Source organism: Schistocerca americana, chromosome 1 (assembly GCF_021461395.2).
Source record: "Schistocerca americana isolate TAMUIC-IGC-003095 chromosome 1, iqSchAmer2.1, whole genome shotgun sequence".
In the NCBI taxonomy this organism is placed as follows: Eukaryota; Metazoa; Arthropoda; class Insecta; order Orthoptera; family Acrididae; genus Schistocerca; species Schistocerca americana.
In genome coordinates, this window is record NC_060119.1 from 119,726,868 (window position 1) to 120,015,225 (window position 288,358).

The following is a 288,358-nucleotide window of genomic DNA, read 5'->3' on the forward strand; positions in this document are numbered from 1 at the left end:
GAAAAACAAACATTCCTGTTACTTTTTCATCACACATTGTATAATGGTAAAACAGAGATTTTGGAACCAGGTTTTAAATTGTAAGACATTTCCAGCGGCAGATGTGGTCACTGACCACAATTTATTGGTTGAGAACTGTAGAGTAAGTCTCAAGAAATTGCAAAAAGTTAAGAACTTAAAGAGATGACACATGGATAGAATGAAGGAACCAGAGTTGTTGGGAGTTCCAGAGGAAGCACTAGAAAAGGGGAAAGGAATACAGTAGAACACAAACAGGTAGCTTTGAGTAATGAAATAGTGTAGGCAGCAGAGGATCAAAGGGTAAAAAGCCAATGCCTAGCAGAAATCTTTGAATAACACAGAAGATACTGAACTTGATTTATGAAAGGAGAAAATATAAAAATGCAGCAAGTCAAGAAGGTGAAAGGGAATACAAGCGTCTAAAAAATGAGATGACATGAAGTTTAAAATGGCAAAGCAGGACTGGCTAGAGGATTTAGAAGCATATTTGACTAGGGGCAAGCTAGATACCATCTACAGGAAAATTAAAGAGGCCTTTGGAGAAGAGAGAAGCAACTGTATGAATGTCAAGAACTCAGATGGAAAACCAATCCTCAGAAAAGAAGAATAAGCTAGTAAGTGGAAGCAGTATATAGAGGGTCTGTGCAAGGGAGATGTACTTGAAGCCAGAATTATAGAAATGGTAGAGGATGTAGGTGAAGATGAATTGGGAGATATTATACTGCAAGAAGAATTTGACAGAGCACTAAAAGACCAAACTTGAGGCAAGGTCCTGGGAGTAGACAACATTCCATCAGAACTACTGACAGTCTTGAGAGACCCAACCATGGCAAAACTCTTCCATCTGGTGTGCAAGATGTATGTGATGGGTAAAATACCCTCAGATGTCAAAGAGAATGTAATAGTTCCAGTTCCACAGAAAGAAGGTGCTGACAGGTGTAAACATTACTGAACTATCTAAATACTAACACAAATACTTTACAGCCCCCCCATGAACCATGGACCTTGCCATTGGTGGGGAGGCTTGCGTGCCTCAATGACACAGATAGCCGTACAATAGGTGTAACCACAACGGAAGGGTATCTGTTGAGAGGCCAGACAAATGTGTGGTTCCTGAAGAGGGGCAGCAGCCTTTTCAGTAGTTGCAGGGGCAACAGTCTGGATGATTGACTGATCTGGCCTTGTAAGGCTAACCAAAATGGCCTTGCTGTTCTGGTACTGCAAACGACTGAAAGCAAGGGGAATCTACAGCCATAATTTTTCCCAAGGGCATGCAGCTTTACTGTATGGTTAAATGATGATGGTGTCCTCTTGAGTAAAATATTCCGGAGGTAAAATAGTCCCCCATTCAGACCTCCGGGCAGGGACTACTCAGGAGGACGTCGTTATCAGGAGAAAGAAATCTGGCGTTCTATGGATCGGAGTGTGGAATGTCAGATCGCTTAATTGGGCAGGTAGGTTAGAAAATTTAAAAAGGGAAATGGATAGGTTAAAGTTAGATATAGTGGGAATTAGTGAAGTTCGATGGCAGGAGGAACAAGACTTTTGGTCAGGTGAATACAGGGTTATAAATACAAAATCAAATAGGGGTAATGCAGGAGTAGGTTTAATAATGAATAAAAAAATAGGAGTGCGGGTAAGCTACTACACACAGCATAGTGAATGCATTATTGTGGCCAAGATAGACACGAAGCCCACGCCTATTACAGTAGTACAAGTTTATATGCCAACTAGCTCTGCAGATGATGAAGAAATTGATGAAATGTATGATGAGATAAAATAAATTATTCAGGTAGTGAAGGGAGGTGAAATTTTAATAGTCATGGGTGACTGGAATTTGACAACAGGAAAAGGGAGAGAAGGAAATGTAGTAGGTGAATATGGATTGGGGCTAAGAAATGAAAGAGGAAGCTGCCTGGTAGAATTTTGCACAGAGCATAACTTAATCATAGCTAACACTTAGTTCAAGAATCTTGAAAGAAGGTTGTATACCTGGAAGAAGCCTGGAGATACTGACAGGTTTCAGATAGATTTTATAATGGTAAGACAGAGATTTAGGAACCAGATTTTAAATTGTAAGACATTTCCGGGGGCAGATGTGGGCTCTGACCGCAATCTATTGGTTATGAACTGTAGATTAAAATTGAAGAAACTGCAAAAAGGTGGGAATTTAAGAAGATGGGACCTGGATAAACTGAAAGAACCAGAGGTTGTACAGAGTTTCCGGGAGAGCATAAGGGAACAATTGACAGGAACGGGGGAAAGAAATACAGTAGAAGAAGAATGAGTAGCTTTGAGGGATGAAGTAGTGAAGGCAGCAGAGGATCAAGTAGTTAAAAAGAAGAGGGCTAGTAGAAATCCTTGGGCAACAGAAGAGATACTGAATTTAATCGACAAAAGGAGAAAATACAAAAATGCAGTAAGTGAAGCAGGCAAAAGGGAATACAAACGTCTCAAAAATGAGATCAACAGGAAGTGCAAAATGGCTATGCAGACATGGCTACAGGACAAATGTAAGGATGTAGAGGCCTATCTCACTAGGGGTAAGATAGATAACGCCTACAGGAAAATTAAAGAGGCCTTTGGAGAAAAGAGAACCACTTACATAAATATCAAGAGCTCAGATGGAAACCAAGTTCTAAGCAAAGAAGGGAAAGCAGAAAGGTGGAAGGAGTATGTAGAGGGTCTATACGGGGGTGATGTTCTTGAGGACAATATTATGGAAATGGAAGAAGATGTAGATGAAGATGAAGTGGGAGATATGATACTGTGTAAAGAGTTTGGCAGAGCACTGAAAGACCTAAGTCAAAACAAGGCCCCGAGAGTAGACAACATTTCCTTAGAACTACTGACAGCCTTAGGAGAGCCAGTCCTGACAAAACTCTACCATCTGGTGAGCAAGATGTATGAGACAGGCTAAATTCCTTCAGACTTCAAGAAGAATATAATAATTCCAGTCCCAAAGAAAGCAGGTGTTGACAGATGTGAAAATTACTGAACTATCAGTTTAATAAGTCACTGCTTCAAAATACTAACGCAAATTCTTTACAGACGAATGGAATAACTGGTAGAAGCCGACCTTGGGGAAGATCAATTTGGATTCCGTAGAAATGTTGGAACACGTGAGGCAATTCTGACCCTACAACTTATCTTAGAAGAAAGATTAAGGAAAGGCAAACCTATGTTTCTAGCATTTGTAGACTTGGAGAAAGCCTTTGACAATGTTGATTGGAATACTCTCTTTCAAATTCTGAAGGTGGCAGGGGCAAAATACAGGGTGGGAGAGGCTATTTACTAAGTTCAGATATAAATTAAGTCAGCATAGTTTTTTTCCAAGAGACTGTTCAGTACCTCTGTCACATTTTAAAGAGCTGCAGTCTTTCTTGAGCAAGAGAATTGCAATGGAAAATTTACGCTGAATGCTGTGCAGATATCATACTGTCTTAATCAACTTCAAAGAAAGGGAGTAAAATTTCAGAGTTCTCTGACGTGGCAGATGGCATTCATGAAGCTAAAGTAGTGTTTGAAGTCTGCTCCGCACCTAGCCACATCTATGCCAGAAAATGTTTAGTCCTGGCAACAGTTGCTTTCAAATGCAGGATTGGTTCTGCTCTGTCATGTAGGTCCCCTGTGGCATGGAATAATTAATTTATGCACATCTGAAATGATATTAATGGCACAGGTGAGTTATAGGTAAATAGAAAAGGAGGTACTGGCTTGTATTTATAACATTGAAAAATACCATAATAAGATCCATCAGTGGCTGCCTACTCAATATGCCAATGCCATTGCCCCATCACATCTATAGATCCATCCTGATCATGAGTTCAATAACCAAGAAGCACTTTGTTTCCAGCTTGATGAAAATATTAGGGACATACTGGACAAATTCAAGGTGATGACATGGGAGGTGGCTAGGGTCACTGAGCAAGACCTGAGACTCCACTCAGGCTTCCATCAATCAGGGATACTCCTGCTGGCCAGTGAAGAGGAGTGCCAGGTTGTGATCCCGGAAATGCTCTTACCTCACATCCTCAAGCTATTACATGAGGCACACAGATGAATATTGACAATGAAGGCAAGCCAATGTGTTTACTGACTACTAGTCATGCAGTTTGGTTGCTCCACATGCGTGGGTAAAATCAGTTGGATCCAGTGAGAGGTTTCTCTCCATGACCAACTTGGCTGTGGAACAAGATTTTATAGACCTGTGCAAGGAGGCTATGTAGCTAACAGTATGAATGCTCTGTGTCATCTCATATGTGGCTCAAATGTCATGAACAATACCAGCAGCTAAAATCCAAGCACTGGTAATAATTCTCACAATGAGGTACCCCCATGTAATTGCATAAGACAATGGTCCATATTTCACATCTGTTCTTGTTGACAAAGGAATGGCATAACACACTTTACTACATTTCCATTTGATCCTTCAACAAATTTGGAAACATAGAAGTCGTTCAGGCCCTAGTGGACAAGGTAAAGGTGGTGGTGGTGGTGGTGGTGGTGGTGATGTTCTCTGAGAAAATGTTTACACTCTTCTTCACTTTTTGTAAATCCACCTCCGTACACACACATAGTCCAGTCAAGATGTTGCATGTGCTAAGGTACTGTAACTGAACCATGTCATTGTAGCCACATCCATACTACTTTATGGACCCTTTATTCTGGGCTTGCACATATGTCCATACACTATGGTAGACTCAAGGAGTTGTCACTGATCATGATAACTAAATGATGTTATGTCCCTGTCATGACCTCATTGGTGTCAAAGGAGCCATATGAACCATCACAACCATGTCTCCAAGCCATTGCATGTCCATATGACCATCTCCCAAACATCCATACTTCTCCCCTCTGCCCCTTGTGAGATAAGCATACCACCTCTGCCCCCAACATAGTCTCACCATTCTGAGATCACCACAGGTGCTACTATGAGAAACCTATGGACATAAAACCACTACCCTCAGATATGGAAGTCCCATCCCTGCTTGAAGAGTAAGACCCTAAGGACTGCACCCACTACAAACTGTCACAGCCATTTGCATTGATGCCCACCTCTTTTTTCCCCCTCCTCCACTCTCCTCTTCTTTCCTGAACCCAGTTTCACCCCGTCACAAACATCCTGTGGGTCAGTTAAGGGGGGATGGGTATAATATCCTGCGACTCTCACTTTATAGACTGACTCACACAGTGACAAAAATATTATCTGTACAGCAGATAGTACAGTTTTTGTCAAACATGTCACTTACGAAATACATTATTTGCCTAACTGCTGGATGAGCAGTTTGTTTCTTGTTATTGAAGCACTAGTGCTCCAGTTCACAAGTAAACCTGCTATCATACTTCTAGAAATGGACTTTGATTTGGAACTGTGATTGTGTGTCACGTTGTTTAAGATGATTCTGGCTTCTTTCATTGGTGCTGATTTAAGCTCATGTTACTTGCAGTCATGACATTCACTCTCTTCTATATTTACTGTCAATATTGATTTCCTCAAGTTATGTGCTACTCAGCAGCATTTGGGATCCTTATGATCCCAGTGGTACTCAGTGAAACAAAAGATTGCTGGTAATAGGAAGTTAAAGATGCAAAGTGTTACAAATACAATGGAGACTCAAGGTAATGATACAGAAAGAGAGAGAAAGTGTAGGCTAAACAATATGAAACAGTTCAGAATAGTACATAGCGCTGTACTGTTTATTAGGGTTTTTCTAATTTATAATTTCTAATATCATAAATAGTGGACAGTTTGGGTTCCAGAAGGAAAAATCCACAGTGTCAGCTGCATTTGAACTTATTAATAGATCAAGGCCAAATCCCGGTGGGTGTTTTTTGTGACTTATCTAAAGCTTTTGATCTTGTCAATCACCACATATTAATAATGAAGCTACACCACTATAGAATTAGAGGAACTGCTCTTGATATCATAAAGTCATTTCTGCAGAACAGAAAACAAGTAGTGGAAGAGTCACACAATCAAGGGAAACAGCTATCAGAACAACAGGATATAAAACATGGGGTGCCACAGGGTAGTATTCTAGGACCCCTCCTTTTCCTTATATATGTAAATGATTTACCTTGTAACATAGACAGTGAATTGATACTCTTTGCAGATGACACAACAAGCATAACTGTGAGACCGAGCTTACAGGAGGCCATAAGTAAAAGTAATCAAACAGTTGAAATGATCACCTACTGGCTTGAAGTGAATAGGTTAATTTGCAATTATGAGAAAACTAATGCAATCCTTTTCAGGAACAACAAAATAAAAACAAATGAACTAACAAACTTACAAGAGTTAGATGTAAGAGTAGTTGAAAGTGCTAAATTTCTAGGGATCACTGTGGGCAGTTGTTTAGGATGGAAAGACCATATTTCCAATATAAGCAATAAACTTAGCTGTTTTTGCTCTGAGACAAATTAAGCCATTAATAACTGAAGATGATGTGCGCATGGTGTATTTTCATACTTCATTACTATAATGAGCTATGGTATAGAAATCTGGGGCCACTCATCTGAATTAAAATATTCAAGTTACAAAAGAGAGCAATTAGATTAATAGGAAACAAAAGATGAAGAGATAGTTGCAAGCTTCTTTTCAAAAAATATAAGATTCTAACCTTCTACAGCTTGTATATATATAAAATTCTGCTCCTTGCTTGGGATCATAAAGATAAATTCAACAAACATGAAGATGTACACCACGTACACCACCACCACACCAGAAACACAAAGAAATTACGAATTCTGCAGCATAACACAACTCAATATGAGAGAAGCAGTGGTTACATGGCAGTAAAGTTGTACAACTCTTTACCACCACACATCACTAATGCCAAGTCAAAGGATAAGTTTAAACAGTCAATCAAACAACTGCTATTAGAAACCCCTTTATATTCAGTCATAGAATTTCTTTCAAATGAAAATAACTGAAGCCAACAGACACAGTACACTAAAAGAAACATATACACAGGTATAGAGAAAAAGTAAAATGTGTTAACTTCCTATCAGCATTGTTTTATCTAAAGATTTTGTTTTATACAGTATTATTGATTTTAAATTTTTTTATGAATGTAAACAAAATGGGATCTAGAATATGTATGTGCTATTGACTGTCTTTAAATATGTCTGCTTGTGTCTGTATGTGTGGATGGATATGTGTGTGTGTGCGAGTGTATACCTGTCCTTTTTTCCCCCTAAGGTAAGTCTTTCCGCTCCCGGGATTGGAATGACTCCTTACCCTCTCCCTTAAAACCCACTTCCTTTCGTCTTCCCCTCTCCTTCCCTCTTTCCTGATGAGGCAACAGTTTGTTGCGAAAGCTTGAATTTTGTGTGTATGTTTGTGTTTGTTTGTGTGTCTATCGACCTGCCAGCGCTTTTGTTCGGTAAGTCACCTCATCTTTGTTTTTATATATAATTTTTCCCACGTGGAATGTTTCCTTCCATTATATTGACTGTATTATACCATATATATAAAATGATGGACCCATAGCATAGAATTATTGCAATTAAATGTTCTGTAATTTAGGTACATAGATTATGTATGCCTCATAAAAGCTGTTCAGTTTACAGTGTCTAAAATTTTTTAACTATGATTTTAATTTCCAGAAATGTTGTAGCTGAAATTTATTAGTTATCTTAGCAAAACTGTAGTTAGAATCAGTAAAAGTAATGTCTTTTATTGGAAAACTGACAAAGCAAATATGTACTTGGACTTACTTCATAGATGTACATCATAAGCTGCTAAATAAATAAATAAATTCATGTGTGGAGTTTCTAAAGAACAACTGTTTAAATGCCTCTGCACTTGTTGTAAGTTGTGTAATCTTGACCTTGTGGTCTATTCATCAGCAGTTTGTTGGAGGCTGAAGTATATGTACAAATTATTTACTTAATACTAAGTTCCTGAAACTATGTAAGTAGAATTTTGCAAGATAATTGGCACATGTCTGCCAGTGTGTGCTATTTCAAGTTTTTCATCATCCCTGTAATGTTCCCCAAAGAGTCAAAATAAACCTGTGATCATCTTTGCTGCCCTCCTTTGTATACATTCAGTATCCTCCATTAGTTGTATTTGGATCACGTACGACTGAGCAGTATTCTAAGATGGCACATGCAAGTGATTTTTAAGTATTTTCCCAGTATCCTCTCAATGAACTGAAGTTTGCCATCTGCTTTACTGTTGACTGCACTTATATGATCATTCCATTTCACATCTTCGCAAATAGTTCCACATAGCTGTTTGTATTAATTGGTTGAGTCCAATTGAGACTCATTGATATAAAAGCCATAGGTTAAAAATTTTCTGTATTTGTGAAGTGCACAATTTTATGTTTCTATGTATTTAAGTAATTTTCCAATATGTGCATTACTTTGAAATCTTACAAAGACCTGATTGAACATTTGTGCAGCTTTTTTCCAGATAAAATATTACAGATAACTGTATTGCTTACATGAAGTCTCATGTTGCTATTAATATTGTCTCCTAGGTCATTGAAATACAACACACACAGTAAGTGTGCTAAAGTTAATTCTACATCCGTCATTGACTCTCCATAGCAAAAACTCTTCGATACAGTGACAAATATTTGTTGGATACCCCACATGATCATAAATTTGATTTTGTGCTATGCCAAATGCTTTATGAAAGTCAAGAAATACAGAATCTATTTGATTGCCTGATCCATATCTTTCAGGACATCATCTGAGAAAAGCATAAGCTGAGTTTTGTATGATCAAAGTTTATAGAATCCATGATGGCTGGCATGGAGAAAGTCAACTTTTAGATACTTCATTACCTTTGTGTTAAAAAATGTTGCAGATTCCTGCAACATATGGATATCAATGAGATGGGATACCAGTCTTGGGTATCACTTCTGCTACCTTTCTTGTAGATGTGTGTGGTATATTATTTCTTCCAAGCACTGGGTGCAGGGGCACGGTGGCACATGGTTTGCATACTAGCCTCACATTTAGGAGGACGACAGTTCAAATACTCATCCAGTCATCCAAATTTAGGTTTAGGGGGATTTCCCTAAATCACTGTAGGAAAATGCTGGAATGGTTCCTTTGTAAGGAAATGGCCAATTTCCTTCCCCATCCTTGAAACATTCTGAGCTTGTGCTCCATTACTAATGATCTGGATGTCAAAAGGACATTAAACCCTAATCTTCCTTCCTTCTTGGGCACAGTTTTTGTTCGAGCGATCTACAGTATATTATAATCAAAATGGGAGCTAATGTGTTGACAAATTCTGTATATAATCTTACAGGTTCCATTGAGTACTGAAGCCTTGTTTAATTTTAGTGATTTTGGCTGTTTCTCAAAGCCACAGATGCTACTATCTGTATCTCTCATCTTAACAGTATGGTGTGAGGATTAAATTGGAGCAGTAGCCTACTTCCGCATCTTTCTTTGTAATTTTTATTTTTTTATTTTTTTTAAGAAATGAAATTTAAGATCTTTGCTTTTGCTTTTTTATCCTCAATTTCAGTTCTTCACTTTTCGTAACTTGCTGAGTCAGTCATGTGTATTGCATGTGTGTGGAGAGGGGGGTTTCAGGATGCTCATGACTTAAATAATTAATTAATACAAGTTATTTTATGGAAGAAGAGGTAAAATAACAATTTCACATACACATACTTACCTACCCACCATTGCATTACCTGTATGTTATTTGTTGTGTGAGTATTTTTTATACAATTATTTATTAAAACATTCACATCTTTTTAATTACAACGATAACTCTAATGACTGCAGCCGATAGCAAGAATAAAATATAGAAAGAAAAGAAGTGATGGTATTTATTAGGTCTCAACAGCAACAAGGCAGTGATATTTCTTTCACTACAATTTCAATTTTATGCAGTAATACATTTCACATATGAACAAATTTCAAAACATAAATTACAGTTAAAATCCTCAACAATAAATTGATAACAAAAGAGTGTTTTCAAAGTGGTTAGAACTGGTAGTGAAAGTAGCTGGTATTAAATGAAAAAATTCTGACCTTGCAAAATTTGCAGCTTTACAGTTCTTCTCCTTCTATCTTATATGGTTTCTGTAAATATGATAAAGAAGCAACTTCTTCAAGCTGATTCTTAAAAAGGAGTAATTCTACAAAATTGGTGCATGAGTCCTTAAATTTTTTCTGGCTCACAGTTTATGCAACTGTACAATTCTACAGTTGTAGAGTTCAGATTTCATTCTTGCTTATGGTTGTAATTGTGACTACTTAAATTTTATACCATTTTCTGTCACTTACTTTATTTACATTTCTACTATTACAAAAATAAACTTTAAGATCACAGTACTTGCTTTACAACATATGCAATCTCACAACAATATAATCATACAGTGCTTTTAGAATCTCTATAAATTGGAAAGATTATCTGAATCATACAGAGATTATTTTCAAGCAATCTATATACTGTCTTAAAAATATGGTTGGGAAAAATGTATAAATGGCAGGAGATGTTATTCACTTAAACTGCTGGAATCACTTGTGGTTCAGCAAACACAGTGATTAAAATCAACAATCTGCAATACTGATGGATCATAGATATATTTACCTCTGTTGTTATACTTCCAGTAGTTTAAATTAGTTTTAACAGATTAAGCTATTAAACATAGTGACTTAAAGTGTCAGCAATAAAGTGAATCTGTTAATCAGAAAGAGTCAAATTTTTTGAGTGCTGGATATTATCCATATATCCCGGTTTCTGTGTTACTGACAAATGTTTAGTGCAGTATAATTAGTAAATGTTTCTTTTTTATGATGTGATATTCTGAGAAGTGTTTTAATGAAATTCTTTAACTGAAACATCTAAAACTCATAGCCACAGTACCTAAGCAATGACACCTAAAATATCTATAATGATGAGAAGTTACTGGAAATAGTATTCCATTCATTCAAATTAGTTTACAAAACTTTTATTCACAGAAACAAAGAAAACCAATAATAGAAATAGAACAGTGGGAAAACTTTTATCTCTGAATTACTGGTATGTAACTGAAGAGACTTTATAGGACAATATAATACCTTCTGGGAGTCTTTCAGTTATTTCACACAGTTTTGGCAGAAGACAATTTTTAGTGAAGATTTCTTTTGCCTGTACTTCTTTTGTCAAGGCTTTGTGAAGGCAATATGCCAATTCCAGTCTGCCATTCAGTCAGTAAGACTGACAAGCTACTTTTCTTATGACATAATTTTTCTTAGCTTTCAATTGAACACTTGCTGAAATTTTACACAGCTGTTGTTCTTTCATAATCTTTTGATAAAATATTTATGCCTTTGTCATCAATTTGTAAGTTACTGTCAAAAAAAGACCTCTTCAGATACAAATAAGATAAGCTGAAGATTTTTCAAACTTATATTTTTGACTACACCAATCAAAATTTGACTATTTTCTTCCTTTTTCCATTATGTTTCTTTTTCTAGTTACTTATAATAGTAACATACTCACTATTTATTTTTGCACAAAGAGAGAAATGTATATGAAAAAATATTTTTTGCCTGTAGTAACTTAGGATATTTTGTTAAATAATAAATTAAGACTCATGGGCAATTTACAAGATTTCAGGCTTATAGTAAAGATTGTGGAAATGCATGCTTTTTTGAGGGAAAGCAGAGTCACTGTTGGCCACTGGCATGAGAATAACTTACAATCTCTTTGGAGAGCTATTTGTGTAATAAATTATGAAAATAGCGAAGAGTTCATATCTATAAGAGAAATAGCAGTGTGTTTACCAATGGATGTATAAAAGTGTGTGTTCACCAGCAAGTGAATTTTGGTATGTCACTTACAGAAGCTGTTTCTTGCATCTTGCTGCAAGTACTTGCTGAACTTTCCAGTTGCTGAAGTTTTTCTAAAACTTGCAGAAGTTTTAAGTGTTCAGTATTGGTACAGAAATGTCATTTTCTAAATGGACAATGACAGAGTGGCAAAAAAAAAAAAAAAAAGGTGGAACCCCTAATTGTAAACAATTAGCCACTCTCTCCCGAGGGGGTGTGAAATGTATTTGCTGATTACCTTGTCTCACCAGAATGGGAAGTAGAAAGTTAGTGAAGACATCATTGAATTTGAGCTGAAATTTTAATACTAGTGTAAACATAAATATGTTGCATTTCCAATAAAAGTAATAAATACTGTTTGCAAAAATCAAAGTATAATTAAAAGTGGATCTCTTGCTGATACAGCTTTGTATCACGTTTTCAAGCATTTGATTGTACAATAGGCAAGGGATATTCAATACTTGCAGATGACTGTCCCCAAAAATTTTGAATACATGTGAAGACCTTTGATTTTAGATCATTCAGTAGTGTTTAAATATGTATGCCTTTGTATCCATTTCTTCGCCCAAACATATCATTTTTATCAACTTTTTGTTTTATCATGATTTTTCTTCAATTACAATAATTTAACAATGGTGGAACCTGCTCTAGTTTTTAAGCATGACACTGTCACTTGCCTGTTTCATAACACAACTCTTATGGAAACAGTGCTGCAAGAACTTGTGGTAAGTTGTTGAAATTAATCTCTCAAAGTGACTTGCAGATGTAAACTCTCACTAGTTCTTGTTTTAATGTAAATATCTTAGCAAAAGTTATTTGTGGAAGTTATCTGCTAGTGGACAAACATATTAAGTATTCAGCTGGAAAAGAATATAATGGAACAGAAATTTTAGTGTATGTCTTTCCATTTCATTGAAAGATCTTAATGAAAAGCACATAATGTAGAGGCAGAACAGAAGGTTTGTTATTGCAACACTCTGAGGGAATTTTGGTTTTTATACAAGGCCAAATGCAAACACATGATGCTAATGTAACGACACTGACATGTAACATGGTATCAAAACAATGATGGTGCACAATAACAAAACAGAAATAAAGAAAATACACAGATATCACACTGTGTAATTACTTGTATAAACTAAATGAGCAGTTACTGTATGTGAATAAGTGTTGCTGAGTACAGAATAAGCTTCTGTACATTTATGTACTGTACATGTGCTGCTTTTCCAGAAGAAAATTTCTGTTGATAGAAAACAATGTATAATGTGTAAAACTCTCTCTAGGAAGCTATTAATACCTGTTTCACAAAACAAGTCCTCAATGGTTATCATGGAAGCTTAAAAGACAATTGTTTGGACTATCGTATCTTTTCATTGTAATAACCATAGTATTTTATTGATAACCTGATGTTAATATCTTTAAAATTTTATTTTTGTTTATTTTCTTACAGAACATCCATTGTCATTCTTTATGCAGATATCAAATAACATCTAACAAACAAAAAATATTAATAGTGTCCCTTCTTCTATCTCCTGCCAATTTCAGTCCTCTGTTGTTGTGTTAACTGCTTTTTGCTGAGAGTTTTTTCAACATAATTGCATTCTATTCTTTGGGTTTACTGTGATTATTATTAATTAAAGTGGTGAAGCTTGAAAACCCACATATTCCAAAAGAGGATAAGATACAAAAAATACCACATGTCAGCTGGTATAGCAGAAATGAATCTAACACCACGAAATAAAAGCTATTACATGTATAATATGTTCTATGGCTAGACTATGTTTTACAAGCCTCTTGTATATAAAAGTGACAGTGTCAGCCATTCTGTATGATAAATGTAAACATTCCGTCAGACCACTCTCTAATTTGTCCATAAGATGCTAGTTGTTAATTTTCTGGACAAATTCAGAAATAACAGTGACACTATCAAGTTGTTCTTAATGTTTCTGAACCCACAAGAGACAGAGGTTGCAAGGGCAATAGAAATGAAGTACTGCATTAACAAAATAAACCAATGAACTGATTAATGACTGCTGTTCAGCAAAAATTTGAAAACAATAGACATGAAAACTGTACAGCTACACCAGTTTAAGGTTTCAGTGTACTGCAGAGATTGAAACTGGCATTCTGTAAACACATAAATGTTAAATGAACTGTTTGTAATGATGGTACGAAATAGGTTGTATATTGTTTATTACAATATCAAGAATATTTATTTGTTAGCACAAATGTCAGTGCCATTCAGCATATGCTTTGGTGGGATTAGATCAGTTTATATTGTAAGTGGGAATAGCATACTGAAATGGGCAGATAGAGAAATCTTCACACTGTGGCAGGAGAGATGAAGAAAGTTCCAGAGTATCTTCACATTTAAAGATAAGGAAAGTGATTTTGCAGGGTTCTGCTTTTGTTAAAAGAGATGAAAGTTACAAGAAACTGTCATCAGCAGAATCTATGTAGAAAGCTCACACTAAGAATAACAAAATTGAAAGAATAATAAAAGAATCTGTAAAATTTTATTATGATTAGTATTCTCTATCCTAAGGAAACTTAAACAATAACTGAGTTAGAAAGCCAAAAGAAAAAGTGAGAGGGGGGATCAACACCCAGTCCGTAACTCCTTATTGAATATTGTACAATATGTGCAAATGGAGATAACCATACAGAAATAAAATCAATGAAGATACACACCAAAACAGGACCACTTGATTCTTCAAGAAGCAGTGGATGTCAGACCAAGAAGGAAGATTTAAAAACTAAAATATAGATAAAGAATATATGTTGATATTCCAACCTAGAATTTCCATTGTTAGATAAAGAATACATATTAACTATGGTACATGGAGGGGGAGAAAAAAGCTACTGCTCTTGCTGTCCAAGAACTTTCATAACAGATCCATACTTTTGATCTTTTCTCCAGGGAGACATCGTAGCCATACATTTAAAAGAGTTATAAAGCTGATTCATCAACAGAGAAAGAGATCATGAATTTAATATTAGCACAAGGTAATATGTGCTGCTAATTGGAATTATGCAGCATTGTTTGTGAGGAGTTGAGATGCTACATTGTTTTATATTATATTTGCATACTGATATTCATCTTACATGCTATCTGACATACATTAACACAAAAGTAAATTACTTTTATCCTGATCTGATTTCATTCTGGTGTAATCTGTGTAATGGCACTTATCAGTGACAAGTGAGAAGTTATGTAGGTGATATAAATGAATTTTGTAAGTGTGATATTCATACACTTAGCATTTGTATTAACATACAAAGAAAAATCAGGAACTGATGTGGTTTTTTTTTTAAAGTACTGCAAAGGGCAACACCAAAAGAAATAGACACTTAAAAATAGTTACCCAGCTACAATCACTTTCCTCTGAAAGAGCAGTAGTTTCTTTAAGTGTATTATAATCTAAATTGAGTAAGAAAATTTGACTGACTTTGGATAGAACAACTCTGCATTACTTTGAAGAAAATTAACTGTGCTTTCAGGTTCTCTTTCATACTGGTATTTCAAGAACACATTTTGTACAAAATTAATGTGAATGAAAGGCATAACATTGACTGATATGGAAATTGAAGAGATGAGATGACAGTCATTCTTAAGGATTATCAATTTTACTCGTTAATTGTAATTGGTGTAAACTGGTGTAACTTGCAAGAACAGTTTCTCCTATTGTTGTATGAATAGTTTTTTGTTGTATTGATATAGTGATACATAATATTGTCATCAAATTATTGTTGTTTGTTGGTGGTAAATGGCTATTTGGAATTGATGCAAAATATTCATAGTTAAATTGATAACATGCAAAGAAAACAGAATAAAAGGACCTTACAATTTGGAAAGTGGCCCATGGGCTCAGCCCAGAAGAAATACTTTGTTGAAAATACAAATTATACATAGACATATTGAAAAATGAGCTCCAAGGAAACTACTCAAAGCATAAGTAGAAGAGAACATTGAATACATTTTAAGTCGAACGCTTCACCACATCTCTAGAGTGATGTAAAAGACATATGACAACAATAGGTAAAACTTCTCATAAATCAGTGCACTGTGAGACCAAACTGACAGTTTATGACTGATTTGCTTGGCTTATGGTTATTTATTTGTGTTTCCCGTGTGTTACTATAAACGCATGACTAATGATGAATGTCACAAAATATACCTGATAAATCCTCAGTATAAGAGAATTATGACATCATGAAGGAAAATGAAAACTCCAGATCACCTTACATACCATCTTAGCATGTGATTAGAGTGCTAAAGGCTTTTGTTTTAGATTTTTTTTTTTTTTAATTTAAGTTGCTCGTAAGTAGAATTTCTTGCTACACATTGATATTCACTTTTGCATGAGAATACATTTGATAAGAAAAATTATGTGGAGTTTTCCTCAGATTAATCATGCATATGCAACAGAATCAGTTGCTTTTATAGTATCAGACAGATAGAAAACAAAAATAATAATAGTAGATTTCCTGGTTTGGAATTACTGATAATATTCATCATTTAGTTGTCCATAATCTTACACAGTAAAAATTATTGATAATATTTATTGTGTGATATGATGGAAAAGTAATTCTAAATAATTTAGGTCATTGTTAATATTTTTTCAAGTCAAGTTGTAAGTAAAGCTGTGTTCAACTGTCAAGAATATGACTGATGTCCAAGTTCTGTTAATATTAAAGTATAACAATGCCGGATGAAATTGTTGGGTGGATAGTTGGTAGTGTGATTTATTAACCACCAAGAAAGCACATTCATCAGTCCACATTACCAGAAGATTCATTACAGCAAACAGCAGTTTTCTTCTGTCCTAGTTCCAGACACAAAGTGATCTGTTCTTAACATGCTCCAAAGAGTGGTACCAGTTGTGAAGTCTGTTTTATGTCACATTTCATTATATTTGTAAATGCTTAGTCTGAAGATGAGATGATACAAGGACATCTTCAGTTTTATTTGTGTTCCAGCGTCCACTGCTGGGACATAAACTAAGAACTATATGTTACACTGTAACAAATAGTCACATGCTGTTTATTTTTCAATTTTGATGATGCATTTTGAACATTGTTTATCTTCTGGTTGAAACAACAACATACTCTAAACTGTTTATAAGAGTCATGTTAAAATTACAAGAATCAGGGACATTGACATGTGGCCCACCAGCAACTGTGGAAATCATTGTGCAGTTTTAAATAAATGAATCAGATGTACTTTTAACTGATTGTGATAATCCAGTAAGCAGCTTAGATACAGAGTATCACAGCTCATCACTGTCAAATAATAGTGGGACTTACCAATGCAGCAACACAGAATAGGGAGACGACGTTTCCAGTATTTTATTTGAATGGTGAAATTGAGGCTATCGAATATGAAAATTATCAGCAAATACTAATAGTGTCGCCAGAGCAAAAATGGCACAGAACACAGCTTTTATGTCAACTGTATGGCAGTCGGTGCAGAGAAATTTTTTAAATGTTCCTACTACTGGGAGATTTAAATGTTATACCAGCACAGAAGTACCACTCCTCCTACAGAACAAAACAGAGGACTGGTGCACTGTCATTTGCCAGTTGCTCAGCTGCTTCTCTCCAGTCAAAATGCAGGTTTGCTGCAGTATGTCTTGATGTAGCCAAACATCACAGAAGCAAAGTCAGGTACTACAGTGCAGCAAATGGCTCAGTGTTCTTTACAGGTAATATGCTAGGCGCTAAATCTGGCTGACTAGAGGTGTTGGGGCAGAAAGTCTTTATCTCTGGAAGTGCGAGGGCAGCTAAAGGCACGTCGGTGCTAGCCGTGCCCAGGGCATGGCAGGGCGAAGACGCAGGGTGAAGCAGGTGACGGAGAAGGGGGATGTGGCGTCGACGACTGCAGTGGCCTAGCTGTTGTCACGAGCCACTGCGTGCGGCCGGAAGATGACTCGCACTGTCGAGTAGCTCCTCCGGAAGCCCAGCTTGGCATACAATCCCAGCGAAGCATCATTCTCAGGTCGAATGACGACAAAGGGCTGGTAGCCACGATTGGCAACTGCTGCTGACAGCCGGCGAGCCAGTATCAGGCCGTAGCCTTTGCGTCGGAACTCTGGCCGTGTTTGCATGGAGAACATGGCACCATAGTAGGACTGCACCATCCAGGCAGCCAGCTCGCCCGTTGCCGAGAATACTCCATAGGCAGGTAGCGCAGACAGCAGCCGGCGGAACACCTCGATGCTCTCGAGGTCATTTGCGGGGTACAAGTCGTGGATGGCATCAGCATGTTCCGGGCTCAGCTGCCGCACCTCGGCCTCCTCTGCATTCAGCCTGTGGACAGATTACGAGTTCTAACACATCTTGCACTGCTTCTGTGCTCTCCCCCTGGCTATGCATTATTGGAAATTTGTTTAATATGCGCACCGATATGAACACATGACCACAGCCCAAGTGAGATTGAATGCCAGCTGATATCACTGTGGGCATGTGACCTGGTAAGAAAAGTATATAAGGAGAGCATAGAGGAATGAGGCACTATTCTAGTGGTGGCTGAAAAATGGTGAAATTATGAGTAGGCAACAAGGTTTTGGAAGTCCACGCCGCATCACAGAATGTGTAGGCCAGAGACTTGCCTGCTCTGCACGGTGATTTTATCCACTTTAGGGTTTGATTGAAGAGAGGGTACAGAACAAACAAGGTCTAATGAACTTATGCCCAAAAATGCACGGTTTCCAAGCTAGAGACAATTTATTCAATCATACTTTGTTACAGAGATGCAATCTAATACGCAATGCACCAAGCAGCCACAGTTAGAGCAAGCAAGGTTTCCTCCTAGAGGGTGGTACTGTTCCTGATACATCCCACACTAGCACCCTCTCCTGCCATAGTAATTCGTAATGTTGCATCTGATTCACTTCTCTTCAGACTCACCCTGTAGCATGTCTGATACAGTGCTGTACACAGTGGCTCTGTATTTGAACTGAGAGCTTGCCAACATGGTGTTCACTTACAGAAAGGCAAATGGCAATGGGCAGCAGGGAGCAAGGTTAAATCAGGAGACTTATCCCCACAGACAACAACCACAGCATTCAATGTTTGCAACAGTATTTCACAATTTGTCTGACGCAGGGTCATTTCAGGAAGCAGGAAATCACGAAGGACGTACCCAAAATATTCGGACACCAGACTTGGAGGAAAATGTGATTAACACTGTGGAAGGTCCTGACATGCCAGTATTAGGCAGTTGGCCCGCAAGTACAGTGTGGAACACACTCCATGACAACTGTTACTTTCCTTATCACTTACAGTGTGTGCAACAGACCTGCCATATTGGGAGCAGTTTTGTCACTGGTTTCTTCACCAGGCAACCATGAGTCTGGGATTCAAGTCATCCAGCCTACTCACAGATGAGGCCACATTTACACAGAGTGGTATCTCAAACTGTCATAATCATCTGTGGGATAGTGTGCAGAGCCCCCATGATATGGTGACTGCGAATCATCAGCATCGCTGCAGTGGGAATGTGTGGGCCAGGATAATTGTCGACTGTATTTTGGGACCAGTCTTCCTTCCACATCAAGTAACATGCTGGAACTATCAGTGTTTCTTACGAGTGACTTTGCTTCCCCTGCTGGAAGAAGTGCCTTTGATGATTCAAAGGGTTATGTGGCTCCTACATGATGGTGCTTCAGCCCACTTCTCCATTAATGTCCAGACACATCTCAATCATGTCTTCCCTGGTCGATGGATTGGTCAAGGGTGTCCAGTTGCATGGCCTGCTCACTAACTGGGCCTCAAAACGTATGATTTCTGGTTATGGGGCTATGCCAAAAGTATTGTGTATGCAGAGCCCACACTGGAGACACTAGAGCAGCATATTCATGCTATTTTTGACACTGTTCAGATGCAACATGGCCAATGTGAAGTGCGAGACAGAACATTCTGTGGCGCTTACACACATACATTAAGGCCCCTGGAAACCATTTTCAACACATACTGTAACTGTGGCGGCATGGTGCAGCATGTATTGGACCACAGTCTTTGTAACAATGTATGACTGAATAAATTGTCTCTAGCATGGAAACCGTGTACTTCTGGGAATAAGTTTATTAGACCTCTTTAGTCCTGTATCCTCTCTTTGATCAATCCCTAGAGTTTGTATACAAAGGAAAAAATCACCCTGTATGAGGCAAGATGAGAAGCAACCTCTGGCAGATATTATAACAGTACCATGCTGGTGCAGGCACCAAGGTTTTGGAGCACAGTGTTCATTGCACATTGTTGTACATGGGGATCTGCAGCAGGTGACCACTACATGTTCCAATGTTGACACAATGACACCATCGGTTATGTTTGCAATGAGCAGATGATCATAAAAATTGAACCATAGATCCATGAAAAAGTATCACGTGGACAGATAAATCATATTTCTTGTTACACCAGATTGACAGTCCTGTCCAGATCCAGGCAAATGGCTGCTTAAAACATGCAGCTTCCCAAGGATACAGACAGATGGGAGCAGTATTATGCTATGGGGGACAATCATCTGGGTTTCTATAGGACCTGTGGTAGTAATTGAAGGCACCATGACAGCTATGGATGACATGAACATTATTGCTGACTACACATATCGCCCCCCCCCCCCCCCCCCTTCCCTATTCTTCCATCCCCCCTTCCTCCAGTCCCATCATCTGAATGATGACGGCCCCTTCCAAGTGGACAACGCTGTCATAAGGCCATAATCATACTACAGTGGTTTAAGGACCATAATAGTGAACTCACTTGGTCTACGTCACAGAGGGAGACAACTTATGACAATTCCAGATGTCACTGATAACATCATAGAAGGAGGGGGAAGGAGAAGGAGAAGGGGAAGGGGGAGGGAACCAAATCCAGCAGCACTGCGGATTGTGCTTGAACACCCCTTCTTACGCTACTGGTAGTAGTTGTATCTTTATGAAATGACAGTGTAGAAATGGTGTGGTGACAACAGTGTGCATATACAGCCATGACAAGGAAAAATGAACTCTTTGCTGCCAACTTCACCAGTGTGAATCAGATGGAACACATCTGTGATGATATTGTGTACCAGCTCCACACCTGCAAACCAATGCCTTGTAATTTACAAGAAATGTGTGACTTGTGCATAGGCATCTGGTACCTAAGATCTCCAGAAACCTATCAAGGAGTTGTTGAACCCATTTCATGTATAGACACTGCTTAATTGCTTTCCAAAGGAGGACCAACACACTATTAAGCAAACTAAATGCTATTAAGCAAGCTAATATCTTGGCTCATCAGAGTACTTGTGTATATAGAGAAAGCTGCAGATGATACATACATAGTTCAGCAATGCTGGAAAAAAAGAAAAAAAGAAAGTGAAGCACTGAGTATTGCTGTTCAATTAGAATGAATGTTTTCATTTCAATTCCTGTTCTATCTCATCTGCACATGTTTTATTTCCAGAAATTATTCAGGCACCAGTCCCTTTGTCAGATATCCCTGAAATATTTTTCTGTTGTTTAGCTTTTCATCTTCACGAAATGTGTGATCTCAACCCTTGTAACATGCCTGCAGATAATTTTTTGTATGTGTTTGCACAGCACTTTGCCTAGGGACTATAGGTCAATGATTTCCAACATGTTGTTGTTAATGTAAATGTGGTAAATATCAGCTTCCCACAAAAAATGTGTATTTTGCATTATCAGTAACTTTCAGTTCTCTGTGAATCTGTGCAGTCTTGCATTTGCATTAATTCAGATAATGGAGAGCTTGCTGTTTAAAAATTCATAATAACCACCATGGTTAGTGTTGCCAAATATGAGCTGCTATTATCAGAGCAGTAAAGGTCACAAAACTGACATGAGAGCCAAACACTCTAGTAGCAAACTGTAGTGGAGCCATACTGAGGGCTTGATGAGACAGGGAGTCCCTATGGCAGCTGGAACAACACTGACTAGAAAAAAATTGCATAAAGAAAGACAGCATAATAATTAACTGGAAAATCTCTTTTTCCGATATATCTCTTTTCCCAATATATCTCTTTTCCCAATATATCTCTTTTTCCAACAAACAGCTCAGTTCATACATACAATACCAGGAACAAAAATGATCTGCACAAGGACTTAAAAGCACTTACTTTAGTTCAAAAAGGAGTCCACTACTCAGGAACACTCATCTTCAATAACTGGCTGCAAACACAAAAAATTTAGTTACAAATAAAGATCAGATTAAAAGGTGCCTGAAAGACTTACTAGTGGCCAACTCCTTCTACTCCATTGACAAATTTCTTAATAGAAACAAATGATGTATTGTATATACGCATACTATTGGTATTGTTATTTGTTATTTCAGCTTAAAAAAAATTATTGACATGGTCCACGTCCACGAGGATCTCCTCAGCACGGATCTATTGAACGAAAAACTAATCTAATCTAATCTAATCAAAGGTACATGAGTTCTCCTGCCCCTTTTGTTCTTATATTATGCCTATGTGAAGACTTCTTTGGGCTCTGACTGCGAACACGTGCTGTTGTCAAAATGTCATTATTATACCAACATTTAAAAAGAAATGAACATTACCTGAAAATTAGGAGGTGTTCAACCACAGTCTGCATTGTTGCCAAATTTGACCACTTCCTTCTTCCAGTCCTCTTAAGAAATCAGTGAGCATGTACCTCCCCCTTCCTTTGCACCTATGAAATCATCGAGGATGTCTTGAACTGTTACTGGATTTCTTCCCCTCTGACAAAGACTAATTGTGCAAATGTAAAATGGCAGAAAATTCAAAAAATGACGCTAAATTAAAAAACTGATGAGAAATTCAAAATAGCCCAGTTATGCTCCTGAGTATTCCGCCCACTCCTATGATGCCACTGTTGGAAGTAGATCTGTTGTTCTAGGTATAAAATGGCAGAACATTCAAAACAGCTAGATGCGGCACTGATCTGTTGATACGAAATTCAACAAATTCAAGTTTAGAAACATGAAAATATGAGCAGAAGCTCTATTATGTGACTATTCAAGATGGCAGAACTGAGAATGTGAGCACAGTGTCAATGATGTCATTATTCAAGATAGCTATGTGGGAATACAAGCACAGGCTCTATGGTGTCAGAATCCAAGATGGTGATCCAATATGACTGACCTGGAATATGAGCTCAACCTCTATGACATCACTATTCCCGATTGCTTACTCGGGAATATGAGCACAGGCTGTATGATGTCACAATCCAAGATAAATAATAAATAATAATAAATAAATCATTTATTTATCCATAATAACTTAACAGTCATGGGCACAGTCAGTTTACAAACACAAGAACATTAAAAAAAGTTTGGATGTAAACGTAAATTACACACAATAACATTAAAAATCCTTGGTGGAATACAACCATTTGTCAATTAACAGTTACTTTAATTTTGTCTTAAATATGTTTTCTTTTAACAATTTTATTTTATTTGGCAATCTGTTACTATAAAAATGTTTTCCAGCAGAAAATGAATTATGATCTGTTGTTCTTTTATTACTAAATTTTATGTGGCAATCCTCTCTTTTTCTTGTACTATAATTATGGATTTCACTATTGATTACACTATGCTCCATATTTTCCTTTAACAAATGGTATAGTTCTGAGAACATACAATGATGATACATAAACAAAGAGGGCTTCATCACAGATTCAAGAGAAGTCAAAACATAACTGATAAACCAAAGCTGAATGAACTGAAAATAAGCATTAAGAGAGCAATGAGAGAAGTGTTCAATGACTTTCAAGGTAAATTTTTCCAAAAAATCTGATTAAAAACCCTAAGAGGCTATGGCCTTATATAAAATCACAAAGTGGATCAAAATCAGAGAACTTACTGGCGATGAAAGGAAATTGACAGAGAGAAATGCCAAAATACTGAATTCAGTCTTCCAAAATTGTTTCACCATGGAGGAGCACAGTATAGTTCCTCCTTTCAGTCATTGTATGATTATCAACATATCAGATATTGAGGTAAGTCAAGAACAGAAAGGCAATTACGATCACTTAGTAGTGGAAAGGCATCAGGAACATATGAGATACTACAGAGAATATGCAAAAGAACTTGCTCCCCTACTAGCAACAGTTTGTCATAGATTGCTGTAAAAAGATGCACATAATTATAGGCCTCTATTGCTGATGTTAGTCTGCTGCAAATAATTACACATTTTATGTTCATGTACTATGACAATTTTGCAGAACATGAAACTCCTCCATAAAAATGAACATGAATTCTGCAGAGATCTCATGAAACTCAGCTTGCTGTGTTTTTCAAGAGATCCACAGCACTGTGGACATCTGCTATCACATTGAAGCCATGTTCCTAGACTTCAGGACGGCACCTGACAGCATCTCACACTGTCATATAATGAAAAAAAATTGAGCTTACCATGTATTGGACCAGATCTGACACTGGACTCAAGACTTCCTTGCAGAGAGAATTCAACATGCCACTCTTAATGGAACAAAATCTACAGATGTAAAGGTATTTTGAGGACCATTGGAAGATCCGCAAGACTGTTCACAGATGATGCAATTGTCTACAAGGAGGTAGCAATGCCTCAAGAGAGCAGCAATTTGCAGGACCAGCTGCAGAGGATTGTAAATGAGGGATGGATTGGCAGTTGACCCAGAATTTAAATAAATGTAACATACTGTGCACACATAGGAGATGAAATCCTCTATTGTACAACTACAAAATTGATAACAAGTTCCAGGAAACAGCATTTACTGTAAAATATCTAGGAGTAACCACCTGGTGTAACGTTAAGTGAAACGATCACAAAAAATGAATAGCAGAAAAAGTAGATGGTAAGCCGAGATTCATAGGAAGAATCTGAGGAAAATGTAATGCACCAATGAAAGAAGTGGGTTAGAAAACATGGAAAGTATAACTAGGTAGGGCTAATAGAAGAGATAGAGAAGGTCCAATCAAGAGCAGTGAGTTTCATTACAGGGTCATTAAGACAGTAGGAAAGCATTATAGAGATGCACGATAAACACCAGTGGAAGATACTACAAGAGAGGTGTTGCGCTTCATAGAGTGGATTGCTACTAAAATTCCTCCCACATATGGCTTGTTGAATGACCGCAATGAGAAATTAAAGCTAATACAGAGGTTTTCCTTGCACCATTCACAAATGGAACACGGAAGGGAAGATCACACAGTGGTACAACAAATACCCTCCACTACGCACCACCAGGTGGCTTGAGGAGTATTGGTGTAGATCTAGAAATGGCTCTCTCCTGTGTGGTATTTGTTTAAATAAACACAAATATCCCTACCCTATCCCAAAAGTGGTGACAGTTGCTTAAGAATAGCATAAGTGGATTTAAACTTAGGACAAGTCAGATCCAAATTTAGGGTGGCAATTGGTTAAACTGCAATGTCAGGGGGGTTGGGGGGGGGGGGGGGGCATTGTTTGAATTAAAGACAGCAGGACTATAACTTATGACAAGCAGTATGTGATGTTACGGGACAACACACTGGCTTTCTTTAATTTTATACACAGTACGAGTGAGCTGAAAACCAAGCAGGTTGTGCTGATGTCTCCAGGTCAGCCATCTTCGAGTGTGATTTCATAGGGCTGGGGAAAATACAGGAAATCTGACAACCATGCAGCCTATGCTCATATTCGCAGGTCTGTTGGACTGGGACATCATAGAGCCTGTGCTCATCTTCCTAGGTCAGCCGTCTTGAATAGTGATGCCACAGAGCCAGTGCTCACATTCCCAGGTCTGCCATCTGGAGTAGTCACATCATTGAGCCTGTGTCCATATTCCCAAGTTTGCCAGCTTGAATATCTTGAATTCGGCCAACAGATCAATGCCCCATCCAGCAATTTCTAATTTTCCCTCCATTTTTTTTACCTAGGACAATAGCTGTACTTTCAACAAAGACGTCACAGTAATGTAGCGTTATGCCTGTAGCATACGGGGTTATTTTATTGAATTTCCTGCCATTTTTTTGAATTTTGTGTCTTTTGTACATACTGCAATTGGCTTATGCCAGAGGGGGAGAACCTCGGCAACAACGCACGAGACCAGCAATGATGTCACAAGGGGAGGAAGAAGTGGCAAATCTAGCAACAATGCAGACTGTGCTTGAATGCCTCTTGCTATACTACTGCTAGTCTGCTACCAATCGGACATCTAATGCTACCATGGGTTATGTGACACTATATGCTTCATTTGCACAGCTCTCACCTACATTGTTTGTTCCGTTCAACAATGGCATTTTCCATTACTACACTGTGGTACTGTAGGATATGAAAGGTTGGTGAGTGGATGCTGAAGCAAATATTCTATTTGGTTGAAGGCTTCCAATTTTTGGCAATTTCTGCCAACTTAGAGCTTGAGTGAAATGTGTTGGTGGAGAAAGTGAGCAAGGAAGGTGGAAGGGTGTGTAATTTATTCGCCCCACCAGTCAGTACTTTTGCTGCTAATAAGTTTTGGTATATATAATCTGCTGCATAAATGAAAAGGTATTCATGAGTAAGCCCCTTATGGCTGAGTAATAATATTGCAGGAATTGCTGAATTCACACTGAACCATCATATAAACAGACATACACTCCGCCACTGGCCGTCAACTGCATTGTTCAAATATCTGGACGTTGGCCTTACATATTTACAAGATACTTTGTTGTTATTGTAGAGCAATTAAAGTTCTCACTCTTGCTCGAGTATCAAAGCTCTTAATGTTCTTTGCTAAATGTTTAATCCCTGTAATTATTGTATCAATCCTCACTGAACAATCTGTTTTGATTACTAACAAAATTGAAATTTGTTAAATACGCATTGAAAAAACTGCTGAAAGAAAGGTTTTTGGCGGGGAAGGGGGGGGGGGGGGGGGAGCGAGGATTTTAGCAGTTTTGCCAGGGGTGCAAGATCTTCTTGATATGGTTCCACATACTTACACATGCTAGTAGCAAAATTTTGTTACTTTGTGTTGCAGAATTTACGTAGATTGTCAGACTGAATACCTGATGAATGACGAATATTTTGACATCAAAAAATGTTACATCATTTCTGCATTTATACTGCACTTGGCAACAGTCATAAAATGCATATGTTTATTATGTGTAAAAACAGGATATGATGTATAAAAGCTTATGTCAGAAAGATAATTTCGGCACTTGTAAAAGGTATATATGGAAAGAGACAGAACAGAATGTTTCTAACTTTCTTTGTTACCCTTTAATCTGGCCAATTGTTAAAATGAATACCATCACTTTAATTTTGAGGAATTGGTGCAAACTGTGTACTATTTATTGACAAAATTGTGAACAAGGGCACAGAATTTAGTTTAGGATCAGCTGAATCTATAGTATCCAGTCAATTTCAGGGCACTAGAATTTGTGTCCACCTGCAGGCAACAATAGAGACCTAGCTATATAGTATATTTGTGTGCTGCAGCCATTATGAAGTGAATGTCATGCTGTGCCATGCCAAATACAGTAAGCACACATGTAAGACCACCACTGTCTGATGAGTGCATTGTTTGTACATTCCGCACTGCTTCCTCCCCCCCCCCCCCTCCCCCTCCCTACCCCCTCTCCAACACATATGTGCTGAGAGTCAGTGGGCAGTAATTGCTGCCTCTGCTCCCCACACCCATCTTAGAATTCATTCAATTTGTTAGGCACAAACTACAATTAGTGGTCAAGTACTATAGATAATGCTAACGTGGAAGGTTGCTGAGCTGTTAAAATTAGTGCTTGATTTCAGTAAAAAATGTGAAAACTGTGACTGGCAGTTCCACTTTGTGGAGAAAATTGTGACGGGGACTCACCTAATTCCATCCATCACATTACTTAACAAGGGCTGCACATACCCCACAGCTCATTAATTTTACTCAGCTTTTGTACAGTTGCAATGCACACTTAGACGTAAGAAATGCTGCCACAGCATGCTAGCAGTAGCGTTGCAGCGAAACAAAGACAGGTAACGATCTTGTCTCACCGTCACATCCACGTTTCTAGGAAAACCCCTCACCCCTCAATTTGCTCACTCCTGTCATGCAGTTGTGTGAGGTACCTTCAAGAACAGGATGTACCTGATACGTATCATGTGCCCTGTCCATACCTGTAGGGTGGTTGTGTGTGGTATATTCAAGGTCAGGATATAGCCTGATATCCCGCCCACATCTGTTGGACACTTGCTTGATATAAAAATGGCTGAGTTCTGGTGCAGATAATAGTCTAAGATGGGGTCACCCTGCTACCATTGATCTAGGCCAACAGGACGACTTAAGGAAGGCAGGAAATGCCTCCCCTCCCCTTTTTCCCTAGACTAATAGAAACACTTCAAAATGATGAGTACTATCCCACCTTCCCTTTTCTCACTAGAGAAACTGCATGAGCTTTATCTGTATGCTGCAGTGAAAGGATCATCAGCAGTGGAGTGATCCTATTTAAAAAAATCGTGGTAACTATTACCATAATTTATGAAGTAACACACTCTGATATTACAGTGTCCGGCTTGGGTGTGGATGAATTACTGTAACTGAATAACACCATGGTATATTCTGCAAAATGCGAGAAATATTAACCTAATTTAGAGCAGAAGACACTTTGACATTATAGAGTGCAGCTAAATCACTATAATTTAATGACGTTATAAAACTTCTGTAACCATTTCAAAATATAAGCATCTCCCACTATTTACAGTTTTTGAGCAATTTTATGCAAAGACACACATTCTAAAATAACATCTAAATACAAAATTAAGTTTAACAATTAGTGTAATGTGATATTTAAACAAATACACCAGTATCCTGTATTAGACAGCTAGCACAGAGTCATGTTTCAACAGATACTCCCATATCCCATGTTAAAACAAATGCCACACTCCAAAAAGTATATACCACCTCTAAATTATTCAACCATTATTAGTCTGTGAAGTTACTACAAGACTGCCCCTAGTATACTCATAAATAAAGAAAATGCATGTATGTGCACTCATTACACACACATATATAAATATACCCTGTAAGCAATTATCATACCAATATTAAAAAATGATGGTTTCTTGAGTGACCAGTCTTCTGACTGGTTTAATGTGGCTCGCCACAAACCCCTCTCCTGTGCCAACCTCTTCATCTCAGAGTAGCACTTGCAACCTACATTATTATTTGCTGGATGTATTCCAATCTCTGTCTTCTTATATGATCTTTACCCATTACAGCTCATTCTAGTGCCATGGAAGTTATTCCCTGATGTCTTAATAGATATACTATTATCCTATCCCTTCTTGTCAGTGTCTTCCATATATTCTTTTCCTCTCCAACCTCCTCATTTCTTACCTTATCAGTCTACCTAATTTTCAACAGTCGCCTGTGGCACCACATCTCAAATGCTCGACTACATTCACCATGGGGATGTGCATATGACCTTACAAAACATGTTGTATGACAATTTAGGGAAAAGCTGCCACATAACAATATCCTGTTGTCAGCAACAGAGGAGAATGCACGCAGTCTTAAAAACCAATCTAAAATATTTTTATTACATGAGAATATTTTGTTACATCACAAGTGGGTAATTGTCCATCAGTGTTCTGTTCCATCATTATTTCTCTACAACTCATTTAAAACTATGAAATTGGCAGGTTCTTATCATTCATATCTGAATAATCACTAACAACTCTGATGCCATCATTAAATATGCATTTGTTTATGTATACATTGGTAAACTATGATCAATGTATCTAATGAGCTTCCCACTGTCAGTGCCACTGATCATGTACCTCATGTTATTGTGCAAGGCAAGTTCACATTTTGGTTCCTGCAACGCATTCTCAAATCTTATTACTTACAATAGATCTCTAAGAAGAAAAACTAAAGTCAAAATAAATAAAAAGTTTTATTATCTTCATGAGCAAAATGACTTTAAAATGGAATTTTATGCAGTTAGTCAATACAGTAGCCCCAAATAAGTGTAGTTTGATATTTCACTTCATCAATATATATTAACAGGGAAACTAGGAAAACATTTTAACAACAGTCAGTACCTCTACATGACAAAATGCTAATCTATACATCTCCACTTAGCATTTCTTAGCATAGTACCTTACAACGCTCTCATCTTGGTATTGAGACACATACTAGTGGACATTAATATTGGATGTGTCTTCCAGCAGAAACACAGACCATATTTAAAAAACAGAGAAAATCACGACTGACAAGACTGGGCTGTGTGCAGGATTTGCAAGCATTTGTCTGTTTCACAGTTCAGTGTTGTAGTTGTTTGAACACATGCATAAACAATCCCTGACCAGTTTCTCATCTCTGAAGTAAACTAGGGTTCCATTCAAGAGCGACAATATAGCTCCTGTGAAACTCTACTGGACAATTTTAGGGGAAGTGCATTTGATGTAAGCTGCACGATAGTTCCAACCCAGCCATCATATATCTCTTACAGAAGCCATAGGAATAAGAGAGAGAGATGGAGAGAAAAGTAGATTTAATAATTTGAAGTCTGTATTGCTTAAAAAATTTCATGCAGAACAGCCAGAAGTAACTTCTTAATAGGATTCTGCCTAAGTCTATTCAATAAATCACCTCATTTTTTAAATACCTATGGAATAACAAGATCCACATTTCAATACTGTTTAACTATCCTCTTAAGTATATCCAGACAGATGTTTCTTCATATTATTGACAGAAAATATATGTAACGTGTAAATTATATATTGCAGTGATCAGTCATCCTTTTTAAATTTTATTGTGCAGATCTAGATTTCGGCTAGAAGCTAGCCATTCTCAATGCACTATTATTTCCACTCAATGCATGTAATTCCCTATTGGTTGGGCTTCATCCACAGTTCATTGAATACTATTATTCACTGAATGTCCGCCCCAGTAGCTGAGTGGTCAGCGTGACGGATTGCCGTCCTCTGGGCCCGGGTTCGATTCCCGGCTGGGTCGGAGATTTTCTCCGCTCAGGGACTGGGTGTCGTGTTGTGTTCATCATCATTTCATCCCCATCCGGCGTGCAGGTCGCCCAATGTGGCGCCGAATGTAATAAGACCTGCGATATGGCGGCCGGACCTGCCCCGCGAGGGGCCTCCCGGCCAATGACGCCAAACGCTCATTTCCATTTCCATTCACTGAATACTATTTTTCAATGACCTGTGTGTGCGTGTGGTATGGTGTGTGTGTGTGTGTGTGTGTGTGTGGTGTGGTGTGGTGTGGTGTGGTGTGGTGTGGTGTGTGTGTGTGTGTGTGGTGTGGTGTGTGTGTGTGTGTGTGTGGGGGGGTGTTTGTTTGTGTGTGGTGTGCGCGCGTGTGTGTGTGTGTGTGTGTGTGTGTGTGTGTGTTTGTGTTTGTGTGAGTGTGTGCGTATGTGTGGTGTGTTTGTGTGTGTGTGGGGGGGGGGCTGGTAGTGTGTGTGTGTGTGGGGGAGGGGAGGTGTTGCGGGTGGGGGAGGGGGGGAGGGAGGGTGTACATCCACCTAGTAAGCAGGAAACGTGGCTTCAATACTCAATCTGGCACAAATTTTCAATTTTCTCCTATGACTTAAACCAATGCCCATTCACAGCTAACGTCTGAAAATCTTTTGGGCCTAACTGTTAAACATTAAAGCCACAGACCACAAACAGGCACTTACTACCTGTTGGCCTACTTGGCAGATCTCACTGTGTCAGAGTGGCAACATTAACTGCTGTAGCTTGACCTACCACAAAGCAATGCAACATGGACGGTATTCTCCTGGATCACATCTTTGGCTGTTCCAACTGACAGCAAATGTGTATCTCTACACAGAATATCCAAAAAAACAACTCAGCTTTTACATCTCCCATTTATGAAGTATCATCCAAATTACTGTGCATACCATAAAATTGAGCAATAACTCTAAAATTATGACAAATTACTTAAAAATAGGCAAAAACTGAACAGTAGTATTAGTTGCTAATCTAAGCCAAGGAGACGATTGTAGACAAGATGTGTGCAGTCAAATAAACACAGCCGGTTAGGAGATAGTAACCTAAATGCAGTAACCTGAATGCATTACTGTCAATTTTGGTACTGTAATCGAGGTAACTTAAATTTTTGGTTTATAAACTAGCATCTTACCAGCAGAGTTATAACTTCTGCAAATTTTTATAGTTCTTATGGACATGTTTTATTCCTCAAGAGGTTGGTAGTAGCCTAACAAGAAACAACTACAATGTAAATCTTAGCATCAAGGTTTGTCACACTCAACGGACATGTCTTCCATATTTATTTTGTTTTCCATATCTTCATTATTTTTCATATTTTCCATATTTTTCAATGTTTTTCTTATTTTTACATATTTTTCTATATTTTTCAATGTGTTTTCACTATTCTATGTGCAAATGTACAGGAATATTTAGACTCTTACTGCTTGCCCTACTAGATTTCTTAAGCACATAACAGTGACTGGGACTGCCCTGTCATGCCGCTTAGAGTCCTCAAAGTGTCTGCAACATCACTTGTTCCTCTTCTTACAAAATGTTAACCCAGAAAAAGATCTTCCATCAACACACAATCTAATGCAAAAGCCAACCGCAATATACACTAAAACACATACAAGAACTGAGAATAATATTACCACTTCCCTGCCAGTCTTCCTCTTCCACAGATAAGCCACAGTTTGTTTTAGGTAGTCACACAGCTCCACTTTGTTAAAAATCCCAGCAAAGTCTTGCACCATATCCATGAAGCTGGAGTAATAGCCAGCCAGTTGATCCATTAGAACATGCATTTCAACATCGGCCAACTTCACTTTATCTGATGTAGGCGTAGGTTCTTTAGATTTGAATTTTTGGTTTCTAACAAATAAAAAATCTGAAAATACAATCGAGACTGTTATATTTTACTTTTTTCTTTATATTTCCTTGGAATGGCTGCCATTTATTTACTGCAAAATTTTTTCCCAATATGATTATTGATGACGCAGTATGACTACCGCATAGGGAAATGTGGCAGTTTCTCCTTGACACCATGTCTCTAGAATGCTCTATCATTCCAATATTAAAGCATATACATACCTTATCTAATGGTCTAGTCGTTTTATTAAAATCCTACAACCTCTCCGCAACATTTCTTATGTATATACATATGGCAGCATTGACTGCAACAGTTGATCCATCTGTTACATTCATTTTGTAACTTTAGAGTATAGACAAAGTTTTGACAGCTGTAGGTGGACTAAATTCTGTGTTATTAACATACGAGAAAGTAGGAATAGTTGTCTTCATTGTGAGATGTTTATGGAGTGATATTTTGTAAGAATCAGTACGCAGAAAGCTGCATTTAAGAGCTCTAAAGACACCACTCTACCTCCACAGAAAATCATAGGTGTTTTTGTGAATAAAAGGGTTGAGTTTGGCAGTTAGCATCGCAAGTTGACAGGAGGTTCTTTTCTGGGTTGAAATTTGGAAATAGAAGAGGAACAAGTGATCTTGCAGACACTTCTGTAAATTCCCTCTGGCTTGGTAGGGGTCATTGTTAGATGCTAAATAAACTTGGCAGGACAGGCAATAAGAGCACAAATAATCTTATGCATTTACAAAGAGAACATGGAAAAAACATAGGGAATGTGGAAAAAAGGGAAAAATATTGAAAAAAATGAAAAATCTGGATACAAAATTGTAATACAGGAGAGCCATATTTATATGAAGAATGTAATCAAAATTTGTTTCATAAATGTAAGCACTAGCTATATAGGAGAGGGATGGCAACATACACACACTTAGAAAAAAAGGAGCATTATACAAAGGGAGTAATCAGAATTTGTGGTACAGGCTGTAGGATTTTAATGTAACTGCTAGACTGCTAGATAAGGCAGATGTATGGCACCACACGTTTATGCTTTACTACTAGAATGATAGAGCATTCTAGAAACATGGTGCCAAAAATTTGCCATATACCCCTATATGGAAACTGCACTTCATCATCAATAATCATATTGGGAAAAATTTAACAGTGAAGCACTGGAAGCCATTTCAAGGAAATGCATGTTTAATGGATCAACTGGCTGGCTATTGCTCCAGCTTCATGAATATAATGTCAGACTTTGTGGGATTTTTAACAAAATGGAGCTATGTTACTACCTAAAACGAACCATGACTTAGCTGTGGAAGAGGAAGACTGCCAGGGAAGTTGTAACATTATTAACAATTCTTGAGTGTGTTTGAGTGTATATCATGGTTGGCTTTTGCATTTGTATTGTGTGTTGATGGAACATCTTTTCCTGGGTTGACATTTTGCAAGAAGAAGAAGAAGAAGAAGAAGAAGGAGAAGTGATATTATAGACACTTTGCAGACTCTCTCTGGCTTGACAGAGCAGTTCAAATCACTGTTGGGTGCTAAGGAAATCTGGTAGGCTAAGCAGTAAGAGCATAAATATTCTCATACATTTGTGCATTTGTTGTTGTTGTTGTGGTCTTCAGTCCTGAGACTGGTTTGATGCAGCTCTCCATGCTACTCTATCCTGTGCAACCTTTTTCATCTCCCAGTACCTACTGCAACCTACATCCTTCTGAATCTGCTTAGTGTATTCATCTCTTGGTCTCCCTCTACGATTTTTACCCTCCATGCTGCCCTCCAATACTAAATTGGTGATCCCTTGATGCCTCAGAACATGTCCTACCAACCGATCCCTTCTTCTGGTCAAGTTGTGCCACAAACTTCTCTTCGCCCCAATCCTATTCAATACTTCCGCATTAGTTATGTGATCTACCCATCTAATCTTCAGCATTCTTCTGTAGCACCACATTTCGAAAGCTTCTATTCTCTTCTTGTCCAAACTATTTATCGTCCATGTTTCACTTCCATACATGGCTACACTCCATACAAATACTTTCAGAAACGACTTCCTGACACTTAAATCTATACTCGATGTTAACAAATTTCTCTTCTTCAGAAACGCTTTCCTTGCCATTGCCAGTCTACAGTTTATATCCTCTCTACTTCGACCATCCCTTTCATGTCCCTTGACTCATAACTGCCATCTGGTTTCTGTACAAATTGTAAATAGCCTTTCGCTCCCTCTATTTTACCCCTGCCACCTTTAGAATTTGAAAGAGAGTATTCCAGTCAACATTGTCAAAAGCTTTCTCTAAGTCTACAAATGCTAGAAACGTAGGTTTGCCTTTCCTTAATCTTTCTTCTAAGATTAGTCGTAAGGTGAGTATTGCCTCACATGTTCCAGTGTTTCTACGGAATCCAAACTGATCTTCCCTGAGGTCAGCTTCTACTAGTTTTTCCATTTGTCTGTAAAGAATTCGTGTTAGTATTTTGCAGCTGTGACTTATTAAACTGATAGTTCGGTAATTTTCACATGTGTCAACACCTGCTTTCTTTGAGATTGGAATTATTATATTCTTGTTGAAGTCTGAGGGTATTTTGCCTGTTTCATACATCTTACTCACCAGATGGTAGAGTTTTGTCAGGACTGGCTCTCCCAAGACCGTCAGTAGTTCCAGTGGAATGTTGTCTACTCCGGTGGCCTTGTTTCGACTCAGGTCTTTCAGTGCTCTGTCAAACTCTTCACGCAGTATCATATCTCCCATTTCATCTTCATCTACATCCTCTTCCATTTCCACAATATTGTCCTCAAGTACATCGCCCTTGTATAGACCCTCTATATACTCCTTCCACCTTTCTGCTTTCCCTTCTTTGCTTAGAACTGGGTTTCCATCTGAGCTCTTGATATTCATACAAGTCGTTCTCTTATCTCCAAAGGTCTCTCTAATTTTCCTGTAGGCAGTATCTATCTTACCCCTAGTGAGATAGGCCTCTACATCCTTACATTTGTCCTCTAGCCATCCCTGCTTAGCCATTTTGCACTTCCTGTCGATCTCATTTTTAGACGTTTGTATTCCTTTTTGCCTGCTTCATTTACTGCATTTTTATATTTTCTCCTTTCATCAATTAAATTCAATATTTCTTCTGTTACCCAAGGATTTCTACTAGCCCTCGTCTTTTTACCTACTTGATCCTCTGCTGCCTTCACTACTTCATCCCTCAAAGCTACCCATTCTTCTTCTACTGTATTTCTTTCCCCCATTCCTGTCAGGTGTTCCCTTATGCTCTCCCTGAAACTCTGTACAACCTCTGGTTTAGTCAGTTTATCCAGGTCCCATCTCCTTAAATTCCCACCTTTTTGCAGTTTCTTCAGTTTTAATCTACAGGTCATAACCAATAGATTGTGGTCAGAGTCCACATCTGCCCCAGGAAATGTCTTACAATTTAAAACCTGGTTCCTAAATCTCTGTCTTACCATTATATAATCTATCTGATACCTTTTATTATCTCCAGGGTTCTTCCATGTATACAACCTTCTTTCATGATTCTTAAACCAAGTGTTAGCTATGATTATGTTGTGCTCTGTGCAAAATTCTACCAGGTGGCTTCCTCTTTCATTTCTTAGCCCCAATCCATATTCACCTACTATGTTTCCTTCTCTCCCTTTTCCTACACTCGAATTCCAGTCACCCATGACTATTAAATTTTCGTCTCCCTTCACAATCTGAATAATTTCTTTTATTTCATCATACATTTCTTCAATTTGTTGATCATCTGCAGAGCTAGTTGGCATATAAACTTGTACTACTGTAGTAGGTGTGGGCCTCGTATCTATCTTGGCCATAATAATGTGTTCACTATGTTGTTTGTAGTAGCTTACCCGCATTCCTATTTTCCTATTCATTATTAAACCTACTCCTGCATTACCCCTATTTGATTTTGCGTTTATAACCCTGTAGTCACCTGACCAGAAGTCTTGTTCCTCCTGCCACCGAACTTCACTAATTCCCACTATATCTAACTTCAACCTATCCATTTCCCTTTTTAAATTTTCTAACCTACCTGCCCGATTAAGGGATCTGACATTCCACGCTTCAATCCGTAGAACGCCAGTTTTCTTTCTCCTGCTAACAACATCCTCTTGAGTAGTCCCTGCCCGGAGATCCGAATGGGGGACTATTTTACCTCCGGAATATTTTACCCAAGAGGATGCCATCATCATTGAATCATACAGTAAAGCTGCATGCTCTCGGGAATATTGTGCATAGAATATTGAAATCATATTGAAAAATATAGAAAATACATAAAAATGTGGAAGGGATAAAAAAATAATGAAGATATGGAAAACATAAATCAGTGAACCTTGATGCTGGCATTCACATCATAGTCTCTTTCTTCTTAGGCTACTACCAACATGTGGAGGAATAAAACTCATCCACAAGAGCTATAAAGATTTTGCAGAAGTTACAATTCTGCTGGTAAGATGCTAGATTGTATAGCAAAAATATAGTTTATCTCCATTATAATACCACAGCTGACAGTTAAGCATTCAAATTAATTCACACAAGAAATAGATTATTATCCTCCTAATCATCTGTGTGGCAATGACTGCATACATTTTGTCTACAGATATCTCCATGGGTTAGGTTAGCAACTGATACTAATGTTGGCATTTGCATAATTTTAAGTCATTTATTATAATTTTAGACTTATTTATCAGTTTCACAGTATGCACATTAATTTGGATTATACGTCAGACATGCGGGATACAGAAGCTGAGTTTTTTTTTTTTTTTTTAAATATTCTGCCTACAGTTACAGATTTACAGTTAGTTGCACAGAGCATAATTTAATCATTGCTAACACTTGGTTCAAGAATCATGAAAGAAGGTTGTATACATGGAAGAAGCCTGGAGATATTGGAAGGTGTCAGATAGATTATATAATGGTAAGACAGAGATTTAGGAACCAGGTTTTAAATTGTAAGACATTTCCAGGGGCAGATGTGGACTCTGATCACAATCTATTGGTTATGAACTGTAGATTAAAACTGAAGAAACTGCAAAGAGGTGGGAATTTAAAGAGATGGGACCTGGATATATTGAAAGAACCAGTGGTTGTAGAGAGTTTCAGGGAGAGCATAAGGGAACGATTGACAAGAATGGGGGGAAGAAATACAGTAGAAGAAGAATGGGTAGCTTTGAGAGATGAAATAGTGAAAGCAGCAGAGGATCAAGTAGGTAAAAAGACGAGGGCTAATAGAAATCCTTGAGTAACAGAAGAGATATTTAATTGATGAAAGGAGAAAATACAAAAATGCAGTAAATGAAGCAGGCAAAAAGGAATACAAGCATCTCAAAAATGAGATCAACAGGAAGCACAAAATGGCTAAGCAGGGATGGCTAGTGGACAAATGTAAAGATGTAGAGGCTTATATCACTAGAGGTAAGATAGATACTGCCTACAGAAAATTAAAAACACCTACGGAGAAAAGAGAACCACTTGCATGAATATCAAGGGCTCAGATGGAAACCCAGTTCTTAGCAAAGAAGGGAAAGCAGAAAGGTGGCAGGAGTATATAGAGAGTCTATACAAGGGCGATGTTCTTGAGGACAATATTATGGAAATGGAAGAGGAGGTAGATGAAGATGAAATGGGAGATATGATACTGCGTGAAGAGTTTGACAGAGCAACTGAAAGACCTAAGTCGAAACAAGGCCCCGGGAGTAGACAACATTCCATTACAACTATTGACAGCCTTGGGAGAGCCAGTCCTGACAAAACTCTAGCATCTGGTGAGCAAGATGTATGAGACAGGCGAAATACACTAGACTTTAAGAAGAATATAATAATTCCAACCCAAAGAAAGCAGATGTTGACAGATGAGAACATTACCGAACTATTGGTTTAATAAGCAACGGCTGCAAAATACTAACACGAATTCTTTACAGATGAATGGAAAAACTGGTAGAAGCCGACCTTGGTGAAGATCAGTTTCGATTTCGTAAAAATGTTATAGAAAGCAACTGAAATAACTTCCTACTAGTCTCTGCCAGAGACTTCTCTGATATACCAAGCCTAATCCAGAGATCTGCGAGAAGATCCAAGCTAGGCTGCCGGGGCGGCAGCTATCCACGTCCGCTAGCGGTCGATGAACTGCCGAGCGCCGGCCTTTATAGCGCTTCAGCGGATGAGTACCTCGGAACTATTTTCCATCATGTGGTTTGACGTGTGAAAATAGTTCCGGGATTTGCAGCAACCTCTTCCTTACGTTTATGTGACCCGGTAGTGGCTCCTGGTGGCCGCTGGTGCCTTTGCTGTGTTGTTGTTGTTGTTGTTGTGGCCGTTGATCAATATTGCCTGTCTGTTGTGTAGTGCTTCGGTGTGCCTGCGAAGCAGGCAACCCGCGGCTGCAGGCTGTCAGTTTGGTTGCTGATACTCTAGGCGCCGTGATGTCTGGTGAAGAAGTCCACAGCACACAAAGCCCTGCATAAGCCTTTATATCTACACGATGCAGCTGCTTCAGCCACTAAAGCCGATGGATGAATCTCAGTGTGAACAGTTTGCAGTGGATCTATTTTCCAAAATTGAAGCAAAGAACGGCTTTTTGGAAAAGATTCGTTTCTCTGGTGGGTCAACTCTTCATGTATCACGTAAAGTGTTACAGTCCCCAAGGTCAGCGATTGAGGCAGAGGTACCTACAATTGCACGATTAACAACAAGCACCGTCAATCTGGCCAAAACCAGGCCAGTGGGGCCTGACTGACCACCCTGCCACCTATTAGCCAGTGGCGTCACGTGGGTGCGGTATGGTGGAGTGGGAGTTGACACACCACACTTCCAGCTGTTGATGGGTTAGCATATCCGTTGTTGTTCCTAGACTGTCAAGTAGCTCCTCCTCTGGTACCATGAGGCTGAGTGCACCCTTTTCCAGTCCTTCCACAAAGGAAAATTCACTGGCAGTATCAGGAATTGAGCTTGGACCCTATGTATGGCAGTCAGTGGCGAGGGAAGGGGGGGGGGGGGTTGAATTATGGTTGCATAAGATATTGATGCAAGTATAGCCTGAATTACTGAATTTACGAAACCGCCCACCCTAGCAAACAATTGCGCTCTAATTATGGCTGAAATATAAACTACTGGCCATTAAAATTGCTACACCAAGAAGAAATGCAGATGATAAATTGGTATTCATTGGACAAATGTATTATACTAGAACTGACATGTGATTACATTTTCACGCAATTTGTGTGCATAGATCCTGAGAAATCAGTACCCAGAACAACCACCTCTGGCCGCAATGATGGCCTTGATACGCCTGGGCAATGAGTCAAACAGAGCTTGGATGGCGTGTACAGGTGCAGCTACCCATGCAGCTTCAACACGATACCACAGTTCATCAAGAGTAGTGACTGGCGTATTGTGGCGAGCCAGTTGCTCGGCCACCATTGACCAGACGTTTTCAGTTGGTGAGAGATCTGGAGAATGTGTTGGCCAGGGCAGCAGTCGAACATTTTTTGTATCCAGAAAGGCCTGTACAGGACCTGCAACATGCGTTTAGTGCACGCCAGGTGATACGCCAGTGTGGCGATGCCGAATGCACGCTTCCAATGTGTGTTCACCGCGATGTCGCCAAACACGGATGCGACCATCATGATGCTGTAAACAGAACCTGGATTCATCCGAAAAAATGACGTTTCGACATTCATGCACCCAGGTTCGTCGTTGAGTACACCATCGCAGGCGCTCCTGTCTCTGATGCATCGTCAAGGGTACCCGCAGCCATGGTCTCCGAGCTGATAGTCTATGCTGCTGCAAACGTCGTCGAACTGTTCGTGCAGATGGTTGTTGTCTTGCAAACGTCCCCATCTGTTGACCCAGGGATCGAGACGTGGCTGCGCGATCCGTTACAGCTATGCGGATAAGATGCCTGTCATCTCGACTGCTAGTGATACGAGGCCGTTGGGATCCAGCACGGCGTTCCGTATTATCCTCCTGAACCCACCGATTCCATATTCTGCTAACAGTCATTAGATCTCGACCAACGCGAGCAGCTATGTCACGATACGATAAACCGCAATCGCGATAGGCTACAATCCGACCTTTATCAAAATCGGAAACGTGATGGTACGCATTTCTCCTCCTTACACGAGGCATCGCAACAACGTTTCAACAGGCAACGTCGCTCAACTGCTGTTTATGTATGAGGAATCGGTTGGAAACTTTCCTCATGTCACCACGTTGTAGGTGTAGCCACCGGTGCCAACCTTGTGTTAATGCTCTGAAAAGCTAATCATTTGTATATAAGAGCATCTTCTTCCTGTCGGTTAAATTTCGCGGCTGTAGCACGTCATCTTCGTGGTGTAGCAATTTTAATGGCCAATAGTGTTCGTATAGTCCACTTTGCTTTGCGATGTCCGTTACTCGTTTTCTTTTCTTGTATTGAAATGAGTGGAGAGACCAGCCTTGGCTCACAATGGGGTTTGAGTATGGCCCTCGACATCGGAATGGATCGGCCTTCTCTATGATTATGGCAGTTCTGCTTCCTCAGGAGCACAGAACATGGATGTAAGATGCCCGCTCTGCGAGAGGGGTGTGGGGCTTGTTCCCCCGCTCCCCTCCCCTGCACACAAAAAACATTTTTGGAACTGGGTGTCATATTTGTTGAATACATTAACCATTTTAAAAAAAGGAAAGAAAGATTGGAGTTTATCGACACACTGCTGATGAAATCATTAGAGATGCAGCGGAAGGTCAGGTTGAACAAAAGTGTGGGAGGTAACTGTTCACGTATTTTTAAAAGAAACCATCCAATCATTAGATTTTAGCGATTTTGGGGAAACTATGGAAAACCTTAATCTGAATGGCTGGATGGGATTTGAAGCACCCTTCTTCCAAAGCCCCACTGTCTCGTCCGGTATTAATATAGAACGTGGGATGGCTACAAAGGAGAGGAGCTTTACTATTCAGATGAGGCACAAGGTACGACGCCAGGTGGCATCCAGATGGGAGCCAGCACTCGAATGGAGTAAGGCTTGTTGACAAGACTGCTGCCGGGCTAGCAAGAGTAATACCTTTGGGCGCCAAGGTGAGTAGTGAATGTGGGCCTAAAGCCAGAATGTTCAAGAAATTTCTTGAAGGTTCTAAAAAGATTTTGGTCATTACGAAAACCTTTGGTAGCGTCAGGCAAAAGCAAAGCTGCTAGAGAAACTCATCCAAAAGTCCCTGAAAAATCACTATACAAGCGACTAGTGCACAGGACAACAGTAGTCATATGAGTTAGAAGCAGTCATTACTGGGAAGCACCTAGGAGCAGCACAACATCCAAGTCCCAAGTCGTCAGGAGCAGTCACCACAGTGGGACACTTTGATATCGATGCAGTAAAACTACGAGGAGTCTCTGCAAATTTGAGGGAGGACAACAAAATTTCTGATAAGTATCTAGAAGCAATTATTTTCTTTAGCTTTCTGTCTGTTAGGAAAGAACAAGTTGTGTAGAGTGTGTGTCTAGTGTAGTAGCAACGAGTTATAGTTGATATTTTTTGAGTGTCAGAATACAGGAAGGAACAAGTGCCGCCTCACACTTGTTTGTCACTGTAGTTAAAGTATTTAGTTATGTAATGTCGGAATGAGTCGCAAGCAGAGCATTTATCTCTGATATCGAAAATTAGAACTCAGGAAATGGGAATTGCTGTGAAGGGCTAAAATATAGAGTGGTAGGATGTACTCACTCATTTGCAGAGACCACTGTTCATTGAAGCGCCAAAGAAACTGGTATAGGCGTGCGTATGCAATCACAGAGATATGTAAACAGGCAGAATACGGCACTGCCGTCGACAACGCAGCGTCTGGCGCAGATGTTAAGTCAGTCACTGCTGCTACAATGGAAGGGTATCAAGATTTAAGTGAATTTGAACGTGGTGTTATAGTCGGCGCACGAGCGATGGGACACAGCAACTCCGAGGTAGCGATGAAGTGGGGATTTTCCAGTATGACCATTTCACGAGTGTTCCTTGAATATCTGGTAAAACATCAAATCCCAGACATTGGCGCAACCGAAGAAAGATCCTGCAAGAATGGGACGAACGACGACTGAAGAGAATCGTTCAATGTGACAGAAGTCCAACCCTTCCACAAATTGCTGCAAATTTTACTGCTGGGCCATCAACAAGTGTCAGCGTGTGAACCATTCAACGAAACACCATCAATATGGGCTTTCGGAGCTGGGGCCCACTCCTGTACCCATGATGACTGCACGACACAAAGCTTTACGTGTCGCCCAGGCCTGTCAACACCGACATTGGACTGTTGATAACTGGAAACATGTAACCTGGTCCGATGAGTCTCGTTTCAAGTTGTATCGAGCGGATGGACGTGTAGGGGTATGGAGACAACCTCATGAATCCATGGACCCTACATGTCAGGAGGGGGCTGTTCAAGCTGGTGGAGGCTCTGTAACGGTGTGGGGCGTGAACAGTTTGAGTGATATGGACCCCTGGTATGTCTAGATCAGACTTTGACAGCATCCTGCCTGATCACTTGTGTCTAGTCATGTCCTTCGTGCATTTCGACGGACTTGGGCAATTCCAGCGGGACAATGCAACACCCCACACGTCCAGAATTGCTACAGAGAGGCTCCAGGAACACTCTTCTGAGTTTAAACACTTTCGCTAGCCACCAAACCCCCCAGACATGAACATTATTGAGCGTATCTGGGATGCCTTGCAACATGCTGTTCAGAAGAGATTTCCAGCCCCTCGAACTGTTGCGGATTTATGGACAGCCCTGCAGGAGTCATGGTGTCAATTCCGTCCAGCACTGGTGCTGGCGACATTAGTCCAGTCCATGCTATATAGTGTTATGGCACTTCTGCGTGCTCGCGGGGGTCCTACACGATAGTAGGCAGGCGAACCAGTTTCTTTGGCTCTTCAGTGTAAGAAACATCTCTGAATAATGTTGACCTACTGGGAAATAAATTGTTCTTAAATATATTCTTAAGTGTTTGCATCCTTATTTACTTCCTATGGAGCCAACAACTTATCATCTCTGTTCCGGAATCACCTGTGCTAAGCATCTGAGAAGACATTCTCCCTCTCACTCCATTAAGGTATCTTTGCAGACCTCGTCCAACATTGTCGCCAACATCCTGATTGCGCCACAAAGGGCACACTTTCGCCCGAAACTGGTAACAGGACCAGTGTCGGGAGGCAACAGTCCTGTACACCACCTGTATTTTAAAAATATTCCCTCTTTCCTAGACTGTCGCCTATACACAAATGCACTTTCACAGTGGAAAAACTGAAACTCTATTCACTAGATTTAACAACAGTGCCCATTTCTGTAGACGTTTCTGTTTGGAAAACGCTTTCAGTCAAATGAAGTAGTTACTGCAAACACAGATGGATATCAGGGAGATATTCCATACTCTCTTTCTGGACAGAATCCATTCCTGGACACAATTTGCAGGAGCTGCGACTTAAAAAAGATTATGTCGAAAACCTTTTGCCTTAAAACACATTTTTCATTACCATGTTGTCAAAATTTACGGTGATATCCCATCTATGTTTTCAACTCTTTCAGTTGTTTCTCTACGACAGAGATGCCTATTAACTATGTCGTTCAGACGGTAGACTTTGCGATGGTCAAACGACGGTCTGTTTGTACGATTCTCCAGCGTGAACGATTTCTTAAAAGCGAAACTTAAAACTTCAGCTTTACTGGATTAGCTATTTTACGTAGGACAAGAATTTTCTCAGGTTTCCGGTCAGATCTTTTGCCAGATCAGTGGTTGAAGACTATTTTAGTAATAGAAACCAGTACGTTGTTCTCGACAGCGAATGTTCTTCACATATAAGGGTGTCGTCGGGAGTGCCCCAGGGAAATGGAATGGTCTGGCGGACAGAATGGGCAGCTATCAACCATGGTGTACGGGTAAGGGTCGTCATTGAGTGGCTTTAGAAGGATACAAGATGACGCAGACAAAATTTCTATTTGGCGTGATAAGTGGCAGCTAGCTCTATATGCAGAGTAATGTTAGTTGATGCAGATGAGTAGGAAAAAGAAATTCATAACGTTCGAATACGGCGTTAGTAGTTTGCTGCTTGTCCCAGTGAGGCTGATTAAATATTGAGGCGTAGCTTTGCAGAGCCATATGAAATGGAACGAACATGTGAGGACTGTGGTAGGGAAGGCGAATAGTCGTCTTCAGGTTACTGAGAGAATCTTGGGAGAAACTGGTTCATATGTAAAGGAACATAGGACATTGGGCGACCTGTTCTTGAGTACTGCTCGAGTGTTTGGGAACTGCATGAAGTCAGATTGAAGGAGGACATCAAAGGAATTCAGAGGCCAGCTACCATATTCGTTACCAGTAGGTTCAAACAACACACAAGTGTTACGGAGATGCTTTGGGAACTCAAATGAAAGTCCCTTTGACTTTCTTTTGGAGGATTGATATTGAGCAAATTTAGAGAACTGGCATCTGAAGCTGACTGCAGAACGATTTTCCCGCCACCAAAATACATTTCGCAAAAGGACCATGAAGATACGAGAAATAATCATTTCTCTCTCGTTCTGTTTCTGAATGGAACAGGAAGGGAAATGACTGGTGATGCTACAGGGTACCCTCCACCATGCATCGTTCAGTGGCTTGCAGAGTATGTATATAGATGTATCTATCTGGCACTCTTAAAATGTCCTGTGTACGTGTAAGGAGAATTTCAAAATCACATCAAGGCACAGGAGATGGGGAGGGAGTAGCCCAGGAAGGAGCGCAAGGACTGGGAAAGGAGAACTGAGAAGGACAAGGGGGTATGATGGAGAAAACAGTAGAGGGGGAGAGGAAGGAGAGGGAGCCACAGGGAGGTGGGGTGAGGAAGAGGAGGGTCAGAGTTAGAAGGAATGATAAATATCAGAGCAAAGCACATCATTTGGTATAGGGAGACGTTGGAAGTTTCTTTGGGAGAGGAGATTGAGTGTGTGGAGATTGAGAGAGGGTGGGACACATCGGTAGAGGTGCAGCAGCAGGTGGAGAGTAGAGAGGAAAGGAAACACCAGTGGGTGAGGGGGATCAAGGTGGCAGTTGCTGTAGAGGATACAGATGTGATGAAGAAAATGGAGGAATGTGGGAAAGGGATGAGATCATAGAGAATCCTAGTGGGGGACAGGAGACAGATATGGAAAGGGAGGCAAACTGCATGGCATTCAAGGATTTGGAGAGCTTTATAGAATTTAGAACGGGCAGAGATCCAGGTGACACTGGAATAACAGAGGATGGGACAGGTCATGAATTTGTAGGTATGAAGGATGGTGGAAGGATGCAATCCTCATGTCCAGCTGGACAGGAGTTTCAGGAGGCAGAGTCTATAGCGGGCTATGCATTGGATAGTAAGAGGATGGGGAGTCAGGGGAGGTGATGGTCAAGGGTGAGGCCAAGGTTCTTCAAGCTGGGAGTAAGTTGGATAGGACAGTAATAGATGGTGACATAAAAATCATGGAGCCAGAAGGAGGGGGTGGCACATCCTACAATTATTGCCTGGGTTTTGGAAGGATTGATCCAAAGAAGCCACTGGTTGCACGAATCAGTAAACTGGTTTTCTTAGGTTTGGAGGAAGCCTAAGCACTGTTGAAGGGCAGGGTAGGGGGAAAGGAAGGCAGTGTCATCAGCATACTGAAGGAGATGGATGGGTGGTGGTGGTTTGAGCGTATCAGCAGTGTACATGAGATATAGGAGAGGGGAAAGGGTGGAGCCTGGGGCACATGTGCAGTAGGGTAGAAGGTATGGGAATCGGTATTATGAATAGCGACATAGGAAGGATGGTGGGAGAGGATGGAGGCAATGAGATGGATGAAGCTGATAGGAAGGACATAGGTCTGGAGCTTGAGGAGAAGCCCAAAATCCATACAAAGGCAAAGGCGTTCAGGAGGTCAAGGGAAACAAAAATAGCACACCAACGAGATTTAAGATGGAGGGAGAGGGGATGGGTAAGGTTAAGGAGCAGGTTGTCAGTGGAGAAGGAGGGCTGCACCACACTGGGTAAGAGGGAGAAAGTAGTGTTGAGTTAGGTGGTGATAGCTTGAAGGAGACTTCCGTCCAAATAAATATTACGTGTTCCATGTGATGCCCAGTGCCAACCCAAAATGTCAGTTTGCTTCCCTTTACAAAGATATTTTTAAAACGAAGTTTTTTGTGTCTATTTGGTACTACGGTACGAAATTAGCCTAGAGCGATACTGGGCTTGATGATATGCAGTAACAATGACGGTGAGACTCGAGCAGTAACCATATCTGTGCTGCGGCGCCACATGAGTTGTTGGACGAGGCGCGGACGGAGGGCGTGCCCAGAGTGGTACCAGAGCTGGCAGCTTTAATCGGAACATATTATCGTATCCATGCTACTGTAGTTCTGTCCAAAGACTGGTTTGATGCATCTCTCCATGCTGTTCTACCCTTCGAAGTGCCTACATCTCAGCAAAACTACTGCAGCCTCCATCCACCTGCTTATTGCATTCAAGCCTTGCTCTCCCTTGACAGTAACCCCCTCCATACACACATACCCACAACCACCTCCTTTCAAATATCGACAAGTCCTTAACTGTTCTCTGTGCGTCCTATCAACCGATCCCTTCTTTTATTCAAGTTATGTCATGAATTTCTTTTGCCGCCAGTCATTTCAGTACCATCTCATTAATTATTCGATCTGCTCATCTAATCTGCAGTTTTATTCAACAGCGCTACATTTAAAAAGCTTCTATTCACTGTCTGAAATGTTTATCGTCCACATATTCGCTTTGAAAACAAAAACACGTCTTCTTATTTCTGCAATGCATTTCATTTATTCCAGACGACGTTCATCATTTACTTTAAGGCATCTTCAGTGGAACATAGAATGATATAGTTTCGTTTTGATATGCGAAATCTGTAGATCATAGAACAGTTCACGTCTAATTTTTTTACGTAAATAAGTGATAGATTACAGTTATTTGAGTCTTTGGTTGGCATCTGCGTTTCCTCTCATCTGGTCGCATGCAGGAGATCGCACTACAACTTTACTTACCAAACACAAGCACATTTTCACGTCTCTGCTCTAATTGTTGTGGAGCACTATTATCCTTCTGTCAGGAACTGTTGATATTTTACCAGAAACTGTGGGTTAAAGTCATAAGTACTGTCTTCACTTTGTGTCTCTTCCTCTTTGGTTTGTTTACGAATATGTTGCCAACATAACGAAATATATGCGGGAAACTAACGTCTGCTCATTTCTATTCTCTTTAGATATTGTGTGTGTGTGTGGGAGGGGGGGGGGGAGGCGAATTGTAAGAAATTGTATGTGAATGTTACAGTTGTCAGAGAGTGGCGAAAAGTTGTGTTGCTCAGCTGTGTTGAGTTTTCGTTTAGTTTTGTGAAGAAGTCTATCAAAGAGTGAGGGGAAGTGCATTGCGTGGCACTATTACGATAATAATCAGTTGTTGAAATGTTACTCTACTATTTTATCTATTAATGGAAAGACTGAGTTGTTGATTATATACACTTGATCATTCAACAATGTTTTCTTTTGTGCTTTGGTATCTTTGTATGTGGTAATTTTCTTGCAGGGTTAGAGCATGTTTCTTGATTGTTTAGTGTAATTATTTGCATGTCTTTTTCTCTAAACGCTGGCTTGTGATAGTGTTCTTTTTGGTGTTCTGCAAATGTCCCGGCAGAGGTTCGAGTCCTCCCTCAGGCATGGGTGTGTGTGTTTGTTCTTAGGATAATTTAGGTTAAGTTGTGTGTAAGCTTAGGGACTGATGACCTTAGCAGTTAAGTCCCATAAGATTTCACACACATTGGAACATATTTTGCAAATGTCGAGTGCTTTGTGCCATACTTTCAGGCTCTTTAGTGTTATTTGTAACTCTTAAAAGTTTCTATCTGTTTGCTCTATGGAACTGCCATCACAAAGTGTTGTACTGCAATTGATGTACATCTGCTTTTTAGTATAAGTCTATGTCTTTTGCCAGTTTCAAGGTGTGTTTCCAGACAGAATTGTTTGTGGTGCATGCTAAGTTTATGCCCCATTGTATGTTACCGAGTGTTTATGGCTGTGTTTGCTTCTGTTGTGTTGTTGTCTATGTTTATGTTTTCTGTTTTATTTTTATTTTCTTGTTTAGCTTTGTAACTATTATGTTTTTGTAATTAAATTTAAATTTATCTTTGGTGTTAACAAATTCATCTGTTTTAGCAAGACTTTCATTACTTTGACAGTCTGCATTTTATATCCTCTGTACTTCAGCAATCCACTACTTTTATTAATGTCTTATTTCCTAATCTAATTCCCTCGGCACCATCTGATTTAGTTCGACTACATTTCATTGCCTTTGTTTTCATTTTTTTAATGTTCATCTTTAACGATTTTCAAGGTATTATCCAGTCCATTGAAATGGTCTTCCGTGCTCTTTGTCGTCACTAGAAAATTACTATGTCATCTGCAGACCGAACAGTTTTTGTGCCTTCTCCCCGAACCTTAGTTCCTTTACCAAATTTCTCCTCGGGTTCATTTACTGCTTGCTAAATGCGTACATTGAATAAAATTGGGGATAGGTTACAACCCCGTCTCACTCCCTCCTCATCTGCTGCTTCCGTTTTACGTTCTTTAACTCTTTATAACAGCAGTCTATTTTCTGTGCAATTTGTAAATAACAATTTGTAAATAACCCTTCGCTCCCCGCATCTTATTCCTACTGCTTTCAGAATTTCAAACAGCGTAGTCCAGTTGCAATTTTCAAAAGCTTTCTCTGAATCTAATAATATTATAAACATAGGTTTACCTTTCTTAACCTATGTTCTAAGTTATAGGGTTGACATTGCTTGCGTCTTCCTACATTTCTCTAGAACCCAAACCAATCTTCTCCGAAGTCGGACTCTACCATTTTCTTCCATTCTTCTGTAAATAATTCGTATCAATATTTTGCAACTGTGACTTACAAAGCTGACGGTCCCATAACGTTCATATCTATTAGCACCTCACCTCTTCGCTATTAGGATTATTACAGTCTTCTTTGAATCTGAGGGTATTTCTCATGCATCATTTATCTTGCACCAGGTGAAGCAGTTTTGTTATGGCTGGCACTCCCAAGGTTGACAAACTGCCTATTGGCTTCTGTATCGAGTTATTCGGTCGACGTTCATCTAATGATTTTACTGACGTTTCGCCAGTACGAGCGGCTGGCATTGTCAAAGCTTCACCCTCCACCGGCAATGGAGGGTGAAGCTTTGACAATGCCAGCCACTCGTGCTGGCGAAACGTCAGTAAAATCATTAGATGAACGTCGGCCGAAGAGCCCGATACATAAGCCAATAGGCAGTTTGTCAACAAGTGACCACGAAAGCCTTAACAATTTTGTACTCCCAAGGTTCTCACAAAGGAAACTCCCCATTGCACTCTCCTCAGGTTTAGTGATAAGAGGGGCCACTGGACAGCCCATCAGAAACCGAACACTGACCAACCATGGGAACAGGAAGAAGGTATAGTCGACTAAGGGGAAAAAAGCAAAATATAAACAGTGAACGGTCCAAGAAAAAGAAGTGCAATATAGAGCAGCTAGAAAGGAAAATGGCTTTGTGGTTAAGTGGTTACGGTGTTGGAGTGCCCAGCGACTGGGCTATGTTCAAACCTGCTTTATACCAATATTGCACACCCCCCCTCCCCCCGCCACGCTGTTCGCTTTATTCAAATTTGTGTCTGTGTCGTGGTGTAACGTCCGTCTGCAATAGCGAGGTGTAAGGTAGGAATCTATAATGACAGTTGATTCTGCACAACTGCTCTATTAGCAGCCGAAAGAAATTGGCTTTCAAATGGGAATGGCAAGCGTTTGATGACAAGGCGACAAGTCAACCGAATCCTCTACCGGAAAACACGTCTGGTGTGTCATTAATGATAGCATGTGTGTCACATGATAGGAATCTCTTATCGAAGCACTTAGTTTGTACGACTGGTAAATGGGTGAGATATGCCTCTTTGCCCGATATATGTGTTCGTATGGATGTGAATGTGCCGGCTTCTGTGACCGAGCGGTTCTAGGCGCTTCAGTCCGGAACCGCGCTGCTGCTACGGTCGCATGTTCGAATCCTGCCTGGGGCATCGATGTGTGTGATGTCCTTAGGTTAGTTAGGTTTAAGTAGTTCTAAGTCTAGGAGACTGATGACCTCAGATGTTAAGTCCCACAGAGCTCAGAGCCATTTGAACCATTTGAAACACAACTAGCTCTTTATTCACATGAAGTGTTGAGTGCTATTGACAAGGGATTTCAGATCGATTCTGTATTTATGGATTTCCGGAAGGCTTTTGACACTGTACAACACAAGCGGCTCGTAGTGAAATTGCGTGCTTATGGTATATCGTCTCAGTTATGTGACTGGATTTGTGATCTCCTGTCAGAGAGGTCACAGCCCATAGTAATTGACGGAAAGTCATCGAGTGAAACAGAAGTGATTTCTGGCGTTCCCCAAGGTAGTGTTATAGGCCCATTGTTGTTCCTTATCTATAAAAACGATTTTGGAGACAATCTGAGCAGCCGTCTTCGGTTGTTTGCAGATGACTCAGTCGTTTATCGACTAATAAAGTCATCAGAAGTTCAAAACAAACTTGAAAACGATTTGGCAGCTGACCAAAAATAACGAAAACTGTGAGATCATCCACATGAGTGCTAAAAGGAACTCGTTAAACTTCGGTTACACGATAGACCAGTCTAATCTAAAAGCCGTAAATTCAATTAAATACCTAGGAATTACAATTACGAACAATTTAAATTGGAAGGAACACAGAAAATGTTGTGGGGAAGGCTAAACAAAGACTGCGTTTTATTGGCAGGACACTTAGAAAATATAACAGATGTACTAAGGAGACTGCCTACACTACACTTGTCCGTCCTCTTTTAGAATACTGCTGCGCGGTGTGGGATCCTTACCAGATAGGACTGACGGAGTGCATTGAAAAAGTTCAAAGAAGGGCAGCACGTTTTGTATTATCGCGAAATATGGGTGAAGGTGTCACAGAAATGATACAGGATTTGGGCTGGACACCATTAAAAGAAAGGCGTTTTTCATTGCGACGAGATCTTCTCACGAAATTCCAATCACCAACTTTCTCCTCCGAATGCGAAAATATTTTGTTGACAGCGACTTACATAGGGAGGAAAGATCACTAAGATAAAATAAGGGAAATCAGAGCTCGTACGGAAAGATTTAGGTGTTCATTATTTCCGCGCGCTACACGAGATTGGAATAAGAGTGAGTTGTGAAGATGGTGCGATGAACCCTCTGCCAGGCACTTAAATGTGATTTGCAGGTATCCATGTAGATGTAGATGTCACATAAGCTGCAACAAATGAACGCAAAAATTTCACAATCATACAGTTTTTCTATGCTCTGTCAAAACATATGGTTTTGAAGTTGTGTTCCGTTTTGGCAGTCTTGACTCTTTAAGTCATTTGTAGTTGCATAGTTCACACCCGTTTATTTGTTTCATTTCTGCTTTATGGAATCTACCCTGCTCTCAGTATTCGTCACATTTGCTTGCGACGGTAACGTATTCTTACCACATGACTCACATTCTATAACCGCTATGTAGTATGACAACTGTTTCCTCGACTAGGCGGAAGAGAACAAACATTTCCACGACCTGACGGGCTGTTCATAATGTTGTGGAAAAAAAGTAAATGATACGAGAGAGTTTTGAACACGGCTCGCCCGCTAGGCCGTCTAGTACCATAACAACTTACCCACGACGACACTGATTTTTCAGTCTTCTCTTTATTGCACTATTTCTTCTTGAACCGTTCACTGTGTCTGTTTTGATTTTTTTCACAGTACAGTACAGCTTCTTCCTGTGCTCAGTTTTTGACTGGCTAGCCACAGGGCCATCTTACCACTAAATTTGAGAAGGAAGCGATGAAGAGTTTCCCTTCTCAATACCCTGACGGAATGTCGTCTACTCCAGGGGCCTTCTTTACATATAAGTCTCTCAGTGCTCTGGAAAATTCGTCTCACAGTGGGCATATCTCTCACCTGATATTCATCTATTTTTTTTCTTGTTCTATAATATTCTGTGGAAGTTCACTACCCTTGTACAGCTGTTCTACACATTCCTTGCGTCTTCCAGTTTTCCCTTCTCTGCTTAGTACTGGCTTGCCGGCTGAGCTCTTGATATGCATACCGAAGCTTCTCATTTCCCCAAAGGTCATTTTATTTTTAATAGAGGCAGCCTCTCTCCCCTAGTCAGGCATTCTTTTACAGTCGTAAATTTGTCCTCTAGCCATTCCCGCTTAGCCATTTTGCACTTTATCTCAGTTTCGTTCTTTAGAAGTCTGTATTCCCTTTTACTTGGTTCAATTGATTGGCTTTTTACCTGTTTCATCCTTGTTACCTTCACAATTTCATCTTTCAAAGCTACCCTTTCGTCTTCTATTACATTTCTTTTCAATGTTTCACTCAGTCGCTGCCTAATGCTCCAGGTCCCATCTCCTTAATTCCGTACTTTCTGCAGTTTCTTCTATTTTAATTTACAGTTAGTAACAAATAAACTATGGTCAGAGACAACATCTGCCCGCGGAAATGTTTTGCAGTTAAATTTTTGGTTTCGAAGCCTTTGTCTTTCCGTTACATACTCAGCCTGAAAACTATACTCAGCCTGAAAACTTACGGTGTTTTCAGGTCCCTTCCTCGTAAGCAACTTCATTTCACGATTCTTAAAATGTTTTCAGTAATTAAACTATGCTCTGTGGAAAGTTCTACCAAGTGAATTCTCCTTTCATTACTTTCATCCAGCCCACATTCTCCTGACTTTTCCTTCCTTCCTTTTCCTTCCATCGAGTTCCAGTCCGCCATCCCAATTAAATTTTCGTCTTCCTGAACTATCTGGATAATTTCTTTTATCTCATCATATATTGTTTAAATCTCTTCATCCGTGACGCTAGTTGGATGTACTTTATGTCTATCTTGTCTATGATTTTGCGTTCACTATGCTGTTCGTAGTAGCTTACCTCCACTTCTATTTTCTTATTTGTTATCAGGCCAATTCCTGCATTCTCTCTGCCGGCCGATGGATGTGTGTGATGTCTTTAGGTTAGTTAGGTTTAAGTAGTTCTAAGTTCTAGGGGACTTATGACCTAATATGTTGAGTCCCATAGTGCTCAGAGCCATTTGAACCTGCATTCTCTCTACGTGATGCGCTTATAGCCTTGTAGTCACCTGATCAAAAGTAAAGCTCTATTCTTCCTGCTACCGCATTTCACTACATCTCACTATAACTAACTTCTTCTTCTTCTTCTTCTTGAGTTTCACTCAACTCTAGAGTACATTAGATCAATCGCTTTTTAATCTTCTATGCCTTTCTATTAGCCCAGTACTGTTTCGTCCTTTCTGATATTGCTTTCCTTTTCTCTTCTCAGATCTGGTCCGTTCGTTTAGTTTTCATTTTGACTTGGAATCTCTCTTTCTTGTCTTTGACTGTTTCTTTCTGCTAGCATATTTTTTGTGATCCTCCATTTCTCTAAAACAATTTGTTCGTTATTTTCTGCGGAAGTAGCTAAAACATTTTTTGGTTAGTCTGTTTGAATTCATTCTCAGCATGTACCCATAAAAAACAGTTCTTTTCCTTGTTGCATCTGAGAGTTTTTCAGTTCAGGGAGGTGTGTTCTGTCTAAGTGACTTAAGTGTTTCTTACCATACGCGTTTCGTTCTTTTATTTATGAAGCATCTTCAGTGGCCTATAATACGTTTCTTTTTATACATACAAAGGGCTCTCAAAGAGTTTTGCACAGTCGTCTCTAGTTTTTCTTATTTTTTATTTTTTGCAGGAGGAGAATGAAATTTTTTGTGAACATGCTTTGAAGATTTAGCTATAAGTTGGTTTATAAAAGTATTTTCTGTTAATTACAGGTTAGCCATAATGGACCGTGAAGTAGAGGTCAGGTTGCGACAACGGTATGTGATGGAGTTCCTCTTCAAGACCGGCGATGACTCTGCCACATCGATTCACAGGAAGTTGCTGCCTGTTTATGGTGGCGACACAGTAGATCGCAGCAGCATCCAGCGGTGACTGCAGAGATTTAAAGAATGTGATTTCTCATACAATGTAGGCTTTCACGGCCGGTGTTGTCTTCAGGAAAAACTTCCGGGCTGAGAGGCCGTGGTCGATGTATAAACTTTCCACCTAACTTTTCATCTCCATCTGCGGGAGACGAAACGTTTGGTGGAAATTTTATACATCGACCACGGCCTCTCATCCCGGAAGTTTTAATTGAAGAGAAGGTGCTTTCTCTCTGCTGGACAATCTACGATGCGGTAGACCATCGACGGCAGTGAGTGATGTGAATAAGGAGACCATTAATCCACTCGTCCAAAATGACAGATGTGTGACGACACGACAGCTTGATGAAATGACTCGTTTGTCATTGGGTAGTGTAGTATCACTGGTACAGTCACTAGGGTACAGAAAAATCTGTGCACGTTGGGTGCCTAGATTATTGGCAAGAGGAATCAAAACGATGAGGAAGAATATGTGCGAGGGTCTCATGAAGACCTTTACTGAAGAGTGAAAATAGTGTTTTGACGGCGTCATTACCCAGGATGAAACATGGTTGTTTTTGTCCGAACCCAAGAGCAAAACCCAATCCATGGAGTGGCGTCATCCGGGTTCCACTCGGAACAAGAAACCAAGACTTTCACGAACAGCAGGCCGAAAGGTGATGGCCTCCTTCTTCTGGGGTCACTGTGGTGTCATTTTCATTGACTTTTTGGAACCTGGCTCCACAATGAACTGGGACCGTTACTGTTTGTCATTGTACAAGCTGCGACATCCCATCAAGACCCACAGACCACAGCTTCAGGGTCAGCACAACAGACTACACCATGACAATGCCAAACCCCATACAGCCCTTATGACGCAGGAGAATATCAGGAAAATGGGTTGGAAAACTGTTCCTCATCCTCTGTACAGTCCAAACTTTACCTCTTTGGTCGTCTGAAGGCCCACCTGCGCGGTTAAACATTTGATAGTGAGAAAGACCATATTTCCTGTGCCAAGCGATGGTGAAAAAGTCAATCCACAGAATTTTACCAAAGTGCATTTACATCATGGAAAGAATGTTGGGCCAGATGCGTCACAGCTGATGGAAGCTACATTGAGTAGGCTCAATCTATAACTAAATGTCCCAAGTACGTTCACAAAAAATTTCATTCTCCTCCTGCAAAAAAAAAAAAAAAAAAAAAAAAAAAAATTGGAGACGACTGTGCAAAACTTTTTGAACGCCCTTTGTATAATGAATGTATTATATATCAGTTACATTTTACTATGTTACATTTTGTCATGTTTTTCTCCCGTTTTTCAGATTAGAAGCAACTTATGTAGCACAAAGTTCGTGATGATAAATTTTCCTTTGGTGCCACTTACGATTTTCACTGTCCATATATGCTGATGTTTTCATTCGGTCACTGAGTTCCAGCTGGCCGATTTCTGACCTTTTTTCACCCTCATTTATTACAACACATCACTTGCACTTTAATTTTGTGATCAACATGCGTGGAATTAGAGAGTGTAGTGTTGCCAACTGTAGCATTGTGTTTACATTTTGTTTGTGTTGTGTGTGTGTGTGTGTGTGTGTGTGTGTATGAGAGAGAGAGAGAGAGAGAGAGAGAGAGAGAGAGAGAGAGAACGAGTTTTCAGTTGTTTGATGAAGGGTTGCGTTTATGAAATGGATTAGTTTGTTGTTATGGAATTTGGGGCAAACTAATCAGAGAAACCCTTACTAACACATACTCCAAGGTTTAATTCAGAGGTCTGCAGCTCGTGGTCTAGTGGCTAGGGTTGCTGCGTCTGGATCATGGCGTCCCGGGTTCGATTCCCGGCCTGGTTGAGGATTTTCTCTGCCGGATGTCCCATGGTGGAATCAGCCTATAGACAAAACCAAAGGCACCGAAGACAATTACGCAGCCTTTGCAGATGATATGGCTCTACTAATCGAGACCTGGGAAGAAGTCAAAGAACGGACCCCCTGAAATATAAAAACAAGCGGCAAAAATAGGTCTCAAAATTTCCTTTGAAAAGACCAACATAATGAGAAATACAAAAAATCTCAACGAAACATTTTAAAGTGGGAGGACAAAAAATAGAAATCATCAAAGAAATCAAATATCTGGGAGAATGGATAAACTGGAATGGCCTCGAGTAAAAGACAATGGGGTCTAGAAGAAATTAAGTTGAACTGGCCTTCCAGTTCCCCAGAAACACGTTTATATGACTTCAAGCTATGTGTTATTTTTTAATTTCTCTAGTTGACCCATTCAGGTATTCCATCCCACACCCCACCACATAGAATGCCACCTTGTGTATCTTGATGCCAACATTTAGGGATAAGGAAAATGAAACATCAGGCCGTTCTGCGAATATCTCTTGAAAGTGGTACTGTCTTGGGGTGTATTAGCACTGTGGCCACGTAGTTTTGCTCTGTCGATAGCAGAAGGAGACACCGAAATGTCGATAAGCAGTTGCTCGCCACGTCTTCCCTGTTCGACTTGACCATTCTGGTCTCGTGTGTCTGTCGGCGCCGCGGTGTAGGGAGACGGCCGGTATACGTCGGCAGCATTCGTCGGCTAACAGGGGCATTATCACAACGCGAACGGCAGAAATCGATTACAAAACTATACAAGTAATTTATCTGCAAAACTCTGATCTTGCGTATACTAGACGTTTGATGGTTAACGAATCTAACGATTTCAGAAGGTCAAGTCATAAAAAAGCATTAGCGTCTAACAGAGAATTATGGCTACCGGATCTACAAGAGTCACAAGACAAACGCTACTTATTCGTGTTTCTCAAAGTAAAAGTGCTGTGTTGCCACAGTTTCTTCCCTTATTCGTCATATAAGTGCAACACTGCGGAATAGAACCTTTTCCGTTGCAGTGATCGCTGTGGCATCTGATGAAGGACTACTGCTGCTGCTCAGATTTGCCGAATGTGATGCAGCACGTCCACATGAACCGCTTACTGCAGGAAGGCAACAAGTCCACATTTCCTACAGTACTGGACATTAAAATTGCTACACCACAAAGATGACGTGCTACAAACGCGAAATTTAACCGACAGGAAGAAGATGCTGTGATATGCAAATGATTAGCTTTTCAGAGCATTCACACAAGGTCGGCGGCGGTGGCGACACCTACAACGTGCTGACACGAGGAAAGTTTTCGATTTCGCATACGCAAACAGCAGTTGACCGGCGTTGTCTGGTGAAACGTTGTTGTGATGCCTCGTGTAAGGAGGAGAAATGCGTACCATCACGTTTCCGACTTTGATCAAGGCCGGATTGTAGCCTATCGCGATTGCGGTTTATCGTATCGCGACATAGCTGCTCGCGTTGGTCGAGATCTAATGACTGTTAGCAGAATATGGAATCGGTGGGTTCAGGAGGGTAATACGGAACGCCGTGCTGGATCCCAACGGCCTCGTATCACTAGCAGTCGAGATGACAGGCATCTTATCCGCATAGCTGTAACGGATCGCGCAGCCACGTCTCGATCCCTGGGTCAACAGATGGGGACGTTTGCAAGACAACAATCATCTGCACGAACATTTCGACGACATTTGCAGCAGCATGGACTACCAGCTCGGAGACCATGGCTGCGGGTACCCTTGACGATGCATCAGAGACAGGAGCGCCTGCGATGGTGTACTCAACGACGAACCTGGGTGCACGAATGTCGAAACGTCATTTTTTAGGATGAATCCAGGTTCTGTTTACAGCATCATGATGGTCGCATCCGTGTTTGGCGACATCGCGGTGAACGCTCATTGGAAGCGTGTATTCGGCATCGCCATACTGGCGTATCACCCGACGTGATGGTATGGGGTGCCACTGGTTACACGTCTCGGTCACCTCTTGTTCGCATTGACGGCACTTTGAACAGTGGACGTTACACTACAGATGTGTTACGACCCGTGGCTCTACTCTTCATTCGATCCCTGCGAAACCCTACATTTCAGCAGGATAATGCACTAAACGCATGTTGCAGGTCCTGTACAGGCCTTTCTGGATACAAAAAATGTTCGACTGCTGCCCTGGCCAGCACATTCTCCAGATCTCTCATCAACTGAAAACGTCTGGTCAATGGTGGCCGAGCATCTGGCTCGCCACAATACGCCAGTCACTACTCTTGATGAACTGTGGTATCGTGTTGAAGCTGCATGGGCAGCTGCACCTGTACACGCCATCCAAGCTCTGTTTGACTCAATGCCCAGGCGTATCAAGGCCGTTATTACGGCCAGAGGTGATTGTTCTGGGTACTGATTTCTCAGAATCTATGCACCCAAATTGCGTGAAAATGTAATCACATGTCAGTTCTAGTATAATACATTTGTCCAATGAATACCCATTTATCATCTGCATTTCTTCTTGGTGTAGCAATTTTAATGGCCAGTAGTGTACTTTTACGGTAGAGAGCAGGCGTGCATTTCTTTATGAGAAAAAGTACCACCACAACTGTGTCTTGAGAATATATTTATTGCCGCACACGACAAGTTTCGGCAGTACATTAGCGTCACCCTCAGGCTCCACCACTGCCAAAAGAGTATTAGAATTCTTTATGCACATTTACTGTGGAGTCCTCGACACCCTATCGAGTAGAGACTCCTGAGGAAAGCTAGCCCACGTGTACTAGTATCAAGGACTCCACACTAATATTCTTTTGTTAGTAGTGTGGTCTGAGAATGGCGGTCTAATGTACTGCCGAAACTAGTCATGTGTGATGATAAAGACATTCTCAGGACACAGCTGTGATGGTAACTCTTCTCATATATATCATCAGCTGAAGTCCTTCGTCCATGGAATTGGAATGACATGCATAAATTGAACATGTATTTCTGGTTTTTTAATGTAAGTATACTTGCTTATTAGATACAAGTAAAAGTCAAGTGTGACCTAAGGGGAAAGTGGGGGACGACTTTCCTGGTGTTGGACATGTTTAGGGTGACCAGATGCAATCGTTTAAAAAGGAGGACAAACAGATTCAAAAAGGAGGACAAAGGAAGAAGAAAGAGGACACATCAAACGGGTCAACTGCATATGAGGATACCACCCGACAGCTTTGGACAAGTCACGTGACTGCCGGGAATTACCGCTAAAACTAGTAGTTAATTGTTACTGACGGTCAGGTGGTGGTTAACTGAGCAATATAAAAAAAATTAAAAACATTGATTGTGGTGACAGTGTGGCGTCAATTGTTTTGTTATGCCACGAACACGGAATTGTTTACAAAGCGAAAAACGTAAGACCATTCACCTCCCTTCATTCGACGCTCCGCTACAAACATCTACAATTCAAGCAGCAGCTGACGACATGTAAACTGCACTTTAACCTTCCGAATACAAATAAATTGAATGACTATGAAACAGTGAAATAAAATCATGACAGTTAATCTGTCGAGTTATTTCTTACCTTTATTGGCCACTGAGACGTACGTTCAAGCTCCACATATCTTACATTCCGCTTCAAATTCATTTCTTCCTTTCTTGAAAGCCGGATATTTGCAGGAAAGGACATCAGAAAACGTACACTTTCGTCTAGGCATAGCCAAATATTTTACGTAACTGACTCGGTTAAAAATTACACTCACAACTCACACGTGCACTACATGAAGCCAAGCCAATACAAAGCGAAGATACGAAACGAAAATTTTAAATAATCGATATTTCCATTCGCTTATAGGTAAATCCACGATAACATCGATGATGCTAGTGCCACCTACTATCATCGCCTTCGTGCGTGTTTATCACGAAGGCTGTGCCAATAGTTAAAGTATTTAAGAAAAGAGCAATAGAACGGGACAAATTGTAAATTTAACTATATTACGCTCAAGTTTGCGGAAAAGCCGGACACTAAAAATCCGCGTGGTCTCCGGATAAAGAGCTAAAAAGGAGGACATGTCCGGATTAATCCGGACGTCTGGTCACCCTAGACATGTTCTCTTTCTGTGCTACACAATTTTCAAATTAAATTTAGTGTTAAGATACTCGTTTTAAATCAGAATCGTACATATAAAAGCATAGTTTGTTACAAATTACTGAATAATATTAAACGTTTCTCATGGTTGTATTACTCAGTTATCTTCATTTACATCAAGAGGTTCCGTTGTTGGGCATGTTGTCACTGGGTTCCAAAACTGCATCTTATCTTGAGCAATGTACGCCAAAGATTTCTTGTTGTCATCAATGTTGTTGTGATTTATAAGCAGTAAAATTATATACTTTCTTTGAAGGGAAAATGCAAAGATTGCACAACTTTCCTCAGCCTAAAAGTGTCCATCATCAAGCCAGCAATATTCATGTTGCACGTGACGCTATGCGGATTTTCAGCTGAGAAAGTCATCCCCTGGTATTTGAAATAGTGAAAATCCTTTTCAGGTTTCTAGAAGCAGCTTCAACACACGAATCATCGCTCAGGCAGGAACGTTTATAAAATGTAGGCCTTATCGTTTTTGAGGAATATTGTACGAGTTCAACAATGTCATCCACTGTATAGTATCTTTCCTCCTTCCACCACCTATGTGCATTATAAGGAAAACTGACGACTTTGCCAGACTCGTTTCATGGTGCAAACAGATTTCCTTTTTGCAGTAAACAATGCATTTATCCACTCAGAACGATAATCGTCAAAAAACCAAAATCTATAAATTTCCACTTCATCGAAACTCATCACTTGCGCTTCAGTGACGAGTAAGGGACGAATTTACTTTTCACAATAAGTCCTATTTTGGGAAACGTGAAGCTAATTACTACATGCGTGTACACATTTTCTTTCAAGTAGGTGTTCTGCTTTTTACCAAATAATACCTTATGAATTAATTTTGTAAATCATTGGGTCGTAATTGTCTGTTAGATGATACTGCTCCTCCAGCAACTAATACTTCTATAGTTATTACTTTAATTGACTTTCAAACATCGATTGTACGCAAATGAAAATTTTTACAGTTAAGTGTTCTTCCTCAGTGTTAGTGCACACACATCTCTACATTTTAAAATTATATTTATTCAGTTTTATATGTTCGTGCTGAGTTACTTCCCTTGTAAACTAAAAGGTAGAATATTACCCCAGTGCTGTGTGTTTTCATTCATAATGTATAAAATATTCTACCAAGAACGGATGGAATAGTCAACCAATGCAAATTTTGGAAAGCCTTCGCTTCTAGGAAGCGTAGGAAAGGTATTCAGGGAGTTGTTGGAGGGGCGTCTTAAGCCCCATAGTTTCTCTCCATCATTGTGCGGCTACACAACTGGCAATTAATAATGTAGCACTATGAAGACGGCATGCAACCACGTCTAGCGCGTAGTTTTTGCTTGGACGTGCAACTGATTAGCATTTCAGCGTAACCACTTAGAGTAGTTAGGAGAAACGTCGTCTACATATTATCTATACGAAAAGATTACGCAGTGGGTTTCTCATTCAGAAATCGCATCGGTTGTCCGTGAGAAGTCCGCGTTAACCCTCGTGTAAAAAGAGAAGTTTCTATCAGCGATTGTCGGACTTTGACAGCAGCAGAATTGTTGCCTACTGCGATTCCAGTTTATCTTTGCGAGATACTGCTGCTTACATTTCTCAAGATACCACGATTTTCATGTGAATATGGAACTGACATTTTGAGGAAGGCTACGCTTAACGTCATGAGGAACAGACCCACATGACTAACGCCCGAGAGGAGAGCACTACTGTTCACTCAGCTGTGCAGGATAGTACAATTACGTCACTTTCAGTCAGGTATTGGGCTCGTTTGCAGGAAGACAAATATCCACACGGAACTTGCGGCGATATCTGTAGTGTCATGTACTGTTGGCGCGGCAACCACTGCTGCGGACCGATGGTGGTGAACTCCACAACACTGGATACAGGAGTGGGACCATATTGTCTAATCAAGGTATTCTTGGTTGTGGATACAGTACAACAATGGACGTATCCATATGTGGAGGCCCTGAGGACGTCGAACGTGGCCAGACTACATTCGCCACTGTCATATGGTCCTAGCACCTGGCATGATGGCATGTCGTGCATAGCTGGTAACATGTCAGCAGCCATTCCATTTCTGATGTGTTAGTGCTGGTGGTGTACCTCATATCGCCCTAACATAAAAGCACACTTTGCTCTTGCCGTCCTGATGTAGTTCGCTACAGGGAGTGATCGACTATTTCTCTGTCCAACATGTTCTCCTGATCTCTGATCCACTGAAGGCATGACATAGGTTACTGACGGATGACTCGCCAGTCCCCATGACTAATCTGGCACAGAGTTCAAGCAACATAAAATATCTTATCCACATCTGCAATCCAAGCTCATCTGTACTCGATGCCCAGTCAGTTTAGAACTACGATTGCTGCCAGAATGGTCAGTGCTGTGTACTAAATTTTGAACGTACCCCAAGTAAGCAAGTACAAATGTTCAGTCACTTTAATGTGATCACCTTACAAATGGTGGAATAACAACCTTTTGCAGTGTGAGATGTGCAGGATGAAAGTCAATGAGGCTCTGGAAGGTAGAGACTTGGGTGTGGGGCTGTGCTTATTATTCCAGTGCGTAGCCAATCCCAGTTGAGGATTCATGTTGCGTTCAGCCTGATCGAAGTGGTCCTACAGATTTTCAATTGGTTTTAAATCGGTGGAGTCTGGTGAAAATCAAGCAAGGAAGAATCAGATGGGTCGGATATGTACAGAGAATGCAAGAAACTCAAAGTGTTAAGGAAGAGTTTATAGGAAAACCTGAAGGGAGAAGGAGAAGACGATCACCCAGGAAAATGTGGCCTGAAGATATGGAGGAGGATTTCAGAGCAGTGGGAGTCAGGAACTGGACAAGGATCGCGATGGACAGAGAAGAATGGAGGCAGGTGACAACTGGGGCCAAGGTTCTACATGGACTGTAGTGCTGAAAGCAAGTAGTCTAGTGGACAGCGGAGTACAGTAAACTCATCCTGATGGTCTTCAAACCACACATGTACACTGCGAGCTGCGTAACACATTACACTGTTCTGCTGGTAGGTGTCATCGTGTCGAGGAAAAATAAACTGCATATAGGCATGGACACGGTCGCCAAGAACAAATGAAAAATTGTATTAATCCACTGTGCCTTATAGAACAACGAAATCACCCACGGAATGCCACAAAAACATTTCCCCGACCGTAACGCTTCCTCCTCAAGCCTGGACCCTTCTGACGATTTTGGGGGGAATTTGGTTCCCCACAGATGAACATAAAACGTGATTCATCTGGAAGTACCACCTGTTTCCACTCAGTGGACCTCCAGTTAACGCAATGGCGCACAAATTCCAGCCTTCATTGCTGACGAACAGCAGTCAGCATGGGTGCATATACCATGTGCCTGCTGCAAAGACCCATACTCAGCAGTCGCTGAGGAAACACTGTTAGCTCGCTGATTCATCTGTGCTGTCAGCAGCTCAACACTTGCGCGTCTTCTCGCCCGTACATATCACTTCTGTCATCTATGGCCCATTGTGGAGCACGGTTGCCTCGATGGCGATTTTGGATGGCGCCATTTTGCCGTGCACAGTATACATCAACCACGGTGGCATGAGAACTGTTTACAAACTTAGACATGTCGGAAATGTTTTTATCTTTAGCGCGAATGCGAATGATCGTGCCCATTTGGACGTCGAGCTCCTTTTCCGCATTGGGATAACGACTGCACTGTTTTCCGCATCCCCCCAACTCGCTTAGCATACCCTTCACTGCCAGTAGTGCCGGCTGCCATCTGAGATTGGTTATTGCACGTTCATGTCGAACATAGGAAGTGGTCACATTATTAGGATTGGACCATGTATTATGATGAATTCTTTCTGCTATACGCAAAATAAGTTAAATTTTTACTGTGCTATCTTTCCTGGCGCTACAGTTTTAATGGCCAGCAGTGTGAAAAAGATTCTACAATAGTGCTGTACCACGTCATATGTACGAGGGTCACTCCAAAAGAAATGCACACTATTTTTTTTAATCCATCTTTTATTCTACAAGTTTGAAAGTTTTACAGTATGTAGATACATCCTTTAGGAACAATATTTTCATTTCTCCACATAATTTCCATCCCTCTCAACTGCCTTACGCCATCTTGGAACTGGCGCCTGCATATACCCGAACGGTAAAATTCTGGAACAACCTGTTGGAGCCTCTGTTTGGCAGCGTGCACAAGGGAGTCGCATCTTCAAACCTTGTTCCACGAAGACAGTCTTTCAGTTTTCCAAAGAGATGATAGTCACATGGAGCCAGGTCAAGACTGTAAGGCGGGTGTTTCAGTGTTGTCCATCCGAGTTTTGTGATCGCTTCCATGGTTTTTTGACTGACATGTGGCCGCGCATTGTCGTGCAACAGCAAAACACCCCACTTTTACCGATGTGGTCGAACACAACTCAGTCGAGCTTGAAGTTTTTTCAGTGTCGTCACATATGGATTATAATTTATGGTCGTTCCACTTGGCATGATGTCCACAAGCAAGAGTCCTTCGGAATCGAAATACACCGTAGCCATAACTTTTCCAGCAGAAGGTGTGGTTTTGAATTTTTTTCTTGGGTGAATTTGCATGATGCCACTCCACTGATTGCCTCTTCGTCTCTGGTGAAAAATGATGGAGCCATGTTTCATCACCTGTCACAATTCTTCCAAGAAAGTGATCTCCACCATTCTTGTACTATTCCAAAAGTTCGCTGCATACCGTTTTTATTGTTTCTTTGTGAGCCACTGTCAACATCCTGGGAACCCACCTGGCACAAACCTTTTTTGACGCCAACACTTTCGATATTCTGCAAACACTTCCTTCCCCTATCCCAACGTAGCGTGTCAATTCGTTCACTGTGATGCGTCTGTCAGCAGTCACCAATTCGTTAACTCTCTGCACATTGTCTGGAGTGTGTGCAGTACAAGGCCTGCCACTGCGAGGACAATCCTCAATATTGCCGTACCCGCTTTCATCACGTAACCTGCTTGCCCACCGACTAACTGTACTGCGAACGACAGCAGCATCTCCATACACCTTTTTCAACCTTTTGTGGATGTTTCCCAATGTCTCGGTTTCACAGTACACTAATTCTATGACAGCACGTTGCTTCTGACTAACGTCAAGTGTAGCAGCCATCTTGAAGACATGCTGTGACGGCGCCACTCACGGGCACAAGTTGAGCTAAGTTTGAAAACAAGCGGGAAGGATGTATCTACACGCTGTAAGACTTTCACACATGCAGGAAGAAAACTGTATTTTTACAAAAGTAGTGTGCATTTCTTTTGGAGTGACCCTCGTAGCGTGACAGAAATTGAGGAGGTTCGCAGAGAGCAGGGAACGGAGAGGAGGTGTAAACTCACTCTTCGATGGGTTCGTTGGGGGCGGCGTCTGCGGCGGCAGGCGGCTCGTACACGTAGAGGTCGCCGTGGACCTTCTCGACGGTGCCGATGTGGCTGTAGAAGGCCTCGAGACGGTCGACGATGTCGCTGTGCGTGAAGTTGAGATAGAGCGGCTGCGACCAGTCCAGCAGCGTGTCCTCCTCCTCCAGCAGCGACAGCTCCTCCAGGCGGTCCGCCGGGCAGAACACCGAGAAGCTCTCGTACAGTCGGCCGTTCGGCTGCAACAGCGCACCAGCCCCTAAGTACTGGTACAAAAGCTGGCTCTGACATCGATCTGTCGTAGAATTTTAGAACATGTTTTTTGCTCGCGTATCATGTCATCCCCCCATGAACCATGGACCTTGCCGTTGGTGGGGAGGCTTGCGTGCCTCAGCGATACAGATAGCCGTACCGTAGGTGCAACCACAACGGAGGGGTATCTGTTGAGAGGCCGGACAAACGTGTGGTTCCTGAAGAGGGGCAGCAGCCTTTTCAGTAGTTGCAAGGGCAACAGTCTGGATGATTGACTGATCTGGCCTTGTAACATTAACCAAAACGGCCTTGCTGTGCTGGTACTGCGAACGGCTGAAAGCAAGGGGAAACTACAGCCGTAATTTTTCCCGAGGGCATGCAGCTTTACTGTATGATTACATGATGATGGCGTCCTCTTGGGTAAAATATTCCGGAGGTAAAATAGTCCCCCATTCGGATCTCCGGGCGGGGACTACTCAAGAGGATGTCGTTATCAGGAGAAAGAAAACTGGCGTTCTACGGATCGGAGCGTGGAATGTCAGATCCCTTAATCGGGCAGGTAGGTTAGAAAATTTAAAAAGGGAAATGGATAGGTTGAAGTTAGATATAGTGGGAATTAGTGAAGTTCGGTGGCAGGAGAAACAAGACTTCTGGTCAGGTGACTACAGGGTTATAAACACAAAATCAAATAGGGGGAATGCAGGAGTAGGTTTAATAATGAATAGGAAAATAGGAATGCGGGTAAGCTACTACAAACAGCATAGTGAACGCATTATTGTGGCCAAGCCCACACCTACTACAGTAGTACAAGTTTATATGCCAACTAGCTCTGCAGATGACGAAGAAATTGAAGAAATGTATGATGAAATAAAAGAAATTATTCAGATTGTGAAGGGAGACGAAAATTTAATAGTCATGGGTGACTGGAATTCGAGTGTAGGAAAAGGGAGAGAAGGAAACATAGTAGGTGAATATGGATTGGGGGACAGAAATGAAAGAGGAAGCCGCCTGGTAGAATTTTGCACAGAGCACAACATAATCATAACTAACACTTGGTTTAAGAGTCATGAAAGAAGGTTGTATACATGGAAGAACCCTGGAGATACTAAAAGGTATCAGATAGATTATATAATGGTAAGACAGAGATTTAGGAACCAGGTTTTAAATTGTAAGACACTTCCAGGGGCAGATGTGGACTCTGACCACAATCTATTGGTTATGACCTGTAGATTAAAACTGAAGAAACTGCAAAAAGATGGGAATTTAAGGAGATGGGACCTGGATAAACTGAAAGAACCAGAGGTTGTACAGAGATTCAGGGAGAGCATAAGGGAGCAATTGACAGGAATGGGGGAAATAAATACAGTAGAAGAAGAATGGGTAGCTTTGAGGGACGAAGTAGTGAAGGCAGCAGAGGATCAAGTAGGTAAAAAGACGAGGGCTAGTAGAAATCCTTGGGTAACAGAAGAAATATTGAATTTAATTGATGAAAGGAGAAAATATAAAAATGCAGTAAGTGAAACAGGCAAAAAGGAATACAAACGTCTCAAAAATGAGATCGACAGGAAGTGCAAAATGGCTAAGCAGGGATGGCTAGAGGACAAATGTAAGGATGTAGAGGCCTATCTCACTAGGGGTAAGATAGATACCGCCTACAGGAAAATTAAAGAGACCTTTGGAGATAAGAGAACGACTGGTATGAATATCAAGAGCTCAGATGGAAACCCAGTTCTAAGCAAAGAAGGGAAAGCAGAAAGGTGGAAGGAGTATATAGAGGGTCTATACAAGGGCGATGTACTTGAGGACAATATTATGGAAATGGAAGAGGATGTAGATGAAGATGAAATGGGAGATACGATACTGCGTGAAGAGTTTGACAGAGCACTGAAAGACCTGAGTCGAAACAAGGCCCCCGGAGTACACAATATTCCATTGGAACTACTGACGACCGTGGGAGAGCCAGTCCTGACAAAACTCTACCATCTGGTGAGCAAGATGTATGAAACAGGCGAAATACCCTCAGACTTCAAGAAGAATATAATAATTCCAATCCCAAAGAAAGCAGGTGTTGACAGATGTGAAAATTACCGAACTATCAGCTTAATAAGTCACAGCTGCAAAATACTAACACGAATTCTTTACAAACGAATGGAAAAACTAGTAGAAGCCAACCTCGGGGAAGATCAGTTTGGATTCCGTAGAAACACTGGAACACGTGAGGCAATACTGACCTTACGACTTATCTTAGAAGAAAGATTAAGGAAAGGCAAACCTACGTTTCTAGCATTTGTAGACTTAGAGAAAGCTTTTGACAATGTTGACTGGAATACTCTCTTTCAAATTCTGAAGGTGGCAGGGGTAAAATACAGGGAGCGAAAGGCTATTTACAATTTGTACAGAAACCAGGTGGCAGTTATAAGAGTCGAGGGACATGAAAGGGAAGCAGTGGTTGGGAAGGGAGTAAGACAGGGTTGTAGCCTCTCCCCGATGTTGTTCAATCTGTATATTGAGCAAGCAGTAAAGGAAACAAAAGAAAAATTCGGAGTAGGTATTAAAATTCATGGAGAAGAAATAAAAACTTTGAGGTTCGCCGATGACATTGTAATTCTGTCAGAGACAGCAAAGGACTTGGAAGAGCAATTGAATGGAATGGACAGTGTCTTGAAAGGAGGATATAAGATGAACATCAACAAAAGCAAAACGAGGATAATGGAATGTAGTCTAATTAAGACGGGTGATGCTGAGGGAATTAGATTAGGAAATGAGGCACTTAAAGTAGTAAAGGAGTTTTGCTATTTGGGGAGCAAAATAACTGATGATGGTCGAAGTAGAGAGGATATAAAATGTAGGCTGGCAATGGCAAGGAAAGCGTTTCTGAAGAAGAGAAATTTGTTAACATCCAGTATTGATTTAAGTGTCAGGAAGTCATTTCTGAAAGTATTCGTATGGAGTGTAGCCATGTATGGAAGTGAAACATGGACGATAAATAGTTTGGACAAGAAGAGAATAGAAGCTTTCGAAATGTGGTGCTACAGAAGAATGCTGAAGATTAGATGGGTAGATCACATAACTAATGAGGAAGTATTGAATAGGATTGGGGAGAAGAGAAGTTTGTGGCACAACTTGACCAGAAGAAGGGATCGGTTGGTAGGACATGTTCTGAGGCATCAAGGGATCACCAATTTAGTATTGGAGGGCAGCGTGGAGGGTAAAAATCGTAGAGGGAGACCAAGAGATGAATACACTAAGCAGATTCAGAAGGATGTAGGTTGCAGTAGGTACTGGGAGATGAAAAAGCTTGCACAGGATAGAGTGGCATGGAGAGCTGCATCAAACCAGTCTCAGGACTGAAGACCACAACAACATCATGTCATTTCTGGAAACCCAGTATCTACTCTGTAGGAATCAACATGGATTCCGGAAACAGCGATCGTGTGAGACCCAACTCGCTTTATTTGTTCATGAGACCCAGAAAATATTAGATACAGGCTCCCAGGTAGATGCCATTTTCCTCGACTTCCGGAAGGCGTTCGATACAGTTCCGCACTGTCGCCTGATATACAAAGTAAGAGCCTACGGAATATCAGACCAGCTGTGTGGCTGGATTGAAGAATTTCTAGCAAACAGAACACAGATTGTTGTTCTCAATGGAGAGACGTCTACAGACGACCTCTGGCGTACCACAGAGGAGTGTTATGGGACCATTGCTTTTCACGATATATATAAATGACCTAGTAGATAGTGTCGGAAGTTCCTTGCGGCTTTTCGCGGATGATGCTGTAGTATACACAGAAGTTGCAACATTATAAAATTGCAGCGAAATGCAGGAAGATCTGCAGCGGATAGGCACTTGATGCGGGGAGTGGCAACTGACCCTTAACAAAGACAAATGTAATGTATTGCGAGTAGACAGAAAGAAGGATCCTTTATTGTATGATTGTATGATAGCGGAACAAATACTGGTAGCAGTTACTTCTGTAAAATATCTGGGAGTATGCGTCCAGAACGATTTGCAGTGGAATGATCATATAAAATTAATTGCTGGTAAGGTGGGTGCCAGGTTGAGATTCATTGGGAGAGTCCTTACAAAATGTAGTCAATCAGCAAAGGAGGTGGCTCACAAAACACTCGTTCGACCTATTCTTTAGTATTGCTCATCAGTGTGGGATCCGTACCAGGTCGGGTTGACAGAGGAGATAGAGAAGATCCAAAGAAAGGCGGCGCTTTTCGTCACAGGGTTATTTGGTAAGCGTGATGGCGTTACGGAGATGTTTAGCAAACTCAAGTGGCAGACTCTGCAAGAGAGGCGCTCTGCATCGCGGTGTAGCTTGCTGTCCAGGTTTCGAGAGGATGCGTTTCTGGATGAGGTATCGGATATATTGCTTCCCCCTACTTGTACCTCCCGAGGAGATCATGAATGTAAAATTAGGGAGATTCGAGCGCGCACGGAGGCTTTCCGGCAGTCGTTCTTCCCGCGAACCATTCGCGACCGGAACAGGAAAGTGCCCTCCGCCACACACCGTTGGGTGGCTTGTGGAGTATAAATGTAGATGTAGATATACAACGCACTCGTGCGTCCCACCCTAGAATAATGGCCAGTTGTGTGGGACGCAAACTAAGTAGCGCTGTACTGTGAGAAGACATGTTGACTCGCGTTTCTCCGTGACTGTGGCGAGAATGTAGCTGTACAATGAGGTGACAAAATCCGTGTGATAGCGATACATACACATGGTATACACATGGCGATAGTATTGCGTGCATTGGCGTAGTTGTCGTTTGTTCTGAGGTGATTCGTCTGGACAGGTTTCTGACGTGATTATGACCACACGACGGCAATTAATAGACTTTGAACGCGGAACGGCAGTCGGAGCTAGAAGCGTGGGACTTTCTACTTGGGAAAGCGTTAGAGAATTCAATATTCCGCGATCCACAGTGCCAAGAGTACGCCGAGAAGACCACATTTCAGGTATTATCTCTCACCATGGACATCGCAGTGGCCGACGGCCTTCATTTAACGACCGACAAGGGAGGTCACAACGTTTGTAACGCGGATTTACTGCAAACTTCGTACACTCGTAGTACTCCGTGAGGACAACAAAATGTGTAAGCAGTAGCGAGTACTTTTCAAGCGTTATTGAGAAAATAGCAAGATAATTTCGGTCATCAAATATATACCTGTGCGTGGCCGTTTTTACTACGAAGCGGCAGCAGCCGAGTATACCGGCACGGTAGCTCAGCGTGTTCGGTCAGAGAACTGGTTGGCCTCTGTAATATAAAAAAAACTGAATGGAAGGATCAACAAACGAACTTCAACGGAAGTCATGTGACGTCCACAACGACCAAACCGAACGATCAACAACGAGAGAGACAGAGAGAGAGAGAGAGAGAGAGAGAGAGAGAGAGAGAGTGGTTAGCGTTCAAGCCTCGTAATTGCTGGATCGCTGGATCGAGTCCCGTTCGTCAGTTTTTTTTATTTCTCACTGAGTCATTTTCTTCACTATTTATATTACAATCGATATAATGGGAAAAATACGTGTAATCGGATGAACTTTTATTAAATTTACGATTTTATTTGACAGTCTACAAATTTTTGTCATCACAAATAATATAATATTCATAACTATCTACTAGTAAACGACCAAAAGCATAAAGTGATACTGAAAATGTGTGCTTGTCCGTGTCTTCAATATTGTTTGTATTTAATCGAAAGAGAACGAGAAATTTCATCTCGAGAAGACGCTATTAAAATACACTCGATACTGCGTGACCAATTATCAGCGACGATATTTAAGGAAATACTGCGTTATGCAGGGTTTGCTTCCAAATTATCGGCTGAAAGAGCGGTTTTTGAAAATGTTAACGAGGTTTGTTTATCCACGGAAAAACTCAGAAGACCTTGCAGCTGGTGCCGTTTATGTTTCCCATGTTTTTACGAAAAATACCATCCTGTAACTTGTACTCGTATTGTCGAAAGCGACGATTAATTGTACATCTTTCGAAAGCCGTCTGTGTCGGTCGAAACTTGCAGGTAACTTGCAGGTAACAAGTAGTTCCAGTCTCCATCCAGGTACAAGGGATTTCTCAAATCACGGACAAGCATACGTTTTCAGTATCACTTTATGCATTCGGTCGTTTACTAGTCAATAATTTTGAAAATTATATTATTTGTGATGATAAAAATTTGTAGACTGCCAAATAACATTGTAAATTTAATAAAAGTTCATTCGATTACACGTATTTTTCCCATTATATCAATTGTAATATAAATAGTAAAGAAAATGACTGTGCTGAAAAAAAAACCTGACAAACGGGACTCGATCCGGCGATTACGGGGCTTGAACGCTAACCACTCGGCTGCCACCGCTTCGTGGTAAAAATGGCCACGCACAGGTATATATTTGACGACCGAAATTATCTTGCGATTTTCGCTTGAGAAGTATGCGCTAGTGCTTGCACATTTTGTTGTCCTCATGGAGTACTACGAGTGTACGAAGTTTGCAGTAAATCCGCGTTACAAACGTCGTGGCATTCCCTTGCGAGTGCAGCAGCGTCTGCGTAGAGTTGTCAGTGGTATTAGACAATCAACGCTGGGTGAAATGACAGCAGAAATCAATGTGTGACATACGATGGACATATCCGTTAGGACAGAGCGGCGATTGGCGTTAGTGGGCCAGGGCAGCAGATGACCGAAGCGAGTGCCTTTGCTAACACCACGACGCCACCATGCAGCGCCTCTCCTGGTTTCGTGATCATATTGGTTGATTCCTAGACGGCTGAAAAACCGTGGCATGGTCCGTTGAGCCTTAGTTTCAGTTGTTAAGAGCTTTAATGCACTGACCCTGCAAAGCCATGGACCGAGGTTACCAACAAGACTCCATAATGACGTGGACTGTGTTTACACGGAATACAGTGTCCTCTGACCCAAGTGAACCTATGGTTGACTGGAAATGGTTATAGGAGGCGTGTTTTTTAAGTCAGTACCCTTTTGAAATTAAAAAAAGACGTGCTAACATATCTCAATAATTTAATTTTTACATTGAAACCTGTACCTTAATCTACGCACTCACGCCATTACATTCTTCCTTGTTTACGTTGTCTACTGAGTATTTAAGATGCCTTCGATAATCGTGAGTCCCGCCGACGGTGAACTACGGGCTGTTATAAAGGTTTGTTAGTACTGAAGACCTAAAAGCGATCGATATTCATCGTGAGATCTGTGCAGTTTACGGAGAAAACATTATGAGTGATGGAATGGTAAGAAAGTGTGTGAGGGCATTTAAAGACGACCGCACAAATGTGCATGATGAACAACGGAGTGGGCGTCCTACGGTCGTTAATGAAAGTTTGGTGCAGGATGTGGACAATAAGGTGAGAGAAAACAGACGCTTAACGATTTCCTCCTTTCGGGATGACTTTCCTAATGTTTCTCGTAGTGTTTTCTGTGGCATTGTGACCGAGCACTTGAATTACCGAAAATTGTGCGCACGTTGGGTAGCGAAAATGTTGACGGATGTGCATAAAACCAAACGTTTAGACAGTGCACTGACTTTCCTTGGGCGGTACCACAACGTCGGTGATGATTTCTTAAGCCAAATTGTTACGGGCGATGAAACATGGGTGGCCTACGTCACACCAGAATCAAAGCAACAGTCCATGTTAGTTGAGCAAGGGCATAATTTTGCTGCAAGAAAATGCCGGTCCGCATGCGGCGATTCAGACCAAAGATCTCATCACATCTTTTCGATGGGAAACTCTAGATCATCCTCCGTGCAGCCCCGATCTTGCGCTCAGTGACTACCATCTGTTCCTGCACTTGAAGAAACACCTGGGCGGTCAGCGACGAAGTCAGAACAGTGGTGATGCAGTGGTTAACAAGTCAGGCGGCAGACGTCTACAAGGAGGGCATTCAAAAACTGGTGCAACGTTATGACAAGTGCCTCAATATTCACGGAAATTATGTAGAAGAGTAGATTATGGTATAGGCTTTCATGTAAAAATAAAATTATTGAGATATCTCAGTACGTGTTTTTTAATTTCAAAACGGTATTTACTTAAAAAAAAACGCCTCGTATTCCGCTACTTGGAGACTATTTGCAGCCATTCATAGACTTCATGTTCCTAAACAACCATGCAATTTTTGCGGATGACAATGTGCCGTATGACCGAGCCACAATTGTTCGCGATTGGCCTGAAGAACATTCTGGACAACTGGAGCGAATGATTTGGCCACCCAGATCGCCCGAGATTAATCCCGTCGAGTATTTTGTCGATAATCGAGAGGTCAGTTGGTGGACAAAAGTCTGCAGCGGCAACACTTTCTCAATTATGGACGCCTATAAAGACAGCATGGCTCCGTATTTCTGCAAGGATCTTCCAACTACTTGCGTCCATACCACGTCGAGCCGCTCCACAATGCCGGTTAAAAGGAGGTCCGACACAACATTTCGAGATATGCCAGAGATGTCGCCTCAGTGTATGTTTTATGGTCTTAACGAGTCACATAATATCATTAATATAAATGTTTTATTGCTAATATGGGCAGACCACTATCCATCATCTGATGTCTTACTTGCATTAATCTAATACAAAACACACCTAAGATTGGTATATCAGTTAAGTCCCACTTACATTTCGAAGCTTCTATATTTTTTATTTAGGCATTTGGACTTTCGGATACCTTATCTACAGTACTAGAAAGTAAGTCTACTGCTCTTTTAGGAGCAAAAGGGAAAATTAAGAATTACATAATGTTTAATGTTGTAAATAATTAAGACCCATCAAGAGAGCCCGACGAAGACCACAGATCCTAAGTAACGTCCAGTGGGTGTGCTTAATAAGGTCCACGCTGTAAAATTGTTATAGAAGTAGAAAATAAAACACATCATCATATTAAATGTTGTAATATCGTTGTAACGAAGTAATCTAATTGTAAAGATCCATTTTACCATGGAAATAGTAGTGGTCATGAATTTAAAAAATCATGATAGTATTTACAAGCGTAAAAATTTAAGGAAGGGGAAAAAAAAAACAAGTTCAAGCTCATACAATGAGAATATTACGAGTAGTGGACCTTACTTGAAAGTGGGTCTTGTTACACCTCCACCTTTGGATGAGCGTCTAAATTGGGCAAAATAAATTATTGCATCATATCAGAAATCTGTTCCTTTTCTACATGCAATACAAAAAGTTAGAAAAATATTTCCACCTAAACTGTACACGACTAGCTCTAGCTGTGGGAGTTTGCATAAGACGTGTGTGTAAAATTCGGTTGTTTGGCGACGTCAGTCTGTAAAATATCGTGATATATTTTGATTCGCGATGTTTGCGATTTTTTTCAGTGACCGTATAGTATTCCAGAACCCTACTGCGAGAGTGTTTCAAACATCTGGCATCTTGTAGTCCTACTTGCTGGTTAATTAAAAACATAAAAGAATTGGTCAGTCGTTCTGCGTCCTCAGTCTGTTCTTGTTCTTGACCCATAAGGTTCAGCTTGAAGGTATCTGTATTATGTTACGCTAATAACACCGATAATCATTAGAGACAATGCTTCGCGTGTTGCTTATGAAATCCTTCCGATTTTCAGATCTTTAAATGAATTTGACTCTGAAGCCCAAAAATAGTTGCGTTAGTATTTATTTATTTTTTATTTATTTATTTATTGTTCCGTGGGACCACATTGAGGAGAAGTCTCCATGGTCATGGAACGAGTCAATACATGAAATTATAACACGAATGTAGAAACAGATAAAATGAAATATAAGAAACATGTTCAGGTGACAAGTCGTTAGTTTAAATAAAGAAAATCAAGAATGTAACGCTGGAATTTGCTTAATTTTTTAGCTCTTCCAGGAGCTCCTCGACAGAATAGAAGGAGTGAGCCATGAGGAAACTCTTCAGTTTGGACTTAAAAGTGTTTGGGCTACTGCTAAGATTTTTGAGTTCTTGTGGTAGCTTATTGAAAATGGATGCAGCAGAATACTGCACTCCTTTCTGCACAAGAGTCAAGGAAGTGCATTCCACATGCAGATTTGATTTCTGCCTAGTATTAACTGAGTGAAAGCTGCTAACTCTTGGGAATAAGCTAATATTGCTAACAACAAATGACATTAAAGAAAATACATACTCTTAGGGCAATGTCAAAATTCCCAGACTATTGAATAGGGGTCGACAAGAGGTTTTCGAACTTACCCCATACATAGCTCGAACAGCCCGTTTTTGAGCCAAAAATACCCTTTTTGAATCAGAAGAATTACCCCAAAAAATAATACCATATGACATAAGCGTATGAAAATATGCGAAGTATACTACTTTTCGTGTTGAAATGTCACTTATTTCAGATACTGTTCTAATGGTAAATAAAGCGGCATTTAGTTTCTGAACAAGATCCTGAACATGGGCTTTCCACAACAGCTTACAATCTATCCGTACGCCTAGGAACTTGAACTGTTCCGTCTCGCTTATAACATGCGCATTCTGTCTGATTAAAATGTCAGTTCTTGTTGAATTGTGGGTTAGAAACTGTAAAAACTGTACTGTGATTTGGCATCAAATTATTTTCCACAAGCCACGAACTTATTTCATGAACTACATTATTTGATAATGTTTCAATATTACACACAAGATCCTTCACTACCAAGGTGGTGTCATCAGCAAACAGAAATATTTTTGAATCACCTGTAATACTAGAAGGCATATCATTTACATAAATAAGAAACAGCAGTGGCCCCAGGACCGACCCTTGGGGAATGCCCCATTTAACAGTGCCTCATTGGGACTGAACATCATTACCACTCTCAATATTGCGGAGGTATACCTTTTGATTTCTGTTCTTAAAGTAGGAGGCGAACCAATTGTAAGCTACTCCCCTTACTCCATAATGTTCCAACTTCTGCAGTAATATTTTGTGGTCAACACAGTCAAAAGCCTTCGTTAAATCAAAGAAAACACCTAACGTTCGCAACCTTTTATTTAATCCATCCAAAACCTCACAGAGAAAAGAGACTATAGCATTTTCAGTTGTTAAGCCATTTCTAAAACCAAACTGTACATTTGACAGCAAATTACGTGAATTTAAATGCTTCAGTAACCTTGTATACACAACCCTCTCGATAACTTTAGCAAACACCGATGGCATAGAAATAGGTCTATAATTGTCAACATTATCCCTGTCTCCCTTTTTATAAAGCGGCTTCACTACCGAGTACTTTAATCGGTCAGGAAACCGACTACTGCTAAAGGAAAAGTTACAGATATGGCTAAGTACTGAGCTAACACACGTGGAACAATACTTCAGTATTCTGCTAGATACCCCGTCATATCCATGAGAGTTCTTGGTCTTTAGTGATTTAATTATTAACTCAATCTCCCTCTTGTCAGTATCATGGAGGAGCATTTCAGGTAACAGTTTCGGAACACTTTTTTCTAAGAGCGCTATATGATTCCCTGTTGGGACTAGGTTTCTATTTAGTTCACCTGCTATATTCAGAAAGTGATTATTAAGTACTGTACATATTGCGACTTATCAGTAACACGGACATCCCCACTACGCACTGATTCTATATTCTCGACCTGTCTCTGCAGACCAGCCACTTCCTTTACGACTGACCATATGGTTTTAATTTTATCCTGAGACTTAACTATTCTATCTGCATACCACATACTTTTTGCCTTACTAATAACTTTTTTAAGCATCTTACAATACTGTTTGTAATGGGCTGCTGCATTTAGATTGTGACTGTTTCTAACGTTTTGATATAATTGCCACTTTGTTCTACAAGATATTCTTATCCCTTTAGTCAGCCACCCAGGCTGCCTGTTTGTGCTAGTACCCTGTTTTGAACGTTCTAACGGAAAACAACTTTCAAAGAGCACGAGAAAAGTCTTGAGGAAAGCATTATATTTATCGTCTACTGTATCAGCACTATAAACATCTTGCCACTCTTGTTCCTTGATAAGGTTTACAAAAGTCTGTACAGCAACTGGATCAGCTTTCCTAAAAGGTTGGTAACTATATTTAACATGTGTTGCAGCACAAAAATCTTTTAGACTTAAAATTTGTGCATCATGATCTGAAAGGCCATTCACCTTTTTGCTAACAGAATGCCCTTCTAATAATGACGAATGAACAAAAATACTGTCTATGGTTGTTCTACTGTTCCCTTGCACTCTCGTTGGAAAGAATACAGTTTGCATAAGATTATATGAATTAAGGAGGTCTACCAGCATCCTTTTCCTTGCACAATCACTTATACAATTAATATTGAAGTCACCACATATAACTAACTTTTTGTATTTCCTATAAAGTGAACCAAGAACCTCCTCTAGCTTTAGCAAAAATGTTGTGAAATCGGAGTCTGGGGATCTATAAATAACAACAGTAAGAAGTTTAGCTCCACTAAATTTAACCACACCTGCACAACATTCAAACACCTTTTCAGTGCAGTACTTTGAAACATCAATTGACTCAAATGGGATACCGTTTTTCACATACATTTATAATGTATAATGTATTTATGTTCCTATGTGGAAAGGCTATTGATTGAGATTGTTTGTTCCCACATTTAAAAACAAAAAATAGATTCCAAAAAGAATATTCTTCGTCACGCCAAGCCACCAGATGGGAGAAGCAGTCACAATATCCTTTACTTCCGCTTGCAAATACATGGCACATTTTAAGTCCTTCATACACACAGTTACGTTGGATACGCGCGGATGGGTGATGTGGCTTTCTCAGGTTCTTTTTCCTTCGTCGATTTCTTGGTCACTGGCGTCCTCAACACTTCTCATCACATATAAAATACCTACCACAGTTTCATCGCTGCAATTACCAAAATGGGATACCTCTAGTAACTTGGATGTACCGTCTCACGACTCAAAATATTTTCCCATTATCCTCCCAGTCCAGCTACACAGCTCTGTAGCCTTCATCTTACCCAAAACCAATTTGCATTGAAGAGGAGGTTTAAAGCTTTATCTGTTGTCACCAGCGTAGCTTCCCGCTCGACATATCCCAGCCGTTTTCATTGAGTCTAACGGGGAACTAGTATCTGAGTCACACTGTAAATTATTCACAGTTTTGTTATTTGTTTTCTTATTCCATTAATTCTGTTAATTTCACCCTTTATTTCTCGCGCTTCCTCTGACCAATCAACTTCTGAACGTTCATTGCTTTGTACTGGTGCCACACATTTCTGTTAAATGTCAACACTCACATGGAATTAGCAAATTTCGTAACACACCGTTAATGACAGACATTTCTTAAATTCCATATATTCATTACTATACATAATTATCACAATAAAATACTACTACTACTACTAATAATAATAATATTAATAATAATAATAGTTTTTCCAGGTGAAATAAATACCTAAATAAATCAATAAAATGAAACCTATCCTAACTTAAAGTAATGTAGTAATCTTTTTACTGTTTCTGATGTCTGTTGTGGTTTAGCACTAGCTGGGCAGATTCTACTGATGCTGCAAACTTAATATCCCGACACTGAAGTCATATTTTACAGCAATGTCTGCAAATGTCGTCAGGAAAAGTTAACTTAACACAGATCATGAGGAAGCAGCACCACGTCTTCATCAATATTCTGCGGAGCACTGTGAAGTTTGTGTAATATTATTTTGTATCATTGTAAACTCACAAGTGCAGATAACGCTGTACAGACACGCGGTCTGCCGACGCTGACTGATCGTATTTCGTGCTTTTATCTAACCCGCGCCTGAACAGCTGAATGCGAAACGTGTAACCGCAAGCGTCAGATACGACGTACTTACGCCGGCTCCTCTCGTAGCAATACTGTTATTGGCTTCGACATTATTCTTAGTTTTTACGTAATTGCTAAGTGCAATGAGACTTAGAAGGAGGGACTCTGGCTTTAATCGTACATGAAGGTTGACGTTTGCTAAATTGGAGTATTTATTGCTGATTGTTGTGCGCCAATTTAAGAGGAATTTCATGTTTAAAGTTAAATGGAAATGAAAGTATGATGATAAATGTATGGAGAGTGCTGTAAGAAGATTACTCAATACATGTATGAAATTAGGTTGCGTCTTCAAATTTAATTTTTGACCGTTATCATCGAGTAACTGCTACACTATAGACTGGCGTTGAATAAAATTCGGTTGCGAGGAAAAATTTGCAGTTTCTGTATGGTCGCAATACACCTCTTGTCATCACCGAACAATTTAACTTGCAAATAGCATTCACTCCGCTCTACGAACTCCGAATTTACATTTGACAGTTCACCATTGCACCCAGGTGAGCCCGTGATCAAGGAAGTGAAAACTGTCTACGTGGTGTGAGCAATGTAGAGTTAAAGCTATATCGACGGATCATGCAGCTGAACAATTCTTTCGTTCAGAATTAAAGATCGATAACTACATCTTTATGTCGGATCTTAAATTTTTGTACATTCAATGTAATTACTCGTGATTCATAACAATGACTGCTGTCACTTAAAAGTCTAGTTCATAATTAAAAGCTACATTAAAGGTCAAATCTGTTACCTGTCAATTATTGAACTATTGGTTCAAGAGCTGAAATATCCAACTACTTCGAAATTTGTAATTTTATCAGTTTTAAATGGTGTGGACTGCGTGAGTGTGTACTGTGTAGTCCGATCTCATTAGATTATATATACCACTTGCTATTAAAACCACCGGGCCTTATACATAACATGTACTTTGTTACAGCTACATACAGTTCAGTTGTCAAATAACAAATTAACAAATAAACAGACACACACATCCACATGTATTTCGGTAGAGAGAGAGAGATAAAGTAAGTGCAAGGAAGACGGTACTTGCTACTGCAGTAGCCATCGGGGCTTCTTCCCGTTCCATTCACGTGTGAAACGTGAGAATAAAGATCATTTAATCGCCACTGTGCACGTTGCAATTAACTTAGCCCTCGCGATCCCTAGGGGAGTGACACGCAGGGAGCAGGGGGCTTTGTAAGTAGGTTCCCCAGATTTGTCTTTTAAAACTGGTTCTTGAAACTTTATAGACAGACTATCACGGGGTGGTTTACGCCTATCTTCAAGGGTGTATCGGTTCCGTTTCTTCAGTGTCTCCTTTGACAGTCTCCCTTGGGACACACAGCCCTGAGATCATCCGTGCTGCCAGTTTCTGCGTATGTTCAGTATCCCATGTTAGTCCTATTTCGTACGGGCTCTAAACACTTCAGCAATGTTCTAGAATGAGTCGCGCCAGTGTTTTATAAGCAGTCTCTTCTGTAGACCGATTGTAGATCCTATGCGTTGGAATGCAAAATGGACATGAGTGAATGCAGGTGCTTACGTATGCTGGTTACGTATAAGTCACCTGTCAGAATCGTATCTAGACGTATCAGGGGTCCCATATCACTCCAACTACACACGCCCCACACCATTACAGAGCCTCCACCTGTTTGAACAGTCCCCTGCTGACATGTAGCGTCTAGATATTCATGACGTTGTCTCCATTACCGTACGCGTCCATCCGCTCGATGCAATTTGAAACGAGACTCGTCCGACCAGGTTACATCTTTCCAGTTATCAACAGTCCACTGTCGGTGTTGACAGGCCCAGGCGAGGCGTAAAGCTTTGTGTCGTGCAGTCATCAAGGATACATGAGTGGGCCTTAAGCTCCGAAAGCCCATATCGATCATGTTTCGTTGAATGGTTCGCACGCTGACACTTGTTGATGGTCCAGCACTGAAATCTGCAGTAATTTGCGGAAGGGTTGGACCTCTGTCACATTGAACGATTCCCTTCAGCCGTCGTTCATCCCGCTGTTGCAGGATCTTCTTCCGGCCGCAGCGATGTTGGTGATTTGATGTTTTATCGGATTCCTGATATTCACGGTACACTCGTTAAATGGTCATACGCGAAAATGTTCGCTTCATCGCTACCTCTGAGTTGCTGTGTCCCACCGCTCGTGCGTCGATTATAGCACCACGTTCAAACTCACTTAAATCTTCATAACCTACCATTGTAGCAGCAGTAACCGATCTAACTGCGCCAGGCGCTTGTTGTCTTATATAGGCGTTGCCGGCTGTAGCGTCGTATTTTGCTTGTTTACATATCTCTGTACTTGAATACGCATGCCTATACCAGTTTCTTTGGCGCTTCAGTGTATTTATTCTTTGTGGCAAGGAACGAGATGGCCAGTTTAAAATCTAAGATTGTTTCAGACAAAAATGGCTGTAGTCTACTCCACGGCTGGAGAAGATTCTTAACACCTGACTGCACTGTTGCCAAATTTCCACGGTGTGTAGGTAAATGGTTGTCATCAGCACTGACAAAATCGTTACTGCCTAGACCTGTGGAACACCGTGATGTTTCCGTCAGAACGCAAAGAGAATCGTGCTTCGTCACAGAGGTAGATGTGCAATGCAGCTGTGCAAAGCCCCGTTTTAATATCGCAGATCTTCTCTGTCTGACACTGGAGTCGCAGTCGGGAGGTCGACGGTACAAACCCGCGTCCGGCCATCCTGATTTAGGTTTTTTCGTGATTTCCCTAAATCGCTCCAGGTAAATGCCGGGATAGTTCCTTTGGGAGGGCACGGCCGACATTCTTCCCTAGTCGGATGGGACTGATGACCTCGCTGTTTGGTCCCCTCCCCCAGATCAACCAACCAACCTCTGTCTGAGGACTGTAGTGTAGGTGTCTGTTGAACTTGACGGAGTCGTCGATGAGTTACTCGAGATGTATAGCAGGGTATTTTCTTGGGCTACACTTTCTAGAAGGCTTTGTCCTAGATACAGGACCGTTCAGCAAAGCCGGTCGGGAGCGCGGAGCCATGAGAAGTGAATAGGGCGACAGGCGACAGCAACGGAAGAGCAGAGCGCCGTCAGTTCCAGCTGTCACCGCATTTAGACGTGGCGGAAGCAGCACGCAGCTCTAACGGCAGGCTCTCATCATCACCTTGTTTCAAGGCTGTGTGGGAGGATCTATACCTTTTTACTGAACATGATGGTCGTTTACAATGTTTAGAGCGTAACAGAGTACTAACCCATATAAAGAAATTTAATTTAAGACTTCATTACTCAGTAGATAATGCCGCAGAATACGATAAATATGTCGACGAGGAGCGAAAGGCAACAATCCTTGAACCGAAAGCCAGGTTTTCAGACGAAGTACGTTACCACTTTATATTAAGTCATGTTTGTAATATGGTGACAGTGGAAGTAATAACACAAAATTGCTTCATTTCAACAATTACTATCTCAGTTTTCAGAGCTCGTGCTACTGATATTACGTGATGAAAATATTTCATATATAACTGAAGAATTAGCAAAAATATTTCATATATAACTAAAGAACAAGCAACCAGTTGCATAAAAGAAATTTAATTTCAGTATTGTATTATTTATTGCTCCTGTGCTTTTTTCTAGCACCACGGCGTTATTGGCACTCGCAAATAATGCGACGGGTATAACTTTCTGAAGAAGGGAACTAAGTGCCCGAAATAGGTAACTAAATTAAATTTATTTTATGGAACTGGTTGCTTATTATGTCGTTATATACAATTACAGTTGCTGAGGATGGATACAGGCCTGCATTTGCCGGATGTTGATAATACTGGAAGAGCCTTTTCTGTGAGAATTAGCTACAGAATTTGTCACAGATAGCTGTGCAGTTGATAGTGAATTTATTGAGGAACGCCTTGTAGCGGTGGAAGAGCTGTGACCGCAACTGTTTGCGCAGCTACACAGTTCGTGTCACTTTTTCGAGGCACCATAATGCATCGAACTGAAGAATTAGCAAAAGATATGGAGGCTTCCTACCCCCATGAACCATGGACCTTGCCGCTGGTGGGGAGGCTTGCGTGCCTCAGCGATACAGATGGCCGTATCGTAGGTGCATCCACAACGGAGGGGTATCTGTTGAGAGGCCAGACAAACGTGTGGTTCCTGAAGAGGGGCAGCAGCCTTTTCAGTACTTGCAGGGGCAACAGTCTGGATGATTGACTGATCTGGCCTTGCAACACTAACCAAAACGGCCTTGCTGTGCTGGTACTGCGAACGGTTGAAAGCAAGGGGAAACTACAGCCGTAATTTTTCCCGAGGGCATGCAGCTTTACTGTATGGTTAAATGATGATGGCGTCCTCTTGGGTAAAATATTCCGGAGGTAAAATAGTCCCCCATTCGGATCTCCGGGCGGGGACTACTCAAGACGACGTCGTTATCAGGAGAAAGAAAACTGACGTTCTACGGATCGGAGCGTGGAATGTCAGATCCCTTAATCTGGAAGGTAGTTTAGAAAATTTAAAAAGGGAAATGGATAGGTTGAAGTTAGATATAGTGGGAATTAGTGAAGTTCGGTGGCAGGAGGAACAGGACTTCTGGTCAGGTGAATACAGGGTTATAAATACAAAATCAAATAGGGGTAATGCAGGAGTAGGTTTAATAATGAATAAAAAATAGGGGTGTGAGTAAGCTACTACCAGCAGCATAGTGAACGCATTATTGTGGCCAAGATAGACACGAAGCCCATGCCAACTACAATAGGACAAGTTTATATGCCAACTAGCTCTGTAGATGATGAAGAAATTGATGAAATGTATGATGAGATAAAAGAAATTATTCAGGTAGTGAAGGGAGACGAAAATTTAATAGTCAATTGTGACTGGAATTAGATAGTAGGAAAAGGAAGAGAAGGAAACGTAGTAGGTGAATATGGATTGGGGGAGAGAAATGAAAGAGGAAGGTCTGGTAGAATTTTGCACAGAGCATAACTCAATCATAGCTAACACTTGGTTCAAGAATCATGAAAGAAGGTTGTATACATAGAAGAATCCTGGAGATACTAGAAGATATCAGATAGATTATATAATGGTAAGACAGACATTTAGGAACCAGGTTTTAAATTGTAAGACATTTCCAGGGGCAGATGTGGACTCTGACCGCAATCTATTGGTTATGAACTGTAGATTAAAACTGAAAAAACTGCAAAAAGGTGGGAATTTAAGGAGATGGGATCTGGATAAACTGACTAAACCAGAGGTTGTACAGAGTTTCAGGGAGAGCATAAGGAAACAACTGACAGGAATGAGGGAAAGACAGTAGAAGAAGAATGGGTAGCTCTGAGGGATGAAGTAATGAAGGCAGCAGAGGATTAAGTAGGTAAAAAGACGAGGGCTATTAGAAATCCTTGGGTAACAGAAGAAATATTGCATTTAATTGATGAAACAAGAAAACATAAAAACACAGTAAACGAAGCAGGCAAGAAGGAATACAAACGTCTCAAAAATGAGATCGACAGGAAGTGCAAAATGGCTAAGCAGGGATGGCTAGAGGACAAATGTAAGGATGTAGAGGCTTATCTCACTAGGGGTAAGATAGATACTGCCTACAGGAAAATTAAAGAGACCTTTGGAGAAAAGATAACCACTTGTATGAATGTCAGGAGCTCAGATGGAAACCCAGTTCTAAGCATAGAAGGGAAAGCAGAAAGGTGTAAGGAGTATACAGAGGGTCTATACAAGGACGATGTACTTGAGGACAATATTCTGGAAATGGAAGAGGATGTAGATGAAGATGAAATGGGAGACACGCTACTGCGTGAAGAGTTTGACAGAGCACTGAAAGACCTGAGTCGAAACAAGGCCCCAGGGGGAAGACAACATTCCATTGGAACTATTGACGGCCTTGGGAGAGACAGTCCTGACAAAACTCTACCATCTGGTGAGAAAGATGTATGAGACAGGTGAAATACCCTCAGACTTCAAGAAGAATATAATAATTCCAATCCCATAGAAAGCAGGTGTTGACAGATGTGAAAATTACCGAACTATCGGTTTAATAAGTCACAGCTGCAAAATGCTAACTCGTATTCTTTACAGACGAATGGAAAAACTGGTAGAAGCCGACCTCGGCGAAGATCAGTTTCGATTACGCAGAAATATTGGAACACGTGAGGCAATACTGACCCTACGACTTATCTTAGAAAACAGATTAAGGAAAGGCAAAGCTACATTTCTAGCATTTGTAGACTTAGAGAAAGCTTTTGACAATGTTGACTGGAATACTCTCTTTCAAATTCTGAAGGTGGCAGGGGTAAAATACAGGGAGCGAAAGGCTATTTACAATTTTTACAGAAACCAGATGGCAGTTATATGAGTCGAGGGGCATGAAAGGGAAGCAGTGGTTGGGAAGGGAGTGAGACAGGGTTGTAGCCTCTCCCCGATGTTATTCAATCTGTATATTGAGCAAGCAGTAAAGGAAATAAAAGAAAAATTCGGAGTAGGTATTAAAGTCCATGGAGAAGAAATAAAAACTTTGAGGTTCGCCAATGACATTGTAATTCTGTCAGAGACAGCAAAGGACTTGGAAGAGCAGTTGAACGGAATGGACAGGGTCTTAAAAGGAGGATATAAGATGAACACCAACAAATGCAAAACGAGGATAATGGAATGTAGTCGAATTAAGTCAGGTGATGCTGAGGGAATTAGATTAGGAAATGAGACACTTAAAGTAGTAAAGGAGTTTTGCTATCTGGGGAGCAAAATAACTGACGATGGTCGAAGTAGAGAGGATATAAAATGTAGACTGGCAATGGCAAGGAAAGCGTTTCTCAAGAAGAGAAATTTGTTAACATCGAGTATAGATTTAAGTGTCAGAAAGTCGTCTCTGAAAGTATTTGTATGGAGTGTGGCCATGTATGGAAGTGAAACATGGACGATAAAAAGTTTGGACAAGAAGAGAATAGAAGCTTTCGAAATGTGGTGCTACAGAAGAATGCTGAAGATTAGATGGGTAGATCACATAACTAATGAGGAGGTATTGAATAGGGGAGAAGAGGAGTTTGTGGCACAACTTGACAAGAAGAAGGGACCTGTTGGTAGGACATGTTCTGAGGCATGAAGGGATCACAAATTTAGCATTGGAGGGCAGCGTGAAGAGTAAAAATCGTAGAGGGAGACCAAGAGATGAATACACTAAGCAGATTCAGAAGGATGTAGGTTGCAGTAAGTACTGGTAGATGAAGAAGCTTGCACAGGATAGAGGAGCATGGAGAGCTGCATCAAACCAATCTCAGGACTGAAGACAACTACAACAACAACATGGAGGCTCAGCTGACAATGAATATTAAAGACAGTGTTGCATTTTATTTGTCTTGAGATGATTCTCGTGACTTAGCACAGCTGGTAATTTTCAGTAGTACAATGCTAGAAGTTTGCGAGGAGACGTTAGATCATCCAATTGAAGCACACAACAGCAGATCAACAGATGTTCTATGGGCTTGAAGCGGTTATGAAGGAGTTTGGTCCGCCACGCTAATTACAACTAGCGTGGCATCAGACGATGCTCCAGTTATGGCTGGCGAAATTAGTGGATTAGTACGGCACGTGCAGAGAAAAATGAAGAGTCACGATCTCCTAGTTTCCCTATACATTGCCTGATTCATCAACAAAATTTTTGTTCGAGAAGCGTAAAACTGAATAATGTAATGAGCTTGGTTCTAAAAATCACTAATTCTGTTCAAGCAAAAGGACTTATTCATCACTTGTTCAAAGCGTTTCTGGAAGATATCGGTTGTGAGTATGGAGATATACCTTATCACTGTGAGATTCGCTGTCTCAGTCGTGCTACAGTTCTGGAGCGCTTCGTGGAACTGCGCCAAGAGATTTCGTTATTCATGGATGTGAAGAGCCAAAGTGTTCCTGAACTGTTGGATGATAAATGGATTTGTGATTTAGGCTTTTTAACTGATGTGACAGGGCATCTTCGCGACTTCTATGTGTTACTTCAAGGGAAGAGTATTCTCATCATCCATTTCCGTGACAAAATAAGGGCATTCAAGATGAAACTATCGGTTTGAGAAAGGCAGCTGGAGGCTAGAAACGGCACTTTTCAAGACTATCAGCATTAACAAATGTTGTCACTGATGCATATTCTGGAGAGTATACAGATCTTTAAGGAAAATTGCGTACATAATTTAAAATAAGTTTCACAGATATTTCGCACTTGGAAACAGATTTAGGAAGTTTTGCTACTCGCTCTCAGTGCATCTCAGTTCTGTAAGTCACCTTCTCCAAGTGAAAATCAGTGCGATGCAGAATTTAAAGATATAAATCATAGCAGAAAGACTTTAAGTGACTTTTACAAACATTTGCCACAGAAGTGTTACCCGAAACTTCATAGACATGCAGCAGGGATGCTTAGTCTTTCTGATCAGTGTACAATTGTGAGCAGTTCTTTTCGCTAAAGGAGGAGGAGGAGATTAGTGTTTAACGTCCCGTCGACAACGAGGCCATTAGAGACGGAGCGCAAGCTCGGGTGAGGGAAGGACGGGGAAGGAAATCGGCCGTGCCCTTTCAAAGGAACCATCCCGGCATTTGCCTGAAACGATGTAGGGAAATCACGGAAAACCTAAACCAGGATGGCCGGAGACGGGATTGAACCGTCGTCCTCCCGAATGCGAGTCCAGTGTGCTAACCACTGCGCCACCTCGCTCGGTTTTCGCTAAAGAAACTGTGTAAAACACGACTGAGATGCTCCATATGAGATTATCATCTGAAATGTGTTTTGAGGCTGAGATGTGCTGAATCAATCATCCCCAACACAGAAGCTCTTACGCAAGGAAAAGTAAATAAATGTAGAAAGTAGCAACAGGAAAGTGAAGAGGATTAATTTCGTATGTTTTCTTTGTTATTCAGTTTCTTAGTTTTGCCTTGCCCTCATCCATTAACTTTCGTATTTAGTGCGTATTTAAATTCATTTTGTGCATGTCTATATACTGGCAAAGTTTTCTTGAATTCGAAAATGTGTCTGGCATTAAGACTATTGTAATAAGCGTTCAGCATGTTTAATTAGAATTGTGATTTCTTTTTACGGTTCCTTTAGCATGCACATCCCCAATTGCTCACAAGAATACTGATTTACAACGCCCCCTGTATCTAGACCAGCTGCTGCGCACATTCTTTGTAAACGCTGGGCTCCGTCCATTCCTGACATACTGCCATAGCCTCCGCAGCTTCAACCTCGACATCACTACTGAAATCCTTCGGTGCGAGTTATTGACTACGGTGGGGACATGCCACCGAGTAACATATTCAACTTCAATAGCAGATACCGAATTCCATAGAATATATTCAGGGTGACCGGGTCAAATATCTCACGAAATAAGCATCAAACGAAAAACCTACAAAAAACGAAACTCGTCTAGCTTGAAGGGGGAAACCAGACGGCGCTATGGTTGGCCCGCTAGATGGCGCTGCCATAGGTCAAACGGATATCAATTGCGTTTTTTAAAATAGGAACCTCCATTTTTTATTACATATTCGTGTAGTACGTGCTGCAGGAGCCAGTCATAGCGCTGGTCGTGCTGCAGTTCATTCCAGTCAGTTGTTGCAGTCCAGCCTGGAACTTCTTCTAGTTTCTATGCCATCAATGGCAACACGAGATGAAGACAGTTCAGTCGTCAAAATATTTTGTATGAAAGTGGAATTTGTGACACTATAGGAGTCCGCAAATACAGGGTGGGCCATTGATCGTGACCGGGCCAAATATCTCACGAAATAAGCGTCAAACGAAAAACCTACAAAGAACGAACTCGTGTAACTTGAAGGGGGAAACCAGATGGCGCTATGGTTGGCCCGCAAGATGGCGCTGCCATAGGTCAAACGGATATCAACTGCGGTTTTTTTTTAAATAGGAACCCCCATTTTTTATTACATATTCATGTAGTAAGTAAAGAAATTTGAATGTTTAAGTTGTACCACTTTTTTCGCTTTGTGATAGATGGCGCTGTAATAGTCACAAACGTGTAAGTACGTGGTATCACGTAACGTTCCGCTAGTGCGGACGGTATTTGCTTCGTGATACATTACCCATGTTAAAATGGACCGTTTACCAATTGCGGAAAAGGTCAGTATCGTTTTTATGTATCGCTATTGTTATCAAAATGCCCAACGGGCGTGTGCTATGTGTGCTGCTCGGTATCCTGGACGACATCATCCAAGAGAAATTACGGGACGATGACCGATTTTTTGCACGCGTTCTATCTAGCGACGAAGTGCCATTCACCAACAGCGGTAACGTAAACCGGCATAACATGCACTATCGGGCAACGCACAATCCACGATGGCTGCGACAAGTGGAACATCAGCGATCTTGGCGGGTTAATGTATGGTGCGGCGTTGTGGGAGGAAGGATAGTTGGCTCCCATTTTACAGATGGCAATCTAAATTGTGCAGTGTATGATGATTTCCTACGTAATGTTCTACCGATGTTACTACAAGATCTTTCACTGCATGACAGAATGGCGATGTACTTCCAACATGATGGATGTCCGGCGCATAGCTCGGGTGCGGTTGAAGCGGTATTGAATAGCATATTTCATGACAGGTGGATTGGTCGTCGATGCACCATACCATGGCCCGCACGTTCACCGGGTCTGACGACCCCGGATTTTTTTCTGTGGGGGAAGTTGAAGGATATTTGCTATCGTGATCCACCGACAACGACTGACAACATGCGTCAGCGCATTGTCAATGCATGTGCGGACATTACGGAAGGCGAACTACTCTCTGTTGAGAGGAATGTCGTTACACGTATTTCCAGATGCACTGAGGTTGACGGACATCATTTTGAGCATTTATTGCCTTAATGCGGTATTTACAGGTAATCACGCTGTAACAGCATGCGTTCTCAGAAGCGATAAGTTCACAAAGGTACATGTATCACATTGGAGCAACCGAAATAAAATGTTCAAACGTACATATGTTCTGTATTTTAATTTAAAAAACGTACCTGTTGCCAACTGTTCGTCTAAAATTGTGAATCATATGTTTGTGACTATTACAGTGCCATCTATCACAAAGCGAAAAAAGTGGTTCAACTAAAACATTCATATTTCTTTACTTACTACATGAATATGTAATAAAAAATGGGGGTTCCTATTAAAAAAAACGCAGTTAATATCCGTTTGACCTATGGTAGCGCCATCTTGCGGGCCAACCATAGCGCCATCTGGTTTCCCCCTTCAATATCTTCTGGTAAACCTTCCGGGATGTAAGGTCGTGGTCCATGAAACTCTTCAGCTCCTAACGTTTCGTCCAGAGCTGCGCTGGACATCTTCAGAGGGGTGTTTCTCCTCCGGTGAGTCTTGCCGACTGACGGGTCAGACGTCCGACCCGTCAGTCGGCAAGACTCACCGGAGGAGAAACACCCCTCTGAAGATGTCCAGCGCAGCTCTGGACGAAACGTTAGGAGCTGAAGAGTTTCATGGACCACGACCTTACATCCCGGAAGGTTTACCAGAAGATATGTCATCCGGTCGTGAAAGCCTTCATTCCCCCTTCAAGTTAGACGAGTTCGTTCTTTGTAGTTTTTTCGTTTGACGCTTATTTCGTGAGATATTTGGCCCGGTCACGATCAATGGCCCACCCTGTATTTGCGGACTCCTATAGTGTCACAAATTCCACTTTCATACAAAATATTCTGACGACTGAACTGTCTTCATCTCGTGTTGCCATTGATGGCATAGAAACTAGAAGAAGTTGCAGGCTGGACTGCAACAACTGACTGGAATGAACTGCAGCACGCCCAGCGCTATGACTGGATCCTGCAGCACCCGTGAAATACGACTAGTAACTGTGCTTACTGTAGAACAAAAGGAAACTAGCGCTTTTCATTTATAATAATGTTGTTCTACCAAGAACCGATGGAAGATTTAGTTAACCACTAGTTCAGTAGTCTAAGTACTGTCCAGACATATGTAATCGTCAGACAAAATAAATACTCCGACTTACGTCCTCTACCAGCTACGCCGGAAAAAAAAACTTAAAAAATCACCCGAATTCCTTAATTGGAAGTGTTTCACCAGCAACAACAACTCGAAATGAGAAAGAAAAAACTGTGATGGTGTAGTCTCACCTGCACAACAACTGTATTTTTCTGCTTTCTTAATTTATTTTTGTTGCTTTAGCAGTAAATTGCATAAATACTTTGTGAGATGTTGCGGTTATTTCTTAATGTACTCAGAAACTGATGTTAGTCTCTTATTAATGCACGTTGTACATTTGACAGATGCTATTTTGTACTATCTATCTTGAGCTGTATGTTAAATACACAGTCATTCAGTGTATTCCTATCTCTAGATATATTACATTTTGTACTTTATGACATACACCTGATGCTTACCTCTGCAAAACTGTGACATATCAAATATGCTTCCTCTCTTTCTGCATGTAACTTTGTAATTTTTTTTATCTTATGGCTGGAATACCACTTTACCGATTTTAATGTTTTTATATATTCATTAATGGATGCTAAATTCAGAATTTATTGTAAATTTTATTTTAGTGAACAGATATTTGTTCACTCATTGCAATTACATTTTTATACACTGACGCCATCCTGCGGTGATAAATTTCACCAATCTCCTTACACCAGATGCATATTTGTTAGATAACAGACTTGGTGGTGTAATAGACATAGCAGAATGTTATTTGTCACTTAAAACAACTTTGTCTCAATCAATTCTATCAGTACTTCTGTAAATCAAGACATAAAATTTTCATTACAACTGTATAATAGCGCAATTTGGCTGCTTCTTCACCTAATACTTCGATTTGTACAGTGAATCAGTTTGCACTCGAATGTTGTCAAATAACGTAGACCACTTACTTTGTATTCTGTGTGACTAATTCAGCATCGCTTTACGTAATAATGTGTAACAGATATTTTGGCGAGTTCTACCTCACTTTTTTTACGATGTGCATTTCATGTATTTTAACAATGTTTTTCACTGCTCGCTTCTTACGTTTGTAAAAAGTATGTTTCATGTAATTGTGTCAATGTATTTTTACTGACACATTTTCGTGTATTTCTCTTGTAGAGCCTTTGCGAATCGCATAAGGCCGAAATGCGTAAGGCAGAATAAAATTAATAAATGTAGCTGTCAAGACTAATATCAGTTTTTGAGTGCTTTACTGCTTTAGTCGTCTTTTTAAGAGAGATCTTAAGATTTCTCAATTTTTTTCTCTTCGATTAGTATTTTTTCATCTTTTGGATCAATATACGATTTTCTCCCATGTATGTCCGAAGTGTGGTGCGGTGGTTCAGAGCTTAAGAGCCAGACCAGGGATCCAAAGTTTGGGGTTTGATCCCCAGTCAGTCCTCGGATTTTATCTGCCACTTATCACTCGTTTCACCTCTGGCAACGTCTGTTGGTGTAAAAAATGCCGGGTTGCACCGTGTTTCACAGTCCACGTGAAATTGTAAGTCTCCCTATAACCGAAGGGGTAATTCAGTTCAAAGATCGGATGATGGCAACAGCATACCGCCTCTGACAGGACCGTGCATTGTAAAGCACTGTGGTGTTCAAAACAATCTTAACTTTGTATATGCCCTAGTTATTTTCCCTTTCAATCAGAGTGAAATTTCGCATTCTCTGCAAAGGTACCTTTGTCTGGTTTTGTTAAATAAGTTCGACATTTCGCAACTTACTATCAGTCATACAGTCACCTCCTTAATTTTTTAAAAAGTTTCGTTTCTTTCACACAATAGACTTGTTTTTCGCAGTAATTTTCTATCTGGTTTCGTGATGAATTTTTTGGTTTGAAGAGACTCAAGCGACGAAATGAATCATACTACGAAGTTAAAACACTGAACGATCGCGACACAGACAGAAGTGTTTGACTTTAATAGGAAAGGTTAAGTAGTACAATGTTACTCGGTTCGAGTCCCGACCTGTCGTAGGTCTTTAATTTTTAAGGAAAGTTTTAAAGATGTTCTTTCTTCTTTTCTATATCTGACGGTAATTTTATAACCAGTAACTTCAGCATAGGGGTAAAGCAGAACAACTTTGGCTCAGTAATCTAACTACTACCTCCTAGTTCCGCACTTTGTTTATGTACCACTTCCGTTTACTAGCAGCCTCTACTAAATCTGCAAGAAACCTTTCTTTACCTGAGCAGGAGAGAGACTTCCAGTTGTTGATGGTCTCGTTTGAATCAATGAAAATCACTATGTTAGTTCATTTCCATTCTTCACTTCCGGATTAAATTTTGCAGTTCCTAGTCGTACAGTTTCCGAAGAGCGCTTTCGTATTTCAGCTTTGGTTTCTTTCCAGAAGACTCCAGTAGCTGCAGAATTGCCAAAGTTCCTAAAGCTGTACTCTCAAGCATTAATCAACGATAAATAGCACAGTCCGGGGCAGTTCCAGGTCTTACAGGGAGGCGATGGAAAGTTTTCTTACAGCAGTAGAAGTTCCGGAACGCAGAAGTACTTCAGTGTTATAAGGAACTCTATAGCCAAGCAGAGCTGTATTTGCAGCGAAAAGAAGTTGGCTGTGCTGTATGGCAGTTTAGAAGCAACAGTTAGGAATGAGAAAAATGGGTATATAATTAAGAGAACACAAGGTAATAGTGCTTGCAGGAACGGGGCTTTCATCTTGTTACCAATTTTCAGCCAGAAGGTATTAGATCAACAACATCGGTGTATCAACTGTTATCCTGTGACTGTACGATCGAACGTTGAATGTGAGAGAGGTTTCTGAGAACGATGAACCGTTTGCAGCATCATCAGCAGAGAAGAAATCCTGCTCATGTTTTTATTTACTGTTTCAAGACGTTGTGCCGCTTCTATAGCACGGTTTTATACAAATTTTCGTTGCTAAAGAGATCACCTAATGATGGTTTGTCCACCACTTTGATATCTCCAATTACATTATCTGTCGCCGTTTTCCATAACACATCAAACCTGTTCACTGTGTATTATGAAATAAAAGTATGATACATAGTTAATGACAATTTCTCCACCAGATAAAGCATAAGAAACTGTACAATACTGTTACGAGTTATGAACAGGGTTACGCATATGATCCGCTATACGTTTTTACCTCGTCCTCTCCTTCTTTGGAATCACATTTGCGTAGACGAACCCAAGAAACTCAGCTTGCACTGGTGTAAGCTGCTTCGTCTGTGCAGTTATACGTCAGGAAAAACACGCGTGTGCCTGAAGACCGTCATGCACGGAAAATATTGGAGAAAGTGTTTATCCAGCCTGGTGATGGTGACACGGAGAAGTCGAATCAACGAAACCCCACCTCCAGTGTACACATACTTGACGAAAGAGAAATATCTGAATAAATGGACACGTCAGAATGTAGTTACTGACCTATGTAACTGAAGCTGCAATTAGATACGCTTTGCTCTTCTACAACGACAAAGAACTTTCAAATTAGATTATTGAGATAGTATACAGGGTGTCTGAGGAGGAATGGTTAATATTCAGGGATATGAAAGGAAGGCTCATTTGAAGCAGAAACGTCTTATGGGCATATGCCCTATTCCTAAGGTTTCCGACAATGGACACATTTAAAGTACATTAGTTTTTGGGCTAGACATGCGTGTTGTGACTTGGCAAGACAGCCAAGCCACTAGGAGGTGAAGCCGAAAGGCACGCGTTTAAGCTCACGCAGGCTGGCGTGAGGTCTGGAACAGGTCAGGGATATGAGACTAGCAAAAATAGTACGTATCTGTTGGAATACTTAACTTTAATCCATAATTGGTGAACATCGGTCTGACGGTACATGCATCGCAAGGTAAATAGCAAATGATAATGGCGCCTTGCTAGGTCGTAGCAAATGACGTAGCTGAAGGCTATGGTAGCTATCGTCTCGGCAAATGAGAGCGTTATTTGTCATTGAACCATCGCTAGCAAAGTCTGCTGTACAACTGGGGCGAGTGCTAGGAAGTCTCTCTAAACCTGCCGTGTGGCGGCGCTCGGTCTGCAATCACTGACAGTGGCGACACGCGGGTCCGACGTATACTAACGGACCGCGGCCGATTTAAAGGCTATCACCTAGCAAGTGTGGTGTCTGGCGGTGACACCACAATGCGTACGTATGTTTTTTACCCTGCCAAACGAATACTGTGTTGGTAAACATGCGGGATATACGAAGGTCACTCCAAAAGAAATGGACACTATTTTGTAAAAATATAGTTTTCATTCTGCATGTGTGAAAGATTTACAGTGTGTAGATACATCCTACCCACTTGTTTTCAAACTTAGTTCAACCTGTTCCCATGAGTGGCACCGTCATAGCATATCTTCAAGATGGCTTCTGCACTTGACGTTCGTCAGAAGCAATGTACTGTCATAGAATTCCTGTGCTGTGAAAACGAGACAGTGGGAAACATCCACAAGTGGTTGAAAAAGGTGTATGGAGATGCTGCTGTCGATCGGCAAACAGGTTACGTGATGAAAGCGGGCACGGCAATATTGAGGATTGTCCTCGCAGCGGCAGGCCTTGTACTGCACAAACTCCAGACAATGTGCAGAGAGTTAACGAATTAGTAACTGCTGACAGACGCATCACAGTGAACGAATCGACACGCTCCGTTGGGATAGGGGAAGGAAGTGTTTGCAGAATATTTAAAGTATGTTGACAGTGGCTCACAAAGAAACAAGAAAAACGGTATGCAGCTAACTTTTGGAACAGTACGAGAATGGTGGAGATGAATTTCTTGGAAGAATTGTGACAGGTGATGAAACATGGCTCCATCATTTTTCACCAGAGACGAAGAGGCAATCAATGGAGTGGCATCATGCAAATTCATACAAGAAAAAAAAAATAATTCAAAACCACACCTTCTGCTGGAGAAGTTATGTCTACGGTGTTTTTCGATTCCGAAGTACTCTTGCTTGTGGACATCATGCCAAGTGGAAACACCATAAATTCTGATGCATATGTGACGACACTGAAGAAACTTCAAGCTCGACTGAGTAGTGTTCGACCACATCGGCAAAAGCAGGATGTTTTGCTGTTGCACGACAATGCACGGCCACATGTCAGTCAAAAAACCATGGAAGCGATCACAAAACTCGGATGGACAACACTGAAACACCCGCCTTACAGTCCTGACCTGCCTCCATGTGACTATCATCTCTTTGGGAAATTGAAAGACTATTCGTGGAATAAGGTTTGAAGATGATGACTCCCTTGTGCACGCTGTCAAACAGTGGCTCCAACAGGTTGGTCCAGAATTTTACCGTGTGGGTATATATAGGCGCCGTTCCAACATGGCGTAAGGCAGTTGAGAGGTATGGAAATTATGTGGAGAAATGAAAATATTGTTCCTAAAGGATGTATCTACACACTGTAAAACTTTCAAACTTGTAGAATAAAAGATGGATTTAAAAAAAGTGTGCATTTCTTTTGGAGTGACCCTTGTACATATGACGTGAGATGTGGTGTATGTCACGGCTTCTGCGATGGTAGTGCTCTTGCTGCTGTCGAAGAAAACCGTCGGCGTTTTCCGTCACGTTCAATTCCCGATCGTAAGGTGTTTACTAGAACTTTCAGCACAATGAGAGCAACAGATACTGTTCCAAGTTTCCATTTTTGTTCTGAACGTGTAGTTCAACAACCTGTGGAGGAACAGCAACACGTTGTTGAAAGGACGCAGCATAATCCTACAACCAGCACATGACCACTTGAAAGGTGGCTACACTGAGTCACAGCACCAGAGATTGCGCCAAAGATTATTATTCCGCCGCCTCCACTGGCAGTAGTAGTTCAGAAGTTGCCGTTGGCAGTGCTTGTTGAGAGGATGTCGAGAGCAGTACTAGTGAGAGCATGTCGTGTGCAGTTGTTGTTCTGTTGGGCGAGACAGTAGATGCTGTTCGGTTGGTGTAATGTATATATGGAAGATGTTGCAATGATCACAGTGTATTTTTCGTCAATATATATATTGAGGTAAAACAAAAAATATTTCACATTTCCTTAATGACAATGCCTCTTGGTCGCAGGTTCAGTCAACAAAGCATCTGGCTCGTGTTAATGTATTAGACTTTTAATTCTGGTTTCTATGTGCAATTATAGTATTTCTGGTTTTTCAATTAGTTCATTGTAAATGGTGTTTAAAATATCTCGTCGTATTGAGGAAGAACCGTGCCAGATCACACTACGTTGAATCACACTACCACACACAGAACAGTTACACTTGTGCTTTGTTGTTTCGTAGCTTTTATAGTTGTAGGGGACTTAATTAATCAATTGTGTTAACGGAAATTTTCTTTCATTCTTTATTGTTATTTTATGCAGTCAGATTGCGTACTAATACTGGTCAGGGCCAACCGGTTACGAGACTTCGTAACCGGATACACAGCTACTAAAATTACTGCATTATAATTAAGCCCCCATGCACACTTCCTGCACGTATCAATGATCCACGAACACGTGTATGGCGAATGTTACTTGTGGAAAACTTACAGCGTGTCTACAATCTTCATATTAGAGACAATGCCACATGACATGAATAAACTACGTTTACACAGAATGGAATCAACAACGTACGTAATTATTATCGATCGTCGCAGAAAAATCCACACGCTACAGTGGAAACCAATTTCAAAATTCGTTTTTCGCTCAGTGTCTGGCGCGAAATGACCGGTAACGTTTTAGACAAGGGAATGACGGGACAGAATTACTTGCATTTTTTGGAGAATTCCTTTGTAGAGCACCTTGAGTAGATTTCTTTGGCCACTCAGACTACAATGTCCTTCCAGCAAGACGGAATGCCTCCACATTTTACCAGACATGTGAGGAGGAAACATCTCAACTCCACTTACCCTACTCGCTGGGTTTATCGTGGTAGTACAATTAACTGGCCACCAAGATCGCCAAGCCTTACGTCATCAGATTTTTGTTTATGGAGTATGATGAACTCTGAAGTGAACAAACTACAGGTGTATACGTGAGACGAAGTGCTTCAGCGCATCATGGACGCTGTTGCCCTTACTTGGGAACGGACAGAGGCCTTCAGACGAGCGACAAAACATGTTTTCCCAAGAGATGATTGAATCTGTTGGTGAGATATAGGAACATTTATTGTGAGCTGTAATGTAACGTGTTCGGTAATGCTTGGAGGTGAATGTACTAAAAACATATTTTTCAATTGACACTTTGTGAAGCATATGTTGTAACATTTACTAGCAGTTGCACATGTGTATATGTACAAACCTGACAGTATACTAAGTAATACAGAAACAATGTATACTAAATATGTTCTGTCTCGGAAACCATTCTGAACAGGGCATTTGTCCGTATGAAGTTTCTTGCTTCAAATGATGGTCCTTGTCATATCCTTGAATATTGACCATTCTTCCTGGGACATCCTATAAACACACAGCAAACCACTGTACTTGATTACGGTTTGATAATCTCTAATATACAACGGCTATCGAGGAAGTAATGATGTAAATTTATTAAAGTTAGATGTACTTGGTTATGGACACAGCCGAGTCACCAAAACCCCGATGAACTGTGGCCCTTGACGAGGTGGGACGGCTTGCGTGCCACAAACATAAATACAAAGGGGTATTTGTACAGATACTATACTGAAACAAAGTATCTGGAGAAGGTTAGCAGCCTTTCCAGTAGATGCGGGGCCAACAGTCTGATTGGTTGATTGGTCTGACCTTGTAACATTAGCCAACATGATCTTGCTGTGTTAATACTGTGAATGGCTGACACCAAGAGGAAACTGCAGCCGTTAGCTTTTTCCCAAAGCCATGCAGCTCCACTGTATTGGTTAGTGATGATGGCATTCTCTTGATTAAAATATTATAGAGTTAAGCAATCATCATTCCGATCTGCAGCTGGGAATTACGCAGGAGGATGTCGTCAGGACATATTGAATGTTAGATCCCTTTGGTGAGTAGGTTGGAGAATTTGAAAAGGAAAGGGGATAGGCTGAATTAGCGAAATACAATGGTAGGAAAAACAGGATTACTGGTTAGGTCAGTGTAGCATTATCAGAAGAAAATCAAACGGGTGTGACGCAGGTGTTCACCTAACAATGAACAAGAAAATAGGAATACGACTAAGCTACTGTAAATAGATAGTTACTTCACTGTAACAGACATAAAACGAAGTTCAACCATGCTAGTACAATGTTATATGCCAGTTAACACTGTAGATGAAAAGATTGAAAGAATGTATGATGAGGTGTAGCATATTATTCAAATAGTTACAGGAGACGAAAAATAATTGTGATGGTGAGTGGAATTTGGTAATAAGAAATGGAATAGAACTGAAAATATTTGGAGAACGTGGGCTGGGTGAAAGGAATGAAAAGGAAAGACAGTTGGTAGAATTTTGCTGCTAGCATTGCATGAAGCTACACACATATAGTGTCTGTTCTATCAGACATGTCCAACACAACAGACACCACACATGTATATTTGTATTTATCCTCATATTTATTAACATGATAACGCTTACAGTCATTACTTGTGGATGCACATTACGTCCGAACTCCTGTGGGAATCAAGGTGAGCTGCCAAGGATAGGGATGCTACTTATGTAGGACAGGATAGGAGTTTGAGTCAGATGGGAACGCGTCAGGATAGCCGAGGTGTTCAAGGTGACCACCTGCGAAGCAGGAGGTCTGAGTTAGAGTTCTGGTCCAGACCAGCACACCTTTTCACCTCTCGTCTTCAGAATTATTGCAAAGCCTGAATGTTGCTGACGTCGCTGGTTTCTCTTAATTCATTTAATGATTGCGGACACTTGGTTTAAGACTCACAAAAGAAGCCTACATACGTGGAAGATAAATGGAAACAGCGAATGGTTTCAGATAGATTTGTTGCAATGCAAATAATTTACTGGGCACAACTGAGTAAAACTGCCATCAGTATTGCAAGGAGAACCGCCTGCTGATACAGCACGAACTGTCACTACAACACCAGGCAGTTACCACATCACCAGGCCACTCGAGGGACCAGCAGAGTGCCAATGCTCTGGTTGCTTCACATACAAGACACAGTTTTCTTATGACCTATGTGATAGAACCTGATGCTGTAGCAAAACGAGGGCAGGTCAGGTGCATATTAATAGTGGTCTTTTTTCTTATTCAAAGATGTTGCTGTCTGCCAGACGCCAGCCCGAGGGAGGACCTACGACAGTTCACGAGTCTACGTGGACTGACCAGTCACCACCTCAGTACTCTGCTACTGCTAGCTATCTCCCTGCCGCTGGTGCCAAGTTCGACGCTGTAGATTTAGCTCCCTCCAACTGTCAGGCCATCTGGGGGCCTACTTAAGCTACTGCTGGGCTCATACTGTGGACGTTTACAGTTCGAGTTGTGGGCCGAGCAGGTGCCATCGCCCAGGCTGGCAAATGCCTTGCCGCTGCTGCTGGGAGCCATCTCATTCACACTGGGTTTGTGGTATGATTCTATGTATCACTGCATGCCCCATCCTGTGCAGCCGGGCTGCCTCTAGGCTTCATTATGAGCCCCTGCCAGCGGCTGCAATCTGCGTCCTTGCAGAACCACTGCTGTCTTCAGCCACTGCCCACCAAATGCTGCAAGCTATCAGGTTTTAATAATTTTCTTACGATACATTGGGTGCCTATCAATCATCCACTCACCACTCAACTGCTTCCCTGCCCAGGGTGGTGGGCTACTGACCTCATGTCCTCTGCTAACCCACTACCACCATTCACCATTTGGGCCTGTCACCCCAGCCTTCTATAGAGTAAGATACATGGTAAGATACATTTTGAAGCCAGGTATTAAACTACAGAATATTTTCACAGGCAGATCTTGACTCAAACCATAACATTGGGTTGGTGCACACGTTAGTAGCATTTTTTCCACAAGTTTAATAAACAAAACAGAAACATTCTTCAGTTTCTCCCGGCGTATTTGTTGCTCGAACAGTCCACGGGTATACTGCTGGTTCATAGTGTCCAACGGGCACTATGAACCGGCAGTATACCCGTGGACTGTTCGAGAAAAACAGAAACAAATTACATAGACTTTAGTCATCAGCAATATACTGTCCTTCACTATTTACAACAGTCTGACGACGCTGGGGTAGGTTTTCGCTTCAGCGACTACAGAAGGCACGTGGTTCTGAGGTGAAGAACTCGTAAAGGCATTCTCGGAGAGCAATTTCATTTGGAAAGGGATTTCCTTGAAGAGAGCGGAAGAGATGAAAATGTGAGGGCGCAAGATCAGGTGAATAAGGTGGGAGCAGAATGACTTCTCAACCCAACTCCTGTACAGAATTCTTTTGTCAGTCTAGCATAATCCGGGCGGACGTTATCCTGGAGTAACATCACTTCATGCAGTCTTCATGGTCGTTCTTGAATTGCATCTGCAAGACGTCTCAATTGTTGACAGTCAATGTCAGCAGTGATGTTTTCACGTCGGGGAAGCAATTCGTAGTACACCACACCATCACTGTTCCATCAAATGTGTAACGTTATGTTTTGTGGATTCACGCAGGCCTTGTACTAGGAGTTGCTGCTTTGTTTGAGTTCAACCATTCCTTTCTTTTCCGAATGGGAACATAAAGACACCATTTATAGTCACCAGCAACGATCAGGGCAGGAACGGTCGCTGTGTTCAGTAGCCAACTGATGACGAGCAAGCAGAGATGCACATATGGCCACCCACTGATTTCGTGACGTATATTGGCTTAGAACCTGCGGTACCCATACACACGATTTCCGAACCCTGCGAATTGCATGCAAATGTCGCACGATAGTGAAATGATAACAGTTCATCGCAATCGCCAGTTTTGAATACACTAAGGTGGACCATTGTGAACTAACACGTTTAATGGATCTTTTTCAATCCCTTAAGGTATTCCTGAACGTGGAGAGACGCTAATATCAAAACGATCCTCCTGAAAACGAGAAAATTATTTTGTTGCTTTGCTCTGTCGCCATGTCTCTGGCTAGTTCCGTTGCTGTTGCCCCTCTACAGAACGTAAGCAGAAGAATATGTCGGAAGGGTTCCAATTTGGCACTCCATTTTGCAGCGCCCACATCTCCACTGCCTATTTCAAAATGACAACATGTAAACTCAAACAGCAACAGTGAGCTACAAATAAAAAATGACAATCGCTAAATAAACCCATAGCAACCGGAATACCAACAGGCAAAACATAAACGCTACGAACTTATTCACCAACCTAATATATTGGTTGTGAATTTCAGATTAAGACGGAAGGAATTCTAAGAACGTACTAAATCAATGACAAGGGTACTGCATAAACTGAAGGAACCTGAGGTTGTCGAGCATTTCAAAGAGAGAATTATGGCCCGTTGGCTTCAAGTAGGGTAAAGTAATGCAGTAGAAGACGAATGGGTTTCTTTGAGAGATGAAATAGTGAAGGCAGCAGAGGATCCCATAAGTAAGTCCTAGTTGAAATCCTTGGATAACACGCGAGATACTGAATTTAACTGAAGAAAAGAGAAAACATAAAAACACCGTAAATGAAGCAGGCGAAGGGGAACACAGGCTCCTAAAACCTACAATGCAAAATGGCAAAGTAGGAATGGCAAGATGACATATGCAAGGCTGTAAAACATGCCTGACTAGGGAAAATACAGATGCTCCCTAAGCGACAATCAGAGAGACGTTTGGAACTAAGAGAAACAGCTGTAAATTCCGTACCTGATCCGATTCTTTAAGTGACCTTCGCTCTCTACAACGCAGATAAAGTAGTCCAGAACATCCAGGATGCCCCCCCTCCAACTACAAAGGATGGGGAAGGACCTATCTTTCTCCTGGGTACCAGGGCACGTGGGTACTGCAGGGGATGAAAGGGAGGATGTAGCAGCGAAGATACATGTCGAGGGGGTTAGTTCAGTGTGAAATCTGCCGGCGTGCTACGCTTCTTACTCTGGTGAGAGAACCCTCCGAAGTGTGGTGCTTCTGGTGTATAGATCACTGTGCGTCACGTTATATCAGACTGTGTTTTATTTCAGCGGCAGATCTACATCTACACCTACACAGATACTCAGCAAGCCACCGAGTGCGTGGCGGAGGGGACCATGTACCACTACTAATCATTCCTCCCCTGCTTCAAACGTAAATAGAGCGAGGGAAAAACGACTGTCGAGCCCTAATTTATCGTATCTTATCTTGGCGGTCCTTATCTCGACGCAGTGTATGTTGGCGGCAGTAGAATCGTTCGCCAGTCAGCTTCAAACGGCGGTTTTCCAAATTTTATCAACAGTGTTCCTTTGAGCTGCGGTAAAAATTGCTGTTTTGAAGAGTGCACCGCAGCGCGCAGTGTGAAGCAGTCGCCCTCCGTTTCTGGTGGTGGCGCCGCTGTGGCAGTCGCAGCTTTGGTGTCTCCCTCTGGTGGGAAAGGTTGCCTGTTGACGTGCATTTAAGGGGCACTATGAGCTCAGCAGTCGGTCAGTCGGAAGGCAGACACTCGCATGTTAGTGAGTCGGCTCTAAGACTCAGTCGCTGTTGGGTTGTGGACTGAGTCGGGTTCGTCGTTACTCCACTGTTGGACGGGTTGGCAGTCAGCAGCAGGCAGGTCCGCACGGTGCAAGTACGCGCCGGGACCGTGGTCGACGCAGACGGAAGGCCGTTGGTCGATCGGTCGGCTGGTCGTCGGATGGTGACATGTGGTCTGCCGATCACTGACACCGGTATCAGTCGAGAAGAGTTGGCAGCCAGCAACAGTCGGGTCCGTATGGTGTTAGTATTCGCCGGGACCGCTGTTGGCGAAAGCGGGCTGCCGTTGGTCGTTTGCTCGGCCGGTCGTCTTAGTCAACGACGTCTTGGATCCTCAGGATGAACACCATTTTCCGAGTCGGGATGTGGCTGGACCTTGTTGGTTCGTCGGAACTGAGCAGCGACTTAAGTTTCCACAGCGCGAAGCTAGGTCAGGGCTTTTGGCGGCGGGCACGCGCTGTGGCATTTGGAGGCGCTAGCTGCGAGAGCGACTTTTCGCTTTCCTCCGAAGCAGGATCCTCAAGTTGAGTAATTAGTGACTTCTTTTTAAATCTCGACTGTTACGATTTGTTCGATATTTGTGGTTTGTTGTTTCCTCAGCCGTTCACGCGTGTGATAACAAGTGGTGGCCGGCCGTTGTGGCCGAGCGGTTCTAGGCGCTCCAGTCCGGAGCCGCGCTGCTGCTACGGTCGCAGGTTCGAATCCTGCCTCGGGCATGGATGTGTATGATGTCCTTAGGTTAGTTAGGTTTAAGCAGTTCTACGTCTAGGGGACTGTTGACCTCAGATGTTAAGTCCCATAGTGCTTAGAGCCATTTGAACAATTTAGCAAGTGGTGTGTGTTGTTGTCTAGAACCCGCAGCCTCGTTCCGTAGTGATTTGACAGTTGTGACTTGTGTTTTCTGTATTCTTTTAAACTTGTCTTGAGTGGTGTTTGATACCTTGATCTTGGTGAGGCCGAGTTAGAAGGGACAGGTATCTCGGTTTACTCGACATCGGCCGATATTCGCTGTTGTTTGTGCAGTTGAATCCGACGGTTGGAAATCGGTCAGATTGTCGGTCGGAGTGCTAGTATGTCTGTCGTTCGGAGCTTCTTCTGTCATGTTTGTCGGATTCGGTATGTTAACGAATTTATTGCTCGGAGTGTAATGGCCTAATTCCTGCAATGTGTTTTAATCATGCCTATAATCTTGAGAGGCGGTATATGTGTACTGTAGAGCATGTTAACTCGTTTGGCCAACCTTGTGTAATTTTATATAAGATTCCATTTCATGGGCTCTTATATAAATGGTCATTTTAGTATATAAAGTTGCCACCCTACCACCGTCAGACTTTTCTTAGAAGTTAAAATCAAGTTGCACCTTCGGTGGCAAGTTAGTATTTTAATTTCAGTGTTTTGTACCATTTCCATCCCTCCTACGGGGTGCATAGTTTATGTCCTTGTGTGAATTGTTAAAACTTTTAGTTTAAAGTAATCTGGTGTGTTGCAGATTTGCACCCGTGTAGTCTTTCATAGGTTGTTGTAAGCGGTCGTGACTGTGGCCGTGTCAAAAAAGAGCGACAAGGTTCTCAGCCCAAAAGCTCATACAGTCAAAAATTTGTGTCTTTCTGCCTCTGAATAAATTGAAACTTGATATTTAGTGGGTCCTTTTTGATTATAATTTTAAATCAGTTTCTTAAAAAAAAGCGCTTTTAGGAATAAAATTCCCATTTGTTAAAAGCAATTTGATTATGATTTCATCAGTTACTCTCTGGCAACTACTTCCACGCTCACAAAGTGTTACTAAATGTATTAATGTTCTTGATGAATCGCTAGTAAATAAAATAAATTTTTAAGAGAATTCTTCGAAAATAAATTCACGGTTCAGCCGTGATTCCCGTTTGAGTTCCTGAAGCATCTCCGTAACACTGTTGTTCGAAGCTACCAGTAACAAATCTAGCAGCCTCTTAATTACTTCGATGTCCTCCCTCAACCTGACCTGGTACGGATCCCAAACACTCTACCAGTACTCAAGAATAGGTCGCACCAGCGTCCTATATGCGGTCTCCTTTACAGCTGAACTACACTTTCCTAAAATTCTTCCAATAAACCGAAGTCGACTACTCGCCTTCCCTGCCATCGTTCTCACATGTTCCTTCCATTTAATATCGCTCTGAAACGTTACGCCTAGATATTTAAACATCACTGTGTCAAGCAGGATTCTACTAATACTGTATCTAACATAACAGATTTGTTCTTCGTACCCATCCACCTTAACTTACATTTTTCCGCATTTAGAGCTAGCTGCCATTCATCACACCAACTACAAATTTTGTCTAAGTCATCTCGTATCCTCCTACCGTCACTCAACGCGCATCACAGCATCATCAGCAAACAACCGCAGATTGTTGCCCACCCTGTCCATCAAACCATTTATATGTATAGAGAAAAACAGCGGTCCTAACACTTCCCTGAGGCACATTTGGTGACAGATCTGCCCTCTATTCTGAGTGACATTTAAACGAATGTAGTGAAAGTTTTATGGTTGTGTGATACGTCCAACTTATTTCCTAAAATTTCAGAGAGATATTTTTCATGTCTGAAAAGGATGATTGGCTCACCCATGTTTTTATGTAAGTGATCAGTCAGTCACATTTTCCAGTGCTGTTGTCTTAGCTCCACTCTCATTTTAGTTGTTTTAAATCCAGATATAGCACCTTTCACCCATTTTCCGTTGTCTTAAGGCATGTGAGATAGAGTGATGTGTGGATCAACACGAGTGAGGAGGGAGTAGGTGAGTGACATTTTGTAGGTTTACTCCTCACTCTGTGATAAGATTTTCAGCCATTTTATCCACATTCAAAAATGGTTCAAATGGCTCTGTGCACTATGGTACTTAACATCTGAGGTCATCAGTCCCCTAGAACTTAGAACAACCTAACTAACCTAAGGACATTACATACATCCATGTCCGAGGCAGGATTCGAACCTGTGACCGTAGCAGTCGCGCGGTTCCGGACTGAAGCGCCTAGAACCACTTGGCTACCGCGGCCGGCTATCCACATTCATTTCTCTTAGTGTTTGTAAAGGGCGCTTATAGCTTCGTCGTTGAGCGCCGTAAATTCCAAATACACAGAAGCAGCTGTATGATGATCAGCACCTCATGTGACGCTAGTACTAAGAAAAGCAGGAAAGTTGAAAGTTGCACGGAATATACAGGGAGAGTATATAAGGGAAACAAACTTCAGGGTAATAGAAGGAGGAGATTAAGTAAAGATCAGATTGGAGATACAATACTGCGAGGAGAATGTCACAGAACACTGAAAGACCTAAGTCAAAAGCACACGCCTGGAGTACACGATATTGCAGTGCCTGTCTTGGTAACAAGAACGATGCAATATTCTTAAAACAGGGGCACTGCTATGTCGTATTTATACGCCCATACCAGGCAACGACTTTCTATTAAAAAAAGCATTCTCCCGTGCATGAGAATTATATATGTGTGTCCGAGAACACGTTAATACGTAGGAACGGGGATATATGGGAGTTTGGGTCTGGCCGTATGTCGTGCAAGGGAAGCCAAAGCTTAAGCCAATCGCTCGATTAAAGCGGGAAATCCGGGTTAGAGTATCGGTCTCGCACCAATTTTCATTGTCGTCATTTCCTTGTACAGCTGATGGTTGATCGTATTCGCAATCGCGAATGTGTTACATGTACTCTTGGAGTGGATGACATTTCCTCAGAATTATTGAATCCTTGAGAGAGCCATCCATGAAGAAACTATTCCACCTTGTGAGCAAGATATGTGACAGGCAAAATACCCTCATAATTCAAGAATAATGTAAGAATTCCCAATCGAAAGTAAGCAGGAATAGAGAGGTGTGAACACAACCGAACCATCGTTTACTAAGTCATGGTTACAAAGTATTGACACTAATTGCAATTGTATTTAAAAGTTAAGGAAGAAAGCAGTTTGTGCACGAGTGTTCCTGCCAAGTAACATAGGTTGATGAATCTTGCACATTTCATACGTGGAGTGATCAGATACTGAGGTTGCACGGTCGATATTCCTGGCGTTTCGTCTCTCATAGAAAAATTAGTAGCATCTGGCAATTCTGATACATGTGGTTGGCAGCTGTGCAGTTCCAGCCACCCGCCACCTACAGCGCTAGTTGTATGTAAACACAAATGGCGACTCGTTTGGAAAATTGGTCTTACGAAGGAATCCGCTTCGTTCTCTGATTTCCGTGCGCGAAACTTGAACCACGTAACGTGATCCTCCTGCTGTCCCGAATCATTTCCACCACGTGAGCTCTGTTCAGATCCGTTGATACCGAGCTGTGTCGACCCTCGTCGGCAACGTTTACTCCACCGGCCGTAAACTTTCGACACCATTGTGCGACATGCTGACGAGACACTGCTGTCTCTCCGTGAGTGTCTACCAGCTACGGAGGAATTTCTACTGCGGCTACATGTTTCGCCCATAGAAATCGAATAACTGAGCGGATTTCTTCGCGAGACCAGTTTTCCAAACGAGTCATCATTTGTGTTTATCTACAACTAGCGCTGTTGGTGGCGGGTGGCTGAAATTCTCTATAGTTCCGAATTGTATGCATCAGAATTTACCACACGCTACTAATTTCTCTATAAAAGTCGCATCTCCAGGGATTTTGGCCTTGTAGTCTTAGTTTTGTTCACTTCTCATAGGAAGGACTGCTACAGTATAGTGTAATACAGTATAGTATAGAAGAAATTTAGAAGTATAGAAGAATTATGTGGCAAATCAAGAGACAATCACAGAAAGATCTAATCGACTCAATAGAAGAAAATTACCATAAAACCAATTCCAGAGACTTTGTCTGGAAGGCAATAACAAAAAATTTGCCCATTCCACGTTAATGCAGGAAAGGTATGATGGAAAAATGGCACATAATGACAAGGAAAATGCCGAAATCATGGCAAAAGCATTTAGTAAGCTTTTGAATTGTGAAGAACCCAAGGAACTTTTAGTAATTAATACAGATACACGCATCAAGACTCCATCTGATCTCATAAATCCTCCAACAATCCAAGAGGTGGAAACAGCAATCAGAGAAATGAAAAATTATAAGGCATGCGGAGAAGACCAAGTTTTTGCAGAAATGTGGAAATGCAGTTCGAACATCATTACACGTAGCCCTAACAAAAATCTGGATAACAGAAGAGTTTCCCGAACATTGGACCACAGCCATAATCCACCCACTCCACAAAAAAGGAGACAAAAGCAACGCAGATAATTACAGAGTTATTTCTCTCTTCGACTGCACATACAAGATTCTCTGCAGAATTCGATACCAGAGGATCAAAGAGCGACTAGAGGAAGAATTAGGTGAATACCAAGGAGGCTTCAGACCTTGGAGAAGCTGAGCAGATCTTCACTTTAAAATTAGCCATAGCATATTACAAGAAACGAAATAAACCTCCTGTAATAACCTTCGTGGATTTTAAAAAAGCATATGACTGTATCCATAGACCTTGAATGTTAAAAATCTGAAGAAATTTTTGGCTCCATACAAAATTAACCAAATTGATAGAGCTCACCCTAACCAGCACTGTATCAAAAATCAAGTTCAGGAGAACTCTCTGAGCCATTTATCATAAAAACAGGTTTAAGACAAGGAGATTGCTTGGCACCCCTGCTGTTCAACTGTGCTTTAGAATACGTCATGAGGGAATGGTACAAGAATAACCCAAAGAACATTCAAATTGGAAGACCCAAAGACAAAATATGTTTAAATTGTCTAGGATTTGCTGATGACCTTGCTCTCTTGTCCAATAGTATTCAGGAAACCAAACAACAAGTTATCTCACAGCAGGAAATAGTACAGAAAATTGGTCTTGAAATATCCTTTGAAAAAACAGTCATCGTGTTAACTGACCCACTACTCATAAACACAATTGCCATAAGAAAGGAAGAAATCAAAATTGCAGATAAATTTAAATATCTGAGAGAAGTCATAACATAAAACCTCAATGAAAAGCCAACATGGCATAACAGAGGAAACAAATTGACTAGAGCATAATATATCACCAAGGACACCTACAACAAAAAGAGCCTGTCAATAGCAACAAAATTAACACTACAAAATAGTCACTCGACCAGAAATACGAGGGTGAGTCATATAAAAACCTTAAATTTGTGATAACAAATCGAAATTTCGCACAGTTATTCTGTAAGTTGGTAAGCGTGCTACAAACAGCGTGTAGAATGGCCTGGAGGTGGCAGCATAGTGCAGATGCACACATACCGTCGCAGTATCAGTATAAAGATGCCCCCCCCCCCCCCCCCACTATCAACTTGCACCAGGGAAGAACAGCGTTCTGTTATTCGGTTTTTGCATATTGAAGGTGTGAAACCTAGTGAAATTTATCGAGGAATGAAGGTCACAGCAGCAAGTCTACGAATGGAGTAGGAAGTTCGCAAATGGTGTGACTTCAGTGGAAGATGCTCCTCGTCCAGGTCACGCACAACGAGTTGTGACTCCACAGAGCATTGCAGCAGTTGAAGCCATAGAGAAGGAAAACCGCCGAGTGACACTGAATGACATCGCAGCATGTTTACAGAATATTCATGGGTCAGCGCATCACATTGTGCATGATGTGCTCCAGTTTCACAAAGTGTCTGCAAGATGGGTGTCATGGCAGCTGACTCCGGAAATGAGAGAACAAATGGCGCCATTCTTTATCACCAATACCAAAGAAGTTTCGAACAGAACCATCAACAGGAAAGGTTATGCTAACTCTCTTTTGGGACGAAAAAGGCGTCATTTTGGAGCGTTACATGCCTAGAGGGACCACTGTCATCAGAGCATCATGCACAGATCACCTAAAAAATCATCTGCGGCATGCAAACGAATCAAAGCGACGTGGACTGCTGTCAGCAGCTGGCCTTTTGCAAAATGACAATGTAAAGCTCCACACTGCCCGTAAAACAGTTGCAACGATCACAGACCCGCATTTTGAGTGTCTTCCTCATTAAATTAACCAAAGTAATACGAGTAACGAGTGAGCAAATGGAATACCACAGACTAACACAAGAATGCCTGAATGCATGTCATACCTTCCCACCGTGAGACAGACGCAGTTCCGAGGGGAGAAACGAGAACAGAAGCCGAGAGCAGACCCGTGATAAGCTGGAAGGCCCTGCGATAAGGGACAGACACCCACGTCGTCAGCTAACCGCTAGGACCACCGTCCAGCCCATGTTAAAAGCTAGAGCCCTCCAGAACAACAGTATAGATCTTACAATAACACAAAAAGGGCCACACCCCAGCCGCAAGTTTCTGCGTGAGACTTTTTCGCGTCTCTGTTACGTCAGGACCACCCCCCAGCCCATGTTAAAAGATAGAGCCCTCCAGAAGAACAGTATAGATCTTACGATAACACCAAAAGGACCACACCAGCTGCAAGTTTTAGCGTGAGACTTTTTCGCGTCTCTGTTACGTTGCAAACTTTAAAAACATTGCCCCACCACGAAAAGTATAACGTTTCTCACTGGATAGAGAAAATTTTTGTAGGCAGAGCTTAAGGTTAACATTGAGACACTCATTGGTCAGATGAAAACACAGCCAGATAGTTTTTTTTAAAGCAACTTCGGTAAATTGTAGTTAGGAGAAGTTAGGAGAGAGTTGCTTCCGAGACGGCGAGGTGAGCGGAGCTGTGCTGTCCGCCGCTGCCTGACGAACACCGACAAGGCAATGAACACACGCGATGCCGCATAACAGCGCATAAAGCTTCACTCAGAACTGCAGAAGTCTCATCTGTTACACCCCCTTTTTGAGTAATACTAGTGTCGATCGTCAATTAAACCTCGTTGTGTTTACATTTGCCACTTGAAGTAAAAATCTGAAACGCGATGATTTTTCTGTTATATAGTTATTGAGAAGCCACATCAGCCACTGTAATTTACGACAAGTTGGATAAGTAATTAAAGATAATTGAGGGTCACTGTAGACCATTTTGATAGTTTTCTCTTTTGTGAAACTTAATTTAAACCTAGATTATAGATGTGATATGGCATAGGTCATCCTTCGATCCATTGTAGAACTTGGAAACCCATTCAGGAAATATTCGTTCACATTTTTGTTGAATGCAGCTGGTTTTTACCATCCTGTATTAAAACATTTCCTTTTATCAATAGTGCAATTTATAAACAATGTTTTGTGAGTAGAATAAAATTTCCAATGGTAAACTTAACTGCTTTTTGGACGTTATTTTACCAGTTAACTAAAAATAGGAAAGCCTTAAACCCCTTCCACTAAATTTAGTTAGTATTAAGATTCTTTTACAGGGAGTGCAGTGGAGCTGACGCTGAAATCATTAAGTATTTGGTTATATCGTCGCTAGTCTCACTGAACTCTTCTGAACTCTACATGTCATGTGTGGTCTAGCGTCTCCTTACGAGCAACAGATCCCAGGTTCAAAGTAGTCAATTCCCTAAAAAACATGCTCAGAGCGTCGTTGTGCGAAAGTGGTAGGGAGACACGATATAGAACAAACAGACACACGCAGAATGTTAGAAAATGGCGACCCTGCCAGGATGGTCGTCCACATGCCTAAGTAGGTCAGAAAAATATCCTGTTAAAAAATTTTGGTAATAAAAAAAAATTTTTTTTTGAAAGTCATAAATAGTTGTAAACAGTAGCTGCAGCGATAGATAGTGAGACATTCTAGCAGAGACAATAGCTTAATTAAGTTATGAATTTTAAAAATTGGTAGAATTAAGTTTTCTCCTCAATGAAGGCGCACAGGTGGCGGATACATCGTTGACAAGTTGGTTCTGACCCAACAAGTAAGTGAATGGATTGTCAGTCTTGGGTATAATAAGTGTCAAGTCGTGTGAACAAAAAGTTTATGAAACGCTTGAGATCGTATGAGCGCATGTTCACTCGAAGTAGGGCGCGTGAATTGCTTTTAAAACAGAAAATAAGGGATTCGGAAAGATTAGCAATGGCAAATCGATATCTTGACCGAATTGAAGTAGAGACCCAGCATGAAAATGGACATAGAGGACAGTACAACAGACGATGCAGTATCGCGAGAAATAGGACATATAACGCACCATAACGAGGATAATGTACGTCAAGGCATAGAAAACATAAGTCAGCATACGACAGAGGAGCAGGAAAGTAGAGAGACAGTCGATGAGGATTCTAACTCGCGTCTTGAATACGTAGAACCCATAGTACAAGTAATCAGAGCTCCCTCACCACAGAGTACAAGGAATACGAGCAGAAACGTGTCACAGCACAGTTCAATGGAATCGGTTGCGATCCAACACTTGGGCGAAAACACAGAGCGTAGGACGTCGGAAGAAAACGCAATAGGACCCACCAATCTGTCAGAATTATTACAACAAATTACGGAAACCATGACAAGGCAAAATAAAGACATAGCGAACCAAATTCAAATTCAGAATGCAGAAACCACGAGACAAATGCGTGCCATTAAAGAACAAAACAAAAAAATTCAGTTACGCCTAAGTCATATGGAAGACGAGGCAAAAGAATCTCGAGAAGTGATAGGAAACTTAATAACAGGTCACAATCAATTGAGAACAGACATTGACAAGGTACAAGCGGACGTACAAACATTGCGTAATGACATTCAGGACGAGATCAAAACATTACGTAACAACACCCAGGGAGAAGTCAAGAAACTAGAGAAACAGATAAACGAAATTACTAGACAAGCAGCAGGTACAGTGCGTGAAGTTGTTGAAAACAGTGTGTTACACAAACGTATCACGAAAGCAGCGCATAAAAGATACGATAACTGTTACATTGCTAGAGAAGGCCGAAATGCACGCTATAAGCTCACGCAGGATGGCGTGAGGTCTGAAACAGGATACGTAATGAATGCTATAAAGAAAAGTACGTAGCTTCTGGAATACTTAACTTTAATCCATCATTTGTATACATCGTTCTTGATGAGACATGCTTCATACGATAACTATCAATTGCTATGGCGCCTTGCTAGGTCGTAGCCATTGACTTAGCTGAAGGCTATTCTAATTATCTTCTCTGCAAATAAACGCGGCTTCGTCAGTGTTGCATCGCTAGCTAAGTCGTCCGTACAACTGAGGCGAGTGCTAGTAAGTCTCTCGAGACCTGCCGTGTGGTGGCGCTCGGTCTGCGATCACTGACAGTGGCGACACGCGGATCCGACATATACCAACGGACCGCGGCCGATTTAAAGGCTACCACCTAGCAAGTGTGGTGTCTGGCGGTGACACCACAATAACCGCATAGTCAAAATAGAAGCGCAAACGAAGCGACAATTTCAGAAATTAGGAACAGAGCTGTTGCAAACCATTGAAGAGCGTAGTGAACAGGATCGAACAAGCACAGAGTCTGCAACCACATCCGTATCTGTAACAGCACCGGAAAAACAAGCAATTAACGAAGATATTACGCATTTGCGATTCCCATCACAGGTGGAAAGTAACATACGTGAAATCAGACAGCCTGCACAGCAACAAACACGTTTCGGAATTCTTGATGAACAAACGGCATCACAAACACATGCGGAACCACAAATGTATGTTTCAAGACAGTTTGGATCGTGCAATGAAGCAGCAAGGTTAGACAGACAAGATACCGAACCAATACCTGACAATGGAAAGCCAGGTCGCGAAGAGTACAGTGCAATGCATTCAGCTACACGTTCACAACCGATGGAAGAAAATTATTGCGTACCACTCCAACGATACTACGCAAGGGTAGGCGAAAATTACAGTGGACAATGTCCAATGGATCTACCACAACCGGAAAGAACGACTGGAGAAATGATCAGAAACAAAAGTGGCGAAGAATCGCGAATTTCATATGGAACTATGACGAAGTACGACAACGATCCTTTCCTCACAGTCAGAAAATTTCAACACTTTCGAGAAGGAAACTCATTACATCCACGAACTTTTATTGATCAATTCCGAGTAGGATTACCAGAACACTGGACGCTAGCACACAAATTAGACGTTATATGTGCACACATGTCAGGAACAGTCGCAGAAACCATGCAGAATGTTGCAGCGACATGCCGACCGTACGAAGATTTCAGAGAGAAGCTTCTCTCACGATATTGGTTCAGCGAAGCACAGAACAGAGTGAAGTACGAATTATTACAGAACCTATATTTTGAAAATTCAGGAGAGGAGAGTCCCGTGAAATTTTTCGAATTAATGGCAAAGAAAAATCAATGCTTAGATGTACCATACAGTGACGGAGAGTTAATTAAATTATGCGCGATGAAGCTACCATTGAAATACCAGCAATCATTAGTAGGTCGCGGAGGCAATGATGTCGAAGCATTTAAAGGTATTCTAAGGGAACTAGAGTTCATATTTTCGGAAGATGACGCAATAAATAGACGAAGTGCACGTGAAAACGAAAGCAAAAAGCAGTGGAATCCACAAGACACAGTACGAAGAAACAATAATTACGAACCATGTGATAACTTAGCACCAAGAAACGACAATAGATTTCAACAAAGAACCGGTTATGGATTTAGAAGAGAATATGGCAATAACTATAATTCACCCAGGAACGGCAACAACTATTACAGAGGGAATAACGACAACCGGAACGGTTACTGGAGAACCAATAGACCGACAAATTATCAACACAGAAACCACTATCAACAAGCTGAACAAGAAAAGAGAATACAGATAGAAGAGGTGGAGGTAAGACCACGAAACCCCGATAAACGTTCGAATTGACAGCTAAGCGCCCATGCCAAAGAGAATGACGCACCGTCCCAGGACAATTGCAGCACCTCGAACAGAGAAGTAAAAATCTTATCACGAGAAGAGAAGAAGGAAGAAACAAATCCGCATGGACCAGATGAAAACGAAGACAAGAAAATAACAATATCGTGTTGGGACGAAATTAATTGGGAGAATACTGACGAGGAAGATGAATTACCAGAGGCATGCACAACGAATGTAGGAGGAAAGGACGCAGTAATGAGTATTGCAGAACTATTTGAGATGGAAACCAGGGAAAGCTAATTCAATGAGGATAATGCGCAGTCGACAGAAGTTGAAAATAAGTTATGAGTGGGCACACAACCCCACGTATATAATGAAGGAATTTATGAAGCGATAATTAGAGCATTTAGATGCGATTATGTGGAAGTACCGACGAAGAAGGAGAAGATAGACGAAGATGAGGAAAAAGTAGAGGATGTTGAAGAAAGCGTAAATGAAGGAAGAAATAGAGAAGAGGAAATAAAAGAGGGAGAAGTAGCAGTCGAAGCTTATCCTACAGAAAGTTCGAATTCACAAGGGAAATTCCTAAAAAGACCCATGTGTGATTCAGTGGGGGATTCGTTGATGCAAGAAGAAGAAGAACACAACCAACCCTTTCAAATTCAACCAATTGTGAAGGCCATGGTAAAGCATATCCCAGTCAATACTGTAATTGGTAGCGGAAGTGAACTGACTGCGATCTCAGAAAATTTATTCATGCAGTGTAATGCCAATGAGGAATTGCCAGTTCTGAAAACACGTAAGATTAAAGTAAGAGGTCCTATTAGAAACAATGCTACGGAAGTTACGAGACGAACAAGGTTAACTCTTTCGTGTCAAGGTCAAAAGATCGAAGCCAACTTCGTGATTATACCTAAACTAACTGTAGATTTGATTATAGGTGCAGATTTTTTAAATGAGAGACGAGCGATAATACACTCCTGGAAATTGAAATAAGAACACCGTGAATTCATTGTCCCAGGAAGGGGAAACTTTATTGACACATTCCTGGGGTCAGATACATCACATGATCACACTGACAGAACCACAGGCACATAGACACAGGCAACAGAGCATGCACAATGTCGGCACTAGTACAGTGTATATCCACCTTTCGCACCAATGCAGGCTGCTATTCTCCCATGGAGACGATCGTAGAGGTGCTGGATGTAGTCCTGTGGAACGGCTTGCCATGCCATTTCCACCTGGCACCTCAGTTGGACCAGCGTTCGTGCTGGACGTGCAGACCGCGTGAGACGACGCTTCATCCAGTCCCAAACATGCTCAATGGGGGACAGATCCGGAGATATTGCTGGCCAGGGTAGTTGACTTACACCTTCTAGAGCACGTTGGGTGGCACGGGATACATGCGGACGTGCATTGTCCTGTTGGAACAGCAAGTTCCCTTGCCGGTCTAGGAATGGTAGAACGATGGGTTCGATGACGGTTTGGATGTACCGTGCACTATTCAGTGTCCCCTCGACGATCACCAGTGGTGTACGGCCAGTGTAGGAGATCGCTCCCCACACCATGATGCCGGGTGTTGGCCCTGTGTGCCTCGGTCGTATGCAGTCCTGATTGTGGCGCTCACCTGCACGGCGCCAAACACGCATACGACCATCATTGGCACCAAGGCAGAAGCGACTCTCATCGCTGAAGACGACACGTCTCCATTCGTCCCTCCATTCACACCTGTCGCGACACCACTGGAGGCGGGCTGCACGATGTTGGGGCGTGAGCGGAAGACGGCCTAACGCTGTGCGGGACCGTAGCCCAGCTTCATGGAGACGGTTGCGAATGGTCCTCGCCGATACCCCAGGAGCAACAGTGTCCCTAATTTGCTGGGAAGTGGCGGTGCGGTCCCCTACGGCACTGCGTAGGATCCTACGGTCTTGGCGTGCATCCGCGCGTCGCTGCGGTCCGGTCCCAGGTCGACGGGCACGTGCACCTTCCGCCGACCACTGGCGACAACATCGATGTACTGTGGAGACCTCATGCCCCACGTGTTGAGCAATTCGGCGGTACGTCCACCCGGCCTCCCGCATGCCCACTATACGCCCTCGCTCAAAGTCCGTCAACTGCACATACGGTTCACGTCCACGCTGTCGCGGCATGCTACCAGTGTTAAAGACTGCGATGGAGCTCCGTATGCCACGGCAAACTGGCTGACACTGACGGCGGCGGTGCACAAATGCTGCGCAGCTAGCGCCATTCGACGGCCAACACCGCGGTTCCTGGTGTGTCCGCTGTGCCGTGCGTGTGATCATTGCTTGTACAGCCCTCTCGCAGTGTCCGGAGTAAGTATGGTGGGTCTGACACACCGGTGTCAATGTGTTCTTTTTTCCATTTCCAGGAGTGTAGATATGAGGAAAGGTAGCGTAACATTCGGGAATGTCACACTTCTCTTTGAGCAAAAGCTAAAATTAGAAGAAATACCAGTTATAAACAAACAATTAAGAATGACGCGAGATAAAGAGGATGAAGAATTAGAATGGTATGCACAAAAGGGGGAATCGCCTCAACTCATGTTAGAAGTCCATAAAGAAATCGACGAAAAATTGCAAGAAGTTCAACGTATTTCGGAACACAGCAGGAACAAAGCAGAGGTATTTTTACCTAAGACTGGCAGTATTAAACACTTTTAGTACAAGTTTGAAGTAAAACAGCACAAACCATTTAGAGTGCCACCCCATACAATCCCATTAAGCTACAGGAATAAAGTATTCCAGGAGATATCTAAAATGTTAGATGACGATATTATTGAACCTGCTACCTCCACATATAACAGCCGGCTCCATATTGTACAAAAAAGAGATGGGAGCATCAGGTTAGTGTTTGACTCCAGACAGATCAACACAATCATAATCACTGAGACAGATCGCTCAGAAAAATTAGAGGAATTGATACAAAACTTTCACGGTGCTAAGATATTTTCATCAATTGATTTACGGAGTAGTTTCTGGCAAATAGACTTGGCCCCAGAATGTAGAAAATTTACAGCATTTATCGTATTCGGTAGATGTTACCAATTTAAACGAATGCCATTTGGGTTAAACATATCATCAGCAGCGTTTATTAGGGGATTTAATACTATACTCAGTCCTGAAATTTTACAAAAAATTACTTGTTATGTTGATGATGTGATTATAGCAGAACTCTCTTGGGAACATCACAACGACACATTAAATCAGTTTTTACAGATCATGAAAGAGCATGGGGTCACAGTAAATATAACAAAATCCAAATGTGGAAGGCGAGCGGTCAAATTTCTAGGACACACAATTTCCGAGAAAGGGGTAATGCCCGACCCAGAAAAACTAACGGCAATCAAAGAATTCTGTACTCCATATAATAAGAAAACTCTCAGAGGATTTCTAGGTCTCACTGGATTCTATAAAAGATTTATTTGGATCGACTCTCTCGCAACACCACGCCTATGTGCATCGACTGGAAAAAACACGCCAAGGGTATGGGATCAACAAGCCAATGAAGAATTTTTAAAAGTGAAAAACGCACTAACAACAGCACCGATTTTAGCACATCCTGATCTAACACAAAATTTTGGTATGGCCACTGATAGCGCGAAAACAGATTTAGGAGTTGTTTTATTCCAAAAATACGAACAGGCAGGGCTAAGATCATATAGAACAATTGCATTTGCCAGTCAGGTACTCACAAAAAGCGAGAAAAACTATTCAGTCACGGAGCTAGAAGCATTGGCCATTTTATGGGGCTTACAACGTTTTCGATAGTTCCTATTCGGAAGAAAAACAAAAGTATACACTGACCACAAAGCATTAGAATTTCTGTTATCCGCCAAACTAACTCATGGGAGGTTAGCCAGATGGATGTTAATACTACAAGAATTTGACTTCACTATTACACACATACCAGGACCAGCGAATGTATTAGCAGATGCTTTATCACGATGTCCACAGGGTGCATCCAATAACATAGGTTTGGAAGCAACAGAAGACCAGTTTACAATGTACTATATGAAACAAGTACCTTTCGAAAACAGCATTGAAAAACATAGGCAAAGAACAGGACAAAGATCCCGAAATACTAGGAATCAAACACAAGTGGAGAAGTAAGGATTTTCCAGACATTCGACAGCACTATCTCGTAAAAAACAATGTTTTATTTTTTAGACGAAATGTTGCAACGAATGAATGGTTAATTTATATCCCAGATGAACTAATTAATAAGTACATATGGTATACATTTTTAAGTAATGGCCACTTTGGACCAAAGAAATGCTTTTTAAAAATAAAACAAATAAGCCATTTTCCTAATATGGAAAGACGAATTAGATCAGTATTAGTCAAATGCAAAAAATGTATGAGGGCTAAACACGTCACATTCCAAACAAAACCACCTATGTTTCCAATAATCCCTAAAAGATTAAAACAAATAGCTGCAACAGATTTGATGGGGCCCCTCCCACGCACAAAAAATTGATATATTTTCATATTTGTCGTTTTGGAACTTACTTCTAAATATGTTACCTTGACACCATTAAAACAGGCGACAGGTCTTACTATAAGTAAAGCATTTAGACAAGATTTTCTCAGACAAGTAGGTCGAGTGGAACGAATAATTTCGGATAATGGCCCACAATACAAATCAGTGCAATGTCAGAACACGTTAAAACAACACAAAACAAAACCCATCTACATTTCTAAGTACAAACCTAGCGTACATCCAGCAGATCGATCTATGAAGGACATAGGCACTTTATGCCGATTATATGCAGGCAAAAGACACCACTTGGGATATATACCTTAAAGATTTTCAAGAAGTAATAAATGAAATGCCACATAGCACTACACTACTACCTCCAGTTACCGTACCTAAAAATATTTAACCCGCAAACATAACCAGAGAAAATGGTAGATTTCCTATTGTACCACGTAGACAGCACAAACAAGTCATAGCAACAGCACTCTCCAACATCAGAAAGGTGGCCATTAAAAGAAAAGAAATAGGAGATAGAACAGCAATTAAAAGAACATTCTTAGTAGGCCAGAAAGTATTTGTAAAAACACACCATCTCTTCAGCAAACAGAAAGATAAAATACATAACTTTTACGCTGCGTACAAAGGACCTGTCACAATTAGCCGAGTTGCTCATGATAATGCTATGGAACTAATGAACCCAAAAACAGGCAAAACCTTAGGACTTCACCATGTGAGCCATATCAAAAAGTTTGAAGATTAATTTTATTACTGGTAAATAATCAGCACAATATTTCAAGATTATTTTGCAGATAAGATCGTCAGGAGAAAGAAGAATGAAGAGAGAGGAAGGTGGGAAAAAGAAAGTAGTTTCAATAAAAACAAAAACAAAAATAACACTAATAGTACCATAGATTAAGGTGAAGGGATAAAGTGTAGATAGTCGAGCAGCATGAAATACTAAAATGCTATACACCACGACACTACACAAAAACAAAAAACGAATTTGAGGATTCTTGTAGACGTTAAGACTCAAAATATCTTAGAACTCTAACATGGAAAGTGCGCCGAAATTTGTAAAGCTTTTAAGAAGGCATAAAACAATGTAGGTACTAGACATATGTTAGATGATTATAAGTAAAACTTTTTGTAAGAACCATTGTAAAAACTCCAGCAAGCACGAGATGCAATGACCCACAAGTTGCAACGCGAGAAGTATCAAGAAAGGAAAGGACATAATTAGCAAGACACAATTCCTATCAGGCAGAACTGTCAAGAGAAGGGAAAGGACAGCGAGACCAACAGAAGGCCCTTGTAGCCGAAGTGGGCAGTAAATAAATCTGCTGCCAAGCTGAACCACAGGGTGGCGGAACCCTGATGGGACAGAACACCGAACCACACAGTGGTGGAACCCTGCAGAGACACGACAGGACACCGAACGCCAGAAGGGTCTCCAAACGCCCCAACTCAGCGGAGCGAGCAAAAAACGGCCCAACGAGAAGACCGTTTGGGCAAGCCACCACTGGCAAAAAAATATGTGTAAAAGTCACACTACTGCTATTAAACAGCATGCTGATGCACGAAACTGAAGAAAACTTCCACAAAGTAAAAATGACACGCCCAAACAATTTATCAAACTGTTACTAAGAGGAGAACTTCATAGCGACTAGTTATCAATAAATAGTTCCATATCCTGCCCAGAGAAGAACCAAGAAGCAAGTAAGAAGCAGAGAAAAAGCAGGAAGAACAGAAGTTGAAGATTCGCAAGATTGAGACCAAGAAAGAAGAATGGACGACATACCTTCCCAAATCCCTATCCTATTGTAAACTTGTCGTCTGCGAAGTATTACAACGAAAAACGACCGCTTTCAGCGGCACATAACGATGACTTTCACGCATACAAAGCCAGTAAACCACGGGATTCTGCATTCACAGCTCCATTCCATTATGGGACCTCCACAACAGCAACACACACTTGCAAAGCCAACAAGGAACGACGAACGAAGCTGTACATCAAATACTTGTCCACATCCATCTCGCTCAAGTCCATCACCTTCACGCAAAAACATTCACCAACCTCATGCTTAAACATTCATAGGATTGTGTGAATGTGTGAAATCAAATTACGTGATGTAGGAATTGTGCAAAAGAAACGTGTGAAAAACTAAATAAGTTAAGCACACCAGACAGCTAATAAACTACAAAATAACAGTCATTGACTATGGACTTAAGTAAAAAGTAGACTATCGATAAAAATAAGTCATTAGTTCTGAAATAGACTATATAGAGAACAAAAGTAAGGCACAATAAACACTAAAACTATATGCCACTTATTTTCTCCTCATAAAAAAAAGAGTAACTATATTTTACTTATTTTCTCCTTATAAAAACGAAGAATAAAAAATTATCTTGTTGGATGTTTCCCCTTTTTTTTTTAACATTTGTACCATTTGTTAGGATAATATCTCAACACATATGTATGTATATTTCTTTGTCAAAGCAATTCTTGAAATAATTCTTATTTGTTAGTGTAACAATGTCGAAATGAGTGTCTAGAAACAAAAACATTTTACTTGTTCATGATATTTAGAAAATATGTTAGGAATAGATTTTACTTAATTACTACATTTATAAAAACAATGTTTCTAAGAAAATCGATGTGAAAGACTCCTCACATTCGATAAAAAACTTCTTAAAAAACAAACTTCACAGTTAAATAAAGAAAGAAAATAATTAAAAAATAATAATTATAATAGAATAAAAACATTCTTCCCTTGTCAATATAAACATATTTTTGATAATAATGTGGAAGAATATAAAAATATAAATTAGTAATACAAACTAGCATAGAACAGAACAACGTGGCTGAACAGTAGGCAACAAAATTTAGATAACGGAATAATTTTTGACTGGCTTAGACAACGATTCAATCATTGCCTAACTTCAGTACAAAAATTATGTTCGAAGGGTGGTGATATGTAAGGTGTCAGGCAAATCCAATACCTTCCATGAAAACCCTGACATGATAAGCAAATCCAGTAGTACGTCACATAGCTTCGAATAAATCGTGACATTAAATTAACCAAAGTAATACGAGTAACGAGTGAGCAAATGGAACACCACAGACTAACACAAGAATGCCTGAATGCATGTCATATCTTCCCACCGTGAGACAGACGCAGTTACGAGGGGAGAAACGAGAACAGAAGCCGAGAGCAGAACCGTGTTAAGCTGGAAGGCCCTACGATAAGGGACGGACACAAACGTCGCCAGCTAACCGCTAGGACCACCGCCCAGCCCATGTTAAAAGCTAGAGCCCTCCAGAACAACAGTATAGATCTTACAATAACACAAAAAGGGCCACACCTCAGCCGCAAGTTTCTGCGTGAGACTTTTTCGCGTCTCTGTTACGTCAGGACCACCCCCCAGCCCATGTTAAAAGATAGAGCCCTCCGGAAGAACAGTATAGATCTTACGATAACACCAAAAGGACCACACCAGCTGCAAGTTTTAGCGTGAGACTTTTTCGCGTCTCTGTTACGTTGCGAACTTTAAAAACATTGTCCCACCACGAAAAGTATAACGTTTCTCATTGGATAGACAAAATTTTTGTAGGCAGAGCTTAAGGTTAACATTGAGACACTGATTGGTCAGATGAAAACACAGCCAGATAGTTTTTTTTTAAAGCAACTTCGGTAAATTGTAGTTAGGAGAAGTTAGGAGAGAGTTGCTTCTGAGACGGCGAGGTGAGCGGAGCTGTGCTCTCCGCCGCCGCCTGACAAGGCAATGAATACACGCAATGCCGCATAACAGCGCATAAAGCTTCACTCAGAACTGCAGAAGTCTCATCTGTTACACCCCATTTTTGCGAAATACTAGTGTCGATCGTCAATTAAAGCTCGTTGTGTTCACATTTGCCACTTGAAGTAAAAATCTGAAACGCGATGATTTCTCTGTTATATAGTTATTGAGAAGCCACATCAGCCACTGTAATTTACGACAATTTAGATAAGTAATTAAAGATAATTGAGGGTCACTGTAGACCATTTTGATAGTTTTCTCTTTTGTGAAACTTAATTTAAACCTAGATTATAGATGTGATATGGCATAGGTCATCCTTCGATCCATTGTAGAACTTGGAAACCCATTCAGGAAATATTCGTTCACATTTTTGTTGAACGCAGCTGGTTTTTACCATCCTGTATTAAAACATTTCCTTTTATCAATAGTGCAATTTATAAACAATGTTTTGTGAGTAGAATAAAATGTCCAATGGTAAACTTAACTGCTTTTTCGACGTTATTTTACCAGTTAACTAAAAATAGGAAAGCCTTAAACCCCTTCCACTAAATTTAGTTAGTATTAAGATTCTTTTACAGGGAGTGCAGTGGAGCTGACGCTGAAATCATTAAGTATTTGGTTATATCATCGCTAGTCTCACTGAACTCTTCTGAACTCTACATGTCATGTGTGGTCTAGCGTCTCCTTACGAGCAACAGATCCCAGGTTCAAAGTAGTCAATTCCCTGAAAAACATGCTCAGAGCGTCGTTGCGCGAAAGTGGTAGGGAGACACGATATAGAACAAACAGACACCACGCAGAATGTTAGGACCTCATCAGAACACCAGAGAACAGGATCATCAGGAGATTAATAGAAAAATTGTGGAATAGTAAGTACAACATTAAGTGGATTACAGAAATCAAGGAAGATATGGATGAGTTACAGATTAAATTGGAAGAACTAAGAAACAAAACTGACAAAACCAGGAGACTCACAGACATACAAACCAGACTGCAAACGAGAATCAACAGACAATAGGGAGGGTGATTTCCGATGAGAAAAACGGAACATAAGATCCGAGAGAATGAAGAAGTACTTTGTATAAAGTTGGCTACCATGGCCCAATGAAGTCCATAAAATATCAATAAATAAATAGTATAGAAGGTAACCGAAAGAAATGCGCAATGAGACGAACACAAATTACACTTTTATTCTACATCTACATGGATACTGTGCAAATCATCTTTAAGTGCCTGGCAGAGGGTTCATCCAACCACCTTCATAATTCTCTATTATTCCAATCTCGTATAGCGCATGGAAAGAATGAACACCTATATCTTTCCGTACGACCTCTGATTTCCCTTATTTTAAGGTGGTGATCGTTCCTTCCTATGTAGATCGGTGTGAAGAAAATATTTTCGCATTCGGAGGAGAAAGTTGGTGATTGGAATTTGCTGAGAAGTTTCCGTCGCAACGAAAAACGCCTTCCTTTTAATGATTTCCAGCCCAAATCCTGTATCATTTCTGTGACACTCTCTCCCATATTTCGCGATAATACAAAACGTGCTGCCTTTCTCTGAACTTTTTCGATGTACTCTGTCAGTCCTATCTGGTAAGGATCCCACACCGCGTAGTAGTATTCTAAAAGAGGACGGACAATCGTAGTGTAGGCAGTCTCCCTAGTAGGACTGTTCCATTTTCTAAGTGTCCTGCCAATAAGACGCAGTCTTTTGTTAGCCATCCCCACAACATTTTCTGTGTGTTCCTTCCAATTTAAGCTGTTCGTAATTGTAATACCTAAGTATTTAACTGAATTTACGGCTTTTAGATTTACTGATTTATCATGTAAGCGAAGTTTAACGAGTTCCTTTTAGCAATCATGTGGATGACCTCACACTTTTCGTTATTTAGGGTAAACTGCCACTTTTCGCACCATTCAGATATCTTTTCTAAATCGTTTTGCATTTTGTTTGGATCTCCTGATGACTTTATTAGTCGATAAACGACAGAGTCATCTGAAAACAACCTTAGGCGACTGCTCAGATTATCTCCAAAATCGTTTACATAGATAAGGAGCAGCAAAGGGCCTATAGCACTACCTTGGGGAACGCCAGAAATCACTTCTGTTGTACTCGATGACCTTCCGTCAGTTACTACGAACTGTGAGCTCTCTGACAGGAAATCACAAATCCAGTCACATAACTGAGACGATGTTGCATAAGGACACAATTTCCCTACGAGCCGCTTGTGTGGCACGGTGTCAAAAGCCTTTCGGAAATTCAAAAATGCGGAATCGATCTGAAATCCGTTGTCAATAGCACTTAGCACTTGATGTGAATTAAGAGCTAGTTGTGTTTCACAGGAACGATGTTTTCTAAACCCATGTTGACTGTCTGTCAAAAGACCGTTTTCTTCGAGGTAATTCATAATGTTCGAACACAATATATGTTCTAAAATCCTGCTGCATATCGACCTTAACGATACGGGCCTGTAATTTAGTGGATTACTCCTACTACCTTTCTTGAATCTTGGTGTGATCTGTGCAACTTTTCAGTCTTTGGGTACGGATCTTTCGTCGAGCGAACGGTTGTATATGATTGTTAAGTATGGAGCTAATGCGTCAGCATACTCCGAAAGGAACCTAATTGGTATACAGTCTGGACTTGCTTTTATTAAGTGATTTAAGTTGCTTCACTACTCCGAAGATATTTACTTCTACGTTACTCATGTTGGCAGCTGTTCTCGATTGGAATTTTGGAATATTTACTTCGTCTTCTTTTGTGAAGGCATTTCGGAAGGCTGTGTTTAGTAACTTTGCTTTGGCAGCACTGTGTTTGATAGTATCTCCATTGCTATCGCGCAGCGAAGGCATTGATTGTTTCTTGCCGCTAACATACTTCACATACGACCAAAATCTCTCTGGATTTTCTGCCAGGTTTAAAGTTTCGTTGTGGAAACTGTTATAGGCATCTCACACTGAAGTCCGCACTAAATTTCGAGCTTATGTAAAAGACCGCCATGTCAATGACAATGAAGTGACTGGAATTCGCGATGGTCCCTTGAACTTCACAAAAAGCTGCTCATGATTCTTAATAGGGTGTGCGATCGTCACGGACGATAGTGCATGGTCTGCAACATGCTCCCATGCTGTCCACAAGGTTGGTAAGGAGTCTTTGTGGTGGGGGCTTTCCATTCCTCCAACAACGCGGGTCACAAGTACTGGATTGTCGTTGGGGCATGTGGACATGCTGTAGTAAGTCTCCCCAACGCGTCCCACACGAGCACGATGGGAATTAGTCACTGGGAAGGGCAAACCAGTCCATTCGCCGAATATCCTCTTGTTACAAGAGCTGCTCTACCTGCGCTGTTCGATGCGATCTCTCATTGTCATCCATAAAAATGAAATCAGTGACGTATGCAGCCTTGAAAAGGCGCATGTGGGGAAGGAAACAGCATCAGAGTACAACTGGCTGGTGAGTCTACTGTGTTTCAGATATGGAGGTCAATACGCCCTTGCTACATCATGCTTCCCCACACAATAACACCTGGACAATCAAAACGATCATGTTCGACAATGTTGCTGGGGAATTGCGTGTTCCGCCTGTAGTCATATGGGCTACGTGTAGCATAAATGGTTCAAATGGCTCTGAGCACTATGGGACTTAACATCTGAGGTGATCAGTCCCCTACGACTTAGAACTACTTACACTTAACTAACCTAAGGACATCACACACATCCATGCCCGAGGCAGGGTTCGAACCTGTCACTGTAGCAGCAGTGTGGGGCCAGACTGAAGCGCCTAGAACTGCTCGGCCACAACGGCCAGCTGCAGCATACTCGAACGCGCTGTTGGAGGAATGGAACATTCTACCACGACAACTCCTTACCAATTTTGAGGCCATCATGTAAGCGCGTTACAGAGCATGCACTGCCGTCTGTGATGAGTACACACCCTTTTAAGAACCATGACCCACCTACTATACTGTCAAGGGGAGCATCATGAACCTCAGGGATTTCAGTTTAATTACTGACTGACTAAAAGTGCAATTTCTGTTCGTCTCATTGAATATTTCCTTCAGTTACCTTCTGTACTACACTGTGTCTGTGCTTTCTACATATCTTCCAAGTTTCGTCGGGTTACTAAACTTAGCAGAGACATATCATTACTTTTATACCGTTTGTAGATTTAAAGAAAGCTTCTGATGGTAGTAACTGGACTACATTCTTCGAAATGCTGGAGGTAGCAGGAATAATATACAGGCCGCGAAAAATTATTTACAAGTTGGTCAGGACCTAGACTACACGTATAAGACTCAAAGGGTATAGTAGGAAGGCAATAATTGAGAAGTGAGTGAGACAGATTTGTAGCTCATCCCTGGCGTTATTTGTTCTACACTGAAGCGCCAAAAAAGTGCTATAGGCGTGCATATTCAAATATAGAGATATGTAAACAGTCAGAATACGGCGCTATGTTCGGCAACGCCTATATAAGACAAGCGCCTGACGCAGTTGTTACTGCTACTAAAATGGCAGGTTTTCAAGATTTAAGTGAGTTTGAACGTGATGTTATAGTCGGAGCAAGAAAAATGGGACACAGCATCTCCCAGGTAGCGATGAAGTGGAGATTTTGTCGCACGACCATTTCACGAGTGTACCGTGAACATCAGGAATCCGGTAGACCATCAAATCTCCCACATCGGTGTAGCGGAAAAAGATCCTGCGACAACGGGGCCAACGACGACCGAAGATTGGCAGAGTTTTACAGAAGTTCGAAGTACGACGCATACTTCAATGCGAGATGCTTTTAATAATTTCCACAACAAATTCGGTCTCGAAATCTGGCAGAAAACCCAAAGAGATTCTGGTCATACATAAAGCACACCAGTGGCAAGACAGAATCAATAGCTTCACCGCGCGATAACAACGGTGAAGTCACTAATGACAGTGCCACTAAAGCAGAGTTATTAAACACGGTTTTCCGAAACTCCTTCACCAAAGAAGACGAAGTAAATATTCCTGCATTCCAATCAAGAGCAACTGCCAAGATGAGAAACATAGAAGTAGATATCCTCAGTGTAACAAAGCAGCTTAAATCACTTAATAAAGGCAAGGCATCCGGTCCAGATTGTATACCAGTCAGGTTCCTCTCAGAGTATGCTGATAAAATAGCTCCATATTTAGCAATTATATACAACCACTCGCTCACAGAAGGATACGTACCTAAAAACTGGAAGATTGCTCAAGTCACACCAATACCCAAAAAGGGAAGTAGGAGTAATCCGCTGAATTACAAGTCTATATCACTAACGTCGATTTGTAGTGGGGTTTTAGAACATATACTGTATTCGAACATTATGAAGTACCTGACACATAGTCACCATGGATTCAGAAAATATCATTCTTGTGAAACGCAACTAGCTCTTTATACTCAAGAAGTAATAAGTGCTATCGACAGGGGATGTCAAATTGATCCCATATTTTTAGATTTCCAGAAGGCTTTCGACACCGTTCCTCCCAAGCGTCTTCTAACCAAATTCCGTGCCTACGGAATATCGCCTCAGTTGTGTGACTGGATTCGTGATTTCCCGTCAGAAAGGTTACAGTTCGTAGTAATAGACGAAAGTCATCGAGTAAAACAGAAGTAATATCCGGCGTTCCGCAAGGAAGTGTTATAGGCCCTCTATTGTTCCTTATCTATATTAACGACTAGGATACAATCTGAGTAGCCGTCTTGGATTGTTTGCAGATGATGCTGTCATTTACCGTCTTGCAAAGTCATCAGATGATCAAAACGACTTGCAGAATGATTTAGATAAGATATCTGTATGGTGCGAAAAGTGGCAATTGACCCTGAATAAAGAAAAGTGCGAGGTTATTCACATCAGTACTAGAAGAAATCAGCTAAATTTCGATTACGCGATAAGTCACACAAATCTGAGGGCTGTAAATTCAACTAAATACTTAGGAATTACAATTACAAATAACCTAAATTGGAACGATCAAATAGATAATATTGTGGGTAGAGCAAACCAAAGACTGCGATTCATTGGCAGAGCACTTAGAAGGTGCAACAGGTCTACCAAAGAGACTGCTTACACTACCTACGCTTGTCCGCCATATTCTGGAGTACTGCTGTGCTGTGTGGGATCCGCATGAGGTGGGACTGACGGATGACATCGAAAAAGTACAAAGAAGAGCAGCTCGTTTTGTATTATCGCGAAATAGGGGAGATAGTGCCACAGACATTATACGTGAATTGGAGGGGCAATCATTACTCGTAAAACAAAGGCGTTTTTCGTTGCGACGGCATCTTCTCATGAAATTTCAATCACCAGTTTTCTCCTCCGATTGCGAAAACATTCTGTTGGCACCCACCTACATAGGGAGAAATGATCATCACGATAAAATAAGAGAAATCAGGGCTCGCACGGAAAAATTTAAGTGCTCGTTTTTCCCGCGTGCCGTTCGAGAGTGCAACGGTAGAGAGACAGCATGAAGGTGGTTCATTGAACTCTCTACCAGGCACTTTATTGTGAATAGCAGAGTAATCACGTAGATGTAGGTGTAGAAGAGAATCGCTCAACGTGAGAGAAGTGCACCCATTCCGCAAATTGCTGCAGATTTCCGTGCTGGACTATCAACAAGTGTTAGCATGCGAACCATTCAACGAAACATCATCGATATGGGCTTTCGGAGCCGAAGGTCCGCTCGTGTACCCTTGATGACTGCGCGACGCAAAGCTTTACGCCTCGCCTGGACCCGTCAACACCGACATTGGACTCTTGATGACTGGAAACATGTTGCCTTGTCGGACGAGTCTCGTTTCAAATTGTATCGAGCGGATGGACGTGTACGGGTATGGAGACAACCTTATGAATCCATAGATCTTGCATGTCAGTAGGGGACTGTTCAAGCTGGTGGAGACTCTGTAATGGTGAGGAGTGTGTGCAGTTGGAGTGATATGGTAATCCTGATACGTCTAGATACGGCTGACAGGTGACACTAACGTAAGCGTCCTGTGTGATCACCTGCATCCATTCATGTCCATTGTGCATTCCGACGGACTTAGGCAATTCCAGTAAGACATTGCGACACTCCACACTCTTATGAGTTTAAACACTTCCGCTGGCCACCAAACCCCCCAGGCATGAACATTATTGAGCATATCTGGGATGCCTTGCAACGTGCTATTCAGAAGAGATCTCCACCCACTCGTCCTCTTACGGATTTATGGGCAGCGCTGCAGGATTCATGGTGTCAGTTCACTCCAGCACCACTTCAGACATTAGTCGAGTGCATGCCACGTCGTGTTGCGACACTTCTGCGTGCTCGCGGCGGCCCTACACAATATTAGACCGTTGCACCAGTTTATTTGGCTCATCAGTGTACATACTAAGGAAGCGACGAACGAAGCCAGGGCGACGTTTGGAAAACATATTAAACCGTCAGTAAGAAGAAATAAAAGCTTAAGGTTTGCTGATGACGTTGTGTTAGAGACGGAAAAGGACTTGGAAGAGCAACTGAACGGAGATAGTGTCTTGAAAAGAAATAATAAGATGAAGAATGACAAGAGTGAAAGCAGTGTAGAGGCGACCCTGGGGGAATCAGCTTAGGTAATGAGACTAGTAGTCAGTTCTACTCTTTGGGCAGCAAAATATCGGATGATGGCAGAAGTAGAGAGAATATAAAATACTGACTGGCAATAGCAGGAATAGAATTTCTGAAAAAGAGGCGTTTTTTAACATAGAATATAAATTTTTGAGTTAGGAACTCTTCCGAAAGTTTTCTTTCGGGAGTGTAACCTTGACCGGAAGTGAAACGTGGATGATAAGTTTTTCAGAGGGGAACAAAATATGAACTTTTGATATGTGGTGGTATAGAAGAATACTGAAGACTAGATGAGTGGATCAAATAAAGAATGAGGAGGTATAGAATCGAAATGAGGAGAAACGAAACTTATGGCGCAACTTGACTAAAAGGTTACCCGAAAGTGGAACAGGTGCTAACATTCATGGAAAACTCGTCCCTGTTTACGGAGAAAATGATAAGAATTTACAAGACGTGAAAAAATGGCATCCTGGCGTTTCAGACGGGTATAAATGATAGTCACGATGAACAATGAAGATGAAGGTAATCCATAGTCAGTGTTGAAATTGTGGTGTCACCGCCAGACACCACACTTGCTACGTGGTAGCTTTAAATCGGCCGCGGTCCATTAGTACATGTCGGACCCGCGTGTCGCCACTGTCAGTGATCGCAGACCGAGCGCCACCACAAGGCAGGTCTCGAGATACGGACTAGCACTCGCCCCAGTTGTACGGACGACGTAGCTAGCGATGCACACTGACGAAGCCTCGCTCATTTGCAGAGCAGATAGTTAGAATAGCCTTCAGCTAAGTCAATGGCTACGACCTAGCAAGGCGCCATTAGTAGTTTATTGCCTGAATCTACAGAGTCTCACTTGTATCGTCAATAGCGATGTACAACAAGGATGGATTAAAGTGAAGTATTCCAGCAGCTACGTACTTTTCTTTATAGCATTCATTACGTATCCTGTTTCAGACCTATCTCTAGCCTGCGTGAGTTAACGCGTGCCTTTCGGCTACTTCCGAGTGGCGTGGCTGTTAACCTACGCCACAACAGAAATCGTCGAAAATATTGAATGGAAGAGCCGAGTCACGAACTGTGTTCATGTGAAACTTGAGTTTTCCCAGGGTATAAAATATTCAGACAACTAGCAGGAATGCAGCCGGGTGACGTCTTCGACAACTGCCGATATTTCGACTGGTGCACAACCCGTTATTTTCAAGGCACAAATCGAACAAGAGAGCGCTGTGCTAGGCTATTTGAAACCTCGGTACGCAGGGCATATGCAGAAAGACGACACACACACACACACACACACACACACACACACACACACACACACACCGTAAACAATAGCGCTACCACCAACTTCAAAAGTCATCAGCAGTGAATATTAATTACGAACTGGTGGGCATATAGCATTAACTCTGTCCACAACTCTATGTACTTAAAGAAAACTCGACCGCCGAGAAACTGCAATATGGCTTTCGCTTGCACTATCTTCTTCTGGTCGATGTAATCAAGTCTTGATTACATCGACCAGAAAACGATAGTGGAATCGAAACTACTAGTAGCATAAGTAAAACTGTACTGCCGCATCTCGCCGGACATGTTTTCCATTTTTTTTATATAGAGACCACAGAGCATAATGAAATATTCACTTAATTGGTTATGTACGGTTCTTAGATGCTAAGTCCATTGTGCAGGTCCTCTTTTGCAAAGGTTTACCGCAAGTACAGGATCTCAAGACTTGTCTTTGAAAATGGTGTTTGTGTTTGAAAAGTGTTTGGAGTACACATAGTGCGATTCTGTCTGTCTGTACTGCGGGCGGTAGCAAGATTTGGCCTATTTTAGAGGATTAAAGATCCCTATCCGGAACAAAGTTCCGGATTTCCTGTAGGCTCATAGCACCATCCAGAGAGAAGCATGGGCATCCAAGTATTTTACTCCATTGAACATAGCTTTAAAGCGTGCATTTAATATACTAAATTACATAAAACTCGGCAATGAATTATGTGAGGAATTAGGCGCCGAATATACGATGGCTCTCTTGCGCACTGTCCTGGCTTGTAAAATAAAATTACGTCAATGACTGTACAGCGAGCATACTGAACAGTTTGTAGAAACTGACTTTATGATTAAACTAGTATACTTATTTCATGTCTCTGAAAAGTTTGATGTGTTGAATCATTCTGTGCAAGGATGCAAAATGCAGATTTTGAAATTAACCAAAATTGCAACTGCTGGAAAAATATCAGAACTGTGGAAATGGAAACAAAAGATAATGAAGTTTGTGTCGATGTAACCAAATTGTTCTTGTTTAAAGCTCCTGTTGACATTTTTCCCGCGTCTGGGAATTACATATGGGTCTTTTTAAAATGAGTGAGGTGACAAGTTCTTTTTATTTATTTTTTATTAAATCTCGCTTCTATGAAAACGTGGTAATCGGGTGAGAATGAAGTGGAAAATGTGTGAAAAACAGTATACATAATAATGAACCACAAAGAAAGTTGCCATTAATATAAAATACGATGGGAAACATAACATGTGGTCTAGCCATACAACGCCATAGAAGCACATCAACATGTACAATTGTGTTTTTACAATTAAAGCAGTTTCAAAAATAAAACTAATCCACTTAAGATGACATATAGATGTCCGAAAATTTTCGAGTAAAGAACAGAAAAAAATAGATTGTTTTGGAGAAGGCGAGGTTCTTAAAAACGAACTGCATCGATGACTTTTGTCCTTTGCACCAGTTTGTAATTTCCACTGACGTTAGTTCGTGCTGCATTATAAAATCTGTTTTCGAGGATCATCCGTCACAGCTTATCAAATGGCTCGAAAAACGCTTTCCAGCACCCTTTTAAAGCCAAAAACCGCATTTATATTTACTTCATTAGAAGATGAAAATTATGTTGAGTTATTTTTCTGCATTAAATTGAAGGCACATTTTGACAGCACGGAACCTCGGAATTTTAGGATATCAGTGGTAAAGCTCAGCGAACTTTATTTCCAATTTGCAGCATCCTGTTTGTGCGAATCTGAATTCTCACTGATCGCTGTAATAAAGAGTAAATATCGTGCCCATATTTACTTACAACTTTATCCAGTTTTGACATGATAAAGTTTACGCATTCTATTATCGTATTAATGACAAAACTGTTACGGAAATTTTTTGTGTATTTAAAATACGTGTTTCACTTAGTATTTAATGTTTCAACTAGTCTAATCACGTCAGTTGCGCATATCATTAGCGTCTGATAAAAAATATTTTGACTCAGGCTACCGCAAAAATTTTTTTACATATTAGTAGTATTGGATACCAGAAGTGGCTGGAACCGCTTGGTTAACAGAAAACGTTTACACCCTGGGTTGTGAAAATACTGAATGTGTGTCGTAAACGATACCTACTGAAGACGGCACAAAGGGTTCTCGCGCGCTTTGATGAACAAATCGATTGCTTTCTGGATTGCACAATGGCGTGACATATTTGTGTAGCTCACGAAACACATGATAATAAGCAACAATCGATGTAACTGCATCTCACGCAAGTTGAATATTTCCAGTTCACGCCCAACAAATACGATAATTTTTTGGGACAGAAAAAGAAGACTCGTAGTTGAGTTTTTATTTCAAGGATTTATTAAAACCGGTAACTTTCGAAGGGATTTCCAAATACGTCTCCGGCCTATTCAAATCAAACGGCGGGAAATTCTTTTGTGGAGATTTTGTTTACCTGGCGACAGTGGTAGAATATGTGTGAAACTGACCAGAGTTGGCGCTCAGATGGAACTTTCGGCGCATCCATTACACAGTACACATTTCGTGCGACGATACTTAATTCCAAAAACTGAAAGATGAACATTAGAAAACTTTTACATAATCTAGAATACATTTCCCAATGTTCTGCACATTATCTAGTACAAACCGGGCGCTGATGACCCCGCAGTTGAGGGCCCTACGAACCAACCATCATCATCATCATCATCTAGTACAAACTGAGACTCTACAAAAAAATGCGATGAACACATAGAAGCTGTAGAGAGCATCAGATCAGCTATTTAAAACCGGCCACAAATCACAGACTAAAGGATAGGACTCTACAAACATGGAAAACTGCGTAAAATGAAATAAAATGAACTTTTATTAAGAATAGAAATTCAACTGTGTCCACAGAAATACCCATAAATTTCTAAACGTAAAAGTCAAAAGTAAAGCTTCAACTTTAAACGAGCATGAAAAAAGGAATGTAATATACTTCGTACGTCTTAACACCCTGGCAAATGCGAATGTCGTGTGACTAGGGCCTCCCGTCGGGTAGACTGTTCACCGGGTGCAAGTCTTTCGATTTGACGCCACTCGCCGACTTGTGCGTCGATAGGGATGAAGTGATGATGATTAGGACAATACAACACCCAGGCTCTGAGCGGAGAAAATCTCCGACTCAGCCGGGAATCGAACCCGGGCCCTTAGGATTGACATTCTTTTTTTTTTTTTTTTTCGTTTTCGTTCGTTGCATCTGCTCGGGGCGGATGTCGCAAGACATCCGTTTCAGTTCGTCGTTTAACCATTAACTCAGTTTTCTTATTACAGAGGGCAGCTACCCCTCTGACCGAACACGCTGAGCTACCGTGCCGGCTACCACTCAGCTACCGACAATGTGTTAACGGTATTTGTGGTTGTGAATTGCTATCTACAAAAGTAAGTGATTATGGAGAAAAAACAGAATACCTTGTGGACGCGATATGCTATACTATTTCGAGATTAGATTTCTGGTAAACGTTATGTGTGGTTCTCTCCCTTCCCTGGTGTTTTTTCACAATTTATGTAAGCTATATATACGAGGGCTGTCCAGAAAGTAAGTTACGATCGGTCGCGAAATGGAAACGACTATGAAAATCCGATAAAGCTTTGCAAAGACGTGTTGGGCAGTGTCTCTAGTATGATTCTAGGTAGAATTATGTCGCTCTTTTCATTCCTGAGCTCTTAGTGAGCGCGTAAAGATGTTATAGAAAATAGTGTCTCCCTCCAAGTACGAGGGCCTGGTGAGCATTTTCCCCTGAAGCTATGCAACCAACATTACATAACTGTCGTGCGGTTTCTTCTTCAAGACAATTCTCAGCCTCATTCTGCAGGGGCAATGAAGATGTTCCTGCATCGTTTCAATTGGAAATGTTTGGTTACCCACAATACAGCCCGTAATTGTCTCCCACTGAGTTTCATCTCTGCTCCAACGAACCGCTGGCTATGAAGACAACATTTTGGCACAGACAACGAGCTTTAGGCCAGCGTAGAGAATTGGCGGAAAGCGCTGGCAGCTGCCTTCTATGATGAGGATATTGGAAAGTTGGCAAAACGCTACGACGAATGTCTGAGTCAGAACGGCGACTAAGTAGAGAAGTAGCTGAAAGGTGTAGCAAACTGTTACAAATGAAACATTTCTGATTTTCACTGTGATTTTCATTTCTCGATCAATCGTAACTTACTTTCTGGACAGCCCTCGTATAACCCTGCACCAAAAGCTGTCTTTAGAAACTGCCTTAATAGTTAAGTATCGTTATGAATACACTACATACATAAATTGAGCCCAAATGCATGCATAACTTTGCACCCACTTTCCAGTACTATCGTACACTGTTCCTTTTTTTATGTTTCTGAAGCTGGTTCACGTTGAGACACTGGTAGAAAATATAGCTATCTCTAAATAAATCTGTTTATACGTTAATATTCTTTAAGTGTATTCAATAAGGCATTGGTTTAGTTTGCGCTGGATGCAAGTAACCAGCAAGAAAACACACTTAGCCGCTGTGAGATCCAAAGTACTTGAAGATAATTCGGCAGGGTCAGAAATGTCATAGCTCGTGATATTTCTGACCCTGTCGAATTATCTTCAGGTGCTTTTCAATGTAATTATTGTCTCTGATTAAAAGTGTGATTTTTGTGCGTCTCATTACGTACTTCTTAGAGTTAACTTCTGTACTATACTGTAGCATTTACTTCTATGTATGCTACAAGTTTCTTCGAGCAATATTACTTGGCAGTGACACGTCGTGAGAAAGTTACCTTCGCCCGTAAGTTTTGAACATCAGTGAGAAACTACACCACTTATTGTAAATGCTGCTCATTTCGCTTGCGGAAATTATTGCACAGCTGTTGCGACCTAGTTTTCAACTACAACCCCCGGACAAGATACGAATTCAAAATAGGTGCCCACAAAACAGATACCAGTAATTCAAGTTAAACTCTCCGATTCCGGTCAGAGCAGTTTAAGCTAAGCTATCATCTTCTAAACTAATATCGAGATATTTGTTGAGAGAAGACATTTGTCTCGCAAATACTGTTGCTGTTTGCGCAGCATGCGGTTCTTTAAGCTAAGGCAGTCCGCAAAAGAGCAGTAGTGATCTCAAGTACAGAAAATTGTACAATCGTTCTATCGGAGGACCTCTTACCGAAACACCGATAATTCGCAATGAAAGAGACAAACTACGGCTAACTTCGTAGATGGCTAGAGTAAAACGCTAATGGGAAACACAAATAATCCCTGTAATATCAACCAGACCTTGATATCAGGATCCCTTGTGTGCTCGGGAATTTGCAGTTACTATAAAATGATTGAATTTCAAACACAGGCCGCTTGTCAGCACCTGCACTAAGTAAGCTCGGCACCATCACCTCTTTGTGATTTCGTCAAAGTGGAAGACACATCACATGTGATAACCGATAGGACGTAACGTCGAATTTGCTAAGTAATGTTATGAGTAATGCCAATTACCTACACCTGTGCTGACACTGTTAAAGACGGAGTTTACTCCTCATGAAAGTGAAATGAAAGGGTCAAAACAATAAATCTAAGAATCCTTTGTAATCCCAGTACGTTATTTTGTTTCATTCTTTTTTATACATCCTCACCATGTGTGTCTGTCTTATGAAATGGATGGCAGTCATATGACACACAGGATTAATCAGATCGTTACATCAATTTGTTTTGTTCCTTTACATATGGTAATAGTACGAATTGCTTTCTAATTTGAGTCGCTGTTTGAGAACCTCTCAAAGGACAATATTTTATTTAAAAAAAGCTGCCACTTGCAGGACCTTCAATTTCCTGTACCACAAAGGAGTTTTTTTTTTATCGCAACCTAGTCATTCCTCTGCATTGTATTGCATTTTCAAGATAAATAACGAGAAGAAGTATTAGGAGCAACACCATAGAGAGCCCACGGAAACCTAAATCAGAATCCCCAAAATGATCTCTCGCAAAAAATGGTGAAAATGGCTCTGAGCACTATGCGACTTAACTTCTAAGGTCATCAGTCGCCTAGAACTTAGAACTAATTAAACCTAACTAACCTAAGGACATCACACACATCCATGCCCGAGGCAGGATTCGAACCTGCGACCGGAGCGGTCGCTCGGTTCCAGGCTGTAGCGCCTAGAACCGCACGGCCACTCCGGCCGGCTCTCTCGCAAAGTTCCGTGTCCTAATTACTGTATCATTTCGCTCGCTGGAGCTGCCACGAATGAACCATAAAGCTAGAATCACATCATAGCAAAGCTTGAGCTTCTTACACGATATCAAACTTTTAGACAGACACAAAATTGGAACTCCGTAATTTATCCGTGTCATAACAGCCCTCCGAACGTTTCACGTCAAGAGTTCCGTCAGCAGGCACCAGTTGAAAAGATCTGCAAGAATGGAGGTACAGAATAAGACTGTAAAAGAGTTATTACTCGAGCAGTATCACCACTACGCTCCACCAGGAAGATATTACAGCACAGTCTCAGATCCTGTGGTTTGTCTTAATCTGCTTTTCTTTGTTAAGTCAAAAAGGGAAAAGTCTTCTTACGTGCAACGTGTCGTGAAACAGAGCCAGAAATTGGAACGAGTCATAAAAGAACTCGGCACACTGTAACGCCGTATAAAAGAGCGCGAATGGTGAAACGTGTCGTAAAGTAACTACGTGGTTGAAATAAGTCGTAAAAGAACGTCCGTGTTACAACGTTCGACTGTCGTGGTACCTAACTCGCAGGAACTGACGTGTGCACTTGAGGTTGGGAGCATTAACAGTTCATCAAGTGGAGAACGAGTTGCACCAGGCGCTGGTAGCGAACCAATCACAGCGCAGTAATCGTGACTTGCCGTGAAGGGTACACATAAACAACGTACGTTGTGTAAGTATGTATTCCAACGTATGCTTACGTTGTACTGAGCTTTGTTTCTCTGTGATTTAGAAATTTCTGATACTTGGAAAATGTCACCAAAAAGACTTTGTTCGCCTAATGACAATCCTTCGCGAGGTTCAAAAATGTTCAAATGTGTGTGAATTCCTAAGGGACCATACTGCTGTCATCGGAACCTATACTTATACACTATTTAAATTAACTCAAACTAACTTATGCTAGGAACAACACACACACCGATGCCCAAGGGAGGACTCGAACCTCCGGCGGGAGGAGCCGCTCAATCCGTGACATGAGGCCTCAGAAAGCGCAACCACTCCGCACGGCCTTTGCGAGGTGTCCCGCGATCTACCAGGCACTGGATTTACTACGGAGAACATTTGAGTTTTACAAGCAGGAGAAGGAATGCCTAAGTATTCATGGACAGCCATTAATTCCTGATGATAAAGTTATGCAACGAATATCAAGAACTCTTGGAATTAGTGCAAGAACAGTAGTAAGGAAGTGTCATTGCAAAAGTTGAAAGAGGTAGACGTAAGCCGTGACGACTCCCAGTTGTGTAAACGAAATGTTATGTTTTTACCATGAAGTCGTGGACTATATACATATAGTTTTGTGATTGAGGAACCTTTTAAAACAGTTTCCTCTTCCTACAACATACATAATGGGCAACGCTATATCATTCAGTGATATGAACAAAGCCCCAACCACAAATGATCGCAAAAAATATGGTGTAGTGATTACAGGCGCGAAATATTACTGCAGATATGAGTATGACGAGGTTTCTTTTATGAAAAAACATTATGAAATGGATACTTGCTACTCGCCATACAGCGGAGATGCTGAGTCGCAGATAGGTACAACTAAAGGACTGACACAAAATAAGTTTTCGGCCATCAAGGCCTTTGTCAAAAATACAGGGTGGCGCACGAAATGTGTTATCATTTTGTTTTTGAATATAAACTTTATTGTCAATGCAATGTGAAAGGAACATATACTACAATGAAGAGCCGTCCATGGAGATTTGTTCTAACTCAGCACATGCTCAATATGTCCACCATTTCGTTTCCTAACTTCCTTCAAACGAAGTTAGTGATTACGCTACGGCACATGTCTTCCGTAATTTCACTGCAAGCTTGAAGAATAAGTCTTCTGAGGTCCATTAAATCACGTGAACGTTTCGGGAAAATTTTTTCCTTTAGGTACCCCCAAAGAAAAAAGTCACATGGATTGAGGTCTGGACTATTGGGGGGGGGGGGGGGGCAATTTTGTCTGTCATTGAAGTGACATGGAAACCTGAGTGAAATGATCCGCATGTCGAAATGCTCGTGTAAAAACTCCAACACAGTGTTTGCAGTTTGTGGCCTTGCTCCATCTTGCATGAACCACTACGTGTTGAAGGGCAAGGCAGTAGCAAGAAGCTGTAGAATGAAGCTATTGCGAAGCATGCTCAAATAACGCTCGCTGTTCACAGTTTCTTCAAAGAAAAAGTCTTTCTACAAAGAAAAAGTTCGTGACTGGAAACTGCTGCCCACATTGTAATCCTCGGAGCATAATGTTGTCGTTCATGAAGCACTTGTGGGTTTTCAGTGGCCCGCAAGCGTACATTTTGTTTGTTAACCACACCGTCTAAATGAAAATGCGCCTCGTCTGAAAACCAAACGTTGCTGAGAGTTTCTTCCCTATCCTCCGCCCACTGAGCAAACAGTAGTCGCTGCTGCTTGTGTTCTTCGGTGAGCTTCTGTGCACGGGTCATCTTGTATGGGTACATATGGAGTTCACTTTTAGGAATGCGTTGAACGGAGCGTCTGGATATTCCCAGTTGTACCGCTGCCTTTCTACACGATTTCCCGGGACTTCTCTGTACAGCAACTCGTGCCGCTTCAATATTCTCCGGCGAACAAACAGGCTTAGGCCGACGTCGCTTCGCTTCCGATACTGTTCCTTCCTGTAAAAATTTATCGTACAACCTGTGGATGGTCTTCTTGCAAGGGACCCATCGTGTGTTAAACTGTTGTCAAAAACGCCTCTGAGTCACAACAAGGCTTTTCGTTTCATGAAAAAGTAACACAATTGCCGATCTTTGCTGTGTCGTCAGTCTTCCATTGTCAGCCATTGCTGCTTACTAGTCTCCTAGCGGCAGTATCGTGAATTACACGTCATTTCGTAACTCATTTGTTTTTCCAAGCTTTGCTGGTACTGCTGTAGAGATCCCAGCGGGATATCTAATGTTCGTCGTAAATTGTGAAAGAAACAATTGGTAACACCCTGTAGATGACACCCCCCCCCCCCCCCACACACACACACAACAGCCTCCCGCCCCCACACCCTCACACACCCAACCAGACACCCTCCCGCCCCCTCCCCCCCCACACACACACCGACACACACACACACACACACACACACACACACCTTGTAAGAGGTCCATGACTAAGGAATTTTTTGCTAGCGCAATCGAGCAGATGTAATTTCGATGGATTGCTCACGTGCTGCTTGCAATATGTAAGGTATAAGAGAATCTCAGACCAGAGAGCAGTGTTGTCAGCAGTAGGAACTGTGTGGCAGCAGTAGTGGTAGTAGCGAGCAGTCTGGTGTATGGAGTTGGCTGGGCCAGTCGTGGGGGGCGATGGCGATGCCTAAGCGTTGTACTATAAGGTAAAAGCAGCCTCGTGCATATGTAGTATTGTTACATCAAGCCCCATGTAAATGTCAAAAAAAAATCTCTTAACAATAATCTTTCTTATAAAAAATTAACTTTTGGCAGTCATTCATCTCAATTTAAAGAATTTACTAATTTCTCCAATCCATGGTCATCCCGATTATTGTAAAGAAAAACCAGTTGTTTCTTTTTACACATGACAAATCTATCGGCCAGCATTGCATTGGGCTGTGTCAGAAAAATTTCTTATAGGAGCAGATATATATGAGCTATCTGGCGACCTTATTAAGGTAAGAATTTTCAATTTATTCAGTATGATCTTTCAGGGCCATGATGCAGCACTGCTGACGTCCCAACTTACAAGTTTAGATTCACAGTCAGTCAATTATTGAAAGGTTATAAGTGAACCACAATTTTATTGAGAGATTAGTCACATTTTATTATTGGTAGGTTACGGAATAATAAACTGTTGGGAGGTTACACAGAATGTGAATGCTATACATTATATTTTTTACTGTTGGGAGGTTACAACCTACACCTACACACACACCGACACACACACACACACACACACACACACACACACACACGACTACAGTCTCTGGCAGCTGAAGCCAGACTTCTTTTATAGTCACTTGTTGAAGCAAGTAAGCCTGTGACCTTTGCATGTATATATGTGTTAAGTATGCGATTCCTGTTTTTTCGGACATGTCCAAATGAACATAAACAACACATATGACTGATTTAGGCGACGACGGCCAATGATACGTTCAGTGCAGATGCACACCAAGCTCTAATTCTTATGGGAATCGGCGAGATGCCGCGAGGAATGGGGTTTACGAGCAGGAACACTACATCAGCAGTGTGTGGCATAAGCTGAGAATTTGGATGCGACGGAAGGCGTGCTAGCATAGCGACCTATGTGTCGCAAGGCGTAGTGGTCAGTGCATCTGCCAAGTAAGGATGACACCCGGGTTCGAATATGGTCTGGCACATATTTTCAGCACGCCCCATTCATATAAATCATTGTACATTAGTAGCTATTGTCTTTAATTTCTTTGTGGACCTACGTACTTAATAGACGAAATCGCCAATGAGCAGTGTGATACTTTTATAAAGTTGTCACCATATCACTGGCATTTCAATCCCATTGAGTTAGTATGGAGTAATGTGAAGACGTACATAAACAACACTAACAAGTGAAGCTCTTATTACTGTGGGCGGAGTGAAAAAGTCGAGCGTGTCGGAAAGCTTGTTCGAGCAGGACAGAGAATGGAATGTTTAATCAGTGACAATAATCAGCCAATGATTTTTCTTGGCGATGAAGACGGCTTCGGCACTGATTCTGACAACACTGAGCATGGGAAGCTAGGTGAACTGCGCCATTGCCGAGGTAAATTGGTGAGTGAAAACCTACGAATATCAATTATTTATTGCATCATTGTCATTATAAAAAGTAGACCGAGTAGTTGCAGTCTCGATTAATGCTTGTTTTGTAAACTACGTACTGATTTTTTCGAGATATCAATCATCACCAAACGCTTATTTTCTGAATTTCTTTGCTTCGTTATCGAAAGAGTGTACTTTGTTACGCTTTTATTTATATTGTTACACGTTTGTTTATTTGCTGTCAGCTGCGCGAGGTAGCTGTGCAGTCTAGGGCGCCCTGCCAAGATTCGCGCGGATCCCCCCGTTGGAGGTTCGAGTCCTAACTTGAGTATGGGTGAGTGTGTTGTTGTTAGCGTACGTTAGTTTCAGTTAGATTAAGTAGTGTGTAAGCCAAGGGACCGATGACCTTAGCAGCGTGGTCCCACAGAACTTGCCACAAATTTCCAAAATTATTTGCTGTGAGTGTGGCAGCAACTCAACAACGAAGTCTTGGATACGCTGTTATTGCTTAATACCTTGCATTTGTGACATTGAACGAAAAACCGGATCTGGCTATCGGCTGTTATGTGTATAGAAGCTGCTGTTGCAACATCAATTTTGCTGTTTAGCCAACCTAAGTTGGGTGATCTGTCAAGAGTAATGTGTCGCAGCCACAGGCATAAAGTGACTGCGGTAAGGACGAGTTATCCTCTTCGAGGATTTATCACAATTTTCGTACTCGTTTGGTTTTTAAGAGGGTTTTCAATAAAATATTGACAAGGGGTGATCTTGTATCAACACATTATCTAAACTACACTCCTGGAAATTGAAATAAGAACACCGTGAATTCATTGTCCCAGGAAGGGGACACTTTATTGACACATTCCTGGGGTCAGATACATCACATGATCACACTGACAGAACCACAGGCACATAGACACAGGCAACAGAGCATGCACAATGTCGGCACTAGTACAGTGTATATCCACCTTTCGCAGCAATGCAGGCTGCTATTCTCCCATGGAGACGATCGTAGAGATGCTGGATGTAGTCCTGTGGAACGGCTTGCCATGCCATTTCCACCTGGCGCCTCAGCTGGACCAGCGTTCGTGCTGGACGTGCAGACCGCGTGAGACGACGCTTCATCCAGTCCCAAACATGCTCAATGGGGGACAGATCCGGAGATCTTGCTGGCCAGGGTAGTTGACTTACACCTTCTAGAGCACGTTGGGTGGCACGGGATACATGCGGACGTGCATTGTCCTGTTGGAACAGCAAGTTCCCTTGCCGGTCTAGGAATGGTAGAACGATGGGTTCGATGACGGTTTGGATGTACCGTGCACTATTCAGTGTCCCCTCGACGATCACCAGTGGTGTACGGCCAGTGTAGGAGATCGCTCCCCACACCATGATGCCGGGTGTTGGACCTGTGTGCCTCGGTCGTATGCAGTCCTGATTGTGGCGCTCACCTGCACGGCGCCAAACACGCATACGACCATCATTGGCACCAAGGCAGAAGCGACTCTCATCGCTGAAGACGACACGTCTCCATTCGTCCCTCCATTCACGCCTGTTGCGACACCACTGGAGGCGGGCTGCACGATGTTGGGGTGTGAGCGGAAGACGGCCTAACGGTGTGCGGGACCGTAGCCCAGCTTCATGGAGACGGTTGCGAATGGTCCTCGCCGATACCCCAGGAGCAACAGTGTCCCTAATTTGCTGGGAAGTGGCGGTGCGGTCCCCTACGGCACTGCGTAGGATCCTACGGTCTTGGCGTGCATCCGTGCGTCGCTGCGGTCCGGTCCCAGGTCGACGGGCACGTGCACCTTCCGCCGACCACTGGCGACAACATCGATGTACTGTGGAGACCTGACGCCCCACGTGTTGAGCAATTCGGCGGTACGTCCACCCGGCCTCCCGCATGCCCACTATACGCCCTCGCTCAAAGTCCGTCAACTGCACATACGGTTCACGTCCACGCTGTCGCGGCATGCTACCAGTGTTAAAGACTGCGATGGAGCTCCGTATGCCACGGCAAACTGGCTGACGCTGACGGCGGCGGTGCACAAATGCTGCGCAGCTAGCGCCATTCGACGGCCAACACCGCGGTTCCTGGTGTGTCCGCTGTGCCGTGCGTGTGATCATTGCTTGTACAGCCCTCTCGCAGTGTCCGGAGCAAGTATGGTGGGTCTGACACACCCGTGTCAATGTGTTCTTTTTTCCATTTCCATTTCCAGGAGTGTATAACAGTGAGATCAAGCGTATTGTATTCTACGGTCGTGCGTTGTGTTAAAAAAATGGTTCAAATGGCTCTGAGCACCATTGGATTTAAAATCTAAGGTCTTCAGTCCCCTAGAACTTAGAACTACTTCAACCTAACTAACTTAAGGACATTACACACACCCATGCCCGAGGCAGGATTCGAACCTGCGGTCGCGCGGTTCCAGACTGAAGAACCGCTCGGGCACAACGGCCGGCGTTGTGTGTTATGTTGTAGAACCTACTGCTACTTTGTTTTGCTAGACACGGGTCGAATACCTCAGTTCTCTCCTGTCTTTCTCTGACGTAGATTCCCAGTTAATGTCACGGAGTTTAAGTCGTCGTATTTCTTCATAATGTTAGTCCACTACAGTTTATCACACTCAGGTATAATCACTTTTGCTTTAATATTCCAGCAATTTTTGGAGTGTTGTCAGTTAAGATTCCTAAAAATAATTCAATTTAAATATAAGCTAATCTTAACAGCAAGTGCATAAGTTATGATATCCTTCAGTTTCTATAAGCAGTGTCTGTTTTTAACTTCTTGTTTAAGTAATCGTGGTTAGTCTTGGGCATTTTACTGTCATAAATTAATTTCGTTGATTGGCAATGATTTGATAGCCTCTCACTGAACAGAATTTGTTTCACTCTTTTCTGGTTCCAATTTAGGTGGGGACACTGATTAAAATACCCTGACTTGGATGCAGGAGGATGCAATTCAGATCCCTGTGCAGTCATTCTGATTCGCATTTACCTAAAATACTTAAGGCAGATGTCTTAATGGTTTTTTAAACACGAACATGCTCGATTGCTGTACCAGTCTTAGTCCTCCACAGACTTGTGTTTCATCTGTGATTACCTTGATTTCGACAGGGTGTTAAATCTAGTCTTCAATACTTCTTTTAAACTTAGCGAACTTTTTTTTTTTAGAGGTTCTACGTTATTCTAGAAAGGAATCCGGAGCACCAGTATTTGTCGAACATTTCCTGATTGCCAACACATGAATGTGTGGGGATCGGAGGACGGATGCTCTCTGCCCAACACATGGGCTGCACCACGGACATGGCCTTTGCAAGAGAAAAATACGAGGGTATGCTGAAAAGTAATGCTTCCGAATTTTTTTGTGAAAACTCGTAAAGCTTTTTAAATAAAACAAACTTTATTAGCATTCTGATTCTTTATTCCTTATGTCTACTTATTTATTTCTGAACATAGACATAGAAAAATGGAAAAAGGTAGAAGCCGATCTCAGGGAAGATCCGTCTGGTTTCCTGAGGAGCACGTGAGGCAGTACTGACCATACGACTTATCATAGAAGACAGGTTAAGGAAAGGCAAACTTATCTTTATTGTAGACTTAGAAAAAGCTGTTGACAGTGCTGAGTGGAATACTCTCTTTGAAATTCTGAAGATAGCAGGGGCAACATACAGTGAGCCAAAGGCTATTTACGACTTGTACAGAAGCCAAATGGCAGTTTTAAAGAGTCGGGGGCCATATAAGGGAAGCAGTGGCTGAGAATGTAGTGAGGCAGGGTTTTAGCCTATCCCCGATGTTATTCTATCTGTGCACTGAACAAGTAGTAAAGGAAACCAAAGAAAAATTTGCAGTAGGAATTAAAGTCCAGAGAGGAGAAATAATAACTTTGAGTTTTGCCGACGACATTTTAATTCTGTCAGAGACACAAAAGAGCTTGGAAGAGCAGTTGAAAGGAATGGCTAGTGTCTCGAAAGGACGATATAAGATGAACATCAAATGGTTCAAATGGCTCTGAGCACTATGGGACTCAACTGCGGAGGTCATTAGTCCCCTAGAACTTAGAACTAGTTAAACCTAACTAACCTAAGGACATCACAAACATCCATGCCCGAGGCAGGATTCGAACCTGCGACCGTAGCGGTCTTGCGGTTCCAGACTGCAGCGCCTTTAACCGCACGGCCACTTCGGCCGGCGCTAAGATGAACAAAATCAAAACAAAGGTAATGGAATGTAGTCGAATTAAATTAGATAATGCTGAGGGAATTAGATTAGGGAACGAGACACTTAAAGTAGAAGAAGGGTTTTATGATTTTGGCAAAAAATCACTGATGGTCGCTGAAGTAGAGAGGATGTAAAATGGGATAAGAAATGCACTTCTGAAGAAGTTAGATTTGTTAACATCGAATATAGACTTAAGTGATAGGAATTCTTTACTGAAAGTATTTGTCTGAAGTACAGCCAAGTAAGGGAGTGGGATACGGATGATACGCAGTTTACACAAGAAGAGAATAGAAGCTTTTGAAATGTAGTGCTACATAAGAATGCTGAAGATTAGATGAGTAGATCACGTAACTGATGAGGAAAGATAGTAGAATGAGACGAAGAGATGAACACAGTAAGCAAATTCAGAGGCATGTAGGTTGCCTTAGTTATTCGTAGAGGAAGAGGCTTTCACAGGATAGAGTAGCATGGAGAGCTGCATCAAACTTATCTTCGGACTGGAGACCACAACAACAACAAATTCCGAAATATCAGGGAATTTTTGTGACTGATATGATTGTTGGTAAGTGTGAGTCCACTAATGGCTTTGTACAGTCTTTCAAGCAGATGCAGTGTGTGGTAGTTTGTTGGCAGCTACATTTAGTGCTAGATGCTGCAGAAAATGGACAAAGATTAACACCACGAAGTGATAAAACATTATTTCACTAAAGGGACTACAGCTCTTACATACAATACAGCTCATGGGGATTTTGTGTCAAGACTCAAAACAGTTAATTATTGAATAAATGTCGTCGTAAGAGCTCAGACGCTTCTTTTGAAGAAATCGTCTATAAAATTCATGGCATGATTACAGAAACCTATCACATTAAAATTTATGAGGTTTTCTAATATGGAAAGAATATTACATGAACTAGTCTACAAATCTTGAATGCAGTTCTGTACACGAAGAAAGTTGTATGCACGACGTGTGAAGTACATTTTGAAATAGGGAAAAGCCGACCCCTGTGGCTGAGCGGTTATAGGCGATTCAGTCCGAAACCGCGCGACTGCTACGGTCGCAGGTTCGAATCCTGCCTCGGGAATGGATGTGTGTGATGTCCTTATGTTAGTTAGGTTTAAGTAGTTCTAAGTTCTAGGGAACTGATGACCTCAAATGTTAAAGTCCCATAGTGCTCATAGCCATTTGAAATAGGAAAAAAAAAACTGTGAAGGACACATCAAGATCGTGGGTTGGAAAGTTGAAGAATAAATCGGTCGTTATATAATGTAATGTGGATTCACCGTTACACGCAGAGGCATAACAATAGGTAAGACGGTGGGCTTACGGGTACTGGCTTTTGCTTGTCACAGAGTATCATCGCGAATGGCTACACGGTTTTGCCACTCGTATTATGCAATAGTTGTGGATCGTCTACACAGTGAACTTAACAGCGCGTTACGTAGTGTCAACTAATAGTTGTCTCAGTTTTTTCTTATTTCTTGGAATCCAGCGAAGAACATTGCTCGTCCATCTAAACTACTGTCCATTAAAATTGCTACACCACGAAGATGACGTGCTACAGACGCGAAATTTAACCGACAGGAAGAAGATGCTGTGATATGCAAATGATTAGCTTTTCAGAGCATTCACACAAGGTTGGCGCCGGTGGCGACACCTACAACGTGCTGACACGAGGAAAGTTTCCAACCGATTTCTCATACACAAGCAGCAGTTGACCGGCGTTGCCTGGTGAAAAGTTGTTGTGATGCCTCGTGTAAGGAGGAGAAATGCGTACCATTACGTTTCCGACTTTGATAAAGGTCGGATTGTAGCCTATCGCGATTGCGGTTTATTGTATCGCGACATTGCTGTTTGCGTTGGTCGAGATCCGATGACTGTTAGCAGAATATGGAATCGGTGGGTTCATAATGGTAATACGGAACGCCGTGCTCGATCCCAAAGGCCTCGTATCACTAGCAGTCGAGATGACAGGCATCATATCCGCATGGCTGTAACGGATCGTGCAGCCACGTCTCGATCCCTGAGTCAACAGATGGGGACGTTTGCAAGACAACAACCATCTGCACGAAAAGTTCAACGACGTTTGCAGCAGCATGGACTATCAGATCGGAGACCACGGCTGCGGTTACCCTTGACACTGCATCCCAGACAGGAGCGCCTGCGATGCCGTACTCAACGACGAACCTGGGTGCACGAATGGCAAAACGTCATTTTTTCGGATGAATCCAGGTTCTGTTTACAGCATCATGATGGTCGCATCCGTGTTTGGCGACATCGTGGTGAACGCACATTGGAAGCGTGTATTCGTCATCGCCATGTTGGTGTATCACCCGGCGTGATGGTATGGGGTGCCATTGGTTACACGTCTCGGTCACAGTGGACGTTACATTTCGGATGTATTACGACCCCTGGCTCTACCCTTCATTCGGTCACTGTGAAACCCTACATTTCAGGAGGATAATGCACGACCGCATGTTGAAGGTCCTGTACGGGCCTTTCTGGATACAGAAAATGTTCGACTGTTGCCCTGGCCAGCACATTCTCCAGATCTCTCACCAATTGAAAACGTCTGGTCAATGGTGGCCGAGCAACTGGCTCGTCACAATACGCCAGTCACTACTCTTGATGAACTGCCAATTCAGTCACCGTCTACAACTGCCTGAAATCTAAAATCTCTTCACCTGGGCCTAGAACGTGTTTATTGATATGTGCTAGTTACTTTTTAATATGTTGCTTACATGTTATTTGTGTCTTATTGTGATTGATGTTGAAGCCACTTCCAATATCGTTCTATCAAATTCCTCCGTCCATTGCTGAAGTTGAACTCCACTCGAGGTTGGCTGGTTGGTTGATTGATTTGCGGGACGGGACCACATCTACGTGCATCTTTGTGATTACTCTGCTATTCACAATAAAGTGCCTGGCATAAGGTTCAATGAATCACCTTCAAGCTGTCTCTCTACTGTTCCAGTCTCGAACGGCACGCGGGAAAAACGAGCACTTAAACTTTTTTCTGCGAGCCGAGATTTCTCTTATTTTACCGTGGTGATCATTTCTCCCTAAATAGGTGGGTGCCAACAGAATGTTTTCGCAATCGGAGGAGAAAACTGGTGATTGAAATTTCATGAGAAGGTCCCGTCACAACGAAAGGCGCCTTTGTTTTAATGATTGCCACTCCAATTGACGTATCATGTCTGTGACACTATCTCCCCTATTTCGCGATAATGCAAAACGAGCTGCCCTTCTTTGTACTTTTTCGACGTCATCCGTCAGTCCCACCTGATGCGGATCCCACACCGCACAGCAATACTCCAGAATAGATCGTCGGTCCCACTGGATTAGTAAAGGATTGGGAAGGAAGTGGACCGTGCCCTTTCAAAGGAATCATTCGGGCATTTGCCTGAAGTGATTTAGGGAAATCACAGAAAATCTAAATCAGGATGTCCGGACGCGGGTTTCGAACCGTCGCCCTCCCGAATGTGAGCCCAGTGTGCTAACCACTGCGCCACTTCGCTCGGTTCCACTCGAGGCAAACAGTGCAATGTCATCAGTAAAACGAATGTGGTCCAGATGTGTTGAGTTAAACGCGTATCATGTCTGTATTTGGCCAGTTTAAAAATCTGAAGACTTGCTGTAGAACTTCTAAGAATTGTTTTTGCAATATGGGATCTCCTTGCTTGACCCATCTTGTACTCTTGACCTTCTTACCATCCTGACGAAGTGGTAGTGTTCTGTATATTTTGAAAATTGTTTGATTTTCATTGATTTATTTGAAATTATCTTTAAGGAAAGATTTTTCTTTTATATGCTAACGTTAAACAACTGTTTTTCTTGGAGTGTCACAATACATTTAATCGTAATTTTCACACTTTCTCAGATGCAATATTATGATCCATATTAGATTAATTTTATACTTTTTCAACTTTTGCAGCGCGGGATTAGCCGAGCGGTCATAGACTGGTGCGGCTGATCCCGGCGGAGGTTCTAGTCCTCCCTCGGACATGGGTGTGTGTGTTTGTCCTTAGGATAATTTAGGTTAAGTAGTGTGTAAGCTTAGGGTCTGATGACCGTAGCAGTTAAGTCCCATAAGATTTCACACACATTTGAACATTTTTTTCAGCTTTTAGTGCATTTTGAGTTTAGCTTCACAAAAAGACTGTGATTAATGGTGGTTCCCAAGTGATCTATAACGCCCATTTTTGTTTATATTCAGCCTAGCAATACCATTATCAGTTTGGCAATGACATGATTCCTTCCCTCTCTCCTTTCTGGTGGACTTTGTTCCGATACCGAAACTGACATCGTCTTATGATCATAATGACTGGCTAATAGTAACCTTAACGAGCGCATTTGTATTCCGAACTAGGAATAAACTTCCTTAGTTTTCATGAAAATACATGTCTTGTAATTCAAAGGTCGCTAAAGGGCAATGACTATCTTTACCAGGTACCTTCTGCACCTGTACAGACTGGTGTCAGAAGTGGGGTAGACCATGCTTCTCTTCATCCCAGTCTTTAAAAGAGGATAGGTCCCTTGCGCTGCTGAGAAAAGCTAATAGTTTTGTGTCATGTGCTTTACATGGGAATTATTTTCATTGTGTATTCACAACGGATATAAATTGTAAACATTGCGACCGCCCACGGCATATGGCCAATAGGTGTTATTCCTCTGCTGCTCTCACTGTAGAGAGATAGGTCTCTTAAGTACTGACAGTGGCCGTTAACAGAAAAGGCGAAAGAGAGGACGCGGAGATTTTCGAGGGTATAGAAGTAGTGGAAGGTATGGACGGGGAAATGGAGCCGGTGTAGCTGCCGCTCCAAGCTCCCATTAAAATCGATTAATCCCATTAGTTTTCAGGGACCCACAGAGGTGGCAAACGCGACTGTAAAAGGCATTATAAAGGGACAACCAGTAAGAATTGTAGCAGACACGGGCGCTCAGGCGAGCCTATTAATTTTAGCCCCTGGCAATAAGCAGGTATTAATGCTACCACTCTGTAGAATCAGTGGACTGAGTAACGAAATTATTAGTCCGTTGGGGACGTATCATGTCCAGGTGGAGATCGGTAAATAAAAACAAAAATTTGATATGTAGGACATCCGTGGGAGTATCGCATGTAAAACATGCCATGTCGAGGTGGAGAATGGTAAAGAACAATATAAATATGAAAGGATTTCGCTGTTATTCCTGGTAATGATTTGCTGCACCAATTTCGGGGAGTTACGGACCTCCAGCCGCAATCTGTACAGACTGGTGACTTAGGGCACCGGGTTTGGCCGCGACAGCACTGCAAAGGCACGAGAAATCCAACAGTGACATACACGATAAACCCGAACCTCAGCAACGACATTATGAAGGTTGTTCAGAAATTTTTTCTGAGTGAATTTTATCCATAGTGGATGCTGCTGAACTCCGTGACTGTTCCTTTATAGGGTTATGAAATGACTTATCTTAATAATAATATGAATATTTATATATGTCTTTGGAGACAGATTTTTTTTTTTTTTTTTTTTTTTTTTTTTTTTTACTGAGATTTTACTTCAAATCTTAACTGATACCTGAATTTTGGTTGCCGCCTCCCTGAATGATCAGCCCATGCACCAGTTGGTGACGTATTACAATTTGGAGGAAGTTATTGTTCTTTAAGATTTAAAATACGACTCTGTTGGTTACTTGGCCGTATTGCGGATAGCTCTGAGCCCAAGTTCTCGTAGCTTTTCATACCTAAGGGACCACTGTTGTGAGTAAATATGATCAAACAGCAATCTGCTTTTCGTGAGAAAAGGAGACTGATTGGCACACCAACTTTCTTCAAACTATACGTCCTGTTGCATCAAAATTGGTCAGTGAAGTTCAGCACCATACTGTTACACAAGAACATAATTCTGTTACTGAAATTAAGAAATTATGAGAGGTTGTTACGTATTGAATGAAAACTATAGAGAACGCATTTCCTTTCATGTATTTTAGTGAACTTTGTAACTTAGAATTCTGTCGATTGATAGACAGCAGCTGGCCGGGCGGTTCTAGGCGCTACAGTCTGAAACCGCGCGATCGCTACGGTCGCAGGTTCGAAACCTGCCTCGCGCATGGATGGGTGTGATGTCCTTCGGTTAGTGAGGTTTAAGAAATTCTAAGTATAGCGGACTGATAATTTCAGAAGTTAAGTCTCATAGTGCTCAGAGCCATTTGAACCATTTTTGATAGCCGGCGACGACAATGAAGTTCATCTCCTTTTCCAAATACAAGATATTTCTATTCTTCAGTTCCAAAAAATTTGTATACATAAATGTTTGGCAACTCTTACATATTCTTTACTCAGTTTTATCACTACAATAGCAATTTTCATTAAATGTAACAATACTTTCTGAGCGACGGCCTAACAACACGTCCTCTTTCCACAAGATACAGATTAACCGTTCTCCTTTTTTTTAATAAATCAATTGTCTTTTTTTTAAATCCATACTCAAAGATTCATAACTTCTATCGTTGCGGGGATTGCGCGCTAAAGAGTTCCTTGCTGTCCAGCTGCGCTTCACTTCACTTCAAGTATTTTTTTAAATCAAATTTACATTTACGGTATTTAACTTACATACATTACTGAACTTCTCAGAATAAAATCAGGCACAAATTAGTTAAGAAAAGGGCAGTGAGGCTCACATAACATCACAAGGTGTAGAAAAATTTCCGCTAGGAGTCACAATAAAAGGTTATTTATTGGTCACACGACCGGTTTCGGGCTTGCGCCCATCCTCAGGAGTTTATACACTCATGTACGTATGTATATTGATGGAGATCACTGTATAAATACCAAAAAATTATTTGCTGGTGACTAAACAGGTACAAGAGGGACAATTGTAAGTGGCATTTCGACAAATGCTGCCTTGCCAGTTACAATACAATTTGGCGAGCAATTTCTTTATTAGATATCCACTGAAAAAGGACCAAATGTGAAATTCGCATGTTGTAGCAGAGTAATGACTGTGAATCGCGTGATAATTCGAGTTGGACTTAAGTACATTCCTGGCTGCCTCGTGTGAGTACTGGGTTGTGAGCTGAGAACAGTGATATTAATCGTTAATTAAATACAGGCTGATAACAAGTGTTTAATTTTGAACAGAAATAAAAGAACTCGTTGCAGAATTTTGCCATTTTTCTAAAGAGATGAAGAAATCGCCCTCCATCCGAAATTTGTTATAAGATATTACAGCACAGCTTGCTACCAGAGTTTATGCGGACTTTGCAAACGTAAGTATTGACGGTGTTTTTCTTCAACGCTGATTTTAACATCGTCTGAACAGTATCTACGTGTGGTGTCTCCGCCAGACACCACACTTGCTAGGTGGTAGCCTTTAAATCGGCCGCGGTCCGTTAGTATACGTCGGACCCGCGTGTCGCCACTGTCAGTGATTGCAGACCGAGCGCCGCCACACGGCGGGTCTAGAGAGACTTCCCAGCACTCGCCACAGTTGTACAGCCGACTTTGCTAGCGATGGTTCACTGACAAATTACGCTCTCATTTGCCGAGACGATAGTTAGCATTGCCTTCAGCTACGTCATTTGCTACGACCTAGCAAGGCGCCATTATCATTTGCTGTTTATCTTGTGATGCATGTACCGTCAGACAGATGTTCACCAATTATGGATTAAAGTTAAGTATTCCAGAAGCTACGTACTTTATTTGCTAGTCTCCATTACTTGTCCTGTTCCAGACCTCACGCCATCCTGCGTGAGCTTATACGCGTGCCAATCGGCTTCCTCATAGTGGCTTGGCTGTCTCGCCAAGTCACAACACTACGTATGCAGAGAAACGGGCTGGTCATCTGACGCCGTACTGAGGTAGGTGGAACTTTTGTCGGAACAGGATGCCGAAGATAAGTGATCAAACAATCATTTACGCCACAAGACAAACCCGCCTCGCCGCAAAGCCTCCATGGAAGGCAACGCAGGCGCTGATTCTGGTATCCAATCGATCGAATGCTTTCCAGGGATATGTAATGCCACACCTGCTCGACCTGTTCTTGTAATTCTGTAAGAGTTGTTGGTTAACAAGTCGCACGAATCACTCTCCTATCCCACACGTGCTCGATTGGAGACAAGTCTAGAGATCGAGCTGGCCATGGAAGTTGCTGCACGTCTGGCAGAGCACACTGAGTTCCACGGGCAGAGTGTGGACGAGCACTGGCCTCTTGGAACAACAGATCATCTTCCTATGGAAAGAACGGCAAAAGAACGGGTCTAACAACATTCTGCACGTACCGAGCGCTGGTTAGCTTCCCCTCTAGGAATACAAAGGTGAACGACAGTTGTAGCTTATTACACCCCAGATCATAACGCCTGGGACGTGGACAAATGCACTCTACGAGACAGCGCTCGCCAGGACTACGTCGTACGCGCAAACGACCATCACTTGCATGCTGGCAGAATCTGCTTTCATCGCTAAAGACCACGGCGCGCCATTCCATCTTCCAAGTGATCCTCTCACGGCACAAGTCGAGCCATCCACGTCGCTGTTGTGGTGTGAGTGGAAGACAGACTAGATGTGGGTGTGCCCATAGTCGCACTGCCAGTAACTGGTCAGCAAGAGTCTAGACATATAAGCCCTCTTATCTGTGCTGTGGTAGCTGTACGATCTGCTACTACTGCACTTACGATTCAAAGATCGTGGCAGGCGTCTATGTTGTGTGGATATACAGAACCTTGTCTACGGGTGTGAGACTGTTCACGTACCCAATGATACCAGCATCGTTGTGCAACTGACACAGGACGTCCAGCTGGTGTGGCAATCACCTGGAAGGACCATCCCGTCACTCGGAAGGCCACAATTGGACCCCTTTCAAACTCGCTCGGTTGGCTGTAGCACGCACTAGAGTGTCTCCACGGCGTGGTTGCCTGCTCGCTTCGAATGTTTGCACCACACTGAACCTTCTGGCTGTGAGCATTTCCTGTTAAACAGTAGACACTGATGGAGTTCTGGTAGCTATACCGCTACGCTATATGTTGTCTGACAACGTTTCCACCGTTATCAGTAGATCTACTAACCCCTAGGTGGCACATATCGTCGTCGGATCGAAAATCGACGTCGTCTTTCCATCTGAACTTCTTTTTTTTTTTACAGCTGTGTGTTTTTCTTCTTATTAACACAGGTTCACTCAACGCCTTCTCTATTGAGGGATGTTAGTATAGATTTTGTTAAAACTAAGCAGAAATGTTTTACAAAAATCTGTAAATTCCATACTAAATTGTAAATCATACTGTGGTGTCACCGCCAGACACCACACTTGGTAGGCGGTAGCATTTAAATCGGCCGCGGTCCGTTAGTATACGTCGGACCCGCGTGTCGCCACTATCAGTGATTGCAGACCGAGCGCCACCACACGGCGGGTCTAGAGAGACTTCCTAGCACTCGCCACAGTGGTACAACCGGCTTTGCTAGCGATGGTTCACTGACAAATTACGCTCTCATTTGCCGAGACGATAGTTAGCATAGCCTTCAGCTACGTCATTTGCTACGACCTAGCAAGGCGCCATTACCAGTTACTATTGATGCTGTAAAACATGTACCGTCAAGAGCGACGTTCACCATTTATGGATTAAAGTTAAGTATTCCACCAGCTACGTCAGTTTTTTCTACAGTCTAATTTCCTTGTCCTGTTCCAGACCTCACGCCAGCCTGCGTGAGCTAAAATGCGTGCCTTTCGGCTTCCTCTAATAACACGGTGTTGGCTCTCCTGCCAACCCACAACACATACATACTCACTGATACTTTCTAGAATTTCGTTGACGCTTTGCTAATGATCCATGGTGTCGCACACACACCTCAAACCACCATCGTCCTTAGCATGATTATGATCTATGGTTTCTCTGTGCGGCTGGTGGCTATTTTAGTGATTATGTAGTACATTTTTTAGATAAAAGGCCGATTTCAGAATTTCCCTTATCATCATTTTGTGTTGCTGCTTCATTTCTCAAATTACCCAAGCATTTATAGAAACCTGGCGCGTTTCATAGTTTTCTCTTTGTTGTTATTTACTGCGGCATTTACTAACTTAACTGATGAAATGTGGTATCTACCCAACACAAGCGTATGTTATGTTTTAAATATGGCCACTCGTGTTTTTATTAATTGATTGATTGAATTTAACCTCAACCATGGACTTTAGCAGTACTATAAAAGTGGGATAAACCTTTCACCCAATGAAGTGACCTGATGGAGCTGTTGAGCCTCTTATATAGAGCAGGCAATGCCTCTCTGTTCGTAAAATCCACCGTGAGTAGTTTCGGCGAGACAACATAATAATATCTGGTCCTACTGTTTGTCTGAAAATTTGCAAAGGAAGCTCACTAAATCACCCCAGGATGAATGATCAGGGAATGAATTTCATCGATAATTTAAAACAACATATGTCAAGCAAGAACATTATTCTCATTAATCAAAGGGGATTGAAAAGGGCGATGGGACGCTTGTAGGCGAAATGACTAGCGAATCATGCTCCATGAAAAGGATATTTATTAAAACGAGGAATTTGCTCCTCGACGTCTAGGATTTATATAACAAGCAGAATTCACTTTAACATTATAGTTCCTTATGAAATTTGAAGAATACGTTTGCTCTTGTGAACAAATTATAAACCTCAAGCACCCGCTACAGTAGCAGAGGGAAAATAGTAGAAGTAAATTCGCCTGTAATTTCTACAAATTGCTTGCAGTTACCGTCAATCCTGACTTGTGGCCATTCATTCTGGTCAAGATAATCTGTAGAGTACAACCACGAAATCCTAGCGGGGATGGCTAACGAAAAACACCAAGTCCGCTTGCAAAAACTACGCTGCAAGCGGACAAAAATTTACACATGCGATATTTGGCGACATAATTCCCCTTGAATAACTGAATTTAATTACTGCACTGATTACTTATTTCATGAAACGAAAATGTCTAACCGGATTCCCAACCAGAATGTTTTATCTTCAGCGCGCTCGAAAGCAGCACGTGTTACCACAGTGTCAGACCCTGATTTGCTGTTACCAACAACTTTCTCAAACATTCCAGACGCTGTTGCTGTTTGAACTTCCCAGAGTGCTAGTGGCCGCCAGCCGATCGTCACAAGGAATGGCCCCGCAGCACCAAATGCTTTGCCCAATCTGAGTGACCAATCACAAGACGTACTTTTAGAAAGAGCGGGACAAACTGTCTCCGTTCCGGTCACGCCACGAGTAGACTTTGAAAGCTAAAATTGAACGGACGTCCCTACGCTTCTAAACCAAGAACCAAGAGAGTTGTACTGATTCTGCGATACCACATGCAGTTCCAATTAACCACACACACATCACAGAGCTATCCGTGAACACGTTAAGGGTAAAGTGTAACATCTATTATTCAGGAGACAATTGCATTGTTAGTTGCAACAGGCAGAAGAATTGCTTTGTTGGTGATGCACATTTTAGCCATTTTGATCGAGATAAACACACGCTGCAGTGTTCTTCGTCACGCCAGTGTAGACGTTGGCACAGAAATATGTAAGTTATAAATCCGTGCAACTCGCACTTTTATTTACATTTAAAAGCCGACTTCGGATTTTCTTTCGTGTGAGAACGCGTGCGCAAGATTCGTGTGTCGATTTGAAATTCTAGATTCGCATATTTTGTGTTCGCGTCGCTTCTCCATAAGCTTTCATTGATTGTATCAATACCCGTTTGTATTGTGATGTATTGCGAAATTTCGAACATTCTAGAGTGCTGCGATAAACACGTACTGTTATCGTCAATTGTAGGCTTAAACTTATTTGTGCTCTTTTAAAATGTTTGAGAATAGTAGACCTGTCATTGTTCAAAACAGTTGTTCTCTAATTTCATTGTGTAATTGTGTCAGAAATAGGTTATTTTTGAGAATTTTCGGATGCTTACAAAACTATACTTTCGTAAGTTACTGGTACAAGGGTTTTGAATAACCTATTTCATAGGAAATCAGCGTTTGTAGGTCATAATTACAGCCCAATAAGAATTTCATTGTACACTCAAATAAACATGCATTTAAGAGGATTTCCGGAACTACCGTTGTTCTATGCATAACCTAATTCATAGTAAATCGGCGTCTGTGATTGAGTTACTGTAGCAGATACTGTAACGAACAATTTGTTTAACAGCTAGTTTTCCCTCAAAGAGAAGCATATATCATCTACATTTATCTTAACTGTATTTTAGAGTTCGCTAATAAGTACAACTAACCTCAAAAGCTTTCTGAAAACTAATAATTTTTAGCAAAGGTTTCGTGTTGCCTTGATAGAAAATTCGTTTTATCTATTTACTGCAATTCTTATGCGGAATTAGTAGCTTTTTAGCTCAATAGATTAAAAGATAATCAGCGGGCTTAACTCAGATGGTTCTGAGCACTATGGGCCTTAACTTCTGAGGTCATCAGTCCCCTACAACTTAGAACTACTTAAATTTAACTAACCTAAGGACAACACACACATTCATGCCTGAGGCAGGATTCGAACCTGCGACCGTAGCGGTCGCGCGGTTCCAGACTGTAGCGTAAAGTTATTTATTCACTGTACTGTAACACACTGCACCAGCCAAAGTACGCGGAAATCGCCCCGACTACTGTCAAATAACTTGCAGGTGGGGCGAATCGGCGTATTGGAAGAGCTCCCGAGAGTCATGTATGTTTGCTACGCACCAAAGGCACCTCACGTACTACCCGCTCCTATGGAATCTGTCCATTCTGCGGAAAGTACGGGACCTGTCATTACTCACGCACTTGACTGTGGGTGGCGTTTTAGTGGTAGATCTAGGCGCCCTGTACAGGGTAGGCGCGGATCAGCGAGGACTCAGGGTGTTATTCCGATACCCCTAACCAACAAGTTCGAGGTGCTAAATGCCTTCTCGGAAAACCTCATAGAACAAGTAGTTCAGAACCCTACTCATGATGGAAACACATTAGACAGGAGCATGTAGAGGAACTACGGCTCAAGTTTAAAGGAATAGTTAACCAAGCAGTGCATAGGTATGTACCCAGTAACACAGTTCATTATGGGAGGAATCCTCCATGGTCTGCAGTTACTGTAAAGAACTTCTGATGAAACAGACCACTGCGTAATAGGTGTAAATTAAAGCATTGGACTACAGATAGAAAAATGCTGAACGTGTTTACTGTCAAGAGAGCAATGCTTGAAGCCTTCAATGACTACCGTAGGAGAATATTGTCAGATGATCTTTCACAAAACCTAAAGAAATTCTGAACATATGTAAAGGCTGTTAGTGACACCAAGGTTAGTGTCCGATCCTTGGCGAATGAGACAGAATTGAAATTGAGGTAGCAAAGCAGAATCTCAGATGCTCAACGCTATTTTCAACTTTCCTTGATAAAGGAAAACCCAAAACCCTGGAGAATTGCCCCAATTTAATTCTCGTATCACTGAAAAGGTGAGTGAAGTCAGTATTAATGTCAGTGGTGTTGAGAAACAGCTGAGATCGTTAAAACTGAACAAAGATCCAGGGCCTGATGGTATCCCTGTCATATTCTATACGGAATTTGCGCCCGAGTTAACCTCTTTTCTAATTATTACGTATCGTACACCCCTCCTCGAACAGAAAACTGTGACCAGTAGCTGGAAGAAAGCACAGGTCAAACCCGTCTACAAGAAGGGTAGAACATCTGCATCTACATGGATACTCTACAAATCACATTCAAGTGCCTGGCGGAGGGTTCATCGAACCACCTTCACAATTCTCTTTTATTCCAATCTCGTATAGCGCACGGAAAATGGTTCAAATGGCTCTGAGCACTATGCGACTTAACTTCTGTGGTCATCAGTCGCCTAGAACTTAGAACTAATTAAACCTAACTAACCTAAGGACATCACACACATCCATGTCCGAGGCAGGATTCGAACCTGCGACCGTAGTGGTCACGCGGTTCCAGACTGAAGCGCCTAGAACCGCAAGGCCACACCGGACGGCTTTCTTTTAATGATTTCAAGCCCAAATCCTGTATCATTTCTGTGACACACACTCCCATATTTCGCGGTAATACAAAACGTGCTGCCTTTCTTTGAACTTTTTCGATGTACTCCGTCAGTCCTATATGGCAATGATTCCACACTGCGCAGCAGTATTCTAATAGAGGGCGGACAAGCGTAGTGCAGGCAGTCTCCTTAGTAAGTCTGTTACATTTTCTAAGTGTCCTGCCAATAAAACGCAGTCTTTGGTTAGCCTTCCCCACAGCATTTTCTATGTGTTCCTTCCAATTTAAGTTGTTCGTAATTGTAATACCTAGGTATTTAGTCGAATTTACGGCTTTTAGATTAGACTGATTTATCGTGTAACTGAAGTTTAACGAGTTCCTTGTAGCACTCATGTGGATGACCTCACACTTTTCGTTATTTAGGGTCAACTGCCAGTTTGTTTTGATCTTCTGATGACTTTATTAGACGATAAACTACAGCGTCATCTGTAAACAACCGAAGACGGCTGCTCAGATTGTCTCCCAAATCTTTTACACAGATAAAGAACAGCAAAGGGCCTATAGCACTACCTTGGGGAACGCCAGAAATCACTTCTGTTTTACTGGATGACCTTCCGTTAGTTACTATGAACTGTGACCTCTCTGACAGGAAATCACAAATCCAGTCACATAACTGAGACGATATTCCACAAGCACGCAATTTCCCTACGAGCTGCTTGTGTGGTACAGTGTCAAAAGCCTTCCGGAAATCCAGAAATACGGAATCGATCTGAAATCCCTTGTCAATAGCACTCAACACTTCATGTGAATAGAGAGCTAGTTGTGTTTCAGGGAATGTTGTTTTCTAAACCCATGTTGACTGTGTGTCAATAGACCGTTTTCTTTGAGGTAATTCATAACGTTCGAACACAATATATGTTCTAAAATCCTGCTGCATATCGACGTTAACGATATGGGCCTGTTATTTAGTGGATTACTCCTACTACCTTTCTTGAATATTGTTGTGTCCTGTGCAACTTTCCAGTCTTTGGGTACGGATCTTTTGTCGAGCGAACGGTTGTATATGATGGTTAAGTATGGAGCTAATGCATCAGCATACTCCGAAAAGAACCTAATTGGTATACAGTCTGGACCAGAAGACTTGCTTTTATTAAGTGATTTAAGTTGCTTCACTACTCCGAGGATATTTACTTCTACGTAACACATGTTGGCAGCTGTTCTCGATTCGAATTTTGGAATATTTACTTCGTCTTCTTTTGTGAAGGCATTTCGGAAGGCTGTGTGTAGTAACTCTGCTTTGGCAGCACTGTCTTCGATAGTACCTCCATTGACATCGCGTAGAGAAGGCATTGACTGTTTTTTTACCGCTAACATACTACACACACGACCAGAATCACTTTGGGTTTTCTGCCAGGTTTCGAGACAAAGTTTCGTTGTGGAAACAGTTATAAGCATCTCGCATTGAAGTCCGCGCTAATGTTCGAGCTTCTGTAAAAGATCGCCAATTTTGGGGATTTTGCGTACCAAGGAGGATCATCTCCGTCGTTTGTTAATTTATGTGGTATAAATCTCTCAATTGCTGACGACACTATTTCTTTGAAGTTAAGCCACTTATATTATTAATTAAGTAGAATTCATCTACAAAACTACCGTTCAATATCCTTGACATCCATTTGTTGTAGAATCTTAGAACCCATTCTGAACTCAAACATAATATCTCGAACAGAAAGACCTCTTTCATGCCAACCGGTTTGAATTCCGAGAACATCCATCCTGTGAAACACAACTGAGACTTTTCTCATATGCCATCCTGAAAGCCATGGATCAAGGCAATCCGGTTCATAAAATATTTGTCGATTCACGAAAAGCGTTTGAGTCGGTACCACATCTACACTTATTATTAAAAGCACGGTCATGTGTGGTATCAAGTGTGATCTGTGACTGGACTGAGGACTTTTTGGTAGGGAGGGCGCACCACCTTATCTTGGGTAAGAGTCAACGTGACACGTAGAAGTAACTCCGGGCGTGCCCGAAGGAAGTGTGTTGCGACCCTTGTTGTTCATGTTCTATGTTAATGACCTCTCTGACTTTTTGCAGTCATCTGCAATGAAGCTGCAAAAAATATTCATTCACGGGTTGGTAAGCCGGCCGGGGTGGCTGAGCGGTTCTAGGCGCTACAGTCTGGAATCGCGCGACCGCTACGGTCGCAGGTTCGAATCGACCCATCTGGAACGGGTCAACTCATACAAATACCTGGGTATAACACTTCGTAGGGATAAGAACTGGAAACACTTTGTGGGGATATGACCTGGAATGGACAAATAGGCTCAATCGTGGATAAAGCACGTAGTAGACTTTGGTTTATTGGTAGAATAATGGGGAAGTGCAGTAAGTCTACAAAGGAAATTCTTTACAAATCATTCGTGCGGCCCATTCTAGAATATTGCTCAAGTATGTGGGCCTGTACCAAACAGGACTAACAGGGAATATTGAACGTATGCAGAGAAGGGCAACACGAATGGTCACAGGTTTGCTTGATGCGTGGAAGAGTTCACAGGGATGCTGTAGAAACTGAACTGGCAGACTCTTGAAGATAGACGTAAACTATCTACTAACAAGGTTTCAAGAACCGGCTTTAAACGATGACTGTAGGAATATACTACAGTCCCCTACGTATCGCTCTCAAAGAGGTCGTGAGGACAAGATCAGACTAATTACACTACGCACAGAGGCGCTCAAGCAATCTTTCTTCCCACGCTCCATATTTGAATGGAACGGGAAGAAACCCTAATTAACTGCTACATGCACTTCGCAGTGGTTTGAGGAGTATAGATATAGATGTAAAGGACAAAAAAATCAGTGAACCAGTTCAGTGACACGGGTTTATTTGAATGCTTGCCCTAGGTTTCGATAATTATAAAATTATTTTCTTCAGGAGGAAATTTTAAGACCTAGAAATTACACATTGGTTACAAAGGATTCAAGCAAAAGAGAAATAGCAAATGCGGATAAAATACTGTAAGCGAAGAGTACACAATTCCTTGTTGCGTACTGTGGTGAAAAGATGTGTTAGATATACAGCCGTTTGGCTCTCATCGAGCAGAAAAATCACCGCAAATAAATAAAATAACAGCTCATGATAATAACATCAGCGTTAACTTCAAGAATAAAATTTGTCATCTGACTAACGTACTGTTAAGTAACGGTAACTTACATGTAGAGGACACTCTGTGTGTGCGCGTTAGACATATGCAAATTCGCATGCTGCGTGGCTTACATAAAATTAACTGACAAATAAAAATTGCCCATGTATAGGTGCGCGTCATCAAAACTCTAACAGTGTAACATAAAAACATAATATCTTAAAATATTTCTGAATATCAGATTTCTTTCTTCCTGCATGACAACTAGAGTATGATCTAAGCATCTATTTCTGGATAAGTGACGAAAAGATGTACTTGAGGGAAATGACATCCTCGACAAAGTACGTGCCGTTAAGTGGCCGCGAGTAAGGACTTAAAGCCGTCAAGGAAATCCTTATTTCTAGCCTGCCTCTTTTCACTCAAGATAAAACCACGTCTGTTAGCTAAATATTTAAGTCTCCATAAATTTTACAACCTCTTCCTTCTTTATGCAACAGTGCAATTTAGTCTAGCTTTCACGAAGACTGTTCAGAATTTAATTAATGTTCTGCACAGATGGAATTATTCGTTTAATCACCTCCTCCATCCAGCAAAAAATGTCCTTTAAGCCTAACTTTGAACATCCGTCCAGCTTGTTTTATGTAATATCTTGGACAATTATAACACGACATTTTGTAAACACCTGAGTCGATAAGTGTCTTCTTTTATCCAAAGCGTGCGCAATAAATTCACCCTTTTCTTTCGGTTTGGATATATATAGAATATTTTGTTTCCTAACCATCAAAACTGATTTAAACGGATGATAGTTTCATCTTTGAATACGTTTGCTCTCCAGTTTGTGACATCTATGCAGCGTTGGAAACAAATTCATTACCTGAGAGAATAAAAAAATCGGAAGGTCGGTGGACCAACTGCGTTGGAAGCAAAGAAAATTATGTTAAGAAATAAAATATTGTTCTTGTATACCGATCCATTCTCGAACGTTGAATGTTTGTACATTTTCCGTATCTCTGAAAATGAACATGGTGATTTTACGTTACACCAGACCTGGCAGCATGTACTCTTGCGTTCGACGGTGTAAAACTGGTAATTTATAGCTCACAGTTCTCATAATCAATTGAGATTGTGGCCGGTTTTTTCGTCTGAACGTTCGCTGGAGGAGTAGGGTGCGGGGGTGTTGGATGGAGGGGGGAGGGGGTGGCGGGGGCGGGCGATGTTTGCTAATTCACGTACCACCAAGCTAGAGCGGATTTCGCAGTGACAGTCATAAATTTCTTGGCTTCATTCTGCTCTGCATCGATTTTCATTGTATGGGCGTTGTTTTCCCGGAGGCGGAGAAGAATACGCAGCATTAGAGTATGCAAGCGCTAGCAATGCGGAATACAATGTACGACTATTCTCCTCTAAGCCCGAGTTATTCACGCTGGTTTCCGGCGAAGATTAATTTTACTACTACGTTCCGCAAACGTTTACTCACTTCTGGCGGTAGAATTTCATTTCTGGTTTTTATTAAGCTTACGTTGCGAACCGCCTGTTTCACAAAACATCATTTGCAGTTACATCAGTGTTGTATGAATGAAAGCTAGGAATTGAAGTTTGAGATTCATATGTTAAACTTTTAATTTTTATAATCAATCTTTGGACACAACAAGAGCGGAACAAAAACACGTTCGGGAAAGTGCATGAGTAGCTGGTTTATAAAACGAAAGCAGTGGCTTACTGAAACCTGCACTTATCGCACATTGGGACCTGCAGCTTTCGTGAGTATTCGTACTGAATAATATGGGACCTGAACCTTGAACTCAGATTTTGCCTAATTTCTGTGTTTAAAGGCTTACGAAATGACGAGTATAGTAAAGCTGTATTAGACTGCATACTAGTTTCAAAGACTTTTGAGCTCTGCTACGGAAAGGCTTCGATGAATGTCGACGAAACACTTCCTCTCAAAACAGAATTGTAGGCTGCTTTAAGGTCTATGAAAGTAGGTGACTCCAATCCTTCAAGTACAGTTATCAATGTGAATATGGTGACAACACCTGCAGTTGAATCTGAAGTCAGTCTGTCTTCCACTCCCACGAATTTGCCTTCGACATGCAGAGTAATAGAACCTTACGTTTAAAAAAATGTGTTATGTTTAGGTAATGACCGATTTTACTGCTGTAATGATGTTGACTAATTGGTAGTGGCTGAACAGGTTAGAAGAATTGCTGATAGTAGTTGCCCACTGGGGACTTGACAAGTCACTGATTTGCACAAGTGAGTTTGATCTTCAGAATATAATGAAATGATTCTAATGTTCTGTAAAAAATTATCGATTTGTGATTCCTGGGATACGACAAAAAAAATCGTTCCTATTTGCAGATATCTTACAATACGTCGGTACTGAGGCACAGACATTAGGCAAAGTATTGTACCACGTACCCATTTGTTGTGGAAACGGTTGATGTCTCGGTATTGCAGAGGATATCTGCAGTTCCTCCATGACACCTGTCATGGAGGAACACCTATTACAACGTGTGGACAATGGTGTACATGTTTGCAAATAGCTGGCAGTGAAATTCATCTAGGTCACTTGTCTGTGAAACGAATTTTACTTGACTGTAACTTGTGATCGTATCATCTGCAAAGTGAATAAGAACAGTACGAGGCTGATTTACAATTACGGGCAGAATTCTGCCGGTGATCGTTTACATAATCATTGCGATACTTATCTTTATGTAGACTAATTTGCCCATCAACGAGGTTCCGTTTGGCCTAAATGGGATCACAAAATTACGTAAGTCATAAGCAAGTACTACAGCTGTCACCAACCAACAGCGATTTGTGCTGTGTGGTAATGTCTATGGTCACATGGCCGGTCTTACCGAACGATTGAGTGGACTAGCATACTTGGTATTCTTAAAGTCTTCAAGTCGTGAGTCTCTGGTCGCCGATGGTAAATCTTTGACAAATTGTTTCAGAAAGACACTACGTTTAGCGGAACTCCGAAAGTAGTTTCCGATTGAGTGCACTGTCCATACGCCATTCCTGACAGCCTTCAGAGAATGGGAATCAGCTAAGGCTATGTTCAAAGAGTGTGCCGCGCAAGTGACCGCTCAGTGCCACTGCTCCGTCGTATCCCCACTAAGAATTCGCAGTTAAAACCGACTGGAAACATTAAGTTCGCTAACACAAGGCTATAGCAGATATAAACGATTCTCCAAGACTCGCATTTATTTGTAAATCTGCATACCGCACATACTTTGTGAACAGTTTGCTCTTTTATAACATCACGACATATTTGTGTTATCTGGTTTTGAACATCAGCACTGATGTACTGTGTGTTCTTCGGACCTTTTGCAGATGCCTTTGCATATCTAAATCACCAACTTCACTTACAACCTTAGGAGATATTGTCAATTTCCATTACTTATCACTCGTCGTCAGGTGACATTAAATTTTCAGAGTCGTGAAACTTCCTGGCAGATTAAAATTGTGTGCTCCGCGGGGTAGCCGCGCGGTCTCGGGTGTATTGTCACGGTCCGCGCGGCTCCCCCCATTGGAGGTTCGAGTCCTCCCTCGGGCATGGGTGTGTGTGTTGTCCATAGCGTAAATTAAAGCTAGATTAAGTAGTGTGTAAGCTTAGGGACCGATGATCTAAGCAGTTTGGTCCCATAAGATCTTACCACAAATTTACAACTTACAAAACTGTCTCCCGAACCGAGACTCGAACTCGTGAACTTTGCCTTTCTCACGCAAGTGCTCTACCGACTGAGTTACCGACGCACGACTCACGACCCGTCCCCACAGCTTTAATTCTGCCAGTATCTCGTCTCCTACCTTCCAGACTTCGCAGAAGCTCTTCTGCGAACCTTGCAGAAATAAGCACTCTTGGAAGCTCAGTCTGTAGAGCACTTGCCCGCGAAAGGAAAAGGTCCCGAATTCGATTCTCGGTCGGGTACAAAGTTCTGATCTGCCAGGAAGTTTGGGTAAACAGTTTTGATCTGCCATGAAGTTTCATATCAGCGAACACTCAGCTGCAGACTGAAAGTTTCATTCTTTCAGCGTATTGTTTGCCACAAAGAGCCAGTTCCTGTCATTTTCACAAATGACACATGCACTTTTCTATTGTTACCATCATGACGAGCCTTTTCGCTGTTCAGTTGATGCACAACAAATATTTCCTTTCCTTCTGCTATCTTAAAGTATCAGCATGATTCGACACATTTTAGATTATAAAATGGTTTCGCGTGACCCGAAAAATCTTTTAGAGCTTTCTTCCAATTAGTGTACGGCAGGGTTGCTAAGGGGAACAAGTTGTTTATGGCGAGTTTTCCCTTCTCATGACGAGGGAATGTTTTATTTAAAGGTAAAAAAATAAATGGAACAACTCAGCCGCAGCTGTTTGTCAGACAGCCACATATGTGCGCCGCTAGGCGGCACTAGGGCGAAGCAAAGCCGATTATTTATTAAACGATAACGCCTTCGAAAGCAGCCGACTCTCAGTTATCACTTGAGAGCCTGGCAAGTCTACAGCACGTCAGGTAAGTACACCTGTCCACCACCCAAGTAAGTCACGGGTCAAGGCCAAACTCGTGACTGGAAAAAGCCAGCTCTGAGTTTTGGCTACTGGATGGGAATTAAGATAATCACGTGTACACGGAATGTTCCAGAAAGACAATGAAGGAAGGTATGTAATATAGGAAACACATAAAAAGTCATCCATGGGCAGTAGTGAATACTCACAGAGTCAGTGAGTAATTAGTAGTATTAGAGTAAGTAATCAACGAAGTCAGCAGTAGCTTTGGCGACAACAGCTACTGATGGAGTAGTAGTACATCCACGAGATGAAAGCCCTATTCCAGCCGACGCAACAACAACTGACAGATGCGGAGGAATTTTGCAAGCGTCTTGCACGCTGCTCAGCCAGAGTGTTATGATCACCTACCTCAAAGCCGATATGTCCACCTTCGGCACAGATAACAGCGGCGGCGCGTCGTAGTGTGGAAGCAATGGGGCCTTAGAGGGCGCCGGGGAGGACTTCGCACCACATCTGCACTCACAAGTCGCCTAATTCCCGTAAATTTCCAGTAGGAAGGCGATGAGCTCTGACGCCACATTCAATCACATCCCAGGTATTTTCGATCGGGTTCAGATCTGGCGAGTTGTGGGGGCCAACACATCAACTGGAACTCGTCACTCTGTTCCCCGAACCGCTCCATCACACTCCAGTGCATTGTCTTGTTGAAAAACGGCACTGTCGTCGGGAAACAGGATCGTCATCAAGGGGTGTACGTGTACTGTAACCAGTGTCCGGTACACCTTGGCCGTCGTGATGTCCTGTACAAGCTCCACTGGACCCACGGATGACCACGTGAAGGTTTGCCCCAGAGCGTAAAGGAGCCGCCTCAAGGTTGTCTCCCTACAGCTGTGCAGGTGTCAAGGAGCTGTCTCCCCAGAAGACGACGGATTCTCGCCCTCCCATCGGCACGATGAAAAATGTATCGGAATTCATCAGATCACGCAACGCTCTGCCACTGCGTCAACGTCCAGGTCCAATGGTCACGTGCCCACTTCAGTCGCAGTTACCGATGTCGTGGTGTTAACATTGGCCCATGCTTGGTTCGTCGGTTGAGGAGGCCCATCGTTAGGAGCGTTCCGTGCATTGTGTGTTCAGACAAACTTGTACTCTGCCGAGCATTGAAGTCTGGCATCAGTTCCGCCACAGTTCGCCGCATGTCCTGCTTTACCAGTCTGCCCAGTCGACGACGTTCGACATCTGTAATGGTGGGTGGCCGCCTTTCACCTTGGTTTCGCTACGTGTTGAAGACACTCACCACCGCACTCCTCGAACACCCGACGATTCGCGCAGTTTCCGAAATGTTCGGGCCGAATCTCCACATCATCAAAATGTGCCCTCGGTCAAACTCAGATCGCGCGGCTTCCCCATTCTACACACGGGCAGCAGGATCACTGATACTACACACACCGTACGTGTGTCTGACTAGCAGTCACTTCTCGGCTGGTGAGGTTATTATCGCCTGAACGTTTTTATATCGATTCATAATGTTCTGGCTGGTCAGTGTATATGTTCGTTGAATAGTTTTGAAAAGAGACAGTCTGTCTGTCCCAATTAGCGGTTTAGCGAATTTCGTTTGCTACTACTTGAATAGTACTTGTCTCCTGTGAGTAAGGCCAATGGGCCAACGACATAATAATTAGATAAAGTGGAAACTGAGTTGCTAGCTAGGCCAAGTGGTCATTGATTGAATAGACGACAAAACAAGTGGAAACAGTTGCCCTCGTTTCTGAGCTAGGCATTCTAGGGAGTGCATTTTGCCTTGATCAGAGCAGAGAGCCACGTGTGTCTTGTCTCTTGATAGTAGGGAGCCCACGTGTAATAAGACGGACTCATAGTGAAAGGAAGACAGTAAAAAATTGGTACCATTTGTAACTCACGTATGTAAGTTAGTCGGTCAGACACATCGCGTATTAATATGTCTAATGACAAATAAACTTAGTTAACCGAGTTCATATCACCTTGCTACATTGGCAGATCACCGTACCGGACAAAGATTCTTCTCTGCACCCCAGTTACAACCTAATACAACCAAGGAGGTTCAATTCCCTCTCGACTCCGTTACAAAGATTAATTAGGCGGAAACATAAAGATCAATGTTGTCGTCAAATTCCTGATTGCTATGTTCGCTATAATTGGAGTCTGACTTAATTTGAAATGCAGTAGTATCAACAGAAGTTGAGTTCGCAGTTGGTTGAGAACGTTCTTTTTTTGCATACGAAATTCAGAAGAAACCAGATTCTCTCTTATTTGCTTCATTTTTATCCAGATTGCAACGCTGAACTCATTGTATTAAACAAGCTACACACATCCAAAAGTTGAAGTTAGAAAACTTGCAGAAACCAAAACACGTCGAGAAGAGGTCCACACTTCGTTCCGCGTCAGTCACTGAGAACACGATGAAATGGAGTATACGTCTGCCATAGACATTATACGTGTCATGGTAACTACATAGACTTAACTGTGTGGAGTACGACTAGCGATATGCATTAACGATTAGGAAGCTGTAAGGTTGGTCTTAGGTTAGTGGGACAGTGCCAAACAGAACGCGTTACCACGCTGGAAGTTGGCATCTGTCGTCCCTGTGACCGCACATAGCATACGTGCTTGTACGCTTTGCAGATCCTTTTACATCGCACAACAACCTGTGAATTAATGAAGTCAGTCATTTCCCGTGTACCAACTGCTATGAGATTTTAGGTAGCCACTCAGGATAGCAATAGTTAACTCCTATACGTTTCAGATCTATACCTGAAAAAAATTCGGAGATATTCAGAATTACCTAAAACCTAAATTCTATAACTTCCCATTAAAATCAATATCTTGACAAGTTAATATGTCTTTCTAAATGCATTAATGTTGAATTACACTAAACACTTTTTTGCTAAGTAGTAAATTAGTGTAAATCTCATAATGCTATCAAAAAGCAATTAGTTATATTTGTTTGACATTATTATTTTCATTAATTCTACTATCAGAGTGAGTGAAAATGTGAATGCAGCATGCATGTTATGTAAATTTTGGAATTAGTTAATTAGAATTAGAATTAGAATTAATGGCCAATGAGGATGTGGATCATATTGTGTAATCGTACTGTGAGCCACATACATCGCATGATGTAGTTATTCTAAACTAGCCAGTCTAAGGATTCTAGAACCAAAATCTTCTGTTCTTAGAGCAGGTAAAGGTGGGGCTGTTTTGAATTCAAATGCTTTTGGAAATATGCAAAATATCGGAAGTAATTAAATGAAATTCAGAGTTGGATTTTATTGAAGGAGGGAAATTACCACACTGTCCCTGAAAAGCTATAAATCTGACTGAATAAATTACATTCCATTCCCTCAGAGAGGAGAACGATCGTATGTTCTGGAAGCAGGAGAGGTTTGCGCTGGCTCCACTCCAGGAGTCATGATTGAGTCGTAGTAGCGTTAGGTCCTGTTGTGTTCGGTGTTCTACTATTTTTTGTTGTAGTTTGCTTTTACTCAGCCTATTAGTGAATCGGAAACTGACGATATTCGCTGTAAATGACGTTTCCGGAAGTTTTGGGTTTTTAGCTCATTTCCGATGGTCTATAGAATTCCGTGTGGTGTGCTGTGTTAACGTATTTCAGAAACTTCAGATAACTGAATACTGGTTACTTTGTATGGCACTGTGCGAGAGTACTACACTGGTAACCGTCGTGTGAACTTTCCAGTTGCTTACTGACTGGCAAAAGTTGTGATTGTTCGGACACCAGGACCCTAGTTCTATGTTAGAGACGGAACACGCTATATGATTGAACGGAATAGTGCAAACTATGTGTGGCTACATGCTTTTACGTCAGGCACTTTATGTTAGGGCAGAATTGTTAGCAGCATTTGTACTACTAAAATGACACTACAGAACAGAATTTTAGCCAGTAACTTGTTTTATTCAGAAGGCGTTAGCTTCAGTCAGATCTGATAGAATGAATCCCTTTTTAAGTCATGCCACAGAACAATTTATGCACCCTGCTGACACGTATAAGAGCTGCCAGTTTTTTAAAAAAAATTCCATTTGAACCACTCGGCCGCGCGGGATTAGCTGAGCGGTCTAAGGCGCTGCAGACATGGACTGTGCGGCTGATCCCGGCGGAGGTTCGAGTCCTCCATCGGGCATGGGTGTGTGTGTTTGTTCTTAGGATAATTTAGGTTAAGTAGTGAGTAAGCTTAGGGACTGATGACCTTAGCAGTTAAGTCCCTTAAGATTTCACACACATTTTTTGAACCACTCGCCTCAGGGCAGGTTACGGTTCTAAGGAGCTCTCTAAGGTAACTGCGTGAATCCCCTAAAAGGAACGACCCCGTTGCCGCCGCATGTCCATCAAGTCACATACATGTAGGTCATTAGGAGATTGCAGGTTATCATTTGTAAGCTACTTCTCGTCAAGTAGATAACACGACCGCCTCTTTATACTAAAAAACCGTTAGGCGCTGTTCCAAATGCCATAAGTGTAAGGGGATCCAGGGATTCTACGTGCCAATCCCGCGCAGGGCAGGTAACTGCGCTAACGGTGAGTCTAGCTCTTACATAGAATATTTCGCAATGGAATTTGAGTGTTCGATGTCTCTATACACGCCAAACGTTTTCATTACGGTCGGAATTATTACTTTTTACCTAAAACAGGAGAAATTTTCACGTGAACTACTTAGTTCTAATCACAGCGTCTTATGGGCAGCAGAAGTGGCAACACAGGAGGAGCCGACAATACAAGGCTCTCTTTGATGTGTTATTAGTGGCAGCAGTACATTCCGTTCGCTATTAAATACTAACTAAATGAAACAGGACTATAATCGGTTGTTTGTGTGTCACGCAAAACAAGTCTGAAACGTTGTTTGGCAAATGAGGGGGGGTTGGAATCGAGCCCAGAGTTGCCCTTGCAGATGCGGTCTTAGCCAGTGCCATTTATTCCCGAAATACTCGCTTCATGGCGATGCTGCGGGCCAGGGGTGAAGGTCGGCCGGCTACCGGTGCCGGCTGTCGCAGCGCTATCTGCACAGCGGCAGTCGCGTGTCGGCCTTGGCTCGGTGGCGCAGCGACGTTCCGCACGTGACGGCTGGCTGCGGCGGACTGCGGCTCTGACCGCCAGGCGGCGCGGCGCGATCGATGGGCCTGCCGCAGCGTGGTCACGTGGGCCGAACCACGACGGACGCGCCCGAGGCTGCCGAGAATGCAACGGACAGCGCATTCATTTAATAGTTTATTAGTGCTTGGCTGTTTACGTTATCCAACAGTAACAACCAAACGAGCTTTGTTGCCTAGTCTCCCATTAAACGGAATTCTTACATTAAGGCTCCAGAAATACGTTGCCGCTAGAGCGCAACGTGTTTCTTCAAATTATGCACTGCGCTCATAGATGGCAGCGAGCTACGAGAATGCAATCAGTAAGGTTGGCTGCTTTCTACTATCGATCCTCAGCTGTTATAATGGTGCTTTCTACAGAGCAAGAATCGCACAATTAGTGACGCCCCTGTCCTAACTTTGATACTCCACTATCTCAAGTACTGACGACTAGCAGTTTGCTGAATTACTTGACGACCAGCAGTTTGCTGAATTACTTCACCAACACACCTCTGTTTAGGGACGGTTGATCATACCGATACTGCACATGGCTTTGACCCTTGACGTAATAATATGGTACGTGGCGCCATACGCGCGCGAACAGAGATAGAGGAGATCGCCAACGATGTTAATTTTTTTCTTTTTAATTTATTGACTTTCGGTACTTGGCCTTATGGCCATCTCAAAGGAGGAAAAACGATACGACGGTTTTGTGAGTTGCGATTTCAAAAGATACACCCGTTTAGTGCATATCCTGCTATGAAGTTAATTTGCTTAAGTCATTTTATGCGACGCCATGTAAGCGAATTTCCGTGCAGTGACGACAGTATGAAAATCGGGACAACACAGCACCTAGTCCCCGAACGGAGAAGACCTCCGACCCGGACGGGAATCTAATTCAGACCCCTTCAGTTAGCAATTTGCCGCACTGACCCCGTAGCTACCGAGGCGGACAGACCGTACTAAGTTCCCACTACTATATTAATTTTTTTTAAATGTGTGTTGTAGCTCGAAGTGGACATCTACATACATCTCTGAAACAGGATGAGAATAGCATAGCAGAGTGTATGGTACTACATGTGAGGGTTTCTTCGCGTTTCAATCGCGTGCGGGGCACGGGAGAAGGTTACTTAAATGTTTCTGCACACACTGTAGTCCAATTTTGTCTTCATGGAGATATGTAAGTATATTTAGGCTATCTCTAGATCCTTCTCTTAATACTGGTTCTTAGAATTTTATAAAGAGGCTTTCGTGCGATAATTTGCATCTGAGGATTCAGCTTTTTTAACATCTGAAGCCTGTTGGGAGAGTACTTTGAAAATGCAGCTAGTCTACAGGGGCGACCATTTACTAATCACGCGTGGATTCCATTTTAGAATACTGCTCAAATGTGTGGGATCTACACCAAAAACGATTAATGGGACATATTGAACATATAAAAAGATCGGCGCCACAAATGGTGACCGATTTATTTGACTCACGAGAGATCTAGGTTAGGTTTGTGGTTCACTTGTTGACACGATCCCACAGGTCTTAAGTTGGCAACGGAACTGCAAGTTTCCCTCCAATGCCGATAGCAGTCGTGCAGGATCTGGTGCACGCAGTGGAGCATACTGACTGAGCCACACCTCCAAGTAGCTCTGTACCACGAACGCTCTCTGCCTCTGCCATACAAGACAGCCAGCGGCAGCTACTCAGCCCATTTGTGCTTGCACCCACATCGCTACACGATGCTATCCAGACACCGCCTAGGCGCTAATCATTTCTGATCCTGTCCAGCTTTCCTACGATGACAGTTGCTGCACCACTCTGTACCCCAGCTCTCCTTACTGTTGTGTGTGAAGTTGTAGACAACAACGTTGAAAAGTGACTGATTGTGGGTTGGCAAAGCCAGTGAATGTGATTTCATGATAATAGATACACAATGGGATCAAAAGTATCCGGACACCTCCAAAAACATATGTTTTTCATATCAAGTGCATTGTGCTGCCACCTACTGCCAGGTACTCCGTATCAGCGATATCAGTAGTCCTTAGACATCGTGAGAGAGCAGAATAGGGGGCTCCACGAAACTCACTGACTTCGAACGTGGTGTAGTTATTGGTTGTCACTTGTGTCCTAAACATCCCTAGGTCCACTGTTTCTGATGTGATAGTGAAGTGGAAACGTGAAGGGACATATACAGCACAAAAGCCTACGGGCCGACCTAGTCTGTTGACTGACAGAGACCGCCGGCAGGTGAAGAGGGTCGTAATGTGTAATAGGCAGACTTCTATCCAGACCATCACATAGTAATTCCAAACTGCATCAGGATCCATTGCAAGTACTATGACAGTTAGGCAGGAGATGAGGAAACTTGGATTTCATGGTCAAGAGGCTGCTTATAAGCCGCATATCACACCGGTAAATGCCAAACGACGGCTCGCTTGGTGTAAGGAGCATAAACATTGGACGATTGAACAGTGGAAAAACGTTGTGTGGAGGGACGAATCACGGTACACAATGTGGCGATCCGATGGCAGGGTGTGAGTATGGCGAATGCCTGGTGAACGTCATCTGCCAGCGTGTGTAGTGCCAACAGTAAAATGCGGAGGCGGTGGTGTTATGGTGTGGTCGTGTTTTTCATGGAGGGCACCCTATGTTGTTTTGTGCGGCACTATGACAGCACAGGCCTAAATCGATGTTTCAAGCACCTTCTTGCTTCCTGCTGCTGGAGAGCAATTCAGGGATGGCGATTGCATCTTTCAACACGATCGAGCACCATAATGCACGGCCTTGTAAAGAACTGGCCTGCACAGTCCTGACCTGAATCCTATAGAACCTTTGGGATGTTTTGGAACGCCAACTTCGTGCCAGGCCTCTCCCACCGATACCGATACCTCTCCTCAGTGCAGCACTCCGTGATGAATGGGCTGCCACTCCCCAAGAAACCTTCCAGCACCTGATTGAACGTATGCCTGCGAGAGTGGAAGCTGTCATCAAGGCTAAGGGTGGGCCAACACCATACTGAATTCCAGCATTACCGATGGAGGGCGGCATGAACTTTTAAATCATTTTCAGCCAGGTGTCCGGATACTTTTGATCACATAGTGTATAATCCTAGTTATGTTAAATATTTTACATGTATTGGATTTCCATGTTCGCCATTTTAACGATGCCATGGGTCAAAGCAGATTGGTGAATAGTTGGGTTTTCGCATGTTCCATGTCGGCCGATGTGGCCGAGCGGTTCTAGGCGCTTCAGTCCGGAACCACGCTGCTGCTACGATCGCAGGACCGAATCCTGCCTCGGACATGGTTGTGTGTGAAGTCCTTAGGTTAGTTAGGTTTAAGTAGTTCTAAGTCTAGGGGACTGATGACCTCATACGTTAAGTCCCATAGTGCTTAGAGCCATTTTTTTATTACCGAAGTGCTACTGGCCCTGCTAGAGGAAGAATCACTTGAAGTACGTAACCCGTATGCCGGTGTTTCTACCACGATGGGGCTTGGTTCACCACCACTTGTGGCTAGGAAAGCGCTCAACCAGCTCTTTCGTGGTCGCTGGATAATACACGAATGCGTTATCATTTGCCTTGCACTTTCACTTGATTTAATGTCACTGAACTTTTTTTTCTATGCAGTTAACCCAAAAATGAAGTCAATGGACAACATATGACGATCAAGAGGATTTACAACATCGTATTGTTGCAGCATGTGCAATGATATCGAAAGCCACTCTTCAGGCTGTCCAGAAGTCCTTGCTCCAACAACTGCAAACATATATAACAGTAGAGGGAAAGCATTTCGAAAGCTTGACGGCTGTAATTTTAAGGAAATGATTATTGACCACATTATTTTGTGATCTCCTTTTTGTTACTGTTGCTGATGTAATTTTGTAATTTGACATTAAACTCATGACGAGAAGTTATTATTTAACAGTCTTTATACCACGTCTGCATAACACAGCAGTCTGTTTCATGTTCAAAACAGATAAATCCGAAATTCTAAATATTGTAATTTCTGCAAAACTAGTACGCAGATTTTTAAGAGCGGTACGCAGTTGAATTCGTCTCTAGCAAACCTCCGATACTAGCAGCAGAAATTAGTATAATTCCATTTGAAAGCAGCGAAGTTGATCCCCGTATGGGTGTCATGAATATAGCTATGAAAAGAAACTATACTTAGTTTAGTGATGTCTTCTGACAACTCATCTGGCTGGAAACAGCATTACGATATCTCAAACGGTTCAGGAAATGTCTGGGGCGGACAGTTTAGCTGAATCCCAGATGGTCGAATATTCCCGTGTTATTGTCGTGAACGTATATGGGAGAGGTTGAATGATAGTGCAACCATGACTCGGACGTCCATGCCTCATCGTAAAGACTTAAGTGGCCAGCTCGCCAGCTCTGTAAAATATAGGCGGCGATATGTAGCAGATCTGACGGCAGGCTACAATGCTGAAGCAGACACAAGTGTTTCAGAGCACACCAATCAGCATATATTGCTGAATGTGCGGCTCTGCAGCAGCCAGCTTATACGTGTTCCCATGTTGACCCAACGACATCATAAATTACGAGTGCGATGGGCACGGGATCAATAGAAATGTCTCGTCATGTTGGATGAATCACGTTTCTTGTTACATCGGGTCAATGGTCGCGACCAGATGCACCATTATTCCGGCGAAAAACTGCTCCAAACTTGCAACGCCCTCACGAACGCACGCTGCTGGCGGCGCTATTATAGTATTGGGGATTCTCAACTGGGCTTCCATGGGACCATTGGTTGTAATCCAAGACACCATGAGAACTGTGGACTACGTGAACATTATTGCGGACCATCTGCATCCCTTACGCTTGATATCTTCCCCGACAGTGTAGGTATCTCCCAGCAGGACGAATATCCGTGTCACAAAGCCGGAATCATACTATAATGATATGAGGAGCATTACACGTTGATGTCTTTGCCGCCGACCTCATCTGAAGCCGATCGAACATACCAGGGCCGCTATCAGACCCAACTCCACGCCCACAAACTACAGACCCGTAATATACCTCCTGCGAGTACACATGTGATGCCACTTACCTCTTGTGACACACCTAAGACTTGTCAAATTCCTGCCACGCGGAATCGCTAGTGCATTGCGTTCCAAAGATGGACCAACACGCTATTAATCGGCCAGTCGTAATGTTTTGGATTGTCAGTGTATGGTCCTGTAGGAAAACATAGGTTGCATCAGGCCTGGGCTTAACTATCTGGTGTCCTGATATCTGCCCACTGTAAAAATTAAAAGGACGAGGAATGCAGCATATTCCTCTTGGCTCCAGAATGGCGTGTGGATGAGCAGGTGTCGAGAAAGAAAGATTGACGGGTGATGATTTTATGGCTGCCTTGTCAAAGCGAGGTGTCGTGTTCCCCGCTCACACTAAAAACAGTTGTAACAGGATTAGGAACGTAGCAAATGTAAACTCAACTCGTTCTGATCGCCAGTGTGCTCCAGAGCGCCGTAGACGAAGGCGCCCAGGTTGATACTGTGTTTCTTGATTTCAGAAATGGATTTGATGCAGTTCTGGATTGTCCTTTGGTGAAAAAACGGCTACCGTACCGAATACCGCACCTGATTTGTGACTGTATTCAGGCCTTCCTAGCAGACAGGACTCAACACGTCGCTCTTAACGGGTCGAAAACAACTGTGGTACAGGTACTTCGTAAAGTACCCACGGGGTTAGTACAGGGCCGTTACTACTCGTATGTGCATTGTACGTAAATGGTCAAGTCTGTAAAGACGGAAGATCCGTGAGGCTGTCCGGGTATGATGCAGTTGTCTGCAGGAATGTTGTAACTCGAACGTGAAATGCCAGAAGATTGCAGAAGAACGACGATTGGTGATGGAGCAAGCAGTTGAAAATGAAATTTATTTAAAAATGAAGTGTTGCGCAAAAACAGGCATAGTGATCCAATATCAACGATAAATCACTGGAAGCAGTAACAGCAGTAAAGTATTTAGGAGTAACGTTCCGGAGCGATCTAAAGTGGAATACCCGTATAAAACTAGTTTCCAGGAAAAGCAGATGCCAGGCTGATATTCATTGAAAGGATCCATAGTAAAAGTAATTCGTACTCGAAAGAAGCAGCTTTACAAAAAACTTGTTCGACCGTTTCTTTAGAATTGCTCATCGGCCTGGGAACCTTACCAGGCTTGGTTGATAGCGGAGATAGAACAAGTCCATTGAAGACCGTCGTGCTTCGTCACAAGTTCATTTAGTAAATGTGACAGAGTTACGGAGATGGTCAACAAACTACTGTGGCGGACGCTGCAAGAAAGCCGTTGTGCATCGTGGAGAGATTTAGTGCTGAACTTCCGAGAGTGTACGCTGTAAGAAGATCCCAGGAACTTTGTATTTCACCCCCTCATCCCCCCCCCCTCCCCCGCGGCCGCCTTCCCCCTCATTCCCACATGTGTCTCGCGAAACGGCTACGACGAGAAATCAGGGAATAACAAGGCATACGGAAGCTTATCGATAGGAACATTCCCAATGCATTATTCCCAAATGAAGAAGGGAAGGGTAGAAGATATAGTGGTACCTCCGCCGAGACACCGTAAGGTGGCTTGTAGACTAAAGATGTAAAAAATTTTGGTGAGTGTCCTTTTGTCAGGAAAGTCGTGCGGTTCAGCAGATACGATGATTTTATTGCCTGCTGTGGCCAGGGATTTGTGGTGGGGGATTTATAGTTGTCTTGCAAAAAGCAGGTCTCAAGCAACAAGGTAAACATTACACTTTGCTTGATTGTAAAACAGTGTTATAACGACAGAAAGTACTGAAATTACTGTGCAAGAGAGATACTACACTTGCTACACACAGGAATGTACACTCATGTTCAGAAAACTGAAAACACCTTGAGCGAATAGATAATGATGATGATGATATTTGGTTTGTGGGGCGCTCGCTTATCAGCGCCCGTACAAATTCTCAACCTCTGCTCATCTCATCATCATGAATGATGATGAAATGATGAGGACAACACAAACACCCAGTCATCTCCCTGACCCCGCCAGGACCCTGTGCTCGGGAAGCGAGAACGCGACCGCGAGACCACGAGCTGTGGACTTTAGAGACAGGACATTCATATTCATAGGACATATACATCAGTATTTTCTGTAGGACGTTCATATTCACAGGACATCAGTATTTTCTGCAGAAATGATTAGCATTTTAGTTATCTCTGTTCAGTATGCGTCCTGTTGCCAAGAAGTCACAGGGTCCACCACGGGCCCAGATAACTTGTTCCATCGATGCGTCTAAGAAGCAAAGGGTGTCCTGTGGATAGCCATCCACGCTGCATTCACCTGGTTCCAACGTCCATCTGGGGTGGTTGGCTTTGGGTCATAGTGCTGCACCCATCGTTTCACGATATAACCTACCCATTTTTGATTGGCGACAGGTCTGGTGATCTGGCCGGCCAGGTCAAAAGACTGACATCCCGTGACACCAGCAATGCACGTGTTCATGCAGCAACATGTGGTCGTGAATTGCCTTGCTGAAAAATGGCTTCTGGGGTGTTGTGCAGAAAAGATTTGGCTACGGGTCGCAGGATATCATTCACATAGGTCACGCTGGTTACAGTGCCCTGGACACGCACCACCTGTGATTTATGGATGTACCCAAAAGCATCCCACACCATAAGGCCTTGAGTTGGTGTTAATGTGTTGTGCGAATGCAATTACTGTGATGCACCTCCCCCTGTCTGCGGCGAACCAAAATGCGGCCATCATTTTCAAAAAAAACAGAACCTGAACTCGTCCGAAATACTATCTGATGCCCTTCCCGCCCCCAGTGACGTCGTTCCATACACCATTGCCGTCTAGCACGTTTCTGCACATTCGTCGAAGGTAGACAGAAAAGTGGACGACGCGTACGTAACCCATGCTGTAATAAACTGCGGCGGACTGATAACCCTGATGGTGTGTTATGTGTTCCTCTGTTCCACTGTTGCGCCAGAGCAGAGGAGGACGCAGATCTGACCTGCACTGCCATTCGGATGAGGTGTCGATCTTCTCTTGACCCATCTCGTCGTGTTCTACGGCCTTCCGTGAACCATTCTGCAAACAATCGTTGCACTGCCGACACACTTCGTTCCACACGAACAGCAGTATCCCGGGTGGACGCATCACATTCTCTCACGCCAATAAGGCGCTCTCTTTCCGACTCACTGATTAGACGGTACGGTTTGCGTATACATCTGCGAGGCATACTACACATCTGCTGAAGTGTCACTGATCCATAACCTTCAGCTTATAGCGACAACGAGAGCCACAGGTACATTTTACCGGTAGGAGGTGTTGCGACGCAATTTCGAGGTTGACCTCGAACCTGCGGGCCGAAATGGTTCAAATGCTAATAATTTCTGCAGAACATACTAATGTACAAGCCCTGTGAATATGAACGTCCTATCTCTAGTCGTTCAAGGTGTTCTGTTTTTTTCTGAACATTAGTGTATATCTTCCGAGTCAGAGCTTCGGTAATTACCTATTGTGAAGACTGTTAGCCAGGCGTTTCGTGTGACTTACCTTGTTCTTTAACCCTTCAGAAAATCTGCTCGGAAAATATGATCGCATATCTTGATTATAACTAACATTGGCACACTAGTGTAGATTCACACGCTAAAAGCATGCACTACATTACGTTACAATACGGATTAATGATTAATGTTCCATGTAATCGATATACACTCATGCTCATAAATTAAGGATAATGCTGATACATTGTGAAACAATGCTCTGGTGGTCGGTTTGCAGGTTTAAATCACCTCTGGGTATGACCATGCGGTGCATTTTACCTGCGGTCCTTGCACGGTGGCGCCGGCAGCAGTCCACATTCGCAAAGTTGTGTTGGTGCATGTCAGAGTACGGTGCAGCGAGTAAGTGTGCAGACGTTTTCAGACGTGCTAATGGTGACTGTGTGTTGAAAATGGCTCAGAGAACACATATTCATGACGTTATGAGGGGGGGGGGGGTAGAATACTAGGGCGACTGGAGGCTGGTCAAACACGGCAGGTCGTAGCACGGGCCCTCCGTATGCTACAAAGTGTGATCTCAAGATTATGGCAACCATTCCAGCAGACAGGAAACGTGTCCAGGCGCTACAGTACGGGACGTCAACAGTGTACAACACCACATGAAGACCGATATCTCACCATCAGTACACGCAGACGGCCACGGATTACTGCAGGTAGCCTTGCTCGGGACCTTACTGCAGCCACTGGAACAGTTGTCTCCAGACACACAGTCTACAGACGACTAAACAGACATGGTTTATTTGTTCGCCCGGAGCCCTGCAAGGTGCACTCCACTGACCCCACGTCACAGGACAGCCCTTAAAGCATGGTGTCAAGAACACAGTACGTGGTCATTGGAACAGTGGTCCCAGGTTATGTTCACGGACGAATCCAGGTATAGTCTGAACAGTGATTCTCACCGGGGTTTCATCTGGCGTGAACCAGGAGCCAGATACCAACCCCTTAATGTCCTTGAAAGGGACCTGTATGGAGGCCGTGGTTTGATGGTGTGGGGTGGGATTATGATTGGTGCACGTACACCCATGCGTGTCTTTGACAGAGGAACTGCAACAGGTCGGGTGTTTCGGGAGGTCATTTTGCACTGTCCGCCTTTTCACGAGTGAAGAGGATTCCATCTTTCTCCCGATGGATGATAACGCACGGCCTCAACGAGCTGCCATCGTGAAGGAGTACCTTGAAACAGAAGATATCAGGCGAATAGAGTGCCCTGCCTGTTCTCCAAACCTAAACCCCATCGAGCACGTCTGGGATGCCCCCGGTCGACGTAGCGCTGCACGTCTTCAAACCCCTACGACACTTCAGGAGCTCCGACAGGCACTGGTGCAAGAATGGAAGGCTATACCCCAACAGCTGCTCGACCACCTGATCCAGAGTATGCCAACCCGTTGTGCGGCCTGTGCACGCGTGCATGGTGATCATATCCCATATTGATGTTGGGATACATGCGCAGGAAACAGTGGCGTTTGGTAGCACGTGTGTTTCGGGACGGTTTTCTCAACTTATCACCAATACCGCGGACATACAGATCTGTGTCGTGTGTGTTCCCTATGTGCCTATGCTATTAGCGCCAGTTTTGTGTAGTGACACGATGTGTGGCACCAAATTATGCAATTATCCTTAATTTATGAGCATGAGTGTAGTCAACGGCGGGCAGTATCCCGAATTTGGAAATCATGGAGGAAGGAATCACTTGTGACCTTGTAAAAGGAAAGCTCACTATTCACCTGAAATAACTTAGGGAACCGCTGAATATCTAAATCAATATAAGGAGGTGAGGAATTAGACCTACTTTTCCTGAATAAATAAGTGCCTATGACGACGATATATTCATTATACGACCCCATGTTGTACGGCCGATAAGTGGTTTTCTTGTCGCCTCACTGCAAACCTCTCAGGGAGAAGGAAGGAAGACTACAGCTTAAGTCCTGAAGACGACGCCGTAATTAGAGACGGAGAACAAACCCCGGCAGCAGAAGGAAAATCGCCATGCAGTTTCAAAAGAACCATCCCGTCATTCACCGTAAGTAATTCATGGAAATCTCAGAAAACATAAATCTGGATGTCCGGACAGGGATTTGAACGACTATTCTCGCTAGCCTCTCAGCATCTAGTTTGTAATGGAGACAGGAAAAGATCCCCCGTTAATCTCCCTTGACGACTTAGAAGAAATGGTTACGCGTCAATGGCGACGTCCAGTCTCAGAAGAAAAATGTATAACGAGGGCTCTTGGAAGTGTGAATGTAGGCATGAACTGGCGTAGCGGAGATGTGACGTCTGAACTACATTCGCAGAGGTTCCATCTCCGGCGGAGATTGAAAGGCTCTCGAGCTAGAGCAGCGACGGATGAGAATCTGCTGGGCAGAGCTTTTCTGCTTTCCTTCCACGTATGCGCAAGGTAATGGAAAGAATCAATAGGAATTTATGGAAATTCGACACGAAAAAGCCTACATCCCCGTGAAGGAAGGCAATGAGTGTCTCAGATTGGTCAAGATGATTGTGATTACCGTCTGTGAGCGCGTTAGAAGGCTCTGCATCTCAAGTATCTGTACGAAATTGAAGGTGGATATGATCAGATGCTCTATATCACAATGTTCCTATAGCAAAAAACAGTCAGTAGTCACGGACAAAATCCGAACGTACAACGAACTGTGATCATAATGTAATCCATTTAAATAATGCAAACTTTGATTACCTGGGAAATCAGCACGATCCCTTGCAAAGAGAAGCTGCTGGAATCTTAAAAATACGGCCAGGAAATAATTCAAAAGCAAGTGGTAAAGAAAATGCCCTATTATCTGTGTTGTGTTAGGAGAGGTGGAGGAGGAAACTCCTCGCGTTGGATGTGCGTATAAGGACAAGAAGTCATTTTCTGTTACATAATCACCTTTCAGGGTAGCGTACTCTGTTCCGCGATTTTCAGAGAGTAAATTTCATTCCTGAGGTTCAGATGTGAAAGGCGTGCCGAATCACTGTCTACGATTTCACTGAGGTTCAAAACGTAATCCACCAACAAATTTCCTAAATATGAAAACAAAGAAAGAATGTGAATAGAATGGATGTTGTCCCAACAATTCTTACTCAGATCCCTCAGTTTTCTCACTGTCAAAACATCTTTGAGAGAGGACACAGCGTCGTGATGAAAGATCTTGGCCTGCAGTCATTTTTTTTAAATTTATTTATTGTTCCGTGGGACCAAATTAAGGAGAAGTCTCCATGGTCATGGAACGAGTCAATACATGAAATTATAACACGATAGTAGAAACAGATAAAATGAAATATAAGAAACATATTCAGGCGACAAGTCGTAAGTTTAAATAAAGTAAAGTAACAATGTAACACAGGAATTTGCTTAATTTTTCAGCCCCTCCAGGAGCTCCTCGACAGAATAGAAGGAGTGAGCCACGAGGAAACTCTTCAGTTTGGACTTAAAAGTGTTTGTGCTACTGCTAAGGTTTTTGAGTTCTTGTGGTAGCTTATTGGAAATGGATGCAGCAGAACAGTGCACTCCTTTCTGCACAAGAGTCAAGGAAGTGTATTCCACATGTAGATTTGATTTCTGCCTAGTATTAACTGAGTGAAAGCTGCTAACTCTTGGGAATAGGCTAATATTGCTAACAACAAACGACATTAAAGAAAATATATACTGTGAGGGCAATGTCAGAATTCCCAGACTATTGAATAGGGGTCGGCAAGAGGTTCTCGAACTTACACCACATATAGCTTGAACAGCCCGTTTTTGAGCCAAAAATACCCTTTTTGAAGCAGCAGAATTACCCCAAAAAATAATACCATGCGACATAAGCGTATGAAAACATGCGAAGTAGACTACTTTTCGTGTTGAACTGTCACTTATTTCAGATACTGTTCTAATGGTAAATAAAGCAGCATTTAATTTCTGAACAAGATCCTGAACGTGGGCTTTCCACAACAGCTTACTATCTATCCGAACGCCTAGGAACTTGAACTGTTCCGTCTCGCTTATAATATGCCTATTCTGTCTGATCAAAATATCGGTTCTTGTTGAATTGTGAGTTAGAAACTGTAAAAACTGAGTGTTACTGTTATTTAGCATCAAATTATTTTCCACAAGCCACGAACTTATTTCATGAACTACATTATTTGATACTGTTTCAATATTACACACAAGATTCTTCACTACCAAGCTGGTATCATCAGCAAACAGAAATATTTTTGAATCACCTGTAGTACTAGAAGGTTATCTAGTTGGTCAACAGCTGTTGGGCGTAGTACATGCCTTCCGTCTCATAAGACGATAACGCGGTGGAGTCCAACTGACTTAATTGTCTGTCACTCTGGTGGGACCTCGATATCCCGACTCCGTTGTATTCGGCTCAGAACATCACGGCGCGTGCTTGCCAACAGTGTTGTACAGGATAGTAGCTTGGCTGGCAGTGAATGGCGGGCGAGAGCACAGGGTGGCAGTACTCACCGAATTGGTCATCCCAGGGAAGTGCAGGCACACTGGCTGGTCGGGCCACGTCTTGCTGACGTAGAAGTGGAAGTCCCAGACGCGGTCGTTCATGTAGGTGCGCAGCGTCTGGTGGAACTGTGGACACACGGACAGCCGCTTCAGTCTGGGGCTGGCAGAGGCGGTCTACAGCTGCTACTGGCTACTGTGGTGGTTGTGGCGACGTGTAACGTGCAGGACATAAAGTTGCGCCACGATACCTTGTCTCAATACAAAATACTTACATAAAATATTCTTCCCTTTTACATTTCGTTTTTCTTTATTGAAGACTACGGTGCTTCAGCTTGCATAACTTTTTACAACTGTGTTAAAATTGCAAAAAAAACGTAACATATAGGAATATTGTCATCCGAATTTCATCAGCTCACGGTCCAGATGAACTTAACGTAGCGAAAACCTATGTGTCAGGTGTTTATTCCAAAAAGCACTGGGTGTTAAAAAAGTTATTCGAAGGAACGGGTGAAAACGGCAACGAAAAAAAAAATCCATTAACTGGAGGATGAAATCTTGTAATTAATTTTCGCTCGTAATATTCAATATTGTCACTTCATTAATTTCTTAAGCCGCGCAAGATGTAGCGCGGATATTAATTAACCTCGGTTAATTTTTGAAATATATGAGCGCAATAAGTGAATATCACAGTTGCGGACTACGAGGGTGGTTTGAAAAGTTCTCGGAACGGAATAGAAAATACAGGGTGTTTCAAAAATGACCGGTATATTTGAAACGGCAATAAAAACTAAACGAGCAGCGATAGAAATACATCGTTTGTTGCAATATGCTTGGGACAACAGTACATTTTCAGGCAGACAAACTTTCGAAATTACAGTAGTTACAATTTTCAACAACAGATGGCGCTGCGGTCTGGGAAACTCTATAGTACGATATTTTCCACATATCCACCACGCGTAGCAATAATATGGCGTAGTCTCTGAATGAAATTACCCGAAACCTTTGACAACGTGTCTGGCGGAATGGCTTCACATGCAGATGAGATGTACTGCTTCAGCTGTTCAATTGTTTCTGGATTCTGGCGGTACACCTGGTCTTTCAAGTGTCCCCACAGAAAGAAGTCACAGGGGTTCATGTCTGGCGAATCCACGCCGCCTCCTGTATGTTTTGGATAGCCCAAAGCAATCACACGATCATCGAAATATTCATTCAGGAAATTAAAGACGTCGGCCGTGCGATGTGGCGGGGCACCATCTTGCATAAACCACGACGTGTTCGCAGTGTCGTCTAAGGCAGTTTGTACCGCCACAAATTCACGAAGAATGTCCAGATAGCGTGATGCAGTAATCATTTCGGATCTGAAAAATGGGCCAATGATTCCTTTGGAAGAAATGGGGACCCAGACCAGTACTTTTTGAGGATGCAGGGACGATGGGACTGCAACATGGAGCTTTTCGGTTCCCCATATGCGCCAGTTCTGTTTATTGATGAAGCCGTCCAGGTAAAAATAAGCTTCGTCAGTAAACCAAATGCTGCCCACATGCATATCGCCGTCATCAATCCTGTGCACTATATCGTTAGCGAATGTCTCTCGTGCAGCAATGGTAGCGGCGCTGAGGGGTTGCCACGTTTGAATTTTGTATGGATAGAGGTGTAAACTCTGGCGCATGAGACGATACGTGGACGTTGGCGTCATTTGGACCGCAGCTGCAACACGGCGAACGGAAACCCGAGGCCGCTGTTGGATCACTTGCTGCACTAGCTGCGCGTTGCCCTCTGTGGTTGCCGTACGCGGTCGCCCCACCTTTCCAGCACGTTCATCCGTCACGTTCCCAGTCCGTTGAAATTTTTCAAACAGATCCTTTATTGTATCGCTTTTCGGTCCTTTGGTTACATTAAACCTCCGTTGAAAACGTCGTCTTATTGCAACAACACTGTGTTCTAGGCGGTGGAGTTCCAACACCAGAAAAATCCTCTGTTCTAAGGAATAAACCATGTTGTCTACAGCACACTTGCACGTTGTGAACAGCACACGCTTACAGCAGAAAGACGACGTACAGAATGGCGCACCCACAGACTGCGTTGTCTTCTATATCTTTCACATCACTTGCAGCGCCATCTGTTGTTGAAAATTGTAACTACTGTACTTTCGAAAGTTTGTCCGCCTGAAAATGTACTGTTGTCCCAAGCATATTGCAACAAACGGTGTATTTCTATCGCTGCTCATTTATTTTTTATTGCCATTTCAAATATACCGGTCATTTCTGAAACACCCTGTAAGTACTTACATCACTGAAACTTTTTTTATTTTTCAGTGTAGTTTCTTTGTAGATTAATGCACTTGGTCCAACGACGTTCCAGTACCTTGATCCTATCTCGAAAATGAGTTTCCTCCAGGCCTGCAAAACAGTTGTCAACTCCGGCTATCGATTCTTCCTTTGAAGTGAATCTTCGTCCACCAAGAAAAATTTTCAGTTTTGGGAAGAGATAGAAGTCTGATGGAGCGATATCAGGTTAATAAGGTGGGTGTGGCAACAATTCATATCTTAGTTCGTGTAATTTTGCCATGGCGACGGCATACGTGTGCGGGCGCAGATTGTCGCGATGGGAGATGACTTTCTTCCTTGCTAAACCTGGCCTTTTTTCGCGTATCTTTCGTTGCAATTTTTCCAGGAGGTTAGCATGGTATTCCGGTGGAGGGATAATCTACAAACAGAGTCTCCTTCGCATCCCAGAAAACTTTCCCGCCGATGAAATTGTCTCTGCTTTCTTTGGTGGCGGAGAATCAGCATGTTCCCACTGCTACGAGTGTTGCTTTGTCCCTGGGGTATAGTAGTGCACCCAAGTTTCATCTGTGGTCACAAACCGGCGCAAAAACTCTAGTTCGTTTCTCCTAAAACGGGCCAAACATTGTTCCGATATGTCCATTCTCAAGCGTTTTTGATCCAGCGTCTAGACTCGCGGCACCCACCTTGCAGATAATTTTTCTCATTTCTAATTCTTCAGTTAAAATTTGATATACCGTTTCAGATGACATCTGGCAAGCATGAGAAATTTCACGCACTTTCAATCGGCGATCCTCCATGACCATTTTGTGAACTTTTGCTATGATTTCTGGAGTAGTGACACATCCTGGCCGACCACTGCGCGGGTCATCATCATCTAAGCTCTCGCGACCAAATTTAAATTCATTTGTCCACTTCGCAACAATTGAATATGAAGGAGCAGAGTCCCCCAGTATATTCTGGAAATCGGCATGAATGTCCTTTGTTTTCATACCTTTCTTTACTCACTGCTCGCATTCGGGAGGACGACAGTTCAATCCCGTCTCCGGCCATCCTGATTTAGGTTTTCCGTGATTTCCCTAAATCGCTTCAGGCAAATGCCGGGATGGTTCCTTTGAAAGGGCACGGCCGATTTCCTTCCACATCCTTCCCTCACCCGAGCTTGCGCTCCGTCTCTAATGACCTCGTTGTCGACGGGACGTTAAACACTAATCTCCTCCTCCTCCTACTCACTGCTCGAATCTCGATATTTTCCATCTTCGCAAATCACTACGCGTGAACAACAGCAGAGCCGTAACACCGCCACAGCTCTCTTCCAAGAGCACTGACGTGGCACGCGTTTACAGGCAACAGTCCAATGAATATCACGTGAATAACTCGTTGCGCTAGCGCTGACCTCTCGTGGTGATTCCGAGAACTTTTCAAACCACCCTCGTACATTTAGAATGTAATGGCTGGCTGCCTCGGAATGAGAGCCATGTAATTCAGTCTTTTGTTGATAATTTGGATATACTAAATGGGAGGAATTAAATTTCAGAGGCTGGCCAAAATAGTATTAACAACAACCTGGTATGATGTACAGCCCTCGTTTACAATCAGAACAGTCAGGCTTCTCTCGAGGATCGATGAATATACATGTTGTCCGGCCTAGCGGTATAGAAAAACATTTTTTAAAAATTTTTTTATTTCAGTATCTACAGGGTGATTCAAAAAGAATACCACAACTTTAGGAATTTAAAACTCTGCAACGACAAAAGGCAGAGCTAAGCACTATCTGTCGGCGAATTAAGAGAGCTATAAAGTTTCATTTAGTTGTACATTTGTTCGCTTGAGGCGCTGTTGACTAGGCGTCAGCGTCAGTTGATACTAAGATGGCGACCGCTCAACAGAAAGCTTTTTGCGTTATTGAGTACGGCAGAAGTGAATCGACGACAGTTGTTCAGCGTGCATTTCGACCGAAGTATGGTGTTAATCCTCCTGATAGGCGGTGTATTAAACGTTGGTATAAACAGTTTACAGAGAATGGGTGTTTGTGCAAAGGGAAAAGTTCTGGATGGCCGAGAACTAGTGATGAAAATGTAGCACGCATCCAGCAAGCATTTGTTCGCAGCCCAGGAAAATCGACTCGCAGAGCTAGCAGAGAGCTGCAAATTCCACAATCAACTGTATGGAGAGTCCTACGAAAAAGTTTAGTTATGAAACCTGAACGTCAACTACCCGAGGCGATGGATCGGCCGCCTGGCAGCCCGTGACAGAGCACTTCATCACTGGCCTCCAAGAAGCCCTGATCTAACCCCCTGCGATTTTTTCTTATGGGGGTATGTTAAGGATATGGTGTTTCGGCCACCTCTCCCAGCCACCATTGATGATTTGAAACGAGAAATAACAGCAGCTACCCAAACTGTTACGCCTGATATGCTACAGAGAGTGTGGAACGAGTTGGAGTATCGGGTTGATATTGCTCGTGTGTCTGGAGGGGGCCATATTGAACATCTCTGAACTTGTTTTTGAGTGAAAAAAAAACCTTTTTAAATACTCTTTGTAATGATGTATAACAGAAGGTTATATTATGTTTCTTTCGTTAAATACACATTTTTAAAGTTGTGGTATTCTTTTTGAATCACCCTGTATTATGGTTCATAATTTTATTTTTCCAACATTTTGCACAGAAGCTGAAACATTTCTATGCATGTTGTCACAGTTAAATGTGGGCAACGTTCGTAGCTCGAGAGATTACTCCACTTCTCGCCACATGTTCTTAAGCACTACTTGTCTTATGGTCTCTACCATGGCCTACTCCGTTGCCTCAGATCTACCAGGTCTCAAACCCTTGTCGTTTACACAAAGTTCTTGATAAACCCCACGCACTGAAATCCAGCAGAGTCAGATCGGCAGACCGAAAGGACCAGGCAAAGGGACTCCCCCGTTCCGATCCAAGGCTCAGGAAACTTCTGATGGAGAAATGGGATAACATCCTCATGATAGTGGGGTAGGGCACCTTCCTGCTGGGAAATGACGTCGGGGGGCGTCTGTGGAATTATATAGTTGGTCAACATGTCGAGATAGGTGTGGCCTGTCACTGGCGCACTTGCGCTATGCGTCTCAGCAGCTGTTCATGAAATGATGCGGATCACATCTTGGACAGTGTCTCTATCGATTGTGTATTTGCGCAACAACGTAAGATGTCGAGTTCTTTTGTTGTAAAGATTTGTTTGTGTATGTGTCTAACCCAGACACCCTGTACATGCTGAGTGGTTGTCGATGGTATTTTGTATTATTTCTTGCAAGAAACGGCTTATAGACAGATACTAGACGTGGGTACAATAAGTGGTCCATTGCTGATGGTATCACAAAACAGATAACAACAGATTTAAAACGTTGTAAGTAGAAGGTGCGATAACTTGCAGGGAAGACTGCTTCACATTTTCAAAACTATGTACACTCCTGGAAATGGAAAAAAGAACACATTGACACCGGTGTGTCAGACCCACCATACTTGCTCCGGACACTGCGAGAGGGCTGTACAAGCAATGATCACACGCTCGGCACAGCGGACACACCAGGAACCGCGGTGTTGGCCGTCGAATGGCGCTAGCTGCGCAGCATTTGTGCACCGCCGCCGTCAGTGTCAGCCAGTTTGCCGTGGCATACGGAGCTCCATCGCAGTCTTTAACACTGGTAGCAATCCGCGACAGCGTGGACGTGAACCGTATGTGCAGTTGACGGACTTTGAGCGAGGGCGTATAGTGGGCATGCGGGAGGCCGGGTGGACGTACCGCCGAATTGCTCAACACGTGGGGCGTGAGGTCTCCACAGTACATCGATGTTGTCGCCAGTGGTCGGCGGAAGGTGCACGTGCCCGTCGACCTGGGACCGGACCGCAGCGACGCACGGATGCACGCCAAGACCGTAGGATCCTACGCAGTGCCGTAGGGGACCGCACCGCCACTTCCCAGCAAATTAGGGACACTGTTGCTCCTGGGGTATCGGCGAGGACCATTCGCAACCGTCTCCATGAAGCTGGGCTACGGTCCCGCACACCGTTAGGCCGTCTTCCGCTCACGCCCCAACATCGTGCAGCCCGCCTCCAGTGGTGTCGCGACAGGCGTGAATGGAGGGACGAATGGAGACGTGTCGTCTTCAGCGATGAGAGTCGCTTCTGCCTTGGTGCCAATGATGGTCGTATGCGTGTTTGGCGCCGTGCAGGTGAGCGCCACAATCAGGACTGCATACGACCGAGGCACACAGGGCCAACACCCGGCATCATGGTGTGGGGAGCGATCTCCTACACTGGCCGTACACCACTGGTGATCGTCGAGGGGACACTGAATAGTGCACGGTACATCCAAACCGTCATCGAACCCATCGTTCTACCATTCCTAGACCGGCAAGGGAACTTGCTGTTCCAACAGGACAATGCACGTCCGCATGTATCCCGTGCCACCCAACGTGCTCTAGAAGGTGTAAGTCAACTACCCTGGCCAGCAAGATCTCCGGATCTGTCCCCCATTGAGCATGTTTGGGACTGGATGAAGCGTCGTCTCACGCGGTCTGCACGTACAGCACGAACGCTGGTCCAACTGAGGCGCCAGGTGGAAATGGCATGGCAAGCCGTTCCACAGGACTACATCCAGCATCTCTACGATCGTCTCCATGGGAGAATAGCAGCCTGCATTGCTGCGAAAGGTGGATACACACTGTACTAGTGCCGACATTGTGCATGCTCTGTTGCCTGTGGTTCTCTCAGTGTGATCATGTGATGTATCTGACCCCAGGAATGTGTCAATAAAGTTTTCCCTTCCTGGGACAATGAATTCACGGTGTTCTTATTTCAATTTCCAGGAGTGTATGTGCACACCCTTCTTGTTGCAGGAAGTGTAGCCTAATAGTCGGACACCGCTGACATCTTTACATATTTCTTTTGTCTGTACTCCAGGTTTTATGCTCATCACATTTTTGAAACCTCTTCTTTCCGGATTTGCTTTTCTAGAAGTAATTCCATGAATCTCGAGTCTCTCTGAAACGGTTCATGTTGGCATAGACTTATCTTTAAACAACAAAGCCGTCCGAGGTTTATTAACGCAAATTGCAACAGATTCGCGTGACTTTCTCATTAAAATGCACTGCCTGAGAGAAAAAAGAGAAGCACCCAGAGGCGGAGGAGGGAACGACATGACACTTCACCGATCCAGGGAGTATGTGAAATTATTCCAGTGATTACAAAATCCAGTCAAATTTACAACCCGCTTGGCAGTGTGAGCCCACTTATGAGTACGACTTGGCACCCTCTGTGGCCTGAGCACACCAAATGATTCGATTGGAAAGTGTATCATTAAGCAGCTGTATTCTCCTCTGAGATGAGCAGGTTCCCAGCTATTATAATTGATAGCTTTTTGTTTTAATTTTAAAAATATTCTATTACAATCTTGTAAAAACTTTTGGTATCTGCATTAGCTATTAGTAGCTTCTTTACTATAGGAGCACACACAGTCGGTTTCATGATGATTTAATCGCGTCTTCAGAGGAATACATCTGTGAAAAAATATAATATGAATTAGAAGGTATAGTAATGGTAAAAATAAGACAATGAACCAGAAAGACAGGGGAACAAATATGCACATAGGTAATTTAACGTTGGTTCGTTAAAAATACACGGTCTCCCAACGTTCGGATGGCGTTCGAATTGCCAGAACCACATAAAAAGGATGATTACAAGATGAAACATCAAAAATACCAATCAATGGATAGCAGGAGCAGAAAGTGTACATGAACGACTGAGCATTGCGAGCCGCGTGTATGGACCAAAAAAAGAATTTGAAATAAGACGCCAGAGGCAAACTATACAGAATGAACATGCGTTTGGATACAAAAATAGAAAGACTCACGAGTGATGAAAGATTAACAGCTTCTCGTAAAAGCCATAGGGTGACTATCCTGAAGTAGGAAGGCCAGCCCACCTAGCAGCTCATTTGACATAAGTGTAATTGAAACTGCAGGCGCGCAGTGCGCCCGAGAGAAGCGGCCAGCAGGTATGGAAATGGAAACTGAGGCGGAAGAAACGCGAGGCTGGTAACCGTTACACAATAAAGGAGGAAAGAGACAGTGAGTAGTAATTGCCCTCCATGTATTTTTTATATTACTGTCCTTTTCCTCTGTTATATTGTAACGGTTCCCAGTCATCGTACGTAGTGGTGTTTCTCCTGTCGTCTGTGCACCCTCTAGCGGCACATTTCTATGCTTCTTGCTAGTCGCTTCTCTCGGGCACACTGCACGCTTGCAGTTTCCGTAACTCTGTATGTCAAAATGGTTCAAATGGCTCTAAGCACTATGGGACTTAGCATCTAAGGTCATAAGTCCCCTAGAACTTAGAACTACTTAAACCTAACTAAGGACACCACACACATCCCTGCCCGAGACAGGATTCGAACCTGCGACCGTAACAACCGCGTGGTTCCGGACTGAAGCGCCTAGAACCGCTCTCTTTATGTCAAATGGGCTGTTAGGTGACCTGGGCTTCCTACTTCAGGATAGTCACGTCTCCATTCTGTGGCTTTTGCGAGAAGCTGTTGATTTTTCATCACTCATGAGTCTTTATATTTGTATATATAAACGCTAGACCATTCTGTATAGTTTTCCTCGGGGGAGGGGGAGGGGGAGGGGGAGGAGGGAGGGTCTTATTTCAACCCATGTTCGAGGCTCGCAGTGCTCATGTACACTTTCTACTCCTGCTACGCATTGGAATTATTTTATATTTCATCTTATAACCATCCAGTTTATGTGGTTCTGGCAAGTCAACCGCCATCCGAACGTTTGGATGCAGTGTATTTTTAACGTTGTTGTTGTTGTGGTCTTCAGTCCTGAGACTGGTTTGATGCAGCTCTCCATGCTACTCTATCCTGTGCAAGCTTTCATCTTCCAGTACCTACTGCGGCCTACATCCTTCTGAATGTGCTTAGTGTATTCATCTCTTGGCCTCCCTCTACGATTTTTCCCCTCCACGCTGCCCTCCAATACTAAATTGGTGATCCCTCGATGTCTCAGAACATGTCCTACCAACCGATCCCTTCTTCTAGTCAAGTTGTGTCACAAGCTCCTCTTCTCCCCAATTCTATTCAATACCTCCTCATTAGTTACGTGATCTACCCATCTAATATTCAGCATTCTTCTGTAGCACCACATTTCGAAAGCTTCTATTCTCTTCTTGTCCAAACTATTTATCGTCCATGTTTCACTTCCATACATGGCTACACTCCATACAAATACTTTCAGAAACGACTTCCTGACATTTAAATCTATACTCGATGTTAACAAATTTCTCTTCTTCAGAAACGCTTTCCTTGACATTGCCATTTTTAACGAACCAATGTTAAATTAGTTACGTGAGTATTTCTTCCCGTCTTTCTGATCAATTACCTTATTTTTACCATTATTATACCTCCTAATTCATTCACATTTTTTCATAGATGCCACTGAATCATCGTGATGTCGGTTGTGAACGATCCTGTAATAAAGGAACTACGAACAGCTAATGTGGCTATCATAAGTTTTTTCGGAAGATTTTATAGGAATTTTTAAAATATTCCTAGCATGTATCCAAGGTGCGGATGCCAAAACCGTAAAATCATTTACTGTAATTGGTTCTTGATATTCTGGATAATGGCACTGAGATGGAGTAGACGTTCGAGTTGGTCCCACGCTTGTTCTATTGAGGACAGATTTGGATACCTCGGAGGCCACTGGAGTGTGTCAACATTTCGCGGTCAGTTCGTAGAGACGCGGACCATGTGTGCACGAGCACTGTCCTGATGATAAATGGCACAGCGATGCTGTCACATGATATCACAGGTAAACGTGAGAACGCTGAATGTCAGTGACGTACTGTTGTGCGGTCGAAGGTCCCTCAATCAGTACCATCCGTGAGCTGAAGTCATACCCGATGGACGTGCCTCTACAAAACTTTGGAAGAATGGGATGTTTCCGCAGGTCGCCGCCATGCTAGCTAACGATGGTCACCTGGTACGTACGGAACTACGATTCATCGCTGGACATAGTTCCACGCCATTAATCGGCGGTCCATGTTTCGTGGTCACACATCACTCCACACGAAGCAATCTCCGTTCTGGTGTTACTGGCAGCCTATGTGTGAGACAGTAATTCCCTAGGCCTGCGGCTAGTTGTTTCCGACCAATGGTGTAGGATGATACAGAACGTTACATGTAGTTCATTACTTGCTCTTGGTAAAATCGCTACGCGGTCTAAGGCTTTCGTTCAGTCACCCGTTGACCAGTCTGGTTTGGCAGTAGAAGATAACAAACGAAGGCCGAAGTTTTAAATTCCACGTTTAAAAAATTTTTCACGCAGGAGAATCGTACAAACGTACCGTCGTTTGACCATCGCACACTTACCTATGGATGACATAGTAACAAAGATCCCTGGCGAGGAGAAACAACTGAAAGTGTTGAAAACAAGTAAGTCGCCAGGTCAGAATGGAATCTTAATTCGGTTTTACAAAGAGTACTCTACGTCACTGGTCTCTTACTTAGTTTGCATTTATCGCGAATCTCTCGACCAGCGCAAAGTGCCAAGCGACTGGAAAAAAGCGCAGGTGACTGCTATGTAAGAAGAGTAAAGGAATGGACCCGCAAAACTGCAGACCAATATCCTTGACATTAGTTTACTGCAGAATTCTAAAGCTTATTCTGAGTTGCAATATAATAAAATAATACAATGCTTTACAAAGCATCGCTCGTGTGACACTCAGCTTGCTCTTTTCTCACATGATATACTGCAAATTACGGACAGAGAGCAACAGGCTGAGTCAATATTTCTAGGTTTCCCAAAGCATTCGACACGATACCCTATTCTAGACTGTTAAAGAAGGTACGAGCATGTGGAATAGTCTCACAGATATACTTCTTAAGTAAAAGAGCCCAGTATGTTGTCCCGGCGGCAAGTGTTCATCGGAGACAGGGGTAATGCTATTTTCTATATACATAAATGATCTAACAGACGGGGTGGGCAGCAATTTGCGGTTGTTCGCTGATGATGCTCTGCTGTACAGAAAGGTATCGATGATAAGTGACTGTAGGTTGCTACAAGATGACCTACGTTGTGATGAATGGAAGCTGGATGTTAACGAAGGAAAGTTTAAGTTAATACGGATGAGTAGGAAAAACAAATTTGTTATGTTCCGATACAGCATTAGTACTGTCCTGCTTGACACAGTCAAGTCGTTTATATATCCTGACGTAACATTGCGAAGCGATATGAAATAGAACGCGCATGTGAGCATTGTCGTGGCGAAGGCGAATGGTCGACTTCGGTATATTGGGAGAATTTTAGTAAAATGTGCTTCATCTGTAAAGGACACAGCATACTGAATGCTAGTGCGATCTATTCTTGAGTACTGGTCGACTGTGTGGGATGCGCACGAGATTAGGTTGAAAGAAGACATAGAAGCAGTTCAGTGGCGAGCTGTTAGATTTGTTACCGGTAGGTTCGATCAGCGTGCAAGTATTATAGATTTGTTTCGGGAACTCAAGTGGGAATCCCTGGAGGGAAGAACACATTCATTTCGAAGAACACTACTAGAGAGCCTGCATTTAAAGCTGACTGCAGAACGATCCTAGTACTGCCAACATACGTTTCGTGTAGAGACCACGAAGATAAGATACGAGAAATTATGGCTCATACGGGGGAATATAAACAGTCGTTTTTCCTTCGCTCCATCTGCGAGTGGAACAAAAAAGGAAACGATAAGTTGTGGTATTGGGTATGCTCCGCCACGCACCGTATGGTGGCTTGTGGAGTAGGTATGTAGATGGAGATAGGCCTAGATGTGAAGGGGTACAATAAAACAATGCACTTGGTGCACAATCCTACCGTGTAGTGGTCAGATATGGTCGATTGGAACCTTTCCAGCGCGTATGGCTGCCCTAGTGTTCCATTGCATTCAAACATCGGGCCACTGTCACAACTGAATGCCTTGCCCCCCTCCCCCCCCCCCCCCCCCCCCCAGTTCTAAATATTATACGAATCGACCATCCGGGCAAATACAGACTCACAACGGCACTCCTTTCCGTACTATGTCAGTTGCTGATATCGCTGTCCCCGACGAGTTCGTGGCGTCTTTCTGTCCTTCGCAATGATCACTCATCTGACGCTGTTCACGTTTATACAGTATGTTCCACTAGGCCTCGTATATGTCACATGGCGCACTTCGGCGACGACTTGAGTTTTCTTGAGTCAATGGCACCCAGTCTTCCCAAGTTGTCACCCATCCAATTACTAACATTGCCCTGGTAATAATACTAAAAAAAAAAAAAAAAACATTTACGCACTCGGGTGACCGTTCCACGTGTCACAGAGAATTGCGACTGTGATAATTTATATACCTGCTGATCATGAGAACATGTATGAAGTTACAGTGACATTCTACCATGTGTTCTGGGTACTTCTCTGTCAGGCAATTCAGGAGGGAAACTGCGTAATCAGCGATATAAATACTGAAGTAATCTGAAAAAATCCCTTTTTTTCTAAGCGAGAAGAGAGGGGGAACAGAGAAACCGACGAGGTAACGTAGGGAGGCTGCAGTTCGTGACGTTCCATATTTGGGTAACTTGTTGCTCGAATGTTGAATGGTGTGGCCTCTTTACCCTTGACCTAATACTATTCAGGTTTTCTTCATTTAATTGTCTGTTTGCTAATATTTCCTCCGATTACAAATTCACACTTTCTTCTGCATGTGTTGTGTTCGATACTACCTTTGTATACAGTTGGTGCCAAGAAGATAATGAACAATAATAGTTGACAACAAGAAAATGAGTAGGTGTGTGTTTCTCCTTTCATGCAATTATCTTCACACAAAAATTTTACAGTGAAGTCACCATGAAAGGTGTGACACAAGTAACCAGTATTCGTCACATGATGCAGGTAAACAGTGGACGCTATTGGCATGTTCTGGGAACACTCAAAGTTCAGAACACAAATCAAAACACATTGTGACAAAGATTACAGGATACATTGATCGAGAATAGATACTGCATTTCGCAGATTCTTTCCGTAACATTTGTTTCTGCAGTCAGATTAGAATATGTAAAACTAAAACCGTTGTACATATAAAAAGTAAAAATGACATTCGTAGACCCGTTAACATTAATAGATCGTTCTTATACAGAGTGGCGCATTTAAAAAATAGCCCGGCTCCCCTTTGAATGTGAATACAATATTTCGGTTTCTAAAATAAACAACTAAAGCAATGGACAGCTTTACGCTTAACCTTCTGTCGGCACTTCACTTTATCTCGTCAGTAAAGTTACACGTTTCTCTTTGCGGTCTGCAGAATGACTTTCTCGATAGAAGAAAGAATTGAAATTGTGGAAGTATATGTGAAAACAGGTTCGATTAATTAAACTCTCGAAATTTTCATGTCATGTATCCGGATAGAGGACTACCGACAAAGAGAGCAATACAGAATGTGTATAAAAATTGGTGCACCTATAGATCTGTGCAAAATGTAAAACGACATAGAATTCCCTCAGTTCGCACACCAGAAATTCTTGCAGACATTCGCCGAAGACTCACTCAGAGCGCAAAGAAGTCTACAGGTAAAGTGGCCCAACAGTCGCATGTAAGTAGAAGGAGTTGCCATCGGATATTGAATAGTCTTAATTTGAAGCCACACCTTGTGACGGTTGTGCGACAGTTACGGGAAGATGACAGAAACGTGTAGATTACTGCACGTGGCTTCTGAATAACATCAACGATGGTTTATTAGAACCTTTCCATTACATCATGAGTGATGATGCATGCTTTCATCTTTCCAGTCATGTGAATTCACAGAACGAGGGGTACTGGGCAACGGAGAACCCTAACATTGTGTGTCAGCAACCGCTCCGTAATGAAGGAATCGGTATTAGATGCGGTGCAACAGGAACGTGCATCTGATATGTTTTGACACTGCCCTCAACATGACTGCATATATGGAAATTTTTGATACATTTTGTGCTCGACTCACTGGATATGGAAGACAATACTGCTTCTTCCAGCAAGATAGGGCAACATTCCACACGTCTAAGGTATCCCTGTAAAGAGTCTGTGGTGTCACCGCCAGACACCACACTTGCTGGGTGGTAGCTTAAATCGGCCGCGGTCCATTTAGTACATGTCGGACCTGCGTGTCGCCACTGTGTGATCGCAGACCGAGCGCCACCACAAGGCAGGTCTCGAGATACGATAGAGCACTCGACCCCAGTTGTACGACGACTTTGCTAGCGACTACACTGACGAAGCCTTCCACTCATTTGCCGAGAGACAGTTAGAATAGCCTTCTGCTAAGTCCATGGCTACGACCTAGCAAGGCGCCATTAGCCTTACATAGTTTGATAGTTATCGTATGAAACGTCTCATCAAGTACGTTGTAAACCAACAAAGAATAAAAGTTAAGTATTCGAGGAGCTGCATACTTTTCTTATTAGCATTCAATACTTATCCTGTTCCAGACTTCACGCCAGTCGGCGTGTGTGTACGCGTGCCTTTCTTTCGGCTACCCGTCACTGTGGACTGGCTGCCTTGTCAGTCCACTACAGAGTGCATGATGTCTTCACTGAGGAACGAACTGTCAGCAAGCATTTATGGCCACCACGTTCGCCGGATCTAACATCATGTGATTTTTTTCCTGTGGGGACACTTGAGGAGGGGTATCTGAATATGATTAGACATGTAAAATTGTGTATCGATGTTGCAGGGGGCCATTTTCAGCATCTTCTATAAACTTATTTTTCATTGTAAATAAATGGTAAGTCCATTTCAGCTCTTCGTTTCTGTAATTTCATTGCATTTCCTTTATACTTACAAAGGCTACTTTTATCTGCGCCACACTGTACTGCAGATTAAACATTCAAAAGTGATAAAGTTAATTAACTACATATGAACTACAGTAGTAACTTCAGATTTCAGAACTGCAGTCGTATCAGAAAATAAATCAGTTATTCATTTTGAAGTGATAAGCGTGATGTGTGTGAAGGAGTATATGACTGTCTCTATATTATTCTCGTTTTCGAAACATGATGAACACTCACCAAATTACTATTTATTTGGAGAGATGCCATTCTGTCAGCCCATTTCAATTACATATCTCTGCGAATTGTGTAAATTTTGTAGTTTTCGTCAGATTTTCTCGGCGTAATTGATTTATAGTGTATTTTTTTATGTTCTTCTGAATTTGTGCGTAAAAGTGTAATTAACAACTCGGCTGCATGTTTTATAGCAACCCACAAATTTGTTTAATTTGTTTCCATGTTGTAATTGTAGTTTTGACAAAATGAATGAGTGAAGTGGAATATTGATGTTACTTTTTTAAAGTACTGTTCAGTATCCGTCCTGTTACTGTATTCATTGCCTGCCACAATTCTAGCACCCAGGCTATTGCCTGAATTGTCGTGATGTAGGCTCTTCACATGGCCCAATGAGAAACAGTTCGTCAGCGTTGTGTCTAGTGACATGGTGCGAGACTCTCACGACTAAGCCATCACTGTCGTAGCTACACGTCCAGCTGGCCCATAACATAAAATGTGAAGAGGAAGCAGCAGTCACTATCAGTGAATGGATACGCTTAGACTGAAAAAAAAAATCGTCTACAGAGAGAGTTGGAGGAGCAAACAGAGCCCAATGGAGTAATGCGGCGGAGAGTCATTGTAGAACTTGAATGGCTTGTACCAAACCACTTAGCAACATCCCTAACGGCTTCTGACAGTTCGTCAACAAAATTCATACTCGTCCACTTTAAATAAGAAAGTCCAAGTGTTATACTGTGAAAGGATCTTGTTTATTATTGGTGTTTAATCTGAGAATAACAAAAATTTGTTCGTTTGTATAAAACTTTTTTTGAAATCAGAAGAACAAATCTTGGTTTTAGGTTTAACGGATATGCGAGACGATATGGTGGAGGAAAGATTGCTGTGACATTGTTATGGAGGATGTACAAATTCCACATTTTATAGCGATACACCTTTACAGCGCATATGTAACACTAGAGCGTTCAAATGGAGGGATACGTATGATGAAAGTGAGCTCTGTTGACAAACTTCGAAAGTTGCTCAGAAATGTTGCTAAAATGTTATGAGACAAGGAACATATGACCCCTGACTCATTACTACGGCACTTATTCTGTGTTACAGCATTAAAAATGAAAAGTCAATGATGTTCTTCCTCCGTCGTTCGTTGCAGAACATAAGAATCACGCTTTCGTGGTATTCAGTATTAATTTTCATGTATTATATTCGTAATGTAAATAAAAATTGTTGGAATCCATCAAGAAGTGTTTATTTTTGTGACAAAACAAAAATCTAATTGTAATCATCGGCTTCTGAAATGTCTACTGCAATATAATAAATAACTGAACAATGATAGGGAACATGTAAACAAAAAGAATTACAAAATTTGCATGATAAATGTAATGACCCTAGGACAAGTCTGTACTGTTCAATACGTACTGTTTCTATGAATCGGCTGTTCGAAATGTCGAGCGCCACCGGCAGGACAAACCGTACCTCTGCACTTGAAGGGCTGCTCTCGCCCTTAACGCTTCATCAGCTGGGCCCTCGGCTTCGGCCTCTTCTACATCCTAGCGGCCAGCCCCGTGGTAGTGTCGACTACAGTCTCGCAAAACAACTTCTTCATACAACCCTAGAAGAAAAATCCATTGCCGTCACATATGGTGGCAATGTGACATGATCTCCACAAGTAGTCCACCTGAGGCCAATCAGGGCATCAAGTCTATTGGCCAACCGGCATTATTAAAGTACATGGCTCTGTTTTGCAGATAGTACAGTGCTAAAAACAAACACATTGTTTAAAATGTACAAAAAGCTAATGGAATTATGAAATAGGTACAAACGCTGTTCAGTAATAAGCTAATGGGAACCCGTAACGAATTTTGAAAATTTGTCATTAATGTTCATTTTGTCTTGTGTAATCGTCATTATTGCGTTGTTCCAGGTCATAAAAAAACTGTTGTGATGTCACAGTCTACCAAAATATTATGTCTCACTACGATAATCACACGATGTTTCCTTACGTTCCAAGAGCTGCATCGAACAAAATATACATACGAGTGACATCATCTCGCCCAAAAAAAGCAGTGTTTTTTATACGCTATCATATATATTGATGTGATAAAAGCCATAAGATACCTCTGACATCCTGTCGGACCTAATTTTGCCCAACATAGTGCAGCAACTGGACGTGCCATCGACTCAATAAGTCGTTCGAAGTCCTCAGCAAAAGTATTGAGCCCCGCTGCCTCCATAGCCATCCATAATTGCGAAAGTGTTCCTGGAGCAATATTTTGTGCACGAACTGACCTCTCGATTATATCCAGTTATTAATTTTTAAAATATATTTACGTGTCAAGTTCCGTAGGATCAAATTGAGGAGCAGCTCTCCAAGGTCATGGAAGTGTCAGTTCATGAAATTACAACATAAAAGTAATAACATAAAAATAAATGTTCATGAACCTGAAAAAAGTCAGTCCATAAGTTTAAGCAAACGCTATCAGCAATATGATAAGAATCAGCTTAATTTTTCTAGGAACTCTTCGACAGAATAGAAAGAGTGACCCATGAGGAAACTCTTCAGTTTGGATTTGAAAGCACGTGGATTACTGCTAAGATTTTTGAATTCGAGTGGCACATTATTGAAAATGGATGCAACAGTATACTGCACACCTTTCTGCACTAGAGTTAAGGAAGTCCGGTCCAAATGCAGGTTTGATTTCTGCCCAGTATTAACCGAGTGAAAGCTGCTTATTCTTGGGAATAAACTAATATTGGTAACAAGAAACGACAATAAGGAATATACATATTGAGAGGCCAATGTCAAAATGCCCGGACTCGTGAACAGAGGTCGACAATAGGTTCGTGAACTCACACCACTACGGTTCGATGGAATTCAAGTAGGGCGACCTGGGCGGCCAAACCATCCGCTCGAACTATCCAGAATGTTCCTCAAACCAATAGCGAACAATTGTGACCTGGTGGCATGGTGCATTGTCATCCGCGAAAATTCCATAGATGTTTTGGGAACATGAAGTCCACGAATTGCTGCAAATTGTCTCCAAGTAGCTGAACTAACCATTTCCAGTCAATGATCGGTTCACTCCGAACAGAGGACCCATTACATTACATGTAAATGTAGCCCACACCACTCTGAAGCCACCGGCAGCTTGCACAGTGCGTTGTTGAGAACTTGGGTCCATGGCTTCGTGGGATCTCCGCCACAATCAATCCCTACCATCAGCTCTTACCACTGACCAGACCACGGTTTTCCAGTCGTCTAGGGTCCAGCCGATATGGTCACGAGCCCACGTGAAGCGCTGGAGACGATGTCGTGCTGTCAGCAAAGGCGCTCGCCGTCGGCCGCCTGCTGCCATATCCCATTAACGCCAAATTTCGCCTAACGGATACGTTCGTCGTACGTCCAGCATTGATTTCTTTTCTGTTACCACTGACAACGCTATGCAAACGGCGCTGTTGACGGTCGTTAAAGTAGAGGCCGTTGGTCACGGTGCTCTGTGGTGAAAGGTAATGCCTGAAATTTGGTATTTTCGGCACACTCTTGACATCGTGTATCTCGGAATATTGAATTACCTAACGATTTCCGAAGTGGAATGTTCCATGCGTCTAGCTCCAACTACCATTTCGCGTTCGAAGTCTGTTAATACACGTCGCGCAGCCACAATCACGTCGGAATTATTTTCAGCTTCTGTACAAATGACAGATCCACCAATGAACTGCCCTTCTATAGGTTGAGTACGCGATATTGTCGACAACTGTATATGTGCGTATTGCTATCCCATAACTTTTGACATCTCAGTGGAGATTATGCTTGGCGATGAACACTTTTCGCGCCGAAGGTTAGTGGCTGATAGAGCTTATATGTAGAATGGGTACTTATAAAGGTTGTTCTTTCATCTACAAATACTGTGAATATTCTTCTAAATGTCTCGAAAACAAAACACATCCTGCGTTGTCATGTGCGTGCATGATTTTCTCTTTTCTTTGATGAAGGCAATATTGTAATGTAAAGGAAGAAGTTAGATACTTATTTGGCTAATGTAAATGTTCGTGAAGTGTGTTTATATTTCGATGATGCAAGGATGTTTGCGTATGGCAACATTTCGTGCCCGATGAAAAATCGAAAAAATTAATCTCGTTATTGGCGGAGTTTGGACAGCCCACTTTACCAATTCGCTCCCGATTGGGGGCCACGAACTTAGCTCCACGTGGGCGAAGAGCAATATTATATATGACAGCATGGAAGCTTAGATATAATGCAATAAGAATGGAAACATTAAAGCAAGAATGGGCTGTTGCAGCTTATGTTCCTGTGTAAAAATTATAAGCTATGTAGGCAGAAGAATTTCGATGTAAGTATAGCGTCCCCAGCGAAATAATAAGAAAATACTTAAAAAAACAGTATTTATAAAGAAGAGACATTTAAAAATTTAATAATATACATTTTTCTTATGTGTCCGTATTATAATGATTTCTCTGTGTAAGTTTCGAGGGCAAAGAAATATAACAAAATGATGTAAAGAGACGACAAGATACGATCTTTTGTTAATTTTTTAGTCGTCTTCTTCTCTTGTCTTGGTTGCATGTAGACGGACATCTTGCGAGTGCTGGCAAATGTAAGCATATTTGTACTAACTAAGCAGATAATATATTGATTTAATATCATTGTTCACTTTTAATTTGTAATAGGTGGTCCCGATTTCATGTGTGCCTTCCTTTGAATTAACCGCATTCGAGTAATTTACAGTTCAACAGTCGCAGCGGCCGATGCAGCCAATGACGCCATTACGTGGCGATATTAACTTATGAAAAATTAGCGGAGGCGAGAAACTATTAACATAATATTCATTTTTCTCCACAGCCGTCCGACGTTGCAGAAAATACGTAGCTGTAAGATTCTTATTTTCAGTACCACAGCCGAGATCCAGAGCCAGGACTCCGACTACAATGTAATGGTTAACGGAAGTAAGAAGAAATACTCTCGCGCGTCTGTGGGCCGCAGTTGTAATTAATAACTACAGATTTTTTGCTTTAAAGTGAACTGACTAGCCGAGGAAATTAATATAAAAAGTTTATTCCATTGTTCAACTTACATGTTCACGCTTTAAGATTCAGTGAGTCTAACGTTCATTAACGTAAAAAATAATTTCCACTCAAGTTTAATATTGTTAAAAAATGGGAGAACTTCACAAAAGCACTTAATAGTAAATCAAAATCAAATGAAATATCAGTTTCGTTAAGGCCCACCACGTAAGTCGGCAACAATCACCATCACCAATAAATTTTTGTGGTAATTAATATATTAAATTACGACGGCCGACGGACGCGAGATGTAAGGTATTACCCTCGATCTGTCAACAGCCATGGCAGCTCGATAAAGTTGATACAAGTTGGAAGTAGCATTTAACCTTGGAGTGACCATAAAAAGCGGAAAAACAAAAAAAAAACAAAAACAACATAGGTCAATAGCACGAAGATTTGGTGTGAACTGTGCAGTAATCAGTCCATAGGCGCCAAAAGTCGATAGGTTTAACGCTCTGTTAGTTGAGATGGGCGTAATTCCTTATCATCAGTTCTCTTCCAAGAACGAGGACGTAACTTGTGATTTTTTGAATCAGAAAAAAGGAAAATCTTTTGCAAAATAAGCGTTACCCTTTACTTTCACATATCTGAGCTGATCTAAATACCTATAAAACTGCCTTTATTTCCCCTCAATTACTTTATAATCTGCTATTATTATTAAATATTTCTCTCCCTTTACTGATTAGGATAAACTTAAATTTTTCTCTATAATGTTGGTACATCGTGTGCAATAAAATAAATAAAATGCCAATGTTGTCTGTGGCGTTAAATAGTTTATCAAGTAGTCTTATATATGTGTGCTTCGATCAGCGGTATGAACAGCAAAACCATGGCACCATAAAATTATTTCTTCTCGAATGTTATCGTCAACGGATATTAATCCTAATTTGGTTGAGGTTTGTCTTCTACTTCATTTTCAATAGTTTAGAAATTTGCAGCTTTATTCGAGCCTGGCGTACCTCAACTGCAGATAATTAATGTAAAATATGTTCAGAACTTCACCAGAGAGAAAAACATAGAGAAGATACACGTAACCAAAGAGCACAACATAAAGAAGCACCGTATAGTTCGATAGATAGGTTACTGAAAGTAATATCAAATAGTTGACAATACAGGCATGCCAGAAGAAAGAGAAAGTTCTTTACATGTAGAATCAGCTATGGGATGGGAATGGGCAAGAACGTTGCCACAATTTTGAATCTAGACCAAGAGCAAATGCGAAAACGAAGTAATCATTGGACTATTAGTTGTTGTGAATGAGATGTGTGTCCACCACTTCACTCCAGAATGGACCAACAATGAAAACTATAACAAAGGAGTCGAAAACGATATCACCCGTCAGAAAGGACGGCAAGTGTTTTCTGCTATCAAAATGGCCTTCCTTGAAAAGTTTAAAACAATAACTGGTCGTAAATATACTGAGCTAATCGGATGAAATACGCACAAAGAAAGAAAAGGCTACTATCAGAAAAATGCACCTGCCAACGAAAGTTCGTCGATTATGAGAAAGCTGAGACAACTGAAGTACGAACTGTTGAAATACCTACCATATTCACCAAATTGTGTAACCACAGAGTATATCCTTTCTCATATCTACAGAAATTTGTAAATTTGATTTTTTCGGAAAAGCTTCTCCTTGCTGATTAGTTAGTTACTGTTCTGTAGATTATTTGAACGATTTATCGGGATAATGTGGATCGAGTTACTTTATAGGTTATGTATAAATACATTTGTGAATATACATATTAGCTCTTAATGAGTTACTCTTCATTTAGTTTGTGATATACTTCAATTTTTTGTTATTTAGACGTAATTTTAGACTAAACAAAAAATTTGCTTTGCTATCTGTCAGATATATTTATGTTAATGGGAAAATTATCAAAGACTTCTGCTACTGCAGGGTTGAACTTCATTCTGCTCAAGTGGAGTCCTCGATTTGGCTTGATGATGTTAATGTTTTTTTATAATATTGTAGTTGTGGACATCAGTATTACTCTTCTCAAATTATGATCAATTATTTACGACAAATTTCATTAGTGAATTTACATATAATGACAAAAGGTTAAAATATTATTATCACTGCTCACGTTTGAAAACAGTCCTTGTATCCCAAGTGATGAGTTCCCAAGGAAATTATGGCGTAAGACGTAAATGAATACAAATATGTTTTTATTCAAAACAATCAATTATAAGATTAACGGAAGTAGCTGAACGCAGTTGTTTGTATAGTGTAACAATATGTTTTTTCCAATATAAGTTTTTATCAATATGTCCATACAACAATTTGAATATTTATTTTTGTTAACTCACTAGTGTTATTGGTATTATTCTATTTCTTGCCCTGAATCAAACACAATGTTTACAAAATCCGACATCTTCAGCAGAAAGAAACGCAGCGATTGTGGTTACAACTTCCATTAGTCTTAATAGAGTCGAATCCAGTACTAATGACAGAACCGAGTTAGACTGACCATTGACGAAGAACAACCTTCATATCTACGAAACGACCAAAAAAAAAAAAATTACCTTCGACTTTTGTAACAATTCATAAATATCTTCAAAAGGTTTCTAAAAGATATGACAATTTTGGGCAGTATTAAAAATAGAGTACAATAAAACAGCGTGTCATACTTTCACCATAATTAGTACCTGAGACTTTAGACAGTGCCAGTTATCACAAACCATTATTACAAATAATTTGATAGAATTATGAAATGTGACCAGAGAATGTCCGTCGGCATATGCTGCAGAACCAGAAGAAGACTGATCGCTGCATTTTCTTTGTCAGTTACAACCAATCTAACGTATAAGGTGCTGTCCATCATTACCCTGAGAAAATTGCAACCATTCATAGAAGACAACATACAGGAGTACCAAGCTGGCTTTCGACCAAACCGATCGACAATAGATCACATTTTCACACTAAGACAATTGTTTGAAAAATACTGGGAATTTGATAAAAATATCTAAAGCCTGTTCGTCCATTTTCAACGAGCATATGACAGCATCCACAGGAATAGCCTATACAATGCAATGCGTGACTTCAGAATTCCTGAGAAGCTAGTGAGAATGGTGCAAGCTTGTATGGAAGGGTCAAAGGCAGCAGTACGTTTCCGAGGAGCCACATCAGAAACATTCGAGATTGAGACAGGCGTCAGACAAGGGGATGCTCTCTCATGTATTCTGTTCAATGTCATCTTAGAGAAAGTAATAAAAGAGTGTACCTAACAGGAGTGAGCTGGAGTAGAGATGGACGGTAACTTCGGTTGTCTCGCATATACAGATGACATAGTACTACTAAGTGAATCAAAGGACGATCTGAAAGAAATGTACCAGAAAATGGACAATTATGCACAGAAGGTAGGGCTCAAAGTGAATCGAGACAACTACGAAGAAGACAAGAGCGGGAAGAATTTCTTGTGATAGCTGGCAAGAGGTTTAAGAGAGTGCACCAGTTCAGAGACTTGGGATCTTGATTTACCATGGACAACAACATAAAAATGGACATCAAGGAAAGAATAGCAGTGGGAATGAAATGCATGCGTTCCCTCAGAGAGACGCTTGGTTATAAATCAGTCTCAGTGAACACTGAAATGAAAATCTACAACTCGGTGATATGCCCAGCAGTAATGTACGGTTCAGAAACATGGAGCATGACTGGGCGAGAAAGGGAAAATCTATTAATATTTGAAAGAAGAGTAATGAGGAAGATACGGGGACCAGTTTTAGATAACGGAGAATGGAGGAAGAGGAAAAAGGAGGAAATCTACCTTCTCATGCGACAACCAACTATCCTATACAAGATAAAGTAAAAAGAATACAATGGGCGGGCCATGTAGCCCGTATGCCAGACGGAAGACAGGTGAAGATGTCGGCAACCATGTGTCTACAACCTGTACCCGTACATCCATTATGTATATTTCGGTACAGGTGAGACATTTTACTTGAAATTCGCTTGCCCGGTGTCGACATGCATGCATGTCCAAAGGAGCTTTGCATGGTAATTCTGAATAACACAAGCTCTGCGATATCGTATTTATCCATCGACTCCGGGCAAGCGAGTTGCAAGTAAAATGTTTCACCTGTGCGGGAATATACAAAGTGGCTGTACGAGTACAGGTTGTGGACACATGGTTGACAACATATAGAAGTTTTGGTAGGGCTGTAAGCCGTGCACGGATAGCCTGATGGTAAGGCGACCGCAATCAGTGGGAAATCCGGGTTCGAGACCCGGTCCGGCACAACTTTTCACTGTCGTCATTCCCTTCTATAGCTGATGGTCATCCATTTTCACAACTGCGAATACATTTAATGTATTTCATAACAGCTGTAGTCGCAGCATTGCCTGTTCCTTTGCTTATGCATCTCTTGAGGAACTTTGCATCGTAATTCGGAATAACACAAGTATTGCAGTATCGTTCTTGTCGGACAACCAATAGTGTTTTGATACATTTCGTTTGATAAAGCACCGTGTTTATTCAATGAGAACAGTGAGTCCAGTTTGAAGCAACACGCTAACTAGATGAGAAACAGAGTACAAGGACACAGCTTAGGTGTAACGTTGTATCCTATTGACCGGCTATCTAGGAGCAATGAGTTTGCTGAGAAGAAGACTGGAGGTGACGGATTAGTGCTCATTATTCATTATGGTACTTGAATGTTAAGATATAACGTGATATTTACGTGGGTCTTGGTACTTTGTTTCAAAGAAGCTCACTACGATTTTTCAGTTTTAGCATAATTTTATGCATTTTATTGCTGATAACTGGAGTGAGAAGACCACATTTTTGGAATTATTAGATGCAGAATTTAAAATTGAAGCACTTAAGGTTTCTACAACAAAATTACGTAAAATGTGTAAATGAAATTGTATGAAAATTGTAAAAATGAAATTTTTATAAACTGTTGACGTTGTACAGTATTACTGCAGATTATTCGCTGATTATATGAGAGAATGCTGAAAAGTAGTGTCTCCGAACTGTTTTTGTGAAATGTCTTAAAGCTTTTTAAATAAAATAAACGTTACTAACGTTCTCCATTTTTATTCTTCACGTCTACTTATTTATTTCTCAATCTAGTCAGCCTGGCGACGAACACCTTTGTCCCAACGTGAGACCAGTTTGTTGATACAGTCACTGTAGAATGTCTGACTTTGTTGAGAGAGACACAAGCTAACCTCTGCTTGCACTGCTTCATCACTATCAAAGTGAAGTCGTGGAAGGCATTCTTTTGAAAATCGAATTGGGCGAAGATCAGACTGAATGAAGGATGATCTATGGTAGTGAACCCAAGTCGTCGGATTGTTGCACATGTCGCAGCACCCGTGTGTGGTTTGACGTAGTCATGCTGTAGGAGAGCTTGCTCCATATGGGGAAGAACTCTTAGAATTAGACAATTGATTACAACCCCCTGTTTCTCACGCATCGACTTTTGTGCGTTACATACCGCCTTCTTAGCGCTACTATTCCGAGCCCCCTAACGGCAGAGGGTTCCAAACGTGTAGACATGAAAAATAAAAATATAGAATGTTAATAACGTTTCCTTTACAATGCTTTAAGTTCTTCTAGATAAAAAAATCAGAGATATTAATTTTTAGCACGCCCTTGTGTTTTCCATTTACAAATATGAAATTGTTGAACCAACCAGCGACAGATGAATCCATTAGCATGTCGAATAAATTTCTTGCGTAATACATCTTTTCAGAAAAGGTTTAACCGATAAGGCTCATGAAGTTATATGGTTGCAAATTTCTCGGTCCAACTTAGACCGGCTTTAATAATTGTTGGAATGTTGGATGATGGTGTCAAAGGACTTGCGCATAGGATATTGTCTGCAGATTATGGAGAGCTCAGTTGTAATCGAGACTCTGAAATATAATAGAGATCAAATGACTCAGATGTCCTTCTGGATGTTGGGTACGTATTGCTACAGGACACTAACGATGTTGATAATCTTTTATGACGAGAATAAAGTCGTCCAGGTTTACGTCGTGTAAGACCTGTGCCCAGCTCTCCCGTTCACGACGGATGTATCCCCCTGGCGAATAGGCTGAGCGGAGGGGAACCAGACCATACGGCTTCGTGCCGTCGGACAATAAAACTGCGCCCTACGAGATGGGAGCGATATTCTATTCTTGCCTGGTGCTGCGACGTATTGATATTCTTTTCAGTGTCCGCAGTTCTGCTATATAGCCCGTCGTGTGGAGAATGTATTCAGTGGTTAGTGGCAACTAACACCTCCTGCTTAATATGCTGCCATGGCGTCTCTTTGACTTTAGTTTAGTTGCTTACGCGTCAGTATTGGTGTTTAAGATGACAAGTCTAACAGCGGTATTTTAATGTACACTGGTAGAAATGTTGAACGATTCAACGCATAGATTTTTTACGACTAAATTGCAGAAGTTCATATTCACAAGAAAATTCGCTCAACTACACGTATAACTCGCTTCAGTTAGATCGGCTGGTTTAACAGTGTGACAGTGACCTTATTTAAAGCTTTATCTTAGTATGAATCGGGCGCACACTCTTCGAGTAGGTTAAGGAAGGCAGAAGTAAGAACTCACGATGACGATGATTCTGTGCTCAGTAGAAATTTATCTTTACCGCTCGGAATATATAGAACGCATTCACAACTTCTGCACGTATCAGACAGTTGTATGGTCCACATTACTTTCTGCCGTCAGCAAGTCTCATAATAAGAATGATTACAAAATACCGAGTCTTTTGGAAAAACCATCGGCAAAGACCATCATAAAGGCATCCCAGTTTGCACTATGACATACCACCGATTACATGCTGCAACGCATGGTTGTCACACATGATAATGGCCAGGGCCGAAATGTAGATTGTGGACTAAAACCTGTTGTACAGTCAAATGGCGGTTACATCTTTCAAAAATATACTTACAGGAAGTTTAGCAGTTATTGCATCTCTGTGGATAATGACATCAAATTTAAGTTACTGACATACTAAAAATAAAACTACGTTCTGTATGCACTGTAGAGGTATTATGCAAACGCAGCATCTTTGTTGAGAATGTACTTTCTGCGCATGACATCAATGTTAATACGTGAGATCCGAGTTGTTATTGTCGACTAGAGCAGCCGTTTCCGTGCTCTCCGTCGTGGTTCACATACAGCAGTGGTGTTGTTCGAACAGTTTACATGACATACCACACAAGGTGCAAACTGGGATGCCTTTACGATGGTCTTAGACTATGGTTTCACTTAAGTTTATGTCAGTCGCTGCTTGGAAAGTGTAGCGATGTTTAAAATCTATGATTAAGTCATCTATTTTATTCCACAACCATATCAAGTGAAGAAGTCACGTATTTACGTTTGACAAAATTGGTTTATACACCCGAAGATACATATTTTGACCATGATTTGTGTTCTATACAAGTTTGTTGATTTTTGATATGTAAGTAAGAGAACAATTCATGTAGCCTATACATTAATTTAACTATTTGCCCTGTTATTTTTTTGAAATTTGTAATTTTATTGTCTTTTAATTTGTTACATGTGGAACACATGCTAATGGTTTAAGGCCGAAATTTAGATTTTGGAACAAAATCTGTTGTACAGTCAAATGGCGGTTGTATCTTTCAAAAAATACTTACAGAAAGTTTAGGAGTTATTGCATGTCTGTAGATATTAATATCAAATTTACATTATTGGCATACTAGAAAATAAACGTACGTTCCGTAGATACTACAGTGTCAATTATGTTAGCATAGCATCTTTGTTAAGAAAGTACTTTCTGCGCTCGATATCTATGTTAATACATCAGATCTGAGTTGTGTTATCGACTAGAGCAGTCGTTTACGTGTTCTCAGTCGTGGTTCACATACATCAGAGGTGGTGTTCGAACAGTTTACAAGTCTCAAAAATTTCGATGCAAAGGATTGTTATGTTAATGATATACTAATTCGTCTGAATGATCTTTGAGATCTACTAGTATGTACTGAGTTCTGTTGCCCACTTCATGTTTTGGGTGTTGTGTGGACTGAAATGGAACGTTGTACACAGTCCAGTACCATTAATGTGGCCACTACCCATGTTCGACATCGACGTGCAATAACCACCCACAGAGGGCAGGTCGCAGCACTAGCAGTGGAGGGCGTTGCTGCCTCTGGATCACGGGGTGCCGGGTTCGATTCCCGGCCGGGTTGGGGATTTTCTCTGCCCGGGGACTGGGTGTTTGTGTTGTCCTCATCATTTCATCATCATCATGTCCGCCCCCGGTAGCTGAATGGTCAACGCGACCTAGTGTCAATCCTAAGGGCCCAGGTTCTATTCCCGGCTGGGTTGTAGATTTTCTCCACTCATGGACTGGATGTTGTGTTGTCGTAATCATCATCATTTCATCCCCATCGACGCGCAAGTAGGTGAAGTGGCGTCGAATCGAAAGACTTACACTGAACGGTCTACCCGACAGGAGACCCTAGTCACACGACATTTTTTTATCATCATCATCCGTGACAGTGGCTAGATTGGATTGCGTAAAAAATTGGACTGTGTAAGAATTGGGACTTTGTACGGGTGCTGATGACAGCGCAGTTGAGCGCCCCACAACCTAAACATCGTCTAGCAGTGGAGGGTATATAAAGCATGTCAGACGTATGCGGAAAACAGTGCAGTCGTTGTCGTAATACGAAAATGGAGCAATTGATCTGATGTCCAAAAGGGCATGATAGTAACTGTCTTTCAGCCCAAGGGTGCAAATATTACCGTAACGGCTAAGTTTTGAACTGGGCGCATGATGTCGCTGTTAAGTGTACCGTGCATGGGAAAACAGTACTATCTAAAACCAGCACCAAGGCAACTATAGCGCATCACGGGCCATAGCGGACAGGGGTGAACGACAGATGTGGAGATGTGTCCGGGCGAATAGAAGTTCAGGTGCTGACCAACTGGCTGGCCAGATGAACCAGGGGGCTACCAGCAGTGTCCACTCAACGAACGTTGTACGTGTGGGTCTCCACAACAGATGTGCGGTTCATGCATCCTTGTTGGCTGCTGTTCATCGCAGACTCAAATTTGCACGCCATTACCGCAACTAGGCATACACCGTGTGGCGACAGGTGGCCTTTTCAGATGAGTCACGTTTCATGCTCCATCGGACAAATGGTCGTTGGCGCGTACGGCGTGAAATCGTCAGAGGAATCCAGGCAGGAGGGCATTCCGTGGGTGATCTCGTCATTCTGGAAGGTACAATGAATCAACACAATTATGTACTACCCTTGGAAACCTTGTCCATTCACATTCATTTTGTTGTTTCTCGACACGATGTCTTCTATCGGCATAGCAAAGCAACTGTCTCACGCAGAGTGACTGTGTGGTTCCAAGAGCACCAAGATGAGTTTACCATAGTCCCCTGGCCTCCAGACTCACCGGATTTAAGCCAAATCGAGAATCTGTGGGACCACCCCGATTGGGCTGTTCGCGCTATGGATCCTAAACTGAGAAACCTAGCGCAGCTGGCATTGCTCCACCTCCCTGTCGATATGTTCCAGAATCCTACAGACTCTCTTCCTACACGTCTCGCAGCATTTCTCACTGCGCAAGTGGTTATTCAGGCTTTTGATAGGTGATCACATTAATGAGACTGGACAGTGTATCCAGCCACACAAATTCTGTAGTAGAAAAACTTCTTGTAAGCACTTTACTCGGTTTTGTAAAATTATACAACTCTCATTCTTCGTATTTTCAAAGAGGTCTTTACATGCTTGTAACGGAGTACCTGAAGACGATTGATAATCTAAACTGACAAAAAAAATGGTTCAGATGGCTCTGAGCACTATGGGACTTAAGTGCTGAGGTCATCAGTCCCCTAGAACTCAGAAGTACTTGAACCTAACTACCTTAAGGACATCACACACATCCATGCCCGAGGCAGGATTCGAACCTGCAACAGTAGCGGTCGCGCGGTTCCAGGCTGTAGCGCCTAGAACCGCTCGGCCATTCTGGCCGGCCGAAACTGACAGCAATAATAAAGACTGTCATAACAGTTGACGACTTTCAAAGAAAATTTTCGACAAACGTTTGCAAACTGTGGAACACCAACTACTGAATTTATTTCAAATTGCAAGAGCATTCATCACTAATTTTAGTAGACACAGGGTTTGATGTTCAATACCCTGTATAGGAATACTTACGTTATGATTATTTGGGCGACCGAAAATGTAATTGTGCTCTGCGGGAACTTGGGAGAGGGGTTCTTTAACTTACGTCAAAGCTATATCCTGAAATTAGGTCCGCATTTCGCTCTCCCATGAGATGAAGAGGGGCAGGAGATTTCCATAGCAGAGGCTCCAGCTCTACTCGGCAGCTTTACGGAATCAGTGTAACGAGTGTCTTCAGTGGAGAGTGGAGTCCTGTCATTAGCATGTGCTGCTAGTGTGGCCTCCGGTTCTGAGGAGCGGCCGCTGCCTTGCTGGGCCACCGCACCGTACAGATCACCGGTTAGTGAAGTGGGCTGGCAGCGTCTGGAGCTACCCACCGCCCCTGTAGCTCTCCCTACATTCATACTCGCGAAACTTGCAGCATTAGAAAAGGATCATGAGAAATGTCAAATGTCCCACATGTGAGTCGCAGCGTAAGAAACAGTTTACGATCTCCGACTGTTGCAGCCATGGTACTAATGAACCTGCAGGGGCGGACTCAGTTTCTTACTTCTAACGCAAAGACGTCGTTCGCTGTTTTCCGTTTGTTCTGCAACATTCGTGAACTATTACGACTTCCATACGTCTTTGATCATTTTGTTGTTGTGTGCCGGCCGCTGTGGTCGAGCGGTTCTAGGCGCTTCAGTCCGGAACCGCGCTGCTTCTACGGTCGCATGTTTGAATCATGCCCCGGACATGGATGTGTGTGGTGTCCTTAGGTTAGTTAGGTTAAAGTAGTTCTAATTGTAGGGGACTGATTACCTCAGATGTTAAGTCCCATAGTGCTCAGAGCCATTTTCTTTGTTGTTGTGATTCTGGGATTCCGTGCTCCAATCGGTAAAAACGGAACCAACATACGATCGCTTTGTTGCCTGTCCGTCTATCTGTCCGACTGTTCAGACTCCTTTGTCTCAGGAACTGGCAGAAATATCAAACTGAAATCTGTGTCACATACTAAGGTCTACGGTCCCTTGGAGGTATAAAGCATTTACCCTTCTAAGTCAATGCAGTCAAAAGATACGGCCACTTGTATCACATATTTTGATACTCGCAAACTCACTCATCAAAAGCTATAGGGTACTTCCTGCCGGCCTAGAATCATGAAATTTGACAAGAAGCGAAGTTTTACAGAAAAAGTAAAGGAAGAATTGTTAATTTGCAATTATGAGACGACAAAATCATTCTCGAAACTCCTGGAATTCCCAGGACCAGGATCTTGTACTTTCGATATCGATAGCAGATAAACATCTCGAAGATCCTCGATTCCCGGGATGCATGAACTATCTGTAAACAATCATGTTTGTACGGAACCCTCAGAGCTCGATTTCTACTCGCATTTGACCAATTTCTTTTCTTCCATCTTGTTGTGCCGTACAAACTACTCACTTACTTGCTTCAGTTGTGACAGCAGTCAATAATCTTCTACGAATGTCTAGAGCTGCTTATCTAGAGACAGAATACGGAGTTCATGCAAAAACTGTGTCGCTCAACCGCAATAGTGGACAATAAATTCAGTGGTAGAGAAAAGGGGCTAATAAAGAGGAGTGTTAGGCTCAGTAAGAAAATCACTGCACGAAATTGACTGTTGAGCTTAACATGCGACAGGTGTGACACAATAAAAGAATTCATCATTGAACTGTTGCTGCCAGTGCCCTTGTAAATCAAACGAATGTACAGAAGGGGATCACTGATGCAAAGAGCAAAAGCAAAATCTGTACTACCGATCAATGCAAACGGTAGCGTGCTCGAACGGGCCTCTTTCTACGACGTTCCCTACGACATGACGTGTTTTCCCATTAAGAACACAGAGGGAATAATAAGACTTTTCCAACAGTAAATCGTGTTGGAGGTTCCCTGAACGATTAGCCAATTATATGGTGGTTTTCCGTAGATTTGATGGTCATAATGAAAGGTAGCAATGATGGAAATAAAAGAAAAGTTCAGGAGTGGAATTAAAATACAAGGTGAAAGGATATAAATGATACGATTCGCTGATGACATTGCTATCCTGAGTGAAAGTGAAGAAGAATTAAACGATCTGCTGAACGGAATGAAAAGTCTAATGAGTACACAATATGGTTTGAGAGTAAATCGGAGAAAGACGAAGGTAATGAAAAGTAGTAGAAATGAGAACAGCGAGAAACTTGACATCAGGATTGATGGTCACGAAGTCAATGAAGTTAAGGAATTCTGCTACCTAGGCAGTAAAATAACCAATGACGGACGGAGCAAGGAGGATATCAAAAGCAGACTCGCTATGGCAAAAAAGGCATTTCTGGCCAAGAGAAGTCTACTAATATCAAATACCGGCCTTAATTTGAGGAAGAAATTTCTGAGGATGTACGTCTGGAGTACAGCATTGTATGGTAGTGAAACATGGACTGTGGGAAAACCGGAACAGAAGAGAATCGAAGCATTTGAGATGTGGTGCTATAGACGAATGTTGAAAATTAGGTGGACTGATAAGGTAAGGAATGAGGAGGTTCTACGCAGAATCGGAGAGGAAAGGAATATGTGGAAAACACTGATAAGGAGAAGGGACTGGATGATAGGACATCTGATAAGACATGAGGGAATGAATTCCATGGTACTAGAGGGAGCTGTAGAGGGCAAAAACTATAGAGGAAGACAGAGATTGGAGTACGTCAAGCAAATAATTGAGGACGTAGGTTGCAAGTGCTACTCTGAGATGAAGAGGTTAGCACAGGAAAGGAATTCGTGCCCGCATCAAACCAGTCAGTAGACTGATGACCAAAAAAAAAATGAAAGGTAAGTTAATGGTAAGACCTTTTGAACCACTTTTTGTGATGATGATAATCCTACAGCGGAGAATTTTTTACTGGTAAAGATGGCAGCTTCCAAGATACGGAGAGAAAATGAGCAGTGGTTAACACTGCTGATTCATACACAGAAGGATAAAGCTGCGCGGGATTAGCCGAGCGGTCTGCGGCGTTGCAGTCATGGACTGTGCGACTGGTCCCGGCGGAGGTTCGAGTCCTCCCTCGGGCATGGATGTGTGTGTTTGTCCTTAGGATAATTTAGGTTAAGTAGTGTGTAAGCTTAGGGACTGATGACCTTAGCAGTTAAGTCCCATAAGATTTCACACACATTTGAACATTTGATTTTTGAAGGATAAAAATTTGTCGAAATTTCCTTAGATCATTTTAAGCGTGTAAAACATTTTTTCCTGACCTCTTGAATGTTATCGAGTCATTGTGATCCACATATTGGAAAAAGTGTAAAGCTTCATTATAATGCTGCCAGCGCTTTCAAACAACTGGAACGATATCAGAGTAATAAGATGTCAAACTCATCACTACCCAGCATTTATATACACTATCTATTCGACTTTTCAGCAATGGGTAGTGGTATCGGGCTGAAATTTGTGTCACATACTAAGGGCTGCACATCTTACAGATCACATTGAGTTTTACGGACAGAATGTGCGCGAGCAGTATCCTGTTGGAACTACACATCAAAAAAATGGTTCAAATGGCTCTGAGCACTATAGGACTCAACATCTGTGGTCATAAGTCCCCTAGAACTTAGAACTACTTAAACCTAACGACATCACACACATCCATGCCCAAGGCAGGATTCGAACCTGCGACTGTAGCGGTCACGCGGTTCCAGACTGAAGCGCCTTTAACCGCACGGCCACACCGGCCGGCGAACTACACATCACCTTGGAACGAAACATGACCTTCCTGTTGCAAAGAACGGCAAAAGAAGAACTCTAACAGCATTCTACACGTACCGAGTGTTGGTTAGCGTCTCGCTCAGATACACCAAAGGTGAACGAGAGTTGTAGCCTATTGCACCTCAGACCATAAGGCTTGGGGTGGGGACAGTGTGTACTGGACGAATGCACGCTACAAAACAGCACTCGCCAGGCCAACGTCGTACGCGCGAACAACCATCACTTGCCTGCAGGCAGAATATGCTTTCGTGCTGAAGACCACAGCGCGTCATTCCAAGCGATCCTCTGACGACACCACTGGAGCCGTGCACGTCGATACTGTGGCGGAAGTGTAAGACGGGCTAGAGGTGTGCGTGCCCGTAGTCCCATTGCGTATAACCGGTTCGCAACAGTTCGTGTTGACAAGTCTGGACCCACAAGCCCTCATATCTGTGCTGCTGCCAATGCTGCACTTAAAATAAGCCGATCCTACCGGACGTCTTTGCTGCAGAGACGTCCAGAACTTTGTCTACGGGCGTAAAATATTCACATGACCACTCATACCAGCATCGTTGCGCAAGTGGCGCAACACGTTCAGCTTCTGAGGCAGTGTGTCTCCGCGGCATGGTTGCTTGCTTGCTCCACACGTTTGCACCACACAGCCTTGCGGCTGTGAGCATTTATTATTAAACGGTAGACACAGATGACATTCTGGTAGCTATGCCACTAGGCTATCTGTTCGCGGATGACGTTGAAATCATTATCAGTACATCCACTATCCCACAGGTAGCATCTGCCGTCATCGGATCAAAACCGACGTCGTCTTTCCAGGTGTACTATTTTTTCCGGCAGTGTGGAAGAATGGACAGACAACATATTTTTATGTAACAGCATATTCTTTTCCTTTGCTCCTACACAGCTGAAAAGTATAAAAGTTCACGAATTATGTGGCCAGTGTCGATATATTTCGTTTTGTCGTTACTGGTGTGCAGGATTTGGATGGAGTGGGGTTTGGGCTGGGGTTTATACAATTAAATGTGCTTAGTTGCACGTTGAGTTGGATTTGGTTGATGTGCTTGATTCTCTAAGATTGGGAATTTCTGTTCTCAAAAGCAAATAATGATGTGATATCTGGATTGTGGGGCGCTCAATTGCGTGGTATCAGCGTCAGTACGAAGTCACAATATTTACATTGTCCAGCGTCGCCACTTTCCTGAATGATGATGAAATGATGACAACACCCAATCCCAGGGCGGAGAAAATCCTCGCCCCGGTCGGGAAACGAACCCCGGACTCCCTGTTTAAAGCAAAGCAGATACAATAACAGTACTGTATGTAGCATTGTAATAACCATTATTGTGTGTAGCAAAGCGCTTCATGTGCTGTCGAGATTGGCAGTGGAGCCAACAAAAGACTATACAGTGGCCTGAAGGTTTCCAACTATTAGTCGCTTGTAAAAACTAGGGAGTGCATGCACGAAGGTAAGTTTGACAAATTAAGAGTTCACGACTGTTTCCCAAGATGCCTCCTGTTGCATCAAAATTAGTATCCAAATTAAGATCTTTGATTACAATGGACGACGCTTTCACAACTAATGGAGAAACTGTTGTATGTCCAGTGTCCAAGAAGCAGATTGAGTGCTCTAAGAAGTCCAAATATCAGGAACATACTGTGTCATTCCAATAAGTTTCGAGACCGGATTAATACGCAATAGAGACAGGGTAAAATGGTGATTTTAATGCTTCACGTGTTATTGAGCAGTGCTGCGGCTCGCGTTGGTGCTGTTTGTAGGTTTCCGCCCTCTGGTGGAAGCCAGACAGTATCGTTTAGGTGGCATGGTTGCGGTTATTTGTCTCCTTCTCGTGTTGACGGGCACCACTCTGTTTCGCAAGCTTTGCCTGTCCGCTAGTGGCAGCAGCGGCGGTTATCGATATGTAGTAACTGTTGCCCTATCTTTGGGGCGACGTCGTTGTTTTTCCGGGTCGTGTGAGTGGGCCAGTTCGGTTGGGGACTCAGTAGGGGCCAGGTCAGCACAGTGCGAGAACACACTGGGACAAATGGCAGCACGCATGGACTGCCAGATGAAAGGGCTGTGGTCACGAGGCTGTATGACCTCGTCGTTAACCCCATCCAGCATACTTTAAGATGAGTGCATTTCAATCGAAGTAGAAAAACCTCCACCACTGTGATATCTCGTGATTCTCCAGTGACTTGGGTTCGTGTTGCTGCTCGTTGTGTCGCTGAGGCGAAGAGCAGCTGAGTTCAACCAGCGGTAATTTTCCTTGCCTGGTGGCCGCTAACACCCCCAGTTGCCTGCCCTGGGAGTTAGTGTAATTAACGGCACTGCACGTTTCCTCGCCTTGCCGCTGCTGTCGTATAAGCAATGTAGTTTTCACAGCTTTCTTGCCTGTAGGCCGGTTGGTGATTCTTCTACTCTGGTGGTAGTGATTCCTTTCTCATTCCGGTCACTCTAAACACAGTACTCTGAGGACATAGTGTAGATCGCCAGTTCCGGCTTTGCCGTATTGTTCCATCGTTGCATTTGCTTTATCGGAAATTGGGTAGCTTCAGCAAGATTATCATTAGTCATTCGTTATACTGCCACTAGTTTGAGTTACCATCTTGTGAAGTGAATGCAACTCTTGGCTGCCTATCTCATCGCTCACGAAGGTGTTTGTTACAGGACCTTCTCAGAGGTCGATTCCTGAAGCACCGTCTGTGGCCCCTTGGTTCTTGTAAGACTTGTGTGTTCTAGAAGGAGGTCTGATGGCCAGTGCGGGTATAATCTGCCTCAGTACCCTTTAAGGAACTTATGTACTGGTCGTTGTGTTTCATTATTGTATTATTTATTACAATAACTTGTAATGCCTACATTAAAGGTTATATATGTCTAGTTAATAGTTCTGGTCGCCTTCTGGAATAAATGTGGCAGTGTAGTGTTCAGTGGATGTAAAGGGTTGTGTTACAAAGTTTACCATCATCTTACTTCACCCGTTTTGTGATCAGTTGCTTGTTTTTTTATTTAACCTTTGCTATTGTATTTGCTGTTTTACGGTAGGTTTCTAAATTTTTTATATTATTGCCGTTCCTGGCGTGTAAGCCCTTCAGCTGTGATTGTGGTCATTTGCCTTAAAATTCTAATTTAGTATTTGTATTTTAGTAGTAAGCCTTAAAACTAGTAAGCCTTAAAACCTTATTTACTGCCATATCTGGCGTCTGATGCCTTCTGCTGTGTTTGTGACGACTTGCCTTTAATATTTCAATACCTGTAATTTGTAAGTTGCAGCGAGTTTTAAACAATTCTTACTTTATTGCCATTCCTGGCGTGTAGGGCCTTCTGCCCAGATCACAGTGGCTTGCTTTTAAAACATTATCTGCTATATCTGTATTTAATCGTGATTTTCTAAATTGTAACTCACTGAAAACACTAGTATTTACACAGTTGTTCATTCCTTCATCAACAGCGTGTGGTATTTTTATTTATTATTGAGTCTGGAATTACTGGTTTAAAATAAATTGTGTGTAACTGCAAAAGGCAACCAATAGTAACTGATTACGGCCCATCTACAATCCTAACCGAATCCTGCCTTCCATTGACTACCAGATTTCAGTTTTATAAGGTCTTCTCCCATTTGAGTAAAATGCACAGAACGTTCATACCAGCCATGTGAAACTGCCAAAAAAGTCCTCCTTTGGTTTGTCGGCTTGAACGTCGGTCAAGTCATCAAAGCGTTGACCCTTTATGTAAATTTTTGCACTTTTTGTCATTTTTTGAGAGGTTCGTACTGATAACACCAAGTCTCGTCACCCATGTTGATTTTTTTTGCGGAAAAATGGTTCAATGGTTCTGAGCACTATGGGACTTAACATCTGATGTCGTCAGACCCCTAGAACTTAGAACTACTTAAACCTAACTAACATAAGGACATCACACACATCCATGCCCGAGGCAGGACTGGAACCTGCGACCGTAGCAGTCGCGCGGTTCCGGACTGAATTTCCGGAAAAGAACTGTTCGAGTTTCGCATCTCAGTCAAGTTGCGACAGACGTCCACGTGTTGTAGTTATTTTTCTCTTGCATTTTCTTCTTGAAAACATTCTGGGGAATGACTTGAAAATTTGATTTCGAGATGTTGCTCCACTGCAATCTGTGGCGCATCAACGTTAACACACTATGGCCGCACGTCCGTTCTTGACACACCTTGCTCAATACTGACAAGTCGAACGCACATTTGTTCTTTACAGTTCTTAGTTCAAGCTGCCACCACATTTATTGCGCTGACCACGGTTATAAGCCAGGAATCAAATCAGTTTCGGAACTTTTTTGCACGGGCGGTGTATGCCTAGTGATGCGCACACAACAACAAAGCACTGCAATAGGCAAATGCTGATGCAGTTGCAAGACTCCATACCTTACTAATAACTGTTTTCAAGGTATAAACTTCAAGTGCCTGAATGTGCTGCGTCTCGGCAGAAGTACTGCGGACATGTCATGGGATAGCGACATGCACTATTCAGATGGCAGTAGTACCGCGTACACAAGATATAAAACGGCAGTGCACTGGCGGAACTGATTCAAGTGAAATGGTTTCCGATGCGATTATGGACGCACGACGGGAATTAACACACACTGAACGCGGAATGGTAGTTGGAGCTACATGTATGGGACATTCCACTTCGGAAATCGTTAGGGAATTCAACATGCCGCGATGCATAGTGTCAAAAGTGTGCCGAGAATACCACATTTTAGGTTGTAACACCTCCGATTTATTATCCCGACCTGATCTGATCGAATAGCAGTCCAATATTTATTATTAACATGACCGTGAACCTAATGGGGCTGGTAATCGGAATTGACTGCTACGGAAGTTGTTACTTTCCAGTTCGTCCTGTTCAATACTATAATACTGAATTTCTGGTAATAAGGAACACCAACACAGTTTTACTAATTACGAACTTATATTCTTCTCAGAACACAAAAAAGGAGACAGCCACTGCCTTCGCCATACATATCTAATTACGGCTAATCTCAGCACAGGCTTTCTTCATCTCCCATTATCGTCACACGCTAATCCATCACTGCATCCAACACTGCAATCCAAGGTTAGGCCGGCGAGGTAGACGCGAAACCAAATATCGGCACTAGTAACGTCACTGATCACTTTCGTAATGATACTTCTTCACTTTCCCCGTCTTAATCTATCACACAGGGGTCTAACCACGGCGATGGCGACGCCCTTCTCCATTAAAGCCCTGTATTTCAACAACGGCCTTCACACACATATCCCCGCCAACCACACCGAAGCATCTCGACACTCGCTCTCCCAACACGTCACAATCGATTGTTCGTCCTATCGACCTGTGCCCAGTGCAAAGTTATAGTAAGGTCCTATGGACACCTTACAAGGTCTTACATCTCACTACGGATAAGGCAGTGGCCGATGGCCTTCACTTAACGACCGAGAGCACGGCGTTTGGATAGAGTTGTCAGTGCGAACAGACAAGCAACACTACGTGAACTAACCGCAGAAATCAATATGGCACGTACGAAGAACGTATCCGGTAGGACAGTGCGGCGAAATGTGGCGTTAATGAGCTATGGCAGCAGACAACCGACGCTTTGCCTTTGCCAACAGCACGACATCGCGACCATATCAACTGGACCCTAGACGGCTAGAAAATTGTGACCTGGTCAGATGAGTCGCGATTTCAGCTGATGGTAGGGTTCGCATGTGGCGCAGAACTGACGAAGCCAAGGACATGAGCTGTGCAAGCTAGATGTGCCTCCGTAATGCTGTGTTTACATGGCTAGGACTGTATCCTCTGTATGTTCGGCTATTTGGAGACCATTTGCAGCCATTCACGGACGTCATGTTCCCAAACGACGATGGAATTTTTGTGGACAATAATGCACCATGTCATAGGGGCACAATTATTCGCGATTAGTTTGAATATTCTGGACAATTTGAGCGAATGGTTTGGCCACCTAGATCGCCTGACATCCCACCAATAAGTCAGATGCTGATATGTGTGCATAATAACGAACCAAGTGTTTTAGTAAGACATGGCTTCACAATATTGACACGTATTATTTATAATAGCCAACGACTGTGCCGCAGTGGTAACGCCTGTTCGCGTAAGATCACCAAAGTTAAGCGCTGTCGGGCTGGGCTAGCACTTGGATGGGTGACCATCTGGTCTGCCCAGTGCTGTTGGCAAGCGGGATGCACTCAGCCCTTGTGAGGCAAACTGAGGAGCTACTTGATTGAGGAGTAGCGACTCCGGTCTCTTAAACTGACATACGGCCGGGAGAGCGGTGTGCTGACCACATGCCCCTCCATATCCGCATCTAGTGACGCCTATGGTTGAGGATGACACGGCGGCCGGTCGGTTCCGTTGGTCCTTCACGGCCTCTTCGGGCAGAATTCAGTTTATTATTTATAAAAGGATGCAAAAACTCGTAGAAGCCGTTTTTAAGGAAAATCAGTTTGGATTCCGGAGAAATGCAGCAACACGCGAGGCAATAGTGATCCTATAACCTCTCTTAGAAGATAGGTTTATAGCATTTGTAGACTTAGAGAAATTTTGATAATGTTGAATGGACTACACTTTGTAGTTCTGAAGGCAGCAGGGATGAAATAGAAGCAGCGAAAGGTTGTTTATCACTTGTATAGAAACTAGACTGCATTTATAAGTTGAAGGACCTGAGAGGGAAGCTATAGTTGTGAAGGGAGTGAGGTTTGTATGATAGCATATCCTCGATGCTATGCATTCTGTACATTGAGGAAGCTGTGGAGGAAACTGAGGAACAGCTTGGAAGCGGATTAGAAGTTCAGGGAGAAACAATAAAGACTGAGGTTATCCAGTGACATTGTACTTCTCTTAGAGACAGCAACAGACTTGGAAGAGCAGTCGAACGGAATGGACAATGCCTCGAAAACAGGCTATAAGATGAACAAAAAGAAGTGTAATGGGATGTAGCCGAACTAAATCAAGTTATTCTAAGTAAACTAGACTAGGAGATGACACATTAAAAGTAGTAGACAGATTCTGCTATTTGGTTAGCGAAGTGTACCAATACAGATTTCACAAAGAATCGTTAAATCGGGATCTGTAGTCAGGAAGCAAGGCACAGTGAACTAGGTATATTCAAAAATGCAAATACCATACACAGAGAGATAAAAAACAATCTACAACAGTGAACTGTAGACCGTTCAGATCGTATAACAGTTGAGCACAGACAAGTCAGTCGATGAACCAAAGAGAGAAGCAAATAACATTTGCAAATGTTCGTCTTAGAATGTGATAAAATGAAATGAATGTGTGGCATTGTTGGCGGGGAGGCCCCATCTGGGAATGTTCGGATGCTGAGTGCAAGTCTTATTTCAGTCGACGCCACATTGGGCGACCTGCGTGCCAGCGATGAGGATGAAATGATGATGAGGACAACACAAAAACCAGTCCAGGAGCGGAGCAAATCTCCGACTCGTCCGGGAATCTAACCAGGGCCGCTGCACGGGAGGCAAGCACGTTCTCACTCGGCTAAGCAGGCAGACTTAGAATGTGATAGTGCGTTGAGTTCCAGAAGTATTGACACTTGATTCTGACCGAGAGAAGTCGGAAAGTGTCATGAGCCGCCGATACAAACGTCGGTTAGCGCACGTGGTGGCGTGTGGTTGGTTGGAGCCCGGAGGTGTGGCTCGCTCGTGGCGCCCCTGGTGGCAGAATCTGGCGTGTGCTGTGGAGGAACGCTGGTCTGCATTCATGCCGTTGCCCATGCTGTACCCATGACAACGGCTGTAAGCGCTATGTGAGTGCGCGGACTGAACTGGGGGGGCAGGAACTAGGTGTCAGGAGCAGACACCACAGGCAGGAAAATAAATGATTACGGTCTAAGGAGAGAGGACATAAAATCCTACAGACTGGCAACTGCAAGGAAATCGTTCCTGAAAAAGGGGAATTTACACTCCAAGACAAAATTTAAAAAATAAAATAAAAACATCCCACGATTGATTTATTGGAAATGGCATGGAAATCAATAGATGCGACGTACATGACAGACAAACAGAAGACTGCAGTTTCAGCAAGTCAATAACGCGTTGGTCTATCTTTGGCTCTTATACAAGCAGTTATTCGGCTTGGCATTGATTGACAAGAGTTGTTGGACGTCTTCCTGAGGGATATTGTGCCAAATTTTGTCCAATTGGCGCATTAGATCGTCAAAATCCCGAGTTTATAGGAGGGCGCTGCCCTTAATGCGTCAAACGTTTTCAATTGGGGGAGACACCCAACGACCTTCGTGGCCAAGGTAGGGTTCGGCAAACATGGCGACAAGCTGTAGAAACTCTTGTTGAGATGTAAGCCCAGGATGGCTTGCCATGATGGGCAGCAAAATGGGGCGTAGAATATCGTCACTGTACCGATGTGCTGTATGGGTGCCGCAGATGGCAACCAAAGGGGTTCTACTATGAAACGAAATGGCACCCAAAGCCGTTCTACATCTACATCTACATACATACTCCGCAATCCACCACACGATGCGTGGCGGAGGGTACCTCGTACCACAACTAGCATCTTCTCACCCTGTTCCACTACCAAACAGAACACCGAGTGAGGTGGCGCAGTGGTTAGACACTGGACTCGCATTCGGGAGGACGACGGTTCAATCCCGCGTCCGGCCATCCTGATTTAGGTTTTCCGTGATTTCCCTAAATCACTCCAGGTAAATGCCGGGATGGTTCCTCTGAAAGGGCACGGCCGACTTCCTTCCCTAATCCGATGAGACCGATGACCACGCTGTCTGGTCTCCTTCCCCAAACCAACCAACCAACCAACCAACCAACCAAACAGAACGAGGGAAAAATGTTTGCCCATATGCCTCTGTACGAGCCCTAATCTCTCTTATATTATCTTTGTGGTCTTTCCGCGAAATATAAGTTGGCAGAAGTAAAATTTTACTGCAGTCAGCTTCAAGTGCTGGTTCTCTAAATTTCCTCAGGAGCGATTCACGAGAAGAACGCCTCCTTTCCTCTAGAGACTCCCACGAGTTCCTGAAGCATTTCCGTAACACTCGCGTGATGACCAAACGTACCAGTAACAAATCTAGCAGCCCGCCTCTGAATTGCTGCTATGTCCTCCATCAATCCGACCTGATAGGGATCCCAAACGCTCGAGCAGTACTCAAGAATAGGTCGTATTAGTATTTTATAAGCGGTCTCCTTTACAAATGAACCAGATGTTCTCAAAATTCTGCCAATGAACCGAAGACGACTATCCGCCTTCCCCACAACTGCCATTACATGCTTGTCCCACATCATATCCCTCTGCAATGTTACGTCCAAATATTTAATCGACGTGACTGTGTCAAACGCTACACTACTAATGGAGTATTCAAACATTACGGGGTTATTTTTCCTATTCATCTGCACTGATTTACATTTATCTATTTTTAGAGTTAGCTGCCATTCTTTACACCAATCACAAATCCTGTCCAAGTCATCTTGTATCCTCCTACAGTCACTCAACGACGAGACCTTCCAGTACACCACAGCATCATCAGCAAACAGCCGCACATTGCTATCCACCTTATCCAAAAGATCACTTATGTAGATAGAAAACAACAGCGGACCTACCACACTACTGGTTGTCGCGCAGTATGACGGGCGACAGTCAGGCTGGTATCCCACCACTGTACAAGGCTTCTCCTGACACATCTTTGCTGGTCCTTGGGGCTCAGTTCGTAGCGGAACATTACTGAAGACAGTTCTACTCCAGTCAATGACATTCCAGACCAAAGACGTGGTCTCGAGACGCCCAGAACAGTGGAAGGATACCAAGCTCATTACCGCCCGCTATATTGCCGGACAACAAGGAGTGACTGCCTGGGTAACATTTCTTTTCATAGCAGGACCCCGTGGGTTGTCATCCGCGCCACACAGCACTGCAGTTCGTCGATATTCTACTCCCCGTTTTGTTGCCTTCGTTTCAGCAAAATAATGACTACCTGCGCATTTTATCTTCGTGCTTGCCAAATCCTGCCTTGGGCAGGAGGGCCGCCAGATCCATCCACAAGTGAGAATGTTTGGGTTGTTATGGGCAGGGCCGTTCAAGCATTTCAGGATTTTAACGATCTAACTCACCAATTGGGAAGAATGTTTGGCGCGATATCCCTCATGAGGATATCCACCAAATCTACCAATCGATGCCAAGTCGAGTAACTGCTTGCGTGTTAGAGAGAGAAAGATCAACGCGTCACTTACTTCCTCAATTTGTCAAGTTCTTTCTACTAAATATATCATCCATTTTTTTCCGGAACTGTAAGCATTTGTTGGTCTGTACCTGTACATCACAGCTACCGATTTCCGTCGCTTTCGCGTAATTCCTTCGTGATGCGTTGTTCTCTTTTTTCTCATAGAGTGTAAATTTAAATATTAGGACGTCTTTTCTGAAGAGATTTGTCTGGAATGTAGCCTCGTATGGAAGCTGTATGTGGACGATAAGAAATCAGACAACAAGAGAATAGAAGCTTTTGAAATGTGGCGTTGTACATAAATACGAAGATTAGATGGGTTGATAGAATAACAAATGAGGGGGTACTGAGTCGAATTGGTCAGAAAAGTATTTATGGCACAATTTGACTAAAAGACGCTATCGGTTGACAGGACACAACCTAAGGCATAAAGAACGTGTGAATCTGGTAATGCCGGCCGGAGTGGCCGAGCGGTTATGTACGCTACAGTCTGGAACCGCGCGACCGCTACGGTCGCAGGTTCCAATCCTGCCTCGGGCATGGATGTGTGTGATGTCCTTAGGTTAGTTAGGTTTAAGCAGTTCTAAGTTCTAGGGGACTCACGACCTCACAAGTTAAGTCCCATAGTGCTCAGAGCCATTTTTGAACCAATCTGGTAATGGAAAAAGTGTGGGGTAAAACTATAGAGAGAGACCAATGTTTGAATACCGGAAGCAAGTTCGAATGGATGTAGGTTGCGATAGTTACGCAGCTATGGAGAGGTTTGTGCAGGATACGTCAGCATGTGGAGTTCTATCAGATCAGTCTTCCTGTGAAGTGTTAAAACCCACAAACCATTGTACAACAGCTCTTTTTGTGAATGACACTTTTAAAGTGCTGTTGCATGAGGAAATTCAACAAGAAAAAGTGTTGGCTGCCTTCGTGCTGAAAGCGGCAACTGGCCTACACCTATGCTGCCTGCATTTAACCCACTGCATCTTTCTGGCCCATGCGCTGTTTGTACTGTCGAAGAAGTTAGCGGGAGCTACGCAGAAGTATGTAAAATACCGTAATTTAATATCTAGAAGCAGTGTTTCTCAAAGCTCCACGTCGTTTGTCGTCGCTATATAGAGAACTGCTGCCGAATATAGGGTTTCCACCTGAGCGTGAACTAATGAGTTGAGGTACATGGATTGAAGCAGTCCATTTTTTGAACGAACATTTTCAAGATTCAAATCTGTGACTGATTCATTTCCAGAGACTCTCCAGTTTCAGTACGAAAGACACAAGTTACTTTCACTGTCCCAAAATAGAAAATGCTCTTTCGTATATCCGTAGCAACTTTGGATTCGTTATCAGCAGCGTTAAAGAATTAGGATCTATCGAACTGCCTTTTCCTAAATCAATTGAAAAGTATTTAATATTAGAGGTGACATTGGGAAGAGTGTAGTGAATAATTGAATAAATAAATCAGTTTTTGACAATAAATACAGGCAACTCGACTTTTGTTACTACCTGCAATATCCTCACTGGGAGAGTAGCTCCAGCGCTCCAGCGCAAATCTCTTTCCAGCAATATTTCATCTAGTAAAATTTGCACCATCAACGTTCTATGATGTGGAGAGATCGTTTGCCTCCTCCAAAAGCGCTGTTCTGATCGGAGAGATTCTACGAGTATAACTGCAGAGAATTTGAAGTATTTGGTTGTTCATTGCTCTTGAAAGTGAAAGGTAAGGAATGGTACCTTTGTAATTTCATTGAAGATGGACATTGTTAGTAGATGTGATCGAAAATTATTTTCTTTTAATAGCTCAGTATACACCTTCAAAATAAAAATATAAGTAATTTAAATTGTACCTTCTTAATGTACTTTTCATGTCTTTGGTACGTTTAAGTGCTTATTAATACAATTTAAAAGGCCCGGTGAAATACAGACATTGATTGAATATTTAATAAAATATTTTTGTTATGAAATAATTTCTTTGCATTATACATTTTTTTAGATATTTTATCCAAATTCATTGCATAAATATCCACATATTTTGCGTGTTGATAGTACGCAAATATCCGGGCTCACTGATGACTAGGGGGATTCACTCTCCTTTGGCACTACACCATATTTGGAGTGTGTTCATATTTACTGTCCAAACTTTGTAGGTGTTGTGTCAAGAAACTATCGCTTACACTGTACCTCGTTTTTTAGGAACTAACAAAATAACACGGTAATGTTTCTCTATTATTTGTCATTTAGCACGATAAAAACTCAGGTGGCAACAAAAAGACTGTTGTGATTTTCTTCCCACGTTTTCCCTGAGATAGTGGTTATTCTGGTCGGACATGGTGACCAGCATCATCTCTAACATCTAACAGCAACTTCAGGTCTGTGTCTTGGACTATATGCCACTCCACAACGCTCGCAGGCGAATACAACTAGCGAATTATTGTTTGTTGCAGCTAAAGAATCTACTGCGATCCAGGTGAAATGTATAAGTTCGTGTGGAAAGATGAATTTTTGTCAGTGAGCATCATCTATAGTTTCAGCTGCATAGATCAAGTAATTAGGATCGACGGAATGCTTCATAAATGACGGTTAGTACATATTAGGTGCCATAAACTCGAGAAAAAAACAGTACCACAATTACACCAGCGAATACGTGTTGTGCTTAATTCTCGAAACAAGCTGCACGCGTAGGTACTGCTGTGGTTAGACAAGAGTCATGACCACGTCACGCCTCATGGGCCATTGTGTGATTTTGTGCTCATTCGGTTCTTCTAACCCAGTTGGTGACAGCTACATCCCACAATCGTCAAATCACGCACTACACGAACAACAGTACAGTGCAACAGAGATACTCATTCTTGGAAGTCGTTAATTTACTTTGAAGAATTTCTATGCCATCGAAAAGAATTAAGAATTGATTAGACAGTTTAGAGCTGCTCGTTTGTGCAACAGTCTTCTGCAATTACTGCGCCGGCCGGAGTGGCCGTGCGGTTAAAGGCGCTACAGTCTGGAACCGCACGACCGCTACGGTCGCAGGTTCGAATCCTGCCTCGGGCATGGATGTGTGTGATGTCCTTAGGTTAGTTAGGTTTAAGTAGTTCTAAGTTCTAGGGGACTTATGACCACAGCAGTTGAGTCTCATAGTGCTCAGAGCCATTTGAACCATTTTTGCAGTTACTACATACAACGATGGCTGGGGAAGAAAATAATCTACCAGTAAATGCAGCTTTTTTATGCGTTCCCCTAGTAGCACTATTAAGCACAAGTACACCACGAGTTACAACTATAAGCAACTGTCTTTTCTCACAGTTCACTCGATAGTCTGGAAGCCGTTGCCGATGGGTACACTACTTTCGTGGCTACTAACAGCCCTTTATTTATGTGCTTACCTAGCCGCCATCGGCATTTGCATTCCTTAGCATTTGCATGTCTTAATGAGCTGTGCAGTTCTGTAACGTAGGTTCTGTTATAACAAGTTCTTATTGAGGTAGTTCTCTCAAACAAGGCTACGTACTCTCCGAGTCATTTTACGTGCGACGTAAAATCGTTTATGATACGGACTATAAAGAAATTTTCAAAATTAAGTCTCCAGTGAAGATAGTATTCAGTACTAATAGAGAGAACATTAGAACCAATATCTCACTACATTCTGCGGAACACATTGAACTCGGTCGCGTTAAGCCGATTTTCTTCGTATACGTAAGGATGACGAGGAAGATAAAGCTTCCTTGTAACCACAATTAAGCATGTCGCAATAACTTTCATTATACGAGATTTGTCCGGCTTCTAAATTTAAGTTGTTCGTATCGACGCCCTGATTGTTACCACGAGAAAACCAAGCTCATGAATATTCATTATACTACAGCAGGGCATATTCAGTACCCCAATATATGAATTTATGCATGTGTGTCCTGTTTCATAAACGCTCTATTGTACTAATTACTGTGTCAACACGTCAGCAACTTATCTATCAGTAACCTCTGACTTTTCTAACGACACGATCTGTGCTATATGCTGCACCGCGCTTAACGTGCAAGCGCATAACATGAATGTGCATTATACTACAGCAGGGCATATTCAGCACCCCACTAATGAATTCATGCCTATAGTTAAGACTGTTTCATAAAAGTTGTATTGTAGCAATTAGTGCACCAATGTGTTCAGCAAGTTTGAGTAAGTAATCTCTGTGACTGTTGTAACGACATGGTATGTGCAATTTGCAGTGCGCTTGACTTCGAAATGGAGAACATGAACATGCATTATACTGCAGCAGTGACCCATTATACGAGTTCATGCATATGTTTCCTGTTTCATTAACTCTGTACTGTATTAATTACTGTGTCAATGCGTTCAATAATTTTTTTATGAGTAATCTCTGCGTCTTCAGTAACAATATGGTCAGAGCAGTATGTTGACTGAGTCACGCGTAGGTAGTGTCCCGCACGTCGGTGATGCTAAGTAAAAGTGTCCCAGTATAGTAAACTGTGCCGTAGCCATTGTGCAGTGGGCTATTGGGTATCCAGGTGGCGATGTGGTGGGCCTCATTCTTTATCTACCTGCTAGTACAGCGTAGTAGGATTGCGTCAATTAATCTGGATGTATGGAGACTGAAGGAAGCACTCGCCAGGGTAGCCGAGAGCGCTAATGCGCTGCTTCCTGGACTCTGGTAGGAACGCTGGCTCCGGATCGAATCGCCCGGTGGGTTACCAACGTCGACCAGTGTGCCAGCGGTGAAAATCTCGTTCTGGAAACGTCCCCCAGGCTGTGGCTAAGCCATGTCTCCACAATATGCTTTCTTTCAGGAGCGCTAGTTCTGCAAGTTTCGCAGGAGAGCTTCTGTAAAGTTTGGAAGGTAGGAGACGAGGTACTGGCAGAAGTAAAGCTGTGAGGACGGGGCGTGAGTCGTGCTTGGGTAGCTCAGGTGGTAGAGCGCTTGCCCGCGAAAGGCAAAGGTCCTGAGTTCGAGTCTCGATCCGGCACATAGTTTTAATCTGCCAGGAAGTTTCATGTGATTACATTTTTACGCAATTTGGGTGCATAGATCCTGAGAAATCAGTACCCAGACCAACCGCCTCTGGCTGTAACAACGGCCTTGATACGCCTGGGCATTGAGTCAGACAGAGCTTGGATGTGAATTTTAAAATTTTCCCGGCGAATTGACTGTTCAAACAAATTTCGGGCTTGCAGCCGGTCGTCGTTCAATACTTCGCACGATATTTCAACTGGGCACCTGCCAGTCATCTTCAGGTGAGCCGTCGCAGACTGGCGAAAACGTCCTCCGTTCTGCAATATATAGCGTACTGTAACTATTCTGAGCATGCATCGAAAACTTGATAGTTGAACCACACTGTCCACCGGCAGTGCCCTCGCTGGTGGAATATCGGAACTCAGTCGCCCTCTGCGTTGCTGTTTGCCACGGCCGTCGACGCACTCTGTCGTGTTCGATTTGAGCAAATCGTGGAGATGATGGGATTCCATGCACTATCCAGCTGGTAGCCGCTGTTACGGTTTAACAGATTTTCCGCCAGTCGTATTTCTACGGATTCTTTAATGATGGAGTCCCAGAAAGACGTTGCTGTGGACAAAATCATTGTTTTCTCATACTCCATTGAATTTCCAGTAGAAATACAATGTTCAGCAATAGCGGACTTGCTTGGTTGCAAAAGGCGGGTGTAACGTTGATGTTCAATGCAGCGTTTTTTCACGGTGCGTATGGTTTTACCCATGTAAGCCATACCACATTGGCACGGTGTCGTGTAAATTCCGGCCTTTCGTAGTAACAGATTGTCCTTAACTGATCCCACAAGGTCCCCAATCTTCGATGGTGGGCGGAAAACCACTTTTACCTGAAATTTTCGGAGGATTCTTGCTATTTTAAACGAAGTGTTGCCAACGAAAGGAAGAAAATCTAAAGATTGTTCCGGCATGTTCTCCTCTTTATTCACTTCCTGCTTCTTAGTTTTAACTGTTAGTGCCCTGTTAATTTGCCGGATGGAATATCCATTTTCGCTGAATACTGTCTTTAGATGGGCGAGTTCTTGAGGTAAGCTATCCAGATCTGAGACAGTATGAGCTCTATGAACAAGCGTTCTAAGCAAACTCATGGTTTGCGATGGGTGATGGAAACTCGATGCTTGCAGGTACAAATCAGTATGAGTGGGTTTCCGGTAAACTGAATGCCCTAGAGAACCATCATTCTTCCTTCGAACCAGGACATCCAAGAAAGGCAAACAACCATCTTTCTCTCTTTCCATGGTGAACCGGATGTTGCTATGAATGGAGTTGAGGTGATGGAGAAAATACATCAATTTATCTTCTCCATGAGGCCACACTATGAAAGTGTCATCCACATACCGCCAAACAACTGTTGGCTTCAGGGCAGCTCATTCAAGCGCTCTCTCTTCAAAATCCTCCATAAAAAGGTTGGCCACCAAAGGAGACAGGGGGCTACCCATGGCGACACCGTCAGTCTGTTCAAAATATTTCCTCAACTTATTTTATGTTTAATCAAGAATATTTGTCTTGCAAACGTCCCCGTCTGTTGACTCAGGGATCGAAACGCGGCTGCACGTTCCGTTACAGCCATGTGGATAAGATGCCTGTCATCTCGACTGCTAGTGATAAGAGGCCGTTGGGATCCAGCGCGGCGTTCCGTATTACCCTCCTGAACCCACCGATTCCATATTCTGCTAACAGTCATTGGATCTCGACCAACTCGAGCAGCTATGTCGCGATACGATAAACCGCAATCGCGATAGGCTACAACCCGACCTTTATGAAAGTCGGAAACATGATGGTACGCATTTATCTTCCTTACATGATGCATCACAACTACGTTTCACCAGGCAACGCCGGTCAACTGCTGTTTGTGTATGAGAAATCGATTGGAAGCTTTCCTCATGTCAGCACGTTGTAGGTGTCGCCACCGGCGCCAACCTTGTGTGAATGCTCTGAAAAGCTAATCATTTCCATATCATAGCATCTTCTTCCTGTCAGTTAATCTTCGTCGTGTGGAAATTTTAATGGCCAGTAGTGTACAATGAGTCTTCTCCTTTCCATACAAACAATAGGACTATTATTAATTTTGTTTTCTTGATGGGGAAGGGTTTTTCTGGGTTCTTCTGAAATAACGAGAGAGAGATTTATAAATTGATATATCAAATAAAATGAAATGTTAAACGGGAGACGGAATGCAAGAAAGATTTTTTTTGATTTTCTAAAGAGAAAAATATTTGTAAATGAATATTGCTTCATTCTTGATGTGAATACAATGTAAGTTATTTGAAGTACTTATATTCATTTTTATTCCAGACTTCAGCCTGCTATTTTTCTTTAAGCATTTCAGTTGTTTTTAGCGAGTAATATTTCTGGAGTATTGATATTGGTATAAGTTATTGCAAATTGGACCACATTGCATGTACGTGAGACTGGCGTCTACTTTGCAAGTAAGAAAGCAATAAAAAGAGAAAAATTCATTTCACGAGAGTTGGGTGCAGGCTTGATTTGAATTGTGACAGTGTCCTAGCATGTTATGTGACACATACATGAAACTTTATAAAAAAATTGAATATGCGTTTTTTACACTCTGAGTGCTGCAGCTTGTTACAATATAAAGCCCCCACTAAAATTTAAAAAGTACAAAGGAATTTATCATGAAATACAGCGCTTAACGTCATAGTTGATTACCTCTCCAACAGCGAACTAGCATTATTAACTTAGGTTACAGGTCTGGGTCCAGGATCCAGATGACTGGATTTCAAACTATTCACTACATAAAATAATTTAGTTGCTACATGGACCAAGTCCGATGTATGTGGTTTCTTTCAATGTACTTGCAACATACAGAAAGCAAAGGAAAGTTCGATCTTTTGGAAATATAATCTTTCATCAGCGTAGAATTATTTATCAAATTACATACACATTTCAAGTAAAAACACATGTACGTCATCTTTCGTAACACATAACTAATCATCTCTGATCACAAACGAAAATTCAGTGTTGGCACCAACATAAAATTGTATTATTTATCAAACTACTGAACCCGCCCACATAGCAGTTTGTATTGGCACACGATTTCCGGGGCTCGACAAGATGTGTCAGAAGGATCGAATCTGATCGGCGGATCATCGTTAGGGCTGGTGAGCCGACCAGCCTGGATGTTTTTTAGGCAGTTTTCCAAATTCGACTAGGTAAATACCACGCTGGTATTAACAACCTGCCACAGTTAGCACATTATTAAAATATTTCATTAGTACAGGCTAAGTATATACTGTATTAGTATTTTATCAATATGATTAAACGATATGAAATCATACTCTTCTTACGATTAGCTCCAGTGTATTCAAAGAGTTATTCAAAAGGAGTATTTTTATTCGTATACTAATAAAGTTAGATTGCCACTGAAAATTAAAAACATGAAAAAGAAAACTCAGAACGTTTGAGCAAATTCTGTTGAATAGGAAAAAGGAATAACGAGGCAAAAATGATAAATTAATACTTCTCACAGTGGAGAAGCAGAAATAAGCTTTTAAAAACTACAGTACTTCCCATTACGCCAGGCAATGCTACTATTTAGTGGGATCGCAAACAATCACTCCTAGACATGCCGCCACCCTCCTCCCTCTTGCCTTCCCTTGTGGTCCCCTGTGCTGGTAGGACAACTTAAGCGATTTGCTAGCAGTTGAATTGGATCTTCAGGGTCATTAATGTGTTGTGCACATTTGATACAGATAATCTAAATTTTGTTCCAGTGCTTTGTATTATTTGCATAAAATCATTTTAGTTTTTTGATAAAATAGGGCAAACTGTTTTTTCAGCGTATTGCGACTGTACTGACGGTGAACTTCCATTTTGTTTCACTCATAAAATGTTTCGCAAATATTGTATTACAAACTTCTCACTTTTAACGAAAAAACGCGTTGTCTTAACTACTGTTGTCTCTCGAAGAGCGAATATCTGGTTATGAAGTTGGTTTAAAAAGAAGTCCACTTTCGTAATGAATTGTGATTCGTTTTAACTTGCACCTAGGATCTCGGGCGACGTGCAGTGTTTACTAGGGAAGCTACCAGGTCTCCTTGAGTGCGGGACTGCAGGATAGCGTGCGGAACGCCACCAGACAGTGCAGTCTGGCCTTCGCTTTGTGTCTATATGTTTAATTGATCGGCCGAAGTGCCGCACGCAGAGTGGCGTTTGAACCACGTCTCGCTCCTAGGCCCCAAACACTCCCAGTTGCCTCACCTGTGCGGATCAATCCACATTATGCTACGGAGATTCGCGTTACACGCTGAAATTAACGTTGTTGTCCTGCAAGTAGCGTAACCAAAATTCTTAGCCGTGTTATTGGTACCTAGGAACAGATCTACTAAGGACGGGCTTGTAGACAAAAAACGTTTAGAGTAAGGAACTTCTGGAAACAATAGAAAAGGTAGTAAAGGTTATTGTGTGTGGAGACCTTTAGGAGCGCAAGAGTCAGTTGTATTTGGATATTGTGCAAGAAACATTTAATAGTGGACAACGTGATATTTGATTAGTAATTAGAAATAACCTTCGATGTGAAGAATAAAAATTGTTCCGGAAATTCATCAGTTCCATGGGACAGATTTGTCTTTATAAGATACAGGACGAAGAATGGATGGACCATGGTAGCTACACCACACTGAAGCAAGAAAGTGCATAAACGTAAAGAAGATCGTTATGGAAAAAAATATATACCCTCAGATCATTAAACATGTCACAAGCAGGGCACAGAACGTTCATCAACATTTCCTATTGATTAATCTTTTCTACTTTTTTAAACAGACAAAACTGTCTACCTAGGGCAGAGATATACACTTCATGGTGTTGCATTATGTTCCAAAAAACGAAAAAGAAGTGCTATGGACGCAAGCATCTTGCCTCTGAACCTGCATATGTAGGTAGACTTTCATCCTGAAGAAATTGTTGTTGTGGCTTCAGTCCGGAGACGGGTTTGAGAGAGCTCTCCAAGCTAGTCTATGCCGTGTAAGCCTCTTCATCTCCAGATAACTACCGCAGCCTACAGCTGTTTGATCCTGGTAACTGGAAACAAGCCTTTGGCTGCCTCTACAATTTTTACTGCTTACATTTCCTCTCGTTACCAATTTGACGATCCCTTTTCACCTGAGGAAGTGTCTTGTCAACCTATCCCTACTTTTACTCAAATGTGTCAATATTTTTCTCCCATTCGATTCAGTGCCTCGTCATTACTTCTTCAATCTACCCACCTAATTTTCAACGTTCTTCTGTAGCACCACATTTCAAAAGCTTTTATTCTCTTCTGCTCTACACTGTTTACCGTCCACGTTTCACTTCTGTACAACGATGTACTCTATACAAATTCCTCCAGAAAAGACCTCCTAACACGTAAATCTATATTCGATGTTAACAAATTTCTCGTTTTTGAAGTGTCGTCCTTGCTAGTGCCCATACGCATTTAAACCCTGTCTACTTCGTCTATCACTAATTATCAAAACAGCAAATATCATTTGCTTCTTTTTTATGTCTCATTTCTGTCACTACAACCTGATTTGATTCGACTATCACCCAGTACTACTGTTTTGCTTTTGTTGATGTTCATGTTATATCCTCTTTTCAAGACTATCTATTCCGTACAACTGCTCTTCAAAGTCATTTGCTGTCTCTGACGGAAACCTCAAAGTTTTTATTTATTCTCTCTGAACTTTAATTCTCGTTCAAAATTTCTCCTTGTTTACACTATATACACTGAATAAGATTGGGGATGGGCTACACCCCTTCCCAATCACTGCTTCCCTTTCATTTCTTTAGATTCTTGTAACTGTGGGGTGGTTTTGGAACCAGTTCTAAGACAACTTTTCGCTCCCTGTATTTTCTTCCTGCTACCATCGGATTTTAATAGAGTATTACAGTCAAAGCTGTCAAAAGCTTTCTCTAAGTCTGAAAAAGCTGTGAACGTAGGGTTTGTCTTTCTTCAGCCTCTCTCCATTTCTCCAGAACTCAAACTGATTACCATTTACCTTCTTTGGAAAAGGAATTACAACATTATTTTTGAAGCCGGCCCAAGGATCTCAGTAATTCGGAAACAATGTTTTTCTGCTTAGGTCTTTCACAATTCTATCAATTTTTCTCGCAGTAGCATAACTCCTATCTCATCTCCACTGACCTCCCTTTCTTTTCCTGTAATAGTCGATAACATTATCCCAGAAATACATTAAAACAGTCCCAACCTCCCCGATTTCGACCACGTTAATCAGGAGGCTACGTAGGTTACCAGGAGAAAGCCGAAACTGGAAGTGCCCTCCAAAATATTGCAAATTGGGATTCTGCATGAAAACATCCGCATTTGTCTTATGGGTCGGATCTTAAACAGCTCGCTCTGCCCCTCGCCATACAGGAGAAAAAAATACGCAAAAAATTCTATAATATAGCTCCAAGTTTGTTTCTTTTACGCAGAGCTTTTAGGCATCCCTTCACCTTTCAGGTTTTCCTGTTTTGCTTAGTAAGTGTTTCCCGTCTGAACTCTTTAATATTCGTACAAGTGCCTGTCGTTTCTCCATGGCCCCCTCTCATTTGGATTACTCTTCTGTCTTTTCCTACCTTGCCACTTTGCATTTCCTATCAATCTCGATTTCAAACGTATATATGCCTGTTTGAGCCTCTGCTGGCTCCCATGTTTCATAGGTCAAGGTTATCCATTCGTCTCCTATTGCGTTCCTTATCCCTGTTTCATTCAATCGTTGTCTACTGCTCCCTTTGAAACTCAAGACAGCCTCTGGTTCTTTCAACTTACTCATGTCTCACATTTCTTTCTGCAATTTTCTCCGTTTTAAACTGTAGTTTATAACCAACAAATTATAGTCAGTGGCCACTACTTGTGGGATTGTTTTGCAGTTTAAAATATTTTTTTGAAATATCTGTTTTCCATTGTCTAATCAATTTACCTTACGTGGTCTCCAGGTGTCTTTCACGTATACAACCTTATTTCGGGTGTTTTAAACCAAGTGTTAGCAATGATTAAATTGTGCTGAGAGCAAAATTTTAGTAGGCGCTCCCCTTTCACACGTCTCCGCCCCCTCCCCCCAACCCTATTCTGCTACTCTTTTCCTTTCTCATTTTTTTCTTGCCCACTACAATTAAATTTTGCCTGTCTTAACTATTTCAATAATTTCTTTTATCTCATGAACCATGGTCAGTGCCTTTGGTGGGGTGATTTGCGTGCCTCAGCGATACAGATAGCCAAACCGCAGGTGCAACAACAATAGAGGGGTATCTGTTGAAAGAGAGGCGGTAGCCTTTTTCGGTTGTTGCAGGGGTAACAGTCTGGATGATTCACTGATCTGGTCTTGTAACATCAGTATAACGGCCTTGTCCTGGTAAAGCGAACGGCTGACAACAAGGGGAAACAGCCGTAATTTTTCCGAGGGCATGCAGATCTACTGTGTGGTTAAATGGTAATGGTGTTCTCTAGAGTAAAATATTCCGGAGGTAAAATATTCTTCCTTTTCGATCTCTGGGCGGAGACTATTCAGGAGGATGTCGTCATCAGGAGAAACAAAACTGGCGCTCTACGGATCGGAGCGTGGAATGTCAGGTTCTTAATCGGGCAGGTAGGTTAGAAAATTTAGAAAGGGAAATGGATAGTTTGGTGTAGTGGTAATTACTGACGTTGGTGGCAGGAGGGAGAGGACGTCTTGCCAGGCGAATATAGCGTTATAAGTACAAAATCAAATAAGGGTAATGAAGAAGTAGGTTTAATAATGAATAAGAAAACAGGAGTGCGGGTTAGTAGGTTTAGCGAACGCATTATCGTAGCCAAGATAGACACAAAGCCAATACCCACCACAGTAGTACAAGTTTATATGTCAACTAGCTCCGCAGATAATGAGACTGAAGAAATATATGATGAGATAAAACAAATCGTTCACATAGTTCATGGAGACGAAAATTTAATTGTGATGGGGAACTCCAATTCGACAATAGGAAAAGGAAGAGAAGGAAAAATTATAGGTGAATATGGACTAGGGGAGAAAGAGTGAAAGAAGAAGTCACCATGTAGTATTTTGCACAGAGCGTAATTTAATCATCGCTAATACTCGGTTTAAGAATCATGAAAGAAGGTTGTATACGTAGTAGATATCTAGATACAGCGGAAGATTTCAGATTAATTATATAATGGTAAGACAGAGATCTCGGAACTAGACTTTAAATTGTAAGACATTGCCAATGGAAGACGCGGACTGACCTCAATTAATAGAAATACTTGGCTAAAACAGGGTACATTGAATTTAATTGATGGAAGGAAGAAATATAAACGAGCAACAAATGGCTAGAGGAAAAACGTAAGGATTTAAAAGCATATTTCACTAGGGGAATGATAGATACTACATGAAGGAAAATCAAAGAGGCCTTTGGAGAAAAGAGAAGCATATGTATGAATATCAAGAACTCGGATGGAAAACCAGTCATAAGCAAAGAAGGGGAAGCTGGAAGGTGGATAGAGTACATAGACGGTATGTACAAGGGAGATGAACTTGTAGGCAATGTTATAGAAGTGGAAGAGAACGTAGATGAGATGGGAGATATGATACTGCGAGAATAATTTGACAGGCCACTGAAAGACCTAAGTCGAAACAAGGACCGAGGAGTAGACAACAATCAGTGAGCGGTACTGATAGCCTTGGGTGAGCCAGCCATGACAAAACTCTTTCGTATGGTGTGCAACCCCCCATGAACCATGGACCTTGCCGTTGGTGGGGAGGCTTGCGTGCCTCAGCGATACAGATGCCCGTACCGTAGGTGCAACCACAACGGAGGGGTATCTGTTGAGAGGCCAGACAAACGTGTGGTTCCTGAAGAGGGGCAGCAGCCTTTTCAGTAGTTGCAGGGGCAACATTCTGGATGATTGACTGATCTGGCCTTGTAACATTAACCAAAACGGCCTTGCTGTGTTGGTACTGCGAACGACTGAAAGCAAGGGGAAACTACAGCCGTAATTTTTCCCGAGGACATGTAGCTTTACTGTATGATTAAATGATGATGGCGTCCTCTTGGGTAAAATATTCCGGAGGTAAAATAGTCCCCCATTTGGATCTCCGGGCGGGGACTACTCAAGAGGACGTCGTTATCAGGAGAAAGAAAACTGGCATTCTACGGATCGGAGCGTGGAAAGTCAGATCCATTAATCGGGCAGGTAGGTTAGAAAATTTAAAAAGGGAAATGGATAGGTTAAAGTTAGATATAGTGGGAATTAGTGAAGTTCGGTGGCAGGAGGAACAAGACTTTTGGTCAGGTGATTACAGGGTTATAAATACAAAATCAAATAGGGGTATGCAGGAGTAGGTTTAATAATGAATAAAAAATAGGAGTGCGGGTAAGCTACTACAAACAGCATAGTGAACGCATTATTGTGGCCAAGATAGACACAAAGCCCATGCCTACTACTGTAGTACAAGTTTATATGCCAACTAGCTCTGCAGATGAAGAAATTGATGAAATGTATGACGAGATAAAAGAAATTATTCAGGTAGTGAAGGGAGACGAAAATTTAATAGTCATGGGTGACTGGAATTCGTCAGTAGGAAAAGGGAGAGAAGGAAACATAGTAGGTGAATATGGATTGGGGGGAAGAAATGAAAGAGGAAGCCGCCTTGTAGAATTTTGCACAGAGCATAACTTAATCATAGATAACACTTGGTTCAAGAATCATGAAAGAAGGTTGTGTACCTGGAAGAATCCTGGAGATACTAAAAGGTATCAGATAGATTATATAATGGTAAGACAGAGATTTAGGAACCAGGTTTTAAATTGTAAGACATTTCCAGGGGCAGATGTGGATTCTGACCACAATCTATTGGTTATGAACTGCAGATTGAAACTGAAGAAACTGCAAAAAGGCGGGAATTTAAGGAGATGGGACCTGGATAAACTGAAAGAACCAGAGGTTGTAGAGAGTTTGAGTGAGAGCATAAGGGAACAATTGACAGGAATGGGCGAAAGAAATACAGAAGAAGAAGAATGGGTAGCTCTGAGGGATGAAGTAGTGAAGGAAGCAGACGATCAAGTAGGTAAAAAGACGAGGGCTAATAGAAATCCTTGGGTAACAGAAGAAATATTGAATTTAATTGATGAAAGGAGAAAACATAAAAATGCAGTAAATGAAGCAGGCAAAAAGGAATACAAACGTCTCAAAAATGAGATCGATAGGAAGTGCAAAATGGCTAAGCAGGGATTGCTAGAGGACAAATGTAAGGATGTAGAGGCTTATCTCACTAGGGGTAAGATAGATAATGCCTACAGGAAAATTAAAGAGACCTTTGGAGAGAAGAGAACCACTTGTATGAACATCAAGAGCTCAGATGGCAACCCAGTTCTAAGCAAAGAAGGGAAGGCAGAAATGTGGGAGGAGTATATAGAGGGTTTATACAAGGGCGATGTACTTGAGGACAATATTATGGAAATGGAAGAGGATGTAGACGAGGACGAAATGGGAGATAAGATACTGCGTGAAGAGTTTGACAGAGCACTGAAAGACCTGAGTCGAAACAAGGCCCCGGGAATAGACAACATTCCATTAGAACTACTGATGACCTTGGGAGAGCCAGTCATGACAAAAATCTACCATCTGGTGAGCAAGATGTATGAGACAGGCGAAATACCCTCAGACTTCAAGAAGAATATAATAATTCCAATCCTAAAGAAAGCAGGTATTGACAGATGTGAAAATTACCGAACTATCAGTTTAATAAGTCACAGCTGCAAAATACTAACGCGAATTCTTTACAGACGAATGGAAAAACTGGTAGAAGCGGACCTCGGGGAAGATCAGTTTGGATTCCGTATAAATGTTGGAACACGTGAGGCAATACTAACCTTACGACTTTTCTTAGAAGAAAGATTAAGAAAAGGCAAACCTACGTTTCTAGCATTTGTAGACTTAGAGAGAGCTTTTGACAATGTTAACTGGAATACTCTCTTTCAAATTCTGAAGGTGACAGGGGTAAAATACAGGGAGCGAAAGGCTATTTACAATTTGTACAGAAACCAGATGGCAGTTATAAGAGTCGAGGGGCATGAAAGGGAAGCAATGGTTGGGAAAGGAGTGAGACAGGGTTGTAGCCTCTCCCCGATGTTATTCAATCTGTATATTGAGCAAGCAGTAAAGGAAACCAAAGAAAAATTTGGAGAAGGAATGAAAGTTCTGGGACAAGGAAGAAAAACGAAACTTTGACCTTTGCCGATGATATTTAATTCTATCAGAGTTAGCAAAGAACTTTGAGTTTAAAGGAGGATGCAAGCTGAAAATCAACAAAAGCAAAATATGGATAACGGAATGTAGTCGAATCAATGTCAGGTGATGCAAAGGGAATTAGATTAGGAAACGAGACTCCTAGTGGTAGATGTGTTTAGTTGTTTGGGTAACAACAAAAACTGATGATAGACGAAGTGGAGAGCATATGAAATGTAGACTGGCTACGGAAAGAAAAGTGTTTTTAAAATTCCCAATAAAGGTGGGCTGGTGTCACCGAACTGGGTGGGAGGGGGGGGGGGTCCTAGAGGGATGCTTCCCATTTTACTCACGCAACCCCCTGTGATCATGCCACAACAGGACACAAAACAGGAGTGCTGAAAACTTAAGCACCACCTGCTGCTTTGATGACTAACGTGTAATGATTATATAAATAACGTTGAGTGTTATATACTCGTAAAATCTGACTTCGGCACAACTTCGACACAACTTCAGCACCGAAATGCGATCAATGTTATTAAGTAACCCGATTTTCTCTATGATGATGCGTAGTCTAAGAATTATCATACGCACCGTAGTGTATTATGCATTTACGTGTTTTATGACAAGTTTGCTATTACCTCTTAAGTAAGTATGTTTAGATTTTCTTACTTATTCCCCATCCTATAGCACCAGTTCACTTAGGTTCTAAGGAAGGTCATTAGCATGGCCCGTTTTTTTTAAATAGAAAAGTGTTATGTATTCTTGTTCTATGACATGTTCTGAATACTTGAGGGCCTTCTTGCAATAGATGTACGGAACAAAATGTGCATCTAATCTAATCCAATACAAGTCTGAAGCAGTTAAAAGATTAAGAGAACGGAACAATCGTGCTGGCTCTTGCTTTGTACGGTAGCGTTATTCACTGCACGACTAACGCTGAGTGCTTAAATCAGTAAGAAGTTCCATATCAGTGCCAGGCGTATTGTACGTTTAATTAATTATCATGTTGAGAATTATCTATTATAAGAGGAAGGATAGTGGTCGTATTTTCCACATGATGGTTTATTTTTCATGGCTAGCCAGGACACCGAAAACAACAGAGCTGACAATAGAGCCTTCGACAAGGTGATGGACTGTCTCCATTACTGTGTAACTGTGTGCTGGAGAAAATCGTGTGTTAATGGAACAAGTTAAGTCCACCGTCTGTTAAGAATGGAAGAAAGATTAGACTTAACTATCTGGCATTTGCAGACGATATGCCGTTGTTAGCCAACAGTATCGATGAAGCAAAATTTGGAATATAAGAACTAGAACGATTAGCGACAAAGGTTGGGTTGCAAATTTCTTTTAAGAAAACAGAAATGATACTCTTCTTCGTAGTTGACGCATTCGTATTGCTCAAAAAATTAACGAGGTAAAAAATTTAACTACCGCAGTGAGATTATTTCCTGGAATGCCAATGAAACATTATCAAGAGATAGTAAAACATTAAAATTACAATGAGCACATAGAATTAAGTGGTCAACTAAATAAAAAGGAAAAAATCTCTTTCCACAAACGGTAGCTTCGGCATTATTCCTCTTTCGTTAAATCGGAGGCAACATACGCAAGTAAAAGAACTACGCAAATTAACTCATAATTTTCAGAAAGTTGATAGACAAAGACACCGATAGATTATTAGTAAAACACAAGTTAATGGTCAATGGAAGCTCTTGCCAACTTTGGTGGTTTACCAAGAAAACGAATCCATTACTGAGACGATGCGAGAAACAAGGGTAGCATTTTTTGGCCACATTTCTCGCTTACCGAATAGTAGACTCCTGAAAGAACTTTTCGGCTACTTTTGGAACAGCAAGACAAAAATTACCTGGTTTAAAGAAGTACAAATGGATCTGAATGAATTGAACATCATCAATCATCAAATTGAACGTAAAGAAGAGAAGCTGCTTGTGAAGAACAACTGCATACAACTGACATTCAAAGCATCACAGCAGAAGTGGTAGCTACAGGAGAACGAGCTGCCAGATCACTCCGAATGAAGAAGTGTAGGGAAAGAATGATACTGTTGACTGCTAAGATCTAAAATTATTCGTTGTAGACTCTGTGATGTGTCGACAGAAGTGCCGAGGCAGTGTGGTTTGAGGGGACCGCAATGCACGCTATAAGCTCACGAAGGATGGCGTGAGGTCTGAAACAGGATACGTAATGAATGCTATAAAGAAAAGTACGTAGCTGCTGGAATACTTCACTTTAATCCATCCTTGTTGTACATCGCTATTGACGATACAATTGAGACTCTGTAGATTCAGGCAATAAACTACTAATGGCGCCTTGCTAGGTCGTAGCCATTGACTTAGCTGAAGGCTATTCTAACTATCTGCTCTGCAAATGAGCGAGGCTTCGTCAGTGTGCATCGCTAGCTACGTCGTCCGTACAACTGGGGCGAGTGCTAGTCCGTATCTCGAGACCTGCCTTGTGGTGGCGCTCGGTCTGCGATCACTGACAGGGGCGACACGCGGGTCCGACATGTACTAATGGACCGCGGCCGATTTAAAGCTACCACCTAGCAAGTGTGGTGTCTGGCGGTGACACCACATTCTGTTGTATAATGTTTGATTTTAGTGCTCCAATGTGGCCGTTAACTATGTAAGTAAGGAAATGAATAAATAATGCAACTGACACCGAGCGGTATAAGGAGTAATCACCTAAAAAGTTATGCGATATTTTTTTATTTGTTACATGTCTGCAGCCATGGTAACACACTGAAATCGCCACGACACAGTACCGTAGCACGCCTCTAGATAGCCAAAACAAAACGACGCAACATGTTGATAAATTGGAGATGGGCAGCGCCATATTGTTTTGGCACCATAATTAGTGTGCTGAAGAGACACCATTTGACCCAGTTTGGAACATTTACTGTTACGCCGTAATAATCTAATTCATTTAAAAGGAAATTACCATTTGACCCAGTTTGCAGCATTTCCTGTTACACCATAATAATCTAATTCATTTAGAAGGATATTATGACTTATACACTTATACAGTCAAATGCCTTTGATAGATCCAACAACACACTAGTAGCCTGTAATTTATTGTCTAATGAATTGTAACTATATGTGTAAATAACCTCAATGTTAGAATACTTAAGAAAGTGTAACCCTGACAACATATTACGTGCATATGCACGGTTATCAGAAACAGCCTGGAAGCCTATAAGGGTGTTGCAGGGTAGCTTGTGCTGAGAAATAGTTGTTAACAAAAAAATTCCATACGTCGAACCGTTTCCGAGTTAATTAGATTGATGTTACCCAATCAAGCCGTTGTGCGCGCAAATTCAAGTGGCCCGTCGGATACAATATTAGTGCCGGTTGTTCTCATAGCGTACGTGATAGAGCACGAGACTGCTCAGCTTTTAGCTCGGGTTCGACCCTTACTACCGTCCCATGTCCGACTTTTGTATAGCTTTCTTGTGCAGTTTTAGGAAACCAAATGAAGCACACGTTTAGTAACACCGTCTCTGGAAGGCCGCTTGAATTTGCGCGCGCAACGACCTGAAGAGCTATCATCAATACTAATTAACTCGGGAAAGGGGGAATGTATGGATTTCTTTTTCTTAACAATTACTTATCAGCGCAACCTACCCTGAAACCTCTTTACAAGCTTTCGAAACTGTCTCCGAACAACCTGTATATACTTAAATGAGTAAGATGTCGCTTCTATGTAACCTTTCATAAAATTTTCAATACTGCTGGAAACATAACATACAGACAGATAAAAAATTAAATATAAAACTTTTGTTTTCGGAGTGAAAATTAAAAGTTTATGACTATCTGTTGTAAGTAACAGGTAACCGACTGTGGTTGCCACCCACTGTGGAAGATCTAGACAGCACCTGCAGCTCACCACTAAGTCATCTGTTGGGAATCCAGTAAAAGCCCTTCTTATGGCTTCAAGATCAACTAGGAAGGATGCTGGAAGCTGATTCCTTTAACAAGGTCACAAGCAATCATGTCCCCAATGCTATCTCATCTAGATGTAGCTCAACCATGAGCTCGATACGGACGGTTTGTTCTTACAGAAGCCAAATTTCATACAACTAATTGGAACTTATCGCAAGATTTGTCAGATATTTTATTCTGTCATTTCTTTTCTCCTGCTCGTATTATCCTACACGTTTTTCGTCTTTTCCTATTCCTTTCTACTCCTGGTACACCAGTGGAGGTGGAAATGTTAAATTTTCAACTCTTTTATATTATCTGCTATTCTTTTAAGGTTCTCAAGTATTCTCTCTCTTTGTGACCTATCAGATTGTCTCGACACGATGGCACGGTTGGTTACTAGTCAGCTTTCGGGAGTTCAGCCGAGTTGTTGTTTCCACTTTACGCTCAATATTTTAACGATCGATGCAGAAGTCTTATTCAAGTACTACCGAAACAAAGATGCCAGAAAACATAATAGACAATGACGGAAGTTTCAAATTAAATTATAGTTAGGGTCCGGCACTCAGTTTATTAAAATCTCACCGGCCAACACATCCACCACAGTTGGAAGATGGTGAGAGAATTTGCGTTTCACGGAATATCAGTGTCGACTCTGAAAAACAAAAGAAAATCAAGGGACGTAGAGGGCGTCGGGAATCGAAATCGGCGTAAATAGCGGCATGAGACCAACAATAGTTGCAGTCCAAGCAGCGAGAACACACAACAGCAAAATTCTCAAGTACCTGAACAAGATGACTGTCGCTCATCGATATATTGTGCATGAAATGAAAAAGAAAAAAAAAAAAAAAGAAAAAAAAACTTGGCAGACGACCCGGAAGCACATTATTAACCTCTTCGTGTTTTCTTAGTGAAAATTGAAACCTATACCATATTAATTTGAAATAGGAAGACATGAATGACATGCTTGATCTTTTCTCGGAAAAATTCAAGAATTCCAAGTGTCTGAGGTTGCAGCTGAGTTAATAAGGTCATTTTTCTTTCCATAACATTTTCGTAGCTTTAGTTTGTAACTTCTCATTTTTTGCAGCAAATTTCTCAATAATCTAACCCAGCGCAATTTCCAAAATTGTAACGGATATGAGTCACATTATGTAAAGAAAATAAACTGATCAAAGAGGGAGCACAGCTAGTGACCGAATTATAGCGAAATTGCTTAGTTTTTGTAGTCATTTACAATATATTCAGGGCTAAAATTGCCTTATAAATGTATTTTTTGGTTCCATGTCACTCAACATTCCATATGATTCACTGCTCAGCGGTATTTCAAAAAATTATTTTATCTAAAAGCTTTTTTCACAATAAACACCTTTTTGTTTAACACAGTTACACATTACATGCGCGACACAGAGACCATTCTCCACATTACCATCTCTCTGTAAGAGATCTCACACACGGCTCCTTCTCCCCATGACCCTCTAACATGATCGACGACTCCTTTCGACGTATCTTTCACTCAAAACATTTTACAAAACGTTCGTCAGTGCAAGTCGGCACGAGAAACTAATTTATCTGTAAAATAAACTTACGTTTATTGTAATTCAGTTTTGTCAAATTAGTTTGCAATTGATCATTGTCTTTTCTTTTACAAAGGGCATTCTTGGTTTTTTTATTTATAAATTATAAGCTTCCCAATTAAATATGTTGTGTTGCAAGACAGACAGTTCATACAATTACCAAATTCTGAAATTAATTAATTAAGAAGAGCTGTTCTCCAAATTTTTACAAATTATCGCGCTCAAAGGTGAATATGTGTTACTGAAATCTGTATTACTGCAGAAGTGGCTAAAACTGATAGACTCACACTTACGTGTTACGTACGAGATTCCTCGCTTCTCGGAAACCATAAATGAACTGGCCGGTACCCATCGTTGTAAAAACATGACTCGGAATGAACTCTCCAATACCCTTGATAACGTTTTACGCTCGCTTGGAGTCGAAACAGCGAGCAACAAAATACCCTTAAAAATGAAATGAAAGACGACGTATCACAAAGGAACTATCCGAATTTGACTAAAACTGGTAGATGCGACGTACATATACAGACAAACGTACGATTACAATCTTAGAAGAACTGTATTGTTTATTCAAGAAAAAGAGTTTGACAAATTGAGCAACTCAATAACGCGGTGGTCACCTCTGGACTTTCTGCAAGCAGCTATTCGGCTTGGCATTCATTGACACAGCTGTTGGATGTCCTTCTGAGGGATACCATGCCACATTCCGCCCAACTAGCGTGTTAGATCGTAAAAATCCTGAGGTATTTGAAGGTCCTTCCAGTGATGCTCCAAACGTGCTCAATTGGGAAGAACTCCGGCGACCTTGCTGCCCAGGGAAGGGTTTAGCAAGCACTAAGAAAAGCAGTAGCAGTAGCAGTAGCACTTTCTTGCTGAAATGGAAGCCCAGGGCAGCTTGCCATGAAGGCCAACAAAACGAGCCATGAGTCTCATCGACGCACCACTGTGCCGCGCATGACAACCAAAGGGGTCCTGCTATGCCGAAGTGGTCCTGCTAGCAAACGAAGTGGCACCCCAGACCATCACACCTGATTGTGGGGCCGCATGGCGGGGGACAGTCTGGTTTGTATCCCACCACTGTCTGGCGCGTCTGCAGACACGTCTTCGGCCTGGAATCTCATGGACTGGAGTAGAATTGTCGTCAGTCATGAATCCCGCCCCGACGACCAGCGCAGACGTGTCTGGGGACGCCTCTGACAGCGATGGGATAGCAACCTGATTGTCGCCCGTCATAGGGCCAGATATCCAGGAGTCAGGTGCCACTTCTTTTCATGGCAGGACCCCTTTGGTTGGCCGCCGTGGCACCCTTACGGCACAGCGGTACGTCGACGATATTCTATGCCGTACTTTGTTGCCATTGGTGGCAATTCATACTGGGCTTGCATTTCAGCAAGATAATGCCCGCCCGCAACGGCGAGAGTTTCTACTCCTTGTCTTCGTGGTTGCCAAACCTTACCTTGACCAGTATGGTCGCCGGATCTCTCCCCAATGAGAAGGGCCAGTTGGACAGTGTGTGGCACAGTATCGCTCAGAACATCCAACAGCTCTGTCGATCAGTGTCAAGCCGAATAACTGCTTGCAGAAAGTCCAGAGGTGACCGCATGTTGCACGTCCTGTAAGTGCCTTTCTGGATACAGAAAATGTTCGACTGCTGCCCTGGCCAGCACATGCTCCAGATCTCGCACGAATGGAAACCGTCTGGTCAAGCAACTGGCTCGTCACAATACGCCAGTCACTACTCTTGATGAACTATGGTATCGTGTTGAAGCTGCATGGTTAGCTGTACCTGTACACACCATCCAAGCTTTGTTTGACTCAATGCCCAGGCGTATCAAGGCAATTATTACGGCCAGAGGTGGTTGTTCCGGATACTGATTTCTCAGGATCTATGCACCGTAATTGCGTGAAAATGTAATCACATGTCAGTTCTAGTATGTTTGTGCAATGAATACCCTTTTATCATCTACATTTCTTCTTGGTGTAGCAATTATAATGGCCAGTAGTGTATTATTAGAAAGTCTACTAATGTGGATGGCTTCTGTAAGTCCTAAACATTTGGTAGGAATCGCTTGCAAAATGCACTGAGAAGTGAAGTAGCGGTATTTGTATTGGATGCAAACACTGTCGGTGTTAAGAGTGCAGAGGGACGCAACAGCTGGCAGCGAGCAGGCGGATGGAGGGGCTGCGCGCCTACCTTGAGAGAGTGCGGCAGGTGCTTCTCGAGGAAGTCCAGCAGCGCGGGCAGCTCGTCGGCGGTGGCCAGCCGGAAGTTCTTGCCCTCCGGCAGCACCTCCTCCCCGATGTCTCCCATTGCTCCTGCAACAGGCGGGCGCCGACGTCACCTCACTCAGCTACACACTGCATCGCGAGTACGGCAACCGCTTTGCAGGGACAGTCTACAATTCTCAAGTATACTCCGTTTTTAGGGTTCTGTGCCTCAATCTGTAAAAACGGAACCCTTGCAGCGTCGCTTTGCTGACCGTTTGTCTGTGTGTCTGGCCGACTGTTAAGAACCTTTTCTCTAAAGAACGGATAGACGTATGAAGTTTAAATTTATCTCAGAAATTAAGGCCTGATGTCCCTTGGAGGTGAAAACATTTTAAGCGTCTATGTCATTTTAATCAAAAGATATGGCCATGCGTGTTATATTTTGATAATCAAACTCGGACAATAAAACATATACGGTGCTTCCCATTGCCCTAGAATCGTGAAGTTTGGCGAGAAGCAAAGTTTCATAGCACACGTCAAGGAAAAACAAGAAACGCAAGAATTGTTAATCTGTAATTATATTATGCGAAAAACTTTTTTGTCATTTTCTTATGTCTGTCCGTCTGTTAAGACCCCTTTTCTCCGAAAAAATGGCGCTCAGCATTATGGGACTTAGCATCTGGGACTTAACATCATTCCTTAGACTTAGAACTACTAAAACCGAAGTGAACCGTATCACCTTCATCTTTGCCTAGGTGTGGTCTGTCGTCTTCCAGAGCCTTGGCTTTGCTCTTCCGCGATTGGTCCGTTTGCTTTTAAATTTCGGAGGGCGCTGCGTTCTGTGGATAGATCTGCTGACGACAAGAGTATCGAGTGTTGCTGCCGCAGTGAGTAGTTTCCGGTTGTGTGGCAGCGCAATGTTGCGGGAAGGGTGGTATAACTTCCTGTGAACGCACGTGATTGCTACGAGCGTGTGTACTCGGGACGGTGGCAGTCGTTCTGGACGGGCTGTGTGATAAGGAAGCTCGGCGTGGCAACTGTTGACGCGGCGTGTCCGCGTTGCTATGGCGGAATTGGGGCGATTGACATAACTCGAGTTGGTGCTGGTTGCAACCTGTCGCCGAATGCTTGTCTGCCTTCTGGACTAACGCTGAGAATTTCTTGACTTGATGTGTCTCACTCAATTTCTGCCCGTGTCGTCGGGTGTGTTTTGCTCTAAGGTCGTGTACCATGAGGCTCAGGCGTGCCCGAAATCCCGATTCAATGATCTGCTGTTATATTGTCAAGTGTAACTATCACTAGGAAACAGTGTTAACTCTCTGTGCCTTAATAACTGAACCTAAAATATTATCTGTGGTTGAAATTTTATTCTGATCCAAGTGCAATAACGATCTTGTATTTTACAACTTGTTGAGTGGTATTATTATTTAGTACTGGCCGTCACATTTACTAAGTCGAAGATTTACGAAAGCCAGTGGGCGTCATTGACAGTTCCTGCCTAGATAGGCGTTATATTTTGAACCATGTGTTCCAATATTTAGTAATTTTTATTTTATGTGATAGAGAGTTGCTGTCATGCCCTATGTGGACGATTCGCCACGTTGGTGAAGTTTCTAGTTGTTCTGCTGGTCTGTGTCATATTGCTAAAGTAGGCAGTCCTAGCAGAGCTGACTGTAAATTTTTTCCTAGTGGTAAGGAGCACGGGCTGGTTTTAAGTGCTAACTCACTAACTTCAACCATTCTCAAATATTTATTACTACTGATATTCAGGCCGAGTGGCGGCGTCACTACCCCTTTTTGGTTATTAATTTTATCTTGTTAGCTTGTTTCATTAAAAAAAAAACTTTGGTATATGAATTTGTCTTTTGGTCTTTACTGCTTCTTTGGACGAAGTAAATTAACTGTTGGTTTTACGTTCTTGTAGCATTATCAAAACAGCATTTGTGGCTATATTTGTTTGGCCCTTCTGGTCGAATGATTAAAGTCATTCCTTTCAGTGACTTGTTGTGTTGGTCAATAATTAATCAAAAGTGTTGGGTCCTTCAGACCGTGATTATCTCCTTATGTTGAATCTTAAGGTTGTCATTCTGACATTACAGTTGTGAATGTTCAGCGGCCCTTCAGGCCTGGAGTTTAAAAACTTTTATTGTGTTTTGTGAGATTATATATATACACACCAGTGAACAAGTTTCTTAATGTTTAATAAAATTAAATTGTTTGAAACTGTTACCTCATCTGGGTCTACGCTTTCACTCCCTGCAGCCTTTGAGCTCTGCTTGCCTTAAGTTTTGGTTAAGTTTCCCGTATCATGACGTATCACTAAGGACATAACACACATCTATGCCCGAGGCAGGATTCGAACCTGCGAGCGTTGCAGCTGCGCGGTTCCGGACTGAAGCGCCTAGAACCGCTCGGTCGCAACGGCCGGCTATTTCTCCGAAACAGTTCCACATTTAAAGTTCAGATTAATATTAAATACTAAGATCAATGGCCCTTTGGAAGCGTAAAAATCGTAAGCTTCCAAGTCGATGCAGCCAAAAGATACGGCCATATAAGTCACGTATTTTGATACTCGAAAACTCGCTCATCAAAACCTGTAGCGTCGTTCCCGTTCGCTTAGAATCATTAAATTTGGCAGAAGGCAATGTTTTACAGCACACGTATAGGAAAAACACGAAAATTGTTAATCCTTAATTACATCACGTGGAAAAATGTTTTGTCATTTTTTATCGGTCTGTATGTGCCCTTCTTCTAAGACCCCTTTTTCTCTGAAACAGGTTCGCGTATGAAGTTCAAATTTATGTAGAATACTAACGTGTATGGCCCCTTGGCGATGCAAAAAATTTAAGCTTGTGTGTCATTGCAATCAAGATTCGGTCATTTGTGCAACATATTTTGACAGTCGCGAACTCATTCATCAAAACCTATATGGTGCTTCCCGTTGACTTAGAATCATAAAATTTGGCGAGAAGCAAGGTTTTAAATTAAAAGTAAAGGAAAAACTCTGAAACTTCTTAAATTGTAATTACATCACATAAAAATATCTTTTGCCATTTGAACACACATTGCATTCATCTGTCAAAAGCATAATGACAAACATTACTGCATACAAACATAAAATGTAAGTTGTAGTCACATTTTACAAAGTAAATAGTTTTATTAAATTTTCTCTCTCTACACACATAAACTAAAGTCCCCCTGTTCTTTTCTTTGTGTATGTTCGGGCTAGTCTGAGGAACTGCTCGAGAGATTTTGTTACATTCTTGGAATTCCTGTGACCAATATCTGGATGTCGATAATAACAGCATTCGTGAGTTATTGGACCACCTGGCATCTAATCTTCTTGGCTAGTAATTAATTTGTGATCGATGACGCAGTGGATGTAAACTGTAATGGTAGCTACCAGATTAAATCAGCCAATCCAGAGACTACTTGCTAGTCTGGTGGTAATACATTAATGTGAAAAATGCCACTTTACAGCGTGCTTAAATTGATAGAGTACACCAATTTAAAGGTAGGAGAAAGTAAAGTGCCTAACAAAGCACTCTGCTATCCAAACGAACCAACTTTTTGACCCGGGTGTTGTAGGGGAAGCAAGTGAGGCTTTCTGTCATCCGCCATCAGTTGGCAGACCGCTCTGACAGCTGTCCAAGCCGAGAGCGTAGCAGTGACGTCAGTGTGTTGTGTATTCGTTTTGGTACTACTAAAGAAAGCTTGTGCAGTAAATGTAGCGTGGTCAATGCGTAGAGTATACCAAGAAAGCGTGTTTTTCCGGAGATATTGGGGTTTCTTCGATGTGTTTAAGCCGCTGGAAAATGGCTTGCGAAAGGTGTAATTCCACAATATTGTGTTTTCATATACAGCAAGCATTCCCTGTGCCCATTTAAAAATATCTTTCAGTGTGATCAAAGTATTCTGACATTACCGATTGCAGTGAATTACAGGGTGTCAGAAACAGTCTGAAAGACTTGTAAGGGTGTTACAGAGTAGGTTGCCCTGAGAAATAGTTTGTAAGAAAAAATTTGGATACATTGCGACATTTCCGAGTTAATTAGCATTGAATTTGGCCAATCAGGCCGTTGCGCGCGAGTTCAAGCGAACCGACAGATAAAATTAGTGTCAGTCGTTCTCACAGCATAGGTGATAGCGCACGAGAGTGTTTGGCTCAGGTTCGATCCTTGCTACCGTCCCATGTCCAATTTTTGTATCGCTGCCTAGTTCGGTTTTAGGAAACCAAACGTACAATATGTTTGGCGACGCCGTCTCTGGCGGGCCGCTTGAATTTGGCAGGCAACGGCCTGATTAGCAAACTTCAATTCTGATGTAACTAATTATTTTTTCTTAAGTTATTTCTCAGCACAGCCTGCCCTGTAACACCATTACAAGCTTTTCAGACTGTTTCAAATCATCGTGTATAACGTGCTTAGATGAACTATACTTTTCAAACCGTAGCGTAGATATTTTGATACATTCGTAGGGATGTGTGGTTTTGAAGCAATGTAAAGTTGTTACCCCGGCCGCAATGAAGTATTTATGAGTTATTTCAGAGCCAACAGCAGACCATGCCGTGTTATTCCAAAGTTACTGTGCCTTTGGAGACTGGCTTAATACTTTTCGCTGCACTTTTCAGTCAGTGAAAGGCGTTTACAATTGTAAAGCCTTAGGCCGCGTCCTATGTACGCGACAGAAGCGACCGACGGCACGCGACAGATTCGGATGACGGAACACCGCCGCAGGTATGGTTACGGAAGTGTCCTACGTGGGCGACGTCCGTGGCGCGGCCTTTTCTCTGCTCCATCTCACGACGTTTGAATTCGAACGTGTTTGAATCTCGTCGCTGCAGCACGCGCGGTAGTGAAGAGCGACAGCCACGTGTCTTCTCGGCAAAGCAGTGGAGCGGACGCGACGGTATCTGTCAAATACTGATCATTCGGTTTTAAGAAAACTATTGGGTGAAGAAAACCGCTTCTTCCGCATCTGATAGCTTGATATCTTTCCTCGATAAAGGTCTGAATTTATTTTCGTTATTCGTCGTAGTTACTGTGCTGCACGAAACTGAGTACACGGCTGCACGAAATTTTTAAGAATTTGCAGAGGTAAAAATCACAATGTGTAGACTTTGCGTATAGTTCATTTAAGGCCATACAGTATTGCGTATGAAATGTAAGCAATATATCCAAATAGTATTTAAAGTCGAGAGCGGAATGATGTCTCTCCTCATTGTTGAGATATTGGTCGTTATATATATTTTGAAAAGGACAGGACGCAGGAAGGACTGTTTCCTCGTATGATTAACACTCGATAAGTCTCTGTAAACGCGTGAGCAGAGCGAAAGCAAGATTCCCTACAAATTACACCATAAGGCTTTATCCGAATGTTCATGGCCAAACAAAGAAAAACAGGGAAACGGGGTATCAGTGATCAGAGTGAGGTCTAGTTTTGCATGAAAATACTTAGCTGCTTGAAAGTAATCACGGTATTTGTTGTTGTTATGGTCTTCAGTCCTGAGACTGGTTTGATGCAGCTCTCCATGCTACTCTATCCTGTGCAAGCTTCATCTCCCAGTACCTACTGCAACCTACATCCTTCTGAATCTGCTTGGTGTTTTCATCTCTTGGTCTCCCTCTACGATTTTTACCCTCCACTCTGCCCTCCAATACTAAATTTGTGATCCCTTGATGCCTCAGAACATGTCCTACCAACCGATCCCTTCTTCTAGTCAAGTTGTGCCACAAGCTCCTCCTCTCTCCAATTCTATTCAATACCTCCTCGCTTGTTACGTGGTCTAGCTATCTAATCTTCAGCATTCTTCTGTAGCACCACACTTCGAAAGCTTCTATTCTCTTCTTGTCTAAATTATTTATCGTCCATGTTTCACTTCCATACATGGCTACACTCCATACAAATACTTTCAGAAACGACTTCCTCACACTTAAATCTCTACTCGATGTTAACAAATTTCTCTTCAGAAACGTTTTCCTTGCCATTGCCGGTCTACATTTTATATCCTCTCTACTTCGACCATCATCAGTTATTTTGCTCCCTAAATAGAAAAAGTCCTTTACCACTTTAAGTGACTCATTTCCTAATCTAATTCCCTCAGCATCACCCGACTTAATTAGACTACATTCCATTCCAGAATGAGATTTTCACTCTGCAGCGTTGTGTGTGCTGATATGAAACTTCCTGGCAGATTAAAACTGTGTGCCCGACCGAGACTCGAACTCGGGACCTTTGCCTTTCACGGGCAAGTTCTCTAACAACTGAGCTACCGAAGCACGACTCACGCCCGGTACTCACAGCTTTACTTCTGCCAGTACCTCGTCTCCTACCTTCCAAACTTTACAGAAGCTCTCCTGCGAACCTTGCAGAACTAGCACTCCTTTCTTTCAGGAGTGCTAGTTCTGCAAGGTTCGCAGGAGAGCTTCTGTAAAGTTTGGAAGGTAGGAGACGAGGTACTGGCAGAAGTAAAGCTGTGAGTACCGGGCGTGAGTCGTGCTTCGGTAGCTCAGTTGGTAGAGCACTTGCCCGCGAAAGGCAAAGGTCCCGAGTTCGAGTCTCGGTCGGGCACACAGTTTTAATCTGCTAGGAAGTTACATTCCATTATCCTCGTTTTGCTTTTGTTGATGTTCACCTTATACCCTCCTTTCAAGACACTGTCCATCCCGTTCAACTGCTCTTCCAAGTCCTTTGCTGTCTCTGACAGAATTACAATGTCATCGGTGAACCTCAAAGTTTTTATTTTTTCTCCATGGATTTTAATACCTACTCTGAATTTTTCTTTTGTTTCCTTCACTGCTTGCTCAATATAGATTGAATAACATCGGGGAGAGGCTACAATCCTGTCTCACTCCCTTCCCAACCACTGCCTCCCTTTCATGTCCCTCGATTGTTATAACTGCCATCTGGTTTCTGTACAAATTGTAAATAGCTTTACGCTTCCTGTATTTTACCCCTGCCACCTTCAGAACTTGAAAGAGTACTTAGAACATAGAACTGTTGCTGAGTCAGTTAAAATGCAGATAGTAGCTGGGATCGAACTCAGGACCGTTTCGTAACTTATCACGAATAGGGAACGGCACAGTTACATCACAGATAGCACTGGCTGGTTGCTGTAATTCTTTTTATTTAGGGGAGTCAGTCACTCTTCAGCATTTATCGGCTGCTAAAAGTTCTCGATTATGTAAAAAAATCTTTTTATTGGTGTGATAGCCGAATACTCCTCTGCTCATTCCCATGTATTCGCAGAATTTGTCTTGAGATCTGAACCGTAAAATTACTACTGGTTCACCAAAAGTTATTAATCACAATTAATACACAAAATGTAAAGTGGAAGTAGGTGCCAAGGAATAACTGGTGAAATTACACACAATTTCAGTAACACTCTTTATTCAAATTTGGTGTAAGAATTTGATACTTAAAAAAAAACAATCATTTAACGAATTAGTCACGATTTACGATAGGAAAGGAGCTTAAATTATTAAATTATTATAAATTTCACGCCAGTAAAAGGCATGGACAGGCAAGCAATTTAACGTATACATCGCGACGCTGTATAATATTTCAAGCTCAGCTAAATTACAGGTGAATTTCACTCCACTAATAAATCCTGTTTACGAAAGTTCTCAAAATAGAAAAACCAAAACACATGAGTCATGCACACGGGGGGACATTCACAGTTAATAACACTAACATTTCCAATATATATATATATATATATATATATATATATATATATATATATATATATATAAATAAAATATTTGTAAATTTTACAAATTTCTGGCAGTTAACTTACGGCAAACACACACGCTCGCAAGGTAGGACGTGCGAACTTTTACAACATTCTCCTTTCAAGGCAACAATTTCTACCCGTAATGAAATGGCAAACTTTTGCATGACAAGGAAACACACTAATGACTAACTACCTGTATAAAACACATAAGCACGTTGAGTAAAAGCCTTAAAAGGTATTGAATTGGCGCACACACACACACACACACACACACACACACACACACACACACACACACACACACACACACGTTTTTGCTGACTAGAAACAATATAAAAATCCACTATGGCGTAAATTAACAACCTTGCTTGATTATAGCTAAATATACATAAACACAAATTTACGTAAGCTCAGCTTCCAGATGAGCAGGAATTCGTTATGCAATTGACTAGTTCTTACCACGAGGCAAAAGGAAATTTTCTTCTTTCTTAGAGTACCTTTTACACGCGAGTCTAGTAATACTAGTTATCGGAGGCGAGAGAATGGATCAGGTGTTAATGCCTTTCATTTTAAACAGTACAGCCATTGGTGCCTTAGACTTCCCCAGACACGGCAGAGGCTAACAGTCGAATAACCCATAGGTAAGCTGGGAGGGGAAAGAAACAATCCGACCCAAAGATTTACTTTGACTCCCCCTCCCCCCTTTCGTCCGCAAAAGGGGACAAACTGACCACCCTTCCTAATACTACCACCATCCCGCGGGTGGGCAGACGAGAATGAATGGCGGGAAACCCCCAAAGCATATGGCTGGTATAATTAACAAGAATAAGTAAATTGAATTCAATTAAACTTCATTAAATCTGTTAACAATCAATACTAGACTTCTGGTGCGTTACGACTCCCAGGACTTGAACCAACGCAGCACCTCCAAATGCTCTGCCGAGCAGTCCGCTGCCAGCCGTTTCTACGGACGCAGGAAGGCGCGCCGATTTTCAGATCCTCCTCCCGGTCGACGGCATACGGCCGAACTGCAGATGAGGCCCCTTGTGGACCCACGCTCAGGAAGATTCCTTTCGCGAAGAAAAGTTAACGCCCCATACCACGGAGCCGCTGCTCGCGCCGCTTACGCTGATGCCGCGGTCTGCGTGCTGTCACTCTAGCACCGGCAGAGAATTCGTTTCTTGATGCCCCGACTGCCAACTCTGCACGAGAGCCCATACAGCGACTTCCTAAACCCACGCGAGCAGCCCACTTTTCCCCTTCAGCCTTCAGTTGCGACAACGGCGCCACCGTCAGAAAACGGAGGGCGACTGCGTCACGCTACGCGCTGCGGCGCGCTTTTCAAAACTAAGATCTTCGTAGTTAATGACATAAATTATGAAATTCTCCATGCAGACTCCTTCCTTGGTAAATTTCATGCGCAGCATTCCTTTTCGCTTTATTTTACTGAGTAAAGATAATTTTGTTACCTTAGTCTCCGGCTATTCTACAGTTAAAGGGCGCAGTCTTATAGAAACATCTCGGCTCTGAGCAGCTGTCTTGTAGCGCGAGACGGTCGCTTGCACGCAGGACGCCCGAGTTTTTCGCCAGAAGCTGCTGATTGTAGAGTGTCGCGCATCCAGACGTAGCTCGCTGTCGCTCGCTGTCGGTCGCTTCCGACGTAGAACACAGCCTCAGATACGAGTGATCTAACTTGGTCGGGTAAGCCACATTTTGCTCGGGGTAAGAGCCGCCACTAGCGAATCTGAAGGCTGATGTCACGGCGCGTCGTCCTCTCCGCAAGACGGGAAGCTGTGCGCCCTCGCCGTGCCGGCCACGAGCGAGTCGTGATGCTCCTATTGCTGCAGGGCGCCGTCAGCGAGCTAGGCTGCGCTCTGCTTCACAAACCGTGCGCAGTGTGATCTTACAAGATTCCCCATTATGATAGATGGCGGAGTTCGGATCTACTCATTCGATTTCCGACTCTCAATTCTGTCGACTAGATGAAGCCTCGTAAAAGTTACAAACTGTTTCTCGTGTGAAGTCAGCATACAGGGTGGTCCATTGATAGTGACTGGCCAAATATCTCACGTAATAAGCGTTAAACGAAAGAACTACAAAGAACGAAACTTGTCTAGCCTGAAGGGGGAAACCAGACAGCGCTATGGTTGGCCCGCTAGATGGCGCTGCCATAGGTCAAACGGGTATCAACTGCGTTTTTTAAAATAGAAACCCCCATTATTTATTACATATTCGTGTAGTACGTAAAGAAATGATTGTTTTAGTTGGACGACTTTTTTCGCTTTGTGGTAGATGGCACTTAGTCACAAGCATGTAAGTACGTGGTATCACGTAATGTTCCGCCAGTACGGACGGTATTTGCTTCCTGGTAAAATACCCGTGTTAAAATGGACCGTTTACCAATTGCGGAAAAGGTCGATATCGTTTTTATGTATGGCTGTTGTGATCAAAATGCCCAACGGGCGTGTGCTATGTATGCTGCTCGGAATCCTGGACATCATCCAAGCGTCCGGACCGTTCACCGGATAGTTAAGTTATTTAAGGAAACAAGAAGTGTTCAGACACGACCTGCAACAAATGATAATGCCCAAGTAGGTGTTTTAGTTGCTGTCGCGGCTAATCTGCACATCAGTAGCAGACAAATTGCGCGACAATCGGGAATCTCAAAAACGTTGGCGTTGAGAATGCTACATCAACATCGATTGCACCCGTACCGTATTTCTGTGCACCAGGAATTGCATGGCGACGACTTTGAAAGTCGTGTACAGTTCTGCCACTGGGCACAAGAGAAATTACGGGACGATGACAGATTTTTTTGCACGCGTTCTATTTAGCGACGAAGCGTCATTCGCCAACAGCGGTAACGTAAACCGCCATAATATGCACTATTGGGCAACGGAAAATCCACGATAGTTGGGACAAGTGGAACATCAGCGATCTTGGCGGGTTAATGTATGGTGCGGCATTATTGGAGGAAGAATAATTGCCCCCATTTTATCGATGGCAATCTGAATGGTGCAATGTATGCTGATTTCCTACGTAATGTTCTACCGATGTTACTACAAGATGTTTCACTGCATGACAGAATGGAGATGTACTTCCAACATGATGAATGTCCGGCACATAGCTCGCGTGCGGTTGAAGCGGTATTGAATAGCATATTTCATGACAGGTGGATTGGTCGTCGAAGCACCATACAAGGGCCCGTAGGTTCACCGGATCTGACGTCCCCGGATTTCTTTCTGTGGGTAAAATTGAAGGATATTTGCTATTGTGATCCACCGACGACGGCTGACAACATGCGTCAGCGCATTCTCAATGCATGTGCGAACTTTGCGGAAGGCGAACTATTCGCTGTTGAGAGGAATGTCGTTACACGTATTGCCAAATGCATTGAGGTTGACGGCCATCATTTTGAGCATTTATTGCATTAATGTGGTATTTATAGGTAATCACGCTGTAACAACATGCGTTCTCAGAAACGATAAGTTCACAAAGGTACATGTATCACATTGGAACAACCGAAATAAAATGTTCAAACGTACCTACGTTCTTTATTTTAATTTAAAAACCTACAACTGTTCGTCTAAAATTGTGAACCATATGTTTGTGACTATTACAGCGCCATCTACCACAAAGCGAAAAAAGTCGTCCAGCTAAAACACTCATATTTCTTTACGTACTACACGAATATGTAATAAAAATGGGGGTTCCTACTTTTAAAAAACGCAGTTGATATCCGTTTGACCTATGGTAGCGTCATCTAATGGGTCACCCAAAGCGCCATCTGGTTTCCCCCTTCAAGCTAGACAAGTTTCGTTCTTTGTAGTTTTTTCATTTGACGCTTATTTCGTGAGATATTTGGCCCGGTCACCGTCTATGGACCACTCTGTATAACGTACCTCACAAGACACTGCTAATCAAATTGCTTGCTTATGAAATACGGAATATTGTCTCAGTTGTGCCACTGGATTTCTGATTTGCTGTCAAAAAGGTCACAGTTCACAGTAACTGTCGGAAAGTCATTGAGTAAAACAGAAGTAAAATCTACCGTTCCCCACGAATGTCTTATTAGGGCCTCTGCTGCTCCTGATCTATATGAACAGTTTAGGAGACAATCACAGCATCCATGTTAGATTGTTTGCAGATAGTGCTGTCATTTACCGTTTTGTATAGCTACCAGATGATCAAAACCAAATGCGAAATGACTTAGACAAGAGATCTGTATCGTGCGAAAAGTGGAAATTGTCTAAATGATGAACTGTGTGTGGTCATCCACATTAGTACAAAAAGGAATTCGCTAAATTTAAGTTACATGATAAACCACTCAAATGTAATGCTGTAAATTCAAATAAATACTTAGCAACTATGATTACGAATAGCTTAGGTTGGAACGACCACATAATCTGGATGAAGCAAATCAGAGACTACGATTTACTGATAGAACACTGGCCGGCTGTTGTTGCCGAGTGGTTCTAGGCGCTTCAGTCCGGAACTGCGCTGCTGCTAGGGTCGCAGGTTCAAATCCTGCCTCGGGCATGGATGTGTGTGATGTCCTTAAGTTAGTTACGTTTAAGTAGTTTTAAGTCTAAGGTACTGATGACCTCAGATGTTAAGTCCCATAATGCATAGAGCCTTTATCTTTGATGGAACACTGAGAAAATGCAATAATTCTACTACAGAGACTGCCTACACTACGCTAGTATGTCTTCTGTAGTATCGCTGGCGTAGTGTGGGATCCGCATCAGATAGGATCAACGAAAGACTGCGAAAAAGTTCAAAGAAGGGCAGCTCGTTTTGTACTATCGCGAACAGGTGAGAGAGCGCTTCGGACATACGTCAATTGGGGTGGCAGTCATTAAAATAAAGGGGTTTTTGTTACGGCTAGATCTTCTCATGAAATTTCAATTTTCTCCTCAGATTGTGAAAACATTTTGTTGCCGCCCACCTACATAAGGATGATGATCATCATAATAAGATAAATCAGACCTCGCACAGAAAGATTAAGTGTTCGGTTTTCACCGCGCGCTATTCCAGTGCGGAACGGTAGAGAAGGAGCTTGAATGTTGTAAGATGAACCCTCTGCCAGGTCACTTATTGTGAATTGCAGAGTAATCATGTAGATGTAGCTACCACACGGCATGTCGATGTTTCTCATTATATCAAACTTTAAATGAACTTGTTTTCAAGAATCCGTTTTGGGGCTAGCTATTAAAAATAAATTTTTCCGATGTTACTTGCAACGTCATCAGATTATAAAGAAAATTATGGCGAGTGTGGACTCTGGATGCCAACAGTGAGGGGAGAACTTCGTTGTATTATTACATAAATAATTTCTGTAAAGGAGTTCATTACGATATGTTTTGCAGCTTTTTAAGAATGTATTTAATGTTCTGCCGACTGTATTTCTCTTTTACGTAGCCAGTAGCGAGCCCAGCAAATCTATTTCATAGCCACAACTGAGGAGTTGTTTTTCAAGAAACACACCTGAAGGAGCCTGCAGGTAGGTAGGCAGTCGCTGTCAATTCTTTTTCCAGTTATTTTCAGCCGACAATACCATCCGTCTCGGCTGCCCCTGTAGAATGGGATGTAGAGTTCACGAAGTCGTAAATAATCACGACGAAAGAACCACTGTGCATCCCCGCAGTGTGAAAAATCTCGTCTGATATGCCTTTTGGTAACTGACGTTCGGCGCGAATAACTAACATATAAACAAGTGTCAATGCACTTCGAAGTGATACAATGAATCAAATATTTTGAACTTATAAAATGATAGCAGTAATTTAAATCTTTCATATTTGGCGCCTTTGAAGGAAACTATATTTGTAGTACAATCAAGAAATGTAAAAACACCTCTTAGCTGTTTTAAAATAGTGTTGCATTTGTAGAAACATGAGTGAGTGAATCGATGGAATTACGTGCAAATCTGAGAAGAGATTCCCTTGGGATTATCACTATTTACCTGTTGTTAATACTAACGTTAATATCGAAGTGCAGGCAAACACTAAAACTTGCTGTTCAACTTCCATCATTGCTCAAAGCACTCATCGTCATCAACGCTTGTAGCTAAAATTGGTTGATGGCGTCCAACATTAACAGCTGTAATGCAGTGAAGAAACTTACTCATGATCTCATTCGATATTATTCAGTCCTGATGGCCGGTTTGAACATTTGAGACTTTCATCTTCTGATCTTCAACAAACTTGTTATACGTCCTATTTCATTAGGACTGTATCACACATTCCATGTTGGCGATGGAGTGTATAGTATATAGCACATTCCACACAGCACTGGTAACACTATGCCGTCCTGAGACACCACAGTAGTGTCGTCTGCATAGTATCGCTTAGTGGCCGGTGACACCACAGTGGTGTCGTGAGCATAGTAAAGCGCAGTAGCCGGCGACAGCACTTTAGTATGTTTTGCATTCTGTTGAGGTAACAATAAGTTACAGACGTAAACAAGTTTTTTGTTCTTGTAAGTACTCGTACCCTTTCCTCATGGCGGACGAAAGAGACAATAGGATTATTTACGATGAACGCGCGGGCGTCTTTTCTGACGTTCCGGACGACTTGGCCGATTGGGAAGAAGACATTGGATTTAAAAAAAAATGAAAGTGAAGCAGAAATGTAGGAAGATAATGAAATACATCCAAGAGGAATTAGGCTACGGTTGCCAACTGATTCGGCTACCCCCTGCGGGTCCGGGGTAAGAATAGGCCTGAGGTATTCCTGCCTGTCGTAAGAGGCAACTAAAAGGAGTTTCAACCATTTCGGCCTTCCATGTGATGGTCCCCCTTGGGGTTTGACCTCCATTTTTCAAAATTCTACAGAAGTACGAGCCTTTTGGGGAAGGACACCTTACGTGATGTACCACTGGTCCTAAGTGCACTAAGACCTTGGCACTCAGCATTGTAGCGGCGTTGTAACCATACCCACTATTCCTCAAATTGGGCCTAAACGCCTGATAGGTTGTCCTAGTTACGGCCATAGTGCGTCTCCATCTGCACCAGCGATCATGATGGACTTTCCATGGCACCAGAAATCCAGCACGGTAGCCCACCCGTTGTGGTGGGGTCGTCATGTACCCTCTAGGTTGTAGCCCCCTGACAACACAGGGATCATACTGCCGATACCTGAGCTGCACCCTCCCCACGTCGGCCAAGGAGTAGATGCCCGTCTCCTTGGGGCATCAGGACTCCCGGCAACGGTCATCCTGCCAGGTGGCCCTTGCTGAAGCTGGGTGGCGCCCGTGGGGAGAGCCTCTGGTCGGAGTGGGTGGTATCGGGGCGGACGTTTCGCAGCTGAAACGTCAACACACATCAGGTCGCTCTGTGGCCGAGTCTTTCAAAAGAAAAGATACCGTTTCTAGTTCTCTTGCCCTTTCCCCCTTGGCCACTCCCTGGGAGGAGGGACAGGCCCGCCGGCTTGGGGCGAAGTACTTCCCCCCCCTATTTGGTCTGTTCTCGAACCGATGGGGGGACGTTCGCCACCTCCAAGCCCATGTTCTTTGTTCAGCACATTGAGGACATCTTCGGGGAAATTGAGGCTCTCAGCAAGATGCGTTCAGGGTCCGTTCTAATCAAGACCACCTCCGCCACACAGTCGGCAGCGTTCCAGGCGTGCGACCGCCTAGGGGACATCCCAGTGTCCATTGTCCCGCATCTGGCACTAAATAGGACACAGGGGGTTATTGTTCATCGTGACCTCCTGCTACAATCTGATGAGGAGCTCAGGGCCAACCTGGAGCGCCGAGGTGTGCATTTCGTCCGGCGAGTCCAGTGCGGCCCCAAAGACCGTCGCATCAACACCGGGGCCTTTATCCTCGCCTTCAAGGGGGACGTTCTCCCGGAGAAGGTAAAGGTGATGTGCTACCGGTGCAATGTGCAACCTTACGTCCCGCCTCCTATGCGCTGTTTTCGGTGTTTGCGCTTTGGGCACACGTCGTCATGATGTGAGGCTGAGCCCCTTTGTGGTGATTGCGGACGTCCTCTTCGTGAGGAACATACATGCACCCCACCACCTCGGTGCATTAATTGCCCTGACCTCCACTCGCCTAGATCCTCATACTGCCCCACATATCAGAAGGAGAAGAAGATACAAGAACTCAAAACTTTGGATCGGCTCTCTTATTCTGAGGCCAGGAAGAAGTATGACCGCCTCCATCCTGTGCCGTTGACCACTTCGTTTGCCTCAGTTGTGTCCACTCCTTCCGCGGTATCCTCACCCCCTATCCTGTCCCCCCTCTGCCTCCTCCGCCCATCAGGGGGCTCTGCCTCCGCCTCCCAAATCCCTCCCTTCCAAATCCTCCTCCCCGTGGCCCCCACCCCCTCTGCCCCAGGGGCCACCCTTCCTCCTCCTCCTCTCCCCCCGCCACCTGAGAAACGATCCTCTTCTCAGGTGTCTATTAGGGAAACGTTCCGGACCCCAGCTTCTGAGGTCCGGCGTTCCAAAACGGACCCCGTGCGTGAGGACCTTCTTTGGGTCCAGCCCACCATCCCTGTGCCTCCTCGGCCTTCCAAGAAGGCCTCAAAGAAGAAGTCTCTATCCCCCTCTCCACCCCGGCACGTTTCGTCTGACGCTCCATCCGTGAGTCGCTGCTCCCGGCCGTCCTCAGTTTCGCCGGGACGCTCTGCTGACAGGCGCTCAGCTGGCCTCTCGTCGACAAATGATGCTGCCCCCCCTACACAACCAGGGACAGCGGCCGCAGCTGGCGACGAGTCGATGGAACCGTATCCGCCTCCCGTCGGTTGTAGCGTTGTTCCCTCGCAACCTGGCCCTCCGCGGCCGTCGAGGTGACCAGCTCTTCCCCCGTCTCGTTCCCCCAACTTCTTGACTAGCGATGGCGTTGTTTCATTGGAACATAAGAGGTATTCAATCTAATCGGGAGGAATTACAACTGCTCCTCCGCCTGCACTGTCCGCTCGTCCTTGGTCTACAGGAAACCAAGTTGCGCCCGACTGACCGTATTGCCTTTACCCACTATACGTCGGAGCGGTATGACCTCACTCCTGTGGACGGTACCCCAGCTCATGGTGGGGTCATGTTGCTCGTTCGGGACGATGTCTATTACCGTCCCATCCAATTGACCACCCCACTCCAAGCAATAGCTGTCCGCATTACTCTTTCTGCTTTTACTCTTTCAGTTTGTACCATCTACACTCCACCGTCATCTGCTGTTAGTCGGGCTGACATGATGCACCTGATCGTTCAGCTTCCCCCGCCGTTTTTATTGTTTGGCGACTTCAATGCCCATCATCCCCTTTGGGGCTCTCCTGCATCCTGTCAAAGAGGCTCACTCTTGGCGGATGTCTTCAACCATCTCAATCTTGTCTGCCTCAATACCGGCGCCCTGACTTTCCTCTCGGACTCTACTCATACCTACTCCCACTTGGACCTCTCGATCTGTTCTACCACTCTTGCCTGTCGGTTTGAGTGGTATGTCCTTTCCGACACCTATTTGAGCGACCACTTCCCCTGTGTCGTTCGTCTCCTGCACAACACCCCATCCCCACGTCCTTCGCGCTGGAACATACCGAAAGCTGACTGGGGACTTTACTCCTCCCTGGCGACTTTTTCGGACCACGATTTTTCAGTTGAGACAGTCAGGTCGAATACCTCACGGCTGTTATCATCAATGCTGCCGAACGTTTCATTCCTCGTACTACCTCTTCTTCACGTCGCGTTTCCGTCCCCTGGTGGAACGAGGCTTGTAGGGACGCTATCCGTGCTCGACGACGTGCTTTACGCACCTTTCGCCGCCATCCTACGTTGGCGAATTGTATTGAATACAAACAACTCCGAGCGCAATGCCGTAGAGTCATCAAAGACAGCAAAAAAGCTTGTTGGGCCTCTTTCACCAGCTCCTTTAACAGTTTTACTCCCTCTTCCGTCGTTTGGGGTGGCCTGCGCCGGCTGTCGGGCATTAAGGCCCACTCCTCGGTACCTGGCCTGACCTCAGGTAATGAGGTCCTTGTTGATCCTGTGGCTGTCTCCAACGCCTTTGGCCGCTTTTTCGCTGAGGTTTCAAGCTCTGCCCATTACCACCCTGCCTTCCTTTCCAGGAAAGAGGCTGAAGAGGCTCGGCGACCTTCCTTCCACTCGCTGAATCTGGAAACTTATAATGCCCCCTTTACTATGCGGGAACTCGAACGTGCGCTTGCACTGTCCTGGTCCTCTGCTCCGGGGCCAGATGCCATTCACGTTCAGATGCTGGCACACCTTTCTCCGGCGGGCAAAAGCTTCCTTCTTCGTACCTACAATCGCGTCTGGACCGAAGGTCAGGTCCCCATGCGTTGGCGTGACGCCGTCGTTGTTCCTATACCCAAACCCGGGAAGGATAGACACCTTCCTTCTAGTTACCGCCCCATTTCTCTTACAAGCTGTGTCTGTAAGGTGATGGAGCGCATGGTTAATGCTCGGTTAGTCTGGATTCTTGAATCTCGACGACTACTTGCTAATGTCCAATGCGGCTTTCGTCGCCGCCGCTCCGCTGTTGACCACCTTGTGACCTTGTCGACATTCATCATGAACAACTTTTTGCGAAGACGCCAAACGGTAGCCGTGTTCTTCGACTTGGAGAAGGTTTATGATTTCTGTTGGAGAGGAGGTATCCTCCGCACTATGCACAGGTGGGGCCTACGCGGTCGCCTGCCCCTTTTTATTGATTCCTTTTTAACAGATCGAAAGTTTAGGGTACGTGTGGGTTCCGTATTGTCAGACGTCTTCCCCCGGGAGAACGGAGTGCCTCAGGGCTCCGTCTTGAGCGTAGCCCTTTTTGCCATCGCGATCAATCCAGTTATGGATTGTATTCCACCTAACGTCGCAGGCTCTCTCTTTGTCGATGACTTCGCGATCTACTGCAGTGCGCAGAGAACATGCCTCCTGGAGCGCTGCCTTCAGCGTTGTCTAGACAGCCTCTACTCGTGGAGCGTGGCAAATGGCTTCCGATTCTCTGAAGAGAAGACGGTTTGTATCAACTTTTGGCGATATAAAGCGTTCCTTCCGCCATCCTTACATCTCGGTCCCGTTGTTCTTCCATTCGTGGAAACAACTAAGTTTCTAGGGCTCACGTTGGACAGGAAACTGTGTTGGTCTCCACATGTCTCTTATTTGGCGGCCCGTTGTACTCGTTCCCTTAATGTCCTCAGAATTCTTATCGGTTCGTCTTGGGGACCGGATCGCACTGTCCTGCTTCGCTTGTATCGGTCCATTGTCCGATCGAAGCTGGATTATGGGAGCTTAGTCTACTCGTCCGCTCGGCCATCCCTCTTATGCCGGCTCAACTCCATCCACCATCGGGGTATACGTCTTGCGACCGGAGCCTTCTACACTAGTCCTGTCGAGATTCTTTATGCTGAAGCTGCCGAATTACCATTGACCTACCGGCGCGACGTACTGCTGTGTCGGTATGCCTGCCGGCTGTTGTCTATGCCCGACCACCCCTCTTACCAGTCCTTCTTCGCCGATTCTCTCGACCGTCAGTACGGGTTGTATGTGTCTGCCCTGCTGCCCCCCGGAGTCCGCTTCCGTCGCCTGCTTCGACAATTGGATTTTGCCCTCCCTACCATCTTCAGAGAGGGTGAGAGCCTGACACTACCTTGGCTCCGGGCTCCGGTTCATATTTATCTCGACCTCAGCTCCCTCCCGAAGGAGGGTACTCCGGCTGCAGTGTATTGCTCATGGTTTGTCGAACTTCGTGCTCGACTTGCCGGTCACACCTTTATTTACACCGATGGCTCCAAAACTGACGATGGTGTCGGCTGTGCCTTTGTCGTCGGGGCCGCCACCTTTAAATACCGGCTCCTCGACCAATGTTCGAGCTTTACGGCCGAGCTTTTTGCTCTACATCAGGCCGTTCAATATGCCCGCCGCCACAGCCATTCATCGTATGTACTTTGCTCTGACTCACTCAGTGCTCTTCAGAGCCTTGGAGCTCCCCATCTGGTCCATCCCTTGATTCAACGGATACAGCAGTCCCTCCATTCTTTCGCTGATAATGGTGGTTCTGTCGGCTTTCTGTGGGTTCCCGGACATGTAGGAGTGCCTGGGAATGAGGCTGCAGATGCTGCAGCCAAGGCTGCAGTCCTCCTGCCTCGGCCAGCCTCCCATTGTGTCCCGTCATCTGACGTTCGTGGGGATGTATGTAAGAGGCTTGTGTCGTTGTGGTGGGATGCTTGGTCATCCCTCCAAGGAAACAAGCTCCGGGCAGTTAAACCGCTCCCAACTGCTTGGACAACCTCCTCCCGACCATCTAGGCGAGAGGAGGTCCTTCTGACCAGGTTGCGGATTGGGCATTGCCGGTTTAGCCACCGCTACCTGCTCTCCGGTGGCCCAGCCCCGCAGTGCCCTTGTGGTCAGGCATTAACAGTGCGCCATGTTTTATTGTCGTGTCCCCGTTTTAGTCAATTTCGTGTTGTCCTGTCCCTGCCATCTACTTTACCAGATGTTTTAGCTGATGACGCTCGAGCAGCTGCTCGTATTCTGCGTTTTATAACTTTAACTGGTTTGTCCAAAGACATCTAACCTTTTTACTTATTTTATCTGCATCTTTGTCAGGTCCTTCTGGTGTCCCCCCCACCCCCTTGAGTTCTACTAGATTCCATGTGCTCTAACAACAGTGACTGGGCGCTAATGACCTCAGCAGTTGAGCGCCCTTAAACCCTAACAAAAAAAAAAAAAAAAAAAAAAAAAAACTGATTCGGCTGAATCAGACGAAGAAAATAGTGTACAGTGGTCAGACTTTGATTTACCGAGGACCAATAATAAATTTGAAGGATCCCAGAGTCTAAATATATTTCCCAAAGATACACAGAGCGTAGAGGATATCATAGAATTATATATTGGGAACGATCTATTTGAATATATTAGCAACGAAACCAGCAAGTACTACACTCAAAATTGAAATAGAAGGAAACTGGATTTAAAAAAAGCCAAATTTGTCTACGTTACGGGACTCTAACTTAGAAAACGGTTTGGGCTCGCTATCCTTATGAGAATTGTAAAGAAAGCAAGGATAGATGATTATTGGTCAACGAATCCGTTGATACACATAGATATTTCGCAAAACGATGTCCCGCAACCGATTCAGACAAATCTTTTTTCTACATTTTTCCGACAGCGACAACAAACCGGCTAATGCCGAACGGCTTGTCAAAGTGCAATTCGTAATTGATTATTTTTCCAAAAAGTTTAAAGGAACGTTTAATCTAAGTCAAAACATCTCAACAGGCGAAGGAATGATACCATGGCGTGGACGGTTAAATTTTAAAGTTTACAATATGTTGGAGATTACGAAATACGGCATACTCATTCGGAAAATGTGTGATTAGAGTACGGGATACATTTCCTCATTCGACATATACTCCGGCGCTGGACAGCCTTTAGCAAAAACAGTGATGGAACTACTGACACTTTCTGATGGAAAGCATCACCTCTGCATGGATAATTATTATAAGTGTAGAACTTGCAGGGAAGTTACTTGAAAAGAAAATTAGAGTTTGTGGAACGATACGGCAAAATAGAGTATTTCCAGAAAATTAAAGTGCGCAAAAGTCAATGTGTTTGAAGCTTGTCATCAACGGAAAGGTGACAAGCGGCCGGCGACAAACCAAGTAATCCGAATAAGCGCTGCCGTCGCCAAGCGAATAAATTTGTAAGAGACGTGCGGACGGCAAAGGGTTAAAAATAAAAACAAAGTTAAAAATCACCTTGTGCAACTAGATGTCCTCACTCATAAATTCCACTGCTGCGTATTTGATGCTGTATTGAACAGTACACATTTGCGCACATTTTTACTTACATGAGTTAAATATATAATGGAGCCACTTTATTTGAAGTACACAGTTCAACAGAATGCAGAGTTGGTCTGTGTACCTCAAAGAATGTGGCTCCATGATGTATTTACCTCATCTTGTAAATGTAAACATGTGCGCAAATGTGTAGTGTTAGGCAATTCAACATCTAACAAGCATCAGCGGAATGTTGTGTGTCATCTTTAGCTACACAAGGTGCTTCTTAACTAAACTGTTCTTATTTGTGACAAAGCTGTTATTATTTTCAACAAACTTGTGTGGAATGTGCTACATGCTATCCAGAAAATGTCAACATGGCATGTGTCATCGAACAGGACGCATAACAACAAGTTTGTTGAAGATCAGATGTCAGTCTCAATTGTTGAAACCAGTCATCAGGAATATATAGTATTGAATGTGATATTGACTATAAAGTTTCTTCAATGCAGATACAGATCGCTCGTTCTACTTTTCAATTATGTGGAACTTCAGTGCCATGCAGGGCTCCTTATACTGATAGATTACACCACCGGCGATCAACCACTGGAATCAAGCAGCGTTGTCAGTTATCTAGCAACATTAATTCAGAGAATGTTAAAATGAATGACCTTATAAATCTAATGTGTGGAAAGTAAATATCACTGTGATTTCCATTGTAAAAATGTTGAGAAAATGTAATTTAAACAGAACTGAGATCGCTTACAGAACATTTGTGACCACTAGTTTAGTATCGTTCATCAATACGAAACTGTTCTCATAATGGACTACAAGAAGAGATAGGACAGAGGTGAGCTGCGGAATTCGTCAGGGCTCATTTAGTCCGTACCGGATCCCCCCGTAGTGTCGTAAAGCTTAACAAACTCCAATGGGACAAGTCACCTGTAACACGCTGGGCCTCCCTAAGGCAAAGCCTCTTGTAGAGGACAAGAAACAGGTTACTTCTTCACACATGCGTATAGCTTAATAATCAACACGGTAAAATTAGAGAATTATGGCTATTACGGAGGCGCACCGTCAATCATTCTTTCCACATACCATCCACTATTGGTAAAACAAGGTTGTACAATTATGCAGGTCCTCTGCATATCTGCAACACGACCTATAACGGCTTGTGAATGACTAATACAGGTAGATTTAGATTGCTTTTTGGTCGTTACGTATCGGTAAAACTTCGTATCACACTCCAACCCTCCATACCAATCCCATCTCATTCCCCTTCCAATTTTTCGTGGTTGTTGCATTTCGACGTTTGTTAGCAGCCTACTCAGCTGGTCTTTCCTCCTCTTGATACGCCTCCGTTTGTGCCGCTTTGAGCCGTGAGTGTCCAGGTATATACAGGGTGTTACAAAAAGGTACGGCCAAACTTTCAGGAAACATTCCTCACACACAAAGAAAGGAAATACGTTATGTGGACATGTGTCCGCAAACGCTTACTTTCCATGTTAGAGCTCATTTTATCACTTCTCTTCAAATCACATTAATCATGGAATGGAAACACACAGCAACAGAACGTACCAGCGTGACTTCAAACACTTTGTTACAGGAAATGTTCAAAATGTCCTCTGTTAGCGGGGATACATGCATCCACCCTCCGTCGCGTGGAATCCCTGATGCGCTGATGCAGCCCTGGAGAATGGCGTATTGTATCACAGCCGTCCACAATACGAGCACGGAGAGTCTCTACATTTGGTACCGGGGTTGCGTAGACAAGAGCTTTCAAATGCCCCCGTAAATGAAAGTCAAGAGGGTTGAGGTCAGGAGAGCGTGGAGGCCATGGAATTGGTCCGCCTCTACCAATCTATCGGTCACCGAATCTGTTGAGAAGCGTACGAACATTTCGACTGAAATGTGCAGGAGCTCCATCGTGCATGAACCACATGTTGTGTCATACTTGTAAAGACACATGTTCTAGCAGCACAGGTAGAGTATCCCGTATGAAATCATGATAACGTGCTCCATTGAGCGTAGGTGGAAGAAACTAAAATGAGCTCTAACATGGAAATTAAGCGTTTCCGGACACATGTCCACATAACATCTTTTCTTTGCGTGTGAGGAATGTTTCCTGAAAGTTTGGCCGTACCTTTTTGTAACACCCTGTATATCCTCCATAGCTACATTCCGGCTACTTGAACTAGTCTCAATTATTCAAATTTCACTTCGTTCAACAATACATTCAAAACAAACGACATAACGAAACTCTTCTCATCTCAGTCCTGAGTAGCTTATGTTTCATTTTTCCGTCGTCATGTATCTGTGGAACACACATAATCACAGAACCTTCAAATAAACCTGTTCCCTCAAAGCTCGACTATGTCACTGCTTTATGTGAGTGCGTATTTATTCTTATTTTGACTTTTTTTTTCCTTACTATCATTCCTAATCACTGTCGCGCAGGAAGATTTGGGAGTTCTTTTTGTCGCACGAGCTCTCTGAGGGTGGAACGGTAGAGAAACGAACTTGTTCGATGTACCTTCTGCCAAGGAGTTAACTATGAGTTGCAGACTAATAGTGTGGCTATAGAGGAACAAAACATTCCCATCTTAATGCACGAAAAATGATACTGAACCACGTAGTGACATGATAGGTATGGAGGAGGAAGTGTTGTATCCTGGAAAGCATTTCTCTAGTTCGGCATTACCAAACTTGTTTGGTTCCTTGCATATATTGAAATCAAGGGGATACAGTTCACCTCGTTTCGTGTTTCATGTTAATTTTCTTTGTTACAGCGACCATCAAAAATCCAACTTCTTACTAATACAGTGTTTGAAATGGAATTAATGTTCGTTTAGTTTTATCACTGATTGCGGATATCTATCTACTACTAACACCAAAACATATTAAGTTTAGTATTACTAAATTTGGTCTTCAGTGTATTGTCGCAAGACAACTAAATAAGATTTTGTTCTTCTAAAGACAAAACTTCTGTGGGAGTTTTGGCTCTGGCAATGGCAATTCCCCATTGACCCCCCCCCCCCCCCCCCCCCCCCGATTTAGTGGTAAAATGCTCAAAGGGATGATGATGATGAACTTCCTGGCAGATTAGAACTATGTGCCGGACCGAGACTCGAACTCGGGACCTCTGCATTTCGCGGTCAAGTGCTCTACCATCTGAACTATATAAGCCGCGTCTCCGCATAGCCTTTCTTTCAGGAGTGTTAGTTCTGCAAGGTTCGCAGGAGAGCTTCTGTAAAATTTGTAAAGTAGTAGACGACGTACTGGTAGAAGTAAAGCTGTGAGGACGGGGCGTGAGTCGTGCTTCGGTAGCTCAGATGGTAGAGCACTTGCCTGCGAAAGGCAAAGGTCCCGAGTTCGAGTCTCGGTCCGGCACAGTTTTAATCTGCCAGGAAGTTTCATCAGCGCACACTCCGCTACAGAGTGAAAATATCATTGCCGACTTGGCAAGGTCGTAGCGGAGGTGGTCTGCCATTGCCTTCCTCCGACCGTAACGGGGATGAATGATGATGTTAATGAAGACAACACAACACCCAGTCATCTCGAGGCAGGGAAAATCCATGATCCCGCCGGGAATCGAACCCGGGACACCGTGTGCAGCAATCGAGAACGCTACCGCAAGACCACGAGCTGCGGACCTCCGAGGGATAGCCCATCAAAAACTGAACACAGATCAAGCATGGAAACAGGAGGAAGGTGTACCGAATTGTGAAAAAAGAAGCAATACAGAAACAGTGATCGGTTCAAACTCAAAATGTTTATCTAGCAAATTGCAAGAATCATGGCGTCGTGGTTGAGTGGTCACGGTGATGGACTGTAACGTGGGAGATTCGTGTTCAAATCTCCCTCGTCTTTTTTTTTTTTTTTTTTTTTTTTTTTGTTTTTTTTTTTTTGTTTCACAAAATATGAAAGTTCCTTAGAGTCATTGACGTGCCTGTTCTCCTCCTGTAGTCTTGGCGGTTGTCATACTATACAATGGTTATAGAACATGAGTCATGTGGTAATGAGTCATCTGGTAAGAACATATCACCATCGCAGGTAAATGTGATGAATAGTGAGAGCAGGCGAGATGCAGCATAGACCTCTCACAGAAATGAAACCAACAAATAAACGGATGTGAACTATGTTAGAACAAAGAAATTCTAAAGTCAAAATTTCCAAACCGGAATGTAAGAGTCATAACATGTGGTACTTGTGTAGAACAGATAGGATGTACGTACGTCTGTAGGTCCGTTAGGTACGTCTCGCTTTTGCAAACGGACGTTACACCGCGACACAGACGCAAATTTGAATACAGCGAACAGACACATTGACTGGACGGACGGATTATAATTTAATGAAAAATAGTACAGGCCGGAAGTAAGATTTGAACATGGATGCCCGCTTTCCGTGGTCCAACACCCAGACCACATAACCACGACGCTCTGCTTATTTGTATTCGCTCGATGTTGCACGTCTTGAGCTAGGACCATTCACTGATCTGATTTTGGTCCTTTTTTTCACAGTTCAGTTCGCTTTCTTCATCTTTTCATGCTTGATCTGTGTTCAGTTTTTGACGGGCTATACACTGGGCCATCTTACTGATAAATCTGAGGGGGTGCGATGGAGAGTTGCCCTTATGCGTGTTGAATCCAAGGGGGATTTGTCATCTATTTGAAAGTATTTTTCTAACTATCTCATACGCTGTGATAGGTAATATTCAAAAACAGATTTTATTATCCAAGACAAATCAACTATATATTGCAAATTAAGCAGATCAACCAAGGAAAACCCTCATCACTTCCATCTTCATTAATTTTTCTTTACCAGAGTTTTAAATTTTTCCTGAAAAATATCACGTGAGTACACTACGTTAATTCAGAAATCCATTTCCACAAAATGTTTGGCATTATCTCGCTTTTCTTCTCCGGCAGGTATGTACATGTGTTGCCGTACGTACGAGACACATATTGGCACAAGAGAACCTTTCTTAACGGCAAATTTACAATAAAAACGTGAGTATTCCGTTTCATATTCATTATATTTTGGCCTTTGAGAAAGGTCAGATCGTTATGAGGGTGAAGGGAACACCATACTGAAAGACCGCACGGACACTCGACTTGAGTGATTTCAGAATGAGTGGCGACAAGATGGATTCAGCACAGCAGTGTGACAAGGAGAGTGGACAAGGATCCTTCCAGAAGGAATGCACCACGAGAAGACTAAGATTGTTGCCCTGGCTCTGGCAAATAGATGTATGACAACGGCTGAAATCTGCGCGGATACTTCAGGCCGAGTGTCAGCCCGAATCTTTGGCAATAGGCCATTAGTAGCTAGGTTGAACTGTAGAGCTGCCATACATAGATTGCCGCTGTCACAGTACCACAGACAACAGAGACTTGTACGTTGTGAAAGAACCCACTGGGATACAGAGTGGTGTTCTATGCCGTTCAGCAATGACACTCATGTCCGTAGAAGACCAAGTGAAATGTCAGAGGCAGAAACGGTTCTCATGGACCATACTTCTCCAACTATTAGAATGATGTGTGGGGAGCTTCGTATTTGACAATAGGACTGTTTTGGTAACTGCTGAACAGAGGCAGAACGCTCGCAGGTATGTGGCAAGGATGATCAGTCCTAGTGTCATAGCCTTCATGATACCTAGTGGCATATTCCAGCAAGACAGTGCAAGACCCACACTGCAGTTCATACCACAAACGTCGTGAGAAATGTTCGGATCCTGCTCCTCTGCTTTGTCACACATAGATCATGAATCGGATGCGATGTGAATACGTATGCTTTCGTACCAACCACCAGTCAGTGTTCCTCGTGAATTGACACGGCATGCCGGCGGGGGTGGCAGAGTGGTTCTAGGCGCTACAGTCTGGAACCGCGCGACCGCTACGGTCGTAGGTTCGAATCCTGCCTCGGGCATGGATGTGTGTGATGTCCTTAGGTTAGTTAGGTTTAAGTAATTGTAAGTTCTAGGGGACTGACGACCTCAGAAGTTAAGTCCCATAGTGCTCAGAGCCATTTGAACAGTTTGACGCGGGATGTTCAGACATCGCAAGAAATTCCTGAAGATGATATTTGAAGGCTGTGTCCTTATACTCCACAACGAATCTTCATCAATGCTGCGTCTTTCATATCCGAAACTTGATGACCCATCAGACAGTCCTCCGTCGCTGCCGGTCTTCTGCTTCTCGGAGTAGCTGGCCCAATGTTCGATTTATTCAGTCGTGCTTGTGGGTGTTAAATCTCATGCTGATATTGATGAAAGGCTTCAGTATCGAATGGAATGAAAGTCCAATCATTTAATGCCAATCATGGGATAAATATTTCCACGAAGCTTGATAAATACTTGTGTCGTGGTTCTTGGTGTGACAAATTCCATCAGTGTCTCTTACTACTTTCGCCACACGTTGTAAGACACAAATAATTCGATGTAATTGCTTCTCTGAATGATACAATGACTGTACTCTGTATCCACTCCCTCTTAAAAGCCTGATGATGTACCACCGATCACCACCAGTGAAGGCAACTACGCACTTTGCCCCTTGTTTTATTCAGTCTCTCAATTCGTTACTGTTCCACAAAGCGGGAGTATTCTCGCGGTGCCCCTGAAGTGGGCCGTAACTTAGTGGTTAGCCGCAGCACACAACGTACGCTGCTCTGTGTAATAACGTTTCGTGACTACAAACCTGTGCGGTTGCGTGTCATTCCGTACAGAGGTGACTATGATAAACCGCTTTCGCCAGGTACATTAGGTGAAAGTAGCACTATAATCTTACGGAAAGAGCTAGCCTTGGGCAAAATTTAGCAAAGACCAATACAACTCCTAAGGGTATTGTCGTTCTGTCGTTGCAACTACAACTTGTAGTACCAACGACAGAACGAAAATACCCTTAGGAATTGTAAAGCAACTACAGACAATATGGACGCACAAATGAAGAAAATAGTATAACTATATAACACTATGAATGTGAGGTAACGAAGCACGTGTTGCTTGCTTAAGAGAACTTTCTATTGGTTACTCACGATTTCTAATGGAGGTTTTCTGTTTCAAAACTGCTTGTACCATGGATATTAAATATTTTTTCCTCGTCAGTCGGGCTACAGAATCTTTATTGCGCTGTTACTGCTTTCGTGGCGAGCAGTCTCATTCTCAATTGCTCTTCATCATACGTTCCAAAGTGCAACAGATACAACATCCTGTCAGCATAATAAATGACTGAGGGAGACACTACAGATTTTCTCTATTTTAATAGTGGGTTCAGTTCTGCAGCTGTTTGTAGCTGAATATGACATAATTGTTCCTCAACTACTGGGCTAACGATTCTTTATCACGTCATAACTGAAGCGCGAAGTGACAGCGCGGTTAGAGCCGCCATGTCACGGATTGCGCGGCCTCTCCCGCCGGAGGTTAGTCCTCCGTCGGGCGGGGGCGTGTGTGTGTGTGTGTGTGTGTGTGTGTGTGTGTGTGTGTGTGTGTGTGTGTGTGTGTGTGTGTGTGTGTGTGTTACTGGCGTAAGTTAAAGTAGTGTGTAAGTCTAGCGACCCATGACCCCAGTAGTTTGGTCTCTTAAGAATTCGCACACATTTGAACAATTTTAACGTCATAACTAGTTTCGATACAGCCGATATAATATGCTATGGTGGGAAATGGAGAACGAGACATCTCGCCTCAACAAAGTTGTGAGATAATAAAGAATGAGGAAGAGTTATTACAATTTCACCGTTAGTTACTGTCAATTCTTGTATATTTTTGAATAAAAATAAACAATGCAGTACGCTTAATAAAAGCAAGATTTACATATATATTTTCAACAAACAATGAAAATTGGTAGTTACAACGTTCATAATGAGTACAGGATCTCATTTAAACCATTTTTCTGAAATACATCACGGTTAGATAATTATTACATAGTCATACAATGTCAGGTTGTTAAGAAGATAACATAATTACTGTATTCTAACCACAATACTGCAGTGCCTGTATTAAGAAAGATGCAATGTTGGTTTGGACAGGGATGCATGTCCGAAGGAAGGACATAAGTTTGGGTCTGGCCTTGAGTGGTACGCTTTAGCCAAAGCCATTAAGGCGACTGCTCGCGTAAAACAGGAAATAATGGTTAGTCCCAGTATGACACAAATTTTCACTGTCATCATTCCCTTGCATAGATGATGCTTGGTCATGTTCGCAACTGAACATTTCCTACATCATAACTGTTGATATTATTTGGTGAATATATTCCTAATGATGCTGCTTACAAACATGCACCTCATATACTGTACCAGAGTATCAGTTCTGTTGTCCTAGCCTTGTTGACACCTCTCATGCAATTATGGAAATTTTAGTGCCGCAGTTATTCATCCACTAAGCTAACGAACCACATAAAGAAATTTATTACGATTATTTGCCAACGGCCTTGCGCAGTGGTAACACCGGTTCCCGTGAGATCACCGAAGCTAAGCGCTGTCGGGCTGCGCTAGCACTTGGATGGGTGACCATCAAGTCTGCCCAGCGCTGTTGGCAAGCGGGTTGCACTCAGCCCTTGTGAAGCAAACTGAGGAGCTACACTTCTGGCCATTCAAAATTGTTGCACAAAGAAGAAATGCAGATAAGCGCGTATTCATTGGTTAAATATATTATACTAGAACTGAAGCAATGTGGGTGCATAGATCCTGAGAAATCAGTACCCAGAACAACCACCTCTAGGCGTAATAACGGCCTTGATACGCCTGGACATTGAGTCAAACAGAGCTTGGATGGCGTGTACAGGTACAGCTGCCCATGCAGCTTCAACACGATACCACAGTTCATCAAGAGTAGTGACTAGCGTATTGTGACGAGCCAGTTGCTCGGCCACCATTGACCAGACGTTTCCAATTGGTTAGAGATGTGGAGAATGTGATGGCCAGGGCAGGAGTCGAACATTTTCTGTATCCAGAAAGGCCCGTACAGGACCTGCAACATGCGGTCGTGCATTATCCGGCTGAAATGTAAGGTTTCGCAGGGATCGAATGAAGGGTAGAGCCACGGGTCGTAACACATCTGAAATGTAACGTCCACTGGTCGAAGTGCCGTCAGTGCGAACAAGAGGTGACAGAGACGTGTCACCAATGGCACCCCATACCATCACGCCAGGTGATGCGCCAGTATGGCGATGACGAATACACGCTTCCGATGTGTGTTCACCGCGAAGTCGCCAAACACGGATGCGATCATCATGATGCTGTAAACAGACCTTGGATTCATCCGAAAAAATGACGTTTTGCCATTCGTGCACCCAGGTTCGTCGTTGAGTACACCATCGCAGGCGCTCCTCTGTGATTCAGCGTCAAGGGTAATCGCAGCCATTGTTTCCGAGCTGATAGTCCATGCTGCTGCAAACGTCGTCGAACTGTTCGTGCAGATGGTTGTTGTCTTGCAAACGTCCCAACTTGTTGACTCAGAGATCGAGACGTGGCTGAACGATCCGTTATAGCCATGCTGATTAGATGCCTGTCATATCGACTATTAGTGATAAGAGACTGTTGGGATCCAGAACGGCGTTCCGTATTACCGTCCTGAACCCACCGATTCCATATTCTGCTAACAGTCATTGGATCTCAACCAACGAGAGCAGCAATGCTGCGATACGATAAACCGCAATCGCGATAGGCTACAATCCTACCTTTATCAAAGTCGGAAACGTAATGGTACGCATTTCTCCTCCTTACACGAGGCATCACAACAACGTTTCACCAGGCAACGTCGCTCAACTGCTGTTTGTGTATGAGAAATCGGTTGGAAACGTTCCTCATGTCAGCACGTTGTAGGTCTCTCTACCGGCGCCAACCTTGTATGAATGCTCTGAAAAACTAATCATTTGCATATCACAGCATCTTCTTCCTGTCGGTTAAACGTAACGCCTGTAGCAATTTTAATGTCTAGTAGTGTACATGGTAGAGGACACGTGGTCTAGGGGTAGCATCTTTGATTCGTAATCAAAACGTCTTCGGTCCCGGGTTCGATCCCCGCCACTGCCTTTACTTTGATAATCAGCATTGGCGGCCGAAGACTTCCGGCATAAGAAGTCAGCCTCATTCAGCCAACGGCCTTGCCAAAGAGGGCGGAGGAGCGGATAGAGGTTCAGGGCACTCTCTTGTCCTAGGGGTGGGAAATCGTCCCTAAAGGCGGAAGTATCAG

The 288,358-nt window shown here is 42.4% G+C and overlaps 1 protein-coding gene across 1 annotated transcript; it reads right to left on the reverse strand.

The window, feature by feature from the left end:
* Positions 1-16,832: 16,832 nt before the first annotated feature.
* LOC124605219 lies at positions 16,833-191,794 on the reverse strand. The gene is made up of 4 exons (XM_047136806.1): positions 191,771-191,794; positions 188,262-188,378; positions 65,979-66,235; positions 16,833-18,126 (listed from the first exon to the last, which is right to left on the reverse strand). Exons 1-4 carry the CDS (start codon positions 191,792-191,794, stop codon positions 17,706-17,708), a joined length of 819 nt encoding a protein of 272 aa, XP_046992762.1. The 3' UTR covers positions 16,833-17,705.
* Between the last annotated feature and the right edge of the window lie 96,564 nt (positions 191,795-288,358).

Coding starts and splice junctions, on each gene's coding strand:
- LOC124605219 (XM_047136806.1), bottom strand. CDS start 191,794: ATGGAAAATATCGAGATTCGAGCA. Junction 188,379..191,770: donor AAAATATCGAGATTCGAGCA/GTGAGTAGGAGG, acceptor GTGTGTCCACAG/TTCCACCAGACGCTGCGCAC. Junction 66,236..188,261: donor TCCCTGGGATGACCAATTCG/GTGAGTACTGCC, acceptor GCGCTGTTGCAG/CCGAACGGCCGACTGTACGA.